Here is a 221620-nt window from a genome sequence, read left to right as displayed (position 1 = left end):
GTACTATGGGAAGCCATGGAAGGGTCTTTAAAGATGTGAGTGGTATGTTTGATTTACCTTGTAGGAAGAGGAGAATATACCTTTAGCAAGAGGATACTCAGAGAGAGATGTCAGTGGCCTGGGCCAGCCTTGTAGCAGTGGAAATAGAAGTTGATAGAATGAGATATTTTGAAAGAAGAACCAGCAGGACTTGCTGCTAAACTGAATGTGGTAGTGAGGGAAATAAATGAGTAATGAATGTTCCTAGGTTTCTGGCTTGAGTAACTGAATGTGCTCTGGTTGCTTAAACAAGGCGGTGGACACAGAGGGAAGTGATGGATTTTGAGAGCTCTTTAGGAGGAGAATTAGGAGGGTGTGAGAATCTTGGATGTTGGGGAAGCATGATGTAATTGAAGTTGGAAAGGAATGGCTCCCAAGATTTTGGCTTATATACCTAAGTGAGTGGGATAAAATAGGAAAAACTGGAGGAATCCAAGATTTGGGGGAGAGAGCGTGAATTTAGCTTAGGATTGCAGAGTTTTGGGAGTAAGGGCCTCTGAAACATCCAAGTTGAAGAGGTTGAATAGCCAGTCGGCTAAAGAAATGGGCCTTTGAGGAGAGAGATGGGCAGGAGACTTACAAATAGGAGTTGATGCTTAGTTGAAAACTGGACAGCATCTCAAGGCTTCATTGAGCTACGATAGCACCACTGTATTCCAGCCCAGGGGGACAGAGTGAGACTTTGTCTCTTTAAAAAAAAAAAAAAAAAAAAAAGGAAAAGAAAAACAAATTTCAACAGGGCTCCTGGCTGGGTGCAGTGACTCACACCTGTAATTCCAACATGGTGGGAAGATCACTTGGGCCCAGGAGTTCAAGACCAGCCTGGGAGACATAGCAAGACCCCATCTCCACAAATAATTAAAAAATTAGCCAGGCATGATAGTGCATGCCTATAGTCCCAGCTACTCAAGAGACTGAGGTGGGAGGATAAGTTGAGCCCAGGCTGTCAAGGCTACAGTGAGCTATGATGGTGCCACTGCAGTCTAGCCCTGGGTGACACAGAGACTCTGTCTCAAACAAACAACATCTCCTGCTGTCCATCCTCCACTGTAAGCCTGTGGGTATGGAAAGCAGGAGAAAGGAAGCTTAAGAGACTCAATTAAAAAGAGTAGATGGGAGCAAAGAACAGAAAAATGTCTCCTCCAGAAAGTCCAATGCAAAATACTGAATGCAAGTCAAGGCTTGCTAATTCATAGCATGGGCTATAGGAAACGGGCTTGAAAGTATGCAGGAAGAAAGTATTGCTTCTGGGGAAGCCTCAGCAATGTAAGGTAGGGAAAGTACTTTTTGAATATGTGGCAGTACAGGGAAAAAAATAAGAGGGGGAAATTAAGGTTCCTGCAGAAAAAATGACAATGCCTCTTTTCACCCAGTATTCAAGGGAATATTAAACTCAGGAAAACAATTCAAAAAACTGTAAAATCTTATTAGAAACAAAGATTCAATTGCAAGTGGCCCAAGGAAGAATAAATTCAAATGAAATTTTAACAAAAGATATGGAAAATCAGGAAAAAACCCAAGAGACAGAAAATGACATAAAGAAAGATACATAAAGGATTATAACAAAACTAGTTGAAACAGAAGACAGGAAAAGTAGGATACCCTGGAAAAGATCAAAGCATTGGAAGTGAACTAATATTTAAAATCATAATCTAAGAAAAGTTTCTAGAAAAAAGACCCCTGCATCTACCCATTAAAAAGACCAATCAGGCTGGGTGGGGTGGTTCATGCCTTCAATCCCCGCACTTTAGGAGTCTGAGGTGGGAAGATCCCTTGACGCCAGGGATTTGAGAACATCCTGGGCAACATAGCAAGACCCTGTCTCTACAAAAAAAATAAAATTAGCCAGGCACAGTGATGCATGTCTGTAGTCCTAACTACTTGTGAGGCTGAGGTGGAAGGATCACATCAGGAGTTTGAGGCTGTAGTGAGCCAAGATGGAATCACTGCACTCCAGCCTGGGTGACGGAGTAAGATCCTGTCTAAAAATAGAAAGGAGAGGAGAGAGAGAAGAGAGAAGAGAAGAAGGAAGAAAGAGCAGTTGGTTCATAATAGCATTATTTACAGTAGCTAAAAATAGATGAATGTCTAACCAAAATGTGGTATTTACATATAATGAAATATTACTCAGCCTTAGAAAATGAAATTCTGACACATGCTATGACATGGATGAAGCCTCGGGACATTACATTAAGTGAAATCAGCCAGTCACAAAAAGACAAATACTGTATGATTCCACTTATATGAAATACTTAAATATTTAATATAACAGTAGCTAAGTTTGCAGAAACAGAAAGTAATATGGTGGTTGCCAGGTTCTGGGGGAAGGGAAAGGTGGGAGTTGTTTAATGGGTACTGAGTTTCAGGTTTGCAAGAAGAAAGGATTTCTGGAGATTGGTTGTGCAACAGTGTGAATGTAACACGACTGAACTGTACAATTAAGAAGGGTTGAGGTGGTAAATTTCCTCTTATGTGTATTTTACCACCTGGAAGAAAGGACCAACTGGGTACCCTCAAAATTAACCTGGGATGATCCACTTTGAGAACCCTTGTATAATTATTATCTACAACTGTGTAGATAATGATTGTGTTACCCATAACTGTGTAGATAAAACTGTGTAACAAATTACCCCCAAATTTAGCAGCTTAAAATAGCAAACAGTTATCATCTCAGTGTCTATGGGTCGGGTATCCAGGAGCAGCTTATCTAGGTGCCTCTGCGTAAAGGTCTCTTGTGAAGCTGCAAATAACTTCTCAGTCAGGGCTGTGGCCTCATTTGAAGGCTCAATTGAGGGAGGACTTTATATTGTTGCTTCAAAACTCTACTTGTTAATGTTTTCAGTTCCTTGTCTAGTAGGCTTTAATGTATGTTAGCCCACAACATGACAAATTAATGTCATCAAAGTGTTCAAGAGAGCAAGTGAGGGTGAAGACTATGGAAGCCAGAGTGCTTTCCTAACCTAATCTTGAAAGTGCATCTCATTTTTATCATACTCTATTTTTTTAGAAGTGAGTCACTGCTCCAGCCCACATTTGAGGAAAGATAATTAAACAAAGGCATGTATATCAGGAGGATGGGCTCATTGGAGCCTGCCTGCCAGATCTGATAACATGATTAGAATTCAAAGATAAAGAAGAAATCTTCAGGGTCTGCAAGCAAAAAGACGAGATAATTTTTAATGCTAGTAGTGGAATAGCATTCTCAAGAAACTTAAGAAAGTATAAACTAGAAAAATTATTGAGCCAGGCATCCTTCAAGTATCAAGGCTATAGAAAAACAGTTCTGAATGTGTGAGAACTTGGGGAATATGGGAGACAGGTGCTTTTCCTAAGAAACCTATTAAGGTAGTGGTCAGCAAACTGGCCTGATGCCTATTTATCTAAATATAATTTTATTGGCACACAGCCACACCAATTCATTTATGTAATGCCAATGTCTGTTTTTGCACTATAGTAGCAGGGCTGAGTAATTTCAAAAGATTTCCACAAAGCCTAAGATATTTACTCTCAGGTCTGTATTGAAAAAGCTTGCCCACTCCTGAACTAGTGGACAAGTTGCATCCAAATAAAAGATAATTGAGAAAACTTTGGTAAAAGGACTGTGGTGAGCATTTCCTATATTTAATTCTAGCACCAAGGCTAAAATAAGGATGGGGTTATGGATATAAAAATCCATACTTGTTAATGAAATCAGTTCCTTGACTACTAGGCTTATTTTGATGTTCTGAAAAGTAGAATAAGACTCAGTGGGAAGAGGACAGAGACAGAAGGGAAAGTGGCATAGGATTATTGATCGCTATAGACATAATGGGTGTCAAAGGATACCTATTAGCAGATAGTAAGAGATTAATAAAAAGAGTCAATTAGGCCATTACAAAAATGCTGACATCAAGGTAACCAGAAGAATAAAAATGCAAACCTTCCTAAATACTCCATGAAAATGTAAGCAAAGAGAACACATCTAATATAGAAAGAAACACAATAAATATAACACATCACACAAAGAAAGTGTAACAAAGCATATAAGAGAATTAAGACCATACTTCTCAGGCACAAAAATAAGTCAATGAGCATAATTTGTCTATTCAAATGTGCATATAAAGTAAAACACAACTCTGTGCTGTATAGAAGAGACTCATCTAAGATGTAGTGATTGAAAAAAGCAGAAAATAAAGGGGGAAGATTTACCAGGCAAAGGAAAAAAATAGAAAGCCTTAGATTCTGATAGTGGAGAAAGCAGAATTTCAATTGAAAAAGCATTATATGAGACAAAAGAATTTTATAACACTAAAAGTCACATTTCAAGATGAAGATGTAGCAATTATGAATATGTATGCAACAAATAACACACCCATTATCTGTAGAAAACAAACTACAGGAGATTCAAGGAGAAATACGAGAACAATAAACCATTCTCAGTACAAAATAGGTCCTGTCGGGACAGTTCAGATGGGCAAAATTGAAGATGTAAAAGATCTATCTTACTGATTTTGCTGTAGATCTTTTGTGTATGTATTAAACGTGACTCTGTGATGGTAGAGAATATACCTTTAAGTATACAGAAACATTCCTGAAACATGCTCGTATGTGAGGACACAAAGAAAATATTACTCATAGTTTCTAAAGACAACACAGTAAAGCTAGATATTAAAAACCAAAACCAAAAAGGCACTTCTACCTGGGAGTTAAAAACTTAAAAGAAAACCCCTCCTATTAGACAAATCTTAGGTTAAAGGAGAAATACAGGCACACTTCGTTTTATTGTGCTTCACTTTATCGAGTTTTGCAGGTACCGCATTTTTTACAAGTTGAAAATTTGTGGTAAGCCTGAGTTTATCAGCACCATTTTCCCAACAGCTTGTGCTTACTTCATGTCTCCATGTCACATTTTGGGAATTCTTGAAATATTTCAAGCTTTGAAATTATTAATAGATTTGTTATGGTGATCTGTGATCAGGGATCTTTGATATTACTGTTGTAATTGTTTTGAGGCATCATAGACTGCACCCATGTAAGATGCTGTCATAATCAAATGTTGTGTGTGTTCTAACTGTTCTGACTAGCCATTCCTTCCTGTCTCCCTCCCCCCTCCCTCTCCCCTTCTCTCTCCCTCTCTTTCTCCGCCCCTTCTCTCTCCCCACTCTCTCTCTCTCTCTCTTTCTCTCACCCTGTCTCTTTGGGCCTCCTTCCCTGAGACACAATACTGAAGCTTGGCCAGTTAAAGACTCTACAATGGCCTCTAAGTATTCAAGTGAAAGGAAGCATTCCACAACTCTCACTTAAATTAAAAGCTAGAAATGATTAAGCTTAGGAAGGCAGGCAAGTCAAAAGTCAAGACAGGCTGAAACCTAAGTCTTTTGCATCAGACAGCCAAGTTGTGAATACAAAGCAAAAGTTCTTGAAGGAAATGAAAAGAGCTTGAATGATAAGGAAGTGAAATAACTTTATTGCTGATATGGAGATTTTAGTGGTCTAGATATGGAGAAGATTTTAGTGGTCTGGATAGATGATCAAGCCAGCCATAGTATTCCCTCAAACCAAAGCCTAATCTAGAGCAAGGCTCTAACTGTCTTCGATTCTATGAAGGCTGACGAGGTGAGAAAACTGCAGAAGAAAAGCTGGAAGCTAGCAGGGGTTTATTCATGAGGTTTAAGGAAAGCAGCTATCTCCAAAACACAAAAGTGCAAGGTGAAGCAGCAAGGCTGATGGAGAAGCTGCAGTGAGTCACCTAGAGACCTAGCTAAGAAACTGATAAACGTAGTGACATAATTTCTTTTTGGAGGGGGCATGGGGGGTGGCAGTGGGAGGAGACAGGAGTCTCGTTCTGTTGCCAAGGCTGAAGTGTAGTGGTATGATCACAGCTCACAGCAGCTTCAATCTCCTGGGCTCAAGCAATTCTCTCCCCTCAGCCTCCTGCATAGCTAGGACCACAGGCATACACTAACATACTTGGCTAACTTAAATATTTGTAGAGGTGGGATCTCATTATGTTGCACAGGCTGGTCTTGAACTCTTGGGCTCAAGTGATCCTTCTGCCTTGGCTTCCCAAAGTGCTGAAATTGCAGGCACGAGCAACTGCACCTAGCTAAACAACAATTTTCAATGTAGATGAAACAGCTTTATTTCTATTAAAAGATGATGCCATCTAGGTTTTTTTTTTTTTTTTTTTGTAAGTTCTGGGATACATGTACAGAACTTGCAGGTTTGTTACGTATGTATACATGTGCCATGGTTGTCTGCTGCACCTATCAACCTGTCATCTAGGTTTTAAGCCCCGTGGGCACTAGGTATTTGTCCTAATGCTCTCCTTTCCCTTGTCCCCCACCCCTCTGACAGGCCCCAGTGTGTGATGTTCCCCTTTCTGTGTCCAGTTGTTCTCATTGTTCAACTCCCACTTATGAGTGAGAACATATGATGTTTGGTTTTCTGTTCCTGTATTACTTTGCTGAGGATGATAGCTTCCAGCTTCATCCATGTCCCTGCAAAGGACATGAACTCACTCTTTTTTATGACTGCATAGTATTCCATGGTGTCTGTGTGCCACATTTTCTTTGTCCAGTCTATCATTGATGGGCATTTGGGTTGGTAAATAGTGCTGCAATAAACATACATGTGCATGTGTCTTTATAGTAGAATGATTTATAATCCTTTGGGTATATACCCAGTAATGGGATTGCTGGGTCACATGGTATTTCTAGTTCTAGATCCTTGAAAAATTGCCACACTGTCTTCCACAATGATTGAACTAATTTAGACTCCCACCAACAGTGTAAAAGACTTCCTATTTCTCCACAGCCTTGGTAGCATCTGTTGTTTCCTGAGTTTTTTTTTTTTTTTTTAAGATGGAGTCTCATGCTGTCACCAGGCTGGAATGCAGTCGCATGATCTTGGTTCACTGCAACCTCTGCCTCTTGGGTTCAAGTGATTCTCCTGCCTCAGTCTCCTGAGTAGCTGAGACTGTAGGCACGCACCACCATGCCCAGCTAATTTTTTCATATTTTTAGTAGAGACAGGGTTTCATCATGTTGGCCAGGATGGTCTTGATCTCCTGACCTTATGATCCACCCGCCTTGGCCTCCCAAAGTGCTGGGCTTACAGGCGTGAGCCACTGAGCCCAGCCTGTTTTCTGACTTTAAATATCACCATTAGGAACTAGTGTGAGATGGTATCTCTTTGTGGTTTTGATTTGCATTTCTCTAATAACCAGTGATGATGAGCTTTTTTTCATGTATGTTGGCCACATAAATGCTTTCTTTTAAGCAGTATCTGTTCATATTCTTCGCCCACTTTTTGATGGAATATTTTTTTCTTGTAAATTTAAGTTTTTTGTAGATTCTGGATATTAGACCTTTGTCAGATGGGTAGCTTGCAGACATTTTCTCCCATTCTGTAGGTTGCCTGTTCACTCTGATGATAGTTTCTTTTGCTGAGCAGAAGCTCTTTAGTTTGATTAGATCCTATTTGTCAATTTTGGCTTTGGTTGCATTGTTTTTGGTGTTTCAGTCATGAAGTCCTTGCCTATGCCTATATCCTGAATGGTATTGCCTAGGTTTTCTTCTAGGGTTTTTATGGTTTTAGGTTTTACATTTAAATCTTTAATCCATCTTGAGTTAATTTTTGTATAAGGTGTAGGAAAGTGGTCCAGTTTCTGTTTTCTGCGTATGGCTAGTCAGTTTTCCCAGTACCATTTATTAAATAGGGAATCTTTTCCCCATTGCTTGTTTTTGTAAGGTTTGTTGAAGATCAGATGGTTGTAGATGTGTGGTGGTATTTCTGAGGTCTCTGTACTGTTCCACTGGTCTATATATCCGTTTTGGTACCAGTACCATGCTGTTTTGGTTACTGTAGACTTGTGGTGTAATTTGAAGTCAGGAAGTGTGATGCCTCCAGCTTTGTTCTTTTTGCTTAGAATTGTTTTGGCTGTATAGGCTCTTTTTTGGTTCCATATGAAGTTTAAAGTAGTTTTTTTCTAATTCTGTGAAGAAAGTCAATGGTAGCTTGATGAGAATAGCATTGAACGTATAAAGTACTTTGGGCAGTATGGCCATTTTCACGATACTGATTGTTCCTATCCGTGAGCATAGAATGTTTTCTATTTGTTTGTGTCCTCTCTTATTTCCTTGAGCAGTGGTTTGTAGTTCTCCTTAAAAAGGTTGTTTGTGTCCCTTATGAGTTGTATTCCTAGGTACTTGATTCTCTTTGTAGCAATTGTGAATGGGAGTTCACTCATAATTTGGCTCTCTGCTTGTCTGTTGTTGGTGTATAGGAATGCTTGTGATTTTGCACATTTATCTTATATCCTTAGCCTTTGCTAAAGGTGCTGATCAGCTTACTGAGTTTTTGGGCTGAGAAAATAGGGTTTTCTAAATATACAATCATGTTTGTCATCTGCAAACAGAGACAATTTGACTTCCTCTCTTCCTATTTGAATACCCTTTCTTTCTTTCTCTTGGCTGATTGCCCTGGCCAGAACTTCCAATACTATGTTGAATAGGAGTGGCAAGAGACGGCATCTTTGTTATGCATCACTTTTTGAAGGGAATGCTTCCAGCTTTTGCCCATTCAGTATGATATTGGCTATGGGTTTGTCATAAATAGCTCCTATTGTTTTGAGATACATTCCATCAATACCTAGTTTATTGAGAGCTTTTAGCATGAATGAGTGTTGAATTTTATCGAAGGCTTTTTCTGCATCTATAGAGATAATCATGTGGTTTTTGTGATTGGTTCTGCTTATGTGATGAATTACTTTTATTGATTTGCATATTTTGAAACAGCCTTGCATCCCAGGGATGAAGCTGACTTGATCATGATTGATAAGCTTTTTGATGTGTTGCTGGATTTGATTTGCCAGTATTTATTGAGGATTTTTGCATCAAAGTTCATCAGGGATATTGGCCTGAAATTTTCTTTTTTTGTTGTGTCTCTGTCAGGTTTTGGAATCAGGATGATGCTGGCCTCATAAAATGAGTTAGAGAGAAGTCCCTCTTTTTCTAACGTTTGGAATAGTTTAAGAAGGAATGGGACCAGTCCTTCTTTGCACCTTTGGTAGAATTCAGCTGTGAATCCTTCTGGTCTTTGGCTTTTTTGGGTTGGTAGGCTATTAATTATTGCCTCAATTTCAGAACTTGTTATTGGTCTATTCAGGGATATGTCATCTTCTTGGTTTAGTCTTGGGAGGGTGTATGTGTCTAGAAATTTATCCATTTTTTTCCTAGATTTTCTAGTTTATTTGCATAGATGTGTTTATAGTATTCTCTGAAGGTAGTTTGTATTTCTGTGAGATCAATGGTGATATCCCCCTTATCATTTTTTACTGTGTCTATTTGATTCTTCTTTCTTTTCTTCTTTATTATTCTAACTAGCAGTCCATCTATTTTGTTAATCCTTTAAAAAAAAACCAAAACCAGCTCCTGGATTCATTGATTGTTTGGAGGGTTTTTCATGTCTCTATCTCCTTCAGTTTTGCTCTGATCTTAGTTATTTCTTGTCTCTTGCTAGCTTTTGAATTTGTTTGCTCTTGCTTCTGTAGTTCTTTTAATAGTGATGTTAGGGTGTCAGTTTTACATCTTTCCAGCTTTCCGATGTGGGCATTTAGTACTATAAATTTCCCTCTAAATACTGCTTTAGCCAAGTCCCAGAGATTTTGGTACGTTGTCTTTTTGATCTTATTGGTTTCAAAGAACTTCTGTATTTTTGCCTTAATTTCGTTATTTACCCAGTAGTTACTCAGGAACAGGTTGTTCAATTTCCAGGTAGTTGTGTGGTTTTGAGTGAGTTTCTTAATCCTGAGTTCTAATTTGATTGCACTGTGGTTTGAGAAACAGTTTATTATGATTTCCATTCTTTTGCATTTGATGAGGAGTGTTTTACTTTCAATTATGTGGTTGATTTTAGAATAAGTGCTATGTGGCTCTGAGAAGAATGTGTATTATATTGATTTGGGGTGGAGACTTCTGTGGATGTATATTAGGTTCGGTTGGTCCAGAGCTGAGTTCAAGTCCTGAATATCCTTAATTTTCTGTCTGGTTGATCTGTCTAATATTGACAGTGGGGTGTAAACATCTCCTACTATTATTGTGTGAGAGTCTCAGTCTCTTTGTAGGTCTCTAAGAACTTGTTTTATCATTCTGGGTGCTCCTGTATTGGGTGCATATATATTTAGGATAGTTAGCTCTTGTTGCATTGATCACTTTATCATTACATAATTCCCTTCTTTGTCTTTTTTGATCTTTGTTGGTTTAAAGTCTGTTTTATCAGAGACTAGGATTGCAACTCCTGCTTTTTTTTTGCTTTCCATTTGCTTGGCAAATCTTCCTCCATCCCTTTATTTTGAGCCTATGTGCATCTTTGCATGTGAGATGGGTCTCCTGAATACAGCACACTGATGGGTCTTGACTCCTTATCCAATTTGCCAGTCTGTGTCTTTTAATTGTGGCATTTAGCCTATTTACATTTAAAGTTAATATTATTATGTATGAATTTGATCCTGTCATGATGCTAGCTGGTGATTTTGCACATTAGTTGATGCAGTTTCTTTATAGTGCCATTGGTCTTTATATTTTAGTGTGTTTTTGCAGTGGCTGGTACCAGTTTTTCCTCTCTATATTTATTGTTTCCTTCAGGAGCTCTCATAAGGCAGGCCTGGTGGTGACAAAATCCCTCAGCATTTGCTTGTCTTGTCTGGAAAGGATTTATTTCTCCTTCACTTATGAAGCTTATTTTGGCTGGATATGAAATTCTGGGTTGAAAATTCTTTAAGAACATTGAATATTGGCCCCCACCCTCTCCTGGCTTGTCTGGTTTCTGCAGAGAGATCTGCTGTTAGTCTGATGGGCTTCCCTTTGCAGGTAACCTGACCTTTCTCTCTGGTGGCCCTTAACATTTTTCCTCTGTTTCAACCTTGGAGAATCTGATGGTTATGTGTTTTGGGGTTGCTGTTCTCGAGGAGTATCTTTGTGGTGTTCTCTGTATTTCCTGAATTTGAATGTTGGCCTGTCTTGCTAGGTTGGGGAAGTGTGTTTTCCAACTTGGTTCCATTCTCCCTGTTGCTTTCAGGTACACCAATCAGTTGCAGGTTTGGTGTTTTCACATAGTTCCATATCTCTTGGAGGCTTTCTTTGTTCCTTTTCATTATTTTTTTCCTCTAATCTTGTCTTCATACCTTATTTCAGTAAGTTGATCTTCAATCTCTGATATCCTTTCTTCCACTTTATTTGGCTATTGATACTTGTGTTTGCTTCACAAAGTTCTCATGCTGTGTTTCTCAGCTCCATCAGGTCATTTATGTTCCTCTTTAAACTGGTTTGTCTAGTTTAAAGAACTAGAACTTTTATCAAGGTTCTTAGCTTCCTTGCATTGGGCTAGAACATGCTCCTTTAGGTCGGAGGAGTTTGTTATTACTCACCTTCTGAAGCCTGTTTCTGTCAGTTCTTCAGTCTCATTCTCTATCCAGTTTTGTGTGTTTGCTGGAGAGGAGTTGGGATCATTTGGAGGAGAAGAGGCATTCTGGTTTTTGGACTTTTCAGCATTTTTGCACTGGTTTTTCCTCATCTTTGTGGATTTATCTACCTTTGATCTTGGAGGTTGATGACCTTTGGATGGGATTTTGTGTGTGGGTCCTTTTTGTTGATGTTGTTTCTTTCTGTTGGTTTGTTTTTCTTCTAAAAGTCATGCCCCTCTTCTGCAAGCTGCTGCATTTTGCTCAAGGTCTACTCAAGACCCTGTTTGCTGGGTATCACCAGTGGAGGCTGCAGAACAGCAAAGATTGCTGCCTGCTTCTTCCTCTGGGAGCTTCTTGCCAGAGGGGCACCAGCCTGATGCCAGCTGGAGCTCTCCTGTGGGAGGTGTCTGTTGACCCCTGTTGGGAGGTCTCTTCCAGTCAGGAGGCACGGGGGCCAGGGACCCACTTGAGGAGGCAGTTTTTCCCTTAGCAGAACTGGTGTGCTGTGGTGGGAGAATCTCTCTTGTAAGGATCAGTTGCTCCCTTCAGAGCCAGTAGGCAGGAACAATTAAATCTGCTGAAGCTGCACCCATAGCTGCCCCTTCCCCCACGTTCTCTGTCCCATGCAGATGGGGGTTTTGTCTGTAAGCCTCTGATGGAGGCTATTACCTTTCCCTCAGAGATGCCCTGCCCAGTGAGGAGGAATCTAGAGAAACAATCTGGCCACAGCCGCTTTGCCACACCCAGCCCAGATCTCCAGACTCCTTAGTACTGTCAGGAGAAAACTGCCTACTAAAGCCTCAGTAATGGCAGATGCCCCTCCCTACCCCAAGCTCAACTTCCCAGGTTGACTTCAGACTGCTGTGCTGGCAGTGAGAATTTCAATCCAGTGGTTCTTAGCTTGCTGGGCTCCATGGGAGTGGGACCTGCTGTGAGATACCTCTTGACTCCCTGGCTTCAGCCCACCTTTCCAGAGGAATGAACAATTCTGTCTTACTGGGGTTCTAGGTGCCACTGGGGTATGAAAGAATATTCCTGCAGCTAGCTCAGTGTCTGCCCAAACAGCCACTGTTTTGTACTTGAAACCCAGGGCCCTGGCGGTGTAGTCACATGAGGGACTCTCCTGATCTGCAGACTGCAAAAACTGTAGGAAAAGCATAGTAACCCAGATGGGAAGCACAGTACCTCAAGGCTTCCCTTCACTCAGGGAGGGAGGCCCCCAGCTCCTTACACTTCCTGAGTAAAGTGACACCCCACCCTGCTTCTGCTTGCCCTCCATGAGTTGGACCCACTGCCTAACCAGTCCCAATCAAATGAACTTGGTACCTCAGTTAGAAATGCAGAAATCACCTGCCTTCTGCGTTGGTCTCGCTGGGAGCTGCAGACTGGAGCTGTTTCTATTCAGCCATCTTGGCCCCTCCTCTAGACTTTTATAACTAGGGAGAATTCGATGCCTAGCTTCAAAGCCTCAAAGGACAGACTTTCTACTTAGGATGACTTTAAGTTGAAGCCAGTGCCAATTTACCATTTTTCATATCCCAAGGCCTTTAAGAATTACACTAAATCTAGTCTGCCTGTGCTCTAGAAATGGTACAGGAAAGCCTGGATGACAGCACATCTGTATACAGCACATCTGTTTACAGCACAGATTACTGAATATTTTAACCCCACTATTGAGACCTACTACTCAGATAAAAAAGATTGAGAATACACCTGGTTACCTGAGAGCTCTAATGAAGGCATACAAGGAGAGAAATGTTAACATGTCTCCTAACACGACATCCATTCTGCGGCTCATGGATTAGGAGCCATTTTGACTTTCAAGTCTTACTATTTAAGAAATACATTTTATAAGGCTGTAGCTGCCATAGAGGATGAGTCCTCTGATGGATCTGGGAAAAGCAAATAGAAAACCTTCTGGAAAGGAGTCACCATTTTAGATGCTATTAAGAACATTTGTGATTCCTGGGAGGAGGTCAAAATATCAACATTAACAGGAATTTGGAGAAAGTTTATTCCAACCTTCATGGATGACTTTGAAGTGGAGCCTAAAGATGTGACTGAATTGCTATAATCTCATGATCAAACTTAAATGGATGAGGCATGGCTTTTGATGGATAAGTAAAGAAAGTGGTTTCTTGAGATGGAATTTACTCTGGTGAAAATGCTGTGAATGTTGTTGAAATGACAACAAAGGATTTGGAATACTTCATAAACACAGTTGGCAAAGCAGAAAGATTTGAGAGGATTGACTCTGGTTTTGAAAGAAATTCTACTGTGGGTAAAATGCTATCAAAAAGTATCACATGGTCCTGAGAAATCTTACATGAGTCAATTGAAGTGGGAAACTTCATTGTTGTCTTATTTTAAGAAATTGCTGTGGTTACGCCAACCTTTATAAGCTATCAGCCCAATCAGTCAGCAGCATCAAAGAGGCAAGACCTTTAACCAGCAAAAGAATTAGCACTTGCTAAAGGCTCCAAAGATTATTATTTTTTTACAACAAAGTTTTTTTTTGTTTGTTTGTTGTTTGTTTTTTTTTTTAAGATGGAGTCTCACTCTGTCACCAGGCTGGAGTGCAGTGGCATGATCTCGGCTCACTGCAACCTCCACCTCCTGGGTTCAAGTGATTCTCCTGCCTCAGCCTCCCAAGTAGCTGGGATTACAGGCACCCACTTTCACACCCAGCTAATTTTTGTATTTTTAGTAGACAGAGGGTTTCACCATGTTGGCCAGGAAGGTCTCGATCTCTTGACCTCAGGATCCACCTGCCTCAGCCTCCCAAAGTGCTGGGATTACAGGTGTGAGCCACCACGCCCAGCCACAACAAAGTACTTTTAAGTTAAAGCATGTACATTGTTTCTTTAGACAAGTTACTGCATACTTAATAGACGAAAGTATATGATAAATATAAATTTTATATGTATTGGGAAACAAAAAATTTATTTGATTCACTTTATTGTAGTGATCAGAAAACTGAAATATCTCAGATATGCCTGTATAAACAAATATTATGGAATTTCTGAAAAGCAATGATAATTCAAAGAGTATAAATCAAAACCTGTACATAAGAAGCAATGGCCAGAGAAAAGTTCATGGCTGTAAACACTTGTCAAGCATAATTAAAAACTAAAATTTAAAAATCTAGAAAAAGGACAACAAAATAAACCAGAAAAAAGCACAAAAAGTATGATAATAAATACAGAAATAAATCAGATTACAACAAAAAAAAGTGGATTAAATCCACTAATCAAAATTTGAATTCTTTGGGGGAAAAAAACATACAAACTAGATAGCCCTGTAGCTAATTTAATCAAGGACATATGATGGAAGCAGAGCCAGAGAAAGATGCTATATTGCTGGTTTTGAAGATAAAAGATGAAACCACATACCCAAACAATGCAGACAATCTGTGCTGGAAAAGGCAAGGAACAAATTCTTTACCAGGACTTCCAGAAAGAATGCAGCTCTTCTCTTGGGTATGTTCCTAGGACTGAAATTCCCAAGTCATATGGCAACTATATTTAACCATTCAAGAAAGTCCCAGACTGTTTTCCAAAGTAGCTGTGCCATTTTACACACTCACGGGCAGTGTATGAAGGTTCAAATTTCTCCATATCTTGCTTTTTTATTATAGACACCTAAGCCACAGCCTATGCCTATGTTTTCTTCTGAATTTTAGTTTTAGTTCTTACATTTAAGTCTTTGAAGCACTATGAATTAATTTTTGTATATGATGTGAGGTAGGGGTCCTATTTCATTCTTTTGCATGTGGATATATGGTTGTCCTAGCATCATTTATGGAAAAGACTACTCTTTCACCCACTGAATTGTCTTGGCACCCTCATGAAAAATCAGTTGACCATAAATGTAAGGGTTCATTTATGAAATCTGTATTGTTTCTTTGATCTATATGTATATCTCTCTCCACACTTTTGATTGCTTTATTTCTGTAACTTTGAAATCTAAAACTGTGAATCCTCCAATTTTGTACTTTTCAAGATTGTTTTGGTGATTCTGGGTCCTTTGCATTTCCATACAATGTTAGGATCAGTTTGTCAATTTCTGCAAAGCAGCCTGCAGGAATTTAGATAGGGGCTGGATTGAATCTGGAGTATTGCCATCTTAATGATGTTATGCTTTTCATAAATACAGGATAGCTTTCAACTTATTAGGTCTTCTTTAATTTTTTTTTTTTTTTTTTTTTTTTTGAGACGGAGTTTCACTCTTGTTACCCAGGCTGGAGTGCAATGGCGCGATCTTGGCTCACCACAACCTCTGTCTCCTGGGTTCAAGCAATTCTCCTGCCTCAGCCTCCCGAGTAGCTGGGACTACAGGCGTGTGCCACCATGCCCAGCTAATTTTTGTATTTTTAGTAGAGATGGGGTTTCACCATGTTGACCAGGATGGTCTCGATCTCTTGACCTCGTGATCCACCCGTCTCAGCCTCCCAAAGTGCTGGGATTATAGGCGTGAGCCACCGTGCCTGGCCTTCCTTTAATTTTTTTAATGATGTTTTACAGTTTTTAGTCTACAAGTTTTGCATTTTTTGGCTGAGTTTATTTCCAGATTTAAAAATTTTATCAATGTTATTATAAATATAATTGTCTTCATTTAATTTTCAGATTGTTCATTGCTAGCATAGAAATAAAATTGTTTTTTTAAAACTGTTCTTGTGCCGTGCAATCTTACCGAACTTGTTAGCCCTATTAGTTTCTTCTGGTGGATTCCTTAAGATTTTTTTATATGCAAGATCATGCCATCTGCAACTAGACAAAGTCTTACTTTCTCTACAGGAAAGGGCACTCATCAAGAACTTAACCATGCTGGCACCCAATCTCAGACTTCCAGTCTCCAGAAATGTGAGAAATAAATGTTTGTTATTTAAGCCACGAGTCTATGGTAATTTGTTACAGCAGCCCAAACTAATTAAGACAAATGCTGAGTAGAGGTGACAAGAGTGGGTATCCTTGCCTTGTCCTGATCTCAGGAGGAAAGTATTCCATCTTTCAGGATTAAGTGCAATACTGGCTGTGAGTTTTTCATAGATGTCCATGGAGGTTAACAGAGTTGCCTTTTATTCATAATTTGTTGAATGTTTTATCATGAAAGGATTTTGTCTGATGCTTTTCGTGCATTTGTTAAGATTATCAGGCTGTTTATGAATAAAGGCTTTGAGATTTTTTAGTGTTCAATATAGTTAGAATTCAAAAATTTTTCCTCTAAGCATAATTTTGCCTGCATCCGAGAAGTTTTGGCATGTGTGTTTCTGTTTTCATTCACTTTAAAGTATCTTAGAATTTCCCTTGTGATTTCTTCTTTAACCCACTGGTTATTCAGAAAATGTTATTTAATTTCTACATAATTCTATGTGTAAATTTCCTAAAATTCCCTCTGTCACTGATTTTTAGTTTTCTTCCATTTTGGTCAGAGAACATGTTTTGTGTGACTTTAATGGTTTTAAAATTGATTTTAAAAGTTAATGACAGCTTTTGTTATGGACTTAAATAGAGTTTATCTTAGAAAATGTTTCATGGCATTTGAGAAGAATGTGTTTTCTGTTGTTGGGTGGAGCATTCAACAATGTCTGTTAGGTCCTCTTGGTTTATAGTGGTGGTGCAGTCTTTATTTATCTGTTATGTTCTGCCTACTTGTTCTATTCATTATTGAAAGTAGGATGTTGAAGTTTCCAACTATCATTGTTGAATTGTCTGTTTCTTACTTTGTTAGTTTTTGGTTCATGTATTCAGGGATTCTGTTGTAAGGTGTATACATAATTATTATATCTTCCTGATTGATTGCCTTTTTATCATTATGAAATGTCTTTTTTTGGTCTCCAGTAATAATTTTTATTTGAAAGTCTATTTTGTCTGATAATTAAAATAGCCCATTCAGCTCTCTTTTGGTCACTATTTTTATGGTAAATCTTTTCCATTCTCTTATTTTCAAATTATTTGTGTCTTTGATTTGAAAACATGCCTCCTATAGACAGCATATAGCTGTCTATAGCATATGGCTGGACTATATGTTTTTTTTTTTTTTTAAGTTATTCTGCCAATTTCTGCCTTTTGGTTAGAGTGTTTAATGCACTTATGTTTAATATTATTATAAATAAGGTTAGATTTATATCTGTCATTTGTTTTCTGTATGTCTTATGTATTTTTGTTTATTCTTACATTATAGCCTTTTTTGTGTTTAATAGATATTTTGGAGTATATCATAATTCCCTTGTTGCTTATTTTTGTGTATTTTTGGCATATTTTCTTAGCAATTGCCCTAGGGATTACAGTTAACATCCTAACAATGTAGGCCAGATTACACCAATATAATTTCAATTGTATAAAAAACCTTTGCTCCAAGGTAGCTCCATTCTCTTTGCCTCCTTTGTGCTATTATTGCCATACAAATTACCTGTTTATATGTTATGTGTCCATAAATACAGTGTCATAATATTGTTTTATGCCATTTTCTTTTAAATCAGATTTTTTAAAAGGTAAAAAATTACATTGAAAATTACATTTGTATTTACCTATGTAACTTTATTGGTGCTGTTTATTTCTTTTTTTCTTACTTTTTTTTTTTTTTTTTTTTTTGAGACAATCTCATGCTGTAGCCTAGGCTGGAGTGCAGTGGCATGATATCGGATCACTGCAACCTCTACCTCCCAGGTTCAAGTGATTCTCATGCATCAGTCTCCTGAGTAGCTGGGATTACAGGTGTGCACCACCACACCAGGCTAACTTTTGTGTTTTTAGTAAAGGTGGTGTCTCACCATATTGGCCAGGCTGGTCTTGAACTCCTCACCTCAAGTGATCCACCCACATTGGCCTCCCAAAGTTCTGGGATTACAGGTGTGAGCCACCGCGCTCGGGCAGGTGCTGTTTATTTCTTAATGTGCATTTGAATAACTGTCTAGTGTCCTTTCATATCTGCTTGAAGAACCTCATTTAGTATTTACTTAGGGCAGGTATGCTAGCGACAAACTCTGTTTTTGTTTATCTGGAAATGACTTAATGTCTCATTCATTTTGAAAGATGGTTTTGCTGTATTTGGAATTCTTGGTTGACAGTCATTTCATCACTTTGTGCCATCTCACTGCCTTCAGCACTTCATGATTTCTGATGAAAAATGAGATAAAACCTTATTTGAGGATCTCTTATAAATGATGAGTGAATTTTCTCTTGCAGCTTTCAAGAGTCCCTTTTTTTGTCTTCTGATAATGACTCCAGTGTGTCCTAATGTGAATTTCTTGGAATTCATCTTACTTGGAGTTTGTTGAGTTTTTTGGATGTAATTGTCTTTCCTCAAGTTTAGGAAGATTTTGGCCATTATTTATGTTTCTTCTGTTCCTCTCTTCGCTCTTCCTCTATTATTTATATAGTGGCAAGTTTGATATCTCGTCAGTCTCTAAGGCTGCTCATTTTCCATTACTTTTTTCTTTCTTTCCTTAGTCTGGATAATCTCATTGGACCTTTCTTTAAGTTTGCTTTCTTTCTTCTGCCAGTTCATATCTGCTGTTGTACCCTTGTAGTATTTTTTTTTTGCTCCAGTTACAGTATTTTTCACCTCCTGAATTTCTATGTATTCTTTTACATAATTTTTATTTCAGTATTAAAATTCTCCATTTCTTAAAATAATCTTCCTACTTTCATGTAATTTTTTTTTTTTTTTGAGATTGAGTTTCACTCTACTGCACAGTCTGGAGTGCAGTGGCGTGATCTCAGCTCACTGCAACCCCCGTCTCCTGGGTTCAAGCAATTCTCCTCCCTCAGCCTCTGCAGTAGTTGGGATTATGGGCACCTGTCACCATGCCTGGCTAATTTCTGTAGTTTTTTTTTTTTTTTAATTTTAGTAGAGACAGGGTTTCACCATGTTGGCCTCGAACTACTGATGTCAAGTGATCTGCCTGCCTCGGCCTCCCAAAGTGCAGGAATTACAGGCGTGGGCCACGGTGTCCGGCCCCTTTAACTCTTTAGGCATAGTTTCCTGGTTTCTACTAACTGTCCTTAAGAGCATATCTTCGCCCTGCATCCTTAATGGGAATGATGGCAAAACCTATTTTCTACTGCCCATCAATGTTGGTGTTGAGTACTTAAAAAATGTGCTGGAACTTTTCAGCGGTCACTAGAGACAGGATGGTGGCAGCAGCAGTAGCATTTAAGCCTCCTGAGGAGGAGCTTGGAGACCTTTACTCCATTGTTCCAGAGGTGCTTCTTCCCCTTGTTACTAGAAAAGCTCTGGAACATCTGGGAGGCTGTTTTAGTCAAGATTCCACCTGAAAAACACAACCAGTAGGTGGTATGTATTAGGTTTATTGCAAAGGATTGGCTTATGTGATTGCAGGGTAGATTAGACAAGTCTAAATCCATGGGGCTGACTGTCAGGAAGGGAAGGCTGGAATGTCAGGCATGAGCTGAAGCTGCTGTCCACAGGAATAATTTCTTCTTCTGGGAAACCTCAGTTTTGCTCTTCAGGTCTTTCACTGATTGACTCATACCCATCCAGATCATCAACAGTAATTTTGCTTTGAAGTAAATTGATTATAGACTTAAAATGCATCTACGAAATACCTTTACAGCAACACCCAGATGAGCGTTTGCTAGAATACATTCATCTGGTCTCTGGGGAAACTGTGGGGTCAAGTCTCAGAAGGAAACAGGTTTCAACAAAAGGTATAAACAAGGCAAGCCAAATATGACTGTCCAAATCAGATTAAGTATGAACTTAGAGTAAGCAGTTTGACTCTGCATGGATTAAATGGAAGGAAATAAAATAGAACATCTCATATTGGGCAAAACTTGAAAGTAGAGGTGGTATGATGTCGTGCAAAGACCCCTGGTGTTGGATGAGCCAGATGAAGATCTGGCCCACAACTTACTACCTATAGTGTTCTTAACTGTACAGGAAAATGATAATTAAAATAAAACCATGGGTATGAGGTTTAAATGGGAGAACGTGAAGAAAAATGCTTTGTAAACTGTAGAGCACAATGTAGACACTTGTGTTTACTCAAGGACTTGGTCAAAACTAAATTTCAACATACTGATGATTTAAAATCATTTTATGTAACACCATTTGGAATAACCACGAATAATGAAAGAAGTCAGAAGCATCTATATACCCATGGCATATACTCATGTGCCTGTGTGAGTATTCTCTACTTGGCCAGACGTGGTGGCTCATACCTGTAATCCCAGAGGCTGAAGTGGGTGGATCATGAGGTCAGGAGTTCAAGACCAGCCTGGCTAAGATGGTGAAACCCTGTCTGTACTAAAAACACAAAAATTAGCCAGACACAGTGGCAGGCACCTGTAATCCCAGCTACTCGAGAGGCTGAGGCAGGAGAATTGCTTGAACTCTGGGTGGGGAGTGGATGTTGCAGTGAGCCGAGATCATGCCACTGCACTCCAGCCTGGGTGACAGAGCAAGACTCCATCAAAAAAAAAACCCCTCTACCCACACAGGCATAGTGAACTGTGCCCAGGGAGCAAATCTCAAATGCCGTAAGTCTGGCCAATCAGAGCTGTTGTGATTAATACACATAATTCACTTGCATATGTTGGCATCTTTGCTTTTTCTTATTTTTGGGCAAAATGCTCAGTTTATGGTGTTTAATTAAAAATTAAGTTCATGTGGGAAAATGTTAAAAGAATGAATGGTTTCATAGTTAGACATTTAGCATTTGCTTGGAACCTTGTGTTTGACAAGGTGGATACTCTTCTCTGCATGCCCTGAAGTGCATCTCCATTCACTGCAATACCATATTCTACTTACTGTGTGTAATTTACGTCTTTCTAGAAACTTAGACTTGCTGATTTTCATGACATCAACTCCATAATCTGGTAAAAGAGGTGGAAAAGGATGGGTTCTATGCTCAGGAGTTAAACAAAAAACTCCTTCTTTTAGCCTGTTCAAAGCCTGGTTTGGAGAAATATAAGTACAACCAAATAGGAAGAAGTTCCCTTCTGGAATCTGGGGGAAAAATATCGGAGGCCATCTAAGTCACTCAATCCACAGGCTAGTTAGCTACTGACTTCAGATTACTAGGAAGCTAGAGGAAAAAAAAATGCTAGGTAAACACAATCTAAGAAAATTCTTACATTTTAGTACTGTCATCTTGGTGAAATTAAGTAAAAATAGCACATATTAGTTGCCATGGAACCCTTAACTAATGCTATTGAGGCCAAAAATGTTTAAGTGCATATAGAGATACAGCTGCTCCTTCACTAATGATGGGGGTTTTGTTCCAATAAACCCATTATAAGTTGAAAATATCAGAAGTTGAAAATGCACTTAATACACTGAACCTTCTGAACATTTTAGCTTAGCCTAGTCTACCTGAAACATGCTCAGAGCACCTAAACTAGCCTATGGTTGGGCAAAATCATCTAACACCATGCCCATTTTATAATAGAGTGTCAAATGTCTCATGTAATTCATTGAATACTGCACTGAAAGCGAAAAACACAGTGAATATAAGGGTCCTTGAAGTACGGTTTTATACTGAATGCATTTGGCTTTTGCACCATCACAAAGTCAAAAGGATCGTAAGTGGAATTAGGGTTAAGTTGGGAGCAGTCTGTAGTAAAGCTGTTCTAGAGAAAATAAAATGTCATGTGTTGAAGAACACAACCATCTGTTTTTACAGGATTTTAACAAACTGACTGAAAAGTTATGACCCTTTTCAAAATGGGTTTCTTGGATAATCAACTCCATTGGTAACTGCGATGGTAACTTAAAGTTACCACAGCAGTTTACTAAAAAACAAATTCAAAAGGCAGTATAACTTAAAGGGTCATCTGGGGAGCTTTAAAAAATACACACTCAGAAATTCTGGTTTAACTGGTTTGGAGAATGGCTTGGGCATAGGGAGTTTTAAATTCCCTCCAGGTGGTTTTAACTTGCATTAAATTGTGGACATGTCACACCTTTGCACGTGCAAGAATCTGGTTTGTTCTCTTAGACGGGAGGATAAGTCTTCCTTTTGGTGCTAAGTCAAACTGTGCAAAGTTCCTCAGCCCTTGCAGAGGTGGGACTTGATGAAAGCATCCTTTTGACTCAGTAGTTTGCAGTCAGGGGCAATTGTGCCCCCTGGGACATCTGGCAGACACGTTTGGTTGTCACAGCTGGGGTTGGGGCAGGTGCCACAGGGATGAAATGGATGGAAGACAGAGATATTGCTATATATCCTACCATGCAACAAGAATGCTTCCCTCCACAAATAATGGTGTGACCCAAAATACTGATGGTGCTGATGCAGAGAAACTCTGGTTAACTTACCTCATTCCTGCCTTCAACAGGCTGGGAAGTTCAACATTTCTTTCTTCAATGACTGTTGGGAGTAATAAGCTGCAACAGCTTTAGTGAAAGAATGAAAGAAATCTTGCCACCAGATGGAAGGTCAAAGTTCTCTGTGGACAATACAGGTCTCCAGGAACAGACAACACAACGATACAGCTTATGCTTCCATGATAAAAAGGATCCTGAAATTTGACATGTACATGAGATGATCACAGGAGTTTTATTATCCCTATGCTGAAATTCTGAGGCTGCGGAATCTAATTAGAGTAAATATATACACTCTAAAGAGTAATATGTACAAGGAACTAGGATGAGCCACAGTTGAGAGGCAAAAAAAGGTGATTTGACCTATAGTCTTTAAAAATTTTAGGGTTTTTTCTTAAATAACAAAACCCCTAAATCTATCATCCTGATTAGAAAACTAAGGGACTCCAGAACTGGTCACTAAAGTCAGTTACTGTGGATATATATGATGGTGTTAAAAAGCATAATTTTTTCAATCCTAAAATATGCCAAGTTTTTTTTTTTTTTTTTTTTTTTTTTTTTTAAGTTCTAGGATACATGTGCATAACGTGCAGGTTTGTTACACAAGAATACATGTGCCATAGTGGTTTGCTGCACCTATCAACCCATCATCTAGGTTTTAAGCCCCGCAGGCATTAGGTATTTGGCTCTCCCTCCCCTTGCCCCCCACCCCCAACAGGCCCTGTTACATGATGTTCCCCTCTGTGTGTCCACATGTTCTCATTGTTCAACTCCCACTTATGAGTGAGAACATGTGGTGTTTTGTTTTCTGTTCCTGTGTTACTTTGCTGAGAATGATGACTTCCAGCTTCATCTATGTCCCTGCAAAGGACATGAACTCATTCTTTTTTATGGCTGCATTGTACTCCATGGTATATATGTGCCAGATGGGCATTTGGGTTGGTTCCAAGTTTTTGCTATAGCAAATAGTGCTGCAATAAACATATATGTGCATGGGTCTTTATAGTAGAATGATTTATAATCCTTTGGGTATGAACCCAGTAATGGGATTGCTGGGTCAAATGGTATTTCTAGTTCTAGATCCTTGAGGAATTGCCACATTGTCTTCAACCATGGTTGAACTAATTTACACTCCCCAACAGTGTAGAAGCCTTCCTATTTCTTCACATCCTTGCCAGCATCTGTTGTTTCCTGACTTTTTAATGACTGACATTTTCACTGGCATGAGATGGTATCTCATGTGGTTTTGATTTGCATTTCTCTAATGACCAGTGATGATGAGCTTTTTTTCATATGTTTTTTGGCCACATAAATGTCTCCTTTTGAAACGTGTCTGTTCATATCCTTTGCCCACTTTTTGACGGGGTTGTTTTTTTCTTGTAAATTTAAGTTCCTTGTGGATTCTGGATATTAGACCTTTGTCAGATGGACAGATTGCAATAATTTTCCCCCATTCTGTAGGTTGCTTGTTCACTCTGATGATAGTTTCTTTTGCTGAGCAGAAGCTCTTCAGTTTGATTAGATTCCGTTTGTCAATTTTGGCTTTTGTTACAATTGCTTTTCATGTTTTAGTCATGAAGTCTTTGTCCATGCCTGTGTCCTGAATGATACTGCCTATGTTTTCTTCTAGGGTTTTTATGGTTTTACATTTAAGTCTTTAATCCATCTTGAGTTACTTTTGTATAAGGTGTAAGGAAGGGGTCCAGTTTCTGTTTCCTTTATACGGTTAGCTAATTTTCTTAGCACCATATATTAAATAGAGAATCCTTTCCCAATTGCTTGTTTTTGTCAGGTTTGTCAAAGATCAGATGGTTGTAGATGTGTGGTGGTATTTCTGAGACCTCTGTTCTGTTCTGCTGGTCTATATATCTGTTTTGGTATCAGTACCATGCTGTTTTGGTTACTGTAGCCTTGTAGTATAGTTCGAAGTCAGGTAGCACGATGCCTCCAGCTTTGTTCTTTTTGCTTAGGATCGTCTTGGCTATACGGGCATTTTTTTGGTTCCATATAATGTTTAAAGTAGTTTTTTTCTAATTCTGTGAAGAAAGTCAATGGTAGCTTGATGGGAATGGCATTGAATCTGTCAATTACTTTGGGCAGTATGGCCATTTTCATGATATTGATTGTTCCTAACCATGAGCATGGAATGTTTTTCCATCTGTTTGTGTCCTCTCTTATTTCCTAGAGCAGTGGTTTGTAGTTCTCCTTGAAGAGGTCCTTCACATCTCCTGTAAGTTGTATTCCTAGGTATTTTATTCTCTTTGTAGCAATTGTGAATGGGAGTTCACTCATGGTTTGGCTCTCTGCTTTTCTATTGTTGGTGTATAGGAATGCTTGTGATTTTTGCACATTGTATTCTGAGACGTTGCTGATCTGCTTAAGGAGTTTTGGGGCTGAGATTATGGGGTTTTCTAAATCTACAATCATGTGTGTCATCTGCAAACAGAGACAATTTGACTTCTTCTCTTCCTATCTGAATACCCTTTATTTGTTTCTCTTGCCTGATTTCCCTGGCCAGAACTTCCAATACTATGTTGAATGGTGAAACAGGGAATCCTTGTCTTGTGCTGGTTTTCAAAGGGAATGCTTCCAGCTTTTGCCCATTCAGTATGACACTGGCTATGGGTTTGCCATAAATAGCTCTTATTATTTTGAGATACATTCCATCAGTACCTAGTTTATTGAGAGTTTTAGCATGAAGGGATGCTGAATTTTATTGAGGGCCTTTTGTGCATCTATTGAGATAATCATGTGATTTTTATCTTTGGTTCTGTTTATGTGACGGATTATGTTTATTGATTTGCATATGTTGAACTAGCCTTGCATCCCAGGGATGAAGCCAACCTGATCGTGGTGGATAAGCTTTTGGATGTGCTGCTGGATTCAGTTCACCAGTATTTTATTGAGGATTTTCACATCGATGTTCATCATGGCTATTGGCCTGAAATGTTCTTTTTTTGTGTGTCTCTTCCAGTTTTGGTATCAGGATGATGCTGGCCTCATAAAATGAGTTAGGGAGGATTCCTTCTTTTTCTATTGTTTGGAATAGTTTCAGAAGGAATGGTACCAGCTCCTCTTTGTACCTCTGGTAGTATTCAGCTGTGAATCCATCTGGTCCTGGGCTTTGTTTGATTGGTAGGCTATTAATTACTACCTCAATTTCAGAATTTGTTACTGGTCTATTCAGAGATTCAATTTCTTCCTGGTTTAGTCTTGGGAGGGTGTGTCTAGGAATTTATTTGTTTCTTCTAGATTTTCCAGTTTATTTGTGTAGAGGTGTTTGTAGTATTCTCTGTAGGTAGTTTGCATTTCTGTGGGATCAGTGGTGATATCCCCTTTATCACTTTTTATTTTGTCTATTTGATTCTTCTCTTTTTATTAGGCTGGCTAGCAGTCCATCTATTTTGTTAATCTTTTCAAAAAACCAGCTCTTGGATTCTTGATTTTTTAAAGGTCTTTTCATGTCTCTATCTCTGTCAGTTCTGCTCTGATATTTGTTATTTCCTTGTATTTTGCTAGCTTTTGAATTTGGTTGCCCTTGCTTCTCTAGTTCTTTTAATTGGGATGTCAGAGTATCAATTTCAGATCTTTCCAGATTTCTGATGTGGGCATTTAGTGCTATAAATTTCCTTCTTAACACTGCTTTAGATGTGTCCCAGAGATTCTGGTACATTGTTTCTTTGTTCTCATTGGTTTCAAAGAAATTCATTATTTCTGCCTGAATTTCATTATTTACCCAGTAGTCATTCAGGAACAGGTTGTTCAATTTCCATGGAATTGTGTGGTTTTGATTGAGTTTCTTAATCCTGAGTTCTAATTTGATCATACTGTGGTCTGAGAGACTGTTTGTTATGATTTCCCTTCTTTTGCATTTGCTGAGGAGTGTTTTACTTTCAATTATGTGGCTGATTTTAGAATAAGTGCTATGTGGGGCTGAGAATGTACATTCTGTTAATTTGAGGTGGAGACCTCTGTGGATGTTTATTAGGTCCACTTGGTCCATTGCTGAGTTCAAGTTCTGAATATCCTTGTTAATTTTTCTGTCTTGTTGATCTGTCTAATACTGACAGTGGGGTGTAAATGTTTCCCATATTTGTGTGGGAGTCTAAGTCTCTTGGTGGGTCTCTAAGAACTTGTTTTATGAATCTGGCTGATCCTGTATTAGGTGCATATATATTTAGGAAAGTTAGCTCTTGTTGCATTGATCCCTTTGCCATTATGTAATGCCCTTATTTGTCTTTATCTTTGTTGGTTTAAAGTCTCTTTTATCAGAGACTAGGATTGCAACCCTGTTTTTTTTTGTTTGTTTGTTTTTGTTTCCATTTGCTTCATAAATCTTCCTCCATCCCTTTATTTTGAGCCTATGTGTGTCTTTGCATGTGAGATGGGTCTCCTGAATACAGCACACTGATGGGTCTTGACTCTATCCAATTTGCCAGTCTGTATCTTTTAATTGGGGCATTTAGTCCATTTACATTTAAGGTTAATATAGTTATGTGTGAATTTGATCCTGTCATGATGCTAGCTGGTGATTTTGCACATTAGTTGATGCGGTTTCTTTATAGTGCCATTGGTCTTTATATTTTAGTGTGTTTTTGCAGTGGCTGGTACCAGTTTTTCCTCTCTATATTTATTGTTTCCTTCAGGAGCTCTCATAAGGCAGGCCTGGTGGTGACAAAATCCCTCAGCATTTGCTTGTCTTGTCTGGAAAGGATTTATTTCTCCTTCACTTATGAAGCTTATTTTGGCTGGATATGAAATTCTGGGTTGAAAATTCTTTAAGAACATTGAATATTGGCCCCCACCCTCTCCTGGCTTGTCTGGTTTCTGCAGAGAGATCTGCTGTTAGTCTGATGGGCTTCCCTTTGCAGGTAACCTGACCTTTCTCTCTGGTGGCCCTTAACATTTTTCCTGTTTCAACCTTGGAGAATCTGATGATTATGTCTTGGGGTTGCTGTTCTCGAGGAGTATCTTTGTGGTGTTCTCTGTATTTCCTGAATTTGAATGTTGGCCTGTCTTGCTAGGTTGGGGAAGTGTGTTTTCCAACTTGGTTCCATTCTCCCTGTCACCTTCAGGTACACCAATCAGTTGTAGGTTTAGTCTTTTCACATAGTTCCATATTTCTCAGAGGCTTTGTTTGTTCCTTTTCATTTTTTCCTCTGATCTTGTCTTCACACCTTATTTCAGTAAGTTGATCTTCAATCTCTGATAGCCTTTCTTCCACTTCATTCAGCTATTGATACTTGTGTTTGCTTCACCAAGTTCTCGTGCTGTGTTTTTCAGCTCCATCAGGTCATTTATGTTCCTCTCTAACCTGGTTATTCTAATTAGCAGTTCCTGTAACCTTTTATCAAGGTTCTTAGCTTCCCTTCCTTGCACTGGGCTAGAACATGCTCCTTTAGCTCAGAGGAGTTTGTTATTACCCACCTTCTGAAGCCTACTTCTATCAATTTGTCAATCTCATCCTCCATCCAGTTTTATATGCTTGCTGGAGAGGAGCTGTGATCATTTGGAGAAGAGGCATTCTGGTTTTTGTAATTTTCACCATTTATGTGCTGGTTTTTTCCCTCATCTTCGTGGATTTCTCTACCTTTGATCTTTGAAGCTGATGTGGTGGTCTTTTGTGTGGTGGTCTTTTGTTGATGTTGTTGATTTCTGTTAGTTTTTCTTCTAAAAGGCCCCTCTTCTGCAAGCTGCTGCATTTTGCTTGTGGTCTACTCAAGACCCTGTCCACCTGGGTATCTCCAGTGGAGGCTGCAGAACAGCAAAGATCGCTGCCTGTTCCTTCCTTTGGGAGCTTCATCCCAGAGTGGCACCAGCCTGATGCCAGCCAGAGCGCTCCTGTAGGAGGTGTCTGTTGACCCCCTTTTGGGAGGTCTCTGCCAGTTAGGAGGCATGGGGGTCAGAGACCCACTTGAGGAGGCAGTCTGTCCCTTAGCAGAGCTTGAGCACTGTGGTGGTAGGTCTGCTGGTCTCTTCAGAGCCAGCAGGCAGGAATGTTTAAGTCTGCTGAAACTGTGCCCACAGCTGCCCCTTCTCCCAGGTGCTCTTTTCCAGGGAGATGGGAGTTTAATCTGTAAGCCCCACTGCCTTTCCTTCAGAGATGCCCTGCCCAGTGAGGAGGAATCTAGAGAGGCAGTCTGGCCATAGCCGCTTTGCCATGCTGTGGTGAATTCTGCCCAGTCCAGACCTCCCTGGCGGAGAGAGAGAGACTGCCAAAAAAAGTTTAAAGCACTGTTAGGGGAAGTCTGCCTACTCAAGCTTCAGTAATGGTGGATGTCCCTCCCCTACTGCAAGCTCAGTAGTCCCAGGCCAACTTCAGACTGCTGTGCTGCCAGTAAGAATTTCAAGCCAGAGGTTCTTAGCTTGCTAGGCTCCATGGGAGTGGGACCCGCTGAGTGAGACCACTTGGCTCCCTGCCTTCAGCCCCCTTTCCAGGGGAGTGAATGGTTCTGTCTTGTGGGGCTTCCAGCTGCCACTGGGGTATGAAAAAACTCCTGCAGCTAGCTTGGCGTCTGCCCAAACAGCTGCCCAGTTTTGTGCTTGAAACCCAGGGCCCTGTTGGTGTAGGCACATGAGGGAATCTCCTGATCTGCAGATTGCAAAAACCATGGGAAAAGCATAGTATCCAGGCCAGGTAGCACAGTCCCTCATGGCTTCCTTTGGCTATGGGAGGGAGGTCTCCCAGCTCCTTGCACTTCTGGGTAAGGCAGTGCCCCACTTGGCTTCTGCCTGCCCTCCGTGGGCTGCACCCACTGCCTAACTAGTACCAATGAGATGAACTGGGTACCTCCATTGGAAATGCAGAAATCACCTGCCTTCTGCATTGGTCTTGCTGGGAGCTGCAGACCGCAGCTATTCCTATTCGGCCATCTTGCCAGATCCCACCAAGTTTTTAAGATTCGATTTTGTTGGCAAGTCTTGAAATGTTTCTAAAACTTTGTTTTGTATCACAGCTGATGAAAAACGTGAAGGAACTGTAGCTGAAGCCCATGGTTTTGCAGAAACTAGGCTGTAATACTAAAATGAGGCTGTCTCAGGGATCAGTAATTCTTTGCTGTGAAGGGCTGGACGTAAATGTTTTGTGGGCCATAATGTCTGCCACTGTGGCTTGAAAGCAGCCCTAGAAAACACTAAATGAATGGGTGTGGCTGTGCTTCAGTAAAACTTTATTTCCAATAAAAATCATGTACTGGGTTGGATTTGGTCTTAAGGCTGTAATTTTCTGACTCCTGCTCTAATCAATGAGACATTAACCTGTTCACATATTAGGAAAGAGTACAGAAAAGTGGGGAGAAAGAGGAGGCGGGAGATAGAGAGGGATGGGGAGAGAGATTGCTAAAAAAAAGTTTAAAATTAGTAGCCTGGGCATAGCTACAAAAATATTAAAAACTTAGCTGGGCATGGTGGCATGCTCCTGTAGTCCTAGCTATTCCGAAGGCTGAGGAGGGAGGTTCACTTGAGCCCAGGAGTTCAAGGATGCAGTGAGCTATGATCAGGCCACTGCGCTCCAGCCTGGGCCACAGAGTGAATGTCCATCTGAAAAAAAAAAAGAAAAAAGAAAAAAAACCCCTTAGTTATCACTGGGAGGGCTTCACTACCTAAGACAGTGGTTTCCAAATCTGGTCATTTGGAAGCACCCAGGAAGCCTATTCATGATAGATTTTCAAACCCAGTGAGACTCCCTGATTTAAAAATCAAGAGACTTAAAAATCCACAAAACTGTTAGACTAAGAGAAAGAAATAGGAAAATGAGGTAACATAGACTAATTCTCATTAGGGAAATGGCGAGGTCTCAGGTCCAGAGTGCATGCATTCTATTTTCACTCTTGAGTTGGGGCAGAGAGCTGAGTTCTAATCTTGGCTTTGGCACTGACCACTGCCTGACCTTGAAGAAGTCACTTAGCTTCTCTGGGCTGACGTTTCCTCATCTGTAACATCTTTTCCAGCATCAAGTTCTATAAAACACAGTTCTATAAAAACACAGATCTATCACAGTAGATTCTGGGAAATTCTCATCTTTTGTCCCCTCTCTTATGAAATTAAACCTAGTGTTTAAGAGTGAGAGACAAGCACAGATTAGGGCATTTAATTGCACTTTGGCAGAATTTTCACAGAAATGCAAAAGCAGAACTAGGACAAAATCCTGAAGGGCATGCAGTTGAGAAAAAGAGTTACTTTACTCCTCAGGATTTTTTTGATGAAATAATTTTCATTGATCCCTCTAGATTAAATTAGCAATCGTAATTTTCCCAGATCATTTCGTTGGTCTTCTGGGCTACTTTACCATGAGCACCCCTTCAATTTGCCAACTGTTTAAAGATACCAGCTCACAATAACAAAAAGTTGGAGTGAAGGCAGGCTGGCCAGAGGCTCCACGAGGTGATGCAGTTGACTCTATGGGAGAGGAATTCACTATTTAATTTGTTTTTAGAGACAAGTTTGCCCAAGCTGGACTGCAGTGGTGTGATCATAGCTCACTGCAGCCTCTAAATCCTGGGCTCAATTAGATCCTCCTGCTTCAGCCTCCTGAGTAGTTAGTAGTTGGGACTACAGGCATGGACCACCACACTCAGCTAATTTTTTAAAATTTTAATTGTTATATTTTTAGTGACAGGGTCTCTCTAGGTTGCCCAGGCTGGTCTCAAACTCCAGGCCTCAAGTGATTCCCCTGCAGTTGTGAGCCAGTGTGCCTGGCCTAGCACAGGAATTAAAAAAGCATGGCAGAGTTTCTGCCCTTTAGGAAGAATGACTTCTATGTTTTTAATACAGCAATCTATATTAATTTTTATTTTCATGCTTTTAATAATCTGTATTATAGGAAGGAATGGGGGCCAGTTATTTTCAGAGCTAGAAGCAGCATATGTACAAAACTCACTACAATCCCTTATTTTGTGCTATTTAAAAATTCCAAGAAAGGTTGTGTGCAGCAGTCTCGTCTGTGTTCAGCCTCTCGGCCTCACTGTGTACACTTGTACACCATATACGTCACCATTTCACAACATGCGGTTTGCAATCTCTTGCATTTAACTCTTAACCACTGTTTTCAAAGTGTTGTATTCAGGAGTAATGCATCATACTAACTTTTGCCCTTCTATGAATTAGAAATAACTTCCTGGAACTACTGTGGATTCTAATCCAGGAATTGAAATAGCCAAAATGAATGTCCACATTTAAACCATCCACAAAGAACATTGAATTAAAGCTCCCTTCTGACCACCGTCAATTCTACAATAATGCAACATGTATGTTCCTAGAAATCACTGCCCGAGGCAAAGCTGCACAATGAAAATCCCAGAGCTTCTGGGAAAAATGAGACTAGGGACACAATCTCCCAAAATGTAATGAATTTCACACTGAAAAGAAAAATCCAATAAAAACAGCAGTTACAAAAACGCTAACTAGTTAGGAAATGTATAAATACCAAAATAGGGCAAGTTACCCTGAAAAACATCTAAGGCACGCCTGTGGTTGTGGGCATCAGAAGGATAGCAGCTCTTGGCTTATTGTAAAGAGGAGAAAGGTGATCTGATGTTAGGTGGAAACATGTAACTCCAGATATGACAGAGTGCAACCAATCACAGGTGCAGTGAAGTGAGGTGCTGGAGATGTCTGAAGTGCAGGTGTGTTGTGTTTCCTTATGCAGCTCAGGTCAGTTCAGTTCTCTCCATTCACCTAATGCTTCTTGCACACCAAACAGCACACAAGCAATGTGGAAAGTGCGTTATGCTCAAATTTTTCTCTAGTATGGTGGGTCCCCAATCTTTTTGGTGCCAGGGGCCGGTTTTGAGGAAGACAGTTTTTCCACAGACTGGCAGGGGGCTGGGGGGATGGTTTTGGAATGAAACTGTTCCATCTCAGATCATCAGATATTAGTTAGATTCACATAAGGAGCGCTCAATCTAGATGGCGTACATGTGTAGTTCACAGTAGGGTTCGCGCTCCTGGGAGAATCTAATGCTGCTGCTAATCTGAAAGAGGCGGAACCCAGCTGGTAATGCTGGCCGGCTGCTCACCTCCTGCTGTGCAGCCAGGTTAACAGGCCATGGACTGGTACTAGTCCATGGCCCGGGGGTTGGGGACCATTGCTATAATACATCAGTTGCATTCAAAGAAATATGAGTTATCAAAGCAAGTGCTACAAACTGTGGTAACCTGGGACCAAGTGGAACGCTGTAAGTTTTCTATCCATCAGTGACATTCCAGTGAAGTTTCAAAAAATGTTGACACACGCAGAAGTCAGCTGGCTCAAAACTAAAAACAAAGCGTATGACTGTATCGGGTATTTATGGAAGAGATTATTTTCCTCTACTTGTTCATCTTGTGGTAAAGTTGTGGAAGTTTCTGTTATCACTGATTAAATAGTTCCCAAACTGAAGGCAAGGCTCTAGAAACCAAAAAGATTAAATTCCACTTTTGTTTCTTCAAGGATTGGCTAAAGACACTGTCAGGACTGAGTATTTAAAATGTGTTTGCAACAGAGACACACGATTGGGACAGAGGAACAGGATTCATCTTGTGAGTCATCAAAGTGCTTTATTTTGTAAAGCCCGGCTCATGACTGGAGTGTATTGTTAGCACTAGGAGATAATAGGGCAAACGTCCTCACTCTGTCCAAATAGTTTATCAACAGAAATAAATGACAGAGACTGTTATAGACAAAAATAATAGCATTTTGTAAACTTCTAAAAGCATATACAGATTGGCCACCAAGGAAATAGTCAAATAACGTATGTGTACCTTATCTTTACTTCAGGGTCTCATGGTTATAGTCTCGGGTCAAACCACAGTAGAACTTAAGGACACAAAAACTGATCTGATGCCAGAATTAGTGGTGCAGGGAAAAACCAAATCACAGTATGGATTACTTTAAATAATAAAATATGAATTTGTACACTATGTTACAGTGATGTTAACATTGTCTGCTGAGGATAACAAATCTATGTAAAATCAGTAGACAGTATAGGGAGGGCATGATCGTTGGCTTTCAAAGACTCTGAACTAGATCCACATTCACTGGGCACAGCTGCCATCTGGATAGCCCTGAAGTAAAGTTCCTGGAAAAGGCAGTACGGCAGGGAGATCTGTTGAGTTGCGATTAATAATTAAAGGGAAGACTTTTTTTTCATCTTTTCTGAAACTGCCCATAAAAATCGTATCATGTTTTAAACAAGGAGTTTCAAAGGCACCCCTTTAGCGCAGCGTCGTGTAAGTTGATAACCTATTCTAAGCAAGACTAATATTTAAGCTCAATGCCTTTTGGAAAATGCAGGAGAGTTGGTAGATACATGATCTAGGTTGGAAATTTATAACATGATTAAAAACAATCAGCACAGTTTGGGGCAATGAACTTACATAAACCAGATTGGGGTGAACTCTTTCTAAAAAAATCATTAGGTTGATAAATGTACATTTGGAGTAGGAAAAAATCCTTTTCCCTTTATTGTGAAAGACTGTCTACCATGTACTTTGAATAAAACACTCACGTAAAAACATGACTGCAAGATACGTCTCAAAACATGACAAGCATTATTTCACCTACACTGTGACTTTACATGTAAACTTCAAAAATCACATGCTATACATCAAATTTTTAGATTCAAAAGATATCCCTGTTTTCCTAATAATGTAAACAGTAAAACGGAGGGTTTCAGTTAAAGGGACAATTCTTAACACAATCCCATTGGTCAAACATGAACATCTCATAATTCAGATCTGTATTCAGTAACAGGAGAATTGAGAGTTTTGACGCTTTGCTGGTTTCCCCACAGTGGGAGATGTAGATACCATTGCCCCAAACTATGCACTTTTCAGGTAAGCTTTACTTTTATTTTGTAGCATTAATTCCTATATTGCAACTTAACGGTGTAACAATGAAGGCTCCAGGCAAGAAAAAAGAAGCAGTTTTCCTGGACATATTGGCCAAGGTGAAAAATGGATAGGCAATCAGTGGGGCATCAGCTGCTTGTTGGGGGAGGGGTGGGAGCTCTGGACACGGGGGTTTCTGACAAGGCTGGGGACAGAACCCTGAACCAGTACACATGGAGACGCCAGCATTCTTCCGTCCGGTGCTGGGAGCTCAGGTTACCAGTGTTAGGGAGTGTCTGCGTGCAGGTAGAAGTGGAACATTCGCTGTAGGTTTTTTCCTTGGAATCATCATATTATTATAATCATCATTATTATCAATACTGTCTCACAGCTTTCAACTCAAAAAAAAAAAAAAAACTGATCCACAGTTTGTTGTGTGATGCCAACATGGGTGCCTGACATGCACTTCCTTCTCCCCTCCCCGACATGTGTGTTCATCCATTCACTCATTCATTCGGCCACAGCTGGAATCAAAGGGTTTTTGCTGGGACACATTCTGATCAAAGTGGATCAGTTTTCATTAACAACTTTAAAATGCACACGCGCGCGCACACTCACCCCACCCCCCAAACACACATACAAAGTCAGAAATAGCTAGAACGATGCTGGGAAAATCAGGTAGCTGTAAAGCGAGTAGCCCCCCCAAATCAGTCATCTTGGCCTGAAGATGTAAACAAGGAGGTTTGCTTCCTGCAAGATGAGTACTTCACCGAGTTTGGTTTTCATTTTTCCTACACCGAAGCCACCTCTGTCCATCCCGTGTTCACGTCCGCCCGAGGCTGCGCAGGAGGTTACGTCAAGATGTGGCCAATAAAGTCCAAAAAGCGCTTTGAATACTGTTCCGGGTTCACGGTGGAGATCTCCGCGCCAGCCTGGGCAGTTTTGAAAAAAGGACATATTCATATGATGTTTATGATTTCCCCAAATTACTACTCAGTATCTACAGCGATTTCCAATGGTAGCTGAATATACAGCAAGTAATTTTCAAATCTATGCAAGCTTTAAAAATCATCACTCAAAATACCTTGGTGCTCGTGGCTGAATAATCGAGGTTCTTACGAATCTGTGTCTGCACATGAGACAAAGGGCGACAGGAAAACCAGATGCTACCACGCATGTCAGGGCTGTTGCAACTCACAAAAAAATCAACGTGGCCGCATTTGGGATGTTCCTCTCAAACAAACAGTGGAATTGTTCAGAAGCCACGGAAACAATACTTAAGGCGGCAGCCTGGAGCCAGCCTGAGAACGACATCAACATTTGGCGAGGGAAACCTTAATGATAACGGCTTAGGACTGCGTCATTTCTTCAGGACCCCCTTGGTTTCTGACAGAGGCACCCAGCTCAGTGTTCTAACATGAGGGCCAACAACCACACTCACAGGTTCTGGGACAGCAGCCCCCAGCCCATTCCCTGCACCGTACTCAGGTGAGGCGCAACACTGCTGGCTGCATCTCACCCACGGGGGAAGGAGCTGGCTTCCCTTGGCAGCAGCGCACAGGGGTGCCACTCTTCCTCCCTGGACATAGCCCTGCAGAGAGAACAAGCAAGCCTGGCCCCTTGCAGAAGCTCAGTGGGGGATTTTCCATTATGAGATGCAGGGTGCAGGCCAGCACACTCCAGGGAGTCACTGGCCAGTTTCCTGAACTGCAAAGGGCAAGATCTGAGTTTTGCTGAGTGAGCAGGTGCTGTTTTTAGACACCCATGTTCACGGGGGAACTTGTAATTCCCAGGCCTGGGCTGCTGGGGTACTCCATGGAGAAGCCCGGACAGCAGCTTGACATACATAGCATTCCTTTGCTACGAGTAAGGTTTTGTTCTTGCAAACTGCCTGTGATTGTATGCCATGTGGCACATAATGGAGGCGAACTGGTGACTTACTGGAGAGATGAATGTGGAGCCACACTGGGTAGGACACACTCCAATTTCACAGGATGTGTATGTAATACGGAAACAGACATTTACAAAGCATTTGTCCAGACAGCTCATGTATCTCTAGCAAAACCCCATCAGCAAGGCAGTAGGATCTCTGTATGAGCTGAAGGAACAGAAGCTCAAGTGTCCCCTTGAGGTCACACAAGTGAGAAGGGTCACAGGGGGATTCATCCCAGTTCTCATTTCTACACACCATGGTTTTCAACCAGAGGTGACCATCAGAATAACCGTGGGGGCTCCTGAACTGGCCTCAGAATGAGCGAATGGGTGGTGCACCTGGTACAGACGATGTTTAAAAAGGCTACTCAGAAGTTTCTGTTGGGTGGAAGCCACCATGCACTCTGTCTTACTGACATGCTCAGGGGCGGTGAGGTCTTGCTCTGCACACAGCAGGACCATAGCTATTGACAGTGTGACTGAAATATTTCTTTGGCAAACAGAATATGGTGTTAGCCTGATTTCCATTTTAAAATAGAAAAAAAGAGGTTTCAAGTGAGTTTTTGGTTCTGGTAAATCTTGGCTAGCTCTATACAGTCTGTGGGAGGCACCTCCCCTTCCAGGGCCAACAAGCCAGGGCACACATTCGTCTGTGTAGGGTGGGTTCTACATCTGCAAGACCAAGATGGCGCCCTACAACACAAGCTTGAAACTCAGCGAGTTGTAAAGTTCAGCCAGGCAGGAGGGGTTGGGTCCTGGGGAGGAATCCCATCTCTAACACTTCCTAGTATGAGACCCTGGCACGTTACTCCTGAAGCTGTCCTCCTCAGTTTCTCTAACTGACAAAAGCAGGTGTCCTGGTATCTCTTTCATAGGCTTCTCATGGGGGATTCAACAGCTTAATATATGGCCAGAGCAGTGATAATTCCCATTAAGCACATTAGAGGTGAGTAATTAATATTATGCAACTTGGATCTTGCACTCAAAAGATTTCTGTAGTGGAAAAAGTACAACTCACTGTGAGAAAAGAAATAGGATCCTGTATATTTTGGAAGTGTCTTAAGCAGACAATCGTGCATCGATTTTAACATTTCATGCTACAATACTCAACTATCTTCTTTAGCACTTTTATCTCTGGAACGTTTTTCAAACAGAAAAGAATCTGTATGACATCCTAGTGATGCGCATGCCTGTTAGTGTCCCCCGGTGTAAAAAGAAGAGATATTCGTGTTTAAGTGACTCGTGGAAAGCCACAGGGAGCTGTGGTCAGAGCAGGGGTGAGCAGGAGCATTTGTGGGTTCTGCGTCTTATGCTCACAACACGACTCCCACAGGGCACAAGCGTCACTAAAAGGCTTTCATGGCTCAGTAGAAAGCTGAGTGGCAGAAAGGAGTGGTCCCTGCATTACAAGCCATTCGGAGGAGCCAGGAGAGAGAGAAAAACGAAACAGATACTCACGCCATGTTTAACAGTTTTTGCAGCATGGGCAGCTTTCTTTTTTGCATCATAATGAGTAAGGATGTCAATAATCGCCATGAAGTACACCTCCTTCCTAGGTGAGTCTGCAGAGAGATGAGAGTAATGACTGTGGGACATGTGCCAACACGGGGCCACATCGCTGCTGAGGGAGGGAAAGAGAAGTGAGCTGGAGGGAGGGGATTCGGCAGGAGGCAGATGGAAGGAGTCTAAAGACAAACTCCATACCGCTCCTGCGTTTCCTGACTAGACAGACACCTTGCCTCTCTGATCCAGTCCTCCTCCAATTAAAAAGAAACAACAACAACAAAAAACAGCATCAGAACACCTGGGTATTTAAAATAGCATATTTCTTCATACCAAAAACAATTACACAATCATTAGAGAAAATGCAGATTAACAGAAGACTCAGTTCCACCCCTGGACCTCCACTGTTGACACCCGGGTGTTACGATGCTGTTTTTCGTTGTTGTTATTGCTTCTTTGTAAATTGGAGGGGGACTGGGTCATACAGGCAAGCTCTCTGTTTTAGTAAGGATACGGATGGAGGGGTATAGAGTTTGTCTGCTATTTAAAAAGACTCTATAAGGCTGGGTGTAGTGGCTCATGCCTGTAATCCCAGCACTTTGGGAGGCCAAGGTGGGTGGATCACGAGGTCAGGAGTTCCAGACCAGCCTGGCCAACATGGTGAAACCCCATGTCTACTAAAAATACAAAAATTAGCTGGGTGTGGTGGTGCGTGCCTGTAATCCCAGCTATTCGGGAGGCTGAGGCACAAGAATCGCTTGAACCCAGGAGGCAGAAGTTGCAGTGAGTCAAGATTGCGCCACTGCACTCCAGCCTGGCAACAGAGCAAGGCTCCGTCTCAAAAACAAACAAAACCTCCAAATACCCTATAAAACAAGTACAGTTATGCTCATTAATCCTTTTCTACCATTTGATGTACTGTTCATAATTCTCACTGGAGACAGTATCAGAACTGGATAAAGGCATACATCCCTCCAATGTCTATTTTCTATCCGTTTCCAAAAATATGAACAGTAAGAAAAGTACATTTGACTGTATCTAATTTTCTGTGTTGAAGAAAACATTTTGGTGAGCAAAGCAGAAAAAAGCAGAACTCGATCCCTTGGCTGATAAGCCATTTGGGATTAAAAAACAACTAACGAGCCACACTTTTTATTATTCAAAAAACAAGAGGCTGTTTTTATCCTATCACTAAAATGTTTTGGTTTTGTCATGGATAAGTTGCTCAGGTAGGATACAATACTTAAATAACTCGAAGACCCAGTCACCTGGATACTGTGGATGAAGGTTTATCTGACTCTAGGGAAGAGGACCTGTGTTCCATGGGGAGGATGGCAGAGTCGGACGCAGCAGCAAATCAGACTCCCACCCCACACACGGGGCCCAGCCTCATACCTGAGAGGGACAGGGATGTGGTGATGACAACCTAAGGGTCACAGGGGCCCGTATGTGCGCCGAGCTTAGATTCACGATGCTTTTGACTCAGATAAGATAACTAGGCAAAAATGCATTAATATTGTAAAGCATTTCTAACGTCATCTGTAAATGCATGTGTACATCGGTACACGTGTGGTGTAAGTGCATATGTGCATGCACACGTGTATTGTATGCATGTTTATGCACATGTGTTGTATATAGGTACATGTGTGTTGTATGCCACTGTATACATGTGTATGTGCATATGTACGTGTTGTACGCCAGTGTATGCATGTGCATATGTACATGTGTGCTGTAGGTGTGTATACATGTGCATATGTACGTGTGTTGTAGGTGTATGCATGTGCATGTGCATATGTACGTGTTGTATGCCAGTGTGTATACATGTGTATGTGCATATGTACGTATGTTGTATACCAGTGTGTATGCATGTGCATGTGTACGTGTGTTGGTGTGTATGCATGTGCATGTGTGCGTGTGTGCTGTATGCCAGTGTGTATACATGTGCATGTGTACGTGTGTTGGTGTGTATGCATGTGCATGTGTGCGTGTGTGCTGTATGCCAGTGTGTATACATGTGCATGTGTACGTGTGTGTGCATGTGTATACATGTGCATGTGCATATGTACGTGTGTTGGTGTGTATGCATGTGCATGTATACGTGTGTGTAGGTGTGTATACGTGTACATGTGCATGTGTACGTGGGTTGGTGTGTATGCATGTGCATGTGTGCGTGTGTGCTGTATGCCAGTGTGTATACATGTGCATGTGTACGTGTGTTGGTGTGTATGCATGTGCATGTGTGCTGTATGCCAGTGTGTATACATGTGCATGTGTACGTGTGTGTTGGTGTGTATACATGTGCATGTGCATATGTACGTGTGTTGGTGTGTATGCATGTGCATGTGTGCGTGTGTGCTGTATGCCAGTGTGTATACATGTGCATGTGTACGTGTGTGTGCATGTGTATACATGTGTATGTGCAGATGTGCGTGTTGTACGCATGTGTATACATGTGCATGTGCATATGTACGTGTGTTGGTGTGTATGCATGTGCATGTATACGTGTGTGTAGGTGTGTATACGTGTGCATGTGCATATGTGCGTGTTGTATGCCAGTGTGTATACATGTGCATGTGTGTATACTGTAGGTGTGTATACATGTGCATATGTACATGTGTGTTGTAGGTGTGTATACATGTGCATGTGTGTGTGTGTTGTAGGTGTGTATACATGTGCGTGTGCATATGTACGTGTGTGTTGTAGGTATGTATACGTGTTGTATGAAGTAGTCTGTGGTTTTGCTCTATTCCCTCAACATCACAGAAGTCAAAGGCTCACTCACCTTGTGTTTCAGCACCGAGATCATGGTTACCTTTAACATGCTCTTGTCCCCAGATCCATTTCTTTGGAGTTTGGAGAATGAGTGCTGCCAGGCAGCACCCTTGTAACTGGGGTCACGAATACTGGTAAATAACAAGGCCAAAGTCAAACCACCTCACGTGCAAATAGAGGCCACAGTAATCAAACTTACTTTCATGGCACTTAATTCCATAGACGTCGATGTTTGGATCGAACTCCCCGGGCGCCAGGGGTGGTGAGCTGTTCAGTGTATTCCCAGGGCTATCTGGGGGGGTCCCCACCGGGTGGGTGCCATCGCTCTCACCCTCCTCCTCCCCGTCGTTCTCCTCACACTCCACCTCCTCCTGTTCGGCTCTCTCCACGTCGTGAATTCCCACCAGCAGGCTGTAGTCCATGAGCTTCAGCTGGGACAGAAACTGGGGACAGAGGTGACAGTCAGTCAGCCACACCTTAAACATAAAAGCCAACATTTAAAGGAGACAAGCTCGGGTGACACTCGGAGGGAAAGCTGCAGGGTGGGGCAGCAGAGGCGCCAGGAGCCTCCTTTATGATGATCTTACACTCCTGGGCTGTTTATCTGAAGTGTAGCCTCACACTTCAGGCTGGCTCAAAGCCCAGAGTATTTTCCCTAGAATCCCGCATGGATGTGGAAAGGCGTGTGTCTATCACAGGGTGGCTGGATTTCACTAAAGAGAAGGGAGCACGACCAGCCAGATCCAGAAAGAGACTCGGAAAGAGCAAGTTCCTCCCAACGATTAAGACTGGTTACTGAGGAAACCCAGGCACCTCCTAAGCAGCTCCCAGCAGTGTCTCCTGCTGTGGTTCGGGAAAGCACCTTGGAATTCAGCATGCTCTCTGGAGGCGATCGTTATGCTGTGGCAAGTAAGTAAAAGCAAAGGCACTGTGTCCACATCTGGTGAGTAATGCGGTCCGGTCGGGGTTTGCTTTCCATGAGGCAGGGCACACCCAGGATTCCAGCCGTGGCTAGAACGTAATGTGGGGCAAGACCCAGCTCTGTGTGTTTGGCTACTCGTCTGCCCAGTTCTTTTTTGACTTTTAAGATCACGATTCTTTTTGTTTCTCTTATTTGAGACCTTCAGCACAATGTTCCAATATTGCCATAAAACGTGGACGGTTGTGCTGAGTGCAAACAGCGGGCTCGACCCACCCAGCTCCCTGACCCCCAGTTGCTGGCTCTGCACAGGGTCCTGTTCCCCTCTGACCTTGGGCTCAGGGTCCGAGAAGGTTCACGGTCCTGGCTCTGGAAGGACTCAGAACCACCTCGCTAGGGAATGCACACTGGCTGAGCTGCCTCTGGGCTACGCTGATAGAATTTAAGAAGCAAATGTCCTCATGCAAAGGGCAAGCAGATGAAATTATAGGTCTTGAAGTTTTGGCTAAAGATGAAATCAATTTGCTGAGCCCCGCAGAGCCATTTCTCTTGAGCCTGCTGGGACCCAGCAGTTCTGTCTCGAAACTGAAAGAGAAGCCCTGATTCCTTACAGATAAGGAGGAGAGGACCCCTGGGCAAAGGTCCGTCCCACTCTCCGACTGGTTCCACTGCCTGCAGTTCTCCAGCCGGCACCCTGCGCGGCCCCGCAAACCTGCCAGAGCTCCCACTTGGCTGCCTTCCCACCAGGAATCCCCCGGGGCCACTATACATTCTCCATCTGTTTCAAGCTCAGAAAAGAAAAATCACACAAATCTTCCATTCAGATATTTAAGCAAAGTAGGAAAACCTGTTTGTTTAAAAATAGACAGAGGCAAACCCCTCGTGGAAACAACAAGGGGCTCCTGTGTTCAGCTTTCTGGACCCCAGAGAGGAGAGGAAGCCACTGCTCATTGCCCTGGCCTTTCCCCAAACTCCCCCATTACATCAAACACGAGAACTGACTTTTCACCTGCACCCCCCTCTGCCAGACTTCCTTTCCAGCAGTCAGAGACTGCACATCCTCCCCTAGCATCTTGGCAGCTGCCAGGCTCTGGGGGTGCACCTGGCCAGGATCACCTGTCGGGAATCGTGTTTGTGGGGGTGCCTGTGGGGGAGAACTCCGTAACATGAGGCTCACTTGAGTCCTTCACCAGCACGGTGAAGCCAGCCAGGTAGCTGGGTCTTGGGCACTAGCTCTGCACACATGGGCCTGTGGATGTGGAAGAGAACTGGGCACTCCGGGGTACAGAAACAGGTGACAAGATCCAAGGCATGTGTGAGACAGCAGCCAGGCCCAGCAGCTGGACAAGAGCCCAAGGATTCAAATCCAAGGAGGGTCTGAATCCAGGGCCTATTCTAAGCCCACGTTCCCTGCTCTTTATCAGCCACCTCTGGAGGCTACCTTAAAGCAGCTTTCCTCCATCCTTCTCTTCGCAACCCGAGGAGGCAGGTAATGAGTTAAACAAAATCAGCTGGCATCGGAGTAGGCCCTCCACCTGTGACTCAGCGCTGTGGGTCTCCGGAGGGTTGGGTGGCCAGCAGCATGCCTGGCACTGCTGTGATCATGAAACCTGTTTCCCCGTCAGAATGCCCTGTGGGCCTCGGGTTTCGGAAGCCTATTTGGAAAATATTGCATTAGAAGTACCCAGTCGTGCTTTCCAACCCTTGAGGGGTACGACGGGGAGGTGCTCATGGTAGCCCCACTTCTCCTGGACCTGTTGTTCCAGGGCCTTTGGGCTCCTGGAGGACTGGGCCAGGGTCTTCTTTGCCACCTCCACTGTCCCTCCCAAGCTTAGCCTGGTGCCTGGCTCTGCTCCCTGTATCTAGGGCTTCTCACCTCACTCCTGGAAGCCTCTCTAGGGGTCAGGGGGAGGGCACTGCTGGAAGCACCAGGCTCCAGATGGCAGCATCTGCTCCCAGCGTGGGTAGAGGGTGTGTAGGGACGGAGCCAGCCTCGGCCCTGCTAAGCTGGAGCGGTCACAGGGAAAAGGGCCCCTCCTGCCCATCCCTGCTCCCTCTGGGTGCTTGGAAGGTCCCTATGAAGTGGTAAAGGCTTACTGGTGACTCAACCTCCCTTCCAGTCCTCTGCAAAGCACAGCAGTTTTCAGAATGTGAACCTGATCACATCCTGTCCTGCTTAAGACATTCCTGTGGTGCCACGTTTCCCACAGGCACAAACCTCTCAAGGCCCAGACAGGCCCCATCCCCAGCTGGAGCCCACTTGAACCCTGCTCTGGCTCCTTTCCGGACTTCTCCCCTGCCGGCAGGTACTTCTTCCTGCGCCTTCAGGTCTCAGCTGCAGGACACCACGCAGGGCAGCACAGCCCCGGAGTCTGGGTATTTAGGGCACCGCATGCTCCTCCCCAGTGACACAACGGCCCTCCCATTCATTTTGTTGGAGTATTTGATCAACTTCTCTCTTAAGCAGGGCAGCTCCACAAGAACTCTCTGGTTTTGGCTTCCACTGCATTCCTGACTCCCAGCAGACAAAGGGCTCAGGAAAGTATTCAGCACTTGTTGGACAAGTGAATGGGATGCCTGCTGCTGCTTCCCTACCCATCCCCCCAACTGTCCCTAATTCTCCCCGACCTGCTTCCACCAGGACATAAAACCAAAGCCAAATACCAAGAACAAAAGCAACAACAGAAAACCTCAGTCTGAGACTGCGAGAGGCAACACCTTTGGGAGGGAAGCCCATGGCGACCGTTTAAGACTCTTCCCTGAACAGGGAAGGGAGGTCTACTGGTTGACCTTCAAATGCACGTTCAAGTGTGCTTTATTTACAGCAGTCAGGGCTGTCTGTGATTAATTTTCCAAAGGGCAGAGAGGCGATGGGACAACTGGGACTGGCCAGCTGCACTTACCAGGGTGAGCCTCCAGGCCTCAGTCTCCCCCGGCACCCCATCTGAGATGCTCACCAGGCCGGGCAGCCCAGAGAAATTTTCCTGGGCCGCAGACCTGTTGTCAGACCGCTTATTCTTGTCTTGCAGTGAGGAAGAAATAAAGGTGCAGTCAGCACAACACATGAAACCATCGGTGCAATGAAAGATGCATCTCTAGGTAAGAAGCTGTTCTGAAGCACCCAAGACTGAGAAAATTGCAGTCTCCATGGGTATTACACATTTTGTTTTTGACATGGGGTCTTGCTCTGCTGCCCAGGGTGGAGTACAGTGGTGTAACCACAGATCCCAGTGGCCTTGACCTCCCAGGCTCAGGTGATCCTCCTATCTTGGCCTCCTAATGTGCTGGGATTATTCATGCTTTCAAATCTCTGAGACTGAGGCAGAAGTGGAAAAATACCAAGTATAGCACAGTGGTTAAAAGGACAGGTTAGGCTGACAAGGGAGTCCCCTTCAAGAAACAGGATCAGCTGTGGAGCTGGGCGAGTAAGCCTTGTTCGGTCTCACTAGCTCCATGCTTGATGAGTTTGCCTCTGGGATCCTCAGTCCTTCTGACTTTAAAAGGAGACAATGCCACTTGCCCCACAGGGGTGTGGAAGGATTAAGACAATGAAGCTGAGACAAAAAATGTGGTGCCTTGCACACAATAATGGAAGCTGTTCTTTATAACTGTCAATGTTGTTTTGATTATAGGTCTTTTTTTAACATCAAGTTTCAAATTTAAACAGGTTCCAGTTTGTGACCAGTGGGGAAAAGCCCGTCAACTCCCGAGCTCTTATTTTCACATCCTTAATCACATTTCTTTATTTCTGAGACAGGATCTGGCTCTGTCACCCAGGCTGGAGTGCAGTGGTGTGATCATGGCTCACTGAAGCCTGAAACACTGGGACTTGAGGGACGCTCCTGTTTCAGCTTTCCTAGTAGCTGCGACCACAGGCAAGTACCACTGTGTCTGGCTAAGTTTTAAAATTTTCTGCAGAATGGGGGTCTCACTATGTTGCTCAGGCTGGTATCAAGCGATCACCCGGCCTCAAACTTTATTTTAAATCTGTTCTGAGGTAGAGTGAACGAAGTATGGCAATAAATCCGAGGTTTTCCTTAGGGAAAACTCCTGTGGGCCAGATAGTCAAGGGTGAAGAGAGAAGACAGAAAGGGGATGTGGGCTCCACTGTGGGGTCTGAGCCAGAGTTTCTGGCTCACTGCAGGACCACAGTTTATATTAGTTCTTTAAGAACGTAAGATTCTGAAATGTGAAGAATTTTCCTTTCTGACTTCTCAGAAATTACCTGCTAGGCCTCGGATCTGCCTCTTTTCCGGCCAGAATAGCCCGTCTCATGTAACTCCTTACTGGTTCCTCACTGTGACAAATCTTTGAGCCAGGATCTTCCTCAAGATCTTTCCGAGTCTAAGACTATCCTTCACAATGGTTTTAAATTGACTTTTTTACACTAACACACTGTGTCCTGCCAAATCAACATATTCTAACATACCTGTGAAGTAGAATGAAAATGCCAGTCAACTGTTTAACAGTTTATCTTACCACTTGTTAAAAATTATAATAATCCCCCCTTGGAGCAATTATCAGATAACAAAGTCTAAACTGTGCTCTCAAAAGCATTTTTAACCTTCGTTTATGTCAGAGTAGTTAAGGATTGTGCCCTCGGAGGGCCTGATGCCCCAGTCTGAATTTAGAAGCTTTGTGCCTTCGAGCAAATTACATAGTATCTCTGGGCTTGGCTTCCTCATTCATCAAACTAGGGTAGTGACAGGAACACTCTCACGGGGTGGAGAATGACAAGCGACAATGCCTGCATGGGAAGGACTTGGGCTCCATGTGCTCCACAAATGCTGGCTGCTGCCCGTCCCTGTACCGCCCTTTCACCCATCGCCATGGATGGGGGGCTGTAAACCTCAGCCAGCTGAAATGCCCTGTGGTGGGAAGCCACAGAGGGAGAACATGAGTCTGCATTGTGTGAGTCAATGAGGAGAGACATGATCAGAGTTGACAACAAATAGGGGAGAAGGAAAAAATGCTTGTCACTCCTCATCCACTAATTTGTGTGTGCGTGCAAAAAAAGACTCACCTGTGTTTAGTTATGTGCAAAGCTATGGGGATGAAAGTGTCCAGCATGGCATAGGAATAGAACAGGGCTTCAATTATAGAAAATCAACTAGAATCTGGGATGAAAATTGTTTTTCTTCACATGTAGATTTCTTGAGCTATAATACACTCAGATCTCCTACTTGAGGGATTAAACAGCCACAACAACAAAAACAACTGTACTGAAACACCAACAGGTCAGTCAGCCAACTTAGAAAGCATGCAACTGATGAAAAAATACAACTCGAGTAAATTCTAGCCTCATTATCAAGATCAGATGTCAAGCTACTTCACCATAATTACCTGCTTAAAAATTTAATGATGATTCTGCATGAATTTCAAAACCACAGACACTGTTACCAGCTACTGAGAATATTTTTAAAGAATGTTTTATACCCTGCCTCCATTTCAACAAAACAGCTAAGTGCTTGAGCCATGTATGGGCATTAAACTATCAAGTCCTCTAATCAATTGGTATTATTAGAGACAAAAGAGCTAAGAGGATCCTTCTGTAATTAAACTGTCAATTTGAACTGTTCCAGTTACATTATTTCTGGAGTCTAAATATTAAAGTGATATACTGCCAACAGAAACAATTTTTTTTCTTTTGGTAGGTCACAAATAACCGTAAGGGCTACTTACCAAAATTGCTAAAACAATATTCTTCTGAGTATCAATGATTTGCTGATTAAACAATAAAAATCCAAAAGAGTATGTTTACTGAAAGTACTTAATAATCAGATCAAATAGATCCCAAAGCAAGGGGGAAATGCTTGACTAATACATTTTATTAATAACCACTGACAACTGATGAAAACTAAACATTCCTTAATGAAAGACTGGAGGAAAATGTTACATGAGAAAAGCAAACTCTTCTTTTTGTTTGAAGTATAGGCCAAGCACAGTGGCTCATGCCTTTAATCCCAGCACTTTTGGAGGCTGAGGTGGGAGGATTGCTTGAGGCCAGGAGTTCAAGACCAGCCTGCACAACATAGCAAGACTCTGTCTCTACCAAAAAAAAAAAAAAATTCAAAAATTGGCCAGGCACCAGGGTGCAAGCCTGTAGCCCCCGCTACTATGGAGGCTGAGGTGGCAGGATTGCTTGAGCTGGGAGTTCAATGCTGCACTGAGCTATGCTGATGCCACTGTACTCAAGCCTGGCCAACAGAGCAAGACCTTGTCTCTAAAAACAATAATGGCAACAAAAAGTAGATGCCTATACCCTACACAGATAACATACAGGTTCTAATCCAAGTATGTACACCATAAAGGGTAAAAAAGTTACTAATTTATGATCTAAAAATTGGAACTATTTATAACTTGGTCAGAGTTTCTTACAATAAAAAGAGCTGTCAAGAAATTATACTGCTTCTGCCTTCATGGGAAATACAAATGTATGACATTCTGTGGCTTTAGTCATTTTCTTTTTCTGTTTTTTGTTTAATGACATGAAAAAAATTCTTCCCACAAAGCCTCTAAGTAGCAGATCTGTACTGGTGTGCCGGGAAGTGTTTCAAAGTTTTTTAAAAAAGTGTACACGAATGAAAGTAACAGCTAAGAAAAGCTTAAATTTTAATTCCCACTGCACTGTCTTATAACTCAACATTAACCTTTTTTCCTGGATTTATTTACAAAAGACTTAAAAGAGCAAATCCAATGGAAAAGCTGCAATGCCTTTATCATAAACTAAATGACAGGAAAAGGTACACTTTAAATGTTTAGAACAGTGTTTAAAAGCAAAACTCCATCATTATGGACTAAAGCCCCTTGGACGCCGTTTTATTTCTCTCCGCTGTCCCCCCATGACCTAGTGTCCCCAGCTGCCCCCGTTCTAGCCCCATGATGTGTAAGGGGGCCTCACGGGGCCTCATGACATGGTCTGTGATGACTGGTGGAGATAGGAAAGCATTAAGTGACCCAGCACTGACATGTGCTTTAGCGGGAAAAGTGCCAAGACTCTGATAGTGACTGAACATTTGTTTTTACGATGCTCTGCTGGTGGACACAGAGTCCAGTACTCCCCTGGCCCCTCCCAAAGTGGTTGGTGTGGGCAGGTCAGCCTTCCTGGGCCATCCCAATTCAGAACACAGGAGCCTGGGGCCGGGGATTCCCAGCACATGACAGCAGGTGCTTTCTTGTGTTTGGCGCCTAAATGAGAGCAATGCTAAACTGGCATGGTCTTGCTTTAAACCCTGTCACATGCGACGCCTTCACATCTGACTCTGATAACGTAGAGTATATATGTTTTCACCTTGGTTGCATATTTAAATAGATGGTTTTAAAAGCTCCTAAAAACTAACAGGGCTGGCACTTACACACTGGGGCTGGCCTCTACACTGACTGTTCTTACCTCAACATCCTTTTTCAGTTTTTCCAGGAAGACTTTCTTGTCGTTGTCATCAATATAAATCTTTTGGCCCTCATTAATGAAATCATTATCTTTCAGAGTGGGCAGTTCTTTGGCCTAAAACAAATGAGAAAAAGAATGATGAGGCTTGAATAAAATATAAAAAACCATATACAGCTTCCAACCCTGGACATTGAAGTTTGCCACCCCCCCAACACCTCCGCAGGGGTCTTACCCAAACAATAAAATAGAAGGCTTGAATACCACCGGGGGGCACCATTGAGCTGCAGCCTCTGGAAGCATTCCCAGTAGCAGTGCGGTGGGGGTCAGACGGACTCCACATTATAAGGCTTTTTGTAACACATTTCATGTTTTTCAGACGAATGAACTTGACTGCTTTCTTAGAGTCCCTTTCTTACAAGAAGTCTTTGTGTTCTTGGACTATTTTCTCAGGAACCCTCAATTTTCTTACTGGTACAACCCAACTCCATCCTTCCTCCCACTTTTGGGTAGCTGTTGCTGGGCTCACATTACAAGTAACATGTTATCTTGTCTCGCAAATGCCCCATCCGTAATCATATCTACTTTCTGCACCAGGGAGAACATGCGGCCCGAGGTTAGCCATCTGCCCTTTCAAGCTTTCCTGTTCACCACTCAGCCAAGAAGGAACTTCTCATTTGGACAATACCAAAGAAAAAAGGCCTGTCTTAACAAACATATTAAAATGAGAGGTCTACCTTTTACAACTGAACAAGAGGGTGAGCTAACAAGTAAACCGCACTTACACCAACCAACACAAAGCAGTGGGCGACTATCAAAAATAGGTCATGGGCAGAACACACTGCAGCGTGTACTGCAGCAAACAGGATCATATAGGCATATAGTTTCAAAACAGCATAGATTAAACTTTGTGCAACCTGCATTCAGTACAAGCTCAAAATAAATCTCCCATCTCTTTCAGCTAACTATGGCTTATTTACTTCAGTGGAAAGAAATCCAGTGTCATGTACTGCCTTTCTCTGTACGCTGATGAACCTGGAATGGTCCTCTTTTCCCTAAGTGTGAACCAAATGAAAACAAAATAAGCCAAGGAAAGCACATGCTGTTCTTCCTGGCTCCCACGCTGTTCATCTTCCCTCCTCATTCACAGCGATACATGAAAACTCCCTGGGTCTATCTCCTGAGTCTCTCACATGCTTGAACTGCCCGCTTCCCCTCTTACCTATAAAGTATGGACATACATGTAAATATAGTCATATCTATGTACACCCACATATATGTACATAAATTGTGCATTTCTAAATTCATCCCTTTGGCTACTAACTTTGAAAAACTCTGAATAGTTTCGCAACTTTAAATTAGACATAACCACAATCTTTATAAGCGAAATAAAATTATCCTTACAAAGCAGGTACAGCAAAGCTCAGAAATGTCAAGCTTCAACTCAATAGGCAGGTAGTGAGTCAACTACAGAGATGCAAATATGAACAGGTCACAATTTCTACTGTAAAGGAGTCTGTAATCTCGTATGGGAGAAAGACATGAAAGCAAGTAGGCAGACAATAAAGCAGGATGCGTATGTAAGATGGAAAGATAAATACTGAGATTCTGGGGAAGACTGATAAAATTTCAAACACTTTTATGCTGAGTTATTGAATCTTTAAGAAAGGAAAATGCAATGCCATTCTTCACAAAATTGTAGGACAGGCGTGCTAGACTAACCCCTTAAACCTGTCAATAATTAAAATAATACAATACATGCACCCCCCCCAACTCCCATACACCTTGAATGTGAAGACACCACACTGATGTTAAGTGTTTGAGATCATCACACTAGATTATAAGGTTTCTCTCCTATTAGAACGGTAAACATAATGAAATTTCACCAAGAGTGAAACTCAAGGTTCTGAAGTCAACAAAACTCACTCAGAGGGCAGTGAGAACATAAACACTGGCCAAAACAGAAAATTGGAAGCATGTTAGAAAAAAGGGTTGAAGTCAGTCCTACACACAAAACAAGGAGAGACCAAGAAGGATCATAATTTTCCAGGCAGACACGTTGGGCATTTCTGTGTCATTATGTGTTGGCGATGGGAGGTGTGTGGGTGTGGGTGTGAAGGATTAAGACATCTGCTTCAATTCCACAACTCATTTTATACATGTAAGAAAAGAAGGGGAGAGGGTGTTTTTTCGGGTTTTGTATAAATGTGAGAAACCTGAAGGCAGAGATGACAGATCCCAGACAAGGCCGTAAATTACACGCAGGATGTGTGTTTGTAACACAAGTCACATTAATGAAGATGAATGCCACTTCAGGTTCACTCCAGCAGAATTACCTCATGTGACAGGGAAAGTATAATCCTACCTCATAAAACTCTGGACACCCTGTACTCTATGACTAAGCTGACTTGTGAATTTCACAGGCACTAGGGACGTATTTAGATTGGATCAAGTTCAAAAAAGGGCACCCAGATTGGTTAAAAGACTTAAGGGCTTATTGAAAGGATCAAGAGGCGAAGGCGGGTCCTGGCAGGGCAGCTGCAAGCACGGAATCTAACACTGGTCTACAGATATCCACCTCGCAAATGCTTACCGCAAGACAGAGTGTGCAGGGCATGAAGGTTTTGGAGTCACGAATCCTGAGGTTGCAAACCTGGTTCCACCCCTTACTTGCCAGGGACCAGGGGCCAGGTTCCTGGACATCTCCAGCCTGTATCCATAGATGCAGAAGGGGGAAAATACTGCCGCTACCACTCGCAGCAGCCTTAGATATCCTGCTCAGTGCTTTGCATGAGTCATTTCATTCGCGTCTATCATCTACCTTTAGTCTTTGCAACAACCTTAACTATCATTCTTATCCACGTTTCATATTCAAGGAAACGGATTATGTAATTTAAGGCCTCAAAGTTTGCTGAGTGATGAGCTGGGATGGGAACCTTAATCATTCTGCTAAGGTAGAGATGTGCTGGGAACTTAACCAGAAACCATGAGACAGATTCAAACAGTGAGTGGTGCTTGTCATCACCACCGCCATCATCATCCTCACTGAGCATTTAATAAAGCACACAGATTTAAAATGGGTATTACAGGTTGAGAGACTTTTTTTTTTTTTTTAAACAAAAACTTAACTGTTCTTTTTTCTAAGAACAAGATAGTTTGGGCATGGTGGCTCACGCCTGCAATCTCGGCACTTTTGGAGTCCAAGAGAGGAGGATTACTGGAGCCCAGAAGTTTCAGACCAGTCTGGCTAACAAAGTGAGACTCCATCTCTACAAAAAAATAATAAAACATATTAAGACAGGCATGCTGTATGCCTGCCATCTCAGCTACTTGGGAGGCTGAGGTAGGAGGATCGCCTGCGCCTGGGAAGTCAAGGTTGCAGAGAGCCTTGATTGCACTACAGCACTCCAGCCTGGGTGACACAGTAAGACCCTATCTCGGGGAAAAAAAAAAAAAAAAAAAAGATAACAAAGCTTAAGTCACCTGACAATGATTCACTATCAAGAAAATCTTACTGCTTAGCTTTTAAAAATAAATTTCAATATATCCCTCTGATAATGAGCAGTATTTATGTTAGAAACATCTTTTTTTAAACGTGGAAAACGATTAAACTATGATTTAATGAACTTAATAAACTCTTGGTGTAAAACTGCCTACCAAGATGACGTTTACAGAGCAGCAGAAAATTAACTGTGGGCAGCAACAGCTTAATGTAGCAACAGATTATACTCTTTGCTTTTAAACACTGGATTATTTGCACTTAAAGTTTGTAGTCACTGGGTCTGGTTCTTTAAAGAGTGTCTTTGATATCTTTTCTAGCTCAGTGCAGAAACAGCCAGAGGGCGGAGGAAACCCCTAGGGCTAAGTAAAGGCAGCTCAGAAACGCTTCTTGGTTGTGGACTCTCCGAGGCTGGCTTCCAGACAGCGGTCAGCAGCCTTTCTGAAGTGGTGGCAGGCCGAGCCTTTATTTGCTCTGAATTCAGCTCTGGCCAGTTTTGTGGAGATCAGAGCCTCTAAGTGAGGCGGGGCGATTGCTGTATGACCCTCGGTACTTGCTGGGTGGGGACACTGAGGAGATGAGGGTAAGGAAGGGAACTACTCTTCCCCACCCCGTCCTCCTCCGTGTGTCCAGCCCTGAGCTGGGACTGCTCCAAGAGCTGCTCCAAGGCCCTGGCCAGCTGTGGCCCCATGAGTAAATACAGCCCAAAGCAGAGCCAGGCCGGCACAGGCAGGGTTGTTTTCTCTCTTGCATGAGGTCATCTGCTGCGGTGGGTTGGATTCCAAGTGGCATTCATCTCCACTACTGTGATGTGTAAATGCACAAACACAGCCACAGGCATCAGAAGAGGGACACTGTGCCCCCTGCAGCCTGGCTGTCCTGCTTCCAGTTCCGATAAAATGAGCCCTTTACTGTCCTGTGCGGTGATGCCCAACCCCAGGTAGATTCGGCATGGCCCACGTTTCCATGAAGGAGAGACACTGAAGCCCGTGGTTATGAGAACACACTGGATCCAGGCTGCCTGGGCTGTAGCTCCGCAACTCCAATTATTAGCTGTGTGACTCTGAGCAAGTTACCTAACCCTCTGTGACTTGGTTTTCCATCCTTAAGGGGGATTCACAAACATAGGGTTGTGAGGATTACATGAGTTCACACATTTTGTAAAAAGGCCTAAAACGGTGCCTGTCACACAGCGTGTTATATACAAACATTGTTATTTGCTACGCATGTTCTCAAGTATGGCTTATGGATCTAGAAAAAACTCATTGCTGATCAATCCAGAGCAGGATTTTTCTTTTAAAAAATGTACTGACATGTTTAACATTCTAACACTAGCTGTGATGTTGTGGGCCAGTCGCTTCATCTGCGCAAACGTCAGTTTCCTTCTTTATATAATGGGAAATTAGTTAATGCTGCACCTGTGTAATAGGGTCAGCATATGAATCAGATGACACAAAGCACAAAGTGCCTGGCAATAACTTACTACATGTTTGTTTCTGCTTTCCCGACTTTCTAATAAAATAGGGTCTTTAAACCTAGGATATCTTCTCGTTGATACCTGAATGATTTAAAAAACTGACAATTTAGCATGTCAGTAATCTAAACCAGGGTGTCCAATCCCGTGTGGCCAATTCCAGTGTGGCTTCCCTGGGTCACACTGGAAGAAGAATTGTCTTGGGCCACACATAAAATCACTGAACACTAACAATAGCTGATGTGCTAAAAACAAAAACAAAAACAAAAAAAAAAGAAAAAAATCTCATTACATTTTAAGAAAGTTTAAGGATTTGTATTGGGCCACATTCAAAGCCATCCTGGGGCACATGCAGTCAGTGAGCCGTGGGTTGGACAAGCTTGATCTAAATGATGTTTAAAATTTCCTTTGTTTTCAGGTTTTATCTGTTAGTCACAAACATGTCACATGAATTCTCTACATACTGCCCTCAAATTTGGAAGACACTTTTGTTACTGCACACAAACCTACGATACATGAGCACAAAGTTAGTATTTCATTTCACTGCACAGGACACACAGGGAACACAGGGTACACAAGACAGGATGCCTGAAAGGTGACACGGCCCGAGGCTCTGACCTCCCTGCCTTGGTGGCTCTAGTTCCCTACTCTCTTTTGCAAAGCTCCATTGTGAATTCTCCTGGCTAGAAAAACCTCTGCGATCACCTGCAAAAGCTAACCCTAACAGGAAACCTCACTGAAAACTTTTTTTTTTTTTTTTTAACTGAAACGTAAATGAGAGTAACATGTTCCTATCTTATAATAAAAATTGGACTAGTTAAGTTCCTGGAGTAATAAAGAATCGGAAATTTATGATATTTATTCAATGTATGGAATAAATGTAATGATTTTACATATCTGGCCAAAGATAGAAATTTGTTGACTTTTGTCTTACCTTAATTTTCCATGGGTTAGTTCTTCTCAGTGAGGACATTATAATAGTGGGTAATTTAGTGAATGCTATTTTGCTGACCTAAGGCAAAAATCCACAAGCTGAAATCTTAGTAGCCAGAAAATATAACCAAAATACTAGGGAACAGTGAACTCTTTCCTAGGGAGCAGTGAACTCGCTGGAAACATTTAACTTGCTATGAGCTGTAAAAAGAAAACTTATTATAAACATATGTATATATATAATACATTTATTACAGACATTTCTCCCTCATTTTGAAAAGTTTTTGGCTTCTTTTAAAGCACAGATTCACAGGCCTCAGCAAGTCTACTGTAAGTCAACAGCAAGAAACACACTGTGTGACAATACAGGTCATGGTCAAAAATAGTTTGTGTGTCATTAAGACGCAAATGAACATGAACGTGAGAACTGAGATGCACACTCAGCTGCGTCAGAGCCTGAAGACAACCAACATATGCATAAGGCTTTTAGCATATAAAAGCGTCTAAATAGAATTACTTATTCCCTAGGGTTCAATAAAAGATATAAATGATCTCTAAGGACAGATCTGGCCAGTGGGTTGGAATTAAAAAAGGGAAAACCTATCAGGACAGTTACAAAGTTTAGAGCCCTCATTTTTCGAATTTCTAAACACACGCTTCCCTTTAGCAGAGACCTTGGGTACAGAAATTACAAAATCTCGCAAGAGCAAAGGAGATGCAGCACCATTTGCTTCCCAGAAGAACTGGAAAGGAACGAAAAAGCAACACCTAAAAAATTCCCAAATGCTTATTTAGTACTTTTATGCTTAAAACTTCCAAATGACTAAGAGCTTTTGCAGAATATCTGAAAATGAAACCAAAACCAAAACAATAAATGTGTTTACCAAAAGGAGTTAAATGCTTTGTTTCAAGTGGGAATTAACTGATTTCTATCTGTATATTGTACTTATTTCATTAGGTTCTGTGATATGATGTATAACTTCTGTCATTCATAATGGGAGTTTAGCGATATTGGATATTTTAAGGTTTAGTAAAGCCAGAAGTTATATGAATATTTTAGTGAGGAAATTTTTTGTTTTTAAATCAAAAAATTTCAAACTACAGTTTGAAACATAACTTTAAACAGACAGAATTCAAACTAAAATATCATTGGATTTTTAACGATCATTATAAACTTTAATTATACAAAAAGAGCCAACTATATGGGTAAATGGCCATTAATAACTGGAAATAAAAAATACATGAACTTAAAATGCACAGAGCCAAATCTTTAAAATACAGAGCCAAGTTTTTATTTTATTCTGGATGGAAACCTTACTGGGAAGACGAAATGCACCCAGTCACACTTGAGTGTTGAATCCAAACAGGATGCTGGCACTAGATTTTAATGCAAAGGACAATACGTATCATAGGACTGTGATTAACGGACTTGTATTTCAGAATGAAATGAATTTTTGTTCGATACGCTCATTTGGCAACCTATTTTTTTAAGTCTAATTGTAAGCCTCAATGTCAAAGACTGCTGCCGAGTGTCCTTTTGATGCACTGTTACTGTGACACCCAAAGCTGAATGCGCAACATAAAAAATATGCAGTAATTGTTTTATGTTAGGAACTGCTTGTGTTCCTGATTTACTTGTTATTCTAAGCTCACCCAAATGAAAATAAACTTGCAAAATTAACATCCCTTTGGCTGTGCCTGCAAAAATCTTCGTAAAAATCAGAATCTATGGAGCTAAAAATATAATTCACAAGTATTTCTATAAGGGAAAGTATTTTAGGTAATCTTTACGCTGGAGCTAGGATAAAAATAATTTGATGGAATAACATCATGTATGTGTTATCAATTTTGGGGTAATAGGACATGCTAGGGATTTATAATGACATCAGTTCTGCTGCTCGGAACATCTAAGCCACAAATTTGATACATGAAAAGGCAAATAAGTGAATATGGCTAAAGTTCATACAGAAGTAGCAAAGAAAAAGGGTGGTTTTGCACAAATAGAACATACGTGCACGTCTGTGACCAGCATCCAGATGCGAACATGTCCTAATTTTTATTTTGAATCTGTTTATATATGTATGTGGAAAGAGAACATACCTCAACAAACTTGTGAAACGGTGCTATAATTAAGCAGAGCAAAACTGGAGAAGCGCTATCTTAGGGCTGGTAAGACCTAGGTGTTGGCAATTTTCCCTCAAGCTAATATGTAAAAAGTGTAATTTACTCCTTTTTTTATACTGTCATGTTTTATGACCACCATTCTGTGGTGACGTCAAAGGTGACGGTTTGTTGTTCCTCCACAAACTGGGATATGACAGCTCAACTGCACACAAGACCTACAAAACAGGACCTACAGAATGGGTTTGTTCCGGCCGGAACAGAAGATTATGGTGTGCAGATGTCTATGGCGATAATCTAAGAAATGTCAAAGGCTGAACACTCAAGATGTCTGCTAACTCCTATAGATTTCTGGTTTAATACTAACCTATTAAAGATCATTATTTATTTCAGCGATTATACATCTGTAGCCGCTTGGCTTAAATTCAGACCACATATTAATTTTAGAAGTCTTCTCTCCACCCCAACTTTTTCTAGAACCAACTCAGAGTTTTTAGCTTAAAAACATTCCTCTACCTGACAGCACTGTTCCATGTGTGCTTGTGATACTCTGAGTTCATTTCATTCCAGTGAGATAAAAATTAATCTGAGGCAACTGAGAACTAATGCAGCACCGTTAAGTCATAAAGCCTTGAGGACTCGAATGCTGTCATCTGAGTGAAAATCTGGAAGGTGGTCACAAGAGTCACTGCATGTGATCTCTCTTTTTGTCATGTGCCATGCTGCTCAGTTAGAAAAAATTCTAAATGAAGCTTTAAAACTTAATTCCCAGAATTCCCTTCATGGTTTACATATGGGGTTCTTACCTCTATCTGCTGAAGAGAACTTTTTTTTCTCCATCAATCATATCACCTTAATCTATATCTAGAACAGAGATTTTAGTGATGGCCAGGGCCAGAACTTCTCCAAGTGGGGTTAGCGGGGCTGACCACTGAACCACATCTCTGGAGGAAGGCCCAGGAAAGCTTCATTGGAAACGAGATTCTCACGAACACTAAAGCATGAGGACCAATGATGCAAGCAAATCCTTTAATTTTACAAATGGGGGCAAAGTCAAATGACCTATACTCAAACCCCATTAATACAGCCCTGTACCCCCAGGGCTGGGACTCAGATCCCCTAACCGCCCCCAAACCTCTCTTTTATAAAACATCTCTGGTCCAGAAGGTAGGTGTTACTGGTGCTGCCTTTAAGGTCTGAGAAAGAAGCCCTGCTTCTGCCCCAATGGGAAACTTTCCTCTGCACTTTGGGTAGTAGGACTGGTGTCCCTAAGAAACACTGGCTGGCCAAGGAGAATGATTCCCTTCCATCTCAGGAGAAAAGGAATTTTACAGAAGGAGGTTAAAGCATTAGCTGAATTGAGGGCCTAAAAAGCTTGACAACCCCCCTTTAACTGATGATCCGCTCACAGTGGAAAAGGAGGCACTTCTTAGCTGAGCGGCAAAGAAAGATTTCCAGAAGGACATACTGCTGTGCTTTTGTGTCATGTTTGGGGAGCCTGCCACTCTGGCCACCTCGATTCAACGGCAGCCCAGATGACCAGATAGAGGTAGTAATTAATTATAATTTGTTACAATTTAAAGACCACAAAAGAAATGCTGAAAACTGGTTTAGAAAAGCATTTTTAGATGTAAGGTTATTAATGATTAATCCTCTCGAACCCTCAGTTCGTAATAGGTAAAATGTTGGAGACGGTGACAGTCACTTAATTGCTGGTGCAATTCACAGTGCCTGAGAATCGACAAGGCGGCTTTTTGTAGCCCATTATCAAAGTGTCAACAATGATTATTGCCAATATAGTTACACAAATGCCAATTGCAGGGCAGCTGCTTTCTTTCAAATGGGTTTCAGGGAGAAGGCTGTATGTTGAAAGGAATCTTCTTATCGTGACCCTATGGCTCCATTACACATGCTTTACTATACCTAATAAAATCAGACATGAGTTTTGAGAAGAACTGTGCAGGATGATGAACAAAATGCATATTTGTGTAAATCCCCAGGACTCTCTCTCTCAAGAACATGGGCTTTTTAAAGAGTCAGGTCAAATCCCCCAGAAATCAAGTGAGTCCAGTTATGTTTTCTTTTACTTCCCCAGGTCCCCTGCTGAGTTGCTCGCTAGCAGGCAGCATGCTAAGACTGTCATTTGTAAAAAGCAGCCCGCTCAGCTATAATTACTAATTTGATGTCACACTGGAATTGCAGCGCAGCTGTGAAAAGATCGACCACCAGGGAGGTTCGCATTTCTCTGTCTCATTTAGAGGAGGCGAAACTGCTGGAGCCATGAATGGGAGATGCCCTTCCATTAAAAAGGAAAGAATTAAAGAATAAAACAAGTCATAGCAGCTGTCAGAATTTGACAATAGTTTTTTTTTAAGCACTGTTCTGCTCTTTAAAAAAAAAAAAAAAAACCTCGAGACATCTGTACATGCATGTTCTGAGACTTGTTGCCATGAAAGTGATTCCATTATTGTTAGAATATAACTTCATTTCCTTCAGTTCTATCTTCATGATTATGCTAATGCAAATCACGCTAATTACGTGTCAAGCTGTAATCTAAGGGATGAAACTTGTCTGCACCTATATCGCTAAATATTTGAAATGACAGTTTCAAAACTTGTCATCAACAAGTTAAAAGCATGGGAAATTAAAACAGTTATAATGATTCATATGAAAGAAAACCTAGGAAGAATAAGAATTGAGATTACTATGTCAATAGAGATTCTCTATGAAGGTTTTTTTTTTTTTTTTTGAGACAGGGTCTTGCTCTGTCACCCAGGCTGGAGTGCAGTGGTGTGATCATGGCTCACAGCCTCGACATCCTGAGTTCAAGCAATCCTCCCACCTCAGTGTCCCAAGTAGCTGGGGCCAGAAGTGTGCACCATCAAGCCCAACTAATTTTTCTATTGTTTGTAGAAATGGGGTCTTGCTATGTTGCCCAGGGTGGTCTTGAACTACTGAGCTCAGGCTATCCTCTCAGCCTCCCAAAGTGCTAGGATTATAGGTGTGAGCCGCCATGCCCAGCCCTCTAGAAAGACTTCATTGTACCGTAACAATCATTTGGAAAGGACTATAGTTACACATAATGGCCATGAAAATAATATTCTTGTGAATCATTTGATTTCATTTATAAAGGCTAAAATGTAGAAAATAAGTATTTTTAGTCTTCCCCAAATATTTCAAAGTACAGGTACCAGCAGATTGTTTTGAAAGCATTTGTTTTTTTCTCCCAATGTCTGATCATTAAAAGCGGCATTTATGGTTTTGTGAACACAATGAATGGTATGCTTTCCGGAAGAGTCAAAAATCCTAACTGATCATGGAAAGAAAACTCTAAAGTTGGCAGAAAAGGGAAAGCAAAGACTTTTTTTGAAACTTAAAAAAAAAAAAAAATGCTTTTAAGAGTTCAGCCCTATTAATACATTTTCTTTGATCTCTTATAGTTTAATAAACGTTTCTAGATTATACAGAACACTGCCTGATCAGAAACAGATGCATGATCTCCACTGAGCCGTGTGTGACGACTTTCTGCTGAGTCTGTTCTAAGATGTACTTCTCTTCTCCACATGCTCCTCCTGGGTGACCTCACCCACTTCCCTGTCTCTGCCTACCGTCCTTCCAGGGAGGATTTCCAAGCCCTTTGTTTTTAGCGGAGACCCCCTGTGCAGCTTCTCATGCCTACTGGATATCTCTGTTCTGACGCCATCCTGACATTTCAAACGCCTCCTCCCTCTCTTGTCTGGGGGATGTATTCACAGGGAAATCGCTGGGGAAGAGGTCCAAGGTCTGTGAGGGTGGGTGGGAGCCAAAGCCAGACAGCAGCAGGTGATGAAGTGAGGAGGAGAAAAGGAAATGGTAGAGGCTTCTTTGGCCATTTGCCCTTTTACTGTGCATGAATGAAGGTACATTTTAATTTCTACCCTACTGTCAAGGCAGGCACACTCGCCATCATTTACGAATTTCTATTATTTTGACATTCCACATCTTCAAGCTATTTCCTCTCCCTCTTCCCAAGTGAGCATTTCCAACACAGAAGGGTGGGTCGGGTAGCTTTATGCAGCCTCTGTCTCTGGAAGAAGAGCTATCATAAACCCCAACTCCAAAAAGAAGGCCGGGGCACTGAATTCTTCCTCAGGGCAACAGTGCAGACAATTCTAATGTTTGCACCATGTAAAACAGTAATGAAGACTGCATTCTATGTACAAGTTATACAAATATGTGTATTTGAAAATATGAACAAAAATGTTCAAACTCTTCAAATAGAAGAAATACAAATTGATTGTTTTGCCAACAAAGTATAAAACCAAATATCTTACTATTTTAGAAAAAAAAGTCTAGTTTTAGAATCAACTGTTTTAGCACAATATTTAACTCTGAAACAATGTTTTTTTGTCAATGTAGTAACTTTTTCTTCATTCATTTTCACAATTAATGGGATTAATATGACTTTTTGATAATACTCCCTTAAAGGAAAGGAGAGAAATGAACTCCCAAACGTTTAGTGTGGCATAGTCGTTAGAAATGTGCACTCTGGGGCTGGTGACCACAGGCTCAAACCCTGGCGCTGTCACTTCCTAGCTGTAGGACCCTGGATGAAGTTACTAAACCTGTCAGTTAAGCAACTTCATCCACTGAAGTAGTAACAGCACTGATCTCATCTGGTGACTGTAAGGATTACATGACATAACTCATGTAAAATTTAAAACGGTCTGGCATATAGTTTGTACCCAACCAGTGCCAGTTATTCCTTTCTTGAAGCCCACCTCCTGGGGAGATGTCTTAAGGAATGATGGCTACATGTCATATTAGAGTCAGGATACAACAAGCATCCTAGCAGAGTCCTAGAAAGATGAGTTCTCATTCAAACAAATTCTATATTCTCTTTTCATAAAAAGCTACACCAATAAAGGGGCTAAACATTTTTTGGTGAGGAGGGCAGTGAACTGTGGTTCATGCCATGGGTTTCTGGAAAGTATCTTAAGTCCTATAGGGGAAAGGAAGATAGGTAAATTAATGTCCTGCTTCGCAGGAACTGTTACAGGAAGTGAAATACACGTGGCTTTCCTTTCCATGTGCCCTTGTTTTATAATTTAGGCTTCAGCAGCAACCAGGCCATTAGCTGTAACTGTCCTTGTTGGCAGTGTTTACTGTCACAGCAGACCAAGCCTTTGTTGACTGCACCTGAATAAATCAAAATGAAGGAAGGAAAAAACCCTGCTAGTGGTAGTCCCAAGGAACTTGTGAAGAAAGTAAAAACGGTGGTGGCATCATCCTGTCCGCAGATCTCACTCAGGGGCTGGCCTGTTGTGTGATGCTGAAGAGTATGTGTGGCTCTGTACACACTCTGGTATTTCCTCCGAGGAGAAAATCTGAATAAAATTTAGCCTCTGAGCTTCTCATTGGCTAAAGACCTGCTGAGTCTTCAGCACCTGGAGAAACATTCAGTGATGGCAGCATGGAAGTCGACAGTCACAGTTTCTGCCTCTTCTGGCCAAAGCTGGTGCCTTAGAAGGGGTTTATATGAAGGTTGAGTTCTCAGAATGTACATTCACTGATGCACAGTACAAGGGCAAATGGCCAAAGAAGCTTCCACCATTTCCTTCTCTCCTCCTCACCTGCTGCAATCTGGCTCTGGCCCCCACCCACCCTCACTGACCAGGTCTCCAGCGATTTCCCTGTGGGATGTCCCCAGACAACTCTCCGTCCTTATCCTACCTGGCCTCGCGGAAGCATCTGACGCTGGGGAGTTCATTTCCTCTGGTTCCTGGGACATTACTAGAGTGAAAGTTTCATGAGGATGGGGACTGCGTCTGCCTTGTTCCCCGAGACATTTTTTACAATGCTTGTCAGAGTGTGTGCTCATCGAACACGCTCAATCAACTATCCGAGCGACTGACCCAGTGTCTCCTGGCTCCTGTAAAGGGCGACATTCCACTGGGCTTGTTCTAGTCATGCTTCTCTTATCCACACGCTCCTCCTGGGTGACCTCACCCACTTCCCTGTCTCTGCCGACCGTCCTTCCAGGAAGGTTTCCCATGCTGTTTTTTCAGCTGAGAGTCCCTGTGCACCTCTTGTGCTTACTGGATGTCTCTGTTCTGATGCTGCAATGACATTTCAAACTCCTCCTCCTCCTGCTCTTGTTTGCTATTTCAGGGAGCGGAATGAATACCTACACAACTGCCTAAACCAGAAACTTGTTGGTCATCCTTAAACCCCCTCCCTCGCTATGCACACTCCCTGGCACCTCTGGCATTCAATCCCTCAGTTCAGTTCTGTAGACTGGTCTTCTCAAATCTCTCTGTCATCCATCTACCTCCACCACATCCCAGCTCAGGCTAGCATCTTCTCGGGTTAATTTATCGGCCTCTCTGACAGGTCTGGCTTCCTTCCATCTGTGGCCTCCTCTCTCCCTGCAGCAAATGCACCAAATGCTCCCCACCCTGACTCTCATGCCCTTGCACCTGCTGCCCTTCTTCTAACTCCTATTGATCCTTCAGGTTTCCGGACATCACCTCCTCCAGGAAGCCCTTCCCTGACCCTGCCCAGCCTGAGCCAGGTGCCCCTGCTATGTGCTCTAGAGCTCCCTGAGTATTCCATCCAAGTGTTCACCCCATAACATCATTTCCTATTTGAGGTCTGCATCCCCTGCCAGAGCTGCCTGTGGGGCTCGTTATTTTAGCCCCTGAAGCTAGGATAGCAACCATGAAAATATTCACAAACACCTCTGAATGAAGAAATGAAAGTAGATTTGCAAATCTGTAAAATTCAACTAGAAATTGCTATCATTCTAAAAGTAACAAACAACGACCTTGAGCTCTGTCTTCAAATGGAATAATTAAGACAAAGGCACTTCCCAAGGTGACAGGCAGGCGTGACTAAGAGTTCAGATGTACCCTTTACACAAGCATGTGCTGACTTGGGTTAGTCTAGGTTTACGGCCCGGAAGCTACTTCCTAAACTCCTATTCAAATCCATCCTTCAAGCTGACTATGTCTATAATCTTGCATAGTAAACTAACTGTCGTTCAAATACTATGAAAGATCCATTAAGACAGGAAAAGGAAAAGAGATTTGGTTTTCTTACCCTTGATTTTTTTTAAGCAAAAAATATTCTAATCATGTCTTAACAGTTGGAAAGGAGTGTGAGGCTTATTGAAGCCAACTTCTACAGGTGAGAAAGCAGACTCAGAGATGCAAAGAAATGTATTCAGGGTCACATCCTGTTTGGTATTGGCGAGGTGCTGTTAGGACCTGGTTCCCTGACCTGCAGGAACACACTCTCGGCTGTCACTGCCATTTTCGATTATAAGTTCACTACACAGGTGACTGTGTTTTTCAAGAGCAAGCTGCACGTAGAATGTTCCCTCCAAGCACGCTTACAACAAATAACTTTCATTTTTCAACAATTTGATAAAGAGAAATAAAGTAAAACTCTCATCAGGTCAATAAAGTGTTTCTTGCTGGTGGCAGCAGATGGGGGAATGGAAGAATTGCAATGGCAGCGGTGGCAGACTAGAAAGAAAGAATAAACGTGATTGGGACTGCGTGAGTGTGCCCCCGGGGACATGGGGAGACATACAGCAAGGTACTTACCTTTTCTTTGTCACTAGCTTCTCTAGCCACTGTAGAGCCCTGAAATACAAGGAAATAATAAAAACATACATATGGGAGGCACTGGGTTACACACATGGAAAATATGAAAATGGCTCGGGGCAGGGCAGAGAGCCAGCTCCGTACCCACTCTGCCTTGCAGCCCACGTGGAACGGGCTTCTCACCCCTCCCGGACTGCGGCTCGTGGCCAGGCCTGTGTCCCCTCACTGCAGGTATTCCTGGCCACTGGCCACTTCTCCAGCCCTGACTCTGTCATGCTCATCTGTGTTTCTGTGGTTCTTGTCCACCTGCTGGAAGTCAGAACACCTGACCACTTGAGCAACAACTTACTCAACACTGGATCAGCCCCACACTTTCCTCCTTTATCAACTGGCAGAAATAGTTGGTCTTGTTATCCTAAAGAGTCCCACTAGCTGGCTGCAGTGGAACCATGCGGGTGTTAAGAGCCTCTTTCCCCACATTACGTCTTCCAGATGTGGGCACAGCCTCGCCTGCTGTTTTTTCTGTAACACAGTTTTCTCCCCTGTCTTAGAGTTACTGACGAATACTCTTTCCTCGCATGCTATGTATCAGTCCCCCACGGCCACTCTCTGACCCCATTTACTTTGGAGAGTCCTTCAAAGACACACGGTTATTTGTACCTCTTTTGTGCCAAGCCCTATGCTGAGTGTAGAGGTACAAAGTGGAGGAAAACACGGCCCTTGATCTCAGCAGTTTGTGCTCTACTGCAGTGGGGTTCAAACTCTGCCTCAGAGTTCTGGGTTGTCTAAGATGACCTGAGTCTACCTCGGAGGCGGATGGGAGCCTTTAGGTGTAGAGTCCAAGCAGAGAAACTTCTCTTAGCTTGTGGAAGACTTTAATTCAAAAGAAAAGCTGGGAAACAAATGGTCTAGTGAATTCCTAAGAATGGATGACAATCACAGTGTCTCATACACAGCAGATGTCCTATGTTTACTGTATAAATGGCTAGAGAAGAATTACAGAACAATTTCCTGGGTTAACATCCCGTCCTGCACAGGACACTCCTAACTACCATGAGGTCAGCCAAGCCACTTGCTTCTTGACCACCTAATGAATAGACATCTATTGCCCTGGATTACTTGAGTTAGCCATTCATTAAATGAACTTACAGTTGACCCGGGAAAAGCAAAAGTGGCTTTTAGATTGGTCATCTGCAGAGAAATCAAAAATTTTGATTACTGGCTTTCATCGAGCAGCTCAGGCATTGATTAGGATGTATGCTGCCTGTAATTCACAGATGTGGAAACTTGAAAGGAAGAGACTCCTCGCACTGGGGAAGGGAGCCAAGACCAGGCTGGGGGTCTCCCCAGGGCCGATCTTTCACCCCTCTGGCACTCAGTGTTCCCAGGACTGGAAGATCCGAGGGACCTCGCTGCTGGCCCGGGGAAAATGTTCAGTGTTTCTTGGGGAGAGTCAGAGTAGCACAAAGCTGACCCATCAGATGGAGATGGATAATGTGAACCATTCATGAAGGCAAACTTGAGAACCCATTCTACGACCACAGCCTGCGCCCCCTCATAGCCTCGCCCGGCAGCTGTCACTTGCCATGGCCTACTTTCCTTCCTTCAGGGATTCCTGTATATGGGCCACAAATACCTTCCTTTCTTTACACACCAATTTTAACAAAGAATGTTCCCAAATTTTTTTTTAAAATTGGGACATTTGTAATACTTGAGTACTGCTTCTGCTGCTGGGCAGAGGAAGAAGCTATTCTACTGTGTATTCTTAACTAAGTTGTGGAGGGATGGGTGGGTAGGGGAGTGTGTGTATGTGCACGTGTTTTCCCTCCTACAATAGAATCCGCCCTGCTTCTGATTCTCAGGGAAGCTTCATCTTTATGTAAATGCTGATCATTAACTTGGGAACAACAAAACACAAAACTCATCCAAGTTTAAATTAATTCAGAATAAAAAATTCTAACAAAACTAGAAAAGGAAGGCCAAGAGTTTAAGCCATGAAATGAACAGGTTCCATCACAACTAAGAGCACTGGCAAGAACAGAGTTTATCTATGCCACAAGTCAGAAAGAGAGATGAAATTGTGAAATGCAAGGCAAATTAAAACTAGAATATCCAATCTCCAAGTATAATTTACTCCAAGATATGTTTACCAGATGCCTACTTGTCCGAGGCACTATCTCAGGCATTGCAGGGGGATAAAAAAAAAAGTTAGAACGAAATACTTCCTTGAGGCACTTACACATCAGGAGAATGAATGAGGCAACCAATATTCACTGACTAATTCCCATATGCCATGCCTCATGCTGGACATGACACATATATGTCTTATTTAATCCTCAAAACATCCCTGCAAATGTAGGTAAAATTATCCCTGTTTTAACAGATGAAGAGACAGAAGGTCATAGAGTTTCAGCAACTTATACCAGGTTAACAAGTCATAAAAGAAGAACATGTGACTTCAGAGGTCACTCTGGCTTTCTTCCCTGGGAGAGTCAGACAGAGTCCTGTGTGCCCTGAGCAGCACCGCCAAGGCTTCAAGAAAAGGCTGGTACTGGCAAGGGCCCTGGAGGGTGGCTGGGATTTCCCCAGGGGCAATTCCAGGGGCACAAAATGGGTTGGGCTAAGACTTGGAGGCAGACAGGACAAGGCTGTATTTGGGAAGTGGATCCAGTGGGTTGGGATGTCAGAGGTTAGGAGACAAGCCTAGACCATTTCCTTCACGTAGACTAGCATTTCTCAAAGTGTGGTTCAGAACCCTGGGATCCCAAGATCAAAACTTCTATTCAAAGCCAAAACTATTTTTATAATAGTACTGAGACATTATTTGCTTTTTTGACTGTCTTGATATTTGTATGAATGCTGCAAAAACGACGGTGGAAAGAACTGCTAGCAGTTAAGCACAAATCAAACAGAGGCACCAATAAGTGCTAGCAGTGGAAACCCAGCGTCATGCAGAGTAACTCTGAAGCATACGTCCTTGTTTTTATGACTTGTGAGCTGTGTATGACTTGCTGAACCTATGGCTAAGATGGTATCTCCTACAAGTAGGCATGTAGTAAACATACGAAAGCATAAAATTAAATGTATCAAATCTAGACCCAGGAGGACATGTCTTTTCAATATTCTGTACAGGAAGTATACATAAAGTACTTCTGTTTATAAAGAAGGAATGGTTTCTTAATGACCGTTTCAGTAATGGTTTGAGTTATGAGCTGAACTAGCCACCTTTTTCATGAAACAACACTTTTACTTGAAAGAACAACTGAGAGTCCATGTTTATCCGGATCTGGGCACCTCACAGATGTTTGCTACGAAGTGAATGAGGCTGCTAGGCTTGCCTGTGTGCTGGGGTGCTCGCTACATGCTGTCATTTCACAGACAACAACTGACAGGGCTTGTTGCCACTGATAAAATTTGAGATTCCAAGTAAAAAACTGATTTTTTAAAAACTTATATCCACCACCCTGAGCTTGACAGCTTCCCAGTATGTAGAAGACTTTTCTGATGACATTGGTGGTGACAGTGTTATGACTTTTTGAGAGTGTATAATGAAATTCGTCAATATTTGGAAGAGTCACACAACTCAGTGAACCAATATGTTCCAAATGGCAAGTGCATGCCTTGACAAAGTCACACATTCAGAACAATGCATGCAAACTAATCAATGGATTTTGATGAAAAGTACAAAAAGTTCATTGATGTGATTTCAGATTCCATAATGTCACACTAAGCTTTGAGAAAATACCTCTTGTCAAGCTTTGGTATAATATCAAAGAAGAGTATCTACAATTATCCAAAAGAGTTGTTAAAACATGCCTGTCCCACCTTCCAGACTTCATTATTTGTGTGAGTTCAGATTTTCGTCACATACTTCAATGGCATAACACTGCACAGACTGACAGCAGAATCAGATATGACATTCCAACTGTCTCGCATTAAGTCAGACATTATGGAGATTTGCAAAACTGTAAAACAATGCTACTTGTCTCACTTAATGATTTTGCTTTTGGAAAATAGTTATTTTTTTCCTAAAAAATGTTAACATGTAATGGTTTTCTCATTTTTAAAAATACATATTCTAATTATTTCTTATATTAATTTTTCATACTGTAAGTATCCACGGACACAACTCACATCTGCAAAAGCTTTTGAGGGTCCTCTTTTAAGAGCATGAAAGGGTTGAGACCAAAAAACTTGAGAACCAAATGTCACAGACCAGAGTCTGGCAAACTTTTTCTGCAAAGTGCCAGAGGGTAAATGTTTTAGGCTTTGTGGTCCCAAATCGTATCTGTGATAACTACTCAACTCTGCCACTGTAGTGCAAAAGCAGCAACAGACAACACAGAAGCAATGGGCCTGGCGGTTTTCCAATAAAAATGCATTTATAAAATTGGCCCAGCCAGGCGCACTGGCACAAGCCTATAATCCCAGCACTTTGGAAGGCTGAGGTGGGTGGCCTGCTTGAACTCAGGAGTTCAAGACCAGCCTGGGCAACATGGTGAAATCCTGTCTCCACCAAAAAATAGACGCATGCCTGTGGTCCCGGCTACTTGGGAGGCTGAGGTGGGAGGACTGCTTGAGCCAGCGGGGGTGGAGGTTGCCATGAGCCAAGACTGCACCACTGCACTCCAGCCTGGGCAACAGAGGAAGACTCTGTCTCAAAGAAAAGGCCCTCAAGTTGGATTTGGCATGGGCAAGTCAACTCCTAACTTGGACATTCTCCCCCGAGGTGGTGATGTCAGAAGCCAGATCACGTCACTCCATTCTCACAATTTCCAGGGGACCCCCTTTCCCTCCAGGCCTTTGAAATGGTCTCTGTACTTACTGTTCCCTCGGCCAGCAACACCCTTCCTCAGCTCACTTCCTCATCTCCTTCAAGCCCGCTCCAATATCATCTTCTCAGGGGAACCTTCCTTGACAGTCCATCACTTCTACTTACTGCCTGTCTTTACCCACTAGACTGTCAGCTCCCTGAGTGCAGGTTTGGTTTGTTCATCCTGTTATGTCCAGCACCTCTCAGAACAGGGCCTTGTATGTAGCTGGTTGAATATTTAAGTAGATGTGATACCTCTAACACATGCAAGCTTTTTTGGTGAAGCCAGCAAGCACTGACTGCCTCACTGGAAGAGGAATACACTGCTACCTGCCTGGCAGCTTTAAGCGCTGAGTGAGTCTTAAGCATTTTTGATATCAATGACAACCTTTACAATGTAAAAGAATAAGCTTGAGTTACTTTACAAAAATTAATAAAATCAATCTCACCTTTAAGTCGTATTTCCTATACACAGACAAACGGTGGCTGAACACATTTCTTGTAACAATCACATATATTTCAACTCCATCAACATTAAGCCGATACATGCCCAAGAACTGAGGAAGAAGAGTGATCCCATGACATTCCACTATGTACTGCACAGGAGAGAAAGAAAAAGAAAAAAATCCAATCAAAAGATTGCTTCCTTAGATGTAAACTACATACAACTATGGTGTTTATACAAAGTGAAAACCTCCAGCCATTAGGGTCCTAGTTACAGAAAATGGCCACATTTGTACTGCTTACCAACCACATCTGTGTTCACCATCTCTACACAGACAAGAAAATTCAATTTTATCTCCAGACAGATTTTTTCCCCCAACATTCCAAATGAATTTGTAAGGTCAAACCTTGGATATAGTAGTGTAAGGCAAGAGGACATGTGATTGTCTTTCTCAAATTACTTTTAAGGGATACTGCACTCCACCTAGCGACTCTGTCTATCCCCAAAGCCCTGACTACAGGGTCGTGGCAGAGCGATGTGGCCGCTAAGATCAGCTTCTCTAACAGTGTTAAAGTCGAGATTAAAGAGGAAATTGTGGAGAGCCCAGTGTTAGAAGCTGGGAGGGCAGAGCTAAGCTTCCCACGAGAGCAGGGGAGAAAGGGGCAACCCCTGTGACCACAGCACCCTCAGTCCTGCTCTACTGGCACATGGGGACTGCCTGGTCCCTGCTGGATTCCACTAAGTTCACTGGACGAGCCACAGGGTTGACACCATTTCCAAGGGGACCTTGGCTGTCTTTCATGATCACACTCCAGAGGGCCACAAGATGGAGCCACTTCTCCCTGAGAGCAGATTCTCATAAAACGGGTCCCTCTGCACTTCCCAAAGGAAGCTTAGGTTTTCCTTCCTTTAAAATGAGGGGGAAGGATTATTTCAAAAAAGTTCTCCTATGTCCATGACACATATGTGTAATCTCCGGGATAACAAACAGCATAAATGGTGAGATTTCATTATTGTAAACACCATACATGTTGGGCATATTCAGAGATGCTGGGAAGAACGTTCACCAGATGCTGATGATGTGATTGGAAGGAATTCTGATCCTTTTTTATTTCTATACTGCTTGAATTTCTTTTTTTTTTTTTTTTTTTTTACAATGAGCATATCGTAAAAAATACAAAAGTAATTAGAGTGTCCTTTCAAACTTTTCATTGTAAATACTATTAATAATCAATTCTGGTGATACTTAACCACCTTAAGAAGGAAAAGGCCTTCAGTTTTGTTCATTAAAGATAAACAGCACTGGCAGCTGACTTTGATTTTTGTCATCTAGAATTTTGGCAAGTTTTAAAGAGCCTCTTCCCCTTCTTTTTTCTTGCTGGCAATAACTGAGCTATGTATTTTAATCTGATGTAATTCCTGAGTAGAGTTTCACCTTGTTATTTGAAATCAGATGAGTTAAACGTTTTCTATATCTTTCCTTTCAAAATATAATAAATTGAGTTTTGCTAATGCAAAACAGGTAGTAGCCACTGGGTGAAAAGAACATTTCTCACATCTGATCTGAAGAAATAAAAAGGGTTGTGGTTCTTGGCCTCTGTTGAAAGATGGCCAGATGAGCCTTCAAACATGGAGATTGGGGAAGTCCAGCGTGCAGTAGAGAGAATGTACGTTTGCCAGCCAGAAAGGTGTGTATATGTGTCCTGGCACCTCTGTTTACTAGCTGTGAGCTCTTGGGCCAGTTACCAAATCACTCCACATTTTACTTTCATTTTTCCAGAAAAAGAGCCCAATTCCTACCTTGAAGGTTCTTTTGAGGATTACAGATAAGAGTGTGTCAAAATACCTCACACAATGCTGTGTACTATACTATACTGCAGATGATAATGATTATTTTCATTCAATCAAAACTCTGTTAAGAAATTTTAATATTACACCTGTTTTGTGCTCCAAACTGACATACAGACATGTCCTGGGAGGAATCTGCTCCGAGGCAGTTATTTTTGGGGCCAACAAGACAGTCCCTGTCCCAGGGCACACACCAGCTTTGCTTTTGCTGCTCAACCCCTCTCTGCACTGCCTCACGATGGACTATCTTTACAGAGTCCTGCCATGTCTCTTTGATTCAAGTTGCTGTGCAGAGCCACAGACAGCTATGTCTCTTTTCCTCACAGTGGAAAAGCATTATTCATGCTGACAAATATGGTAAAGAGATCTTTTGAGTTTTACACAGGAAATCATTGACTAACTGCCCACCTCTCAGGAAAAAGCTCCCATACAGATCACATTCTACATCTCTCCTACCTTAAAGATGAGCTAAATTCATACACTGAGAAGAGACAGATGACATCTGACTACTTTAGCAGCAAGTCTACATGCAATTGTTCTCAAACCTATGGTTCACATATGGGGCTCTTTGACGAATACCTAAAACTCCCGAGGATATAAATATGTACGAACCCACAAGTCAAACCAACATTTTTCTATTAGATTCCAGTACTGCCAAGCTGCAGGTGGTACCAAAGGTTTAGAAAGCATTAACGGGCTAAAATTTTGCAGCAGAAAAAATTCCACCCATTGACTGAATTTCTGGAGGGGGAGCACTGGGAAAAGGGCACACTGGTGCATTTCCGTGGAGGAACATTTAACTGGGTCTTGAACGTCTGGGCTAGGGACCTCTATTCTCTAGCACGACACACTGTTGTAGGCAGATGTCGACACAAAGAGGGCTGAATGAGAATCCTGGTGGATTCTCCCAGCTGACCCAGAGAATGCTGAGCACAGATCCGTAACACCAGTGGGTGTAACTCCAAGGATTCCTACACACACCAGCTGCTGGAGGTCAGCCCCGAACCAAGGAGATTGTAGATTCATAGCTGGAGCTTTAGCTGGAGTCTCCCGAGCCTTGGCCACATTACACAGCTAGGAGCCCTGTTGGTCCAGTTCTGTGTTCATTACCTGTGTGACCCTGGAGAGTTATTCACCTTCTCAGTCTGCATTTGGAAAATGGGGGATAATAATAGTACTTAACAATGATTATAACGTTTTTAGAATAGAGCCTACCACATAAAAAGTAGTATGGAAGTGTTACGTATCTTTTGAAACTTTTCCATTTATCAAACCTCAAAACCCCCTTATCACTCTCAGTATCATTCATAGCGGCAGAGTATGGTGGCTCACGCCTGTAATCCCAGAACCTTGGCAGGCCGAGGTGGGCGGATAGGTTGAGGTCAGGAGTTTGAGACCAGCTTGGCCGATAAAGCGAAACCTCGTCTCTACTAAAAATGCAAAAATTAGCCAGGTGTGGTGGTACATGCCTGTAGTCCAAGCTACTCAGGAGGCTGAGTGAGGCATGAGACTCGTTTGAATCCAGGAGGCAGAGGCTGCAGTGAGCTGAGATCGCACCACTGCACTCCAGCCTGGGTGTCAGAGCAGTCAGTTTACCAAAAAAAAAAAAGTTCACTCATAAATTCATTAAAAAAATATGTACTGAGCATCCATCATATGCCGGCACCATGAGTGGTACTGACTCTGCATCAGGGAGCGGAGACGCCTGGGTTTTGTCTGTGTGCAACTTATCCTACTTCAGGTAGAAAAAGGTGCCATGGGAGGGGAATCGCCTTGACTTCCTGTTGCCCCATCTCCCAGTGATACAGTTTGGATATTTGTCTCTTCCAAACCTCATGTTGCAATGTGATCCCCAGTGTTGGAGGTGGGGTCTGATGGGAGGGAAGCGGGTCATGGGGGAGGGTCCCTCACGAATGGCGTGGTGCCATGGGGAGAACTGCTTGTGGAAAAGGGCCTTGCACTCTCCTCTCTGCTGCCCCCTCTCTCGCCTGCTCCCCACTGCCTTCTCACATGAATGGAAGCTTTGTGAGGGTCTTACCAGAGAGAGATGCTGACACCATGCTTCTTGTCTAGCCTGCAGAACTGCAAGCCAAATGAATCTCTTTTCTTTACAAATCACCTAGCCTCAGGTATTCCTCACAGCAACACAAACAGGCAAAGACACTCAGCGCCCACACGGTGGATCCCCTTCCAAGACCAATCTCTCCAGTCACTGTGGAACCTGACCTGTCGGGTTCTTGGGCATCCTCCCTCTCAGTCCAGGATCCTCAGCCTCTCTCCCTGCACTAGCAGCTTCTCAACAGTGCTTAAATGTGCTAAAGTTTCTCTCACGAAAGCCACAGAAACAAAAAAACAAAACACCCCTCCTCAATTGCAGAAATGCACTTTCTGGCACTGCCTGGATCTTGGCTTCAATGTACACTTTGAGGGCAACAGGGGACACCTGATTATGCCACTCACTAGATGTTTGGTGACAGTAAGAAATTTATGGGCCATTTTCTCAGCCCGAGAAGTCCTTATGTTTCAGAGAAACATACCAAAGTTTTACAGAGGAAATGTGTCTGTGATTTACTTTTGAAAAATTTCTGCAAAAATACAATGAAGCAAACATGGCAAAATGTTAATAACTGTTAAATCTAAGTGATGGATATATGCTACCAGCTTTCTGTACGTTTGAACACTTTTATAATAAACGGTAAAAAGAAACGCAAATCCTTCTCTGACTCCATGTCTTTCTCCATCTCTGGTCTCGCTCCTGACTGGCTTCTTGGCAGAACTGTCTATGCTTATTTTCTGTTGCTCCGTAACCCCCATCCATTCTGTAGCTCATTCTGCTCTGGATTTTACCTTCCTGTCCCTTCAGAGCAACTGTTCCCCCTGAGCTCTCAATGACCCTTGAGTGGTTACATTGGACAGATGCTTCTCCGCCTTTCTGTCTTGAACCCCATGAGCACACAGCGCTCTTGTCCAGGAGTTCCTCCCTTGGCTTCTGAGATGCCGTTCTCCTGGCATTCCTCCTGCTCTGTCCACCTTTCCTGCCCTTTGGCCAATTCTTCCTCCTCTGCATGCCCATTGTCAGGGCTCTGACCTAGATGTCCTCTTACCTTTTCTTCTTCACTATGTACAGGTTACCTGATCTACACCTGTTGCTTTCCTTTCTGCGTCTCAATAACCCCCAAACTTATGATTCCCAGTCCACGACCTTTCTTTTCAGTTTCACATCCATATACATATAGGATTCATCTAGTTTGTAATGCGGCTTCCTGCCAAATGTACGCTCCATGAAGGTGGCAAGCACTGCTCTTAGCAGGACCTCACATGTAAAAAACATTTAATATACAACTGTTGAATAAAGAAATGAATGCAGCAAATAGTAATTTTTAAAAAACCAAGATGTTTCCTAAAGATGCCTACTCTCTCTACTATCTTTATAATCAACACCATGACTCTTACTGCCAGGTGCCATAAATAGGAAAATTCTAGATTTTTGAAAACAGAAAAAAAACCCTGTCATTTATCATGAAAGGGAAGCCCTAGATTCCTCTCATGATGGCCATGACAAATGAAGAATTTTACACAAGAAAGAAGTAGGAAAAAAGCAGGCATGTCAGCCGTGAAAGAAGGAAAAGAGAGTACCACAAAGTAACTGTTTAAGGATATCAATCTTAAAAAAAAGGCAGTCACACGGTTAACTTGGGGAAGAATTCAGAAATGGTCGCTGTTTATCTGTTCTACGGTTATTACTGCACATGTAAACTGAATCACACAAAGGATCCTCATTCTCTAGCATCACGGGAGGAATACAAGTGTGAGGGTAGAGAAGAAGTATAACCCTGGGGATAGCAATCTGTCACTGAATAAGAGTAAAGAATCACACTCAATGATTGATACAGGATTCACACTTAAAAACCTCCCAGCTTGCCAAAGTTTGTGTGCACTAACAAAGCTGATAAATGGCGTTCTCTTTAAACCACAGAATCACGTGCACACCAATTAGAAAACGCCTGCCTCCTTCCCCTCCAGCTCTCTCTATCCTCACCTCTGTAGGGGAGGGGATCTTTGGGCATAACACTGCTTAGACGTGATGCTCCCATACAAACAACAGAGGAACTTGCTGCCTTGAAGACGCCCCATTCTGGCCGGGCATGGTGGCTGCCACCTGTAATCCCAGCACTTTGGGAGGCTGTGGTGGGTGGATCACTCACTTGAAGTCAGGAGTTTGAGACCAGCCTGACAAACATGGTGAAACCCATCTCTACTGAAAATAAAAAAATTAGACAGGCATGGTGGTGGGTGCCTGTAGTCCTAGCTACTCAGGAGGCTGAGGCAGGAGAATCGCTTGAACCCGGGAGGTGGAGGCTGCAGTGAGCCAAGATTGTTGCACCACTGTACTCCAGCCTGGGTGACAGAACAAGACTTTACCTGAAAAAGAAAAAAAAAAAGACACCCCATTCTGATGAATGTGGTGATAAGGGAAACAGGGCCTGCTGATGACTCAATCAGGGCCAAAATGCAGCCAGCACCCTGGGGTGAGGGGTGGAGAGGGTAGAAGCAGAAAGGGTGAGGTAGGGAGACTTCCACGAGCACCTAATATGTGCCCCAAATGCTCTCACAGACACGAATTATATCTTTAATGCACGAAAGGGATTCAAATTTCAAGGACTCTCCATGATGAATAATCAGTGTCTCTGTATTTATGCATAAAGTGAGATTTTTTGTAAACATAAAAGAAACACCAAAAAATTATTTCTATCTTATGTTGCTTCTAGGATCATAACCCTGAGTACATTTTTCTTGAAGAACTCAAACATGATAGACAAGTTAACAAAATAATTTGTAAGACAATACTTCAAAAATAGCAAGAAGAGGCTGGGCATAGTGGTTGCATACACCTGTAGTACCAGTAATTTGGGAGGCCAAGGCGGGCGGATTATCTGAGCCCAGGAGTTTGAGACCAACCTGGCCAACATGGCGAAACCCCATCTCAACAAAATAATAGACAGCAAGAAGAGCATGTACTGGGGGCACCACTATGCCATGCTTTTAATAATCTATTATTTGGCCCAGGCATTCTCTTCTTTGTAAAAGTTTTAAACATTCTACCTATCACCTTTTGTAAAACACTGTTGGCTCAATCACGAGACAATCTTAGGAGGCTTTACTTTCTCTCTTCTACACGTGTAACTTCCAGATTACAAGAATGGCAAAGTTCTAATTTAGTCCTTGGGGCTGCTCTTTAGGAAAGGTACATTTCTTTCACTTTCAACCACGGTCTAGATGTGGCTACAAGGCAGTCCTTCCCCACTGGCAAAAGGACATATCAACACAGTTGTCCCCATCTGCGATGGTAATGTCTCACTTTACAGACTCGACAGGTGCAGTGCTCCAATGCGGCCCGGGAGGCTCCTTTGTAGAATGGATGAGTCTGCCAACTCCTGTCTGTATCCACTTTGAACTCCCAAGGCAGAGGAGGCTGCAAATGGACCAAACACTGAGCAATGCTGGCCGTCCCCTGTGTGGCTCAGAAATTAAAAGCACACACCAGATAAGTGGGCTTATTCTTCTGTGAGAGCACAGGCAGCGTGCACATAATACCGAAAAGTGTTCTTTTCAGTGGTTCCTTGAACAGGGCTTTTCCCCGAGGCATTCTTCCTGGTGGTACAATGCTCACCTGTCATTTCCAGCTGTCTGGGCTCTGCAGGTCACCTGTAGCCAAGCCCTCTGATCACATCAAACAGCAGCTTTGCCTGGCGCCTGGAGCGGTGGCTTCGACGCCTGCAATGCAGCTGTGGCACTGAACTTCCATCTCAACAGGTGCTGAAAATCTACTCTCAAACTTCATAAAAGTGAACCTGATTATCACCAATTCTTCCTATGCTTATTATATGTAGCTAAATCAATCACTCTTATTCTTGGGGTCAGCTTTCCTATTCTCATTGTTAAACTCACTATATTACTTATGCTTGCATTTTAAAATATTGTTTTTGCCCAGCTACTTGGGAGGCTGAGGAAGGAGGGTTGCTTGAGCCCAGGAGTTTGAGACCAGCCTAGGCAACACAGATAGATCCTATCTCTTAAAAAAAAAAATTAAAATAGTCCTTTTATTAAGCACTGTTCACTTCTGCACTGTCATAGCTGGTCACCTCTTGTCACTTCCCTTCATTACTTCCACATAATAGCTTCTGTTACTTTCTAAGAGTGCTCTCAGAAACTTTGCTATTTGCTGACCTTTTTTTTTTTGGTCTGTAACCTGCATTTCCAACACTAACAGTTTTTATTTTCTGTCTTTTTAAAAAACAGTTTGCTTATAGCTGGGCATGGTGGCTCATGCCCATAATCCCAGCACTTTGGGAGGCCAAGGCAGGAGGATCGCTTGAGTCCAGGAGTTTGAGACCAGCCTAGGAAACATGGCAAAACCCCATCTCTACAAGAAAAAATAAAAGAAATTAGCCAGGTGTGGTGGCACATGTGTATTCCCAGTTACTTGGGAGGCTGAGGCAGGAGGATCACTTGAGCCTGGGAGGTTGAGTCTAAGGTGAGCCTCACCACTGTACTCCAGTCTAGGATACAGACCAAGACCCTGTCTGAAAAAAAACATCGACTTATAAACATGTCATCAATAAAGGTAAAATTTCTCCCTTCCTAATTATTCCTCAGAACTTTTTCCTGTACTACTGTGGGCTTGTTAGAAATGTAAGGCACAATGATAAATTAAAGTCATGGAATTAGGCTTTCAAAAACATAAAATGTAACAGCCACCAGACCCAGGTTTCCTTTGCTCTTAGGCACTCACCGAAAATAACAAGGGTTATGAAGGCCTGATTTGTTGCTCTTCTCATGGAGAATGAAATGCCATTAAGAGATTCACAGCTGAGTGAAGGTTGCAGCAGAGAGGGTTCTAAGTGATGTACTGCAACAGATAAATATTTATATCTCCACATGATAGTGTGAACCTGGGCTCCGGCTTTCAGAAATTGCTGTTATTATCATGTTTCACTCATTTTTTTTAAAAGCTTGAAGTGACAATTTAATACAGCATCAAATTAGTACTTCAGTGTAAAGTCTTGTTTCATTTAATGTTTCTGAAAGGTTAAATTATCTATGATCTTCATCGCGCCTCGGGCTATGTTTATAGATTACTCCTACAACATACTTTACATAAAAGAAAAGGAAAGGGTAAGGAAAGTAAGGGAAGAAAAGAAAGAAGTCTAGGCAGCCAGAAATTATGGATTGTTTTGGTGTACAATGACCAAATAAATAACTTAGACAACTTCCTTTGAGTGGATGTCTTGGTATGTTTGGGGATAATGGTCTGTGTCAGTTAATATAATTTATTTTTATTTCTAATCGTCTTGAAGTAAAGAAAAAAAAGCAAAGATGACTACATTTAAACAAATATAACAAATAAAACTTTACTGCTTTTCTTAAGTTTGACGAAATCAGGCTTAAAACAAACAAGCATTCTTCTGTAGTGTTTACACAAATTCTTAGTACTGAGATATGCAGAAATGCCTAAATGCACACATGGGTGTGCCTAATTCCATTTGTGACACACCATAATGAAGATCCATAAATAAAAAAATCATTAAAAATGAAGTAACTTTGTAAAAAATACAATCAAGTGCTTTATCAGACGTACAGATGCCATTTGTTACAAGAAGCACAGAATGGCTGTTCCACGCATGACCGCTGGCGGGGGGCTTTGACAAGCCCAAGGCCTCTGGAGAGCCGCATCCCAGACAGGAAGCTTAGCTGGTATCAAAGGCAGGAAGATTCCAGAATGGCCTCTGTACCCCACACACAATGGGGAGCTGGGCCCTGAGTGGCCTATGCCTGTGGGTGGGAGGCTGAGCATTTGAGCAGGTGCACCCAAGAATAGGTGTGCCAGAGAGCATGTGAGGAACTGGGGTCCAGCCAAAGTGTTGGAGGTGCTAGACAGAGCCTGTCAGGAACACATGGGTGCAGGGACACTGAGGATATCAGCATGGTCAGGGAGTAGGCCCAGGGGCTCCTCCTCCTAGCAAAACCCTTGAGGGGTGCTGATAGGGTCCAGGGCTGAGATTCCCCACCCTCCTCTTTTGCAGAAACAAAACTCTCTGAAAAAGAGCTTCCCTAAATTAGAGTCAGAGGGCTTCCCAAGCATTCCAGAGGTGAAAATGAAGCTATGAGTTCAGCAAGACTCTCAGACACTAAGGAAAGCAAGTGTAGCTAGAGATAGGATGCCCAGATTTCCTTCAGGGAAGGCCGTGCTGCCCAGCTGAGGGTGTGCGGTTCGCAGAAGGCCTGCAGGGGCAGCTCCTTCTAGGTCTGCCTTCTGAGGGCAGCCTGTCATTTCAGCCCAACATAAGAGCCTCTGGGGGCATGTTCCATAGTGCCCTGCCAGGTTAGCCGAGGCTTGACTGAGCCAGCATGGCAGTCTGACTTCTCCCTCTGCCCAATCTCACTTCTTTCCTCTTCCCTACATAAGCTTTGATCCTGATCAACATGTTAACCCCAAACTGTCTCAGCATCTGGTTGGGCGAGTCACTGTGTGTGAGAGTCGGCAGACTGAGACAACAAATTCAGGCTCCCAGGAATTACAGAGGTGGGGACTCTCAGGAATAGGTTTGGAACAGTTATGCACAAAATGTTCAAAGAAACCAAGGATGCAATTTCAGAGATGAGCATAAAACAAGAAACTATCAGGAATGAACGGTCAGATTTTGAAAAACCTTCTGGAAAACATTTAGAATAAAAAAGCTAATTGTTGAAATAATTAAATAAAGAATACAGTTGAAGAGAGACTTAGGACTGGATGATATATTTTGAGGAATTCACCCAGAATTGGGCAGAGATGTTTGGAGATGGAAAACGGGAAAGAAAAGTTAAAGATGGGAAGCCAGGATGAGCATGTTAAAGATGTAACGTTCAAGAAACAAGACAGAGGTGAGGCTGAAAGAGAAAAGGACTGCAGAACTTCCAGACCCTGGGGAAGAAGTGCTGCAGGGAAAGCATGCTGGGGAGTGCGCTGGGCAGCACCCTGCAAAACCTGGGAGCAAACGGCTGACGACGTTGGGAACAGAACGCTACAAATGTCGTCATCAGCAAGCTACGATACACCGCTCAGGCCACGGGAACTCCCAAGATGACAAATACCTTCCCTGTTTCTCAGAGAGAAGCAAGATGTGTCCGCAACTTCGGATGGCAGGAGAGGGTCTACTGGGAGCTTGTGTTTAGTCTCATAATCTGATGGTACTTACGGCACTGAGAATATCCAAACACTTTCCAAATTTCAATTGATCAGTCCTCCAGAAAAATGGACAAAAGAGCCGAAGAGCAGACTCAGAACTGAGGGCTCAAAATGTTCTGTTTTCCTGTCACTCACAGGGGCACATGAGCATCACCTGGGAGCCTGGTAGAAAGGCGGCCTCCAAGGACTCCCTGACGCTCCCTGCCCCATGGCCCCTCCAGACCCACCCAGTCAGAGACAGCCCTGATGAAAGTCCAAGCACTGATGCAACGTGGAACCTTTTCTCTTTTGGTGCTATAACCCTCTCCACTCTTGTTTTTGTTTATTTTCTTAGCTTTTATGGTCCCTATTTTCTCAGTTTTGCTCTAATGAAGCCTCGTCCTTTGCATAGTAACACCAACGTCTCTGACCTTCAGAAAGGATAAGCGGATTGTAGTCTGAGGTGGTTTCAAAGAAGTCACATGCTTACCCTAAAATCCTTGACTGAAATTTGAGGTGCTTAGCTTATTTAACAGGGAGTTCAGATTTTGGGGTGAAACTTCTGGATTCAACTGAAGGTATTAATTGTTCCCCAAATAAAAGGATAAGAAAGGAATTTAAGTTATATTGATCAATTTTACCCATTTATTGATTCAATCACTTTGAAATTAAAAAGTAAATTAAAATACTGTGTTTCAAAAGCTATTAAAACACTCAACTGTTTCAACTGAAAATAAAATATTCAAGTGATTATCATGCCTCAGCCTCCTGAGCAGCTAGGACTGGAGGCATATCACATGACCCCTAGCTAATTTTTTGTAGTTTTAGTAGAGACTGGATTTCACTGTGTTGGCTAGCCTGGTCTTGAACTCCTGGCCTTGAACTCCTGGCCTCAAGTGATCCATCCACCATGGCCTCCCGAAGCACTGGGATTACAGGTGTGAGCCACTGCACCCGGTCAATACCTTTCAATTTTAATTAAAGTTGACGCTGTATGATAACAAAGCTCCCAAAGAATTCAGGTCAGTGGGGGGAAAAATCAGTCGATTCAAGAGAAAAAGACATTCAAGTTGGTTCTTTACCAATTTTGTCCTTTTTAAATGTTCTAACATTCTTTAGCTAATCGGCTGATAATCAACATTTATAAGACCTGAGTTCCTTACAGCCTAACAGAAATGTGAAAAGAATATTTACACCAAAACATTATTTTCCCAACTACAAGTAAGAGAAAACCAAATGAAGTAAATGAAATTTATGAAAGTTTGCTGTGCTTAATATGAATTCTCCATTGGTCTGAGAGATGATGCTTTCCTTTCTTTGCACAGAGTGGACACTGGGGTAGAATTTGGGCAGGAAATAAAGAATAGAGCATGATACTGGAATTGGGGGGGAAATCTAACTCCTTATGGCTGAAATCTTCATAATTCTGCATCAGTGCCACAGCCTACCAGAAACCAGGCCCCCTAGTGGATTAAAAGAGTTAAGGACCTAACGCCACATTAGAATGATTTCAACACTGAGGTGTAGGAAATTGAATACAATAAAAATATTTAATTAAAAATCTGATTCAGTCACTCATTTAGCACTTTGTATTTTTTCTTTTCTTTTTTTTTTCCTGAGACACAGTCTTGCTCTGTTGCCCAGGCTGGAGTGCAATGGCACAATCTTGGCTCACTGCTACTTCCACTTCCCGGGTTCAAGCGATTCTCATGCCTCAGCCTCCTGAGTAGCTAGGACAACAGGCATGCACACCAGGCCCAGCTAATTTTTTTCTTTTTTGTATTTTTGATAGAGATGAGGTGTCATCATGTTGGCCAGGCTGGTCTTGAACTCCAGACCTCAGATGATCCACCCGCCTCGGCCTCCTAAAGTGCTGGGATTACAGGTGTGAGCCAACACGCCTGGCCCATTTAGTACTTCTTATATACCAGACATTGCTCTGAGCATATTATAAATATGAATTCACCTAATTAACACAACACCCAAATGAAGGGGGTATTATTATCCAAACATTATAGGCCAAGAGGTGTTGAGAGTGTAGGTAACTTGCCCAAGGTCATGCAGCTGGCCAGGGTCATGGCTGGGACTGGAAAGTGGCTAGCTGACTCCAAGTCCTTGCTCTTCAAACACCTGCCGCACCACACTGCTGGGAAGGGTGGTTTGTCAGAAAATTAATCTCAGGAAGAATGTATTCAAACATTCAAATAACTAGTAATGTTCTACTTCTCCAGAGGCTGGACCTGGGTAATTTTAACCCTCCAGAATATAGCTGCAACTGTGGCTGCATTTCATTAAAACAAAAAATAAAGGAAAAGAGAAAAAAAGGGCTGTCGGGTAACCAAAGCTGTCAGAAAGTCCATGCAATTCACTCCACAGGAGAAACCCTCTATGAGAACCTCTCAATGCCTGATATGCAACTGAACAAGCTGCATTACTTGTCCAGACTTGGAAAGTTCAGAAGCCCAGAGAATTCCAAGGTAAGAGCAACAACAAGCAAGAAACAGAAGTAGGAACTGACGATCACTACTGAAGCAGGAGACAGAAAGTTTCCAAGATAAACCCTAAAAGTACGCTAGGCCCACATAAAGTAGGAATGAAGGCCTGACATATACTTCAAACACCTCTGAGCATCTCAGGCCTCAGGGAGAGAAAGACAAAGCTTGATAGGCCTCCCTGGGGTTATCAATGAGAGGCCTGTGTCCGGTCACACAGAATCACACGAGGGCGTGCCAGGCTGAGCTCACTACCCTGTAATGTTCATTAAAACCCTGTAAGGAAGTGGCATACGAGCTGAAGAACATTCAAATAGAAGCCAGGCTGGCAGAGGGCTGGGCAGCCAGTGTGCACTGTAGTCTTTCTCTGTAGAACAGCATTTACTAAATGTACACTACACGTTGGCGTGGCTTTTGCTAACTGCTGCAGGTGTGGTGTTTGACTCAGCGGACCTGAACTTCCTTCAGGAATACCGCCAACCTGAGCGAGGTCCCGGCCCTGCCCTCAGTGAGCCTAGCAGGGGTCACCCTGAACAGGGCAGTATCAAATAAGCTGTGCGGATGATGAGCCTTTTATGAGGTTTCTGTGGAATTCTCTGATCATGGAATTAACACGGTTACTCTTCACTGTTGCTGTCTTTTTAAAAACCTCTTCTATATGAGATTTTGCTGAGATATACACAAGTGGCATGTTCATCTTCAATGGTCAACGTTTGTGTCACCCATACATTTTCTTGTCCTTTTTTAAATGTAATTTAAAAATGGACAAATTGGCAAAACCAGAAACCAAAACAAACGGTGCTGCAACTGTGGCTGTATTTACACATGGCCTATATTGCTAATTAGCAGCCTATATGGATAATTTTTTAAAGTTCTCTGACATTCTTGTATGTATCTCAGGTTGTGGCAACAATGTTGTTTTATCAGGTCAGGTGTCCTGTGTCTTCCCTGTGGGGAACTCCTTAGAGTCAACTCTGTCGGCTCTTAGTACCAAGACCACTTACATTTCTCCTTGGCAACAGACTCAAACTATCAAGCATGCTGGTCATCTTGACATGAATGTCTACGCTCATTCCAGGCTCCATTTTGTGCCTTTATCTTTCTGCCTCTTCCTTTTCTTTTTTTCATTTATTCTATCTTGTATTTCCAACTTCTTTGAAGGCCACCTTAAATCCTTTCTGGAATAAGGTCAAGAGTGAATACATGAATGAATGAATGAATGAATGAACGAATGAACGAACGAAATGCAGGTGCAGACGCTGAGTTCAGAGATCATCCAAGAGGCAGATTGTAACAGGTTAGGATCTATGTCTCCTGACTTCAACTTAGTGCCCTTTAAATAATTTATATTAATAACATGATTCGCAATCACTAAGACCCTGCAAATTATGTTTAAAATATTCCGTTTGTAAAAAGAAAAAAATATAGATGTTGGATAAAGGAGACTTTTCCGAATAAAGAACACACCAAGAAGATAACAGTTTTGTAGCAGTGGAACAAAAGGAAGTCTTTATACTGTTAAAGCTCCTGGGAGGTGTCAACAGACTTATTTTGATCCCACATTTATTTTATGTAACACTGGGGATATGTCAAATCCCTACATTAGGTTACAGTAACTACCCCAGAGAAAACATCTCAAATTGTGATTTTTGTAAAGTCAAAGGATGCTAAACTCAAAAGTTGTCGTCAAGAAGTTGATACTTCAATTGTGTGTCACATTTTATTAGCATGGTATCACAGCCATTTATCAGAACAATATGTTTTCATCAGTCATGAGATATCACTTTGCTTTGAATGTTCTGAGACAACTGAAAGAAAGTATAAAAAGAATGCATAAGCCTGACATCAATTTCCAGAGGGGAAACAAATGAAAAAGTAGACAGTTTAAAAGGTGAAGAGTTAAAAGCTGCAATCTGTAATCCAATTCATTTAAATAACAGAGCCTCATGTCTTCTCCCTCACAGGTACCGTCCTGCCACTTTAAAATTTCCTTTAGAATAAGAGACAGCAGCATAAGCAGTAGAATAAATTTCAAAAGGAATACCTATCATAAAAGATTTATTAGATATTAAGTGAATTTAGAGGCTAACGATTTTAGAAAACAAATTAGAGGCAGTACCAAGTTTCAAGAAACAGAATACAGCTCAAAGATTTTTACGGACTTCATTGCAAGCAAAATGCAACTGATCATATTTTCAAAGACTGCAGGAATAAGCAACTGCCAAGAAAGAATCCACGATATTAGAGCATCATGCATGACCGTTAAGTAACGCTTTTAGAGGGATGTTTAAACAGACATCTAGGAGCTCACAAGTCCAGACCAGTGCTGCCTTCAAAGCAGATACTTAATAAGTGTGATTGTTTACACTCTGAGAATCCTTTTATTAATGCAGTCAGGGCCTGCAGCACTTTATTTTGAATACTTTTTGTGACAACCAATTTTTACCTTTGGGGGAGTGGGAGCTATTTAAGTTAAAAACACAGTGTGATTCTGCTATGAATGCAAGTTTGTGTCCCCCAAAATGCTTATGCTGAAACCCTAATGCCCAAATGACAGTATTAGGCAGTGGGGCCTTTGAGAGGTAATTAGGTCATGAGGTTAGCACCCTCATTATGGGATCAGTGCCCTTATTAGAAGTGACAGAAGAGTGCTTTCGATCCTGTCCCACCCACTCTGCCCCTATCAACACATGTGAGGATACACTGAGAAGCCGGCTGTCTGCAAACCAGGAAGAACCCGACCATACTGGCACCCTGACCTCAGACTTCCAGCCTCCAGAACTGTAAGAAATACATTTCTGTCATTTAAGCCACCCAGTCTACAGGTTTTTATGACAGCTCCAGCTAACATCCTAAAAGCGACAATGTGTGTATGTGTTTTAAACACTAGTTCTAAAGATGATTCCTGGGATGTTGCAACAGCAGACATGTTCATACCATAAGACTATTTCTCAAGATGATTTAGTTGTTATGTTATTTTTATACCATAGATGTCGTCTTGATGATAGTGACGCTATGGCCACCAGCACATACTGAGTATCTAATGTGTGACAGACACTGCTAAATACTTGACATGCATTTTCCTATTTAATCTTTAGAATCCATATTAGGTATTATTATTATCCCCATAGTATAAAGAAAGAAATTGAGGCTTTGAAGTCCAGGCAAGGTGTGGAGGCTCACACCTGTAACCCTAACACTTCAAGAGGCCAAGATGGGAGGACTGCTTGAGCCCAAGAGTTCAAGACCAGCCTGGGCAACATAGCAAAACTACATCTCTATAAAAACATAATTAAAAAAATTAGCCAGGCATGGTGATGCATACCTGTGGTCCCAGCTACTTAGGAGGCTGGGGTAGGAGGACTGCCTGAGCCCGGGCGGTTGAGGCTGCAGTGAGCTGTGATCACGCCACTGTACTTCAGCCTGGCAAAGAGCAAGACCCCGTCTCTAAAAAACAAACAAGTCCAGAAGTCACATGGTTAGTAAGTGACAGGGGGGGACTGTTCAACACTGGAGTTCATGCTCTTACACTCCATGGTGAAGGAGGCCTTTTACAGCTCGGGCTGGGCCTTGGGAACATGTGCTCTACCAGGGAAGCTTGTGCTGGAATTTATTCCATGAGAGGGAGATTGCTGCTCCCAAGGGTAGTCTATTTTATCTCCAGTGATTACCAAGAATAATGCTCAGGGATGAAAAGGGGCGAGAAGCAGACCAACACTCACCTTCTAAAATCAGAGAGCTTGCTCTGTGGCAGAATGTGAGTGGGGCTGGCCCTGCTGGGGCCAGGACAGAAGAGACCAGTGACAGCAAAATGGAATTAGGAGGTGTCAATTGGATGTATGCTCAGAGGTCAATACCTAATCTCCGGCACAGATAAAATCTTCTGAAAAGTTGCCAAATCTTAAGCTGAATGATTTTAAATTCAGAGCAGTGATAACTGAAACTACTACACAAGAGTATTTAGGTTAAAATGTTATATAGAGCCAATGAATGACCTTTATAGCATAAGCATGCCTAAAGGTTAACAGCCAGGAATCTGGCCACTGTAATTTTAGGACACTGGGTTAGAGGAGATTTTTATGTGAAATGTGTTCTTCTTGTTCTCTAACTGTATATTTAAATCTTTGGCCTTGGTGAGAAATCGTTATGCATGGTAACCTTCTCAGAGTTTCAAATAAAGATCAAGAAAAATTACCTGGTGGTATTTCTTCAGGATGTTGTGCATTTCGGCCACGTCTTCACTGGTAATGGTCTTGATGACGTATCTTTTGTCATAGGAAGTGTGAAAACGAGCTCCGCTGCGGGCCTGGGAGTCGTTGGGGAGGGGTGCGCTCCTGGTCAGGGAATTCTTCCCGGGTGGGTAAGAGGGGAAGGAAGCGGGGAAGATAACTAGTTAAAGGTGCGGCTTTCTGATTCCCAGAGCATTTGTTGTCATTGTAAGTTTTCAAAAAACATTTATGTCTGGAATAAACTGGTAAGTAGGATGACAACATTTTTACATGCATCATAACTCACATTGCAAGCCTTTCAGATGAAATGAAGACAGCTTGAATTGTACTGTGATTCTAGTATCCTTAAATTGTAGGCAGGCTAATGCCTAGAATTATAATCAAAGTAACTTTAATCACTTTATTCTACTTTTCAGAGTTGGACAAGATCTCAAAGTTTTCTTCTGAATAAAATTAGGTTCCAATCATAAAACAAAATTTTATAGTCACTGAGCATTTCCTTACATGACATGTATCGTGCCAAGCATTTTGCACAGATTATTTCCCCCAATTCTGATAACATTCTTATGTAATGGTTATGATTGCTATCATCATTATTTTACAGATGAGGAGATGGGGATGAGAGAGCCTTAGCATCTGGGCAACGGGCACACAGCTAGTAAGGGAGGAGCTAGAATTCTGACTCCAGTGTGGTTGGCTCAGGACCCAAGCTCTCAGCTAGTAAACTACTCAACTAGTAGAGTACTTAACTTGCAGACTGTGCTACCTGTGTGCCCTGGGAGGAGGAGGCAGGAGTCTAGACGAGTGTCTTCTAAAACAGTTCCTCCTTAGGCAATTTGAATTCTGTCCATCCTCCACCCCCTACCACCAATTTTGAGAACTACTGATCTCCTAGAAGGTGGACAATGGGGGGCTCTGAGTAGGGGCTCTTCTGACATCATTCACTCCAGGATCTGGTACATGCTAGTGACACTGGCTAGGTAGGTCTACCCTTCTCGTCCCATGTGACTCTTCCATTCAGATCTCCTCTTTCTTACATCCTCCAGGAAGCCTCCTCTTGTCCCAACCTCCCAACACTGGCTGTCTAGGCCACCGGGTCTAGCAAGCCCCTGGCACCAAGGAAGCCTCGTCTCCATCCTTGCTGACTGCTCCTGAGCACTGACTTTCATTTCCTGTCTGGCCCCGAGGAATGGCCTGTGTGGGCTTCAAACACAAACACACTTTCTCTAACTTCCTCTCTCAAGTGGGCATTCAAAGGCCTCAGTGACAAAATGCTGTCAAGTTAAAGGAACATGGATACCTTCAAAAAGGCAGGTGATAGATAGCTCTGCCCATGGATTTGCAAAAAAAAGAGTCATTTTCTCTCTAGTATATTCCAGTCTCCTTATCCTTTCCTTTCTTTCTAGATGAAATCAACAGGACTGAACGAATGACTTAAGGTAGAATCAGATTGCAGCAGCGCAGAGGCTCACGCAGGCCCTACCTATGCCTGAAGAGGAAAGTGCCCCATGAGCAAATCCTCATCTTCCAGGATTCTCACCTCACCACCCTGGCATCCCCTGCTGTGGATCACGCATTCTGCAATAACACACCTTGTTATTGCAAGCAGGTGCACCTGCTAGACGCAGAGTCAAGGCCACCAAGTAACTGAATTTGCTTTCCTTAGCTTATTAGAAATCTTGAGAGAAGGAAAAAAAATTCGACATAATTCCCAGTGACTTTAAATAGCAGGACTTGGCAGTGTTCAAATTATTCTTAAGACAAGCAAAATTTATTAGAGAGACTGAGAAAGAGAAAAATGACTTTCAGGATGAAAATGGCTATATTAACAAGAGTTTAATTCTTAATTACATTGTTTTTTTTTCCCTAAAACATGAACAAGACTCCTTTACACGACTTCTGACTTAGAATAAAAAGAAAATTAAAGTGAATTTCCCCTTGTAGGGTTTTAAATGCTAGCCCCCAAAAAGCAATTACTGCTCTGTTAGTGGTCTTGCTTTTTTCTCGCAATCACTAATTTGCAAAAGGGTATTTCTTCCAAATAAAACAAGAACTCCAGGAACTGTAAGATTGCAAATTATCTTTGGGCATAAAATCAAAGTGGGAACAATCAAGTTTATGGAAGCCAGGTGGAGCAGACCAAGTGGAACAGACCTTAAGCTTTGTCAAACTGACAATACGTGTAAAACAACTTTCGGGGGGATGGGGAACAGTAAAGGAGAACTGTATGCAGCACAGGATGAAATTCCAGCAGCATCAGTTTCATAGATCGTTTTCTTATGCATATTAGATAGGACGGTATAACATTCTCTCATGGGCCAATGAGGTGAAAAAAAATCAAAAGCTGCATAGTCAGTGCTTCTCAAACTTAACAAGCAACTGAATCATCCAGGGATGTGAAAATGTAGATTCTGATCCAGCATGTCAGGGGTGGGACATTTTCAGAAGTAGACGATGCTGCTGGAGCCGGTCTGCAGACCACACGTGAGAACCAAGGTCTATGGAATGGTGTTTATGCTGTGTTTTGCCAGTGTGCAGCATGTACAGTCTAGTGTATTAGGTACATTATAATTAGACTTACCGGGACTCATACCTTTCCCATTATAGTCTCTACACCTCTAGTTTAATTAAAGTGGGAAACTTTAGAATTCAGGAGAGTAATTCACGGCATTTACTTTACTAATTAAATAACTGTTTAATAATACTATGTACAAGTACTCATACAATGTATGGAGTTTTATATTTTTATTTTTTTGAGACAGGGTCTCACTGTGTTGCCCAGGCTGGAGTGCAGTGGCGCGATCTTGGCTCACTGCAGCCTTGATCTCCTAGGCTCAAACGATTCTTGTGCCTCAGCCTCCTGAGTAGCTGGGATTATAGGTGTCTGCCACCATGCCCAGCTAATTTTTGTATTTTTAATAGAGACAGGGTCTCACCATGTAGCCAGGGTGGTCTCGAACTCCTGGCCTCAAGTGATCTGCCTGCCTCAGCCACCCAAAGTGCTGGGATTACAGGCATAAGCCACTGTGCCCAGCTCAATGTATGGGTTTACAAAGGGCTAGAAATGTAAAGCAAATAATGTAAGAACTCCTTAGCTCAGATACTACCTCTTCCCCAATTTTTTGACTTTCCTTTCAGTTTCAAAGGCATTGTTCTAGTCATGTATGCAGACACTGCATTAGGATATTAGCCATGTCTTCATCCTGGGATATAACACTTTAAAAATTCTAATACTGAATCTGTCTCAAATCACCATTCTAGTAATCACATGAGTAGCCCAACCCACACTATCTGAATATTTTTAAGATTCATGGATATCAAATAACCAATGAAGCTAGGAACACTGTGTCAAAACATAGAATGTACATTTCATATCACTATGAATATAAAAATACATAAATCAAATGTATTAAAAGCCTTATCTGATAAGACAAGCAGAAAATCAAAAGAGTTAATGCAATTCCACACAAAATGCCTGATCCTTGGAATGATTCTAAGGCCTGGAAAATTCCAACTCATTATTTTGTATTTATATTTTCACAATATTCCTGTGAGAGAGGAAAAGCCAGGTCCATTTTCCTACCTGAAGATAAAGAAACTAGTGTACAATGGAACCAAGCAATATGTCTAACATTCCATGTCTAAAGCTTCCTCTGAGCAAACCAAAAGGGTAATTTACAAAGAAAAGACTAAATTCTGCCATTGTAATCATGATCATGACTTTTTATAGCCTTTAAAATAAAGTAAAATTGTTTATGTATTTTTATTATTTACTTTCTTGCTATCTTCTAAGGCATGAAGCAGACATGTGTTTTTAAAGGCAACACAAGCCAAGTGCAGTGGCTCAAGCGTGTAGTCCCAGCACTTTGGGTTGCTGAGGCAGTGGGATCACCTGAGTCCAGGAGTTCGAGATCAGCCTGGGTAACACGGTGAAACCCCGTCTCCGCTACAAATACAAAAATTAGCCAGGTGTGGTGGCACGCACCTGTAGTTCCAGCTACTCAGGAGGCTGAGGCATGAGAATTGTTTGAACCTGGGAGGCAGAGGTTGCAGTGAGCCGAGATCGCACCACTGCACTCCAACCTGAGCGACACAGTGAGGCATTATATTCTCTACACCTCTAGTTCAATTAAAATGGGAAACTTCATAGTTCAGAATAATAATTCATGGCATTTACTTTACTAATTAAAGAAGTGTTTAATTAGTCACCAAAAAAAAAAAAAAAAAAAAGACACAGCATGATGTTGGATGCTTAGCCAAGTTGGGGAATCCCCTGAGGGAAACAGAGCTTGGGAGTGACCCTCAGGTGCTCCTAAGGGGTCCCTCCATGTATAAATAAATCTCAAAAGAGCATTCAAGTTGGAAGCAACCTTGGAGATGATTCCAAAACACACACTATACAGACAGGAAAACCGACCCAAAGAGCAGAAATGACTTGCCTAACTCAGTTCTCCAAATCAGGTGGGCTGATGTACATGGAGTGCCCTGTAGGGGCCCTGCCCAGAGCCTCCATCTCCCCCTGCCATGCTGCTTCCTCGCCTGGGCTCTAGGGTACAGTGGGCATTATAAAGGGACAGTCGATTTCTCCATAGTAACAAATACCTTCTAATGCCAATTTAGAGTGTGAGCCACCTGGCACAAAATCAAACCTGTCTTTAGGTTTTCAGTTTTGCCAAGTAAACTGTGTAGAAAATATCATCAATAACAGCCACAGTGCTAATGCAGTCCAGAGTCTGTTATTTACACTTTTATTAACATGTGTACACAGCTATCTGAACTCATTCTAGGACTGTACATGACTTTACATTAACTGAACAGGAAGAGTAGGAGCTGTCTTCTCTCCAGGTGGGAGCTGAGACAGATGTGTTTGTGGAATAAGCCTTTGGGACAGGAAGACTGTGCTGCTAAGCCCTGGACCCAGAGTCAGACACTCATACAGAATAAAAACAGGGCTCAAGGAGGACGAGCACTTAGCATTTCCTTTGAGTCCTGTAGACTGTGGTAACGATGTCAACCCTAAGAATTCTTCACATTTCTGACCATGTGGCACACTGCGTCATGTCTATTTAAATTCGTTTATGTGGTCTAAGATTGCTGGAGGTTTTCATTTTCCTCCTTTCACGGGTTTCTGCCTTTAGAAGACTGTCCCATCTGCTTTTTTTTGCTTAAAACTGCATGGATTTTCCTCACAAAGAATGCCAAGGTTGAAAGGAGCAATCTTTTATACTGGGAGTGCTGAATTCTGAGTTACTCTATACTCTAAACGCACTCTATACATTACTAAGCTGGGGGGAAAAAAAGAAATTAAGATGAAATTTGCAAGTTAAGACCAGCTCTGCATGGAAAAAAAAAGAAGGCACCACTTAGAAAAATTCTTTCTCATATCACCTAATTTAAAAGGGCAAGTCTGAGATGAAGCTGATCCTACCTAAGGCCTTAAAAACACCTTAGAGAGGGTTAGTTTAGTCCTCTTCATCTCCAAAGTAAAACAGTCACTTTCTGAAACATTTACCCTTATCTACCCACCTGTCTTCATGAGAAAGCAGCCAGATAAAATTACCCAGTGAAATCCACCCAGGCTTTGGAGAGACTTACTCTCATTAAAAAAAAAATTCCTTGTCATGGACATACTTGGAGAGTTACATGGTCTGCAATAAAGTGACATCATTTAAATTCAAAATTGGGGCTGGGCGCAGTGGCTTATACCTATAATCCTAGCACTTTGGGAGGCCAAGGTGGGAGGATCACTTGAGGCCAGGAGTTTGCAACCAGCCTGGGCAACACAGTAAGACTCTGTGTCTACAAAGTATTAAAAAATTAGCCAGATATGGTGGTGCGTTCCTGTAATTCTAGCTATAAGGAAGGCTGAGGTTGTAGGATCACTTGAGCCCAGGAGTTCGAGACTGCAGTGAGCCATGATTGCACCACAGCCTAGTTGACAGAGACTCTGTTAAAAAATAAAAACAGACAGACAAAATTGGGGATTCTGCATCTATTAGTTCAAAAGGGGCAGTAAGTTATTTCCTAAAGCCTCAATAGTAACTTAGATGTTAAAAGGAGAATTTAAAATTTCACAGAGAAGTTTCAGGTTGAAAATTCCTACCCCACAAGGTCCTTCTTCTATTTCTGGCCCCTGGTCACTTCCCTGTGACCTCTCAAACCAGCGATGCGCAAAGGACAAAGATGATAACAAAACAGAATGGACCCAGGAAGCCGCCTGGGAGTGTCAGGGTGACCCCTCCCAAAAGCAATGGGCTGAAGTCAAGGCTTTGAGTCCCTCCTCCAACTCCCCCTTCCCACCTCCCTTACTCTGTTATCTGATTATCTGCAAAGAAAGACAGCTGAACTTAATGGTCTCCAAGCTTCCTGCTCATTCTTCTCATTATTATTCTGCTGTCAGTTTGTAGAGACTTAGGAAATGGATGATGATTTACTATTAGTTTATGGGGGAAAAAAAATCTAATGATAAACATGCACAAACCGCAAAAATATACTTTCTTCAATGGCTATTCTTTTTCTCCTCTCCATTTGATAGTTTCATATTATAAATTATGAAACTATTTAAAGTCACCAGTTCTAAATAAAAATACTGATACCATAACCCATCCCCCAAAAAAGAGCAGCCAAAGTCAACTTTGGGAAAAAATGTCTCTTAATGAATAAATTAAACTAGTTTCAAACTCCAAACATTCTTCTTCCTTAACAGCTTGAGATATGATTCACATACCATACAATTCACCTATTTAAAGTATACAATTCAATAGTTTTTACTGTATTCACCAAATCATGCAACCATGACCACAAGCATTTTTAGAGCATTTTCATGACTCCAAAAAGAAACCTGAACCTATCTGCAATCACTCCCATTCCTTCCCCTACCACCCAGCCCAAGAAGCCCACCGATCTTTGTCTCTATATATCTGCCCGTTCTGGACATTTCATATGGATGTAATCATATAGTATACAGGTGTCTGTGACTGGCCCAAACACTGATCTTGCAAGTGCCCTAGACACACTCATCCACCATGAGGTGATGCACTATGCCAGCCACAGCCCCTGGGCTGTCTCTGGACAAGTGAGGTGACCTGGCAAGTGCTCCCTATTCAGGCCAGCGCCCATACACGATTGCAGTGGACACGTCACAGCCAATAAATGCTGCTTCTAAGTTTGTTCCTTGCATAGTCAGGTAGCTAGAGAAAAGTTGGACAAACATTCAAGTTCTAGGGCAAAGCTGTGAGATGCAGGGCAAGTAAGAGTATGACAATTTAGTTCATTTTTGCCTATTTTGCAACTTGGTGAATAAACATACTATTTCCATAGCTGACATCTTTCCTATCTTACACTACCTTAGCTCAAACCTCAAAAGCTGTGTTTGAGGCTCTGGTGCTATCTCGGTCCTCTCAGCAGCAAATAAAGGATGATAATGAGAGATAAAGCTCCCTCTTCAGTGCCTTCTTATATTTGTAACTGGAAATTTAGTGTCCTTTCCTTTAAGAAAAGGATTAATGAGCCAAGATTGCGCTACTGCACTCCAGCCTGGGCAGCAAGAGCGGGACTTCTCAAAAAAAAAAAAAAAAAAAAAAAAAAAAAAAGGAAAGGATTAATGGTGCTGTCCTTTCCTGCTTCATCTAAATGTCTGTGCTGAAGATGTTTATTTCCGCAGTCGGAGGTCCAGGATTAGTGGAGCCCCCCAGAAGGGGGAAGGAAACATAAATGTCAATTTAATTAGCTCATTCTAACCACCAATCTTTTATATCTCTCATAAAAGTGTCCTCATTTAGTAAGTTACTTTTCCATGTATTTTTTAAACAGCCAAGCATTTTGTATATTTAATTCTCTTGAACTAATCATGTAAGTCTTGTATAATTTTTCTTTTCCACTTTCATAGTCATTTGTATACATTCTGCTAAAAATCATGTATGAAAAGTTTTTATTTTTAGTTGACGAAGAGGCCACTTTAAACTTTGCCATGCTCAAATGTGTAAAGCCACCCTCATATAAGGGAGCGTGTCAATGCTGTGCAGAAGATCTCACATGACAGCCATATCCTCATGGTGGCATAGTAATACATTCAGAGACCTGACAGCTGGGGGACCTCAGAGAGCACTGCGTTTTTCTCCTCATTTTACAGATGAGGAAACTGAGACCCACCAGGGGTGAATGAGTGTCTCATGTTCATAGCATCAGTCACTGAAGATCAAAGACTCAAGCAGGCCTCGTAACTTCTCGGAAATATTCTTTTCCCCAACGCTAGCTACCTGTTTCATGGACTTGAAACCTGGAAACCAGTCACTGCCCTGCTGACAGCTCAGGATTACGATTACATGCCTGGAATCACACAGCCCAGGAGACAGGAGCAACTTGCCCAGAGAAGCCTGCTTTCTGGGTCTGCAGTTGACATATCTGAGTGAGCACAGATGGTCCTCTGACCTCGCCAGAGAGTTAAAGACCAGCGAGTGAATTTGAACATCATCATCAAGGATTTATTAAATGCCCACTGTGTTGAAAGCCCTGTCTTAAGCTCTTGGGGAATTTCAAAGTCTAAGCTGTGATCTCAGGCAAAGAATGGCTTTCATTACAGAGGGGAGCAAAACACAGTGCAATTTAGCACTTATCAATAATGAAACAACTTATTAGAAAAAAAGAATATAAAAATGAAAGGCAATGACCAACAGGGAAAGCAGCAGAGTTGCGGAAACTTCACAAAGTGCCATGAGATCCTCTTTTGAAATCTCAGGCTGCTGTTTGACGATGGAGATTAAAATGATAGGGACTAGTCCCCAAGACTCATGGTAAACCAACATAGCGTTTAACCTGGAGAGATGCACCCAGTGGCAAGGATGACTGGCTGTCAGCTCTGTCAAAAGCCACGAGCAAAACCCAAAGCAGGTCTGAGGTGGGAAATACAGGCGAACAGGAAGCTGGGGTCTCTGGTGGGGGCAGGTGGCAATGGGAACAGTAATTTGCTCAGCTTGTAAAAAGGACCTCAAAGAGTGAAAGAAATGCCTGATGACCCTTATGGGCGTGAGGGAGCTTCCCCCAGTCTATCAAGAGCGTATCCAATCGGAGAGGGGCCTCCCTTGGGACTCAGCCCCAGTGCGCGTCTGAGCGGGATGGAATTTCCTTCCAGGGCAGCTAACCTGTGAGGAGAAACGGAGCAAACCCAACAGGCAACAATTGTTGACAAAGCAATGAGAATGCTTAGGCGTTCAAGCAGCAAGCACAGGGGTGATGGTGCAGGTTCAGTGTTAAGAGCTGGACCAAGGAGGAGTCCCACAAGCATGTCTGTGCCAATCCTCCCCCAGCTGGACCTCTGCTCCTGACCTCATCCAGAGTTGTGGACCAGGATGCCCAATGTGGGTCACAGGCCTTACCTGGGTATCCCACCCCTGCCGCCAGTCAACAGGTCAAAAATGCAACTCCATCTTCCTTCCTGTCCACCTGCAGCCCCAAACTTCCCTCCCTCCGTGACTGGCACCCCTGCTCTCTCAGCCTCTCAGGTCCCAATGCCTCTGTGGCTCTTGTCCTTTGCCATTGGCCACTGAACCTGTGAGTTTACTTCTCTCAATGTCTTTTGAAGCTGCTCTGTACTTTACATGGTGGGAGACAGAGGCTTGGCTCAATGGGATATTTCATAACCTCCTGATTTCCTTATCTCCCTTCTATGCATTCTATAAATTACCATGCAGTTATCTTTAGAAAATACAGACCTCAGCTGGGTGCATCGGCTCACGCCTGTAATCCCAATACTTTGGGAGGCTAAGGTGGATGGATCGCTTGAGCCCAGGAGTTCAACACCAGCCTGGGCAACATGGCAAAACCTGTATCTACAAAAAAAAAACAAAAAACAAAATTCAGCTGAGCACAGCGGCACATGCCTGTAGTCCAGGTACTCAGGGAGCTGAGGCGGCAGGATCAAGTGAGCGCAGGAGGTAGAGGGACTCTGTCTCGAAAAGAAAAAAAGAAAAAAGAAAAGAAAAAGAAAATATAGACTTCATGACATTGTCATTCCCCTGAACGAAACCCACAGGGCTGCTCGCTGGCAGCAGAATCAGCCCAGTGCCCCTGTGTCCTTATGTATCTTGTTATTTTAACATCTTTATCTCCCATGACTCTGCCACCATCCAAATTCCTTCACGTTTCGTGGGCTCTCCCTGCCTTTTGCTTGGGCCCAGAGGGTTCACTTCTCTTCAAATTCCCCGTCAGCCCTGCCTCACTTTCTTCTACAAGCATTTATTTGCTTACTTATTTTTCATGTTTTTAGAGATGGGGTCTCACTATTTTGCTCAGGCTGGTCTCAAATTCCTGGGCTCAAGAGATCCTCCTGCCTTGGCCACCTGAGTAGCTGGGATTGCAGATGTGACCACTGCCCTGACCACCAATCTTTCTTAAGTCCCTCCTGAGTCAAGCGTAGTGCTAAACAGCAGACAGGCAGCCAGGAAACACAAACACTGCTCCCGCCCTCAGGCAGTTTAAAGTCAAAGTGAGAAATCTACCAGTCAAAGACAGTTTCACAGCACAGACTTGATACTCTAGAGATAAAGGCAGAATTCTTGGCCCCCCCACTTCAAGTATAGTATATACTGAAGGTCTTAACATCTTAGAATTTTATTTTTAAAACTGAAGTAAGAACATCAGAAGTTTAAAATGTTAGCTCTTAATTATTTTAAAATTACAATTCTCTGTAACAAAGAAGAAAGGGCATCAGACGTGAATAATAAGGGATTCTAATTCAGGAGATGAAGTAGGGGAAAAGGAAACCTGGTATTATCCTCCAAAGTGAACAAGAGGCCTCACTTTCAAATGTGTGGTCTATTTAGGTTTAACAGCTTCCGCTCCCTCCTGCATTACTTTTTGGTTTCTGGGAGGAAAGCCTCTCTACCAGCTCCAAAACATAACTGAAGCCTCTACTTGACTTCCCAAGGCTGTTTAAGGTTCTTCATAAAAATCTGCACCCCTCTTTCTAGTTTCTCTGGGTATAAGCATAAGAGATGAACATATGAGCTTAGGAGACTGGAAAGAGCGGTGCAGATTTTCATGAAGAACGTTAAAAATCAAGATGCTGGGTTTGTGTAAATCTCGTTAGCATCTAACACAGAATCTGGTATGTAGTAGTTTTTAAAGAAAGTGATGCTTCACCCTTTCTTCTCTTCTGCATTCCCTAAAATGTCTAGCACAGAGCCTGACATGTGGTAGGAAGAAATAAATACTTTGATTTGGTAATTACGCATGAAATCCCAGACCTAAGCGTAATCAAGGCTTAAGGGGGCAGTGGTAATGGTAGACATAGGACTGCAGCTATAGTCACAGAAGAGGCCTCCCAGGCAGCATTCACCCTGAAACACACCCTGAAAGTATGGCGATGGACATCATGTTGGCCAAACAATGATCAGAACATAATTCAACTCTGAGCATTATTACAAACCAATCATGCAACTTTAAAATGCCGTAATGAATCGGAGAAAGTTCTGAATCTAGAAGTATTGCTTACATGCACACGCGCATGCGCGCACACACACACACACACACAGAGGTTTACGTATGTATGTTACATGGTATTGTTATTAACAATGAATATTCTAGAACTGTGCTTTGAATTTGTCTTCAAGGAAACAACATTTTTAAAAGATACTCCAGAAATTGAAACCAGAGGAAAGATAAAAATGTTTACTGAGAGCAGGAATGTTTTCATTTCATTATCCTTTTCATTTATCTTAAAATCTTTTTTTAAGAAGTGTAAATTCACTAGTAGGGGTCAATTACGTAGGTTACATGCTATGTTCTACTTTAATCAGAGTTGGTCTCCACGGACCAATACCTACTTTTTTCAGGTGTATCAAAAAGGTGGTCACACAAACAAGACAAGTCAGGACCATTTACCCACCTGGCTGAATGGAAAGGTCTGAATATGAAATAAACCAGACGATGGAGCTCCTAACCGCTACATTGATTTAGAGCCGCCTGTCCAAAATGCAAGCACTTCGGAAAAATAAACACAGCAGGCAAAGCCTGGTCTCCTTTTGCTATCCAGTGTCCTCCAAAAGGCTATGAGGGCCTAGGCCACTGGTCCTACTTTCCAAGTCAGTTGGGAAAGAGTATTCAAAACGCAGTTTACATTGATAAGCTCAGAAAAAGAGTTTAGTTTTTTTTTTTGAAATACAGTCTTCAGTAGCCGGTACTCAGGAGTGACAGAGGTGGCCAGTGGGAGACTCCACTCAGCAAAGGCACATTAGCAAGCTCTGCGAGAGGAAAACGAGGCTGCTTTTAGTCATTTTTTGCCACATGTGCCAAATGATATCTGTTACTTGGACTGGGCACGAGGATTGAACTGTCTGGGCAGTGACAATGTGCCAAGCATCTAGAGCCCCAGGTCCTGGCCCCTGACCATCTTCCGCCTGAATCCCCGCAGTACCTGCAGGGCCTGCAAGGTAACCCTGGAGCCAGCGTTGTCACAATTGCCCTCCTTTTTTCCAAACCAAGCAGCCAACAGACTAGGATACAGCCCCAGAGTTACGATCCTGTCTTCAGTTGGAACTCAGGGTCCCTGACCCTGCTGAAGAATTTTTTAAGAGATACAGACACTAGGAAAGAAATATAGGAACGAGGAGGGAAGAAAAGTATACCTCTGGAGCTCTAAAGTGACTCTGAATGCATACTTTTTCTTTCTTTCTTTTGAAATAGAAATACAGTTGCCAAAGAGAAAGCAGCAATTTAAATGCCAGAAGCAGCAGGCAGAGCTAAGGAAAGGAGTGTACGAATGATTAATCACACTCACAACACTCTCCCCAACGGGGAGCTCTCATGTGAAGAGTTTAACGGACTTGCCAATTAGTTCCTTGTGAATCATCCTCCATTTGCCTAATTTCCCTTCAAAGTTTGTACTCAGCAATTTGCACTGACTTCAAGATCAACTTACGAAGTTCTGTTTGTAGGGTGGAAAAAAAAAAGGAAGGAAAACCAGTTCATGCCTTTGCATTTCAGCAACAAAATTGGTCATTTGAGGAAATTTTAAAAACCACCTTTCTCTGCTATACTACAGAACTCAGAACGTAATGGGTTCATTTTGGATCTCATTTGACAGAATTGATTATGATAGAAATAGACTTCATTTCAATAATGAATTCAGTAATCTAACTGGTAAGATGCATGGGCCCTCAAAAGTCAGTTTCTGCAAAATGCCAGTGAAATTGTTTTATTAAAACAAAAACCAACCCAACAAAAAAAGGACGTGGACAGAAAGAGGAACACACTGGTGTTCAGCTTTTCTTAAGGCAGAGGAGATTTTCTTAACACACTGAACGTATCTGCTGTTAATTCCTATTTTAAAAAGTACCTAGTTCATTTTCATATGGCCTCTTTAAATGAAGTAATGGTTCTAAAATGATATAGAATTATTCATTTTAATTCATACAAACTTTTTACTATTCCAATAATTACTTGTTAAAAGTTAATTACTTTTACAGCAGTAAATTTCAAGTCTATAATTGTGATCTAAATTCTCTCTTAAAAATTAAGCCCCAAGGCCAGGTGCACTGGCTCACGCTCTGGGAGGATGGCTTGAGGCCAAGAGTTTGAGACCAGCCTGGGTAATTTAGTGAGACCCCATCTCTATGCACCCCCCACCAAAAACAACAAACAAACCCAAAAATTAGCTGGGCGTGGTGGTGCACGCCTGTAGTCCTAGCTACTCTGGAGGCTGAGGTGGGAAGATCACTGGAGCCCAGCAGTTTGAGGTTGCAGTGGATTATGATCGCACCTGTACTGCACTCCAGCCTGGGTGACAGAGCAAGACTGACCTTGTCTTGAGAAAAAAAAAAAAAGAAATGCCTTAACAGGAGCATTGGCTCCCATGCAGTTTTAATAGCAAATGAGCAACCACAGCCTTCCCGTCCACTAGCCAGCCCTCAGCTCTCCTGTGTACACAGACCCTCAGCTCAGGGTCTGGACCTCCCTGCAAACCACAATCCCAGGACATCATGAGACAATGTCACTGGCAGCCCAGTCAGCACTGGCTTTTCCAAACATGGCACCTCTTATGCCTGAGAGAGCACGTGAGAAATTCCTGGAACTTTTTGGCAATAGTATGGAGAGGGCAGTGGGAGCACAGATCTTTAGGAAAGCGTGCTAACTAAACTCAGTTTGCTTCAGGGACCCTATTCTCTAGAGGAAAATACAGGGAAAGCCGTGTCAGTACTCAATTTGTAGTCACCCAGGGTGGCAATGTGTCACTTAACACAGGATAAATTAAGATCTTAAATTGAGGGCAAATTAGAGAAAGTGTTTACTAGATTTCAAGGGACTTAATAAGTCAGTATAGGTTGAGCATCCCTTATCTGAAATGCCTGGAGCCTGTCGTATTTCAGATTTTTTCCAGATTTCAAAATATTTGCATAGATAATGAGATATCTTAGGCATGGGACCCAAGTCTGAACACAAAATTTATCTATTTCATATACATCTTATACACACAACCTGAAGGTAATTTTATACAATATTTTAAATAACTGTGTACATGAAACAAAGACTGTGTTGAGCACTTAACTGTGAAATTTTCCACTTGTGGCATCATGTTGATGATCAGAAAATGTTGGATTTTGAAGCTTTTGGGATTTCAGATTTTTCTGATCAGGATGCACAACCTGTCCCTTAGATTTTCACTTTAAAAAAATCCTTAGCATTTAATTTGGCTTGCTATATGAAACTTGGGTAACCAATATCAAGCCCTTTCTTAGAAAAAAATGATCGTGGCCCAACAGTTATTTAAAAAGTTAAAACAGATGTTTAAAAGTTAGAATGAAGAACCAGGACCGTGTAGGGAGGAGGGCAGCGGTGCACATTTTTATGTGGTGGGAACCAAGATGAAGAGGAAGACGCACCACAGAACACGCCCAGGATGCTGGGCTCCTGGTGCTGACCACAGTGCTATGGTCACTTCACAGTCCTGCACTGCAGTGCAAAAAGGGTGGCCGTTGACAAAATTGCTGCAGCCAGAGTCTGACCAACTTGAAAAGCAGCAAATCAGCAAGATAACGATTCCTGAGCGTCCTAAGTAGCCTCTACAAAGTCAGAAAACATGCACACTCACACAGGCTACTGACATGTCTGACAGCAGAAATTAGTAAGCGGCTCTGCTAACAGAACCTTTCTACCTGGAAATGAGTATTCTATAAACCCTCACATGCTTAGTCTCCTTCCAAAGAACAATAATTTATTTTCCTACTGACTTTTATACCGAAATCATATGTACAGAGGTCATCAGTCAAGAGAAGCCTTTACTTCAGAACAAACATTAAAAACTTCTTACACAAAATGAAAATTACTATTATATAGTTACTTTTATTGACAAAAATATAAATCCTAATTTACAGAGCAGAAGGCATGGCAAAACCCATTTCCTACTGGAAGCCAATGTTACAAAAGCAACTCACCTGGAAATCTTGATCATCAATTCCAAACCTCTCCCGCAGGTTACGGAAGACCATCGGGCAGTATTCCTTAAACTTGAAATGGCTCGGCATGTTTTCTCTGAAACAGTCACAGTGTGGAATAAAGCTCAGAGAGAGTCAACCAGACTTGCATCTGCCACCATTGGGTTGCACATGTAGCCAAAGAAGGGTTTGGAGTTCACTGTCTACCAAAGGGACAGGAGTGCTTCCTAGAACCAGGTATGACCCACGAGAAGATCCGGGAGACACAAGGGGCCAGAGGGATAACGTCTGTCTCCTTTGTCACAGGCATGCTTGGACTATGTGACCTCTTGAAATCCTGGCCACACACTGCAGCCATTCCTCAAAGAACAAGAGGTGGGGAAGAAGGGGCCAGGCAGGGGAGCAGTGAAGGAAAAGCACAGTGGCAGGAGAGTGAGTGAGAAGGGGCAGCGGAGCAAGCCACCAGTGTGGCCCCCAGGTGCGCTGTCAGCTACTGCCAAGGAAAGCAGGGCCACTCCCTCACCCACCAAAAGGCCTATTTTATATAAACGCCACATTGTAAATTTGCACAGAGAAAATTCTCTCAAAAAGTCAGCCTCTGAACACTATTACGAGAAAAATTACCACATCAGTGTCACATGAGGACAACGGCCCCCCTAAGAAATTTCATAATTGCCCAGGCATGGTAGCTTCTTACACCGCTCATTTGTAATCCCAGCACTTTGGGAGACTGAGGTAGGAGGATTGCTTGAGGCCAGGAGTTTGAGACCAGCCTAGGAAACATAGTGAGAACTCTTATCTTCACAAAAATTTTTTTTAAAAATCAGCTGGACATGGTAGCCTGTATCTGTAGTCCCAGCTACTCAGAAGGCTCAGAGAGGAAGACTGCTTGAGCCCAGGAATTTCAGACTGTAGTGAGCTCTAATTTTGCCACTGCACACCAGCCCAGGCAACAGAGCAAGATTCTGTCTCAAAAATATTTCCTAATGATCCTCATGTGGGAATGATTTCTTTGAGGCTCACCCTAATCATTCAGAATTGCTTCTCTCTTTGTGTTCCCACGGAACCAGCTACGCATATAAATTATACACACGCACACACCCCTCTCTTGTACTTTGCACACTGAACTATAGCAATTTGTATGTGTCAGTTTTTGTACTGTGAGCTCCTTGAGGGCAGGGTGATGCCTTACATATCATTGCATCTCCAGCTCTCAATGGACCACCTAACATATAATAGGTGCTTCATACTGACGTCTAAAATGACATTCAAATGAAGGAGAAATGTTCTCAATGCCCAACATGGCATCTAATTGTGCCTTATGAAAATGTACCTTCAGTCTTTATTGTTCTATGATGTAGTCATTGCTGTTCATAAATCATCATTTTCAAAGTTCTGTGTACAAGAGCAGAGGTTCATAAATGCTCAAAAATCCAAGCAATTTACAGCTTCAAAAATTTGAATTATAATGAGAATATCACTTTCAACATATAAGATATTCATAGAGAACAATATGCCATATGGCAAAGGATATTATCCCAGAGAGCCTGCTGTTGCTTCTCTAAAAATGACAGATGGTTATGTTTATCACAGGATTAACTTCATCAGCAAAACTTTACTCCCACCCATTGAAAAATTACATGATTACAGAAATTCATAAAACTTGGACTCCTAGCAGCCACACCGGTCTTATGAAAGGTCAGACTTGTACTTACTTGTTAAAAAGGTGATTGTCCACCTTTATTTTTGAATAGGCTTTGAAGTCATCTGGCATCAACATAACAGGGATTTGAACATGGCTCAGTTCATTGATCTAGAAAAATATAAAATAAATAGCATGGGTTATTACTACCCAGGTGAGGAGGACTTGACTTGAATGTGTACCTTGGGGAAAAAAACATGGTGGACACAGGAATTTCCCTTCCCTCCCACTCACCCTCCTTCCCTCTCTCATCATAATCTCTCTTCCTGCCTTCCTCATTCTCACTTCTTAGGTCTGTTTGATGCTGGGTCTATGGTGGCCCCTGGATGACAGTGGTGAGGGAGAAACAGTGGAGACTCAATCCTCATGTCACCTGTCCCTGCTTCTTGACCACCCACTCTCCCTACTGTCCCTCCAGAACCTCATCCTACAGCCCCTTTGATCACATGTCCAGGACAACTTCCCTCTGTAAAGAAAATGTTATCTGAGAAAGAAAGCTTTTAAATTTTTCATGTAAATATCTGTTGGATTAATGGACATGATTTATATTTTTGGACTCCAAGAACAGCACTCATGTATGTGCTCTTACTTCCCTTACAGGAACTAAGTTTAAAACTAAAGATTAGGGTGGGGCATGAATTTACCAAAAGAAGAACCTCCATTCAGGGAAGGAGGAAGACATGCGGCCCCAGGACTACATGAGAAGGTGTGCTGGACAGGAGTCAAGAACAAAAGCAAAGATGTGCTTCCAAAGGACAAAGGGTAAGATCAAGTTCCAGTGAATGACAGGGATGGCTTTGGACACATGATTTTGAAAAACCTGAACCTTCTCTTGGTTAATTATTTTTGCATGTTGATTTTCCTTGTTGCTAGCAATAAAAACCATGTCAAAGATTTATGCTTCCAGTAGGATAGAAGGTAGGTAAGCTGAAGGATTCTTAGTTACAAAAACAAAACAAGCAAACAACAAAATAATAAGCTGCTTGATAGAGCAGAGTTTTGTTTTGTTTTTTAATCACATTGCTGCGTTCACGGATGGTAGAGGGAATCTCCAAGACACTTTTCTTCCCCCAAAGTGAGTTTAATCCACAGGGAGAGTGGGGACCATTAAGCACGCCTGAAAAGAGGGACTCCCTGAGGACACATGCCAATTTCAACACTTACCTGGGCCAAAGGAAGGCTGGGAGCTCAACCAAAGTCTTCAACATTAACCTGAGATCCTTGAAGGAAGCCTTTCAAAGTGGTCCCAACATCAGTGATCTCCTCCAGAGATCATCTGTGAAAGTAAATGCAAATGATCTCTGGAGGAGAGTGCCCCTGCCAGGCCTCCAGGTTTCCCACAGACAGAGATCAACCAAACATGAGCTCACAGAGACAGCAATAACTCATTACCATTTTCAAGGTTTTAGCTACTAAGATGATCAGATAACAAATTTTTAAGCTGTGAGAAATGCATACAGAAATAGAAGATGAACAAAAGATGATTATATTTGAAGAGATAATGATGATTCAGAATTTCCACAACTGATTAAAGTTATAAAAATGTAGATATAGTTGAGCACAGTGGCTCACATCTGTAATCCCAGCAACTTGGGAGGCTGAGGCAGGAGGACTGCTTGAGCCCAGGAGTTTGAAACCAGCCTAGGCAACATAGTGAGACCTTGTCTCTAAAAAATAACAAAAATTAGCCAGGTGTGGTGGTGTGCGCCTGTAGTTCCAGCTACTTGGGACACTGAGGCTGGAGGATCACTTGAACCCAGGAGTTCGAGGCTGCAGTGAGCTGTGATTATACCACTGCATCCCAGCCAGGGTGACAAAGCGGAGCCATGTCTGTTAAACAAAAACAAAAAACCGAAAAAATAAAAAACATGGATACAGAATATTCAAAGCAATATATACCTAAGAATATTTAAAGCACACCTAGATTACGCTGTAAACTAAAGAAGGCCAAATGCAAAGAGAAGAAAGGACTGGTGGCCAGAGAGAAAAGGCAGAACACAATGGAGGGATGAGAGTGACAGCTGACAGCTAGCTTCTCAAACCCACTGAACAAAAACAGGCATCTGACGTCATATAACTTCTCCAGTTCACTTTACTCAAGTGCCTTTGGATACTAAGTTATTCCCAGAGTGTATCTGTGAAAAATTAAAATTTATGTATCTTTATGCTATCAGTGGAATATCAAAGTTTTAAAAATAACAGAAAATCATAATGGAAATCCAAGTCCTGCAATAATAAACACAATGCAAATGAAGTTGGATGCCAACTCAATCAGCACTTCAATATCTTGTGGAACAAGAGAAAACAAAACCCAACTTAGAGTGTGACTGGACACTGATTATTGAAAAGCACGTGATGCAGGCAGCAGATCCTCCAAGGCCTTGATGCCTCCCCACGCTAATCAGTATCACTTGAAAGGATCTTCTTAGAAAGGAAGGAGGAAGCCAGAAACTTTTGAATCCTTTTGCTTTACGGTACCTGCTCTGGAACATGTTTTATGGAGAAAATATGACAACTTCAGCCAACATGGAATGAGTAAACTGAGAACTTTCCTTATTGATTTTCCTTCTCCACCCACGCTCGCATCAGCACACCTTTGAGAGTTCACTCTGTGCTGGGCACAGCTCGGACACCAGTCTTTGTCCTCTTTGGGCTTATGGGCCAGAGGGGCAGACACATTAACTGAAGAATTGTACCAAGTGTAGAACTCTAACAATGACAGAGTCAGGAGGGAGAAGCACATCAGGCCACGAGCAAGTATGGAAAAGGCCTGGGCCAGGTGTGGGAGGCATGCGAGGCTTCCCTGGACAGCAATGGCTTGCGGAGAAAGGTGAGGGCAGGTGGAGAGGGCTTCCAGGAAGAAGGCAGGCCCTGGACAGGAGGGGGCACTGTTAATGAGAAAACAGTGCAGAAACAGATAAGGCAGGTGGCATGAGAGGGATGAATAGCAGGGCCAGGAGCACCAGGAAGCGGCTACTGTAGAATTGCACAAGACAGAAGAGAGCAGCTCAGCAGAGGGAGGAGGAGGCAGCAGAGGCGAAGGAAGCAGTCCAGCATGCTGAAGTGGTGAAATCTGCGGGGCTTGATGACAGACTAGAAATGCAGGGAAGATGGAGGGAGTGCTGCATGCATGACAGAGGAGCTGGCGAGTCCCCTGACTGGCACAGTGCTTTTTAAGAGAAGACTTCAGTTTTGAGCTTGTTACGTTTCATGTGCCCTTGGGACATCTAAGTGTCAGTGTCAGGTCGGCAGTGGACAGGTGGGTCCAAGCTTCCCAGGAGCAGCAGGGGCAGGAGATAAAAACGTGTGTATCCGTGCATCAGACATTAGCTCCCCAGAGGAGTGAATGAGGTAACCTGGGGAGGGGACAGAGTGATGGGGAGGAGGACAGAGAAGCAGTCTTCAAGAACAGGAGCGTTTCACAGCCTGGAGGAGAGGATGAAAAAGGGGAAAACTGCTATGGAGGCAGGAAGTGAAAAAGCACAGGGCCACCCAATGGGAGTGCAGGGAAAAAGGGCTTCAAACATGCTATGGGATGAACATGAAGCTTTTGAGAAGGCAGGAACTAGGAACTGTCAGCTGGACTGAGCAGCATGGGAGGTTCTTGGCAACCTTACAGAGATGTTTTGGTGAAGTGTAGCAATGGAACCCAGACTAGGCTAAGGTGAGGTAAGGAAATGCCAGCACTGCACACGGCTGGTTTCTAAGGAGCCTCGAAGGGAAGGAGAGGAGTGAGATGAAGAGGGATGGGGGACAGAGGGAGGACCTGAGAGAGAAAGGATATTCCCTAGCACTTCTTGAGAAGATGTGAGGGGATAGGATCCAATCACAGGAAGAACAGGCTCTGGGGACAGTGGTGACTTTTCTATTCACAGGAGAAAAAAGAGACAGGTGTCACTGGGAAAAGGCAGAACGGACTGAGGGAAGACGGGGCTCCCATCCACTGGCTCCTATTTTCTCTGCAAAGTAGGTCCATGGCTACCTGCTGAGAGGGAGAGGCAGGTTGAGGACTTCAAAGGTTAAAGAGAACACAGAGCTAAAAAAGGGGACTGCAGAATGTGGATGGACAAGTTTAAAGAGACACAGGAGGCTGGGCTTCTGGGCAGAGGTGAGAGCCATCCACAGTTTCTGACGGTTCACATACAGGAAGCAAACAAACTTGTGGAGTGACATTCCTCATTCTGGCAGAGCTCAACCCGACCCCAGGGTGCAGGTGCAGAGACAGAGGATGACAAGGGTCCTTCAGGATGGAGGTGTTTGCTGGCTGAGTGTGACATAAAGTGGAAAGGAGTTCCAGGATGATACTTGGAAATGGAAAGTCAGTACAAAACAAGATCCCTGACCATAAGGAGTTTTCCACAGTAGTCAACAGGGGAGGACCTTCACAGGTGGTAAAATACCAAGCAGCAGAGAAGAAACGCTGAATCCAGACGACAAGTGCCACAGGAGCACAGAGCAGGAGCCTGCGGCCACAGGTGTGGATAAAGGCTTCTTGGAAGGAGTGCAGCCCTACGTGGCCCTTGAGGAATGGAGAGTTGTGACTACTGTGTCATTTAAACGTCAGGGAAACACAAACTTTTAGCTAGTCCCCATCTTCCAAAACCAGACTACCCCAAGAGGTAGAGAATGTCTGGTCCTAATTATCAAAGAAGACAAGAAATGAGACAAGAAGAAAAATCAAAGATAGTTACACTTAACACCTTTGTTTATGTGTTAACATAAGATGCTGAAATTAAAAGAATTTCGGAGATTGTATAGTCTAACCTCTCATTTTGCAGACCGTAGTATGTCCTGGTAGAGCAGTACTTACACCTTCATAACTGAGTAGTGGGGCAGCATACTGAGTCAGATCTGACAGCTACTTCACGGATACTTTATCTTTCATTCACACGTGCGTCACATTGCTTTTGGCTTTATTTCCCCTCCAGATTCCCCCTCAAAAAACCTCTTGGTCAGATGGTAGCTAGATTTAATGACCTGTGAACAATCACTTCACAAAACAGAGGATCTACTACTTAAAAGAGTTTTTTAGCTGGTAACCTATTTTTTCAGTAGTATACCCAGGAGCCCCTATATTATTTTTTCTGCAGCACGTTTAATTTTGTTGCATATGAGGCTCAGCGGTCATTCATTAGTTTTACCAAAATGGATTACTTGTAGAGCTGCTTAATAGCTGAAAAGCTGTTTCCTGAAAAACTCTCTCCTTTAGCCTGTTACTTTGCTATTATTACCCAAGCTAAAATACTGCTCGTCTCTAGTTCAAATTCTGGTGCAAATGCAGGTAATGACAATGAACTCTCGAGCCTGAATAAGGCTGGTTAATCCCATTTGTTAACGTCAATATTTTATATAGGGCTCTAGGCTGTGAACTTTCAGATTTCAAAATAAAGATTCTTGGGTTTCAAAGTCTTCAGTTTTAGAAAATTTTGAATTATCAGTTTGGCATTCTACCTAGCTCAACCATTCTATATTACCTACCCCCAAAATTGATAGCAAAACAATGATTTATCATCATTATGTTACATTTATTATCACTTTTTTTTTTTTTTAAAGCTGGAGTGCAGTGGCATGATCATGGCCAACTGCAGTCTTGAACTCCCAGGCTCAAGCGATCCTCCTGCCTCAGTCCTCTGAAAGCACTATAGGTGCACACCACCATGCATAGCTAATTAAAAAAAAAATTTATTTGGTAACAAGGTCTTGCTGTGTTCCCTGGGCTGGTCTCAAATTCCTGGGCTCAAGGGATCCTCTTGCCTCGGCCTCTCAAGTGTTAGAATTACAGGCATACACCAACCCACCTGTCTTTTTATCAGTATTTTTTAAAAGAGGAATGGACACTTTTCTAAGATACTTATATTGGGAACACACACACACATATATAGTTCTATCTATATATGTTACATAATATTCATAAAGGAAACCAAAAGATTGTGTTAACCATTGCTATTCTGAAGGAAAGAATCATACACCCTTTTAGGAATAAGCATACACTGTGAAATCCAAACTGTTTTTAATTCATGAAGATGAAAGTGGTTTTTTGAGTTTATTAAAATTTTCTTAGGTTGGCTGAACAAAGTGAAAGCACTATCACATACAGGCCTCGTTTAAGGTTCCTTCAGGTTGCAAATATTCCATAAAATTCTCACAGCAAAAGCGCAGTATCATTGTGTACTTGTGAAGTACTTAATGGTTGTCAACTCCCTTTGGCAAACACAGGATAGTTCTCTCTTTGTGCTGCCAGTCACACTCAGGGGCCTGTAAAACAAGTGTATTAGAAATACCCCACCCCACACAGAGCGGCTGGAGGCTGGGGCCCTGGGCATCCTGGGAGGGACTACTTGTTCCTGTTTATGCCGTGCCAGGTACCCCCAAATTGCAGGTGTGGGTCGCGGTGCCTTGCTGCCCGGCCATTGGGCATCAAAGCTATCCACGCTGGGGCTCCACAGATGACATAAAATAAAGCAGCTTTGTTGTCCACATCAATAGAAACCGGGTCAATGGGGGTGGAGAGGCCTAGTGCAGAGGACCAAAATGTCCCTGATTATATCATGACTCAAAAGTGGGGACAAGGGTGAGGGCAGAGAGGGAGATGGCATGTGGCAGTGGGAGGGAGGAGGCCGGAGAGAGCTCCTCAGTCTTGGCTCAGCTTTGCCCTAACACGCTGCCATACTTGGCACTAATCTTATGGCTCATGCTAGTGCACATGTGCCAAGACCCATGTGAGGCACTCCAGACACAGTATCTTATCTGACCTTTACAACCAAAGGGAGTAGGGGCTATTATCATGCCCATTTTACAGATAAGGAAATTAAGGCTTAGTGAGATCAGAAAAGTTCCAAGCCATTATACAGTAGAGCTGTACCTGGAACTCAGCCTAATCTTAAATCTTCTTCTGCCAACATAACTCACAGGAGTTACCTTGAATATAAAATTTAGTGAGCTGGACTGGCTGAACCCAAGATTCTTTCAAATTCCTAACTGCCTGTGAGGTAAGATTCCCAGCAATTTCACCCAGCAACTTCTTAAGATGTCTACCTGAAATTTAAGTCTTCATTGTGTTAAAACAACTTCTAAAAGATTCCTTATTTTCAAAAAAACAGTAATTAAGTACATGTTTAGGAGAGATGATGAAATGCACACTTAACTGAGTAAGTACCGCGGGCTCCCACAATGATACCAGCTGTGGTTTCAACAGCACAATATAAACTGGAAACAACTGTGTGACTGGAAAGTTATCATCTCTCTAACACTTCTTGTCATTTTAAAAAAGGGAAAATAAATACTCCTCGAAGCTCCATTAAATCTTAATGAATCATACACGGTATCCTTGAAGGATGTAAAATCTATTTCTAAGGCAATTATTTATTAAAGCCAATTGTCTGAGTTTCCTTCATGAAATATATAATTAACACAAAACAAAGTAACATTTATGTGGGCCTTTCCTTTTAAATTATTACATAGTTCAACTCAAAAAAGGTACCTTGACTCCTCTCCTGAGCAAGGCACTGAAATTTACATCACATGCAAGTTCCCTCCAACACTACAAAACACAGGTTTGTTTTTTTGTGTGAGATCGGCTGACTGCAATGAGTATCACTCCTGCAGACTAAGACTGAATTCACACTGGAAGGAAAAGAGAGGTTGCAATTAGGCTGCAAAAATGGGAATACTAAATAGCTACTGGACAAGGAATAAATGAGTGAGACCCAGCTGGTCCAGCTGGTAACAGTTCTGAAATTAAGGCATACAGAGGTGTCCCCACAAAGCCATCTCACACTGCGACATTTAGAAAATAAACCTCACTAATTTATATGATTTTTAAGTCAAGTAAGTAATATGCTCATAAATTGTGAGGCATTATTAATGACACTTAATTAATTCAGATATATTAATCCTAAACAGTATGTTCTCAGACTAATACATAATTTGCAATTGGTTTTCATTCAGCCAAGAATACGCAAAAAGGACCAAAAAAGCATCTCACATGTACAGGAGACACTGAGACACTTTGATTATAATGAAGACAATTTCCTACAAATTATGACATACTGAGATGAAAAAGGAAGCACCACTCATATGGGGCCCCTGTGGGGTATAAAGGCTGGCGGAGGTGGAGTGGGCCTGGAGGGGGAGCTATTTCATGGTGGCATGAGCATGGAGGGAGACCGGAGATGTCAAGAGTGGGGTGGGAATTATCTTGAAAGGCCTGTGCACTGCTCCTCAAAAATCTCAAGACACAGATTGAAAAAAGGACTCATTTTATCTCTGAAACAGCATTTCCACCACTTAAATATGATGGCCTATTTTAAACCATAATTCAGTAATAACAATAACCAGAGCAAGATAAGCACCAAGGGTTCAAGATCAATGAGGGCCCAACAGGAAAAAATGTTGATATGATGATTACACTGGATACTATTTTAACTTTAATTAATTTCATAGGGAAATCAAAGAGTAAATATGTCATAGCAGATTCCCTAGACTGTGCAAGTTTTGCAATTGCTTCTGACTTCCACAAATGGATGCTAGCCTCACGACCTAAAATGTGATATGAGTTCATCATTACAGATAAAAATCTCTTCCCTCTTTCCGCACATCCCTTCCTATCAGTATGTGAAAATAGATCTTTCCACGTACTGGTCTCATCCTAAAAAAACAAAATTCCTTTGTGACTCTGTGGCTGATAAAACACACAAGGATTCCTTCAACCAAACAAATAACTTTGAACATTTTTGCCCTGAGGTTCATTCATTTTAAGAAGTGAATGAACAGAAAACTAAAATTAGGACTATTAGGAGATAAGAGCTGAGAGTATTCCAGAGCTATTGAAGTGACTCACAGCTGGAAGTTCCGACTTCTTATGTCCCTGTCCGGAACACATAAGGGTCCTGTAGATGCGATCAGAACTTTCACTGGTTCTCCACAAAGGTATAAAAAAACGACCTCAGGTCCATTGCTAAGAATATATTTGCCATAATGTCACCTAGCAAAGGCCATCACGTTGCACAATCCCCTCCACACCATGCTCTTCTCCAGAGCTGTCTGCACACAATTTATTTCTGGAGAGGGTCCAGAAGGCTTAGTTGCGGAGCTGAGAAGCAGAGACTGTAAATACAGCTTTGAGGGTTACAATCATATGCATGAATACAGTAGCAGGCTGCCTGGCTGACACAGAATTACTCACGTTAGGTGCAATACCTATAAGCCCTCCTTCAGAATACCTAGACTTGTGTCCAATTTGTTTGTAAAATGGGGAAACTACCACTATTTATACACCAGAGTTACTATTTTTGATGCATATTGGTAGCAACCAGAACATACTTAGAATAAAGACCATTATAAAGGCATTTTCTCTTACTTTTTTCTACAAAGTTTCCAATAGGGAGGATGAGGGATTACCTAAAATTTTTTCCATCTGATTTTCGCTATCTCATATTCAGGTGCAATTGTTAATTTTGTACTGGGGAAAAATCACCAACTTGAGCATCAGCTCTCATTTGGAAATACTTTTTATAATCTTACAACGAATATAGGTTGAAACAATTAAGAACTTCAAAAAAAAAATGAAGTCCTAATATGATTCAGGCATGTTGCCCACACTTGGAATGCTGTGGCTCTCATTACAATTTACCCTGCAAATCAAATAGCAATTTGAAAGCTCTGAGGTTTCAGAGGGACAAGCAGGGCAAATCAGACTCAGTTACAGAGGTAGGAAAAAACATGCAGCTGAAAAAGTCTGGGAAATGTACTTTTGTCTTGAGCAAAGAGGTCAATTTTCCACAGCAGCTTCATCAATATTCATTTTCTCTTTTTTTTTTTTTGAGACAAAGTCTCACTCTGTTGCCCAGGCTGGAGTGCAGTGGTGCAATCTTAGCTCATTGCAATATCCACCTCCCCGGTTCAAGCAATTCTCCTATCCCAGCCTCCCAAGCAGCTGAGACTACAGGTGTGTGCCACCACATGTGGCTAATTTTTGTATTTTTAGTAGAGACAGGGTGTCACCATGTTGGTCAGGTTGGTCTCGAACTCCTGATCTCAGGTGATCCACCCACCTTGGCCTCCCAAAGTGCTGGTATTACAGGCATGAGCCACCAAGACCAGTCAATATTCATTTTCCAAGACCATTTTTCAAAAGTTGATGTCTTTGTATCTGCAGATAAGACCAAAATCAAAGATCCAATATATTTTAATTAAAACTTTCTTCTGAAATCTGAGCTACCTTCCAATATCTACCCAAAAATAAATATTTATCCAAAAATAAATGCTTTTTTTTGAAAAGCCAAATAAAGTTGTTCTGATATCAAAGCTGAGTAGGAATGAAAATAAAAGCACAAGGGTCGGCCTTTCCAGGGTCCATAAACCCAAAAGCCTAAATTAATTCACTTCGGTGGATTTTTCAGTTGAACAGGAATCATTAAGTCAATCTTTTGATTAGTGGCTACCTGACTAAAATTAAAATGTCATCAGAAATATTTAAACTCTTGCTTAGAATCTTACTTTAATTTATAAACACAAACTCTCCCATCTGTCAATTTGAATCTGCAAGCTCAATCAGGCTCTGGCGGACATCCTTGCCGGCTGGCCCATTGCCAACTTCATCCAAAAGAATGTAGTCATGTTAAAATTCTACCTTTTGTGAACCATGGAATCTGACATTATTGAGTTCAGGCCAAAAATTTATCATCTAGTACAGAGGTAATACTGGCTTTTTTAAAAATTAAAAAAAAAAAAAGACATTGCCAATGAAAACAACAGCTTACAACATGGTCCATTCAAAAGAGCACCAGGCTTGGGGAGTCAGGAGACTTATGACTGAGCCCTGGTCATAAGTTACCACCCTCTGGCCTTGAACAAAGTACCCCAGCACTCTTAATCTCGCTATATACTTTAAAAAATGAGTTTGAGAAGAGATCACAAATGATGTGTGCTTTGGCCAAGACAGTGATTTAGAAAATGCTTGAATTAATTACCAGTCTTTTCAGACTTGAGAACATTTACATACAAAATTGGATTTCTGGCTTCTTTTAAAAATGGGAAGACCTGGCACCTGGCCTGGCATCACTCATCTGGTGCTGAGTAGCTGTGGGGATGCACCCTCTAGTTGGGCACAGTTCCTGCCACTCCCTGGAGTCTCCTGTCTGGATGACTAGGCCCATTCCAGGGCTTCAGCCACCACCAGGCTCTGGTGCCTGCACTTGGGAAGCATTCCCACAAATTCAAATGAATCACAAAACAACTTTCCAGAGATCCACTTAAGTCCAGGAAGACACAGATGACCTCTTTAGGTGTTTCATTTAGGTGGATGTGGCAGTGCAGGGACAAAAGTCAGAAGAGAAGCCACAGCTCCAATATTCTAATCAAAGGCATTTCATGTTCCTGGTCCTTCTTTGAACTGACACAGGGACACAGACAAGATGCTAAATGAGGCTAATATGCCTGCAGTTGCCTGTAGCCATGTCTTTACCCACGTAGAGTAAGCATCACGGTTGATGCACAGAAAAGACAGCATAAGACAGACAAGAGCCATGTGCAGATGACATCATTTGAATCTCTGGACCGAGGGGATCTTCAGGCCAGCCTAACCCAACATCCTTTCCAGAGATAGAAACCAATCAATCTCCTAAGCTAGTGAAAGGTAAATTTCTGCTACTTGCAACTGAAGATACTCAAATACTTAATGGATGTCAAATAAATAAGAACTTCACTCATCCAAATGGCATGGAACACTAGCAATTACATAGCACTCTAAGAAAGTGATCCTGAAAGTTTCAAGTATTTTACTTCTTAGTCAGATATTTAATATGTTAAAATAATTTAATATTTCCTGTTATCTTTCTGCCCATTCATCCTGAGATAAGGATGCCCTAAAGCTAGAGTTCCCCAAGTGAGCTGGGAAGGCAAAGCTTTCCAGAAGGTTACAGACAATGCCATGTTGGCAAGAAGCCCTAACTCTCACACCCCTCTGGGACAGGGTCTGGCTAGCCACAGAGAAGACGGGGAGGAGTTTGGTATGTAACACAGGTGTCCCATGGGTACCCCCAGAGAAACACATCTGCTAAAAAAGCAAGCAATGAGTGACAGGCATGCATTTAGAAAATCAATTACTGAAACGCATCATAATAAAACCTGTAAGACGACGGACAAGGGGATGGCATGAACAGTGCAGCATTTTGAACTGAGATTTGTTCGGCAGTCTTCATGGTTGAGACCTACGTTAAGATTCCAGAAGGAAGGACTGAAATCCTAATTCTGTTAGACCAGAATTAAGAGCCGCCTGCTTTCCTGCCCAGCGTCCATTCTGAAGGAACACTGAGAGGAAGGGTACCATGCTGCCGTTCACACTGCTTTCCAAGATTCCTATTTTAAGAGATGAACTGACTGTGCATTTTTATCTCTTTTCCTTCCAGAAGCCCTGCTAAAATGACAGTAAAGGAAGTTAGAGATTTGGGGAAAAAATAAAACCATCACCAATAAACATGAAAAGAACAACAGAGAGCAGACAATATAAAGGGGAAATTAAAAAAAAAAATTTAAAGACAGAAAAGAAGCAGAGGATTGTTAGTAGACAGAAGATGAGAGAAAGTTGCCACCTCTGTGCCAGTGGCCACTTGATGCCGTGTGCTCCCGGATGCCGTGGATACCACAGCTGGGGTTCAGGTGGCAGAAAACAGTGCGCTATTGCTGATCACACCATCCCACCCATCCCATGGAAGGCAGAGGATTGATTCCTCAAAGACCTCACCCAAGAGGCACTGGGCTCGGGAAAACCCAGCTCACACAGGGCTGGGTTGAGTGTCGCAGAGCATGGGAGGAACCAGTGACCATCAGCACTCTGAGGCCTGAGCCATCCGCCGCTGTCCCCTGCTCTGCTGCAATCACACCTGTGGTCTGGGTCACTCCCCGAGGGGACACTGGGGGATCTCGCTCTGAGGGGAAAGGCCCCAGAAATATTAGTAACTCCACCACTGGGCGGCAGCATGAAGGCTGGCCTGTTCCCCACAGTCAGTGGACAGGCACCCCACTCCACATACCCATGACAGCTCGTGTGTCTTCCAGTGCCTCATTCTGAAATCTGAATGGACAGCAACAAACCACCGGACATGCAAGGAAAGCCTTTAGCATAAAAGAGACTAAAACAGATCTATAATTTTTTTTTAATGTTATTTAACATCATGGAATACTAAATCATAAAGTTTAGTACTTCACAAAGTACTAAAAATACCTCAGTCACAGTAAGGTGAATGCTATTATTTTACCCCCTGCAAAAAAAAAAAAAAAAAAAAAAAACCAACCCACTATGCATTATTTCAACAAAAAAGAAGGATGAGGGGAGAAAAAAGGTGGTGAGAGAGAGTCAGCATCATCTGCCACAGCAGAAACTCAATAGAAAATGCCTAATACGACAAATTTATAAATAACAGCACAAACGTAATACCTAGCAAACACTGGGGCAAATAATTGTGTCTATCTGTGTAAACCAACATGGAAAGTCCTCTAAGAAATAGCGTGGGATAAAAGCAAGATAGAGATGGGTTTAATGTGCTACCACCGACCTTTTTTTTAAAAAAAGGTTACACAATCATATGTTTGTCTATGAAACTTAGAAAGCACCAAAAAAGCAAGAAGATCGAGTTTGGATGTCTGGGGTGGGGGTTGAAGCTCACTTGTAATGGTGAACTTCTGTACTATTTAAATTTGTGATCACTTGTTATTTTCATAGTAAGGAGGGACAGAAAAACCAATCAGGGGCAGGTCACAGCTCTAAGGCAAGGATCTTTCACAAAGGCGGTATGCTCCCCAGGGAGGAGACAGAGAACTTTTCTATGTACTTTATACTAAAGGCTGCCTTTACGAAGCTTGTTTGACGGATGTCGTCCTCAGTCCGATGTGAACATCATGAGCTGTGTATTGGAAGGGAGGTACCCCAAGGAACAGCAGGAGCTTAGGGGTTGGCAGGGGACATCCGTGCATTGCTCAGGTCCAGTGCATTGCCACCGATTGTAGGTTACATGTGCCCAGTTAAGTGGATTTACAGATCATACCATCTGGCTTTAACTAAGGTAAATCAACCCTCACAAAACAGACAAGTGCTTAAAAGGAAGCCTGAAAAACCACCACATGGGCTGAAGCTAACGTTAAACCCACAAGGACCAGTTAACAAGAAGCCACGTGGCAGGGCTAACACGAGCCCTGAGCTCCCAGGGTTCTCGCTGTCAGTCACATGATGAGGTCAAAGCACTGATGATTTCATCGGATATGACAAGAATAGTTCACAACAATTAAAATGAATGGGTAGACTTTATTTAAATGCCGGCTTCCATTCATTTTTGTTCATGATAAAACTCCCCTAGGTGTACACTGTACCTAGAGATATCAGCTAATGATAGTACAGAGCTATTGAAATGGGCAAGTCATTTAAAATCTAAGCACTCAGGACCTGAAGACAACTCTAGCTTTTTTTCACTACGTTTAACATTGTGCAGCACTACTCTACAAATTGAGTACTTCACAAAATTTTATTAATTTAATGATTAACACATAGAAGCTTCTTTCTGGGTTCCTTTGCTGGCAAAAGACTAAAACCACCTATTACTGGAGAAGCACTTGCTATTTCAACCAAGGTAAAAAATGGCTTGAAGCATGTAAAAACCAACATGGCATCAAATTTGAATGAATTCCTTTGTCAGCAAATACTGTTGGCAGAGGCATAGGAACACCAGTCAATATTTGAAGACTCAAGGATTAGAATAAATTACACAGCCCAGGAAGTTGGCTTTAGAGTTGCATCAAGGTAAAGATGATCCTAACATTTCTCTGCTTCGGGTATTTGCTAACTTATTTCCTGTATTCAAAGAACTACTGTGTGTGGTTGAGAGGGAAGAAGAACTCAAGGACTTTAAAAAAGCTGTGGAATTTAGGAGATGAGTCATGCACTTTTCCCTTACAAAACATATGTTCCAAATTCACGGACCTTTGCAGGGGTCAGAGGTGCTTCTCAGTAGTATGTTACCTAGCAGGGGGAAAAAAATCAGCACACTTAACGCTTCCATTCAAAGTAAAGGTGAGACTCAACATTGAGTAAGAAATTAACTGCTTTTCAAGAGAAACCAAAGCTTTGAAAGAGAGCATTATACAAACAGATGTTTGGAAATATTTCCACTGTTTTGTTATCTTGTTGCCAAAAACAATGTAACTGTGTCACCTATGAAAACTCTTATATCAGCACACTTAGGAACTTGGAAATAGAATATTCTAGTCCACTAGAAATCTTGCCAGAGAGTTTCAAACCCATTTGTTAATGGTTTTTGAATCTATTTCTTAAAAGTTTAAAAATATAGCAACCCTCCAGTAAGTTTCGGAATAAAATTTTACCATCTGAAAGTCAACTAAAAACTTTTCTATAACTGGTAGGATGTGTTGAGAAAAGGAGTGTGATAATTTAGTAAAAATGGCCAGTGATACAATTCTTCCATTTGTATTTACAAATCTTTGTGAGGTTTATTTTCCAGCAACAAAAGCCATTAAAACCAAGAATCAATGGCTGAGCGCAGTGGCTCATGCCTGTAATCCCAGCACTTTGGGAGGCTAAGGCAGGCAGATCATAAGGTCAGGAGTTCGAGACCAGCCTGATCAACATGGTGAAACCCAGTCTCTACCAAAAATATAAAAATTAGCCAGGCGTGGTGACACACGCCTGTAATCCCAGCTACTCAGGAGGCTGAGGCAAGAGAATTGCTTGAACCCAGGAGGCAGAGGTTACAGTGAGCTGAGATTGCACCACTGCACTCCAGCCTGGGCAAGAGAGTGAGACTCTGTCTCAAATAACAAACAAAAAAAAGATAAAAAAGGAATCAAAATATGCTAAACTGAGAGCTAGGCTTTAAAAAAATCACTATTAAAACATTTTCAAAAAATTCAAAAATTAGTTACACTGCTTTCATGAAAAGATTACTCTCTAATGGAGAGCAAGAGATTTTTTTGTAGGGTTAAAATTACTGAAAATATTTAACCTCACCTTTTTCAGTTTTTAAATATGCTTTAAAATGTACAGAACACTCATATTTATATATGAATATAATGTATACTTCACAATACATGTTATTAGTATGCTCAGATTTCACATACACACAGCTATGTAATTCAAAAATATCTGGAGTCTATTGTTCTAAAGAGAGACGTTTTCAAAATACACATATCTTAACGCATCTATTACCCCAGAGATGAGGAAACAGGGTATTTGGCGGTGGGCTTTGGAGTTAAAAAAAAAAAAAAAGTCCCCAGGTAGTTGTGATAAAATCCTCTCCTCTTCTACATTCTCCTGGCATTTAGTCGGCACTACTGAGAAATAAAGTGATGCTCCTCTACTCAGGCTGGCCAGAGGCCGGAGGCAGGCACACAACACAGCATTCACGCTTAGCCACAGCAACATCATGTTTTAAAGACTGTCAAAAACCTTTCACATAGAGTGGTTTTCACAACACTGAAGAAAGATTATTCTTACTGAACAGAAGAGAAACTTAAATAACTCAGCAGAGAGGGGAAATGGGTTTTCTTAGGTCATAAGAAGGAAAGGTGGATTCAGACTTCTTTCTGATAAAGGCTTATGCTTACACCAATGTCATCTACACGCTGGACTCAAGAGTCTTGAAGTGGATGCCATGTGGACAGAAATGACATTATAGCCACTCTGTGTGGTCCCGCTGAGTCTCCTTCCATGGCCTGATAGCAGGCTGCATTCCAGGAGCCTGCAAAAACTATGGAAGTTGGGACTATAAATTAACATCAGATGACTGCATGTGATTTGCAGCATTTTTGATATCTGAATCCTAATCTTCTATGTTAATTTCTCCTCCCCAAATTTCTAAAATATATTCTGTTTTTTTTTTTTTTTTAAAAAAAGTGGCTAGGCGCAGTGGCTCTCGCCTGTAATCCCAGCACTTTGGGAGGCTGAGGTGTGCAAATCACCTGAGGTCAGGTGTTCGAGACCAGCCTGACCAACACAGAGAAACCTCATCTCTACTAAAAATACAGAATTAGCCGGATATGGTGGCGCATGCCTATAATGCCAGCTAATCCCAGATAATCAAGAAGCTGAGGAAAGAGAATCGCCTGAAGCCAGGAGGCGGAGGTTGCAGTGAGCCAAAATCACGCCACTGCACTCCAGCCTGGGCAACAAGAGCGAAACTCTGTCTCAAAAAATAAAAAGTTAGAATAATTTACTTTTGAGTTCAAAGTTTTTCTGATACAGTGAATTAATCATGTTTTCCTGGTGAGTTACGTTCTTTAGCCTAAGAGACTATTTCTAAAAATACATGTTTTTTAAAAAATAAAAGCCAACAGGCAACTCAAGTTTTGTCTAAAAAAGAAATAATCGTTTAGCAAATAATATTTCAAAACTATTGCATTCAGAACAAGAGGATACTGTTTATAAGACATACCACACTACATTTCTTACATAATTTTCTTTTGTGCCTGAAAATGTTTCTGAAAATTGAGGAGAATAAGGAAGAGCTACCCAGTTCAGCAAGTTGTTACAAAGATTTTCCACTTTATGTTTTAGCACACCTACTCCCATCATCACAATGAACTGCAGAAAATCACTTCCTGGTATAGATACAAATTTACTTCATATTTTAATGCAAAGTATAGGGGTGTGGTTTACAAAACAACCATTAGCTCAGCCAATTTCTTTTCATGGCTGAAAACAGGATATTTTCATCTCTATTTAGATGCATGTATACTCCCCCCAAAAAATACTTACAGAGCTTTCCAAATAACCAAAATAACAAGTACTTTCTTTTAACCTAGCAAAAAACAACCATCAGTTTCATGATTAATTTTCAAAAATATGTCATGCCAATTAATATATCTCCTACCCACAAGTACTCCTATTCACAAACTGTCAAGAGAACAAAAATGCTACTATTTGTTTTCATTACTTTAGGAAAAAGAGCATTTGCCATCACATGAGTTTTGCATAAATCATTCTCTCTTTTCCTCACCTCCTCCCACGCATTCTATGTATTCTATTAACTATAAAAACAGATGAGCAAAATAAACCAGAGAAGTAGATGTCAGAGAATCCTAATTCCTAATTAGATCAACTAACATTAATTTCTTATTGTTCATATGCTATGAACATGAATCCAGGATGCAATCCACCCAGATTTAATCCAGGCAGTTATCACTACATTGTAAACATGGAAATCTCTAAAAATTCTTCGGAATCATTCGAGGCTAATAGTTTTCATCAAGATAAAGAGAAGACTGTGAGTATTTAACTCCCACACTCTCCCACGAAACCACCTAGCATCACAAACATATTCCCTAAGTGGTCTCTCAAAGGTTATTAGGTAAATAATGCGGATCTTAAATAGAACATTAGTTTCTTTAGTATTTTCTCACAAATATCTCGTTTATATAAACTCTAAAACATTGCCTTTTTTTACTCATCAAGAATGTGAAATCTAATAAATACTGAAAACAGACCTGCATTTGTTTAACCAAAAGACAGTATGTAAAAAAAAAAAAAAAAAAAGGTAAGGAAAGCCACTTGCTGTGGCTTTGTAAAAACCTGCCGGGATACATGACAAATTGTGCTTTCACTGCTGCCATCTCACTATACAAGGGCTTTGTCTGTGTGCAAGGGCTTTTATTGTCAAATTGAAGAATCCCCACGATATTCTTTATTTGAGGACTCTAATAATTTCTTATGTAAAGACAGTCTAAGGAGAATGTAAAAATGTAAGCATAAGCTGTCACAACAGGATAAAACAAATTTTTTCCCAATGAGAGAGAAGTTGGCCTATGGTTGTCATTATTCTCTACAATATTATAGCCACCTTAAAGGTGGGGACTAGATCTCTTCATTTTTGCACATTTCGGTCTATCCCGAGGAACCAACTACAATAAATAGTTGTTGAACAAGTTTTAAACTCATTCTTTTGCTTATAAAAGTGACTTCACTATTATATCTAGCAAAGGAAAATCCCGATATTCTATTCATCTCTCAGAAACCTAAAAGCTACAATGACAATGATTAAGTTCCTGTTTACCAAGTGACCAAAGTTTAGACCAATTAAACACAAGATGACTTAGTAAAAGATTATTTTACTGGCATAAAATACAATAAAATATTCCCTACACAACAATTCCTCAGCTGAGCAATTTTTGAACAAGTTTTTTTTTTTGTAAATGTGCACAGCATTTTAAACTTAAAATATGTTCATATCCATTATTTAAGTCCTTTTTATAATATGAATCTTGATCATTATAAAAAGTCAAAGATCATAGAAAAAATAGTACCTTAAATTCTGTCAAGCGTTCCTGTATACTCAGGAAATAGTAACTGTCGATGCAGAGTTAAACTGTAATTTGAAGGGGTTTATCATGAACCAAATATGAGTGACCAACAGCTCATGACAGAGCCTTCAGAAAATCTTAAGAACATGTGCCCAAGGTTGGGGCACAGCCTAGTTTCACACATTTTAGGGAGACATGAGACATCAATCAGATACATTTAAGATTCACATTGGTTTGATTTGGAAGGACAGGACATCTTGAAGAAGGGGAGGGCAGCCCTCCCAAGTCATAGATAGATTTAAAAATTTTCTGATTGGCAATTGGTTGAAAGAACTATTTCATAGAAAGGAATGTCTGGGTTAGGATACGGGTTTTGGAAACCAAGGTTATATTATGCAGACGAAGCCTCCAGGTAGCTCGCTTAATGAAAGTAATAGACTATAAATGCTTCTTATCAGACTGAACATCTGTGTTGAGATTAATGCTGGTTTGTTTTTTGTGAATTACAAAAGGAAAAACGGTAGAATGAGGCATTGGCACATCCAACCCCCTTCTGCCATTATGGCCTGAACAGGTTTTTCAAGTTAACTTTGGATGTCGTTGGCCCTACAGGAGGGGTCTGTTCAGATAGTTTGGGAACCTTAGAATTTTGTTTTTGGTTTACATAAGTCTCCATACTAAAAAAATCCAAAATAATAATTTTCTCTCTTATTTCTTTACGATTTTTTGACAGTCTATCAAACAGAACAGAACGTTTATCAGTAACTTAATAATGCTTAAGGATTATTAAGCTTTAATATACAAGCACTTTTAAGTTCGCTGCCTCAAAACATACACTATTGAAACCTTAAAAATGATAAAAGCATGCTTCACTTAACATTTTCCTTAGATGTGGTTAAAGGTCCACCATACTTGCATTCTTCAAAAACCTGGAAGCCTAAAGCACTCGCTAGACCTATGATTATTCTAAGACAACTGCAGTCAGACTTCGAATCATACTGCAATTGGCAGAGGATGCTAGAGCAGAATGACAATTTTTATTTCGAGGAAAGCAATCTATGTTAATTATAAAATAAGTTGTCCTTTTTAAAGAAAATAAAGTTCTGTGTTATATTTTTAAAAACCAAGAGTGATTTTAATAACACTGAAGACAAATTTAAAATACAAATAATGACATACCCTAAAAGTACAATTCCAGGTGGTTTACTATTTCCACTGAGTAGATAAGACTAACCCCACGAGAACTTTAGGAAATGTCATTTTCCTAATTTGTTGACTAGTTAAATCAATCTCACTAGTTTTCTCATATCCTTTTTAACACTCCCGGGGGAATATACTTCCTATTCCAACCAAACACAACCCAGTCTTGTTAGTCTTTGTTTTTATTATCACACATAGATACATGTGATAGTGAAAGTGTTCAATTCTAAAGAGGGTGTGAGGAAATCCATTTTTACAAGATTTCTTTCAAAACAGGATTAAGAAAAAAAGATATTTTACTTTCACTAGATGATGACAAAATGAAGAGGTATTAGATGTTGTCCAAAAATGTCTTCAGTTGACTGGACTAGCTACAAGATGCTTTCTGTATTTTGCAAGCAGTTTCCATCTGACTCCAAAAGCACACCTAAGGCCAGGCGCAGTAGCTCATGACTAAAATCCCAGCATGCTGGGCAGGCCAAAAAGGGGAGATGCTTGAGGTCAGGAGTTTAAGACAAGGCTGTGCCATGTAGGAAGACCCCGTAACTACAAAAAAAAAAAAAAAGGCCAGGTGTGATGGCATGCACCTGTAGCCTCAGCTACTTGGGATGCTGGAGTTTCATATCCAACAGCTTCTTGTTTGATATGAAGTTGGTAATGATACTAAGGCATTTCTTCCACCTAATTTCTAATTTTAATAATGACTTACACTGCTCCAGATGATCATGATAACAGTTTAATCATGTGTTTTGTATTCTTTCCTCTAGCCCTATGGCACAGAACACTATACTTGAGAGTTCTGACCATGTTTTTTTATATACTGTGATATTAAAAGATTGATTCAAATGCTCTGCTTTGCAGCTAGTCAGAATATAAGTAGCTACTTAGATGTTAAAATACAGAATTACTAGATGACTGTTAAAAACGGATTGAATAGGAATCATCTTTCTTATATATGAAATGGGGATTTTTACAATGAAAACTGCTTTCCACGGTAGATGTGAATCCACCAAGTCAGCAGCTTCTATAACTGCTGTATTTATCTGCTTTACAGCAGTGACCCAACGGTTGTTTTTAGACATTAGCAAATATATGATTATCAGCAAAACATCAGAATGAGCCACAAAGGGTAACAAAAAACTCAAAAACAGCAACTCCTAAATTTATATTTTGTTAAGTTTTGGTTTAAGAAACCCCAACAGTCCTCTAAAGCTGGGACAAGATATGCAAATTGCAAGGATGACTCACCATCTATCAATTACTACAACATGCTTGGGTTCTGAGTCCTTTTGCCTTCCACTGTCATCCAACCCAATTAAGTCAGCAGACTCAGGCAAGGTGTGACACATCAATTCTCTTATTCTTCTTACAAGAGTAAATACTACAGGACAGGAACATGGAAACAGGGACAAGAGAGTAGGCAGGAACTAAAATGACAGCTTCTCAAGATCAGGAGCCAAGTCACATACCCTGGCCAGAAAGGGCGAAACAGGCCACAGTACACTAACACACCGTACGATACGACGTTCAGTTTTACTTTCACTGACAGTCAATACAGAGTTTCTCTACTTTAGCAATAATCCCTCTTCCAATATTTTTTTAGTAACCTTTTTGTAAATAGTGATAATAACGGATTATAACTGTCATGGGCTCAAAGTTTTTGTCTCCCCCAAATTCCTACATTGGGGCCCTAACCTCAAGAGTGACTACGTTTGGAGATGGAGCCCTTAGGAGGTATTTAAGATTAAATGAGGTCATCATGGTGCATCTTGATCTGACAGAATTATAAGTAATGACACCAGAGAGCTCACTGCCCCCATCCCCAGCCCAGGTCCACCATGTGAGGACAGGGCCAGAAGGTGGTCATCTGAAGGCCAGAAAGAGACCCCTCACCAGAAACCGAAACCTGTCAGAACCCTGTTTTTTAACTTTCCAGCTTCTAGAACTGGGAGATAATAAGTATTTGTTATTTAAGCCATCTAACTGATAGCATTTTGGTAGTGGGTCTGAGCAGACTAATAGAGTAACCACAGAATAAGAATCCATGAGTTCATGTTCTATGGAAGAAAGGAAACTCTTCCTTTTAGTACAATTTCAACTATGTAGACGGAGTATGAAAACAAACTCAGCAATTTGCAAATACCACAGTAATAACTGTTACACATTAAGAATCAGCAATAAATGCTAAATTTAGTGAGCAAACGTATGGTGAGAAACAGGATATTTACACAATCTCTAGGTATCTCCCCAAAACATACTTAAGAACAAAGGGAAACAACAGTGACTTTGCAGTGGAGCAAGCTGACATTAACATCACCATAACCAAATGACCAGAGTCAACAGCTTCAGTGATGGGCGGACACCACGCGCCTTCTGATACATGTGCTGAGATGGACACAACACTAACGCTCTGGTATTCTCATGAAAACTGCATAATGAATGTAATCATTAGGAAGCAAGGTCTCCTGGAGAGCCATTCTACAAAATAACCAGTCTTCATAAAAAGTGTAAAGGTCATGATAGACAAAGACAGGAAATGGTCCAGATTAAAGGAGACTAAGGAGACATGACAACCAAATGATCATGTGATACTTGACCAGAAAGAAAACAAAAGTGAACAAGTGTAGAAATGTAAATAAGAGCTTTCTGTCATGACACAGTAATCTTTTATCAGTGTTAATTTCCTCATCTTCATAACTGTGCTATTTGTTATGTAAGATGTTAACCTCTGGGTGAAGGCCATATGGGAGTTCTTCCTATTATTTTTTGCAACATTTCTGTATGTCTGAAATTGTTTCAAAATGAAAAACAAACATTAAAATGATATTTTTAGTACAGTATGTACAACATTGTTTCTCTCCATAATAATCTGCACCATGCTTACTCAAGTTGACAAGTTGGTGTTAGGACTCAATTTATAGTTTCTGTGCCACATATGCATCTTACATTCAACCAATTGGAATATTTCTCTTACACCCCACTGGCATAATCAATGTCATTTCCATGTGCAAGAAGCATGACCTTGGACATAAGTTACCAGGCACACTCATAGCCCTGGCACCTAACTCAGCACCCAGCTCACTGTTATTTTTTTTTTTAACTCCATGACCTGCTGAATCCGCCCATTGCTGAATGAATGAATGAATGAATCCTAGAGCTCTATTCCATGTGCAAGAAACATGACCTTGGGTGTAGGTCACCAGGCACACTCAGCCCTGGCACCTAACTCAGTACCCAGCTCACTGTCATTTTTTTTTTTATTTTACTCTATGATCTGCTGAATCGGCCCATTGCTGAATGGATGAATGAATGAATCCTAAAGCTTATTTTGAAATTAAAATTGAGGGGAAAGAAAGGTAGGGGGAAATAGGCTATAAAATATTCTTGACTCTGTTACATTATCAAGTTTTATGAATAATTTCCGATCAAAACAAAAAATATGTCTCAATTGTAGAAAGTGGTTGAGTCTTATATTTGTTCTGTATTTTTTGGTTTTTCTATTTGTTCAGCACCATTTCATCCTCAACATTCATCATTTCAAAAAATGGCCCAAAACAATACATCATCAAGGCTAACATTTATTTAAGCTTTAGTATACATCGGGTATCTGCTGATCACCTTAACAGCCTCTTGTGTAATCATCGTTACCCTGTGAAATGGGTACAACTATTACACAACCCCCCTCTGTAGACAGGAAAACAGGGGCTGAGTTAAGTGATGGCTCAAGGTCATAGAGACCTCCGCGTGGCGCACGGGATTCAGATCTGGGCAGCACAGTTCCAGTACCTGGGCTCTCGGCCACGGCTCTCAACTGCCTCTTGTTTCATAAACACATAAATAAATGAAAGGGACATAAATTTTTAAAAGAAAAACCTGCTCAACTACTTAAAGTAGCCAGAGGGAAGCTGCTCATGGGGTAGATGGGAGCTAGATTAAACACACAGCCTCTCTGTAGAACACACTTACTTTCTCTAAGTCTATGCAATCCTCTGCTCTTTTTATTTTACCCACTCACCCACAGTAAAAATGCCCTCGTGGAAAAATCCCAGCTTTGTCCTGGCTACCAGTAAAGAGAGGGGAAAAAATCTAATTATCCTCATCTTTCAGGATAGGCTGGAACTCTGGAGTGCTCCTTGGAGCCAGGAGCAAAGGGTGGAGGCGGGGGAGGGGAGATTGGGGTGAGAAAACCAGGACAGAGGGATCCAAGGCCTGGCGGATGCTGAGTCCTTCTCACCTGGACCATCATTCCTCCATGCCACACCTAAAGCTGTCTGCAATATGCTCCAAAAATGCTTCACACAACCGGTCACCAAAGGAAACAATAAATGCTAAACACTCGAATGAGTTTCATTTTCTCAAATCTTTGCCCCAGTATGGAGGCAACTGGGCATAAGCAAGGGGGAGACCAAGCAAGCGAGTTCACAGGTAGAAAAGTGAGTGTCGGCTTCTCAAGGCATCTCAGATGCAGTGCTAGGAGCGTGGAGTTGCTGTGAGGACAAACCGAATCCATGACAGTGCCTAGCTCAGGCACTTCACTGTCACTAACATCACCGTCCCCAGACTGCTGCCCCAGAGTAGACACTCAATAAATCTTTGCTGACTTTTATTGAAAATAAAATGTGGTTAAATCCAAGTATGATTATGTGACTTAGGGTCATTATGAATGTGGACTCAATGGAGAACCTGCAGCTGATATACCACAGAGCAGCTGAAAGGCAATGCCACCCTGGGCACCTGTGAAATCTGTGTCCACAAATCACAGCACAGGCCAAAGAGCTCAGCCAAACAGGATGGGAAGGAACAGAAGTGGCCTTGTCTGTTTTATTTCATTACTACCGGCCAATCTAAAACTACCACGCGTCACACCTTTTGCTACGGGAAACTGTAATGTCTTGCTCTGGTATATTACCTTTCTTTTCTACGGTACTTCTAGTTTACTTTTCAAGTTCGTTTCCTTCAGTGCTCGCAGATTTGGGGAACATTTAGACACTTGCTGACAAGCCTATTCAAACAACTTCACGAAGCTTTAGCCGTTTTGGTTGAGTTCCTTGCAGCAATATTATACCGTATTCTGCATACATTACTGTTAACCTGTTAGGCATTTACTTGCTTGTTTATTATAATAGGATCTCTTAAAAGTCCAAATTAAGAAAACCAATTAAGAGGTGATTGGCTGGGCGCGATGGCTCACGCCTGTAATCCCAGCACTTTAGGAGGCTGAGGCGGGTGGATCACAAGGTCAAGAGATCGAGACCATCCTGGTCAACATGGTGAAACCCCGTCTCTACTAAAAATACAAAAAATTAGCTGGGCATGGTGGCGCGTGCCTGTAATCCCAGCTACTCAGGAGGCTGAGGCAGGAGAATTGCCTGAATCCAGGAGGCGGAGGTTGCGGTGAGCCGAGATCGCGCCATTGCACTCCAGCCTGGGTAACAAGAGCGAAACTCCATCTCAAAAAAAAAAGAGGTGATTATCCATATTAGAAATAGAGATGGCCTTAAAGAAGGATGCACTTAAGTATTCCTCGCCAACGTCCAATTCTTCTTTCTCTCTCTCTCCCTCTCTGTAGCAGAGGTGAATAGTATTTTAGGAAGCCTAGATTTTTTTTTTTTTTAATGTATAAGGAAACCACTAGGAAGGGAGCACACACAACTAGGACATAAAGCAAAAATCATCTCTAATGTCGTCAAACACTTATTGACCTTTATCAGGCCAAAAAAACGTCTCCCGTAACTGTCAAGTTTCAGCTCAAGCAACCACTAACCTTGGTAGCTGTGTCCCCTAAAGAAAATTTCCAATTTATGTAAAATTTGAGCCTTCCTTAGGAGATAATAACTGCCCTTTAACTGGGGTTTCGAAGATGTAATCTGCATATTCACATACTCACATTTTTTTTTTTTTTTTTTTTTTTTGAGACAGAGTTTCGCTCTTGTTACCCAGGCTGGAGTGCAATGGTGCATTCTCGGCTCACCGCAACCTCCGCCTCCTGGGTTCAGGCAATTCTCCTGCCTCAGCCTCCCGAGTAGCTGGGACTACAGTTACACGCCACGATGCCCAGCTAATTTTTGTATTTTTAGTAGAGACAGGGTTTCACTTTGTTGACCAGGATGGTCACGATCTCTTGACCTCGTCACCCGCCTCGGCCTTTCAAAGTGCTGGGATTATAGGTGTGAGCCACCGCGTCCGGCCATATTCACATTTTTTAAAGATCTATGTAGTTACAAAAGTCCACGATGGGATGGAGGGGGTCATAGGTGAGCGACAGAAACAGTGAGGCAAGTGTGAGAAATGCAGATTTAGGGGGAGAAAGGGAGGCAGAGGTGGAGCATGATGGATTTTGGGGGGGCAATGACACTTTCTGTATGGTACTATTAATGAAATGGTGGGTACATATCCTTATACATTTGTCAAACCCCACAGAATGTACAATACAGAGACAACTCTAATAACAACTGTGGACTGTGGCTGACAATGACATGCTAAGGCAGGTTCATCGAATGTAACAACAGTCCCGCTCTGGTGTTGACCGGGGATGTCAATGATTGGGAGCCTGCATGTGTGTATCTGGAAGGGCTCTGAGGGAACTCTGCACAGTTCTCTCAATTTTTTGTGAACCTAAAACTTCTGTGAAAACAATCAAGTCTATTTTAAATAAAAAGAAAAAGTGCTAACAGCATGAAAGGGTGTGACAATATTGAGAGGGAAGAGACTTACCCACTGAGTTTGTCTAGGAGGAGGAGATGTTGGAGCCAGACCCTGAAGGAGGGAAAACACTTGGATTTGGATTCTTATCCAAGAGAACATGTCGTTAAACACAGGAAATGACAGTGAAGAACTTCAAGGGCCCAAACTGAGGGGGATCTTCAGTGCCAGGCTTAGAAGGCTGGTTTCTGTTCTCTGGGCAGTAAGGAGTCATGGAAGGTTACGAGCCAGGGGGTTTTATGATGAGGACCCTCTAAGGTATTTAGTAAAGTGTGTGAAACAGAATTTGAAGCAAGGATGAGGACTGAAGACCAAAATCACAATACGAGGCCAGAATCACAATGCAAGATCAAGTGACGGGTGCTAAGGATGCTTAAGAGGGTTCAAGCCTTTGAGACTAGAAAAGCAGTGAAGCCATTATCTAAAACAGGAAATGCAGAGAGAGAAGTCAATTTAGGCTATGATGAAGATGCATTATTTTGGTGTGTCCACAGACTATTCATGTGGAAATGTTTCACATGCAGCCACAAATGTAGTTCTGAGGCTGAAAACATTTTGAAGCAATCAGTAAAGAGATTTTATTTAAAGCTTTAGGGAGAGTGTAGCTATAGGAATTGATAATGTCACAAAGGGATTCAGAGAGAAAAAGGAAAATGGTGACTATCTTCAGGAAGAAGACTCCACAATGGAGTCTTGAAAAGGAACTAGAGAAAGAAGAACCAGAGGGAATAGAAAACATTCTCTCCTGGCTATACTCAGGGAAGTACAGACACCCACCTCTGTCATCACAATTGACTTATTTTTACATTTTATTTATTTTTAGTTTTTAAAGACAGGGTCTAATACTGTCACCCACGCTGGAGTGCAGTGGTGACCACAGCTCACTGCAGCCTCAACGTCCCAGGCTCAAGTGATTCTCCCACCTCAGTTCCTTGAGTAGCTGGGACTACAGGTGCGTGCCACCATACCCAGCTTAAAAAAATATATTTGTAGAGACAGGGTTTCACTATGTTGTGTAGGCTGGTCTCGAACTTCTGGCCTCAATCAATCTTCCTGCCTTAGCCTTCCCAAAGTGGTAGGATTACAGGCATGAGTCACCACACACAGTCAAAACTAATTTATTATGCACTTGCCTCATTTACTGTAAGGGCGCAGACACTGTCCAGCCAAACTTTCCAAACGTTTACAGCCTAGGACAGTGAATATAGACATGTCCTTCAAGTCTGCAGTACTGACTTTCAAAATGCGATCTCAGGGCGTAAATATGTGGTCGACTGCATATTAATGGTTTCCAATCAATCCATCTCTTAGGTGTTCACACTCTTATGCAGCCCCTTCCTACAGGGACTCTGGTCCTGGCCGCAAGGCTTGCGTTGGCAGTGGGACACCAGCAAACAAGACCATAAGCACAAGCCTCACAAGCACTGAGCCCCGGGCTTGTCCTTTTGGAAGGTGGTTACAACAGCCCCAGCCCCAGTGATTCCCCAGGTGACTGCGGCCATGTGAGTGAGACCAGAAGAACTGCCCAGCAGAGCCCAGCCTAAATTGCAGAATCCTCAGCAAATAAAGAATTGTTGTCTTAGTCCACTTATATTAATAGTAATAAGTAATAAAGAGCCTTTCTTCTTTTGAGACGGAGTCTCACTCTGTTGCCCAGGCTGTAGTACAATGGCACTATCTCAGCTCACTGCAACCTCTAACTCCCAGGTTCAAGTGATCTTCCTGTCTCAGACACCTAGTAGCTGGGATTACAGGCACGTGCCACCATGCCCAGCTAATTTTCGTGTTCTTAGTAGACAGGGTTTCGCCATGTTGGCCAGGCTGGTCTCGAACACATGACCTCAGGTGACCCACATGCCTCAGCCTCCCAAAGTGCTGGGATTACAGCCACGAATCACTGTACCCGGCCAAGTAATACAGAGCATTTTAAAGGTGGAGGCAACGTATGCCTATACAGGGTGGCAAGGAAGAGCAAACATTAAGGAAACTTTAGGTTTGGAATAGAAGTTATATTTTAAAACCCACAGAAGATTGAAAATGGCCCCATGATTTGAAACCTATGTTGCTGCCTCTGGCACCTTTCTCACTCAGTTGGCTTTTTTCAAACTGTTATATCCTCATCTGTTGATCCCATCCATAATGATCTAAGACATAGATTTCATAGTTTAAGAGCAGAAAGGACCTAAAGATGACAAAAAGATGAATAAACTGAAGCCAAATAAGTGACTTATTCCTAAAATAACACAAGAAATTACTTTTAGTGTCAAGACCAGAAGCCAGATGTGCTCAAGCTCATGTGCTTTGGACTATGCAAACTTGCCCAGCCATAACAACACATGCCGCACAACAGCCTATCCAGACTCTATTCATAGATTTGCCATCTCAAGAAAGCCAGCCTCTTGCATGCCCTAACACACACGGGGTATTTGTTCTTTTCTTCTTTATGCATTGAGGCTCAATGGCTGGATGGAATCATCCAGGTGGCAAACAGCACAGAGCAAGACAAGGAGCACAAAGTACGCTGGCCAAAAGGCTGCAGCAACCATGCTGCCCAGACACAGTAAGAACTCAGACCCATGCCACCAAAGCAAAGCAACTCGAGCACAGAGAGTGTAAAATCCCACAAAACATGTTCATTTGACATTTAGTCTTGATGCCCATTGAGGTGCATAATGTAAAAAGTACTTGTTTATTTAAAAGGATCTTAACAAGTATACTCTGAAACAGATACTTTCTGATTCATGGAATGATTCTGAATGGATAATCTGAAAATAAGTGCGAAGGCAGTTCTGTAACGGATCTGTAAGTGAAAACCATCTCTGGACAATCTGCCCTTGGGAGATCCTGAGTTCCGCAATTTGATAGGCTAATTCTGGCATCACCTGCCTCCGGCACAGTCCCCTGGGACCAAAGAACACAGTGAAATTTGCACTAATGATCCCCATGGGGCTCCAGGTGGGTTGCATTCTGGATAATAATTTGCACTTTGAAGCAAGTTTGATCATCCTGGTTGACTGTACTTGCTAAGAATGAATGAGTAGAATTTATGATGAAAATAAATACAATATAGAAAGCACCATCGGGTTTTAAGAAATATCCTATAAAATAGGAAATTAAGTACATCATAGTAAATGAACTCGACTCTTCTCTGCCACACTCTCCCCTTTCTTTGAACAATCTCTTCCGCCTCCATATTAAGTTTCTGTATGGATGGCCATATTCTTGGGTTAATTTGTCTCATTTTATAGCCTCTCTCAATAACTACTTCTCTCCTCTTTCCAGAATCAGCCTTCCTGACTAGAATTATTATTTAAGTATGTCTTAAAGTATTTATATTCAAAGTAAATACATAACCAAAAGGAAAGAGCAGGAAGAGTTCAACGGAATTACTCATCTTTCTTCGTTTTCCCTTTACTTTCTCTGGATCCCATCTAAGTATTTTCAAAATAAGTATCTTAAATGGAAATTACCTCTTACTATTCTCCTAGTGAACAGAGATCAATCTTTAAAGGGGGGAGGAAAAAACCCTTATTTCTATTGTTACCGTATGTTTGATGAAAAGAAAGCCGTTGACATACTTTTTCGGCTTTTGTTTTTAAGTAGGTGGGACCTTGAAGTTCAGTGAACGACAAAGTCCAAAAATCATGGTGCCCGAGAATATTTATTATAGTTCTAGGATTAAAAGTATTATGTTCAAGTAAGAATCTTAGTAACGATCTGCATTTTGAAATTCTCATCGGTATCTAGTACTTGGTTAAAATCTTTTTTTGACAGTATTTTTGTTAGCACTGCCCTGAGCATGTGCTTCGCTAACGGGGCCATGAGAGCAACACTGGAAGGTGTATTCTCAAGGCCACCAGAAGCCCTAGCCCATACCTTCAGCAAAATCCAATTAACTTGATTACACTGACATGATCAACAATGACTTATAGTCAAGACGTGGTGGCTTAGGAGATGGGGCAGAAAAAATCCCCAATAAAGAACAGCCACCAAATCAAAGACATCAGAAAAAAAACGAAAAGTGCTCAGAGAAACACCAGCTGAGCTTGCCAGAAATACCCATTTACTTTATATTTGAGAAATCAAAAGAAGTTTAAAAGAAAGAATTAACATTTTGATTAACTTAGAGACACAAAACAAATGTAGTTCTCTAATCTCTCCATTTGAGAGTTAGGATTAAGAGTTTTTAAAAAGGTATGTATATGTCCAACTGTTCTTAGGTCCAAACTGACTTAAAAATGAGTGGGGAAAAAAAGTGGTAATAGTCTCAAGATTACAAATTGGCAAGAACATAGTGTGTGCACAATTCACAGAATACCTTGAAATTTCTTTAAAATTAGAGCACTTTTCACAACACAAAAATGACTCAAACTTTCCTAACTAAAATCCTTAAGTGAATTTATTTTCTATAGGAAATAAAAGGAAGTTGCTATAACTGAAAACTGAATATGCTTGTACTGATTTAATCCCTTCAAGAAGCATGAAAGGATTTTTATGAACATCATCATCAAAACTAAAAAGTTGTAGGTGGTTGCGGTGGCTCACGCCTGTAATCTCAGCACTTTGGGAGGCCAAGGAGGGCGGATGACCTGGGGTCCGGAGTTTGAGACCAGCCTGACCAACCATTCTCTACTAAAAATACAAAATTAGCCAGGTGTGGTGGCACATGCCTATAATCCCAGCTACTTGGGAAGCTAAGGCAGGAGAATCGCTTGAACCGGGGAGGCGAAGGTTGCGGTGAGCTGAGATTGCACCATTGCACTCTAGCCTGGGCAACAAGAGCCAAACTCCATCTCAAAAAGAAAAAGAAAAAAACTAAAAAGTTGTATTTAATTCACAAAAGCAGGGATAATTAAAGTCAGGTATTGTCTTCACCCACACAAATTCACAGTCCCTGCTGCAGAACACGAAGAACACGTGAAGGAAATTACTATGCTGAATTTCATCCAATTTCCAGCCACATTTCAATTTTCAAACTTAATTAAAACTGGAGGCTTTATCAAGAAGAATCAAATATCAATCCAATGGATGCATGGATGTGTTGTCTTTTTTTTTTTTTTAAGGAAAAAGAAAAATCAAGACATCCTAAGCAAAGGATTAACAGAGCTTTGATTGGAATTGAAACCCATGAGTTAAACAGGTGTTTTGAATGATCACTTTTATTAAAACACAATCCTTTACATGCAGCTCCCTAGATTTTTTAAGTTATTAATTTTAGAATATTGAAAGAAAATGTTTGTTTGACTTAACAAGGACTCATAAATGATCACAGAAGGACGATGGGTATTACATTCGGGAAATTCACTCCTACAGTATCTCCCTTGGTAGCACCAGGCACTATTTTGGTACCAGAAGAAACCTTGGCAACAATCAGGTGCTCCTTCTGCACACAGAAGAGCACCTCCCAGTTGGAAGATTCATCCCGCAGGACCCTCAGCTTGTTTATTCAACACCAGGTCCTTTTAATGTGTGTGAAGCATGAAGGGTCCTAAGGACAGGAGCTGTGGGGAAAACAGGCTGGCTAAGACCCACCGCCCCACAAAGGGCTCCGGGAGTGGATTATGCTGATGCTGTGTAGCAGGGCAGTGTGCCCAGTGACCCGTGCCGAGCCTAGGGGATTGCCTGCCCTCTGTGTGGAGTTCTGCTGAAAGAGACAATGATGGGCACATCCTAATATCCAGGCTTCTCACTGGATCCAATTTATTTATCTTCTCCTCCGCCTGGGAAAATGGAATCTAAACTGGGTGATTGACACTGCGTTGCTTAAACATGGCTCAGTTTTGTATTCCCTAATGCAAAGTGGAAATAAAGTGCAGATGAAACAGAGAAGCAGTGCAGTGAGATGAAAGGAAATGATGTTCAATATTCTATATAAACACAGAGCAAGGATGTGGAGCCCAGTGAGACCTAGTGGAAAATTTTCGGCAAAAAAAAGTAATGAAACAGTTCTAAGAACCGAGAGAAAGATTTGGGAGAAATATACAATTTAATTCACATTCCATTTTGAAAAAATATTTAATGTCTCCAATTTTCTTATATGATCAAGCCTCATCAACTCAACAAATGGCAATATATGCTTGTGTAGCAGCAGTGTTTTTAAAATTTATCATCTTAAATCTTATTTTAAAGTCTATTATCTCTTATGACACATGAGACTGCAGACAAAAACAGCAGTTTTAGACTCGGAGGGTACTCTGGAGACCACCTAATCTAACCCCTCATTTATAAATGAAGAGACTGAGGCCAGGGCCACTCATGGAAAAGCTGAGTGAAACTCCAGGGACTTTCTAGCTTCTACTCAGTGTGCACAGCAGGGTCCCAGCTTACCAAGGCCACTCTCTGCCACTACACAGTCTGTCTCAGTAAATGAATCTATACTAACATAATGACATTGACATAAGAGTGAATTTTTGTTCTCTTATATAGATTTCATGTTTATTCACCGTATACTTTTTTTTTTTTTTTTTTTTTTGGTAAGATGGGGACTTACTCTGTCACCCAGGCTGGAGTGCAGTGACACAATCATAGCTCACTGCAGCTTTGAACTCATGGGCTCACGTGACCCTCCCACCTCAACATCCCAAGTAGCTGGGACTACAGGTATGTGCTACCACACTCAGCTAGGTTTTTAAAAACCTTTTGTAGAGACGGGGTCTGGCTATGTTGCCCAGGCTGGTCTCAAACTCCTGGCCTCAAGTGATCCTCCTGCCTCAGCCTCCCAAAGTGCTAGGACTATACACGTGAGCCACCAGCCAGGCCTACCTTCTTTTTTGAATGCTCAGCTCACCGCCCACATCTCACCCCTCCCTGAAGAACAGATCTCTCCTCTGGGCATCAGAGTTCGCTCTGCAGCCATAACTGTTCAGGGCTGTCCAGGGCTAGCCCCAAGCCCAAGCGGGCCAATTAGTTTTTTTTTTTCCCAGGATCTGATCTTGGGACTTCCACACATCACTTAATGATGAGAAATAAAGAATAGACACAGTCATTGGCCTGGAGGAGGCAGAGATGCAGATGGAAGCAGAGGTGAGAAACAGAGAGGTCCTGGCAGCATCTGCATCCCTGGTTCCAGCTGCGCTGTGGGCTCAGCCATATCCCTTGCTCCATATCCCTAGCTCGGGCCTCCAGTATGTACCCTGGGATCCTGGAGACAAAGCCCTCTTTTTGCTCAGTTTGAACTGGGTTTCTGTCACTTACAACCACAGTCCTACAGCACTTCCAAGTTTCACTGAATTTTGCTTTGAAGATATTTAATATCTAGCGTGTGGTTTGAGGCAAACCAATTTATTCTGGCAAATAAAATCATACCAACAAAGAATATTAGGACAGGTTGGCAAAAATCAACCTTGTCACTCAAAATCTCACTAATAAATATTTAATTAATTTAGATTAATAGTGAAACATAACCACTTGCAACTTGAGAACTTTTAAATAAAATTATATTCTCAAATTAGGAATATTTATAACAATGTATTTATAAACAGATTTGTGTGTGTATATTTACAAACAGATCAGTGTGTGTCTGTATGTACATATATAACAGATACTGTTTTGATATGCTAATAAATACACTATTCTATTATATATCTGTTGTGTGTATTGATAAACAGATCAGCATGTGTGTGTATGTATATACACATATCATTCCTGCCAAGAAGTTTTCTTTTGTGCAATGCAAATGTCTCTGATTACATCTTAGGTCTATTTCCTCTGGTCTGTCTGCTGTGAAGATGAGGAAAAGCTCACACACTCCTGAATATGAGACCTGGGATTACCTGCCTCTTTCATTAAGCAATTTTCAAAAGGCTCCAGCACTGAGGAGGAGCAGTGGAAATGCCTAGTTTTCCCTGTAGGTGATGGATACCTCATCAGGATGGGCACAGACCGAGGACATGGCTCCTGGAGCTCCAGTTTTCCCAACTCCAAGTCCGAGGCCCATTCTTCCCACCCATCTCCTCGTCCATCCCTCACCAACTACTAACTCCCTAGCCTATAGGCTGCCACACTACCTCCTGTGGCAAATCTGGCTGCCAGCTGCTTTTGTAAATAAAGTTTTATTGGAACAGAGCCAGGCCCATTGATTTCTGTGTTATTTATGGCTGTGTTTGTGCTATGACAGAGGTTTGAGTCATTGACAGAAACCATATGGTCTAAATACAGTGCCTAAAACACTATCTATCTTTTTACAGAAAAAGTTTGTTCACCCTTAGATCTGTCTCAGGAAGGTAGATTAATCCTGTCAGGCCTTCCATTCCTGTTTAATTCAGTTGTGACAAGAATACCAGCCACCAGTTGTATTCAGCTCCAAAGATCGACTAACCTGACCCAGCTGACCTGAACCTTCCCCATCCCAAGCTGCCAAATTCCTCCCTGGGGCTCTCCAAGAGTCATAATTTCTCATTAGAAAAAATTAACCTCTCACTGAACCTTTCTTTTCATGCCAGCCAAATTCTGATTGTCAAGGATCACATTTCCCTTGCGGACCCCCTCAAGTATTTTTCCTTCTGTCTAAGAACCACTAAACCAGGAGATGGAGAAGGGGCCCTGTCCTGACCAATCCCAGACCCCATTCCCTCCTCCTTTCTGAAGTGGCCACCCCTCTGAAGCTCCTACCATCACATTATACCATGCCTATGCCTCTGCCTCTTGGAAGGCTCCTGGCCACCTCCCCTTCCCTTGGAGGGTTTATCATCTCCCAAAACCCAGCCTGCCCCACCATCCGCAGTGTAATGGCTCTCATTTTTTAAAACATTTCTAGCCCTAATCTCTCCACTGAATTCTAAACTCTTGCTAATTAACATCCCCAGCTGGATCTCTAATAAGCATCCCCAAAACTAAACAACTCATCCAAATCTGAAGTCCTACAAAGTTTTTTTCAAAGAAAGATGGAAAGCTGCTTTTTAGATGAGGCTATATTGCTCTCTAGCCAAAGCAGAATAGGAAATGCAAGGCTTCATAACTACTATTATGACTCTCCTCGTTATTTCATGGATTCTAAGGAGCCTACTAAAAGTGTGCATATGTGCCCATGTGCCATTTTCGGTAACACGGTACAGGGTAGGAGAATCAAATTCTAAGTCTTGTCAGATAATTCAATATCTAGACTCTAAATGTGCGTGTGCATGTGTGTGTTTTCAAGCTTTGTCTTAAAGCAAATGTGTTACTATTTTGTGAAAGGCTTTTGGGACAGAAGAGGAGCCAGGGATGCAGATAAGAAAGTGAAAAGTCTGAGGTGGAGAAAAACAGGCTCTCCTGGGATGTGATGGCAGAGGCATCCCACCCTAAACACCATCGGAGAGAGCCATGGGATCTACACAATGTGGAGAACAGTAACACAGGCCACGACAGTAACTCAATCTGCACTCAACAACATGGAAAAACAAAGTGACCGGTGTGATGGGTGACACGGAACACTCCTCCCAATCAGCTATCACATCTTTGTTCCAAGTAAGAAGGGCAAGGCCCCGCACAGATCACAGACAGGACTCGGGGGACTTTCTGCACATCAGGTCCACTGAGGAAGTGGCGTATTAAACCACAGTAAATGACCTAATGAAAACAGGCTACTGGCGGCAACAAGCAAATGCAAGCGACCCTTTGGGATTTTACACAGCAAAATCTCCAGTCAGTTGCAGGAAAACTCACCATTAGCTCTGGAAGCAGAGAGCTGGGAAAAACAAAAGAAAAACAATGTGTGAAAAGAACTATGTTCCAAAAAAAGCATTTAGAAGATAAAAATAAAATATTGAGAACATCTCAGCCACTGGATCTCTACTTCTGTTACCTAAAGACCTTTCTGAATCCTTTCCTAAGTCTACCCATTCTTCAAGGCTGTTCAGATTTTATTTCCTTCCTCCTCAAAGCCTTCCTGGAATATTCGAGCCCTGACTGATCTTCCTTCCAGTCTCTGTCCTTTCAGAGTTAACACACAATTCGGTGTGTTTAAATATGCAGTTTTCTTTCTTCTTGCTACAAAGGCTGTATCTTATACTAAGTAAAAAGGGGAAAAAAAGTGCCAAATAATGAGTGAGAATATGTACAGAAAATATTCAGACAACCAAAAAATTTGGTTAAGGGTGGTGTGGGGAGAATTAATTCCTTAAGTTGGCTTAGTAGTTATTCTGTGAATCCTTTATTTGCTGACATTAAATGGCCCTCTGGTTATTACAGTATCAAAGAAGAGCAAAAGTAATCTGAAGAAAATTTCATCCATGGGACAGCTTCTTTTCATTATTACTCTTATTTAAATTTTTATGACTGTCTTTGAAAATCTTTAACCACTTGTTACAGTGAACATTTTGCCTTTTCCAAGTATTTTCCTCGGACTGGAAAACACTCTTCCTGTCATTTCATACTATCTCTAATTTTGCAGGAGAGGCCCTGAAACATGTGACCTTTTCTTACGCAGTTTATCTCCAGGAAGAACAGAAAACTGATTAACCACAAACATTTAAAAAATTCCCTTGCTCTTGTGGTCTGAAATAGGCACATTTCCTTCACAGGTTTCAAAGAAACAATTGAATATAACTATTTAAAACGTACTCCCAACCTTAATGAGCAAGAAGTGGCTTTGCCAGACCACAATGTCTTTGAGAGATCAATCTGGCCAATAAAGACTAGAGAGGATACATGTTCCTGAAACAGAAAGCAACTCAGAGATACTTGTTGTGATCATCAGAACGTAGCGCAAAGCCATACCATTTGCTTGAGGGCAGAAAGCATATTCTAGGACATCGATATCAATCATACTTTCAAGAATTAACCCTCTGATTTCCCATAAAATACCAGTTTTTTTTTTTTGTTTTTTTTTTAATATGGGATTTCACCATGTTGGTCAGGCTGGTCTTGAACTCCCGACCTCAGGTGATCCGCCCACCTTGGCCTCCAAAGTGCTTGGATTACAGGCGTGAGCCACCACGCCCGGCCAAAACGCCGGTTTTTAAAGCCAGAAAGCTCCAGTAAAAATAATTTACCAATCTGGGCATTGGAATATTTTCACCGATAGTTCCAATTTGAGTTTAGCTACACATCATCCAATTTATAAGAATAAAAATTTACCCAAAACTTCTTGCTGTTGCATGCATTTGTTTAATGGATTCTCTAGAAGGCTTTGACAAATTCTAAATGTTCCATCATATATTTATTCATCGGTTATCAAGCAACTTATGAATAATTTAACATATTCCTGTATTCTACGATCAGATGGGTCTATAATGTCTGTTTTTCTCCTTTGACTATAGATTTTCCAGCCACCAAAAAGTTTCTTTATTAAGTTCACACTTTTAAAATATTAACTTGGCTGTCAAATGAATCATCTTCCACATAAAAGGGCTGAGTGACTAAAGTTACTGTTAAAGTTGAGAAAAACCCCTGAGCCAACACACATGTCAAATGGCCATTTTGTTTCCACCTAAGTGCCATGTTGCACCCAGCACAGTGCAGAGGGCCAAAGAACAGATAAGAAAACATGCTCCCTGTTCTCCAGGAGTTTATCAAGTAACTAGAGGGTGACATTACAGACACAAAGGAAGGAAGAAGTCTGAAAGCATTAGCACACCCGGGCTTATGGTTAACCTGAACATCCTGACTTAGCTCACCTCCAAGAAACGGGCATGCTCCCTTAGGGGCAAGACCAGGAACAGGATGCACGGCTACATAAGGGGACAGATTAACCCGATAAGAGAGACGGCCACACCTACATCTGTCTCCTCCCTGACTTACACAGTGCACACAGGTGGAAGGACCTGCCCTAGGGAAAATGCTTAATTAGATTCATTATTCAGCAAATGACAGCAGCCCTACTTTTTTCCTGTATTTCCTTTATGGCCATTCATATCACCCTCCCCTCCCACTGGGTAAAAAAGGTCCCCTGTATCTCTGCAAGAGAATGGCAGGAACACCCAGAGTTCATGGTTCTATCTGCCTTCCTCATTAGTCCATGAACTCCTTGGGGACAGGGACTACCTTTCTCCTCAGAACCCATCCATGGGATTTAGCTCAACAAACTGACCAATGAAACTAAGTTTGTGTCCAAATTTTGTCTAGGCTATTCCTGAATCACAAGTGGCCTGCCCTGTGGGCCACTCCCATAGGGACTTCCCAGGTGACAGGGCTCTGATAATCTATCAGAGGAATTTACAACGGGGTGTGCATGTTTTACAGTCATATCACTTACTCTTTTTTAGCCTCAGTTTTGTTTTTTCTGAGACTGGGTCTCGCTCTGTCACCCAGGCTATAGTGGCATGACCATAGCTCACTGCAACCTTGACCTCCGGGCTCAAGGGATCCTCCAGCCTCAGCCTGCAGAGCAGCTGGGACTACAGGGGTACACCACCACACCCAGCTAATTTTTGTAGAGATGTGGTTTCGCTACGTTGCCCAGGCTGCCTCAGTTTTCATAAGTATAAAATGGAAATAGGAATATCTGCCCTATGTAGTTCAGCACGAAATATCAGAGCACTCTATATAGCACTCTATAAACAAGATGACATATTTGAGCTCAATTTTACTATGACACTGTGAACAAGCTGGACTTCTGGCTTTAAATATATATTCTCTCATTTAGGTGTCACTCGTAGTATAGCAAGACAGTTAATAATCTGAACAAAGATGAACTCATTCTTTGTTTAAATTAACTTCTCCAGGCATGGCCTAGGTGCTAGCAGGATGGGATACATGAACCAACTTCTATAATTTCTAGAAATGGTCTAATTCCAAACATAAGAAGGTTCCTTCCTAAACTAGATGGAAAGTTTCTACTTTCTGGAAATCTACTGGTTTTTTTTTCCCTCTACCTTTTCTACAGGCTGGCCATTCCCGCTCTAACCTGCTTGTACCTGTCCAAGAGGTCTGCCTCGAGCCACCTCAGGCCACAGTCTCTCTCAAGCCTACCTGGTTCACTACCAGGCTTTGTCTCATAGGGAGGTGACAGCTCCCACATATGTAGCTCTAGCTCCCACCTACCCTTTGAGCTGCAGACTTCCATGTCCAATGGCTTTCTTAACATCTCTACTTACAGGGCTCAAAATACACTCCTACCACAAAGTTAATTTTGCCAGAAAACCACACCCTGAGTCTGGATGAGTGGATCCGAGTGGAACCCCCATTTCTCTCCACCTACTCTCTAAGTCCCACCAGTTACCTGGACTCCCTGAGACTGTCCAACAAGCAGATCCTTAACTGGTCTCCTGCCTTTCACTCCGTCCCTCCTCCAAGACTCTCCAAATTGTGGCAGCTGTGATTATTTAAAAGCACTCCTCTACCACCATTCCAGGCCTCAAAAGATGACTTCTAATTGCTCTTAAGAAAAATCCTTTTGGAGACCTCAAAGCTCTACCTGATCTACCCTGTCCCCAACTCTATGCCCTGTGGCCTTTCCTCTGTCCTCCCAGTGAGCCTGGGGCCTCCCACGCAGCAACTCTGCTTGGAATTCTCTCATTCCCTTACCCTGCTTCTCCTGGCCAGCTCTCAGCTGAGATGCATCTTCCTTTAGGAGACTTCTTAGGTGCCCACCACACCTCCAGTTTGGACTCTGTCCCCTTACTATTTACTTCTAAACATTGTGGACCTGTCCTTTTTAGTCTCATGCAGTTGTCATCATTGGTATTTGTATGATGTATCTGTCATCTGCTCCCCAACAGTGGACCCGGTGAGAGCAGGGCCATGACTACTGAGGTGTGTGCTGGTGTCCAGGAGGCAACTCAATGGCTGGCAGGGTACCAAGGACAGATGCATGGGTGGCTGTTCACTGCTTGTGTGACTTCTTGTGCTTCTTTGGCTAGGGAACTAGAAATTAATTTCTCAGATTTCCTTGTTCTAGTGATCTAGATATAAAATCATGATTCCCAACCTGCCAGCACAATCCAGAGCTGCTTTTTCAGCATTTGCAGAGAGACTCTGAGCCACTATTAACACTCACTAGTACATTTAATGCCTTACTATCTAAATCAGCTCCTGTAGATTCTGTATTACATAACTGAACCCTATAACTGATACAGTGCTCAATTTGTTAATAACCACTAATTAATTTTCATGAAATAACTGAAAAAAATTGAATTTATTCAAATTTCTTAGTTGAATAACCATTAATTTTCATGAAATAACAGGAAAAAAATTTTTTTTGAGACAGATTCTTGCTCTGGCACCCAGGATGGAGTGGAGCGGCATGGTTTTGGCTCACTGCAACCTCCGTCTCTGGGTTCAAGCCAAGTGATTCTCCTGCCTTAGTATCCCAAGTAGCTGGGACTACAGGTGTGACCATCGAACCTGACTAATATTTTTGTATTTTAGTAGAGATTGGGTTTCACCATGTTGCCCAGGCTGGTATCTAACTCCTGTCAAGTGATCCTCAGCCTCTCAAAGTGCTGGGATTACAAGTGTGAGCCACCACGCCTGGCCTCAATTTTTAACTATCCACGTTAGTGATTGCCTGATAATAAACCACTGAATTGTGACATTTTTGAGAGACATCTCCCTTGGCAAAGCAATGTCTTCATAGTAATCAACACTGTGGTTATAATAAATCTAAGACATAACTGAAAACAAAGTTTAAGTACCTGCGATAATTATCTAGAATATTATTCCACAGGCTAAAAGTAACATTTGCTTTCAAAATATGCAAATACATATTAAAACCAAAAATTTAAAGTGTATCACTGTGTGATAAATTCATCTTGCAACTCAGGTTATATAAACATGTAAGTAAAAAAAAAAAAAAATGTTCTCAATGAAAAATACACAATGAATTCCCAATTGAAAACGCTGCTCCTTGTTCTGATTCAATGCTGCTTGAAATATTTATGAGGGGTCCGTCACAGTGGCTCACACCTGTAAGCCCACAGCTTTGGAAGGCTGAGGCTGGAGGACCACTTCAGGAGTTCAAGACCAGCCTGAGCAACATAGTGAGACCCCCATCTCTACAAAAAAAAAACAAAAATAAGCTGGGAGTGGTGATACACACCTAACAGTCCCAGCTATATAGGAAGCTGAGGAGGGAGAAGGGCTTGAGCCCAGGAGGTTGAGTTTGCAGTGAGCTATGATGGTGCCACCGCATTCCAGCCTGGACAACAGAGTGTCTCAAAAAAAAGAAAGAAGTGTTTATGAGAAAGGACCGTCCATGGGGGTATGACTCATATTGTACACTAAGAGCCACTCCACCAAAGACAACTGTAAGAAAAACAGTTCCAAAGAACAGATATAGAATTTATGGAAAAGGGAAAAACTCCTCCCCTCTTGCCTCAGATTGGGGGGTAGCGCGTGGGAGGTAAGGAAATGAAAATAGCGCACGACAGCCAAGCCAGGCCACTTCCTTCCCTCTCCTCCGCCTCTTTCTACCCAGCGTTACACTGCAGGTTCCCCTTAGACTCTGGGCCCCTTACTCTGAAACTTCTACATCCCTTTGTCTTCCTGACAGTTTCACTGGGGAAAGTGAACTGTCATCAACAACAGGCTCACCTTCTATCCATCTTAATCTTTCTCTTAATGATTCAATTCAGCAGATGCACACTGGGAAGGCCCAGGAGGCAGACAGAAGGGAGGAGGCAGGCCCTAGTGCTTTGGGATTTCCATAATTGCTAGGTCGGTCCAACACACCTCAAGTTAGTGGAGATTTGGGGCCCGGCACAGTGCCTCATGTCTGTAATCCAAGCACTTTGAGAGGCTAAAGTGGGTGGATCACGTGAGGCCAGGAGTTCAAGACCAGCCAGGCCAACATGCGAAATCCTGTCTCTACTGTAATCCCAGCTACTTGGAAGCTGAGGCAGGAGAACTGCTTGAATCCAGAAGGCAAAGGTTGCTGTGAGCCGAGATTGCATCACTGCACTCCTGCCTGGGCGACAGAGTGAGACTCCATCATAGAGTTAGTAGAGATTTGGGAAAGGTCTGTATTCTGAACAACTGGCAATCTGCAGATCAGTGTTAATGCCGAGAGGAAACAGCTGCTGTCTCTGAAGTGCCTGCACATTTTGTAAACAGTGGCTTTCTGGCGAATGCAGCAGTGTCCCTCTTTGCTACAAGGCTTACATTTAATAAATGGACGAAAGGAAACCCTGCAGTGAGGGGTTCTGGAATGGAAATGGCTTTGCTGGCCACAGATGCCTAAGGCCATTAATATTTCCAACTTAATTTTGAAAAACAGATGTTTCCGTAAATTTTTCAGGAAAATTTAATCTCATAATTATTTTTTAAAACGCTATGAAAATGTTCTTCAAGGTTGAATTATTTTATTTCCTCAAGGTCAGCTGGACACTCACTCTGATTAAACTTCCCCCAGCAGAAAAAGCCACTAAGGAAATGGAAAAAACAGCTCTCACCTTCCAAGAATTTGCCACGTGCGAAGAAAAAAAGATGTGTAAAAATAGATACTTAGAGTAGGTAAATGATCCAAAGCATAAATACAAAAAACTAAAAATTGGAGAATCTTAATAACAGCATCTGTGAAAGGTGTTCTTTACCTGGGCTAAGCTTTCAGGATCAAAAGGCAACAGGAGGGAAAGGGGTTAACAAGACCCAACAGTGCTAGGGAAGCTGTCTGAGAAACAATGTCTCCAGAGACAGGTGAGTTGTGTGTGTGTGTGTGTGTGTGTGTGTGTGTGTTTTTAATTAAAAAAAAACTATTTACTTAGAAGCATTCAGAATGTTGCTTCTAACAAATAACAAAACAGCTGCAACTTTTTTTTTTGAAATTATAGAGTGGTATGCAGTTAATGGAACAATTATTTCATATAAGCTGCAGAGACAACTGAAAATGAAACAACTACCATCCCCATAGATAACTAATTTGTGCTGTGCACCAACAAGAACCTGCTTTAAATTTCCATGCCAATTTACAACCCCCATACTGTACCAGGCAAGGTTAGTGGCTACTGAAAATACCACCACGACAGGGCTATCTAAAGACACATTCGGTAGTGTGTTAACTATACAAAAAAAGGCACTGTACAGTTTAAAACAAATCTTACAGAGCCTTACATTTCAATATTTTCTTTAAAAGGAGTGAGTTAGTACATGTAAGTTTTAAAATGATTTGTGGGTAGTCAAATGTCCATTCCTAAGGAAGAGTCTGTTCTGTTGCTGGTCACTGCGGGTAAGTCCTGCGAGCTGGAATTAGGGAACCCGGGTTAATTCTGGGCAAGTCAATGCCTCCGAGCCCTCCCCTCACACATTTTAATAGGGATGATAGCATCATCCAGCTAAATCACAAGGTAGCAAATGAGAGGTGGGAGGCTGCTTTGAAACCCATGAAAGGTTTGACCTGTGAAAGCTCAAATTAAAGCAAATCAAAGAGGAAGGGTATAGCTAAAGTGGGCCTGGGGCTTTACCCAAGGAAAATGCAAGGGACAGAAATGAGCGAACTGAAAAAATGGTGCACCAGGAGAATGGCACATGACTGTAAACCCAGTAGGTTTGAAGGCAAGAGAGGAGGACCACTTGGGGCCAGGAGTTTGAAACAAGCCTGGGCAACAAAGTGAGACTCTGTCTCTAAAAAGAGAAAATTAAAAAATAAGAAAAAAATTTAAAAAGGAAATGCTACCTCAAGGGTGTAGAGGGGGAGCAATTACCTCAGGGTAAATTGATGTAAGCCCCGGGATACCACCAGGTGGAAAAGTAACAATTTGACCCAATTGAAACATTTTGCAAAATACCATCCCTAAGGCAGAAGCAGAGGTCTGAAGATTTTTAAGAAAAGCTGAAGTTCTTAATCCAGTGTAACAGGCACTGATGCCTGTCTATGCAGCCGTGCAGAAGATGAGATCTTCAGGGCTAGAGCCCTCAGCAGGAGGTGGAGGCCACTGTGAATTCTGCCCCACCTTCCAGAGCCGTGGTAATTTATGTTTCTTCTCTGCACAAGCCTGACGCCCCATGTTTCAAATGCTGTCTCTTGATTTAGCCAGTTCACAGCTGTGCCGTCTTTTTCATTTGTCCTAAAATTACAGGTAAGCATAAAGAACAGAGACAACCACATATCTTTCTGATGTATTTCCTTCTAGGCTTTTGTGTTCTAAGTCATTTGCAGATGGCTGAACTCATCCTGTAAACAATTCTGCAGCTCAGCTTTTCTCATTTAAAAATTCTTCCAAATATTTTAATGAGTAGGTGCTCAACAGCTACTTATTTCAATGTAAACATGGCTGGATGGCTAGAAAATATTCCGACAGGCATCTATACCAGGTAATTCGCTTACTTATTGGCTGCTGCTGAAGCATGCCCTGGCTTTTTTTTTAGCACATCCATGATTTGTGCAAGAGCAGATTTCTGGGTTCCTGTGTCAGCCTTGAGGGCTGCGTGTGTTGTGTGGTGTTGCATCATTCCACTGGAGAGGCACAAAGGGCTGGAGCAGGCATCAATTTTGACTCCAGGCATTCTCTCATTAGCATTTTGGGGGAGTCAAACCAAGAATCCACCAGCCCTTAAGGGTCAAGTTCATATCGATCTGCTCTACAGAGCATTAATGCCTCAATGACCCCAGACCTTGCTGCTGTCCTCCTCACAACTCCTGTGGCACAGTTAATGAAATAACATAGAATTGCTCCTAAGTGTTTCATGTCATGTTACTGTTTCCTTGTGGATGAGTTCTGTCTCCGTGTGAGGGACACCGGCTGTGCCCACTCCTCCACGTCTACTGTGCTCCTTCTGGTTAGTGTCCCATGTCCCCACCTGGGGCACCAGCCCCTGTCGGACTCCCAGTCCAGCTACAGAAGTGGGAAACAGGAACTGTGCCCCCAAAATAAGCACTTTCCATTTTCCTGGACACGGGAACTGCTTCAGGGACTGACACATGACCCAATTTGGGGCAGGGACAGTCAGGCCTAAGACTTTTGTTCCACTGTTAAGGGAAGAGACACTGTCTTGTTGGACTCAGTGGTGAACACTAAGGCTGGAGCTGCTGAGACCACCTTGCTGCTACAAGGGTACAAATAAAGGTGCGGTGGCTCACCCATGTAATCCCAGCACTTAGGGAGGCTGAGGCGGGTGGATCACCTGAGGTCAGGAGTTTGAGACCAGCCTGGCCAACATGACGAAACCCCATCTCCATTAAAAGTACAAAAATTAGCTGGGCGTGGTGGCGAGTGCTTGTAATCCCCAGCTACCCAGGGGGTTGAGGCAGGAGAATAGCTTGAACCCGGGAGGCGGAGGTTGCACTGAGCCAAGATCATGCCACTGCAATCCAGCCTGGGTGACAAGAGGGAGACTCCATCTCAAAAAAAAAAAAAAAAAGCAAAGAAAAAAGAAAGAGCCAGGCCATGGTAAATCTATATGAGACTCCAGGTAGAACTACAACTGGATTTTTTTTTACATGTGAAGTTCTTTTTCTAATCCAGTCAGTTTGAGTTATTTTATGTCATTTTCAAAACTGACTTTAAAAATAGAGTCCTAAATGATTTGCCAGTTAAGATTCTAAACTCCCTAAGCTTGAAGAAGCCTCTCCTGGTTCCCAACAGGTCCAAGAGCAGCATTCAGCATTTAATGTATACTTTGGTTCTAGGGCCATATTTTATTTTGCTTTGTATCTGCCCCAACATCTAATACTGTGATTGACACATCACACATCTGTGTCTTACTTTGTGGAACTCAGGCCTTCAAATGGAACAAAACATTCTCAGAAGCACCAACCACACCAGACAGCTGGTAGAGACAACTCTGTTGGCAATGCAGTACTTCTTTCCTCTGTAACAGGATGCCTTCACCTCCAGACATCCACGGGGGACAGCTGGGAATAATCCCAAAGCACTTAAGCCAATGAATGATGTTTAGGAACAAAGCACCGGTCTTCCATCAGTCCTTAACAAAAAAGGCTCCATATTTCAAGCGACTAATATTTGTCTTTTCGAGGAACTTCTTCAACTTTATTGTTGACTGTTGTAGGTTGGTAACAATTCTTCCTAGAGCAATTTCAGACTTTTCTCGGCACCAGGAGGATCTCTAAAGGATGCCTTTCATCTCCCTATTCCAAAGCAAAGACAGACAGACTGCTTTGACAAGAAAAAAATCTGCTAAAACCAATTTAGATTCCACATTGGTAAACTTAAGAGTCTTTAGCCTTGATATAAACGTCTTCTGAAAGAATATGCTCCAAATAAAAGACCTGATGTCATAGCTTGAATTTTGGAAATGTGTCCTTTAACCAAGTGACTACTTGGAAAGACAGACAGCATAGCTGGCCTGCCCACGTGAAAAACTAAAACCCATTTGCCCAGGCGTGGAATGAGTGACAGTAGATAAGAATACTGTTATTAAACACCATCAGTTTTTTAATATGGGTGCAACTGTGCTAAATTTCCAATCTAGTAGTTTCTTTTTTTTCTGGATACAAACTAATGCTATTGTGAAATCATGTTTTAGCTGGACGTAGAAAGTGGGACCTATTTTTTTTTCAGGCTAGAAACCCTACTGAGATCACTACTACAGAAACATGTGGCGCCAGAAGGACAGACAGGAAAAGAAACGTGTCATTTTTTTTCCTAAGCAATCAGCTATGAATAAAATGCAAAAATACTCACCCCACAGGGAAAATGTTTTACTAAAAACCTCCTTTGTTGATCTTTTCAGAATTAGACATTTGAAGGTTTGCTCTACTTTGAATATGTGGCATCAAAATGTCACTCCACGATACAAACCATTTTGGAAAAATACTAGAAAACTTTAACAGTTACAAAAGGCAACTAAAAGTGCTGAATGTGACATAAACGGAAATGGAAGAAATACTTGGATAACAAGCAAGGTTATTACTGGAAAGAATTGAAATACTTTGCAAAATAACACCATCTCTAACACTTGAGGTACATGTATTGCTGGAGAAAGGGACCACAGTATATTAATGTTTCATATACCTATAAGAATATGAGAACTTAAAAAAATACTACCTGTTAAACTGATATAAATAAATTAAAAAGTAAAGCAGGGAGGATAATAGGCTTAAACTACCGAACATTCAAAATAGGGAGGCACTGGATTCAAGAACTGCAATTAGGCCGGGCGCGGTGGCTCAAGCCTGTAATTCTAGCACTTTGGGAGGCCGAGGTGGGTAGATCACCTGAGGTCAGGAGGTCAAGACCAGCCTGGCCATCAGGGTGAAACCTCATCTTTATATAAAAATAAAAAATAAAAAAAAAAGAACTGCAATTAGAAGATATTCTATACCTGCCTTTTTTTTTTTTTTGAGACGGAGTTTCGCTCTTGATACCCAGGCTGGAGTGCAATGGCGCAATCTCGGCTCACCGCAACCTCTGCCTCAGCCTCCTGAGTAGCTGGGATTACAAGCACGCGCCACCATGCTCAGCTAATTTTTTGTATTAGTAGAGACGGGGTTTCACCATGTTGACCAGGATGGTCCCGATCTCTCGACCTCGTGATCCACCCGCCTCGGCCTCCCAAAGTGCTGGGATTACAGGCTTGAGCCACCGCGCCCGGCCTATACCTGCTTTTTTAAAAAATGTAAAGGATAAGCTGCTTAGACAGGATCTTTACCAAATCTCCTCCATTTCACCAATCCATTGGAATCATACGGTTGCTATGTAGCAAAAGATGCCATAGGAATGAGAATAAGAACATCTCTCCGGCAGTTATCCTAAGCCTGGGAATGTCACAGGCATTTTACACACAGGATCTCAAAAAGTCTGCAGAGCAATTCCACTGGTGGATATAAAATGTCTCCATTTTATAGAAAAGAAAAATAAGTTCAGAAAAGTTAAATAACTCACCCGAAGTCACAAGGTCATATTTAATCCCATATTAGATGATGACAAAGCCTGGAGCTTTTCACATCTTTTTGATAAGGGCTCCATATTGTTCTTAAGCAAATCTCCAGGCCCCTGGGGGCAGCTCAAGGCTGTGGAATGTACCCTGCCCCCCCACCAGAATCCAAGAAATGTGGGTCTGCCCTGGCTCTGAGGCTGGGACTGGTGGTAACCTGGGTTTCTCAAACCACCAACCCTCTGGCCTCAGGTTCCTCTGCCTAACGTGAAGAGGTTGGACTGAATGGGTCCTGGATCCTTCTGGCTCTAACATTTGGATTCCATAGGAAAAAACTAGCTTTACCCAGTCTTCAATGAGTTTTTCTTTTCCTAAGCACATACCACCCAATATACTCACAATATATGTCTTTTTGGTCACAAAGGTTTCAAGCACCATGAGAACTACAGACGAAAGGCTTTGATTTGGCTGGGTACAGTGGCTTATGCCTCTAATCCCAGCACTTTGGGAGGCCAAGGCGGGCCGATCATCTGAGGTCAGGAGTTCAAGACCAGCCTGGCCAACATGGCTAAATCCCATCTCTACTAAAAATAAAAAAATTATCTGGGTGTGGTGGCAGGCACCCATAATCCCAGCTACTCAGGAGGCTGAGGCAGGAAAACTCCTTAAACCTGGGAGGCGGAGGTTGCAGTGAGCTGAAATTGCACCAGTACACTCCAGTCTGGGCAACAGATCAAGACTCCGCCTCAACAACAACAACAAAAAAGATGCTTTGATTTAATAGTCTAAAGGGCAGGTCTATTAGGAATCTCTTCCTAGGGCTGTTTTCAGACCGAGGCAGGGCTGGCTATCTTCAGTTTAGGTTAAACGTCATTTATCACTTGTCTTGTGAAGCAGAGCTCTGGGTCCCACCTGGCTGAAAGGTACAGACGCTGTGTCCTTAACTCCCCCGACCACACAGATTGGTGACTGTTTCCAGGACTTTCTCCCTTGCTTGATAGATGTGGGCCCCTGATGGACATGGAAACTGTCTCACTTTCCCTATATCCCAAGCACCTACTCCTTGCTACCATGCCTGGTGCATAATCGGTGTTTATAAATGCCTACTAAGTCCGGGCACCGTTGCTCATGCCTGTCATCCTAGCACTTTGGAAGGCTGAAGTGGCTGGACTGCCTGAGCTCAGGAGCTCCAGACCAGCCTGGGCAACATGGTGAAACCCCGTCTCTACTAAAATACAAAAAATTAGCCAGGCGTGACGGTGTGCACCTGTAATCCCAGCTACCTGGGAGGCTGAGACAGGAGAACTGCCTGAACCTGGGAGTCAGAGGTTGCAGTGAGCTGAGATCGTGCCACTACACTCCAGCCTGGGTGACAGAGCAACACTGTCTCAAAAACTAAAAATAAATAAAAATGAATGCTTACTGAATCCTGAACTTTCTTTTTCTGAAAGGCAAGCAGGAAAGATTAAAGAATCTAGGTGATCCGTGTGCTTTATGACTCACAGGATCCCACTGAACAAAGTGATCAGCTATCTCACTTTGCACAAAAGATGAGATGTGTTCCTGAAGGGTAAGAGATTCATGCCTTGATTCAGCTTGCTAATATTTTCCAGGAACCTAGCCTTAATTTCAAATGTAGCCTTTCTTTACATTTTTCTTTAATAATCTGTACATCCTCCTAACTCCTGACATCAGTAATTCAATACACTGTACTTCTAGAACTCAAGAAAATGTATAGTACTTTAAAGCAAAAAAAAAAAAAAAAAAAAAAAAAGTGTATATAAGACTACAATGGTGGATACCTGTCATTATACCTGTAGAACATAAAATACCAAGAGCAAACCCTAAGGTCAATTATGGACTCGGTGATAATGACGTGTCAATGTACCTTCATCAGCTGTAACAAACAAGCCACTCTGGTGTGGGAAAACAATAGGAGAGAGTTTGTGTGTGTGTGAACAGTGGTTTATACAGAACCTCTCCATACTTTGCACTCAGTTTTGCTGTGAAACTAAAATGGTTTTAAATATAAAGCTGATTTTAAAAAAGTGAACACTTCAGTTAATCCACATTGTTAAAGAGTCAAATGTTTTAACTTAGACTATGTATTCATCTTTGCAGTTGCAAAGCACAACATTACAAAAATCACCGTTAACTCCAAGTGCCTAAAAATTTATCTGATGGAGTTTTTCCATGAAATAAATGTATTTATCCTCCAAATTCATCTTGTTTTTGATTCAGACTTGTATAGATTAGTGTATACCTATCTGTAAGGATGCTGCTGCTGCTTCTGTTTTGTTTTTGTTTTTTTCCCTAAAGAGATGGGGTCTTGCTCTGTTGCTCAGGTGGGAGTACAGTGGCACAGTCATAGCTGACTGCAGCCTTGAACTCCTGGGCTCAAGTGATCCCTCTGCCTCAGTCTTCTGAGTAGCTGGACTATAGGCACGCATCACTGTGCCGGGCCAAGTTAAAAAAAAAATTTTTTTTTTGTAGAGACAGTGTCTCACTTTGTTGCCTAGGCTGGTCCCAAATTCCCATCCTCAAACTATTCTCCTGCCTCAGCCTCCCAAAGTGCTGGTATTACAGGTGTGAGCCACTTGCTGGCCTTAAATTGGAGAACACTTTTAAGTTAAACTGTAAGCTCCTTGAGAGCAAGGAACTTGCTTCTCATTGCTCTTTATTCCCCTGATACCTGGTATATAGTTCATACGCAAACACTGTTTGGATGAATCAATTGGTAAATGAATATATTGTTTTCATGGTTTCTGATCAGGAAGTTACAAACACTGGATGTAGATTCTAGGATGAAGGACCACAGAGAAGAGGGTGAAAATTAGAAAAGCAAAGACAAACACTGTGAAACATGAGGAACAAGACTGTGATGTGAAAGGAATTCGGTAAAATTTAGCAGGATCTCAAAATGAATCTCACAATTTGTGAAATTAAAATTCCTTAACCAGTCAAAACAACATCCTTGATCATTTATTATAAATCCAACTCCAAAAAGCTGGGTGCAATGAATGAATGACAAGAGAAAACAAAAATGTACCCACCATTTATACTGCAGGAAGCAGAGGGTAAAAGCTGTCTTTATCTTTGATACTGGATTTTGCATCATTTATTTGCCAGATTCTGTACGCTGCTGTTCCACTTCATTTTCATTTTTACAAATGTCAATTGTTTAATCTAGGCTTCCCCATTCTTCTACCAGACTGCATTCTTCCATCACTTACATCTATCTTCCCACATTCCAACTCCTCTTCTTTTCCCTTATCCCAAATACAATTCAAACAATCAAGAACTTTTTGTAAGATCACAAGAGTTTTCTCTCTGGTTTGGGTTTAACATTTCAGGGAGATTCTGCTGAATGCAGATTTCTGAAATGTGCTGTGAGGTTTCCAAAGGCCAATCTCAATTTGATATTTGTGCATATGCCAATTGATTTGATTGAAAACATTTTGCACATAATTAAGGGTTCTTGCCTTCAGTGTTCAGCTCTGCCCTTTAATATGCAGGGTACATCATTGTTTATCTGGGAGAAAAAGACACTCTTGAGCTAGCTTAAAAGCTTATTACACTGAGTTGTGAAGTCAAGTAATGTAAAAGAAACTTTCAGCCCGATGACCATTTGAATGCTTAAAAAATTCACGGGCACGCACCAGAAAATGGAGAAATCATACTAGCAAAGTATATCTAGAGATACCAGAGGGGTGAGGAATTAACTGAAACTCTCCCCACTGCAATGATGGGGACACCCAAAGACTATGATATAAATTGTCCCTTCCCATAAAATCTGACCACCTGGCCAACCTAGGGGAAACTAAAAAACCGCAAGCCTGGGCTTAGAGAGAAATGCACACATCTGCATAGGATAATGCAGCAATGCAGCCCCCAAGCAGTTCTACAACATCTGGTGTATGGTGCCCCAGAGTGAGGAGAAAGGAGGCAACTGATGAATCCAAAAATCTGGAATTAGACGCACATTCTTTTGGGTTCTGCCACTCCTAGTGACAGTATGGTGACCTATGGTACATCAGTCATTTGAGCTTCGTGTCAACAGTAAATTGAGAGGATCCTGACAATTCCAGCTGCATTTAAATTATTGACTTTCCACTTAACTAGCTGTGTGATCTCAAAGGTCATGTCTCTGAGACTATTTCTTTTTCTGCAAAAAGGACTCTTTGTTGTGACTGCAACATAGGAAGAGGTGTCCGATATATATTTGCTAAAGTAGTAAATCAAGGCTTAGCTGAAACAATGTATGGAAAGAACTGGCCTACAACTAGTGCCTAATAAATGTTCACTACCTTGATCCTCCTCTTCCTCTTTAACTTTGGAGAAATCTTTTGTGTATAATTTCCATGTGGTTGGTTGTTTGGCTTTTTCTTAATATCTCAAATAAACAAAGCCAATTCAATTTTTTTCTAATTATAAAAGTAACACGTGTTCACTGTAGAAAGAACAAATTATATATTATATTTGTAACTAAGAAATGTATGTAGGTAGCATATTTCATTAAAAGTTTGGGGTTTATATCAGAATGGTAAAAGAATATGAAGAAAATAAAAATCGCTGACGATCATCCAGGGACAGTCACTAAAATGTTTTTATGTATTCTTCTAGACGTTTTTCTATACAATGCTCTGTATTTTTTATAAAAGTGGAAAGCATACTATACATACTAGTTGCAAATTAATTCTTCATTAATATCCACATAAATAGACAATCACATGATTTGTCATGACACAGGACTCAATAGTGTGACTACACCAATTTAATCTCACTGTTGTGTATTTACAGTTTTCCCCTCATTTTGGCCATTATAAACAGTTGCATGATAAATATCACTGTACATGCAGTCTTCAAAAAAGACGTTCCTAATTAGCTAAATCATAACAAATTCCTAGAAGCAGAATTACTAGGTTCAGGGGTATACCTATTTAAGGCTCACTCTCTCTCTCTTCATTTACATGCATACACACACACACACACACACACACACACACACACACACACCCCCAAACTATTGTTCAGAAAGACTTGAATTATATTCTCATCAGCAATGTGTAACTGTTGTTTTAATTTACATGGATGACTACTGTGGCTGAACATATTTTCATGTTTCTTGGCTATTTTTTATCTGTGGTTTTTCTTCTTGTTTTTTTAATTCCATTTTCTACAGAATTACTTTTTCTTATTGATCACACACACAAATAGTATGCCTTTATGCTTGCCAATTTTTCTCCATTTTTTGTCTTTTGATTTCATTTATGGTAAGCATTGATAACAGAAGTTTTCACTCTTAGTGGTTCAATCTATTAGTCTTTAAGTCCTTTGTTTTCTATTTGGTATTTATGCACTTTTAAACAAAAATTCTACAATCCAAAATATTTTTTAATGCTAATAAACAATGTCTTAGAGTTTCAACACAAAAGAAACATTTAGCTATATGCTTTCAGTATGAATTACTACCACAGAGCCAGAAATATCTTCTAGATCTTAAAATATATTACATTTGAAACTATGAACTCTATTTGGGTGAATTAGCAGATTTCACTAAAACTTTGAGGTTTATATTAGAATACTGATAACACAAAATGGAAAACTGGACATCACTATGCTTTCGTCCCCCACTGCATGAAAAGTTTCATTCTCCTTTCACATTACATAAACATAGGGTTCTTGAAAAAATTCAAATAGAGAAAAATCAAGGAAAAAACCCTAACAGTACTATAATACCAACACCCAAGATAACCACCATTAATATTTTGATTTTTGTAGACGTATCTTGATGCATATATTTAATGCATTCATATACAAACACATACACATGTAAACGGAAAACTGGCTCTATGATACCTGTCTTCATCACGTTACTTTTTTCCTTCTAATCATCCTGTGACTTTCGAATCTTCACAAGCCAAGGTGGGCAGCTTGGTTGGTATGTGTGAGGACAAAAGCAACAACAGAAATGCCTTGTGTTTTAAAAATATGAAATCTTATTACAAATATTTCTCTAAACTTGCCTTTTCCTAAGTTACATCATACAGATACCTCTTACACAACTGGTCTAGCTCACTTTTAATTATACTGCTGCAGAAAGTGAATGCACTGTAATTTATCTAGCTGTTCCACTATTGAAGGTCATTCACTTTGTTTCCAGAGTTTCTTTTGAAATCTGTGCTGTCACCGGTGCTGGAGTACAGTGGCGCCATCATGGCTCACTGCAGCCTCAACCTTCTGGGCTCAAGAGAACCTCTTGCCTCGGCCTCCCACTACTTGAGACAACAGGGGTGCACCATCACACCTGGCCTTTTTTTTTTTTTTTTAATAGAAAAACGTAGTGGGGTCTCGCTATGTTGCCCACACTGGTCTCGAACTCCTGGTCTCAAGCAATCCTCCCACCTCGGCCTCCCAAAGTGCTGGGATTACATATGTGAGACCACCGCACCTGGCCTGTTTCCAATGTTTAGATGCAATACACAATGAAGCAATAAATATATTTATATATATATATATACACATATACACACACACATGCACACACACACATATACACATATACACATAGACATATATACACAGGCAGTTTTACTAACCAGTGCTTTTAGTTCTATGGGATAGATTATTAGAATTGGGACTGTGAGATCAAAGGCCATATGTATTTTTAATTTTGATAACTATTTTCAGATGGCTTTCCAGGAATTCTATATAAACATAGAACATGCTCTACAACATCTGAGATAGGTTTCTAATAAACTTGGCCAAGGAAAGGCTGCCTTGCCACCTATGTTGAGGAAAAAAATCTAGTGCAACACATTTTAATTATTCTCCCCAAACTCCATGCTTTCATTACTCTCCGTTTCCCAATAATGCTTTTACCAATTAATATTACATAGGAAAACACAGAAAAGAAATACATTACACAAATTCTTCCACCATGAATTTCAAAATAAGCATCTGAGAAATGTTGAGAGCTACAATGACTTTAAAGTATATTGTATAACTAGCTGATTATCAATCAGTTTTATGTTGGCCATCTAAACTACAGGGGAAGAAAAACATACCTTCATATAAAAGTCACAGGAGAAACCATGACCTTTCAATGCTCTTTCCTCAATTCACCAAAGAAAAAAAAACAGCTTTTTATGCAGCAGGAAGGCATTAATTTAGGAAGCCTGTTTTGAAAAATTATCGATCCAAAAAGATATAATCAAATACTTAAAGAGAACCAAGAAACAGCTCCTAAAATTCTACTCAGAAGGCAATTCTAAACACCCAGGCGAACACAGCCCCTCTGTCAACATCCTGCAGCTGGCTTGTCATCAAATGCTTTCTTCAGCCTGCACAAACCCCAACTGCGGTTCTTCTCAAGTTCTCCTACAGTTTCCGGCACCAACATTTTCTTTTTTCTGCAGGCCTCATCTGAAACAGTGCTCTCCAAGTAGTCACTCGCATTTGATAAATCCTACGACACCTTTGCTCCCCAAATATAAATTTTCCCATTACATTTGTAAAAACTTTTTAGTAGTCCTATGCTAATAGGAATAATATGCCAACACAGCATCAGAACAACCAACATCTGCATCTCTGCAAGAAGGTTCATCATTGGCCAATGCCATCCTATGAGGCACATGTGAAAAGGGCAGATGAGTCTATTCACTACTTGCTTAGTAACAATTACTTTCCAATTAATATTATTAACTATACCAAATAACACGGAAAGAAAAAAATGCCCATGTTTCCAACTCACAGACTCTTTGTAAAAATAGTAATATGTTGACTGGCACAGAAGTCCTTCATTAGATTCAGAATAGTATTTTCCATGATCATGTAAAAAACCTTATTTTGCCAGGTAAAAATGGATACTAATGGTTTCATATGATGTTTAAAAGAGCAAGATCTTGATCAAGTAGCAAGGAAATCAAAATAGTGTTCGGCTGGGTGCGGTGGCTCACGCCTATAATCCCAGCACTGTGGGAGGCTGAGGCAGGTGGATCACCTGAGGTCAGGAGTTCAAGACCAGCCTGACCAAAATGACGAAATCCCATCTCTACTAAAAATACAAAAATTAGCTGGGTGTGGTGGTGCGCACCTGTAATCCCAGTTACTTAGGAGGCTGAGGTAGGTGAATCGATTGAACCTGGGAGGCGGAAGGTGCAGTGCGCCAAGATAGCACCACCGCACTCCAGTGCAAGACTGAGCAAGACTTCCTCTCAAAAAATAGTGTTCAATTATATTCCACTAACTAGCCTTAAATTAATTTAGTTTCTCAAGTAGAAAAAAGAAAGCAACCACAGAGTTTTGATGTGTGTATTCAAACATAGCACACTAGTCTTGGAATATTACATAATTTTTTTAATACCAAATTAGAATTATGGTAGCAAATGCCTTAAGATTCCACTGTAAGTCCTTTGGCTTTGAATGTGTTGTTTTCATCCAAAAGACTAAATTTGGAAAGTAACAACTATGTGGTTTTACTCATTCTTCAACAAACTGAAGATCATTTATAAAATCGATAGTCATAAAAACAAAATAAGCACCTAACAAATGACATGCTTCTCGTGTCACATTCCATGACATACACATTTATACACAAACAATCTGGGAGGTTATAAAATAAAAATTATCTTAGAAAATGACTGCTTTGCCTTTATTTCTTAACTAGAAAATGTGTCTTCCAGCTTTTCCCAGAAACTAATACCTGTAAAAAGAGGATTTTGAAAAAAACTTTTTAACAAGTTTTAAAACTCCTCCAGAAATTTTTAAAACTCCTCCAAAAGTGAATCATACTTTCATAATTGAAATGACTTAGCCACAGAAAATCCTGAAGTTTCCAATGGACTAATATATATACATACATATATATATATATATATATATATATATATATATAGAGAGAGAGAGAGAGAGAGAGAGAGAGAGAGAGAGAGAGACGGAGTCTCATTTTGTCACTCAGGCTGGAGTGCAATGGTGTGGTCTCAGCTCACCACAACCTCTGTCTCCTGGGTTCAAGCAATTCGCCTGCTTCAGCCTCCCGAGTACCTGGGCCTCCCAAGTAGCTGGGACTACAGGCACGTGCCACCACACCCGGCTAATTTTTGAATTTTTAGTAGAGACCAGGTTTCACTATGTTGGCCAGGCTGGTCTTGAACTCCTGACCTCATGATCCACCCGCCTCGGCCTCCCCAAGTGCTGGAATTACAGGTATGAGCCACTGTGCCAGTCCCTAAGTAATATTTTTTAGATTGGTCTTTACCAAATTCCCCGCATTAAAATTGTAAAAGATTCAACATTTCTCAGTAGGCCTTTTCATCACAGACTATCACCAATTAAAAAACAATGGGTTGATGTCAAAGCAAAACTAAGACCTCTACTGGCTAAGTAGCACAAAGCTTTTTTTTAATGGTATGCTAAATGAAATGCTTACAATCATATTTAGATCATATTTAAATATCATACAAAGTAAAAACCCTTCATTGGCTTATAAGGTAGGCAGCTCCCGACATACAATAGACCTGTGTTTCAAAATTGAAGTTCTAAGCTCATCGTTTGGAACGCAGAATGCATTTTCCTGAAGAGTCAATGTTATAAACAGAAGTTGGTTTTCGAACTAGTCTGCAAAATTCTGTATGACTCACAATGTAAATGAAATACTATGCATGTGGATCAGTACGGAAAATACTAGAAAATAAGTTCCTTTGCAATACACAGTCTACTAGCAACAGTAGACATTAAACCAAATGACACATGAATGGGAATTTAAATGAGTAACATTCACTTCTCTTGAAGCCTGATGCTTGAAGCAAAGCATGGTTGCGGCTGTTTTGGGGAAGAAAAAATACCAAATAAGATAATTTTAACAGCAAATTTCGGGGATGTTTCTTCATGTCTTGCTTCTGTTAGCTCAATTTTCTGTTTTAATACATTTCATTTTTAATAAAACACTCCATTAATGAGATTTTAATACTCAGTTTTTTGTTGCTAGTTCATAATATACCATTATTAGCTAGAGAATTATAAGTTTAAATTTGTTTAGGGAAAGCATGTTTAGCTGGAGAGAAAGGCCATGTGAACATGTCTATAGAGCTTTCAAGGGCTCTGGGGACTAAGAACACTACATTCAAGTCTCACTTTGCTTCAAAACAATGTGGCTCTGAAATCCTTTGACAGGGAAGTGCCACAGTACTAGCCATATGCTTTGCAACTATAATGAGGGGAGATTTTTGGCTCACAAAGAGAATGAGTAAAACGGAAATGAGAAGAGACTAAAGATCACAACAGGAAAGGAGGAAAGGTATGTATAGTTATGAGCCGCATAACGACACTATAGTCAAGGACACAGCCTATACACAACAGTGGTACCACAGGATGAGGTGTGTGGCAGGCAACACCACCTAGGTTCACGTGAGTACACTCTATGATGTTCAAGCAATGACGTAATTGCCTAACACATTTCTCAGAGCATATCCCCATCATTAAGCAACACGAGACTCTATGTACACATGAAAAAAAAAAAAACAAAACCCAACAAAACTGTCAGAAGTAAAAACCAAGTTCTGAAAGAAAGAAGGGAGGCCAGGCGCGATGGCTCACGCCTATAATCTCAGCACTTTGGGAGGATGAGGCGGACAGATCACGAGGTCAAGAGATGGAAACCATCCTGGCTAACAGAGTGAAACCCTGTCTCTACTAAAAATACAAAAACTAGCTAGGCATGGTGGCATGTACTTGTAGTCCTGGCTACTTGGGAAGCTGAGGCAGAAGTATGACTTGAACCCGGGAGGCAGAGGTTGCAGTGAGCGGAGATCACACCACTGCACTCCAGCCTGACAACTCCTCTTCAAAAAAAGAAATAAAGATGAAGGAGGAAAAGGAGCACTCCTCCCCACTAACTCCTCTCCACTGAGTCAAGACAGCAAAGCCTGTAGGTAAAGCAGCTGAGGCTGTGGACCCCGGGTTTATCACAGGTGTGCCCGATGGAGAGCCTGCACACACTCAGAGAACACCATGGATGCAGGATGCAGTATGCAGTATGCAGTATGCAACTTGCCAAGCTCCAGGGACAGGCACTGGGGCAGTGGAGCTTGGAAGACTTTGCACATTGACTTTTTACCAAATAATTTTTGCTAGCAAAAAACATGGATGGCTTTCTGATTTCTCATCTGCATATTTATTTGCAGAATCTCAGTGAAAACGAATGACTATGACCTGTTAGTTCACAAGCTGACCACAATTATAGAAAGCAAGGCTGGGCCGGCCACTAGAAGCACAGCACATCATCTGGACACAATGGGGCCTCAGCATGATCCAGACATAAATTAGAGCCCCAGGCTACCATGACCTACTGTGTTTCTTAGTGCTTCCATTAATTGCAGTCTTAATAATCAAATCACTACATGTAATTTAGAACTCACTGACAACTAAAAGGTATGCCAAGCCAGGTGTTGTGGCTCAAGCCTGTAATCCCAGCACTTTGGGGGGGCCAATGCAGGAGGAACACTTGAGCCCAGAAGTTTGAGACCAGGCTGGACAACATGGTGAAATCCCATCTCTGCAAAAACTACAGGCTGGGCGCGGTGGCTCAAGCCTGTAATCCCAGCACTTTGGGAGGCCGAGGCGGGTGGATCACGAGGTCAAGAGATCGAGACCATCCTGGTCAACATGGTGAAACCCCGTCTCTATTAAAAATACAAAAATTAGCTGGGCATGGTGGCGCGTGCCTGTAATCCCAGCTACTCAGGAGGCTGAGCCAGGAGAATTGCCTGAATCCAGGAGGCGGAGGTTCCGGTGAGCCGAGATCGCGCCATTGCACTCCAGCCTGGGTAATAAGAACGAAACTCCGTCTCAAAAAAAAACAAAAAAAACAAAAAAAAACTACAAAAATTAGTCGGGCATGGTGGTGTGCCCCTGTAGTCCCAGCTACTTGGGAGGCTGAGGTGGGAGGATCACTTGAGCCCAGGAAGTTAAGGCTGCAGTGAACTGTGATGGCACCACTGTACTCCAGCCTGGGCAACAGAGTGAAACCTTATTTCAAAAAAAAAAAAAAAAAAAGTATGATAGCACACACAGTCTTTTTTGTTGGAGACAGATTCTCGCTCTGCCACCCAGACTGGAGTGCAATGGAACGAACTTGGCTCACTATAACCTCTGCCTTCCAGACTCAAGCAATTCTCCTGCCTCAGCCTCCCAGGCAGCTGGGACTACAGGCAGATGCCACTGTGCCTGGCTAATTCTTGTATTTTAGTAGAGATGGGGTTTCACCATGTTGGCCAGACCGGTCTTCAACTCCTGACCTCAGGTGATCTGCCCGCCTCAGCCTCCCGAACCTCTGGAATTAAAGACATGAGCCACCGCACCCAGCCCACACACCCTTTAAGGTCTACCTAACTAATTCATTTCTCCCATATGTAAACAGCTGCGGCCTTACTTCTACAGGGTGTTCACTACAAAGCCACGGGTTCATTTATTTATCCTCTCACTCAGCAATTATTTATTGCATATGTACAGCATATCAAAATTTGTTCCAGGGGCTAATTATACAATTAATAGCAGTTGTTAAAATTTTTCTCAACCATATTTTCTGCATTTTTCATAATGAAATGTTGTTTATATAATTTTAAAGCTAATTTAGTAAGAACTCACTTTTCTATTTCTCCACAGTATTCAAAAACAGTTCACTACACACCCTAGAAATCTTTAAAAATACTGTGGACTTTTGGCATCTTACAACCAATTGGTATTTATCATTAAAAACACTTGATTATCTTTGTCCAATAATAAATTCCTGCTAAGGACGGTAACATAATTCTACTCTTTTTTTTTAATGGCAAATGTTAATGTGACACTAGAAACTATGATTCGATTGCAATTATAGTCACAGCTGCAGTGAGCACAAAGTTCCTGGAATAAATTGGCTCAGAGAAGAAAGAGCAGAGAAGTAGTCATCATATTGGCATCGTCCCATCGGGCATCCAGTAACTACTGGCTACGATGTGAATGCCTTTCTCTTCACTGAGTACCCAAGAGACACTGTGGTAAATCCTTGTGTTTCTTAGTCAAAAGCCAAGGAGAACATACATATATATATATATACATATATATATACACATATGTGTGTATATATATAAGTATGTATATATGTATATATATGTGTATATATATAATACACACATATGCACACATATGTATATATTTACATACATTTATATATACACACATATTAGTCTAAAACACAGAAATGGCTAATTTAACCTACTACTGAATGCCTTTGGCAATAAACCATTATAGAAAGAAATATGAATAAAACTGCAAAGAAAACCTGGTAAGCCTTAACTACTGGTCTCTTCTGGGTGGAGAGAGTACACCTGATGAATTTTTAATAAGAGCTGGCACTTACTAATTACTTGCTCTGGTCAGCTATTGCTCCGAGGAGTTTGCTTAAACTGTCTCACTGAATCCTCAGAACCACATTCGTAGGGTGGGCCAATGGAAGGCGGCAGCCTGATGTCCGGCACTGCGATAAACAAGACTGACCACTTGGGTCCTGCCACGCAGGCCACATGTAGCTCCAAGGCTGGGCAAGTCATCAGGGGCATCGTAAGAGAACACAGGATGCTGGGAGGCAAAAGCAGGGCCAGATCTAGGGGGCCCTCTCGAAGAAATGTCATTTACGTTAAGACTTGAAGAAAAGGAGACTGAGAAGACAGTTTTCACTTTTAATTGCCTGTATTTTCTGATTTACTTGGAAAATACATACACACACACACACACACACACACACACGCCCTACAAACTGGTGGTCTAGGACTCTCCTCCAAGAATATCTTTCTAGCTAAACGCAGAGAAACGATTGTTCTTTCATGAAGTAGACAGGCCTATTACCATTAAGAAACACACAAAAATGTCTGGACTAGCACCCACTGGGAGGAGTAAATTATCAAAATAATAATACAGCATTTGTTAATGTGAAACAATTTTTTTGGCAACCAATGTTTCAATGTAAGTCAAAACTATTAAAAAAAAATATGCAGCTATATTTTACATATAGCCCCTAACAACAAAAACAATGTAAGGTTATCTCAACCTGAAGCACTGGTTCTTCCTCCACAAAGACTCTTTGTAATTCTTATTCTACTAAAGAAAAAGACCAATCAACAATATGCAGTTATTGTTAAAGGAAAAAAAGGTGGCCAGCCATCTAACACATTTAATGCCACTACCTCATGAATAATATATCAGCATCAGCATCCTGAAAACAAGGTTCCCTCTGGCTGCCCTGACAGCTCTGGGGTGGGAGCAGGCAGGAGCAGATGAGATTAAAAAGCAGAGTCCAACACACTGTCCTTGAACAATGAACTACTCACACCTTAACAACTACTTCCAAAGAATTACAAAAATGGATAAAGAGATTTGTCTATAGTAATTTAATCTGAAGAATGCGCTCACTTCCATTTCTGATATGTGCCTATTTCTTGCTAATGCCGATTTCTGTAATTACAATACTTGAATGTCACAGGTGTACCTGTGAATATGTACAGGGATAGGGAAAATCCAGCCAGATCTGTGGAGCATCTGCATACAAGGGGCATGGGAGCTGGGGAAGGATCAGAGAAAACAGAAATGAACATTTACATCCAGAGGAGATGGATGCAGAGATCAATTCCAGAAGGGTCTATTAAGAAGGGGTGGCAAAGCATGAAGGCCTGGAAAACCAGACAGACACAGAGAAAAAGACCAACATATACAAATCTGACAACTCACACGAGTCACACAACCTTAATTTAGGATGTCCTTGTTCAAAATGTTACCAAACCCAAGACACTTAACACCAGCCCTCAACGTCCTAAAAAGGTGAGCTAAAGGTTAACATGTCATTCTCCAACAAGCAGCAATGTGAAAGCTTTCCAGAAAATGAGTTCCTGAGAAGTCTTCTAGTATTAATACGGCTTCACTTCTAAGTAAGGAAACAGGCCCAGTGATCTCTCTTATTCCTGCAGCCTCATTTCCTGTCTCCCTGTCCAGGGCCGCCTCCTGGAGTAGTGAGTGCTCTCAACATACCTGGGGTCTAACTGCCTTGCTATTTGATTGCCTCTGACCAGAATACCCTACTAAGCCCCTGATGCCGACGTCCATGACTGCTACCTAGTTCAGGCATCACTTCCTCCAGGAAGTCGTTCCCACTGCTTCCGGCCAAGGATGGTTTGGGTTCCTTCCCTTACATGTCACAAAATAGTCCATACACATCTTTATCTAAGCTGTATCATAATTACGCTTATCTTTGTGATCCTCCAACTAAACTGATTCCTTATGGGAAGGAAGTGGGTTTTATTCATTTCTGTATGCCCAGGACTCAATGAAGGAAAACGTGATAAATATGTACGTATGAATTAATTAAAATGACCACAACAGTCAAAGGCAGACCCAGAACTAGAACCAGCTGCCCTGGCCCTGGTGTCTTGTATCAAGTCCAGGGAATATTAAACTTAAAGTTGCATGAGATAACAACAACAACGAAAAAGTTTAAAAGGAATAAAAATTACTCTAATACAATTTAAACATACACCAAACACAATTCCCAAACAATGATAACTTCCTGTTCTGCTCCTGTAGCTCCTCACACCAGGCCCTTCTGAGGAAAAAAAAAAATCCCGCTATTCATGTAATTGTGGACTATTATGTAATAGGAAGATAGGAAGCACTTTCCCAACCCAGCCAATAATAAAGTAGACCCTTAACTAAAATGACTGACAGTCCTTATAATTTTAGCCCAGGGAGTTAGGGATACTATTTTTATTCATATCACTATTTAATCTTTCTTCTTCAGTAATATACTGGATGGCACTAATTTCTATGGTTAATTATAGTCCCTCAAACGGAATAGGTTTTTCTTTAGCTTTGTTTTATTGAATTCACAGAGCCATCCCAGAGGAATATTACAGCCAAATGAAAAGTCATTTAGCCAAATGAAAACTTCCTTCAGAAATCTGCTGTGTAAGAATGGCTTTTTTTTTTAAATAACCCCACCGTCTTGGTTTTACACAAAACATTTGCTTTTCTTCTGCTGCTTTCTCCTATTTCTAATTTGGTGTTATATCTACTTCACGCACACTAACAACGAAATGTTTAGCTACAGGGACACAGACTGATCATCTTGGACTTCTAGCAACCAGCAGACACTGTCTTATGCACGGTGGTTATTCATAAAGCATTAACTAGCCTTCATGTCAACACTATTCTCTTCTAATAACCCTTTTGGCTTTTATCATATTATTTTGATGAATTCTCCCTCCAGAAACACTGTTTAAGTATATACCAGACACTTTTGACTCCTAAGAACCATGCTGTGGAAAGAGAAAGGGAAGAAGAGACTTGGGAGGAAAAAAAAAAAAGTAAGACCAGCTGTTTCTCCTACTCAAAGTTCATTCCAGTCATTCAATTACACATTCAGCAAATATTTATTTTGTATCTACTTTATGCCAGTCACTATGTTAGGTGTAGTTCTTTAACTCTTGGCTTTAGCTGACAATAGGTGAAAACGTTTTCTGAAAAGAGAATTTTTTCTTTTTTATAGCACTGGAAATATATTTGGACCACCACTGAGTTTTGTTTTATTAAGAAATTTCCAGCCAGGCACAGTAGTTCATGCCTGTAATCCCAGCACTTTGGGAGGCCAAGATTTCAGGATCAGTCCAGGCAACATTGCAAGACTCAGTCTCTAACACACACACACACACACACACAGCGCCAGGAGTGGTGGTGTGCCTATGGTCTCAGCTACTCAGCAGGCTGAGACAGGAAGATCGCTTAAGCCCAGGAGTTTGAGGCTGCAGTGAGCTATGATCATACCTGTACTCCAGCTTGGGCAACAAAACAAGACCCTAGGATCCTGTATTAGAAAAAAAAGTCCAACTATATTTTTCATGGGCAGCTAAAAGGCAGCCAATGTTAACTATTAACCAAAGAGAACTTACTTTATTGCTTTAAGAGAACATAGCTCAGAATAGTCATCACTGATATGTGACATCTTTCTGGCCCTTCATTCTTATAATTTACATATTTATTATTTATTCAATGTTGATTGGTACACTGACTAAGAATTGGGAACATTTCTATTCAAGTAAGAGTGGAGATAGTGGCAAGCAAACAAAATTTTTCTATCATAGGCGCCATTACTATCAAGTATTACCTGATACCTTTGCTTCACCTCTTAGAACACTGTTGAGGAGAGGCCGTGCACAGTGGCTCACGTCTGTAATCCCAGCACTTTGGGAGGCCAAGGTGGGCGGATCACAAGGTCAGGAGTTTGAGGCCAGCCTGACCAATATGGTGAAACCCCATCTCTACTAAAAATAAAAATATTAGCCGGGTGTGGTGGCATGCACCTGTAATCCCAGCTACTCAGGAGGCTGAGGCAGGAGAAGCGCTTGAACCTGGGAGGCAGAGGTTGCAGTGAGCCGAGATTGCACCACTGCACTCCAGGCTGAGTGACAGAGCAAGGCTCTGTGTCAAGCAAAGAAAAAATAAAAGAATACTGTTGAGGAGAAACAGTAAATAAGAAATGTCAATAAACCAGCCATTATAAGTAATGGAAGACTCTCCTGAACAAGCAGAATGGTTCCCTTAAATAATCAGTGTAGTACAACTCTCCTGATTCCATGAATAAGCCCTCACGTCCACTCTACGTAACGCTCAGAGAAGAGGGGCAACGCCAGCGGGTGCTGAAGCCTGACAAGTTCCTGGCTGTCATCCTTGAACAACACAGTGCTTCTCTGACACTTCCCCACTTGGAAGAAGGAAACCGATTTACAAAAAAAAAAAAAAAAAAAAAAAAATCACATAATTTATGGCACATTTTCTATTCCTTAAATACTTTGGAATCTGTGGCTAGTATTTCTCAACCACCATTAACAGGGAAGAAAACGCACAGTTGCCACTTTTTGGCCACTTTGTCCCTGTGCTTCATGATGGCACATGGAGCTCCTTTTCCTGCTTTTTCATCTCTTCTTTCCTGTCTTTTCATCTTTTCAGCTCCTTTTCCTATCTTTTCATCTCTTCCTAAGCCTTAGTGGAGAGCCTTTTTCAAGTGTCTGTTCCCATTGACGGCAGAGGCTCAAAAACTGTGGTCCCAATAATAGTGCTTTCATTTGCCAAGCTTCCTCTGCTCAGTAAGACTCTTTACCAACTTGCATTAAACAGCAAATAAAGTTAGGACTTCATCTAAAGTCATCAAAATGAATTCCCTTTGTATGGAAACCAGTACCAACGGAAGTTCACAGTGATGACATACTGCTCCCAACGGGCCATGTGACAGCCCAAAGACTTAAAAGGACCAATCTTCAAACCTATCATCTCTCAGCTTTGTCTCACTGCTTGAAGAAAACAGCATTTAATGTGTATATGGCCAGATGGAGAGGGGCATTCTAAAAATCTCAATGTGGCATGACAGAGTTATAGGTGGAGAGTCTTCATCTGCTACATCATCTCTCCCAGCAGAGAAGAACAAGGGCAAGAAACTAACCAGGGGGAATGTCTGGCTCAGTGATGGGCTGATAAGGGAGACCTTTCATAGGCTCTTCTTGTTGAGGAATCAGAGGGCAAGAAGTAAAAGGTGCATTTGTTCAACCAGGCAACTGCTAAGGTTCAGGCACTGTTCTGGGCACTGAGGATACAGTGTTGAACGAAAGAGAAAACATTCCTTTCCCTCACGGAGCTTCTTAGTAGGGGGGAAACAGACAATTAAAATAACCAGAATGTCACTCGGTACTAAGTGCTACAAGGAGAAAGGCTTAGTTCAGAAGGATGGGAAGAGCTGAATACTGGGGGATGCTGTTTTGCCTAAGAGGCTTACAACTATTTATTACGGGCTGGTGGGTTAGTCTGACACGATCTATCCCACCAATACTAGAAATAGGAGAGGAAAAGCATGATTTTATTGCAAATTACTTTCTTTATATTTCTCTTTCCTGTTATACTTAGGGCATTATATTCATTTTTTAAAAGCTATCATGAGTTTCACATCAAGATAGTAAAGGAGGTTACAATGTACATGTTTTGCAGAAAAGAAGGTGTTGGGTCCAGCTGGGGTTGAGAATTCCTACTGGGGTGTGTTCATTTACCCGGTGGGCTCTGGGCACCCATTCCATACCAGGTCCTACCCGTCCTGGAGACCATATTATCATAGGGAATCAGACTGAGACTTAATGGGCATGCCCAATAATTAAACAGTGAAAAGTTGTTAAAAGTGTTTTAAAGGAAAGAAAGGAGGGGCTTACACAGAGATAGGCCTGAGGTGAGGGTCTGTTTAGATACAAGGAGCTCCCCGGAGGGAGAGTAGGCTGCTGGAACAGGCTCTCAGGTTATAATTTACACTGGGGCACATCTTCCTGTCAGACAGCCACAAGGCAAGCATTCAGCGGCCACACTTGGCTCATGGCTGCATGCAGGATCCTGCAGAATGATGAAACAGAATGAGCTCTGAGAGGATGAATGTAGAAGCTGAGAGACAAGGTTCACATGGGGGTCCCTACTGTATTCCCTCTACTTTTGAAATGTTTTAAGTTTCCCTCAATAAAACGGTAAAATAAAAATGAAGTCCTCAAAATCACTTCCACTTGTCAGTTTCCTACAAACTATTCACTTAGCTCATGATAAGCAATAGCAGATCCTTCAAACCATCAGAAAATGTTTCTAAGATGGGGCTAACATATAATTTAGCAGCTCAATCAGTCAGTAAGGCACTAATGTAGCCTTCTAGCTGAAATTTAAATGACGACAACAATTTGGAGGTTTGCTAAAAGGAGGCTGCGTGTGTTCTAAGGAAAAGTCAATATAACAAGCCACTAAGGGCTCTTAAAAAGAATCTAAAGATGCAAAAACACTCATCTGCTACTCTGGCTTCTCTAAATGAATAGCTGACCATTAATCACATTAACACAGATTTTACAGGGCAGACATCAGTTAAAGCTCCTGAACATTTTTCACTCCTTTTAAACCATGAGGAATGAATAAAAATTATGTTCAACTTTAATTGCTCGACTTTAAAAAAAAATGTCTTTGTCACAATTGCCTGAAAAACATCAGTGGCCTCAGTGTTAACCCTGCCAACCCCTCTTTCCACAAAAGAAATGGGACACCATGGACCAGAGCAGAGTCACCAGGGCTCCACTTTCTCAGTGATCCCATCAGGTTCATACATCAACAGATAACTCCACGTGTGAGTGTCTTCATGTGTTCCCTGAATTCTTAGTAGTGCATGATAAAAAGCACGCACGCACACACACACACACACTCTCTCTCTCTCTCTCTCTCTTTCTCTCTCACTCTTTCTCTCTCTCCAAATACAAGATTTAGAAGAAACGCTAGCATACTTTTCTTAGTGGCTACTTCCCAAACCTTTCTGCATTTATTTCCTTTGTTGTTCCACAGGAAAAAGTCTGTTCTACTTTCTTAAAGACAGTAAAAAATAATAATAAAAAATTAAAAAAAGCTGTTGAAAGAGCAACAGAATACGAAGGCAATCCAGCTTTAAGAAATGAGTTTGCTGTGATGAAAACTCTTCTCCAACAGATTCCTATTTTTTCCTAACCATCTGACTAGCGTGCTCAAATTCTAGTGTGAGACAAATCTTGATACTTAGGATTATGAAAGAAGCTTCCCATTCCACCCTAGATAATGTATCTTGTAGGAATAAAGACACGAGAACAAAATAATAAATGCACACAGAGTTTTGCAGTCTTATTTGTGGCAAAACCCAAAAAACTGGAAATAGGTTATGCCCATCAATAGGAAATGGTTGAACACATCAAGGTCTGTTTATACCATAGAATATTAGATAGCTATTAAAAAGAATGTATTCCATATGTATTATCCTTGAAGGATTTGCCTTTTTAAAAATATGGCAGAACTAGTTATAAAGCATAGATAAATAACATTTTTAACCATTCTCTAAAATCTCTGTGACTTGTGTTAGGCAATGGTTTCTTGGATGCGACACCAATGGCAGAAGCAACAAAATAGAGGAATTGGATGGACTACATCACAATTTACACCTAATGCTGCAAACAATACTACCAAGAAAGCGAAAAGAAAACCGATAAAATGAGATAAAATACTTGCAAATGTGACAAGGAATTTTTACTCAAAATATATAAAGAACCCTTATGATTCAATAAAAAGCTAATTAAAAAATGGGCAAACTATCTGAACAGCGATTTCTCCAAAAAAATATGAAAATGGCAAATAAGCATATGAAAAGATCCTCAGTATCATTAGTCCTCTGGAACATGTGAATCAAAACTACAATGTGGTACCACTCTTTCATATCTATTAGGATGGCTATAGTAAGAAGGACAGACAATATCAAGTATTAGCATGGATGTAGTGAAATTAGAAACTTCATATATTGCTAGTAAGAATGCAAAATTAAACAGTTGCTTTGGCGATTCCTCAGAAAATTAAACACAGAGTTACCATATAACCCAACAATTTCACTACTAGCTATGTACCCAGGAAAAATAAAAACATGTGTCCACACAAAAACTTATACACAAATGTTCATAGCAGCATTATTCACAATAGCCAAAACATGTACCTAACCCAAAGGTCCATCAATGGGTAAAAGGATAAACAAAATGTGGTATATTCACACAAGAGAATATGTATTACTTGACCCCCTAAAAAGGAATTAAGGACTGTTACAAGGCATACCATAGATGAACCTCGGAAACCTTATGTTAAGTGAACAAAGCCAGTCACAAAAGCCCATGTATAAATCTACAGTGACAGGATGTAGATTAGTGGTTGCCTAGGGCTTGTGGAAGAGTTCGGGGAGAAATAAGGTTTGGCTTTCTTTTGGAGAGAATGAAAATGTTCTAAGATTAGATTGTGAGAATGGTTATACAACCCTGTAAATACACTAAAAAGCAATGAATTGCATATTCTAAATGGTACTTGAATTGTACACTTTATATCACATATGAATTATATATCAATAAAGCTGTCTAAAAAAAGGACTGCTTTAAAAAAATACTCTAACTAGCAAACCTAGAAACAGTAGAAAATGAAGACCATGCAACATTTTTGAATTACGTGGATTTTAAATAATCCACTTAAATAGGCTGCTGTGGTCATTAAAAATTATGTTTTTTGAAACACGTTTAATGTTGGTTTATTACACGAATAAGGCAGAGTACAAGACTATAAATAAGTTTTATAAAGCAAGAATATATTTTTAAAGAAAAGGCTGGTACTAATCGTGATTATCTCTAGATGGCAGAATTATGAGTAATTTAAAAACTGTGCTTTAGAATTTTCTATCCTTTTCTAAATCTTCTCCAGTAAGCATGCATTGTTTTTATAATCATAAAAATAGCTATTTAAAGTTTTAGATGAGCCACAAGGAACTCAAGCATGCAGTGGCGGAAGTATTTAACTACATTCTTTGCTGACATCCTGGATTAGAGGCTATTTTCCCTCTGTACTGCATAAAAAAACACCCCAAAACTTCATAGCTTAAAACCACTGCCATTTTATTGGCTCATAATGACAGGTGTCAAGAACACAAGGAAGGCTCAACATTGTGTTCCTGTGACAGGTGAGCGAGAGCTGGTGATCCAAGGTGACCCTACACATGTACTGAGGTCTTGGTGATGCTGCTGAAGGAGTGAAGGACGGGTATCCCAAAATATGCCAGATTTTTATACTTATTAGTGTGAGCTGAAAATACAGAAAAAGTTGTAGATTCCAACTTGATCCCAACAATCTAGGGGACCTGGCTTTTCCTGCGTGTAGCAAGCCACAGAGATTCTTTTGGGAGGTGCACCCTCACCTGTCCAGGCGAGAAAAGAGCCCTTATCCCAGAGACTGGGGATTGGAAACTCTTATGGCCTGAATAAATAAATTTCTCGAAGTAGCCCTTATCTTCCACCTGTTTTATACTCGCTATGCGTCCTCCTACTGACTCCCCTAGAAATTTACTGCCCCAGACAGATTTTGTCTGGTCATTTCTTCTCAAATGTACTGTTCTTAGCATAAAAGTGTCTTGCTTTGGCCACCTCCTTCGGATTTCACTCTTTTAAAGATTCCCAGGTACGGGCGTGGTGGCACGAGCCTGTGGTCCCAGGTACTCGGGAGGCTGAGGTGGAAGAATCGCTTGAAACGAGGAGGCAGAGGATGCAGTGAGCCAAGACTGCGCCAGTGCACTGCAGCCTGGTGACAGAGCAAGACTCCATCTCAAAAAGAAAAAAAAGATTCCCAGGTACATGTAAAACTAAGAAAATGTGTATACCTTTCTCTTGTCAAACTGCCTGATGTCAGTTTGGCTTCTAGATCCAGCTGAAGAGCCCACTAAGAGCTAGAGGGGGGTTGGAGGGGACCTCTGTCTCCCCTACACTGTCAGCCAGGCCTTCTGGGCCACCTGACTTCTTAAGACCTGGCTTCTCAGACAAGCACAGAGGCTCATGCCTGTAATCCCACCACCTTGAGAGGCCCACACGGGAGGACTGCTTAAGTTCAGGAGTTTGAGATCACCCTCAGCAACATACTGAGATCTTGTCTCTACAAAAAATTTTAAAAATTAGCTAGGTGTGGTGGTGTGCACCTGTGGCCCCAGCTACCCAAGAGGCTGAGGTGGGAGGATGCCTTGAGCCTGGAAGGTAGAGGCTGCATTGAGCCCTAATCGTGCCACTGCACTCTACCCTGGGTAACAGAGCAAGACCCTATTTCTTAAAAAAAAAATAGTAATAATTAAAAATTTAAAAATAAAACACAGGAAAAAAGTGAAAACTAATTTCAGCTACCAGCAATATTTTACTGTAGTGGGAACGGACAAACTTCCCCTGTAAAGGGTTACACAATAAATATTCTAGGCTTTGCGGGCCACAGTCTCTGTCACAATGACTCACCTCTGTTGTTTGTACAAAAGCGGCTATAAACTGGCAAACAAGTGAGTGTGGCTGTGTTCCCATCAAACTTATCTATGGACACTGATATTTGAATTTCATAGAATTTTCACGTTATGAACTTTTTTTTTTTTTACATTTTTATGTATGTACATAAAAACTATCCTTACTTTGTGGCCACACAAAAAACAAGCAGCGGGCCAGATCCAGCCCACCAGCCACAGTTTGCCAAATCCTGTGCTATAGTTAATTCAAGATATAAAAATGTCCAAAGAGGAGCATTCTGTTGCATACCTTATCCACAAATCCACACACACAACCCTTAGCTACTGAATTTTCTACTGTCCTCAAACTGTTCTACCTAAGAGCCAGTGTTACTTTTCATTAAACTTTTCTCTGTACTTCAACTACCGTTTCTTTTTAACCTGTTTTGTTACCGATAGCAACTGTCAGGCCTGCTCATTTCCTCTGCAAGGAGGCAATCGTAGCCCTCAAACCTCAAGTATGCACACCTTGCGCCTTTATTTGCTAGAAAATGCCAGCAATCTAAAAATTAGGAAACTACCTTGTTCTGATCATGCTATTCCTAATATAGTGCTTTATTTTACTGATACAACAAAGTACTGATGACTAACAAATTAATGGACAGTAACAGTGTCCATGAACCTAAAAAGAAAGTGCCATCAACTTGACACTTGAGACTTTAGCTAACAAAGTATACAAAGAACAAACCACATGGTTGGCACTCAGTGGTAGGGGTGGTAGAAGCAGGAACCCGGTGACAAGCACATCACAGGACCTCCGAAGACCTTGGAGTACCTGTTCTTCCATTAAACCTGCCTCACTTGTGAATGCCTCCAGACCTGAACTTGGCTCCTAGACTCTCTATTCAGGGAGGGAAAACTAGCACCCGAGGTTAGTCAGGTTCATGCACCACATTAACCCTTGCTGGGAACACTTGGTAATCTCAACAGGCATTTGAAGAGACACAGATGGTCCAGTCATCTTTACAAATGCATCATTTGCGTCTGAAAATCCTGGCACTACCCACGACCTTGGGTATGAACAACGTGCAGTCATCAACAACGTCACCTGCCATCTTCTTTATAAGACTGATCTTTCAGATTCTTCTTATTTTTGCATAGCTGAGGCCATCTCTGAAGCCAAAAAACAGCTGATTTTTACATGTACAATATAAATAAAAATGAATAAACTTTATGTTGGATCAAGTTGTCAAACTACTATTCAACCAGCAGTCTCTAACAAGGGCAGCTATCTGAGCTGAAGACAGCTGGACTGCTCTCCGACTCAACACTTCTGAGTTCTGCTCATATCACAGACTCAAGGCTTTTCCTGAAGGCTTGAACAGTATTTGCAATTGCCATTTTTCTCAGTGAACCTAAGTCTTCCACACTGTGGTTACAGAACCCAAGTTTTCACAACCCAGAGGTGGGACAAGTGCAGGAAACTTGAATCACAGCCAGGTTTGATCCTGACCGCAGAGCTGGTAGTGCGGGCTTAGCCAAGTCACTTACTCTCTCTGACCTGTTTGTTCATCTGTCAAATGTGAATAATGACTTGTCCCCACCCTTCCCCTCAGTGCTGGGTACAGATCAGGTGAGATGACAAAGGTGAAACTCCTTCGTCAACTGTTGAAAACAAGTTATTTTCTTCTTCCATAAACTTTCCCCCTCAAGCAGCAACTGCTCTCTTCTGTTCAGCTGTGCAGGGTTTGATAAAGCAGACTGTTGAGCCCATGTATCGTTACAGTTTCAATCACAGCATCATCTTTCGAGACTGGAGGGTCCCTCCTGACTGTAATTTCTTCTCATGGTTTGGTACCTCTTTCAGTCACCCGCCCCCTTAGCCTTTCCCAGTCTCTCCTGTAGCTTTCCTACCAAGCAGTTCACACATACACACGCACACGATTCAAAGTGTAACATCTTGAAATATTTTCTTCATATCCCTCCTGAAACCGCCCAGCACTTCCTTGCCCAGAACGTTCTTGGCTACAGTAAGCACCACATCAGCCAAATACCCATTAGAAACTGAATGATTCCTATCTGAAATACTCACAAGAAGCCTGGAGCTCATTACTTTGTATGTATAATGTAGTCTTTTTTTCCCTTCAATGCATTACCTCACATTTGTCTCTATTACAATTTAGTATGCCAACTTCCCCACTCTGTTTCAGGTGTGTGGCAAACCATCTTTCAGTTTATTTTCCCCACTGGCTTGCTATTTAATGACAAAAATACTTGACAGCAAAATGTAAATTTAGGCAATCTCAAAGATATTGCTGATTGGGTCTTTTTAATTAAAAACTAGCATTGGTATCTGTGGTACTAAGAGTTAATCAATACTAGGTACACTTTGCCTCAATCCCTTGTTTTTTCTCTTGTAACCACTCCCTCTACTTCTTTCACCAAAGAAGGTTGTTTAAAAAACTTTTAAGCTTATGCACCTTCCGCCAAAAGCTAACACCCAATGTGTTTCACCATTATTTTTTGTAAAGTACTTGTTTGTTTCGTTATACTCTAATACATATATGTTCATAATTATATTTAAAAAATACCTACTGGCTTGCGTTGTCCTCTTAAAAATATTTCCTACCTCAAACAAAACATTCTATTAGTGAAACATAATTTGTCTATCAGAAAACCTGACACTCTCCAATGTCTAGTATCAGCTCAAGCTCCCTGGCATCAGAACGATCCCTGGTCTATAGGATGCTGCCCACTAAAAATCTTTCCAGTGTCTCAGGCATATGGCAAAGTGGCCACTTATAAATTACCCTGGAGTTCCTTGAATACTTCTGGAAAAATGCCCAGCCAATGACTGCTGCTTCCCAGCATGTCATTGCCCTCCCAAGTCATCTGAAGTTGTGCTTTGGTGTGTCCTTACAGCACTGCTTAGGACATCTTGTCCGCAGCTGTCCCATGCACAGCTGCTTCACTTTCTGGCCATACTGCCAAGTGTTCAGCTGGTAAAACAGGGGCTAGTAAGGGAAGCTGTGCAATGACAGCAACCTCACCGCTTGTGATACTACTGTCATTTAACCTCAACCACAGCAGATCTGCCATGTAGATATTTTTTCAAGAAGTCTAACGTTTACATTTTCAATAGGACTTTGATTCTGAAAATGGTTCTGCTTGAATTAAACGGTGTTTAAAGTTACAAGAGAGAAAGTACAACTTATAATTACACAGCATAAAATATGACATCCAGATAATTTTTTAAGAGGAGTTTAACAAAGTCCCAGTGTATACTCTTAACTGATTTTCTTTTTCTTTAACAATGTTTTGGATATTTAGCATCTGGTGAGATACCTACTGCAAAACAGGCAGAGTGGGCTAAGACATGGCCAGGCGCGGTGGCTTAAGCCTGCAATCTCAGCACTCTGGAAGGCCAAGGCGGGTGGATCATGAGGTCAGGAGACCGGGACCATCCTGGCTAACAGTGAAACCCCATCTCTACTAAAAATACGAAACAGTAGCCAGGTGTGGTAGAACACACCTATAGTCCCAGGTACTCAGGAGGCTGAGGCAGGAGAATCATTTCAACCCAGGAGGTGGAGGTTGCAGTGAGCCAAGATCATGCCACTGTACTCCAGCCTGGGCAACAGAGTGAGACCCCATCTTCCAAAAAAAAAAAAAAAAATCAAAATCATACTACTAATGAACCATAATTCTAATAAATTTCAGAAGAAAGGTGAATCCTTCAGAAAACTTTTCTTGTAAAATTTTGGTCACAAACGACAGAATCCAAGTCTCACGGTTAAGAAAATGGAAGGCGTTGGGCATGGTGCCATGTGCCTGTGATCCCAGCACTTTGGAAGGCTGAGGCAGGAGGATCATTTGATGCCAGGAGTTCAAGACAAGCCTGATCAACAAAGCAACACCCCATCTCTACAAAAAAAAAAAAAAAAAAAAAAAAGTAAGCGATGATCCCACGACTACAAGCCAGCCTGGGTTACAGATACTGTCTCAGAAAAAAAGAAAGAAGAAAAAAGAGAAGAGAATAAAAAGCTGGGGGGAGGGAGAAAGAGAAAAGCTACCTAGTCCTATCACTTGGCTGGTGCCATGCCCCTCAGCAATGGCAGGCCATGAGGTCAGAAGACAACACCTCCAGTCACTCACACTGGTGACTGCAATACTCAGTTATCTATTCGGTTGTTTGTAATTTACTAACAATAATTAGAGTTCTCTAATAATTTACTTTTTATATATGAATGTGAGTAGATTCAATGCCATGCCATCCTTTCCCTCTCATTCCACTATTCACCTTAAGTGAGGCAGGGATAGAGTAACAGTGGGCGTGTCAAGATTGCTGCAAACTTCTGACAGTGCCCACGGAGTTTGCTCTGCTTTCGATATTCATCCATCTTGTCTATCACTGTGGAAAGCAACCTGGAAACATGCTGAACCAGCACATTTCAGATAATTTCAGGATCAGGAAACTCATTATTCCCAAAGGCAGTTGGCTGAATCCTTGGACAACTTGAACTCCTAGAAAGTTGTTCTTCTCTACTGAAGGAAATATAATCTCCCAATAGATTCCACAAATTACATCTTAATTAAACCCCACAAATCATTTGAAAGAAGGGACTTTAAACGCCTAAATTCCTTTCGGGGTTCTGAAAAGTGACATCAGTAGGCATCAAAAAGACTTTTCTTCCTGTTAGTTATACTAGGTTGAGGAGTCACTCAATAATTGAAGAAAGTAAGCTATATTTTCTTCTTATTGGATTTTTTTTTTTTAAGAGATGAGGTTTTACTCTGTTGCCCAAGCTGGAGTGCAGTGTTGCAATAATAGCTTACTGCAGCCTTGAACTCCTTCCACCTCAGCCTCCTGAGTACTGGACCACAGGCATGTGCCACCATGCACAACTGATTTTTTTTTTAATTTTTTTTTTTTTTTTTTTTTTTTGTAGAAATGAGGTCTTGCTTTGTTGCCCAGACTGGTCTCAAACTCCTGGCTTCTAGCAATCCTCCCGCCTCAGTCTCCCAAAGGAACGGGATTATAGGGGTGAACCACGGTGCCCAGCCTCTATTTTTTTTCTTTAATCTATGAAAAAAGTATAGTATAGTACAAAGTAGGTAACATTTTAAATTTCTCATGTTGACACAGCTGAATTAGACTATTTGAATTTTTCGTGTCTGGAGACCCTAGAACTGCATTTAGGGCCCTCTGTTAGGAGAGGTATTCTGCAGCTGAGGAACACGCACATTCTGTCTCCTGCCCACAGTTACTTAACTCAGCACATGCGTGCTCACTCATAAATAGCAGATGAGACCTTATTTGTTTTACTGGATTAAGTCCTTATACATTAAATGTGATATTCTGACATGCTGGTGATACAGCATGCTATGTGACAGTAGACTAATCCGCAATTCAAGAAGGTCAGATAAAAAAAATAAATAAAATGATGAAGGAAACGTCTACCTCAGATTAAAGAGAAACCGTTCCTGAGATCCTGCCATTTGCCACACCATGAAGGGACCTGGAGGACATTATGCTAAGTGAGATAAGCCAGGCACAGAGAGAAAAATGTTGCATGATCTTATTTATATTTGGACTCTTTTTAAAAAAAGGTCAGGTATGCATTTAGAGAATAAAACAATGGTTATCAGGGCTGAAGTGGAGGATGAAATGAAGAGATGGAGGTCAAAAGACATGAAATAACAGATATAGAGGATGAACAAGTTTAGAGATCTAATGTAGACCTTATGTATTAACATGAGGACTAGAGTTCATAAAATTGTATTGGGGATTTTTGTTAAATAAATAGATTTTAGTTACTCTTGTTACACACACACACAAATTAACCATCATCATCCTTCGAGATCAGTGGGCAACTGTTTCCAGAAATCCTTCAGGATACTAAAATCCACAATACTCAAATCGCTGATATAAAATAATGTAGCTTTGCATATAATCTGCACACATCCTCCTGTATATGCTAAATCTCTATAATCCCTAATACAATGTAAATGCTATGTGAATAGTTATACTGCATTTTAAACATCTGTATTATTCTCACTGTTATGTTATTTTTTGGTTTTTCTCCCAAGTATTTTCAATCTGTGGTTGGCAGGATCTGCAAACGCGGAATGTGCAGATACAAAGGACCTACTATGCGCAAGATCATTCATAGGTGAATTTGCTTCACCAGAGTCACTAATATCTCTGTGAATCCCAAGACATCATGTTGTAAACCTCAAATATATAGAATAAAATTTATTTTACAAAAAGAAATGGGGAAAAAATAAAGAGAAAGTACTCCATAGGTCAGATCTTCACACAGACAGGAGAGCCTGCAGCATGAACTGAAAGATCTTACCTGAAAATGTATTCAGTTCACATTAGAGACGAGTAAAGGGCCCACCGAAGTGAAAATAATCTGAAACATTTTTAAAGAAAATTTTCTGAATACAGTAAGAAAGCAACATGAAGAAAAAAGAAAACTGCTAACACTGAGTAACTTATGTACAGCATCAGTAGAGAACAGGATTCTATACAGACGCAAAATGAAGGACTACAGCTAATAAAGCTGTGCACATGCTCAGGCGTCCGGCACAAAGTTAAGAACCATTTAGAGAATTTACTTACATGGTTCTTCGGTAGTGGTGACGGTACTTGGTGGGAAAACCATACAGTATCTAAAAGTATGAAATACTGATTGACATATTAAGACAGGGTCTTGCTCTGTTGCCTGGGCTGGTCTTGAACTCCTCGGCTCAAGTGATCCTCCCACCCCAGCCTCCCCAAGTGCTGAGGTTATAGGCACGAGCCACCATGCCAGGCTGAAATGTTTTACTCATAGCAGTTGTGGCATTTCAACAATATTAGGTCTTCAGTTCATAATATTTTGTATCTGGTACAATATGGTGGTTTATTATTAGACAAGATAAAGGGTTGTTTCTATTCCCATTAAGTTCCTCACATATATGCATACCCAGAACTAAGGGTAAAAGGTCTGGGCTTGTTATAATTTATCACATATCTCAAATAACTGACTATCATCAATAATTAGATTCATGCAAATCACTTAAAGATTCATTTGCCTATCACATTAAAAACACTAACCCATCTTTTTCTTCTTCCTTAGCAGATTTTTCTTCAAGGAGCACAAGAGTGGCCTGGTAGAACCCTTCAGGAGCTAGGGAGCCTGGGGTGGGGGTGGGGAGCTAGCCCTAGTCCCCCATCCTTCCTCTCCTCCTTACTCCCAAGCTGCCCCTAGGCCCCTCTCTTATCCTTGAGAGCAATCCCCTTTCTCCATGCTGTGACACACACTGAGCTTATTCCTGAGACACTTGGTTAATAAAGGCCTGTACATCAGAAAATATTTTTAAAAACAAAAAGACATCGTTCTGCAATGTCATTAATCCCTTAGATGAAGTCCATATAGTATGTCCTCTATATTTGCAGGTTCAACATCCTGTGAAAAATGTAACTAGGCCTACAATGGTTGCAGCTATACTGAACACGAACAGACTTTTTATGTCATTATTCCCTAAACAATACAGTATGGCAACTACGTACATAGCATTTCATTGTATTAAGTACTGTAAGTAATCTAGAGATGGAATTTCAAGCATGCAGGAGGATGTGCACAGTCTAAATGCAAACATCATGCCATTATATCAGGGGTGTGAGAATCTTCAGGATTTTGGTGTGGGGGGTGTTCCTGAAAACAATCCCTCACAGATACTGAGGGTACTGAGGGATGACTGTACACAGATTTCAAGGTGCATGACAGGAAAGGAACGGATGGCTTCAATTTGGAATTGTAAATAATGCACACAGGCATTACTGTAGAGAAAGTGGAAGCACACGAGAACGACCAACCATAGTGTAATCACTGCAAACTGATGGTTTGCTACAACACCCTGTGATGTCTTCACCAACTGCTCATGCTTTTCTTTAGCAACATTTTCATGTCACAGAAGACTGATGCACAAAAGCAGCATCCCTGTAAGGACATCACTGAATAAGGCTGGAGCACACTTACTCTTTTCAAACACTCAAGTTTTGCAGAAGTTAAAAAACAAGTCCTTGTAACTGCTTGTTCAAAGAAGACATTTCATTTTAATTAAGTATTTCTGGAAACTTGCATTACTCTTGACCGTATTCACACTACAGCAGCAGCATCATAACAATAACAAGTAACAGCAAACAGGGCCAGGCATGATTCTAAGGGTTTAATGTTTATTAACTCATTTAAACTTCATAACTACCCTATTTTGAAGTAGCGGCTGTGAGAACAATCCCATGATCTAGATGCTAATACTAGCCCCATTGTACAAATAATAAAACTGAGGTATAGGAAGGTTAATTCGCTTGCCCAAGGTCACACAGCTAATCAGTGCTGAGTCCAGCCAGTAGGCTCCTAAATCTGAACTCAGGCACTATGCTAGGTTCTGTAAGTTAATTCAGCTTCAGGGCACATATAAATCATTAGGGTTCCTCCTACTTGGAAATCATTAACTCCACTAACTTATTTTAAGATTATTTGCCATCTTAATGTGTTTTCCACAAATTGAAAGATTAAATACAATTTTGAAAGGTTTTTGTATCTCCTCTTGTGGAATAGAGTGACAAAAACCTAATGTATCTCCTCTTTCAGGAGAATTTTCTTCAAAGAGTACAAATACCACAGAGGAAGATGAAAAACCCTAAGATTAATTGAGTGCACTCAGACTGACACTTTGGTATTCCTTACCTCATTCTGTCTTCTTCATAACGTCACCAGAAATAGCCATTTTACAGAGGAGAAAACTGAGCTTGAGATGATAGGTAATCATGCAAGGCAAATGGGAGGGCTAGAATCTGAAATGGTCTGGCCCCAAGGCTAGCCCTTTAATTATTATGCAATGCTGCCTTGATTGCAAAATCACCACATGTATTTCCTCTAAACAAGAAAAGAAATTAACAAAGGGATTCAATACAAACAGGAGAGCAGAAGTATCTCAGAACAATAGCTGGGATTTAAAATTCCTTGCCATTGTCAGTCTGGACTGTGTCTTAGACCAGCAGTCCCCAACCTTTCTGGCACCAGGGACCGGTTTCATGGAAGGCAATTTTTCCATGGACCAGCGTGGAGGGGGGATGATTTGGGGATGATTCAAGACCATTACATCTACTGTGCACTTTATTTCTATTACTACATTGTAATATATAATGAGATAATTATACAACTCACCGTAATATAGAATCACTGGGAGCCCTGAGCTTGTTTTCCTGCAACTGGGTGGTCCCATCTTGGGGTGATGGGAGACAGTGACACATCATCAGGCCTTAGATTCTCATAAGGAGTAACCTAGATCCCTCGCATGTGCAGTTCACAATAGGGTTCATGCTCCTATGAGAATCTAACGCTGCCACTGATCTGACACCAGGCACAGCTCAGGCGGTAATGTGAGCAATGGGAAGGGCTGTATACACAGATGCAGCTTTGCTCCTTTGCCCGCTGCTCACCTCCTGCTATGTGGCCCTGTTCCTAACAGGCCATGAACTGGTCCATTCATGGAGCAGGAGTTGGGGATCCCTGTCTTAGACAATAGAAAACTGTCTAAAATCCACACTAGATTATTTGAGGACTAGGGCAGGGTGGGATGTGATTCTAAATAAACATATTACAGAAGCTGCATGTAGATTGTTCTGTGAAAAGGGTAGGCATTTAGTGTCTCTTTTCCTAGACACTATCTTTCCTGCTCTGTAGCTTAGAATTCAGGGCTTCATTGGAGTACTAAATGTTATCTCAGAAATATCCAGGGCCCACCTATGGCCTTCCCTTAGACAGAGATGAAACAGCCCTTTACACAAGACCAAGAGTCAGGTTCTCATTTGACCCAATGGGACAAGGTCTTCACTACCTACATACCAAGGTACCTACGTACCAAGGTACCTTCTTTCAGTCAACAATGCAGAAAACATGTCCTTTAGGCACTCAATAGAGACCTCAATTTTCACCAAGCTGGACTGGAAAACGATTCTTGAAATAATCATTTATTCAAGGTTGATCTCTGTTTACAGCCTGGTTGGGAGAAAAATGTACCTCTGGGCTGCCTCACTCTGACACCTGGTGTGTGTCCTGTTTTGCTTTGGCTTTCAAGGGACTCAGTAACAAACAGTTCTGCATATCCACTATTTCAGTCTTGTTTTAATCTATTGGGGTCATAATAAATTTTCCTTAGAATTAGGGAGTGAAAATAAACCAGTATTTGTCCTCCCATTAGACAAGGATAGTTAGATCACAGATTTGTCATGGTTGCTAAGAAACTCAGTCCTTAGTTTCAAGTTCAAATGTCGGTTTCCTTAACCAGGACTGTGAAAAGTTTTATGGTAAATGTGTATTTCTCTCCCCAACTTTATAACTTGATTTTTTAAAAAAACTGATTGCATTTTGCTTTATTTTACCTATGCATTCTTTGTTAAAACTCTAGAAGGGTTTTGGAGAGTAACACATACAAGGATTTCACCTTCATTACTAAAAACAGTTCAAGAGTGATTCTACGTGGCATCTTGATTCACTTAGAAGGCAACTTCTCAGGAAATGAGAATCTATTTATGAGTATTCTTCACGTTTCAGTAATAGCTAGACAAAGCATCTGTCTATAAGAAGCAAAAAGATAAAACTAAAGATGATCTCAAGGCCATATGTTTGGGAAAACAAAAGAACAGAGCAGAGAGATCTGAGTCGGAAACTGGTCTTCAGGAAGTCAGATATCAACAGATCTCCACTAGCTCCCATCTGGGGAGCTTAGTCATCAACACACTACCCACAGATGACCTTAACACACACACCCAGCCTGGTGCTGAGTGAGGAGACATAATTCTGGTCTCAGTTCTATAACTGAACACTGTTTCTTTCTCAGTTTTCTCGCATCTATAAAATGGAGATTAGAAAAAAAAAACCACAACTACCATGAGATTCTGACGGTTTGTGGTTTTTTAAAAACAGAATTCAAGAAATGAAGAGAAACTGATGAAAGAGGTGTTAAGTCCAGAGTCACTCTCTCCTTCATTTACACACTTTATCTGAGCATACAAAGCGATAGGATTCGAGCAAGGGAGATTCAAAAATACAGTACTAGCTGGATGCGAAGCCTGCAGATGTGGAGGACCGCCTTTTCATATCCAGGGCGCCACAGGACTTACTGCAGGCCTTGAACATCTAAGGATTCTGGTGTCTGCAGGGTCCTGGTACCAATCTCTTGGGGATACCGAGAGGCTACTGTACCTGAAAATCTAAGTGGTGTGTATGAGGGAGGGGTAAGCAAGACAATCTACTGAAGCCACGAAGACGCTGTCAGAATGTCTACTTACACTTAATTTTACCTTAAAGGCTAAGAAATGCAGCTTTTTATCAACACTGGCAGCCCTTATTTGGGTCCATAGGTTATATGTTACATGCCACTTAAATAACTCAAAATGTGGCAGTGGGCCTCTCTGTCATCTGTTCAGTTTATTACGTGGGGATACCATCTATGTGGTGTAAGAAAACAAAACCTTTAAGTACTGAGGTGGGGCATGACCCCAAAAGTATTTTATACCATACAGAGGTGTTCCAGTTCTCTTGTGGCAAAATACATACAAGAATTGTTTTAAGGATGATTAACACATTTTTCCCTTACATAAATACGATTTGCTCCAAATTTCCTGACCTACTCTGTGATCACAAGTGGCTGTCAGCAATACCTGGCAGATGTTTTTTCAATGACCTTAATCAGTCCCTTCAAGGTAAAGATGAGGTTTTCAAGAAGTACAAGAAAGTAACTGCTTTTTTTGAAAAGAAGCTCATACTATAGAGAACGTATTTTGAAAACAGATGTGCTTTTATATCTTTTGTATAAAGAAATTAGAAAACACTTTTTGTCTGTTTTAAAATTTTCAATGAATGTAAAAAGTTTATTTTTAACCCCCTTTATCCTTATTAATATAAACCGGAACATATTTTATGAGATCTTAGCTCTATCCACAAAAATAGAAATTTACCAGAAAAATTTTAATCAAAATGTTTATATAACTGGTAGTGTGAAAATGAGAATCACTAGTTAAAAAGCAGAGTCAATGATGCACTTCATCCATTTGGATCAGTTTATCTTTGTAAGTAACTTTTTAAGCTATTAAAACCAAATAGCAAAATGAATGTAGGACCAGACCTTCAAACTGCTTTATCATAAAATATTCACCATTTTTAAAAACAGTGACACAAACTCATCTACATAACCTTCATTTGAAAAAATAAAATCTACTACATACTAAGGATAATTTTTAACAAGTTTTAGTTGCTAATATGTACCTTCAGGGCATCCTTTAAAAATTTCTATGTATTATAAGACAAAACAATTCAGTAGTACACACAGGAAATTTATAAATATTCATATATTGCGAGTACCTGCTGAGATTTTTTTCACTGCTGAGATGCAATAAAAACTTGGATACCTGTAGGTTAGTTAGTGGTAATCAAGACCAACTCACAAAAAGTGACAACTTTTAGAATCATTTATTACTTATACTTGTTTCTTCTAGTACAATCAAAATTTCTTTTAATCGATGGATCTCCCAGGACAGCTACACAGAGAAAAAAAATCCCCTATTTATTTCACAAACCAAAATGCACAGCTTATTTCTGCCTCACTGAATTCAATATGCAGTCTTCCCTTGGTATTCTTGGGGGACTGGTTCCAGGATCCCCCCAAGGATACCACAATCCCCAGATGCTCAGTCCCTCAATAAGTTGTATTTGTGTAAAACCTGCACGCATCCTCCCACACGCTCGGTATCATCTCCAGACCATGTCTAAGTACCTAACACAATGTAATGGTCACAGTAAGTAGCTGTTTTACTGTATTGGTACTTTTACTTATTTCATTATTTATTTTTATTTTTTTCCTTTAATATTTTCGATCTGTGGTTGGCTCAATCTGCAGATTCAGAGGCCTTGGATACAGAGGGCTGACTGTACACAGATTTCTTCCCACCACCCATCTCACCTTAGAACATGTCTTGAGTTTTTTCCCTAATTATACAAAGGCTGCATGCCCAATTTTTTTTTAAGAAACCTATAAAAAGATGTAAGTAGAAAGCAAAAAAATCATCTGTACTCCCTTTTCCGAGATACAAAATATTTTAAAGGCACACTGGCTATGTTCCCACCCAATGTATCAGTCACGTGTCCAGATCAGTACACCAACCTCAGCCATGTGTAACGTAGGGAGTATTTCAACATATGGCAACATCGTATTTTATTTAGCCCAAATATACCACGAACTTGTTTACTTTCATAAAAGAACCATGTTTTTGTTTTTGTAGGAAACATAGGCTATATGGGTCTCTCCTTGGCTAAAATACCCAATAGTTATAACTGTGTTTTTAGCTGAGCCCATTACTTTAGGACCATCCCATATGTCATTAGAATAGTCTTTTCTTCTCATAAATAAGCAAACTGAAATGAATCTTTAAATGGTCTCTTGTTTTGAAGGTTCAAACAAAGGAATAAATTTGTTTTGAAATAGCATTGGGCCACCCTGGTTAAATGGAAAACAACTCATTCCATTAAATATATTATTCTATATGGAAGCTTGTTTGAGTCTTACAGAAATTTTTCACATAAAAAGGGTAGTTTCTTAAAAAGGGTATAAACATTTATATCCATTAATTTTTAAAGTTCTTACTTTGAAATTAATGAATAACTACATATAATTCATTCACACTGAAAAGTCATCCACTTCCCAAAGCCTATTCAGAATGGTCTGTTTTCGTGTCAAACATTTAATATTTTAAAATACTAGAACAAGGAATAATTCTCTATTAGGTAATCATCCAACTTAAAGATATATTATGTTTTATAAAAGACCCATAATTTTCTACTTAATTCAAGCTTTAAAAAATAAAAATCAATTAAGGTTCCGTTTTAAAAGAAATATATTATCCTACGGCTAATTTTAAAGCCTGAATTCATCTAAAATAGTCAGTAATTTAGGCCTCCTGAAAATTGGCAACTGTAGTTAGCACTGTCACAATAAAATACATCCACATAAAGTGGAAATAACAGTTTATCTAGATGGCTATAGTTTATAAGCGTGACCTTTCCTTTCTTTCTAAGAGCCCTGCTTTTGTTCCTTCAATTTTCTTCAGTGTTCTCTGGAGTTCATTTTCTTCAGCTAAAAAAAAAAAAGTTACTTTGTATGTTAACTAAGAGTTAAAAATTAAAATTGCATTGCTTTCTCCTTTCTGAATGTCTTGTTATCTAAACAGAAAGAAGCCTGGGCACTCAGTTATACAGCAAAGCGTTGAGCTTCCATACCTGCCTTGTCAGGCTTTGGAATTTTTGTGAGATCAGCACAAGTGACCAGCATTATTTATACTAGATAATGCTGGACAGAGTGGCCAGCACACAGAATCAAGCTTCAACCTAAACTATAGGACTACAGTAGAGGGACGGTAGCATCCAACATTTAAAAAGCAAGGCTGGGTGTGGTGGCTCATGTCTGAGATCCCAACACTTTGGGAGGCCAAGGCAGAAAGATCACTTGAGCCGAGGAGTTTGAGACTATCCTAGGCAACATAGCAGGACCCCCATCTCTATAAAAATTGGTTTTTGAAAATGAGCTGGGTGTGGTGGCACACAACTGTAGTCCCAGCTGTTCCAGGAGGCTGAGGCAGGAGAATCGCCTGTACTCAGGAGTTCGAGGCTGCAGTGAGCTATGATCACACTACTGTACTCCAGCCTGGGTGACAGAGCAAAACCGCATCTCAGAAAGAATTTTTTAATACACTGAAAAATATACATATATATATGCTGTAATTATAGCCTCTAGCAGAGTCACATTTCATTCTGAAATGGTTCATGTGAATCAGCCATAGGTTGAGTCGAACGTTAAGCAGTCAGACTGAATAATGAACCGCAAATTCTTGACTCGTCTATTTAAATGGGAAGAATTCTGCCTGCCATTAAATGCTATTAGATTGAGTTTAATATAAATCGTGTGGGTTATGGCCAGCAGAAATTAACCAACCATAGACAGTGGACAAGGATCTGCTTCTGGCATGCAGACACTCTCCACCTAGAGTCCAATGAAGAAAAACTGGGAGAAGTGGGTCAGTTGAAAGCAGCTCTTTTTAGAGGGCAGACTTGGACCAGGCAGCCTATGTGGGAGCCATCCTCCAACCTCAGACCTGATACTCCCACAGTGCACATGTGTGTACATCTTCAGTCAAACTGCTGAAAATCCCTATAAACAGATGATTTGAATGGGTCAAAGCATATAGCATATTTATCCAATCTTTGCTGTTCAACTTAGAACCCTGAAAGCAGGAGATGTGGGAAAGCAGCTTTTAGCCACACTGCTAGGGTTATAACCCTTTTTGAAAGCAACTTGGCAACATGTACCAAGAGCCTTAAAATATAATACATACCCTGTGGCCAAGTAAATTCCCCCAAAAGAGAATCTGTTCTAAGGAAATCATTCCAAGCAAAAAAGAGTTTCCTACAGGGAGATGTTGACAGCAACACTATTTATGGTGGCAAAATATTGACCAATGTATAAACTACTAAACTTCATTAAACTATTTAGATTGGTGCAAATGTAATAGCAGTTTTTGCCACTGAAAGTAATGTCAAGAACTGCAATTATTTTTGCACCAACCTAATTATTAAGCAGTCATCAAAAAAATTAAAATCATTGTGAAGAATACATAGGAAGATGAAATATACAGACAGAACAGTCTCAATGAGATTTTTTTTAAAAGATATTGGAAAGAAACACAGTAAAACACTGACACTGGTTGCTTCTTGAGAGAATGGTTATGGTAGTTTTTCTTTAAATTTGTGTGTGTTTTTCAAGTTTTTCAGGAAATATGCTACATATCTGTACTTATTAGAACTTAAATTCCACTGAAATCGTATTTCTAGTTCACCTAAATAAGCATATGAAAAAAGAAGCTTTATATAAAACATAATAAAAATATTCAATATTGGCTGTTTTCTGGCTCAAATATTCATTGGCATATGTTACATTTGTGAGCATCTGATGCCAGAACTGTGAGAGAAAAGTGAATTAGACAAAAAGATGTATTAGCTTCTCCTAACCTATTTTTTTTTTAATGTCCCTAAAATTTGCTCCTGTCCTACTACTTTGGTGTAATGTGCCAAAAAAGCAAGTGCCTTATGGATTTATCATCATTTCAGAAACAATATCTGTTTCCCAACAGTTCTTTTGATGCCAAAGCATTTAACTTTCCATCTGGGTGCAAGCAGAGCCTAATTTATGAATGGGTTGTGTTCCAAACATTCATTTGTAAGTTGGCCCTTTGATTCTACAGGAAATGTACTCCTAGGCCTAATGTGGTAAAAGCCTGCAGACTTGGTCTAAGAGACAGCGGACAGTTGAGAAGGAAACTTCTGCTCCCGTTTCTGGTCGCAGAAGCAACCTAGGGCCAATGTTGAAAAAGATAGCTGCTAAGTAGTGCAGGGATAGAGGTCATTTTGGAGCATGGAAACACAGGGGTCAGGACACACCTGCTAAAGACATCCGAACACACTAGACACCTGGGAATGTGCAAAACTGGGAGGGCCAGTGGAGGATTAGTAACAAAACTCAAAGAGCCCACAAAGAAATTAATCTTCTGCTTGTTTAGAGCAGTATCTTCAAACCTTTTAGGCTATGGGCCACTTGGACAACACAGCTTCTACTACATCTAGACCTGCTTATCCTTGAAAACAAAAAAACCAACAATAATTACATCTTTCTTTGGGAAGCCTCCAGCCTGGAGATAATAGTTGTTCAAAATACACTGTAAATACAAACACTTTTATTGTAATGCAATATATGTATTTCTAAATACACATATTTTACACACACTAAAATCCAGATTTTAGGCAGACCACTCAAAAACTGTGAAACTCTATCATCAGAATGCTTAAAAATAAAAAATCCTAAAAAAAGAAAAACAGTATTTTAGCATAATTTCTAATAAGTATATAATGGACTTTGGAAATACAAAAGTGAGGATCACTTGATGGAAAGAATATAAGGAATAATCAAACTTCTAAGTTACAGAGACTAGGACAAAATACTCAAAGATTGGAGAGAACCCTGAAATGAGTGCTTCTGAGATGGAGCACCCAGCTGCTGGACTCAGGAGGAAGAACACAGATTCAAGAGTAAGGTATGCAGTCCTGCTTCCCAATCTGGCTTGCTGCCTTGGGCTGTATTAGTGTACTTTGCTCCTAGCTGCTGATACTTGGAGGCAGTGGTGTACTCAAGGAAAACTGCATATGGACCAATTCCTACATCCTACGCCACATTCCAGATATGCCAATCTCATACAAGTGAATCTGCTATAATGGCATGCATGTAGCAGCAGACAAGACTGCACAACTGTGCATTTTCTAAAGCAGATTCAGATCTCCAAGGGTACTTTATAAAGCCCACTTTCTTTTCTTCTGTCCAGCCTCAACACCACCTGAAAGCGCCTTCAAAGACACCAATGCTCGGGAATGTGACATGAGAAATTTTGGATGCATGACCCGAGAAAAGCAGGGCAAAGCAGGGCAGCTGCTAGCACACAGGCACCTCTGTGCACATCAGAAAATGAGCCTCCTCTGTGCAGACAACTCACAAAAAGGGTTCCTGTCTCTGGCTAATGCAGCCCCTTGCTATGGTGTGCAGGTGGCAATACTGATGTCAGCCCCCACCTGCCCCCACCATGTGGAGCCTTTGTGCAGGTCATGTGGAATGCTATAGAGGTCACTCTTGGGTTGACTGATACCAAACACCTTCCTTAAAGTCCAGGTTGAAAAAACTAAAGCAAGGCTTACTTGCTACAACTACAAATAAACTAAGCTCTGAAGGTTAGGGTGTCTAGCAACTTGCAAATATGTGTCTAAGCCCAGATGACCAAGCCCAGAGAAACTAAGACAAACAAAAGTAATATAAAGAAGAACATGTCCGTAAGAATGGAAACGAATAAAAGCATAAAATCAGAAGGCAATAAGTATAGTGGCACCTGAAGAAGGGTTTGGCAGTTCCCCGGAAATGCCATATACCCTTTATGCTTTTGTATGCATCACTCTGCCTGTAATGTGTTTTTTCCAGCTTCTCTATCCACCACGTCAATTCTAACTCAATTCTTGCAGAATTTCAAGAGCCTACCACTAACTCTCCCAGGGCAGTTTATTAATCCTCTGCTGTCTCATCGTATCTGTGTGTACTATCCCAGTCGTGGCAAAGGGGCAGGGGTACCCCACCAGGAGCTAACAGCCCCCAAATAACAATAATGTAATGAAGAGTGTGAATGGTAAGAAACTGACCTAGGTGAGTCATTTTTGACTCTTTCCTATCTGTTCCCTAACACAGTCACCAAATCCAACCAATTCTACCTGAAATATCTCTAAGCACATCCTTTGTCTGTTACCCCTGCCCAAGCTCAGGTTCCCATCAGCCGTGGAGGACAGCAATGGCCTCCTTCCTTCCTGCAGTCCCACCTCCTGTCCCACTGACTCCCCTCGGGGATCCATCCCTGGAAGGCCGCAGAAGCACCACCATGTTCTGGCTTCTCACTGTCCCACTTACTGTTGGATTCTCTCTTTTGAAACTCCGATACCGATTTGCATTTCCGCTGATAGGGTTACTTAGGTCAGTTCTGCACTGAAAATAAGTAAATATTCTGAATAAAATATTTCCAAACATCTTCTTGAAGGCATCAAAGAGTTGGAAGAGGCAGGAGAGAGTTGGCCTGCCAAAATCTTAGTGAAAACTGGAAGCGCACAGAGTAAGTCAGTCATGGAAGCCACTTTGGCTCTAAGGGCTCTGATGGTTGACAGGACCATCATAGGTTGACAGGAACAAAAATCAAGCCTAGGGCCCACCCAAGGTGTGCAGTCTAATAGGAAACCTTTTCTCATAAGGCTACAATGGGTCTACCCATTCCACCCCAGGGACTGCAGCCCAATTTTATATAATAATGAGGTCCAAAAAATTCTAAGCTGTGAATTTAGTTTCAAATGGTCTTGGTCTGCAGTACCCCTAGACGTGGCAAAAACAAACAATTCTCTCTGGAAGAATACATCTTTACCCCTAAGACTTGAAGACTGCTCCCTGAATAACTATCCAAGGGAAGTGAGCAGCTCAGAGCCAAAATGAACCAAACATAAATGGCAACAAGGCACCACGAAGAGGAACCAGCAGAAACAACACACAACAGAAAGACCCACGAAGGCTTGAGATAATGCCATTATCATTATTCTTACGATGTTTATGGAATCTTAAACTTAATTTATAGCACACTTCTGAATACTAGAATTTGTAGAGGCATGTCTGAAGTCATTAAAAGAACAAATCAGTAATAACACTGCAGCACACTCTTCTACATAACATCTCAGATTATTTAGAAATGCATTCATAGTCTTCATGCAATTCACTTGGCGGCCCTTCAACATCTGACATTGCTTGAGAAAAGCTGTTTACTTTCTGAATCTTCTCTGTCGTGTTCACGAGACACAGTTCTTGCATGCTGCTGTAAACATAACCTCTTTCTTTGGCACCGGCTTGCAGTTACCCCATACCTCTTATCACCAATTTGCAGCAAGTTTTTCCCCAGTCTCTAATGCATTGCACAACCCACTCAGCAAAATGCTCTAAAATGCTCTATGCTTGATTATAACAAAAATAAACTTTACACATTGATGAAAATTGAATGTGGGAGGCCTCATGGTGCACCACCTGAGCACTAATGGCCTAGAGTTTAGAATCCCAGCCCCACTCATTCATTCAACAATACGCATTGAGCGCTTACTATCTAAATGCACTGTTCTAGGTGCAGGGATACAGCTAGTAAATAAGAAAAAGTCTCAGTTGCCACGGAACTTACTGTTCTAGTTGGGGGAGATAAACAAATATGTAAACAACGCAGTTTCAGATAGTGTTAAGTGTCACAGAGAAAATAACAGTGTGATAGTGGAGGGGCTCCCTTAGCTTAGAGGGTCAGAGAGGCCATCTGAGAAGCCAACTCCTTGGCTGAGAGACCAAAATGACTAACAGGAACCAACCATCCAAAGATCTGAGGGAAGGCTGGGCATGGTGGTTCATGCCTGTAATCCCAGCACCTTGGGAGGCTGAGGCAGGAAGGTTACTTGAGGCCAGGAGTTCAAGACCAGCCTGGGCAACACAGCAAGACCCCATCTCTTACAAAAATTTCAAAAATTTTGCAGGCATGGTGGTGCACACCTGTAGTCCCAGCTACTCAGGAGCGTGAGGCAGGAGGATCACTTGAGCCCAGGAGTTCAAGGCTGCAGTGAACTATCATCGTGCCACTGCACTCCAGCTGAGGTAACACAGTGAGACCTTGTCTCAAAAACAAAAATAAAAGAGGGAAAAACATTCCAGACAAAGAGAAAAATAAAGATTGAAGATGTGTGGCTGCTGTGAGCTTGCCTTTAGGAACAGAAAAAGCACAGGGTGGCTGGAACACAGGAATCATGAAGAGGGTATTATGGGATGAGGGCAAGGAGTAAAGTGGGGCCCAGGCCAGTAAGATCTTGCAGGTCAGAAAAGGTTTGGATTTTATTCTAAATGCAATGTAAAGCCTTTGGAAGGTTTAACTGAGGAAATGACACAAAATCATGTACAATTCAAAAAGATTTCTCTGCCACTGCTGCAGAGAAGGTAGACTGAAACAGGGCAAGAGTGAATGCCAGGAGACCAAACAGGAGGCTACATAGTGTTCCTAAGAAAGAGGATTCAAATAGAAAGAGGGAAGCATGTGGATTCAGGATTCAAAAATGGGATGTGGGGAAGGGGTGGGGAAAAAAGCGTAATCGAGGTTAGTCCCTAGGGTTAAGCTTGAACACCTGGGTCTATGGTGGTCCATTTTCTGAGATGGGAAGAGGCCAGTTTAGGGCATGATGAGGATGGGGCGGAGTGTGGGGAGGTTATCAAGGGCCTGCTTGGGACATCTGAGATGTCTATTAGGTATTCATGTGAAGATACCTGGTAAGAAACTGAATATAGAGCTCAAGAGGAAAGTCAGAGCTAAAGTTAAAAATTTCTCAACCATCACTGTAAAATGGTATAAAAAATCCTGAGACTAAATGAGATCCTGTAGGCAAAGTAAATGTAATTTTAGAAGGCGACCCTGCACAGAGACCGGGGGCCTTTCAACATTTACACACTGAGCAAAAGGGGAGCCTGTGCCTAAGGAGTGGCCAGTGAAGCAGAAGGAAAACAAGAAGCAAACAAAAAAAAGGAGCCCCCTGCATTTGAAAACATGAGCACTGCCAGTGACGCTGACATGAGCAGTTTCCTCAGAGTGCTGGAGGTGAAAGCTAGAATGGAATAAGGACACCACGACAGGTAATTTGAGGGTGGGGACTAGGGTGTCTCTACAGAAATAGGAGACCTCAGCTTTCACTCCTGCTAGGAAAAGGAACAGGGCAGGTGCGGTGACTCACATCTGTAATCCCGGCACTTAGGGAGTCTGAAGCAGGACTGCTTGAGACCAGCAGTTTGAGGCAGCAGTGAGCCATGATCACACCATGCACTCCAGCCTAGGCCAAAAAACTCATTGCCTAGGCCAAAAAAAAAAACAAAAAAGGAACAGAAAGTCTGAGAAGACCCTAACTAAAGTGAGAGACTAAGGGTGAAGGACAGCTTCTGTTGTTATTGCAGAGTTTATTTTGCTTTCAAGATGGGAAGTGCTGGAGCGGTGAGCCTGGTCAGTGGAAGGTACTGCAACGGTGGGAATCCTCTGTATCTTCACTGTCCAATCCAGTAACCACTAACCACATGTGGCTACTGAGCACTTGATATGAGAAACTGAATTTTAAGTTTTATTAGCTGAAATTTAAATTGCCATATATGGCTAGCAGCTGCCAAACCAGGCAGGGCGGCCCCTCCAGCATGTCTGCAGACTGACAGACCCAGCTGCCCACAATTTAGATGGGATGGTAGGATGAGCAGAAGCTGATGGCTTCTATTTGTTCCATGCTTTCTAAATGAGGTTATATCCTGAGAGGAGGATGGAGGGACAGGACACTAGGTGGAAGTTTAAGGAGAACGGAAAAAGAAGAATGACTTCAGAGAGTAGAGAAGATACTAAAAGAGGCAGTAAAACTTCCGGGTCGAGTGCCATTTGAGAATTGTGGCAAATTTTAAAGAAACCCTGGTCAGAACCGTTGGCTTTTCTCTGGCAAACATCAACTACTTGGCCCTTCAAAGGTGGCCTCAAAGTACCCTTTTAACCATCTCCTGACATTCTCATTGTGTTCCTCTGCGGTTTTCAATCTTGTTGGCTGCAGGACATTTTTTACCCCCTTTACATATTATATTCAGTGCCCCAGTTTAAAAAAAAAACAGAAAGAGATGACAATGAGGACAAAAACAAGGCTGTTCTGGAGGAAACTGAAGTAAGGCTAAATTCCCCCACCAGCTTGGCCCCCTCCCACCAGCCCCTGAAGGCACATCTAAGGAACCTGAAACCAAAGATTTACCCTGATAGGTGTTTCTCCAACTTAAATATGCTGATAATCACTGGCTCTTGTTAAAATGTACATTCTGCTCCAGAGCTCTGCAGAGGCCCAAGACTCTGCATTTCTAACAGGTTCCTGTGGACTGCCACTGCGCCCACAGCCACAGCCAAAGCCAGCTACTCACATTCTCCGCTCTGCTTGCTCCTGCCAGCTGTCGGACCCTCGGCTGCATATGCCTTTCCCTACTGTATTAGTCCATTCTCACGCTGCTATGCAGAAATACTCAAGACTGGGTAACTTATAAATGAAAGAGATTTAACTGACTCACAGTTCTGCAGGACTGAGGAGGCCTCAGGAAACTTGCAATCATGGCAGAAGGAGAAGCAAACACGTCCTTCTTCACACAGCAGCAGCAAGGAAAAGAATGAGTGCCAAACAGAAAGGGAAGCCCCTTATATAAAACCATCCGATCTCACGAGCACTAACTCACTATCACGAGAATGGGATGGGGCAAACCGTCCTAATGATTCAATTACCTCCAGCTGGTCCACCCGTGACACCTGGGGATTATGAGAACTACAATTCAAGATGAGATGTGAGTGGGGACACAGCTGAACCATGTCACCCATCTTCTGCAGCTGGGAGATTTTATTTAATCTTCTAGGCCCTCCTCTCAAGGTTTCTCCAAGTCCCCCAGGCAGAAGTAATCATGATCCTGTCCTAGTTAGCACCTTGGCCCCATCTCCTTCCGCTGTATCCCACTCTTGATGTGCTCCTGCCACACCAGCTTCCCTGCAGTCGTCATAACAGGCCAAGCAAGCACCAGCCTCAGAGCCTTTGCACCAGCTGACCCCCTGTTGGAAATGCTCTTCTCCCAAATTGCCTTATGTCTAAGCCCTTCACCTACTTCATGCCTTTGCTCAAAGTCGTCTTCTTCATGAGGCCTATATTCTGCACACTCTATTTAATACCCTTCACCCCTAGCATTCTGGACACTGTAGTTATTTGTACATATATTTATTTTATGTCTGTGTCCCCTGCAGTTATGCACAATGTGAAGACAAGGTCCACAATATATTCATTTTGCATCTGACGCGTCTTGCATTGTCTCTATATTTAAAGACAAGGTGAAATATCAAGTCAATAACTGACATAACTTCCAAGTAATGAATGTGAATTAGATTTCTGACACTTCAAAGAACCTAATTGCTAGTAGAAGTGTGAAAAATACAAGAAAGAACATGATAACAAAATAGATACAGAAAGTAACGCAAGGGCACAAGGATAATTCTAAAATGATAATTCATAACTCAAAAGTACACAAGGTGATATTCTACTATGAAACAGGATAAAGTAACCATTGATTTAGCATACAATCTAATAATTTGCTACATCTTAGCATTTAAGATACTTAAAAAAAAAAAAAAACTGGATAGGCACGGTGGCTCAAGCCTCTAATCCCAGCACTTAGGGAAGCTGAGGTGAGAGGATTGCTTCATGCCAGAAGTTTGAGACCAGTATCAAGCCAACGTATCAAGCAAGACCCTATCTCTGTTTTAAAGAATAGTAACAATGACAGCTAGCATATTAAGAACTTACTATGTGCCAGCAACTATTTAGGCATTTTGCAGGCATGAATTAATTTAACCCATATAACAAACTTCCAAAGTAGGTAGTATTATTACCTCCTTTTATAAACAAGGAACTGAGGAAAAATAACTTGTTCAAGGTCACATAGCCAACCAAACACTGGCTCCGGAGCTCTTAATCACCGTACCCAGGTAGCTGAAAAACTATAAAGATTTAGAGTTGCAAGGTTTAGCTTTAGATAAGTTGTTTTGAAATTCCCTGCATTTTTCATAAATAATGTATTTGTTCTCTCCCCATATACTTTGAACATTAGCAATGATTTTCTTTCTGTAAAGGAAAAAGTTTTTCAAGTAGTTCTCTCACATGTTAACAGCTAATACTCTGTCCATCCAAGAACAGCTCTTAAGACTAAGAAAATATCAAAAGAAATGAATGACTTTTGAGCCTGGCCCAGGCAGCACAGCTCAGTGGTTAAGGGTACAGCTGTAAATCTCAAGTACCAGGCACTGTGACCTAGGCAGGTAATGAATTCAGCCTATGCATGTTCCCCCCAGAGTATTCTTCCTGGCGGCTGCATGCTCTCCCCACTTTCTCAACCCACACTATCCCCATCTTATTCTTGCAAGGGTTCTTAATGGGGTTCCATGAACTCCCAAGTGGTCCAGAAATAGAATTAAAGGGATCCTTGAACTTGGTAGGACATATACTTTGTATTTTCATTTATTCCTTTAAAAGCCTCATTCTGAGAAGGGATCTATGGCCTTCACTGGACTGCCACAGGAGTCCCTGGCACAAAAAGGAAAAGAAATGTGGATAAATGCAGAAACAGGGAAATAAGCTGGGAGGTTTTAATATCAGTCAAAGAAAGGAGGGAAACAAATCTGGTTAGGAGTCACAGAGGTGGGAATGGAAACGAAGAGACTGAGTCAAGGAAACTACCAGGAATTCCTAACAAAATGTCAATGTCACCTTACATCTTCCTTCTACTTACTTCCCAAAAATGAAGAGTTGCCTCCACTTCTACTCATTCATTCCTTAGGTCTTTAAACTTTCACACCCTCCCCATCAACCACTTTAGCCCAAGCACAGCCATGACCCTCAAGCACTTGGGAGCATCTAATTCTGCCAACTTCTGTTTTCTCTTGCTTCCTGTTTCTTTTTCCTTTGTCCTTACCTCAAAGCCAAGTGTCCATGGGGTCCCCGCTCCTCCAGGGGAGATCTGACTTACCGATTCTGTATGGGCAGGTCTCAGTGGTCTATTCCAGCCCTAGAGGCTCTCAAACTCCAATCACACCTTTCCAGCATCCCACACGGTACTGTAACTGCAGGATCCACCCACCACCACCTGCAATTCCACATTCTTAAATCTTAATTGCTTGTGTCCCTTTCCAACTCCCAATTTCTTCTCCCAAATTTTCTAATCTCATGGGGCCACTATTCTTCTAAGGGCTCATCACATACAGTTGGGGCCGGGGGAGGAATCCTTAGTGGTGAAGTCTTTCCTTCTATTGCTATACAGCCTGTGGACCTGCAGCATCAGCACCACTCAAGAGTGTGCTAAATCACAGTCTCAGGCAACATCTCCACCAGATCTCTGAATTAGACTCTGCATTTTAATTTTATTTTTTATTTAGTTGGAGCCTTGATCTGTCACCCAAGCTAGAGAGCACTGTACAGCCACGGCTCCCTGCAGCGTGGACCTCCTAGACTCAGATGATCCTCCTATCTCAGCTTCCTGAATAGTTCAGGCTACAAGTGTGTGCTGCCATGCCCATCTGTTTTTTAATTCTTTTAGAGACAGGGTCTTGCTATGCTGCCCAGGCTGGTCTCCAAATCTTGGCCTCAAGTGATCCTCCTGCCTCAGCCTCCCAATGCATGGCTAGGATTACGGGCATGAGCCACCTGCCCAGCATCAGAGTCCGCATTTTTTAAAAGTCCCCAAATGATTGATATGCCCCTTAAATTTTGAGAAACAGGGATCTGGTTCTTTTAATATATCACTATCCTAACTGCACTTGAACTTTATTACATTTAGGCATTATTTACTGAATGCTTATGATGTGCTAATTACAGTGCTAGGCCTTAAATACAGTATCTCATTTAACCCTCAACCCTGTGAGGTCATTCTCTTTATCTCCATTTTAAAAATGTGTAAATTGAGGCTCAAGTGACTAAATCACCTGCTCAAAGATCCCATCAATGCCAAAGTCAGCATATGAACCTCATCTGTCCAACCACAAACCATTTTTGCCAAATTGCACCAATTTCCTTCAATTCCAAAATTTGTATTTCGAAGGCTATGCTAGCAGAATTAATTACTCTGGCTGACTGCATTTTCTAATCAACTGAAAGTAGATTTGGTGGTTTATTATAATTCTTGCTGGCAACCTTTCTAAAGGCACAGCAGATCAAGATACCTGGAAAGAGAAATCATTGACCTGACATGGGGCATCATTCTGAGTAATGAAGTTTAGTAACTCTAAGTACTAAGTAACACTAAGTACTAAGTATACATACTTAGGGTTCACTCTAAGTATAAATACTTAAAGTTCACTCTAAAGTATCTAATAAATGGAGAGGAAATGTATTCTCTTCTCTGGATATAATCCCCAGCTTTAGGGAGTATAAAGCAACTTCCCTAATAAACTTTCTGTATGTCTGCTTGGTGTGTTTCTTTTCTTTAAAGGTTAAAAAGAACAAAAAAATAGTGTGAGAAGACTAGTTCTTGAATGAATGGTAGCTGGGTTCCACTCAAGAATTTCTTCTAATGTCTAAATAACTTTAATTTTAATCTAATTGCTTTATTATATCCTATTAAGTCAAGGTCCTTAGTTTATCTTTTTTCAGCGCCCAAATAAAAACCCATGAACCTAAACAAAAAATTATGATGTGCCCAATATGGTCTTTATCTATTCCAAGTCCCAGAGCCTGTGGAGAAAATAATCAAAGCTACTGATGCTCCACCAAGGACACCACGAATTCTCCAATCCACATACCACAGCACACGGCATTCATCAGGCTGGCCCTCACAGATGCCCATGGGAAGTACCCAAAGACATCCAGAAGCATCCAGCTCTACTAGCAGGACAGAGTCCTGTCTGACACTGCCTGGAAGGCCCTTTCCCTCTCTGGGGACTGTTCTTTCCCCAAGGCCAACAGGCAGGCACTGCCATGTTTTTATAACTACTTAGTTCAAGGGACGGCCACAAATGACCAAAGCTAGACCAATCTCAAGTGGAATCCTTCCACGGGATTTTTATAACTAAATTAGAGACAGGACGCCCTTTCGGGGAGCAGAAATGACAAAATGTGAAATACTGGAACCCTTCATTCCCTGCTCTGTGGAGGAAACCAGTCAGCTATGAAGGAGAACAGAGCCAAAGGGTACAGAAAAGTCTCACGCACTCCCGCACCCACACTCTCCAGCACCCAGCTCTTCACATGGTTCTGTCCAATCTTTCCTTCTACTGTGATAGGCCCCCCCAAACCCCTCAATACCCGAAATGTTTGCCAAAGCTCATTTGAACTTCTACAGCTTTAAACCAAAAGCCTCTAACATCAATACTTGGCCACTTCTAAATACTCTATTTGTTTTAAACAAGTTTTATGTACTTTAAGATTTCTCTATACAGATAATGTTTTCCTTTGGATATTTATATAGGTTTTAAAATACTAATTTCTAAAAGGCTCACATTGCACTGTGTATAAAAGTCTTTTAGAATATCTATTTAAAACAAGTCTTGGCTTGTATCATTCAACATGCTCCCCACACTATTAAAATATCATCTTAAGATGCTTACTGCTTGATCGTTTTTAGTTTAATTCTAAATGTAACAAGACAAAAACTGCCTTCTTAAGTCACTTTTTCCTTTATGTATTCAGTTATATTCTTTGCTTAAAATACTTAAAATAAAAATTGGCAATTATTCATTCACTGATGAGTATTTTAAGTTAGAAAACAGTAACATATCAAATTAACCACACAATGGCAGGCTTATTCCCAACTCTGATTATTGCCCAAATCAAGATTTTCATTACCACCTCAGTAGACTTGAACATTTTCACCTTAATTGTAAGTTGTTACATTTCAATCAAATCGACTTTGGCTTAATAGACTGCAATGTAGTTCAGCTACATTCAATATAACAAACTCTTAGTTCACAGTCTCTTAAAATCACCGTAGATTTCCTTTCCATCTAGTCAAGGTCTTGAAAATTCCCTGAATGTTGCTGCATTTGGAAGGCTATAATAGTAAGACAACTTGTATTATACAGTATTCTACGAATCCTAGTATAACACTGTACACCTCATAAACCGAAAAACCAGTAGAATCTTGAGTTAGAAAACAACCTGGAAATCATCTAAACAGTCCTGGTTCACAGGTGCGAACACTGATGCAAAAACCTGACCTTAACATGCCCAAGGTCAACAGTTAGACTTAAAGAAAGATTTAAAGCGCCGATCCAATGAGCGTTTTACCACAGTATGCGGAAGGTGCTCATATACAACACCATGCTTGTTTGTTCAAACTGCTGATGTATTTATTCTCCGATTATACTAAAAACTTTGGTGCACAGAAGGTCATATAAAACATTTGTCTAATATCAGACACTGTCACCTAAAATGAAATCAAACCAGAAATACATGGCATCTAAGTGTTTAGATTTCATGTTTATATTACACCTCCATTCTTTTTTCAAAAATAACACAGTAAATAGACAATTTGAAAAAGAAGGCTGTGAAAGAGACCTTTCTTATATCGACTCAGAGTCCTCAAAATAAAGATATTTGGACAAAAATATTAGAGGTGTTTTAGCAATCCTTCCCATAGTTGCTGACACTGTATGTGCCCAATGTATCTGTTGAATGAATAACATGCTTACATTGATATACTTGAAATGGAAACTCCACTCCTCTGGTTGTGGATACTCAAAATTGCAAACTTTTCTTGAGAGCAAAAGAAAATAACCCCAAACATACTATTTACAAGTCATACACTATGAAACACTTAGTTTCAAAATATTTCCAATTAGCAAGAAACTCTAAAACAAACGTAGCAATTCATAAATATAAGGTAGCAACGTAAGTGGTTAGAGTAAAACATGAACGATTACAAGATTTTCTAAGGCAAACCAGAATTCAGACGAGTTCCCAGAAAGAAAACTCTTTTTCGGCAGCATATTGTTGACACTATCTTACTAAATTAAACCCCGAGACAGAAACACTCTCCATACCAAAACACCAGAACTCCAAAGGAGATAAAGGCACCATTTAATATGAGTAAGCACTACAGTATTCGTCCTTTTTTTAAAAAAAAATATGTTTCTATTCTAGTAATAAGGGACCCAAAACTAATAACACAAATAATAAAAGAGTTTACCAAAGTTCTATGTAACTCTACATTGTAAACTTATTGCATAGGAAAAATAGCGTTTCACTTTCTGTAATAAAACTTGGGAGAGGAGTTTTTGGTGCGGTAATGCATGCTCTTGCAACAACTTGCACTCCCAAATAGCTAAAGAAGTTGTCAGGAAGTTAAAATGAACTTCAGTGAATCAGTCATTAAGCTGGATAAAAAAATCATTTCTCAACTTTTTCAAAAACACTCCATGCAAACACGATCGATCCTGATACTGTTTCTCGCCCTTCCCCCTGCTCAACTTGGGGAAGAAAAATAACAAAAACGATGCTTTTGAGGCATTTTAAACAACTTCACTACATTGAGAGTGTGTTCTTTTTTTAAAAAAACAACAAGGTTTTCTGTCATTTCCATTACGCTGAAAAGGACATACAGACAGTCATCAAAATCAAAAGTAAGGGAAGCGGACTTACACTTTTCCCAGATGCTAAGTGACTGCAGTGGTTAAGGTCATGGTCAAAATTCACAGGCTCATTTAAACTTTCCTGGCTGAGCCAACAGCTCCGATCATGTTTCCAGATCCTATCTAACTGGATTAAAACTGCAGGAGTTTCTCGCTGTCAGATCAGCAGGAGGCTATTTCAGACCCTCGAACCGCAGTCCGCATAGCCCGCAGCAGCGCATCCTCCAACCCCCGACTGTGAGTGACGCTAACCTTTCCACGCGTTCTCCTCCAACATTTCCCACCCCCCCACCACAGCGGGTGCGGACAACTCGGGACCCCCTCCGCCCGCGCCCGCCGGGACCCTTGCCTGCCGTCTCCACCCCGGCCACCCTTCCGCAGTCGGTGACTTCTGCCCGGCTCCCCAAAGTGGGGGTAGGCGACGAGGGGAGGAAGACTCCCCGCCAAGGGCTCTCCAGCCCGCACAGCGGCAGGGCGATGCGGGAGAGGCGCAGGGATGTCGCCCGACGCCAGAGCCATATTTACATGGGCTGCTGCTTTGCCAAAAAGCCGAATTGTGCCCAATAATATTGCCTTTAAAGGAAAAAGAAAGGACCTAAGCACTAAAGCTGCTGCCCCAAATCTGCTCGCTCTCCGGTATCCTCGCCCCAGTGCCCCCGTGGGAGGCTCGCCCGCGCCCAGCCCGGGACAGGTACACTCGCCCGCCAGCGGAGGACGCGGGTGCCGCGCCGCCCCCACACGGGGCAGCGGTCGCCGAGACTCGGCCCCCAGCAGCCCCCGCCGGGGCTGTCAGCCGAAGCGGCGCCGTGCCCCGCACAAACTTACCGCTTCCCAGGCTGCGGGGACAGACCCGCGGGCAGGCGGGCGAACGGGGGGCGGTATGGGCACTGGCACCAACCTTGAGACTCACATGCACACGGGACCCCCGTCCCGCAGCCGGCCCTAGGTCTAAATGGGGCGCAAATGGTGCCCGAGCGGCCCGGAGGGCTTGGGGGCGCGCGCCGCGGAGCTGGGGGCTCCGAGGCGGGCGAGCAGCCAGAGGGCCAGGGCAGGCTGGGGCTCCCCGCCCCGCAGCAGCTGCAGTCGGAGGAGGAGGGGAGCGAGGAGGAAGAAGAGGAGGAGGAAGGGGACCGCGCGCCGCAGCTGAGCCCTTACCGAGTGGTTTACCCCCCACATCAGGACGCTGAGCAGCGGGTCGCTGGCCCGAAACAGCTTCACTTTCTGCGCTACGAAGTGCTTCTTCTTGGTCTTGGTTTTGCTCGCCAGGACGGAGGACCCTAGGTTGCCGGGGGTCGCCATGGCCGCCTCCTCCGTCCCCTCCACCGCCGCGCTCCCGAGGCCGGGGACCCGCCCTCTCTACACCCCGGCCCGGGAAGGTAGCCGCATCCCCCCGGTGGTGGCCCCGGCGCGCCGTGCTCCGCTCCGCCTGCCGCCGCCGCTGGCGCGCTCGGCCTCGCTCGGCTCGCTCCGCCCGCTCGGCCCGGCAGGCTGCGCTCGGCTCGCGCCCCGGCCCGGATCCCGCGCCCGCCGCGGCTCCGCGCTCAGCCCGCGGCTGGACCCGGCGCTCCGCGAGCGGCTTCCGCGTTGGGCGCCGGCGTCATGACGCAGGGGGCGGGAGGGCGGGAGGCGACCGCGGCGCCGCGGGCGGGGCGCCGGGCGCGGGGCGCGGGGCGCGGCCGCCGGACCGTTAGGCTGCGCCCTCCCGCCCCGGCTCCGCTGCGGCCAGGCGGTCCCCTGTACCCGGGCGAGCTCGGGACGTTCGCTCCCGGCCCGCGGAGGAGGCCGCGGGGTGCGCGCGGAGAGCCTGGGGACCCCGGCCTGCGTCTCCTGCGGCTCCCCGAGGAGGGAGAGGACAGGGTGGTCAGAGTGGGGAGGTTGGGGAGAGGAGTCCCTAGGCGTCGATCAGGCGAAGGAGGGAAGCTCAGGGATCCGCGCTCGCCCACGCCGCGAGTCGGGAGACCCAGCGAGGTGCGAAATGCTGCAGGGAGACCAGGGCTTCCCAGCACCGAGGGGAAGGACCTGGGCACGTTTCTGGTCAGTCCCTGAGATGAACTTAATACCTTTGTGCCATTCACCGTGGGGCCTTTCAGACCCTCGATATGGGCCTCCTCGAGTCATTCTAGGGAGATTCCCACCTAATAGTCTGGGCTGTCACTGCTAACCCACTCCCTGCCCGGGGCAGGACCCTGGGACACTTATCTAGAGCCCTTGGCTTAACCAGGAGAATCATGCCCCAAAGTGCATCTTCTACTTGGAATCCATCACCATGGTCCTTGCCATCCCTGCCTGTTTTCCAATGCATTCACCTTCCATGGAAATCTGTTCACTGTCTTCCTCCAGATACACCTAAATGTAGCCCTTTATTATGATGAGAATACCTGGCTTACTTCAGGAAGCTGCCATTCCAAGTATGTCTAAAACCCCGCTGCCCCCATGTCATCCCCGCAGGTCTTCATCCTGTACAATGTATTTACTCTGACCCAGCCCACCAGTCCTCACTGAATAGGTTCCTGAAAACTATTGCCTTAAGCAAAACAACATATAACAAAACCAAATTTGTCATAGGCTGACATCTAAAAAAAGAATTAAGTTCTTACAGCATTATTTCTGGTCACAAAAACATCACCAAACTTCAAAGTAAAGACTCAAAACACTTCTAATATTAAACATTGAAATAAATGTAAGCTATACCGCCTTTTTAATTTTTTTTTCCCCTTGAGATAGGGTATCGCTTTGTCTCCCAGGCTGCGGGTGCAGTGGTGCAATCACAGTCCGCTGCAGGCTCTACTTCCTCGGGCTCAGGTGATTCTTCCACCTCAGCCTCCCCAGTAGTTGAGACTACAGGCATGAACCTGGCTAAGTTCTATTTGGTAGAGATAGGGTTTTGCCATGCTGCCCAGGCTAGTCTTGAACTCCCGGGCTCAAGGGATCTGTCCACCTCAGCCTTTCAAAGTGCTGAGAATACAGACGCCAGCCACTGCACCCGGCCCACCTACATTTTTTAAAGATTGATAAAAACAAGATAATGCTTTGCCAAATTTCTGGTGAATCAGTGAGTAATGGTTGCTGTGGTGCTGGGTTAAATCAAGAAATAAGTGTTTGCAAAGCAAAAAGTTGTCAGGAGGACCTGCTGCTACCATGAGATTAAAAAACTATCACAAATATGGTAGCTGAGTGCTCTCCTATCTCATTTATTGTCATACATTTTTATGATTATTGTACACTTACATATTTTTATTTTACAGTCATTTGTTTCATAGATTCATTCATTTTTCCAACTCATTTATTCCAGTTTAAGATCACAGATAGTGGGAGCCTATCCCAGCAGCTCAGCTTGAGCAAAACGTGGGAACCATCCCTGGATAGGATGCCATTCTATTGCAAGATGCATCCACCCCACCCCCCCACCCCACACACCCCTCCATTCACTTAAACTGGGGTCATTTAGGATGGGGGGGGGGTGGTTCATGCCTGTAGTCCCAGCACTTTGGGAGGCATGAGGCAGGTGGATTGCTTGAGCCCCGTAGTTGGAGACAAGCCTGAGCAATAGGGTGAAACCCCATCTCTACCATAAATACAAAACAGGGCATGGTGGTACGCACCTGCAGTCTCAGCCACTCAGGAGGCTGAGGTAGGCAGATTGCTTGAGTCCAGGAGTTGGAGGCTGCAGTAAGCTGTGATTATGCCACTGCACTCCAGCCTGGGTGATAGATGGATATCTCATCTCTTAAAAAAAAAAAAAAAAAAATGAAAAACTACTGGTATCATGTAAACAAGCCTATGAACTGAACTTGCATGTCTTTAAGTTGTGAGAGGAGCCTGGGTGCAGTGGCTCACGCCTGTAATCTCAGCACTTAGAGAGGCCGAGGTGGGTGGATTGCCCGAGCTCAGGAGTTCGCGACCAGCCTGGGCAACACGGTGAAACCCTGCCTCTACTAAAATACAAAAAATTAGGTGGGTGTGGCAACGGGCACCTGTAATCCCAGCTACTCAGGAGGCTGAGGCAGGAAAATTGCTTGAACCTGTGAGGCGGAGGCTGCAGTGAGCCGACATAGCACCACTGCACTCCAGCCTGGGCAAAAAGAGCAAAATTCTGTCTCAAAAAAAAAAAAATAAAATGTGAGAGGAAACCAGACTACCCAAAGAAAACCCTTGCAGACATGGGGAGAACATGCAAATACAGTGTCCCCAGCTAGAAATCCATTTTTTTTCTCATCAACATTATAGCAAAACAATGTTGAACAAACTTAGATTATTTGAGGACCTGCCATATGTTGTCTGTTGTCATTATCACTCCACTCAAATATAGTAGATACCTACTGTGCCCTTGGTAGACTGGTTTTATCATGGAGATGAAGGACGACACGCCATTATCCCTGTAGGATCTTGAGCCTCCTCAGGGGTTGAGGGGAGGTCATGTGGTCACCTTCATTTGTGCCTATTCTTTCTTTGACTGTTTTTTAAACACAAGTTTACCCCAAAGTCCTCTTGTAGTTCTTTCCTGCTTGCTTTCATCCAAAATGATATCTGCTCCTCCAGCATCAATCATCAGTACTCTTAGTGGTTTAAAAAAAAATCGAAAACCTAAATTTTTAGTGAGATGACAAGGGACTGAGCTGTAGCTCCCCCACTTACTTGAGCAAATCACTTAACCTCCCCCAGCTTTGGGTTTTTCGTGTCAATAATAGGTATCATCAGACAGAAATGTCACTTTAGGAACTACTCTGGACCTAGTAATATAATCCTGCCCTACCTACTTTATAGGATGTTTGTTAGAATCAAAATCAACAGTAGATAATGGCCATGAAAGCCCTTTGTAAACCAGACAACACAACAGAAAATGTAGAGTGCCTGCAAATAACTCAGGAACTCTCCTCTGACCTCAGAGAAGTGCCTGGTTGCACATTTGGACATCATTTGTCCACAGGCATCTTTTAAAAGTGTCTAAAACTGGCTGGGTGCAGTGGCTCATGCCTGTACATCCCAGCACTTTGGGAGGCCAAGGTAGGAGAATCACTTGAGCCCAGGAGTTCAAGAGTAGCCTGGATATAATAGTGAGATCTCATCTATACAAAAAAATGTTTTAAATTAGCTGCCCATGGTGGTATGCACCCTGTGGTTCCAGCTACTTGGGAGGCTGAGGCAGGAGGATTACTGAGGCTGTAGCTATGACTGCACCACTGCACTCCAGCCTGGGCAACAGAGCAAGACCCTAATCTCAAAAAAAAAAAAAGTATCTAAAAGCAAGTTCGACATCTTTCCCCATTTCACAAGTTACTTTATTTCTTGTATTATGTTGGAAATGGCATTCATATTACTCAGGTACTCCAGTCGGAAGTTCATTTATTTAACAAATTTCATTGACCAGCTTGAAAGTTTACCATCATCATCAATTATTGCTTTTCACCACCACCAAACCTAAACTCCTTTACCAGACCCTGCCCTTGAAAAGAATTAGACTCAAAAATTGTCTCTTCCCTGATGCTTTCTGATCCTCCTAATTCAAATTAATCCTTCCACCTCCGTGTTTCCATAGCATTTATTTGGTCCATAATAGCATATTATACTTAATTTTATTTTAATAATGCAAGGCAGTAGGCTTGCAACTGCCAAAGAAACTGAATTTAGTGAAGATGGAGTGCTGAATGAGCCTAGAGGAAGGGGAGATGGATACCTGTTTTCAGGAGAGACTCCACCTTAGGAAAGCAGCAATCTATGGGTGGTTGCAGAGGCCAATCATGTGAGGGACAGATAGGGCACAGTGTGGTATTTTTAGGTAGTTGTGAGGAGACTTGCAGCTTTCAAAGGACAGATTCTGGTGATTTAACATGTTTTGATTGGCATCTAACACAATGCCATTCACAATACATCATTATATGATTTATTTATTTATTTATTTATTGTTTGAGACAGGGTCTTACTCTGACACCCAGGCTGGAGTGCAGTGTCAAGATCACAGCTCACTACAGCCTTGAACGCCTGGCCGCCAGCCATCTCCTGCCTCATTAAATGATTTTGCCAATAACCTTTCACATTAGCTTTGTGCTCTGTGGAGTGTATGTGTGACACAAGAGCTCTAGAGTCACAGAAATGACCTTAGCTCACGCCTGTCATCCCAGAGCTTCAGCAGGCCAAAGCAGGAGGATTGCTTGAGCCTAGGAGTTTGAGGTTATAGTGAGCTATGATTGTGCCACTTCACTCCAGCCTGGGCAACAGAGCAAGACTGTCTCTAAAAATAAAAAAGAAAAGAATGAAGTCACCTCAAAAGTGTGTAATCCAATTCTCAAACTATGCATTACATAGACAACTGAGATCTAGAGAAATGTAAAAAGTAATTTCTTGAGGGATAAGAAATTTTGAAGGCAAGGACCATGGTGTACCTGCTTCTAGGGCCTCTCAGTGAACCCAGCATACTCCCTTTCTCATAGCACCTATGATGAAATTTTTGTGAATAAAGAAAAAGAAAAGTTTTATCTCTCATAACAAAGTCACAAATAAAGTTCGCATAGCCAGACAATGTTCTGTGCAAGGTTCCATTCAGAAATACTTAGTTAGGAAATTAAGTTAGACTTAAACTCGAGGGCTAGATAACTACATGTGGATTTAGCCGCCTAGCAATTTGATCACTGTTTTTCTTTGGAGTTTTCATGCTAATGAGACAAAGTGTATGTCCTGCTTGTTCTTGGTTCAGCAACTGATTCAAACTGCTTACCTTGTCAAGGGTTGAAGAACCCAAACTATCAACATTCACCAACTGGAAGAGCCACATGGCTAGAGAAGGAAGATCAAGGGAATGTGACTTTGAGAATGGCATGTGGTTCTGTGAGTCAAGAAGAATGCAGGCCCTCGTCAACAGACACATCTTTTGGCATTTGCCTGGTGGGATGTTATCATCCAGATGGCAAACCCATCACAAATGGAAGAAAGGTTCCAGTAGCCGAGTTCATTAAGAAGAAAGAAGGAAATATCAAGAGGATTTAAAAGGTTCCCAATACTGACATGGTTTTATTTATTTATTTGTTTGTTTATTTATTTATTTTTGAGATAGGGTCTCCCTCTGTGCCCCTGGCTGGAGTGCAGTGGCATAATCATGGCTCGTGGCAACCTCAACCTCCTGGGCTCAAGTGATCCTCCTGCCTCCAGCCTCCCTAACAGCTGGGACTGTAGGTGTGCACCACCATGCCCAGCTAATTTTTGTATTTTTTGTAGATACAAGGTCTCGCTATGTTGCCCAGGCTGGTCTGGAACTCTTGACCTCAAGTGATCCCCCTACCTTGGTCTCCCAAAGTGATGGGATTACAGGTGTGAGCCACTGTGCACAGCCCCCAATACTGACTTGTTTATGCTTCTTGTTGCTCTGGTTTTGTTTTTGCTTTCTTTTACTATAATCAACTTTATTTAGTATCATAAAACTGTGTGGTGCAGATATTATGTTGTCTAAGGTATACAAGACCAGAAGAAGAGGTTGAATAGGGTAGATACTCTTATTGTTTATATTGCCCTGTTTAATAAAAAAGAAAAACTATCAATCAAATAATTTCAATTCCAATTCTTCCTTGAGAAAAGGAAACTGGTAGATTTTTTGACTTAGTGCTATTTGGAAGCTTTGTGCTTTTCCTTGCTTTACGAAGAGATCCGAGCAAGATGTGAGACAACTCCATTCAGTCTTCTACAAAGTCACCCTGAGCTTTGCCATGCAAAATTATCATGTTGGAAGCCCATTCTTCAAGAGCATCAACTGTCAAATTTAGCCAAAAAGCAATTAGTGAGCTACCAATGCAATAAATGGGCTTCAAAATTCAACTGTGACACGTGAGTTATTTTTGGGGGCATAAGCTATTGACATGACGCAGCACATCTTGCTATCTGGGAGTTCCAGGGGGCTGACTATACTATCCAAACCCTTCCTATACTGGCTGTGGTTGGCTCTGGCTGGTTGGGGTTTTCCACTCCAATTTAAATATCAATGGTGATTCTTCTGGCTTCTGTAGCTGGCTGGGACTTCCTGGACAATGACAGCCATTCCAGGAATTTACCAGTTAGTTGGCACCTATCTGGTTAGCCTGACTTGGGGAGATTGGACTGAGAGAAGATGGAGTAAAAAGCAGGAAATGCGCAGACTAACCATTCACTAGACCACCCCACCTTCTCCACTTCCCAAGCAGGAACATGAGAACTTGAGCTAGCCTCCCCCGATGGAAGACAGAAAACTGTGTGAAGGATATTATATCTTGACCATACATACCTTTATATATATATGAAAGATTTCTTTATTATAGATATGGCAATTTCAACATTGGGAGAGCACATGTCAGAATATAATGCATTCAATTAACATGATATTTTCAGAGAAAATGTAATGGCATAAAATTATCATGATATTAATATAAGTGAAAAAATAGGATATATATCATATATATGCTATGGTTTTAATATTATAAAATAGGCCAAGCATAGTGGTTCACACCTATAATCTCAGCACCTTAGGAGACCTTGGTGGAAGGATCCCTTAAGGCCAGAAGTTCAAGACAAGCCTGGGCAACATAGCGAGGCCCTATCTTTACAACATAAAAATTAAAAATTTTTAAAAAGTAAAAGTATAGTATAAAATGTGTGTGCATGTAAAACACTGAAAGAAAATACAGCATACTTTTGACAGTGGTATATCAGGGGTACAGTTGGATTATATATGATTTTTAAAACATATTTCTGCATTTTCCAAATGTTATAAAATGCATATGTGTTACTTTTATAATAATTTTTTAAATACAACTATCTTTCCTGGTTAAATAAGTAACACAGTAATGTCATTTAACATACTAACCCAATACTAATAAGAGACTAACATTTTCAGTTGCTCCTTGCTATTTATTAGTTGTATGATTTAGGCAACGGTGAGCTAAGCCTGCAGTCAACAGACCATTTTCCTATATGAAGGAAAAAGGGAACCTCCAGTGTTCACAGAGAGTCCTTATGCAAATGGAAGTTAACAAATTGTTTATCTATTGGACATCATCTTCCCAATGCATAGAGCCTATGCGTTTTTCAGGGACCCAGAAAAAAATTGAGATGTGAAAACAAAAATTTTGATTCCAAAAGCAAACTGCAAAATGTATATCAATAATAAACATTTGACTAAATGTTGCCAAAACATAATACTGCCAAGTTTATTAAATTTAAATTTAGTATCTAAAAAGCCATTACAGGTATAAGAAGAGCAAACATGTGAGTTAGCTTTTATTACAAGTATGCATAATGATTGATTAAAAAGATAGTAAATAGTCAATCAAAAACTAAATGTTTGGCTGGATGTGGTGGCTCATGCTTATAATTCCAGCACTTTAAGAGGCTGAGGTGGTAGAACTGCTTGAGCCTAGGAGTTAGAGACCCGCCTGGGCAACACAGGGAGACCCTGCCTCTACAAAGAATAGAATATTATCCAGGCATGGTGGTGTGCGCCTGTGGTCCCAGCTACTTGGGAGGCTGAGGTGGGAAGAACACTTGAGCCTGGGAGGTTGAGGCTGCAGTGAACTGTGATTGTGCCACTACGCTCCAGCCTGGGTGGATTGAGATTATGAATCTCAAAAAAAAAAAAAGTCAGAGTGAAGCATAAAAATCTTCTCTAATGTATTTTACAGCAAAAGTGTTGTATTAAATGTGGACTGTGAATGCATTTTTGTATGTTTGATACACTGAAGGTGTGGAGCCTCCAAAAATAAGAATGTCCAGCCCTTCAAAGAGTTTTTTCAATGTCTGAGGGGAGAAGGGGTTCTATTCGTTGATCAACAACGTCCAGACAAGTTGCTATGACCTTCAGACTGGAAGCCAACACTGAATGCCAAGACCAGAGGAATTGGAAGATTTTACACTTGATCTTAACTAAAAGATTTTACACTTGATCTTAGCTAAAATGGAACCAGAAGATTTTAGCTTACGCCTTTTGTCCTGGGCAAGGAAAAAGTCCAGAAGCAGGACGCAAGAAGAAAATGCGAACTTAGCTTCCCTGCCTAAAGCGGTGCAAGTGGAAGGCCTCAGCCACACCTTCATCTGGGCCTTTGGTAGCTCACCGCAGCCTTGAACTCCTGGGCTCAAGCGATCCTCTTTTCTCAGCCTCCCAAAGTGTTGGGATTCCAGGTGTGAGCCACAAATGACTGGCTTATTTGTGCTTTCCACGTTCCGGCAATCAAGGGACACTGTTGATTTACATGCCTATGGCTTTTAACGGGAAGGCACCTGGAGGGAAATCTCACCTAAAGTCTGCTTTCATGGAGTTATTTTTAATTTTAAAATATAGTACTTTGGGAGGCCGAGGCGGGTGGATCACGAGGTCAAGAGATCGAGACCATCCTGGTCAACATGGTGAAACCCCGTCTCTACTGAAAATACAAAAAATTAGCTGGGCACGGTGGCTCGTGCCTGTAATCCCAGCTACTCAGGAGGCTGAGGCAGGAGAATTGCCTGAACCCAGGAGGCGGAGGTTGCGGTGAGCCGAGATCACGCCATTGCACTCCAGCCTGGGTAACAAGAGCGAAACTCCATCTCAAAAAAAAAAAAAAAAAAAAAAAAAAAAATATATATATATATATATATATATATATGTAGTATACACTGTACTGATGCTACAGTGAAGAAAACCTAGAGAAATAATTGATGTGCTTATTTGAAAAGCATCTAAAGAAATGTAACTTAAGATCAACATAAGAAAAGCATCTAAAGATATGTAACTTGAGATCAATGGAAGAAAAGGATCACAGTCTTCTTCAGGCTGCTGTGTCCAGTGGCCAGGGATGGGGCAGTTCCCAGGATCTCCGCTGCCCTTGAGAACCAAACGGAACACACAGAACAACAGCTTTGAGAGTTAGCAAGGGACAAAGGCTTTGCTATCGCAGTAGTGCTGAGGGTCTAAGTTGGTGAACCCTGTGTGGTTTCCGTTCATCAACCCAGGAGGAAGAATTGAGGTAGGTGAGAGGAACAAGAGGTCCCAGAGAGATTCCTGGTGCTACCCAGGCTGTTTCCACTTCCTTCTCACCACTCTCAGTTCCTGAAATTTGCTGTTGTAGCCTCCCGCAGAAGCAGCCCGAGGACAATCACTCAGGAGGCCCCCACTGCAAAGGCATTCTTAGATCCATCTGTTCCCTACACTCATGCTCCCAAACTTGGGGAGCCTATCCAGTTTTACCCCAGTTACATAGAAGTCTACAAACCTACGGAACCCTCTCCTGTCACCTGTGCAGACATTACGAAATTCTACCCCATGAGTTTTCCTTTTTTTCTTTGAGACAGTCTCGCTCTGTCATCCTGGCTGGAGTGCAATCTCAGCTCACTGCAACCTCTGCCTACTGGGTTCAAGCGATTTTCTTGCCTCAGCCTCCCTAGTTCTCATAGTTTTGGATTTGAGTGCCTGGTATAAACTGCTGGTTACTTTCAATTAATTATCTGACGCTCATCTTGTCACCCTCAGACATGGCCGTAGTCAGTTTTGCAAGTCTCAAATCTCAGAAGAGGTGGAATTGGGCTTGGGGGTTTTTCAGACTCTGAAAAACACCTTCTCAAAAAAAAGCCTTCCGTATTTTTAGTGGCAGCTAACATTTGAGTGTTGCACTAAAAGGAAGTTACAGATGAAATTGTTGTTACATAAAATTCTAGATCTGAATTTTAAAGATACGGGACGTTTGATTATTCATAATATTCATGACCCTAGTTTGTGCTTTCATCTTAACTATGGGACAGCTCTTGCTTAGAGTTGATGTCATAACTAACTTTCAATGAATAGTCCTGTTTTTCTTTACTAACTGATGCTTTTTCCGTTTTCATTTCAAATTCAAATTTTAAGTAGGTCATAGTACTCGTATTTTAAAACTTGATAAAATAGAACTCAAGGACTAATCTGAAATCAGAGGTAAGTTTATTATCATTTTTGCTCATTCATTCATCACATATGTGTTGAAGTCCTAGAAGATTCTGAGCATAAAGGTGAGTAAGACATGTTTCTTGCCCTTGAGGGGTGCATAATTAAGTAGGGAAGATAAAGCCATAAGCCAACCATCTGCAATGCAATATGGTACCTTCTATAGTAAGACAATAGAGATAGGGCTGTAAATGTTTAAAGGGAGGAAGAAGCACAGATCAGCGTGTGGGGTCGGGGAGGAGGGGAAAGAGAGGTGGTCACAGCCAAGCAAAGGGCCCCTGAAATGATCATTCTGTAGGTATTTTTAAAAAAAGGTTATACAACATAATGATCGCATCTTTTTATTTCATTGTTGTATTTACACAAAAAGGAGCTAAATATATTCCCATTAAAAGGTTCAAACAGGCCGGGTGGGATGGCTCACACCTATAGTCACAACACTTTGAAAGGTGGAGGTGGGAAGATTACTTACGGCCAAGAGTTGGAGACCAGCCTGGGCAACATATGAGACCCCGTCTCTACAAAGAAATTTAAAAATTAGCTGGGAGTGCTGGCATGCACCTATAGTTCCAGCTACTAAGGAGGCTGAGGTAGGAGAATCACTTGAGCCCAGGAGTTGGAGGCTGGAGGCTGCAGTGAGCTGTTAGCTGTGATCAGGCCACTGCTACGGTAGCCTGGATGACAGAGCAAGACCCTGCTAAAAAAACAAAAGAAAGAAAGAAAGCAAAATAAAGCTTGAACAGCACAGAATGGCTTAGACTAAACAGGGAAAGTCCCTCCTCCCTCCCCTCCACTCCTGCTTTCCATTTCCTAGCTCCTTTCACTTTCCCTTCCATCCCTTCCCCTGTGTTTTTATCTGAGTAGATCAGGTCATTCTATGTATTTACACATATAGGTACATGCACTAATATATGTTTACTTTTTTGTGTTGTTTTCCCTTTTTTCACCTGGGTTGTGATCCTCCCACCTCAGCCTCCTGAATAGCTGGTATGTGCCACCACATCTGGCTAAATTTTAAATGTTTTTATAGAGACAGGATTTTGCTATGTTGCCCAGGCTGGTCTCCAACTCCGAGGCTCAAGGGATCCTCCCACCTCAGCCTCTCAAAGTGCTGGGATGACAGGCTGAGCCAACACCCCTTGCCATATGTTAGCTTTTTATATAAACGGAAATATACTGTACATATTGTTCTACAACTTGCTGCCATTTTACTCAACACTGTGCCTTGGGGATCTTTCCAGATCAGAGTAACAGGGACGAATCTCATTATCACAAACCTCATCTATATGAAATTACAATTTTCTTCATCCATCCTGTACTTCATTTCACTATTAGCTCAGTTGCTAGCTGAATAGCAGAGGACTTGATCAAGTCTATTCTAGATAAACTTGGTCAAATTGTGAATTTTCCTCAGTCCCTATTAGGGAAATACTCAGTGAAAGTCAAGTCCCTTCTCCCTAGGAGCAACCTGAATGGGGATAGGAGGCTTATGTGTTGTGGTTTTGGGATGGAGGCTGGATGTGTTGTTGGCCTGTTGATCTCTTCAGTTCCCCCCAGGTAACCTCCATCACACCATTGTCTCATCTATCGAGGCCCCTGTGATCTGGAAACTTCTCTCAACTTGACTCTAGCTCTCTGTGGGTCTACCCTCCTCTCTCGGCCACCTCTGCCTCAGGGAGATCATGGGGACTTTTGGCTGCCCTTGGCCCTTCCACCTGGAACCTTAATCATCCAGCAGTATTGCATACTCTGGTCCTGCCCTGGTTCTTCTCCGTGGAGCTCAGCCTCCTGGGACACACTTAGTAATCAAGGCCTAGGTCTGCTCTGATGTGGGACACCTCCCAGTCCACACCAGGGCTGATTCTGCCACTCTCCAACACTGAGAAACTCTCCCAGCTGCACCCAGAGTGTTCCCCACCTCTCCTTCTAAAAGGCACCACTGACCTTGCAAGTATTTATCACAAACTATCATTTAATAATAAGCTTTATGGCTGGGCATGGCGGCTCATGCCCGTAATCCTAGCACTTTGGGAGGCCAAGGAAGGTGGATCACAAGGAGGTCAGGAGTTCAAGACCGGCCTGACCAATATGGTGAAACCCCATCTCTCCTTAAAAATACAAAAGTTAGCCGGGCATGGTGGTGCATGCCTGTAGTTCCAGCT

At 41.7% G+C, this 221620-nt stretch overlaps 2 protein-coding genes across 4 annotated transcripts; both read right to left on the bottom strand.

Moving 5' to 3' along the window:
• Positions 1-33284: 33284 nt before the first annotated feature.
• PIP4K2A (phosphatidylinositol-5-phosphate 4-kinase type 2 alpha) lies at positions 33285-209104 on the bottom strand. Of its 3 annotated transcripts, none has more exons than XM_064368359.1 (10): positions 208706-209104; positions 104884-104981; positions 103169-103265; positions 87707-87859; positions 69968-70114; positions 64706-64744; positions 49093-49206; positions 40983-41226; positions 37967-38070; positions 33285-35508 (listed from the first exon to the last, which is right to left on the bottom strand). In XM_064368359.1, the coding sequence occupies exons 1-10, from the start codon at positions 208847-208849 to the stop codon at positions 35428-35430; spliced, it is 1221 nt and encodes a 406-aa protein (XP_064224429.1). In that variant the 5' UTR covers positions 208850-209104; the 3' UTR covers positions 33285-35427. The 3 variants fall into 3 exon arrangements, with proteins under 3 accessions (XP_064224429.1, XP_064224430.1, XP_021521820.1); XM_064368360.1 differs by lacking the exon at positions 208706-209104 and adding an exon at positions 207561-207769; XM_021666145.2 differs by lacking the exon at positions 208706-209104 and adding an exon at positions 160829-160852.
• On the bottom strand, positions 49213-64409 carry LOC135271388 (uncharacterized). The gene is given in 3 exon segments (XM_064368433.1): positions 49213-53163; positions 53166-53651; positions 64377-64409. Coding segments are annotated over 3 exon segments (717 nt in total). The 3' UTR covers positions 49213-52965.
• Positions 209105-221620: the final 12516 nt, after the last annotated feature.

Source organism: Aotus nancymaae, unplaced genomic scaffold (assembly GCF_030222135.1).
Source record: "Aotus nancymaae isolate 86718 unplaced genomic scaffold, 86718_ANA_hifiasm-v0.15.2.pri h1tg000077l, whole genome shotgun sequence".
Taxonomy (NCBI): Eukaryota; Metazoa; Chordata; class Mammalia; order Primates; family Aotidae; genus Aotus; species Aotus nancymaae.
This window is presented reverse-complemented; position numbering and strand designations above follow the sequence as displayed.

Excerpts from the sequence above, each read along its gene's own strand:
- PIP4K2A (XM_064368359.1), bottom strand. The coding sequence starts at position 208,849 with ATGGCGACCCCCGGCAACCTAGGGTCCTCCGTCCTGGCGAGCAAAACC. Across the intron at positions 87,860-103,168 it reads TTGATGATCAAGATTTCCAG|AATTCCCTGACCAGGAGCGC; the intron begins GTGAGTTGCTTT and ends CCACCCGGGAAG. Across the intron at positions 49,207-64,705 it reads AAGCTAGTGACAAAGAAAAG|GCCAAAGAACTGCCCACTCT; the intron begins GTAAGTACCTTG and ends CATTTGTTTTAG.